Source organism: Maniola hyperantus, chromosome 8 (assembly GCF_902806685.2).
Source record: "Maniola hyperantus chromosome 8, iAphHyp1.2, whole genome shotgun sequence".
Taxonomy (NCBI): domain Eukaryota; kingdom Metazoa; phylum Arthropoda; class Insecta; order Lepidoptera; family Nymphalidae; genus Maniola; species Maniola hyperantus.
Window position 1 is genome coordinate 3,932,111 of NC_048543.1, and position 288,358 is coordinate 4,220,468.

Sequence of the window (288,358 nt, forward strand, 5' to 3'; positions counted from 1 at the left end):
ACGTCTATCGGTTGTACGAACACATTGCCTTGCCTATTGCCACTTTAGCTTCGCAACCCGTTGAGCTATGTCGGTTACTCTAGTTCTCCTACGGATCTCCTCATTTCTGATTTGATCCCGTAGAGAAACTCCAAGCATAGCTCTCTCCATCGCCCGCTGAGTGACTCGTAAGATTTCTTATGAGGCTCATAGTTAGCGACCATGTGTCGGATCCATATGTCATCACTGGCAACACACACTGTGCGAAGACTTTGGTCTTCAAGCACTGAGGAATTTTGGACAAGAAGACATCTCGAAGCTTCCTGAACGCTGCCCAACCGAGTTGGATTTGGCGGTTGACCTCTTTCTCCAAATTGGACTTATCCAACTGGATTGTGTGTCCTAGGTATACTCGTCTAGGTACAATTACTTATTTCGAGTGCAGAGCTCTCAACGATTACTGGGCAGGTAGCAATGCCTTAAAATTTTGTACAAGAGAAAAATCCGAAAACCATGAATTTTTGGTTATTAATTCTTGTACTGTGTTGTAAAATATTTTCATGAATAAATATTACATATTTTTCAACTTTCATAGTAAGATTAATATACCAAGTGGAGTATCATAAGAAAGGGATTTTCCTGTACATTTTAAAACAGATTTTATTTATTTTTATGCCTACCTAATATTTTTCGATTTATCGTGCAAAATGTCGAAAGAGACTGACTCATACTTGGCCGGGTTTTTCATTATGCCAATGTTAACCATTTACTGTATGTAACCAACGACAATCTACTCTGCCATTAGCTGTATTTTCGTAACTCATGGCTCCCAAACGTAGACTGAATAAAAAAGCTAGACTAAAGTACTGTGTAACCGCGTTTGAGATAGCGATAGCGCGACTTAACGATGAATAACACGACAATTACCATTGTTTAGTAGTCAATATTTGTATTAACCGATCAACAATATTTGTATTAAACGTTTTTTATGTGAAAACAAGTAAATAACTAATGAGAATTACAATTACGCCACGAATTCTCAAAGTTTGTATGTATTCTTGAAAAAACCAGTTACACGATAAGGGACAAAAAATAAGTTAGCTGCGTCTCTGTTCATCACATTAGTAACTTTATCTGTGCTCTTTTTAGTGTGAATGACAAAGCAAACGTTCTGTATCTACCTTTATTACTCTATCTATGAATAACATAGAGAAATAAACTGTTAATCTCTCAATGTGCTGTCGCCACGCCTGTCATTTGTCAATCAAAATTCTAATGAAAAAAACAAAAAGAAAAGAAAAAAATATTGCGTCCAGTCCGGCGATTAAATAATTGTGTTTTAAAATATACTTACGTGTCTTTATCCTAAAGTAGAATTGCAACCGATGTCAGATACTTCTTTGGAAGGAATTCAAGCTCCCAGAGAAGAAAAGCCACCATCCAAAATACCAGAATCCGTTAAGGTTAGTGTCGGCAAACAAAAGGTATTTTTTATGTTTTTGTCCACACTCCTATTAATTATAATCCGTTTTAGACGCAATCTGTTTGTAAAAATTAATTCCAAATTAGTATTATTCGCGTTATCATATTTGAGTCGGTATAAGTCGTTTTAACACGGACTATATTATTATGTTCTTATTTATAGGTATATCTATTCACTTGTTCGTTGGAATGGGCTTCGTCTAAAGTAGACTATGGTTGACAGGGGTGTGGACATTGATATTTGTTGGAACATGTACTACATATTATAAAGTGCTTCATCTAGTGGGCCTTTATCTTTATTTATAGGAACCAATCTAAATATATAAAAGGGAAAGCTGACTGACTGACTGATCTATCAACGCACAGCTCTAACTACTAGACAGATTGAGCTGAATTTTGGCATGCAGATAGCTATTATGAAATAGACATCCGCTAAAGGATTTTTGAAAATTCAACCCCTAAAGGGGTAAAATAGGGGTTTGTTGTGTAATCCACGAGGATGAAGTTGCAGGAATAAGCTCTATTATGAAATGAAATTACAGTTTCTTGTTAGGTTCAGTTTAACTGATGATTAGCATATTTCTCTTTGAAGATGACAATTTTGGAAAACTTCTGTTTAGAATTAGTATTATAGTTCCGTTTGCAGCCATCTAACCCTGATATCTTTATAGAGAACTTTGACTTAGCTCAGACTTTAAAACGAGCCAGTACTTATGGGTGGGTCTCACTATTCCCGTTGATCTTTCCCATTGATGATAATACTGATACTACTTATATCACTATTCCTATTGCGTTATTATACCATGACTATTCGCTACTTTGTTTATTTTAATAATATTCTCGACTCAATATTATGACCTCTTTATTGATCTGACCACTTGTTTCATTATGTCTTGTTATGGCTATTTTCTGTAAGATATCGTTGATTTTAATTTTTTCCAGGTGTTTAAAAATGCTTTAAATGGGTATACCAAGACATTTTGTAGGAGGACATGAGTCTCAATATTTCCATTCATTGTTTCTTATGTCAATGGGTATAGTGAGACTGATTTATCAAAAACATACAGTTTCAATATTACCATTGCAATGGGTAATGGGAAAAGTGAGACCCACCAACTCTTACTATCATGTGAGATCTTAGATCTTTAACTTATTCTATATCATTTATTTTAAAAGTACCTTTTGAATTTTTCAGAAAATAATATTAATGGAGAAAGAAAACGATTCCTCCAATCGCAAATCCAGAATTGATCTCAACGCGTTGCCAACCCGACAGTACCTTGACCAGACAGTGGTCCCAATATTGCTCCAAGGTTTGTCATCATTGGCCAAGGAACGACCACCGGACCCTATCAACTATTTAGCTGCATATCTATTGAAGAACAAAAACACTTTTGAGAATAATAATGCTGGAGCAAATAATAATCCCCCGCCCAATCCACAGACATAGAGTAGTAGTTATTATTTAGGTTAATAACATGTGTAATTCTGCTGTACACAATCTGTAATCTAAACTAAAATGGCAGGTGTAAATATATGCTATTCCTTTCATATATTTAAACCATTCAGGGAGTGTCCCTGCGGAAGAGGATAGCATTAGCTGATTTAGACATGTCAATTAAGTTTAGTTTAGAGATTGTGTTAAACAGAATTAGCTAGTAGGTACATAGTCCAATCTGAAGGTACAACAGGTAAGTCCCATTTGTTGGACTGTTCCCAACTGGATGTCATCATACAAAATGAGACAATTTGTTCCTAATTTGTTCTATAGAACAACATACTAGCATTTGAACTTGATTTTTATAGATGTCATAAAAAAAATCTTTTTTCGTAGCGAAATCTCATGAGGATCACCTTTAGGCTCCCAGTCTTAACTTCAGTTACGGAACCCTCTTAAAATACTCCTGATGACATTCCGCCACGAGTTTGTTCTATAGAACCATTAAAGAAAGAAAAATCTCGATTGTTTTAAGCAAGAATTTAGAATAAAATTCTCATTTTGTCTAATAATGTCAAGTTCTACAGAACAAATGAGAACAGAACCCAGTGCAACATGGCAAAGTCAGACTAAAGATTATATGCACAAGAGATCTGTTTTTGTACAATGCACAGTCATATGCCTAATTTTCAGATTAGATTTGTTTTGTGTACACTATAATGAACTGTAAGGCGCCAACTCCACGGGCGAGAGAATCGCAACGAGTTCGTCCTACTATCGTCGGATAAGCTCCATGGTACAAGATATTTCCGCCAGGCGTGTCGACTCGCAACGAAACCGCAACGGATCGCCGCGCGACGTGACCGCAACGCGTCGATGCGCCTCGACTGTGGCGGTTTCGCTGCGAGACTACGGTATCGTTGCAAGACACTACAGTATCGCTATCGCATCCGTGACGTTATACGTAATACTCGTCCAGAGTCACTCGTATCGCCGCGATAGTATCGCGTGGTATCGCCCTGTGGAGATTGGTCCATAGAGTTTGTCTCTGGTAGCACGGCGAGACTATCGCTTTGGAGATGGCGCCTAAGTGTTTATTCAGATGAACCACAAAATTGGTTATGTGTGAATAGCCTCGCTGCAGTCGTGTTTGTGGCACATCTGATAGGACACTTAACAAAGTTTTGATTTTGAAGAAGTTGCTAAGGTTTTAGTTTTTTACTATTAGTTATAACATATATGTACTGTTATATTTTAGTTTAAGATGTGTGATATTTTCACAGCATTATAGAGTAAATTACTATTTTGTCGTTTTTCTACATACAGCTTAAACCACTGGACGGATCGAACTGAAATTTGGCAAACAGATAGCTATAATGACGTAGGCATCCGCTAGGAAAGGATTTTTAAAAATTCAATCCCTACAAGGGGAAAATATGGGTTTGAAATTTATGTAGTCCACGCGGACGAACTTGCGAGCATAAGCTACATATTTTGTAAATTGGTGTATCTCAAAATCTGTGTTAGCGTAAATTGATCATACTTGAGGATGGCAAATGCTTACAGCCAAGCAGAGTTGGGAAAAACAGTTAAAAAATTTGTATACCTTAAAACTTGTTTAAACTGTTTTTGTAAAATTAAAAAACATTTTAAAACACATGTTTTATTTATATGAAAAACTAGCCGATGCCCGCGGCTACGTCCGCGTAGATTTACGTTTTTCAAAATCCTGCGGGAACTCTTTAATCTTCTGGGATAAAAAGTAGCCTATGTCCTTCCCCGGGATGCAAGCTATCACTGTACCAAATTTCATCAAAATCGGTCGAACGTATGGGCCGTGAAAAGCTAGCAGACAGACAGACACACTTTCGCATTTATAATATTAGTATGGATAAGTGACATGTCATATTTTGCAAATTAACTATACACAGTTTCAGTGGTTTAAATAAAACAAATCTAAAATTTAACCAAAATCAGAGTGCTCTTTTCAGGGTTCCGTACCCGAAGGGTAACAACGGGCCTCCGATGTCCGTCTGACTGTCAGCAAGCGCTTTCCTAATGTTTTCCATACGAGATTTCCCGCTAGTCGTGCCCCTGCCCTTAATGTGTCAATGGGGATAAGTGAAATAACCCCTAAAGAGTCAAAGTGTGGTACAAAGTTCACAAATCCCCATTGATGGGGATTAATGTAAATAGGATGATGATAACTCCAAGGGCTGAAATGTGAAAAGGCAGCAATTTAATAATCGTGTTTCATGCTAAGGGTTCTATTCTTCCTTGGCCCTGGGCGCGGTGAGCTCGGTCTCTTCGAGGAACTGCTGTCGGTGCAGCAGCCAGGAGTCGTTGTCGTCACCACCTTCCTCGGCGGTGGCCGTCGACGGCTCAAACCGGAGCACGTCACTCTCGATGCGAGAGCATTCGGTGAGAGAAGGCACCGAGTCGCAAACTGGCAGCGGCATAGGCTCAGGAGGAAGGAATTCAGCTATATACGCTGTAACGTTACGAGCTCGCCACTCTGCTACTTTTCCTGTGGTAGAACATAAAAATATGATGAAGGTTGAAGTTATAAAAATTCGCATGGTCTATCGCAGCTTCGATTGAGAGGCTCTGGAATCATATTCTAACACTGCGCTGACTCAAAGAAATTAAAGGTGACCATTTGTCTGGTGGGTGACTTTAGCCGTGGCTTGATAGTTAGATACCTATAATAGGTAGGTAGGTACAATGCCGGCAAAGACGTCAGACGTGTCGTTTCGGTATGATGTCTTGTAGGAGCCAATTAGAGAAATTGCTATAAAATAAAAATATTTTTTATTCAATTAAACTTTTACAAGTATGTACGTTTGAATCGTCAAATCCATCTACCACTGGTTCGGAATGCCTTTCCTACCGCGAAGAACCAGCAAGAAACTCGGCGGTTGCTCTTTTCAAAGATTTGAAATACAATATGATGCCATGTAGGTATAAAAAAGTAATTGCAGTCCGCGCATTGCTGGAACGAGCTTCAGGTCAAATCCACGCTCTTTTATCATTTAGATAATCTTAGATTTTTCAGGAGCATACTTTTAATAGATTTTTAAACTTGTGTAAAGGCAAGTCCAATATAGCTTGCGGAATTTTGTTAGAATCTTATCAAGCATAAACGAAAATTGCAAGAAAAATGTGCGAACCCATATTATAATTATCCCAATTTTAAGTTTACTAATTAAGTAGGTACAGGTAGGTAATCAGCGACACTCACCTAATGTTTCGTCTATCTCAATTTCCTCTTCGCCTTCCTCAAATTTATCTTCTTTCAGCGCTCTATCTTCTTTCTCTTCCTCGCCCTCCCCGTATTCCTCCAAATCAGTATCTTTCTTCAACAAATAAAAGCCGTGCTGCATGCAATTGGTATCGAAAACGAAGCAACCTGGTCCCTTCGGCTTCCCCTTTAGCCATGATCCATGGTAACGCACTCGTGGGTATAGAACTTGCCCTGGGCCTTCAATTACTCCTTCAACCCATGTCCCCATAAACTTAATCTGTAAAGTAAAATGTTGAATCAAGTTGAATTACCTATACTATACATATAGTTTCTACTTTCTTCGTATCTTCTAAGCTAGAAGATTATTGCAGTTTTGCTCATTTTTAATTTGCAGGAGTCTTAGATATTTTCTAGTTTAGAAGTTACGACTTACGAAGAAACCAATAAGCGTGATACTTGGGTATTTTGATATGACCCAACTTTCCGTACCATACGTCAGGTAGGTACGGTACGGAAAATTACATAACCTAGATACTTAGGAAGGTACCTATATTTTGATACGAAAAAATTACCTTGGTAGGTACGTTACCCGTCAACGTCGTATTCGAGAGGACGAAGAGTTCGATTCCATCACGCGACCTCTAATTTTTTGGAATTATGTTCGAGTATGATGAAACCTACATAGTTACCTGAGAGTTCTTCACTATGTTATCAAAGGTGTAAGTTAGCCAATCCACAGTTGGTTCGTAGGGGGGGTAAACTATTCTCTCTCGGAGAGGAGACTGGAGACCCGTGCTCAGTAGTGAGCAGGCGATAGGTTGATGATGATGATGATGATTATGTTACCTTCTCACATTTTAACAAGAGGGTATTTTAAAACGTAGGTAGTATGTACAACTGGTACAAATGGATGGTGTGAGGTGTTACGTAAAATTTAAAAAGGTCTCTGACCTACGCAGTAGGCAATTAATCAATCAATTCGATGACGACTACGGGCGGGGATATCTATCCTGTCACGCTTTGGGTTGTCAATTAAAGTATATATAGTCGCCGTTCGCGACCTGTAGGTGAGAGCAATACTACCTTATACCCATGGGCGAACATCCCCGCTTCAGTCGTCTAGACTCCAGAAGCCTTTTTACGTGAAATGTCAAACGTAAGTAACTACCAGCAGTTTATCAACTCGCCTGATACTCAGCGAAGAAATACGTCCCCAAGCCGTGTCGTCTGCCCTTGAACCAGGCACCTTCGTAAATGTCTCCATTGGGGTAATAATAGGCGCCGAAGCCGTGCTTCAGGTCGTGCCTCCAGTCGCCTTCGTAGCGAGAACCGTCGGGGTATATCATCGTTCCTACCCCGTACTTCATTGCTTTTCGCCATTCACCTTTAAATCCATGACATAATAATTACCAGCGACTCGATAAGCAGATTCACAGCAGAACAGCAGTTATTTAATTTTCTTTTTCAGTTCTTTTCAAAACGCAAAATGTTATAGAATAATAATAATATGCAGCTAGCTATCTGTAATAATTATGTTGTGATCAGCTGATATGCTGATTGCTTCCATGAGACTGAAATTAAAAATGATTTGATGAAGAAGTAAGTAGAGTCGAAGAAAGGCCAAAAAAATTCTAAAGCGCCGCGCCGAAAGATATTGCTTATACATACCCATACTAGATCTTGCAGGCTGTCAGAATTTTGCTGGATCGGGGGCTCGATTGCTGTAGAATAAGAGCTAGGTACAATTTCACGATCGCAATCACCTCTGTTTGGTTGACACTCTCTCTATATTGCAACAATGGCTACAATGCAATGTTGCAACAAGAATAATATAAGTTCAGCCAATCACAACAATTGCGGTGTAATATCGATTGATGCAGGTTTTCCGGCATCGACCTACAGATGTCCGCCTCTAATTTTTGTAGAGTGCGACAGAAAGTTTTCTGAATTCTGATACTTAACCAATTTTCTTTGTGATAATATTGAGTAGGTAAGCGACCAACCTTATATAGGTACCTACCTATAAATATTGTGTTTCTCAATGTGTATTTATTTACCTTCATACCTTGCTCCATTTTTGAACACATACAACCCCTTCCCATTCCTCATGCCCCTGCAGTAGCAGCCCTGGTAGAAGTCCCCGTTGGGCAGCACGGCCCAGCCCTCGCCGTGGCGCTCACCGTCAGCGTTGCGACCGCCTACATAAATCTGACCAAATAGTTTACTTTATGTGCTATTGCTTTGGTAATATCAGTAGGTAGGCAAAGGCAAAAGTGAGTTAAGCCAGCAAAGTTAGTGAATTCAGTCAGGCTTTAGGCGAAGTCTCCTTCCTTGGTTATAAAAAACCTGTCATAAGTACGAGTCAGACTAGCACACGGAAGATTCCGTTCTAGGTAGGTAGGTACAAGATATAACAACACTATGTGAGCATACCTTTACCTAGGTACTTTTTAATTTGCATGGCGGTATTTTGATTTTTTTATTATTTGTTGTTATATTATAATAGTACCTAATAGAAATGACTACTTGAACACTATAAATTTTTCAACTCTACGTACCTATTACGGTTCATGAGGTACAGCCCGCTGACAGACAGACAGACGGAGAACAGCGGAGGCTCAGTCATAGGGTCCCGATGGCACCATTCGGGTACGGAACCCTAAAAAGATTAGTTTATACAATACCTACATAAAACAATTAATTAACAGAATATATTTACACCAATCGTGTCTACATCTTCCGGTCCTTCACCTTTAACTTCGGTCATTGTTATTTAAATAGAAACCAGCTAAAGTTGAAAACATGCAGGCGTTAATAATAATATTTTGACAAGTTGGCATGGCATATTTTGTCAGAGTGAGCCATGAGTGAGCATTGTTGTCTGATTAACTAATGACAATCATGCAAAACCTTTTTAATACCGACGTCCTGCAAAGTTGACTTCAATACCTTCAAGGCCAACAGAATTTGGAAGTCCTAGTAGGTATAGTACGCGACATGTCGAGATAGCAATCGAGGAGCAATCGCCCCGCACTGCCCCCGCGCTAACCCGGTGCAGGCGAGCGCGGGTGTGCAGGGTGTCCCTCCGCCTCATACCCTGATTGATATCTTGACCTGTCGCGGACTATAGGTCCTAGATTCTAGATCCTCCTCATCATTGTTCTGTTTATCATGCATGATTGCCATCAAGCGCAAGCCTATCTCACAATTAAAAAAAAATGTAACCTCTAGTATGTATTGAAAGTTGTTATGATGTCGTGAGAAAATGATCCAGTGTAACGATTTTGGTCTTATTGCCCGTTCACTATAACTTGGTCACCTGATGTTATGTTGGCACCATTGCTTTGTTTGCTTTATTCCATAGAACTTAGGGTTTATTATTGTGTGATTTAGGTACAATGAAGCCAACATAACGTCAGGCGTCAAGTCATAGTGAATGACAATACCATAATTCCTGTAGGAATTCACCCTAAAAAAATCAACATAGGTAGGTACCTAATTTAGGGCGCATACTATTGTTATTATTACAACAAAATAACACCCTAAGCCCTACCTATAGGTAGGTAGTCGTGAGTCGTCTGAAAACACTGCTATGATCATAGATCAACGCGCGCATGTAGAGCGGAGCGAGACCAATAATATAAATCCATTTATTTAAGGTATTGATGGATTTTAGGTTGATGAAATCAAAGCATTTAAAGTTGAATTACCTACCTACTAAACGGAAGAAAACTAAGGCCAAAATATTCAAGCTTAAATAAAACAAAAAAGGTTAATAAAACAGAAATAATTTATTTTTAAGATTCTTCAATTAATAAATTAACACTTTAATATAACGTCACACTACAGCAAGCTGGGCAAATGGACAGAGTTGGATTGTTACAAAAAAAATCGAATTGGCTATGACTAGATAATGATAAAAAAATAAAAAAGCAACAGCGAAATAATTGTCACGATCAACCCATCGCCGGCTCACTACAGAGCACGGGTCTCCTTTCAGAGATGATAAAATGGATACTTAGAAGAATTGTGAAAACAATAAAAAACATAAACATAGTTGGTTTCCAGTATACCTAGGTAAATACTAATTAGACACACTGGCGCCTTTTTGGTTGTATGTACACAAATCTCTAAAGTAAATTGACAAATCTAACAATAATGTTATGCTTTTTAAACGCCTTCTAAAAAGTAGGAGGTTCTCTACTCGGCCCCTTTAAGACATGTCAATTTACTTAGTAGGTATAGTTTGGAGATTTGTAAACAGCCGATTATGGCTATGAGCATATTTGGAAACACGATAGAAAGTCGTCTAAAGTCCAGCTCATTCAAATGACGGCAAATCACAGACTTCATAATTTACTTTAGCCTCATTAAAACTAATGTCCATCTTTAAACTTAATTAACAAATAGGCATTAAACGTACAGTAGGTAAGTAGCTTACATAAGCAATCATAGCATAGAAAATACTATGGCATATGATTTTATAAGAACATAGCAAATTTTATTTTATATCTAAGGCAACTGAAACAAAAATTATAACTCCGTAGGTAGGTTATACAATTATCCCTAATTTTGTACTCTTAGGTTTCATTTTGTTCTGTCAAATATTTAGGCAATTTAATATATACTAATTTCTGGCAAGCGAAAACGCGTTTCTTAACTACTTATGTTTTTGATCAACAAGTAAAAGTTCAGTTAGGTATAACTTATAAGTACCTATAACCAATTGATAAACAAGGCCGGACCTAAAGCAACTCTGTAGGTCATGCGGCCGACTTCGTTCACCATGACCTCAATCGACTCAAATTCCAATCAAACGTTGAATTTTAAACAGATTTCTTTTACTTCATTAGCGATCTTTTTCTTGATAATCTCAATGCCTGCTATCAACGTGGTGGTGCTTGGGGTGGTGCCTCTTCTAATTTACCCCAAACTACGTTACACATTTCTCGTACTAACGCCTGTTCACCAGAGTCTAAATCTGGAGCTGGCCTTCGTCTTTCCCTTTCTACTCTTTCTCTTACTTCTAGCACTTGAAGAGCACGAACTACGGCTTCCGGCCGTTCATTTGACACATTTCCTACACCTTTTTCTGCTTCTAAACGTCTCACTTTTTGCTCTAAATCACGAACATACTGAACTGTACGCTCTGCAAGTTGCGGATGTGTTACGGACGCTGTAGATGCCGGAGGTCGAACTATCTCTTCAGCATTTGTTCCACTACTGCTCCCATCACCGTCATCTCTTTCTCTCCCAGCAGTTCTTCCACAGTTAACGCACGTACTTCTCTCTCGCTCTTCGTCAAGATATAGACACAGTTCTTTCAATTCTAAATTGTCTCTTATTAACTCCTGCTGTTTATCATCTAACTCTCTCAATTTACTCTGATACGCGGAGACTTCTTGTCGCATAACAGAAGCAGTGTATCGACCAAATCTTTGCCATTCCCGTGCCAACTTCCGACCTTTTTGTCGATCGTCATCCAAAAAACAACACAAGTCACGAAGTTCTTGGTTATCTTCACTTAGACGACGATTGGCTTCCTTCAATGCTTTTATTTCATCTAAAAGTGCTTGAATTTGCCTCCTTTGGTCAGTGGGTTGTCTGGAGCCATCCGATTCTATGCGTTTTGTGAATTTGAGCATGTCAGCAGATCGCCTATGAATTTGCTCTTCCTCTAAATTCCGTTGCACACGTTGAGTATCGTCAGCACTTCTCGCCCGCGCCGTGGTCTCCAAGGGCTCGTGAACGATTGCTTTTGTTATTATCTCACCTGGAGGCCTTAACGCACGAAGGGCAGCAGCAGGCACCGGGTATCCAATGGGGTAGCCCTGAAGATATTGCACTTGCGGATAAGGACCCGCAGGATACAGTATGGGCATAGAACTTTGAATCCCCGGTGGATATTGCAATTTAGTAGGGTCTATATTGTGTTTTACAGCGTTTGGAGGTTTAAACTCTTTAGCGCCCGCGTCTGTAGTGGCTAGTTTCGAGCCCGCAGCGGCAGGTGGCGGCGGATGGTAGCGCGGTGGAAAGTTGACCGGTTCCGGGCCCTGTTTACCTAATTGTTGTTGTTTGTGTTTAGTGAATTCGCCTGAATTTTGTCTGATTGACATTGTCGTTGACGCTGGTTCGCGAACAGTCATCAGCTCAGTTGCTATGCTCCGTGTTGTCCATTTCCAAATCGTGAGGATTGCGCACATACAATAGTTGTAGCAACATGGATGGGTTCAACGGCTGGTCCTTGAATGAACGGAGGTGGGGAACGCCGCCGGCTGCGTAGGCTGTGGACCGTGGCATTCACACAATTAAGTATATCGCTTCAGGTTTCACACTGTGAATCGACTTTATAATGCATCAAGTTATGTCTTTTTATTGTTTCTAGCGATATGCGTATTGATTTTGAGGTTGTATTTATGTTGTTAGCGGAAAACAGGTCACGATCGATGCTCGTCTGGCAAGAAAACGCGGGCACGCGCGGGGCGCGTAGTTGTGACTGGCTTCACGATACCTGCGCCTGCGCGCCGTCTTTAGCTACGAAGGCTTTGGCGGCTCGCGGTGTCCCGCTCTACCACTCTCTCTACCTGTGAACGCACACTTGCGTAATGTAGGCTTTCATTCACATTGAACACATAGATACTCCGAGCACGACTATGATAGATACGATTTCGCTGGTTTTTTTTGCCCTCACATTCTGATGTAGGTATCTACCTAATATAAAATATATTAAATACTTAACACACAATAAATGCTTCCAAAGATATACCTACTTGCAGTTTGTAACAAGTAGGCATACTACTACAATTTAGAATAGGCACTTAATAATAAATAGGTAGGTACCTAGTTACCTACTCACTCTCATTTACTTATTCGATAATGCCAGAAAAAAAATGTGTTAAGCTTGAACTCGAGTTCCAACCTGCGTGCACTAAAACGCAGGCACTCGTTCAGGACATGCCCAACTGTTCTAAAGAGCAGAAGCATCCGAGTATGTCGCGGAGCTTAAAGCTAGCTTTCTTACAGTTCTACGCATTTTTAACAAAGCTTCCAGACACAAAGGAAACTATTTCTGTTGAGCAGTCCTGGTTAGGTTGCTCAAACCCTCGAAAGTAAAAAGGAACCCTTATAGGATCCCTTCGTTGTCTGTCGTGTCCGTCAATAACCGTTAAGGGAATCAATATCTAATATCTATTCCCATTGACCTAGAATCATGAAAGGCAGGTACCTAGCAATATCTTATAGCAAAAGTACCTATAAGGAAAAATAAGAAAACTGAATTTGTGGTTGCCTGTACATAGAAGTCATTGTTGCTTGGCCGGTTTTATTTGAGACAAATCACTTACTTCAGGCTTTCCAGTGGACAAAATTAGTACATTTTGAGTTCAATCGTTTTTTCATTCGGTTCATCCATCATCCACGTTTTTTTGGCTTTGTAAGAGGATCCCAAACTGTGTCCGATGGCCCCTGCTTGACCTAAGACGGCCCTGCTAGTGCTAACACCTATACGTGCCGATAGTACGGAACCTTTCATGTGCGAATCCAACTCGCACTTCACCGATTTCATTATTTGAGACAAATCACAAGCTTCAGACTTTCCACTGAACAAAATAAGGTACATCCTGAGGTTTTATTCGTGTTATTTTTGGCTTTATAAAAGGGCCCCAAACTGTCCAACGGCCCCTGCTTGACCTAAGACGGCCCTGCTAACACCTATGTCGCAGTGCTGCCTACACATTTCACCAATACAATATTGCCCAGTGGCATCACCGATTGCATTCACATAATGTAACCCCGGCAGTAGTGGGACCTATTCAGTGTTTGCTCAGAACCAGTAGTGAGTAGACAATAGTTAGTCCTGCAGTGTCAGAGGTAGTGTTTGCACTTGGCGCTAGGATGGCCAGCGCTTTGGACTCGGTTATTTCGCTTGCGGTGATATTATGTGTTTGCGGTATGTAAAAAGTGATATTTAATAAAGAAAACCGGCCAAGTGCGAGTCAGGCTCGCGCAACGAGGGTTCCGTAATTCAGTCGTATTTTTTCGACATTTTGCACGATAATTAAAAAACTATGATGCGTAAAAATAAATAAAAATCAGTTTTAGAATGCACAGGTGAAGCCCTTTCATATGATACCCCACTTGATATAGTAATCTTACTTCGAAAATTGAAAATACTAATTATTAGTTTATGACCACAAATTAATTTTTTTTGTGTGATGTAACCACAAATTCACGGTTTTCAGATTTTTACCCTAATGCCAGCTATAAGACCCACCTTCCTGCCAAATTCAGACAGGCAGACAGACAACAAAGTGATCCTATGAGGGTTCCGTTTTTCCTTTTGAAGTACGGAACCCTAAAAATGAAGTTAAAATTAATAATTAGGTAATGAAACTTGGATAGAAAAACATCTACCTAATACAAAATTACAAAATTAGGTAAAATGACCAAGGATTCGGTTTTTTCTTTTTTTTTTTTTTTTGTTTATGAGACAGTAGCTTAGGTAGGTATTAGGTACAAGTTAGCACTTGAATGCGATCTGAGGTGGTACCTAAGTGATGAGTGCTGATGTAGTCTAAGACGCAAGTGGGTTAATCTGAAAGGTATGCCAGTTAGGTATATTAAATCCTTATAGGACCCCATTTATCGCCAAGTCTGCCAATCCGCATTTGACCAGCGTTGTGGACTATTGCCTAAACTCTTCTCTTTTTGAGAGAAAGACCCATTGCTCATTAGAGCACCGGTGATGGTTTAAGGTAGATCCCTTATGGTTCTAAACGGTGTCGTACTGGAACGCTAAATCGCTTGACGGTACGTCTTTGTCAGTAAGGCGTAAAACTGTGCTAGTAGTAACTAGCCAAAACCGAAGCCTCCCACAAAATTAGATCATAGATAATTTAGATACTCATCTAACACTTTCAAATTGCTCTTGCTGGGAATCGAACTCGGGACCTCCCACTTACGCCAAGAAGGTCGTCAAACTTGAAAGGTAGGTAAGTATACCTAAGGACTAAGGTACCCCTTTTATTAGTGTTATTTCTTGTTCCTACGCGGCTCGGATTCCGGAACCCTTCGTGTGCAAGTCCGTCTCGCACTTGGCCAGTTTTTAGGGTTCCGTACCTCAAAAGGAAAAACTAAACCCTTATAGGATCACTTTGTTGTCTGTCTGTCGGTCTGTCAGTCGGTCTGTCAAGAAACCTAGGTTCCCGTTGACCTAGAATCATGAAATTTGCTAGGTGCGTAGGTCTTATAGCAGATATTCGGGGAAAAATCTAAAAACCGTGAATTTGTGATTGCATCACACAGAAATATTACTTTGTGCTCATGAACTAAAATTTTGTACTTTCAATTTTCGAAGTAAGATAAATAATTATATCAAGTGGGGTAGGACTTCACCTGTGCATTCTAAAACAGATTTTTATTTATTTTTATGCATCATATTTTATTGAATTATCGTGCAAAATGTCGAAAAATACGACTGTAGTACGGAACCCTCGTTGCGCGGGCCTGACTCGCACTTGGCCGGTTTTTTTTAATTATAATTAAAGTTTTATTTGCAGTGGTCCAAGCGCAAAGAAAGCCCATCAAAGAGGCGCTGTTCCTGAACACCGACATGTTCAACTCCACGATGGAGGACTGCGTGTGGCGCCGGGAGCGCGAGCCTTGTCCAGACCCCAACGTCACTCTCAACCTCTACACCGAAGCTGAGCCGTTCAAAAATAAGGTTGGTTCCGTTTTCAGGGTGCCGTATCGCCATAGAAACTAAACGGACTGTGACGGAACACTTCGTGCCACAGTCCGACTCGCACTTGACCGGTTTTATAACAATACTATATAAATTATAATCTAACCATAAATCAATTAGCCTGGGACTTTTGTACGTATGTTTGTATGTATAACCATATATATTCTGTGGTGTAACTTATAATCTCAAATTATACAAATAAGTAGTCTGGTAGGTACGTGTTATCATTATCGAAAAGAAAAACAATGTAGGTACCTACCTATATTTATGAGCAGAAAACTTTCTAAACACAAAATCTGCTTTGTATTCCCCAGGCGTGAATAAGTAACGGCGAAAAGCGCGTGCGACTATATACCTTTGCATTCCTCAATCACTATCAGACCTCAGACCACAAACATAACCAAACTGATACTTATTGAACGGTAGCTAGGTACAGTACACGGCTGAAAGTAATGTACATCGACCTTTAGAAGGAGATAGCAAATTTGTAGAGCACTGTCTCTGTCGTTGAGATCGACAAAACGTCATATAGGTACGAGTGACAGAGACAACGCTCTACAAAGCCGAAATATCATTCTAAAGGAACATAACTTATAGCTATGCTATGTGAACATATCTTTACCTTACCCAACATGATGTCCTGTGAACCACATAAATAAATTCACCATCATCAACCAATAGACGTTCACAGCTGGGCATAGGTCTCTTGTTGGGACTTCCACATGCCACGGTCTTGCGCCGGCTGGATCCAGCGGCTCCCTGTGACTCGTCTGATGTCTCATGTCGTCCGCCCACCTAGTTGGGAGTTTTCCAACGCTACGCCTTCTGGTGCGAGGTCGCCTTGGGACCCCAACGTCTATCGGTTTTAGTTACTTGCCACTTGTACCTTGTAATTATTGTTATCGTGTAATACTTACGCCCTTAGGCATTGTGGTAACTGATGTAACATGAGCACCGAACCTTGGCCCTTTAGCGAAATCACACACTTTACTTGACCTCTGCTTACATATCATCGTTCATATTGTACTTAGTAAGTAGCTATCTATATATGATATTCATTAATTTATCTAATAATGTTTGTACATACTTAAATTACATCTAAGTATAGTCGAGTCGGCCGGATAAGAACTAAAAGCCATAAAAGTTTACTAATTATATTTTATACCTACTTCCATTAACTTACGTAAATATACTGCCATTATTATATTATTTACCACCTAGGAGAGCATGTATAAAGCCTTCCCAAGCCTGATGTCTCTCCGATCGTGTCGGATTTCCGTCCCATTGAACTATGACTATGAGAGTGCACTAATTGTGTTTGCGGCTGCATACACCTGTACCCTAAAAGCCCGTGATACACAGGCCAGTGAATGGTATGCTAGGTGCTGGCTGCACTAGCAGAATCTGCTGTACCTACTAGCAGAATGTCAGCGCGTGATACGTACATGCTTGTGTCTGGTAACTGGTATGCCAGTTTCTAGGAAGGCTGCGTACCGCCAGTCTTCGAGTTTTTGACCACAAAATGAATATTAATTATGACTTAAAAGTAATATTACTTAATTATGAATAATAAACCTAACTCGCGACTATATTACTGAAGAAACTTTTCATAGATAGAAATAGACGTAAAATAGACCAAAAAGTATCAAACAAAAACCAGCACAAAAAATCAGGTGTGACCGCAGTCCAGGGCTTCACAAGTACTTGTACCTAACGGAGTTTAAAGATTACGTGAGTAATGCCGATAGTTCTTCGAGCTGACGTAAGAGGTATCTTTCTACCAAGGATCTGAAGTAGGCCAGTTAATTTAAAAGGTAGAGGGTAAAAGGCTACGAAGAGGATAGTCAGCACAAACTACTAAGTACAGCGAGTGGTGATACCTAATTATGGCTAACACAGATTTCTGTGATAGCTAGCGATATAACTCGATGAAAGATAAACGAACCTCAGACAATCCGAATGCAGAGCGGAGCGAATCCGGATTTAAGGTAGGAAGGTAGTACGTATTTTAAATTGTCTTAGAGGGGTCCACGAAATCTCAAACAATTCAGACACGTATTTCGTCACTAGGTAGGCTTGCAAAAATGCCTGAAACACACGCACGCGACGGGATAATTACCATAATTAGACATACTTACAAAAACATTAAACATCACATTGTTAGGTACCTACCTACTGATAAAGTGATAAATAACGCCATATAAACAATGCTGTTTTGCAAGTGTTAAGTAGGTAGGTGTGCATACCTACAGGTAGGTATAGCTATATCTAATGCAACGCATATTGCAATTTCTATATATATGTATTTATGTAAGAACGTTGTATATCATACACCTAAAATATTTTAATTATTTATTAGTGGATACGACTTCACTCGACAGCGATTACCTATTGCGATTAGGTAGATATCTACTAAAAATCTTAAATAAAAATGATTACCTATACTGTACTATGAATAAAAAGTTTATATTTTATTCTCTTCAGGTTGACCTGTTCAGCGAGGACTGGCTCCGGCAGAGCAGTTGGGAGCCGTCGCATGAAACTATCCTGCTCATACACGGCTATGCAGGCGGAGACGACACTCTGCCTATCGTAGTGCTGAGAGATGGTATGTTAACACAATCCTACCTGTCAGGTTGACCTGTTCAGCGAGGCTGGCTCCAGCAGTGCTGGTACACCTATGTAGGCGGAGAGGGAAGCTAAGAAGAGTGTTGAGAGATGGCATGTTTATACTTACATCTCTATGTCAGGTTGCGGGAAGCTCAATCATTGCTATCTCAATTATTGTTGTGAGTGACTGAATTTATGGCAGGTGATTTAGCTGCAACAATGCATTTTAGTCAGTAGCGAGGGGTGTCAGCCAATTTAGAGGTGATTGCGATCATCACACAACGTGATTTTACTGTAATTGACCCCCCGTTCAGCGAGGACTGCTCCCGGCAGACTATTTGTAAGAAATAAACAAATATTGAAAATAACAAGTCGAGGATTCTTGTCATACCTCCACTTGCGACATTTTTGCGCTAAAGTGAAAGTGTCTCCTAGTAGAAGCAGCGGCGCTAACCAAACTGGCGTGCATTCTGCATTTCCCATGACTTTCACCGAACGCACCCAAAGTTCATTACCCCTATATCGCAGAGCTTGCATTTTTCAATGATAAGTAGGTAGGTAGGTATACTTACCTACTTTATTATCTATTTGGTACATACCTATATAAGTAAGCGAGTTAGCTAGTTTTATATGAATATTTTTGAACGAACGTATAAATAAATGAATAAGTAGATACCTATTTAAATTTTTTATCTGATAAGACTGATAGGTATGAGCTCAAAATATCAATGTAAAAATAAAAGAATGTTTATTGCGCAAAAATGTAAAACAAAATCCGATTATGCCTATTATATATACATTTTGAATATAATGACGAAATGGCATATTATTTTACTGCAAGTAGGTACCTACCTAAGTATAATTTAAGTCCTATGGTATATACATATTAATTAGGTACCCTTTATTTACTTACAACTAGGTACCAGCTAAACCCTTCTCATTCTAAGAGGAGACCCGTGCTCAGTACTGAGCCGGCGATCGGTTGATACTTGATCATGATGATGGTGATGATGAAAATAAATGACTTGCGGATGTAAGGATTGCAGCTTTGACTACATAAATTCCATGGTTTTCTTCCAGCCTACCTCCGTCGCGGTGGCTACAACGTCTTCATGATGGATTGGGGCCAGCTCGCCCAGCCACCCTGCTACGTAGCAGCAGTGCACAACCTGAGGCCGGTCGCACGCTGTGTGGCCGAGGCCTTAGGATCGCTGAGACGAGCTGGACTGAGGCCTGACAGACTCACTTGTGTTGGGCACTCCCTTGGCGCGCACATGTGCGGCATCCTGGCCAACTATTTGAACTTCAGACTTAATAGGATTATCGGTAGGTACCTACAAGTAAATCAGCTTAATTTAAATTGTCTCTAAAGGTTATATTATATCTTGAGCTTGCGCGCTGTGTGGCTGAGGCCTTAGATCGCTGAGACGTGCTGGGCTGAGGCCCATACTCACGTACCCATTACTCTCCTGTATTGGACAATCCCTTATTTTTCACAGTGGTTCAGGTTCAGTCCACACTCCCTTGGCAAGCAGTTACTTATGCACATAATAAGCATAATCAGACACGGGTTTAGATGAATTTCAGACCCTATTGGTAAGTATGAGGTGATAACTCTGCTGGCTGTAGGTATTTGACTATAAAATTGCACAATCGTAGACCCATAGGTTTTCATCCTAAAGAAAAGAAAAATCTTCAGTAAGTAGATTTTTCATTCTTAGTCAAATCATGGAATATTGTTAATGTACAATATGTTTCAAAAGAGCTCCAGTCCTATCCAAGCGGATTTTTCCGTGGCAAAGTGGCTAAATTATCATCTCCAGAGAACTGCATTTGGTAGGATTTTAACCTATATTCAGAGAAATCAGCTATAATTGCTAATTTCTTTAAAGCTCATGATAAAATTATCTTGATCAGGGTTAGATCCAGCTCGACCTCTCATCAGATCCGCGCCAGCGCTACGCCTGGATCCTGGAGACGCGAGGGCAGTGCACGTGTTGCACACCAACGCTGGGCGCTACGGGGAGGGCGCACGACTTGGACATGCGGATTTCTGTCTCAATGGGGGGCGAAGTCAGCCTTATTGTGAAGACACGCCTAGTACGTTGCACTCATAGTCATAGATTCCTACTTTTCAGGAAATTCTTGCGTAATAGTAGGTAGGTTGTAATAAACGTCGAACTTATATCCACTATATCGATGAAACAGTTACTATATTGTAGTTGAATAAACTAACCCGACGAGGCTGTTGGCTCAATAACATGATTGGGTTTTTCTGCCAATAATTTCTCGGTAGCAGTCCGGAGTTGAGAAGTTCTTCGTGTCTGATCTGTTCCCGGTTGTGGCGGGTTCGGGTTGCGCTCCTGTCAAACTCTCACGGCAGTTATCTACAGGTACCTACTCATCCGATCCGAGTCCGAGAAAATATACGTTCCTTTTTGTTTTGTATGGTAGCGTATGACATATTATGTCGTAGATAATCGCTGGTATTTTCACGGATGACGGATAGAACTCGGATGACAGAAGTGCAGTGCGTAATCGCCCTTAAATTGAGGGAATAGGGGATGCATCTGAGTTTGCGCATACGCTTGTGCACTGTGCACTATAATAGGATTTTCTGTGTACATACGTAGTTGGCTATTCTCCGTTAAATTACAAAGTACTCTGTGGTGCCCTGGTTGGGAGGACATTATAAGTATACTACATAAATTTTTGCAGACGAGGCATTATGCAGCCACGTGTGGTCGATCTGCTACCAGGCTGAGAGTCTCTTCCGGCCGAGGTCAGCCACCCCGTGCGGCAGACGCTGCTCAGTGAGGGTTCCCCCGGGACGCGCATCAGCCTTGCCCGTGCCTTTGGGACAACACGCTCCTATGACGTGAGTGACTTTCTTTGATTCAATCTGTCCATCCGTCCCTTAGCACTGAAGTTATTATCACATTGCTATAATTTTTGGTATTTTTGCTGCAGATCTGCGCTTTAGCCAATAGTGAGAGACATCCAATCAGAAAGAAAGAAATTAATTTTAATGACTCACACTAGTCTAATGTCACTAGTAAAGAACACCGTCTTAGTTTTTCAGCTTTAACGGGCATCGCTCCTACGACAAGCATGGTCTGAGCACTTCCCTTTAGCTTGCCGATAGTTTAGACTGTCTACGATTTTGGCTTTAAGTTGGCTTCAATTAAATGAATATTTTTGAATTCAGTGCGTCCGGAGCCTACTGCGTGGAAGACTTCACGACCCCCTTTTGCCCGAGCACGAGCGGGCTGGCGGAGGGCGACGAGCGGTGCTGCCTCGACAAGCAGTACGCGGCTGCGGCCACGACCACACGACCAACGCGCACGCGCCCGCGACCCGTGGCCCGGCTTCGCGCGCGCCGGATCAAGAACAACGACCATAATGTCACACTAGACATCAACAATTACTTTTAAATGTGTTTAGATTAGAATCTCATTGAGTTTTTTAAGTGTACCCGTAGTTAAGTACTTACGCGACAGGTCGTGATGGCAATCGGGGTGGGGACGCCCTGCACACCCACACAGTCCCCGCGCTAACCTGTTGCGGGATAGCGCGGGTGTACGTGGCCTGTCGCGTACTATACGTTATAGCTAATCGCAGGTCATCATCTTTGTCGATACGCTCTTGACAGAGCGGTCGTGATCGTGGAAAAAAGGAACCCGTATAGGATCATATCGTTGTCTGTCGGTCTGTCATGTCTGTGAATTCGGGGGAACCAAAGTGACCAAAACCTATCCCGTTGACCTAGAATCATGTAATTTGGCACGTAGCAATGTCTTATAGCAAAAGTAAAGAAAACAATCCGAAAACCGTGAATTTGTGGTTACATCACAAAAAATTAAAGATTTGTGTTCCAGGCCAAATTTGTTTTTTTTTAATGTTTTAAATTTTTATCGCACCTACTGGTTTGAGATTTCTTGTACAATGGTATGGAACTCTTCGTGGGCGAGTCCGACTCGCACTTGACCGTTTTTTAGACTTTAGTGCATGTTCCTTCTGCGAAATTCCTTTACCTAATCTACTATAATTGGGCTATTACGAACGTGCGAATTGGGTCATAAATCATTTTATCAGCCTTCTCGCTCGCACTTACAGGCATTATAGAACTGGAACTACTCCAGTGTTGTAAGAGCATTTGTGCACTCATCCGTAAAATCACGGATTCCGTAAGAATACAAATTGAATGAGTACCTATGTATTTGTATGACGGCCACTTCGAAAAATCACGGATACGAACCGAATACGGATGAGTGCACAAACACCCTAACAGTAAAAAAAGGATTTGTCGATAGTCGACAAGAGGTTATAAAAAGCGCCAATACTTTTCACCTGCGTCCGAACGGCATCCGTTTATCGATACCGACTTCTGGGGCATTCTTAGAACAGATTGTAATGATTTACCCCCGTACGCGCGTTCGTAATGGCCCAACTATAGCTGAAGGTAGGTAACTTCTAAGACATTCCTGTAATATGTAAGTAAATAGTATAATATAATCTCTCATTAAGTAGTTAGGTATAATTCGTTTTGTAACTAAATTTAAGAAGGAAAGTACAACATTTGTGCTATAATAATTGATTTATATTGAGCCAAAGAAACATTGATCGTAAAATAAATTATTATCATAATAAAAATAAACTATTGTTTAATTTTCCTGTTACCATTTTTTTTACTGTAATACAAATAATACTAATTATTCTCTTTCCGAGTCGTATCCTCATCTCAAAATCCGTATGGGATAAGTTCCTAGATCCTTTCGCATACCACTCAAATACAAGTTGATTGATCACTATAATACGGTGCACATACAAGACAGTAGTCGCAATAAACAATCGAAAAAAGTTAATTTCAGTACATATAATTATATAATAAATTTTAAAAATTTCACTTTTTCATTCTGTTCTACAAGTCTCCGAAACGCACTAAGCTATAGCCACCATGAGGAATCCACATTATGACGTCACATCGATTTAAGTTGTAAAGTATTTCACAAAGAAAACACGGTTTACCAATCCGTGACGTCACGGAAAGCTCGTGAACCTAAAAAGATGGCGGGTAACGTTTACGCGGCGAAATTTGGACTGCAAAATTTAAATCATTTTTATTGCACTTATCGATCGAATAAAATTTTTGTAAATTTTTTGGTAGTTTATTATCACTTTAGGATCAAATTAAGACACTTTACAAAACGGGTAAAATCCCCTGTTCAGAACTACTTCGCAGAACGCACACGACGTACCTACGCGACGACGGCGTAAAACCGCAGTAAGACCACCGACTTTAGTCCTCCGCGGACAATTTAGTCCCTCGTCTGCGCAGGCCCTTAGAATACGTTTTTGGCATAGATATAAACACAAAGTACTAAGGCTTAGTTGTCTGTGGATGTAACGAACGAATAGGAGAAAGATAATAAAATTCCATTATTTAAAATATTTCTCAACAGCTACACTCACGTATTTAGTCGACGCTAGCCCGACTAGTTTCGAACCCATCCGGGGTCCTTTGTCAAGGACTAAATACGTGAGTATGTATGTTGAGAGATATTTTATACATATACCGAATGGAAATCTCTCACGATAGTGTAAACGCTAAAATAAAATTCCAGTATACTGTAAACGTCATTTTCTAGTCTTAGAAGGAAACCTTGAAAAAACAACCCTAAAATATACTTATTAGAACTTTTATTATGCAAATATAATAATAACTAAATAAATTAAAACGAAGATGCAAAACACACTAACAGAGTGGAGTTATCAAATAGTTCCGCTCCACTCTACCGTTGTGCCTTGCGCCTAAAGCCTTATTTACACGCATTAAGTTGTTAAGTAGTTAACTTAATTTTAAGTAGGTAAGGGTTTTTACGCATCCTGCCAAGTAAAGTAATTTAGTAAAGCTCTCAAGTTCATTCCGAGATGAACAGCGAAGTGCCTGAAATAATAAACTCTGTAATTCTTCATGTGCTCAGCGAAGTCACAGAAGAAATTAACAATGAAATTTTCCGACCACTTCGACATTTTCCCGTAAACTTTGACCCGCACAAAGTCGTAACTAAAAACTTAACTAAATTGGGAATTTTCCTACTTTTGAATTTGATTAACTTGACAACTTAATACGTGTAATTTAGGCTTTAGGCGACGAAACTGGATCAATGGTGGCCCAATACTATCAGCTCTTGTTTCCCGACATGAGAAGAGAGAGGAGTGCGGCTTTCTCCTTCTCTTTCTTGCGCACGATGTCCAAGGAGCGGTTCTTCCACGAGCTTTTGCGCAATTTGATTGGTCGACTGCCCACATAACGACCTGAGAACAATTATTAGAAAAATGTTATCCGTGTACTGTATATTCGTATCACATTAAAAAAAATGTTTTTGCTATTACAAACGTTTACAGTACGCGGCCGAAAGTAATCGACCTTTAGCCTTCTAAAGCTATCTCCTTAGATAGCAAATTTGTAGTCTCTGTCGTTAAGAACGACAAAACGTCATATAGAGTGACAGAGAGACAACTCTCAACAAAGCCGAAATGTCATTCTAAAGGATCAAATCTCTTAAAGAAACTTGATAAATTAAATTATCTGTATACTTATATCTTGTACGATGGTACGGAACCCTTCGTGTGCGAGTCCGACTCGCCCTTGACCGGTTATTTAATACCGCGAGTCTCATCACTCACAACAGTTGATCTGTCTAGACGTCTCGTTCAACTGACTGTATTGGTTGGTATTTAGATGTTAGGTACAACTTACCATCCATCTCCTTCATGGCCTTGATGAAGTCCCCGGGGTCCTTGAAGCTGACGAAGCCAAAGCCTTTGCTCTTGTTGGTGCGCTTGTCGCGTATAACTTTAGCTCTTTGAAACGACGTGTACTTGCCGAAAGTTCGCGTCTGCAAATGATTGCAAATAATATTACCACCATTCAAAAATCTTTTGATGCTACTATATAGCAGTGATAGCCTAGTAGTTAGGACGTCCGCCTTCTAATCGGAGGTAGGGGGTTCGATCTCGGGCACGCACCTCTAACTTTTCGGAATTATGTGCGTTTTAATTAACTAAATATCACTTGCTTTAACGGTGAAGGAAAACATCGTGAGGAAACCTGCATGCCTGAGAGTTCTCCATAATGTTCTCAAAGGTGTGTGAAGTCTACCAATCCGCACATGGCCAGCGTGGTAGACTATGGCCAAAACCCTTCTCACTCTGAGAGGTGACCCGCGCTCTGTAGTGAGCCGGCGATGGGTTGATCATGATGATGATGATGATGATATATGGTTAGTAACTTATCCCCTGCCGTCATGTTGGCACTATTGCTTTGTTTGCTTTATTCCTTAGAACTTAGGGCGACAAGGCTCTCTTGGCACTTGAATGACATTGACAGGGGGGCGCTGTTGGAGAACAAAGGCTTAGAATATTCAAACAAGAACAAAGGGGGCACTTAACGGCAACGTTAGTTCCGATTTTCGCTACGCACCATAAAAGCCTTGTCTGCAATGCACAACTTATAGTGACCCGTATATTATGTATCTCGGACATTGTGACACGTTGGAAGATTTTGTTCCATACAATACTTTTTGTATTCGTGTCAGCTATTGATTATGAGCTAGCACGCACCAGTGCTGCGAGTGGCGGCGTGTTTTGAAATCCGTAAAATTGAATTTAAGTCTATGAAAAACCGGTGCGGAATTAATTCTTCATTGCGCGCGCTCTTCTATATAGTTCTATTGGTTTACAGATTTTGCGAAAAAAAAAGTACGGAAATTTACAGTGGTGCGCCCTTTAATACAGGTTTAATGCGTGGCCACTATTTAAAAAAAACCGGCCAAGTGCGAGGCAGGCTCGCGCAATGAGGGTTCCGTACTACAGTCGTATTTTTTCTTTTGCACGATAATTCAAAAACTATGATGCATAAAAATAAATAAAAATCTGTTTTGGAATGTACAGGTGAAGACCTTTCATATGATGCCCCACTTGATATAGTTATCTCACTTCGAAAGTTGAAAATACTAATTATTAGTTCATGACCACAATTTTTTTTTTGTTTTCAGATTTTTCCCCTAATACCACCTATAAGGATCCACCTATCTACCAAATTTCATGATTCTAGGTCAACGGGAAGTACCCTGTAGGTTTCTTGACAGACAGACAGACAGACAGACAACAAAGTGATCCTATAAGGGTTCCGTTCCGTTCCTTTTGAGGTGCGGAACCCTAAAAAGACCAGACCAGTCTCCATACTAAAATATCCAAATACATGTATGTGTATTAACTTACAAGAAGTTCGTCAGTGACGTCATTGCCCAGGTCGCCGCAGAACATGCGGAAGTCATCGTCCGGCCAGTCCAGCAGCGTCACGTCCTCCCACACCTGGCCGCCCGCCGTGCGAACCACCTACAGAACACACATAACTACACTATTGAACACAGCTTTTGTTATAGTCGACGCATTTTAAACTGAGTCGTCGAGTTATCTGTCTGTTTCGCTCGCACTTACCTACGACCTGTAAGTGCGAGCGAAACAGACAGATAACTCGACGATTCAGTTTAAAATGCGTCGATTATAGTAAGTTTGACGACCTCCCTGGCGTTTATAAGTTGGGTACCGTATATGAACAGTATATGCATAGGCCTTTAGAATGACATTTCGGCTTTGTAGAGCGTTGTCTCTGTCACTCATACCTATATGACGTTTTGTCGGTCGCAACGACAGGGACAGCGCTCTGCAAATCTGCTATCTCCTTCTAAAGGTCAGTGTACATTACTTTCTGTAGCGTACTGTACATTATTTCTAAATTATAAATGGTCTGGTGAGATGCTTCAGCGTTGTAATCGAGCAGGTTTCTTCACGAAGTTGTTCTTCACTATTGCAGCAAGTGATGATGGATTGATCCCAATCCATAACTACAAATTTCCTGATAATATCTCAACGATTTTTTACACAGACTAGAATAATAACAATAATTTATTTGCGCCTGATTCTCATGTATTCCTATACTCTGCACAAATTCTGTTGATGTTCGAGTGATTTGCTTGAGTTAAACATTTTGAGTTTACAATGTTTGTGATGGTTATTGATACGATTTTATATTTTTGCTTGACGCGTTCGGATAGTGTTATGAGAAAAGTACCGTTCGCTTGATCAAGCAAAAAAAAAAACTACGTGGTGACGTCATGCCGCTTGACCGCCTTAGAAGCCCTTTAGAGATTACTTCTGATGAGGGAGTGAGATATAGCTTACCTTCCGATGTTTCTTCTCCTTCTTCGCTTTGGGCGCGGTGGTCTCCGGCACGGCGACGACGGGCGGCGGCGGCGGCGGGGCGGGGGGCGGCACCTCTATTACTTCCGGCTCTACTTTAGGCGGCGGGGAGGGAGGGCGCTCACGTTTCTGAGGTTATACACATTTCTATTAGTTTTAAGCAAAGAATGAGTTTGGTTATTAATTTCCACACACTTTTGGCAGTAACTCAAAAACGCTTTTTCGCAGTTAAAAGCTTTTTTCGTATGGGACAGCAGTGTTATATGAAATTCAGGGTCCTAATCATTATATAAATAAACTTGGGAAGTGAAACATTATCTAACTACAAAACTGTATTTAAATTATTAGAGCCGTATCCGAGAAATGTATACATTTATGTATAGTATACTTACAAGCCGTTTTATGTGTATAGAATACAAAAAAGTTTCTAAAATATAGGATAAAGTTAAATAGTTAGTAGGAAAAATATCAAAAAAAAGTTAACAAACATGCATGACCTAATAGAATACTTGAGACTCTTGATTACCAAAGATGCCTAGAGAGATATTGAAAAAAAAAAATACCCTTTTCTTGCTTTCACTTTTCTCTTTCTTGGACTCATCCTCCTTAGGCTGCTTGTATAGCTTGGGCGCCGCCGACAACACTATGGGCTGGGGCTTGGGCGGCGGCGGCGGCGCGAGCTGCGGACCTGGCAGCCCTGGACGCAGGTACGGCATGGGGCCTGGAAACCCTTCCGGGATTCCTGGAGGGCGGAGGCGTTGCACCTGGAATTTTTGTTTTAAATTAGTCTGGAAGAAGCAGATTCTCATCAATTTTGTGCCAACCCTACATAGCGTGGGATAAGAATAAGAAGTCTGGAATAATAATGATGAAAACGACGCCTTTACTTTCACTTACTTACAGACACCAACCTGTCAAAACTTATAATATTATGTAGCTGGTTATTAGTTATTTATATTCTAAATAGCATCACATAATTTCTACAAAAAACCGGCCAAGTGCGAGTCAGGCTCACGCATCGCGCTACAGTCGTATTTTTTCGACATTTTGCACGCTAATTCAAAAACTATGATGCATAAAAATAAATACAAAACTGTTTTAAAATGGACAGGTGAAGCCCTTTTATATGATACCCCACTTGATATAGTTATCTTACATCGAAAATTAAAAATACAAATTTTTTGTACATGTCATGTCAATGACCACAATTTAATTTTTTTTTTGTGTGAAATAAGCACAAATTCACGGTTTTCAGATTTTCCCCCTAATGTCTGCTATAAGACCTACCTACCTGCCCAATTTCATGATTCTAGGTCAACGGGAAGTACCCTGTAGGTTTCTTGACAGACCGACAGACAGACAGATAGACAGACAACGAAAGTGATCCTATAACGGTTCTGTTTTTCATTTTGAGGTACGAAAACCCCAAAAATGATTACTTTATTATTATTATATTATGTAATATAATATGATTTACCAAACATACAGGTGTAGATAATCAATGTGAAAGCTACCTGCATTGCCCAGCCCCACTTTAGGAAGTACTTGGAAAGCTAAGCATCTGCTAGGCTTTTTGAGCCTTGATCTTGCTTGTTAGGCTTCTGGAGCTTGGATGGTTGGAGTGATCAATAAGTTGGGGGCTTCATGATGCACAAAAGATAGAACCATCTGATTATATTATTTAAGTTAGGAGATGAAGTTGGTTGATACCATACTCACTGAGGCAGGCACCATTACAGGGTTCACAGGGGTCATTTGGTACGTCAACCGGTTGTAGCAAAAGTGGGGCCACAGGTATAGTATGCTTTAATTTTTGCTCTGTTCCAATATATTTGCTGCTAGAGTTCATGGATGTAGCAGAGCAATGCAAAAGCTACTCGAGGAGTCTGCCTCACTTAATACTTGGGAAGCTAAGCTGTTTGCTGGGTTTTTGGAGCTTGGATGGTTGGAATTATTAATCTATTTTGGAGTAGGCTTTATGATGTACAAAAGATGTAACCATCTGATTGTGTAAGCTGGTAAGGAGGTGAAGTTGGTTAATAAAATACCATACCTACAGAAGCAGGCACCATTATAGGGTTCATAGTGGGTGGTGGTGGAGGTGGGTGCACGGTGGGGTACATCAGTCTAGCTCCCATGACGTCAAATGATTGCAGCAAAGGTGGGGGCAAGGGTTGAGATGAAGTTGGTTGATAAAATACCATACTCACAGAGGCAGGCACCATTATAGGGTTCATAGTAGGTGGAGGAGGAGGCGGGGGCACGGTGGGGTACATCAGTCTAGCTCCCATGACGTCAAATGATTGCAGCAGCGCAGGCGGTGGTGGGGGTGGGGGCAAAGCCCGCTCTAGTTGTTGTTGCACCACTCCAAACGTAGCTGCACCAATCACAGGGCGTATGGTCACCAACTCCGAGCCTGAGATCTCGGCCTCGAATCTAAAATTCAATTCACAAATTGTAATATGCATATAGGGTAATTTAATTAAATTAAATTCCCAAATATTGGCTGTTAGGTGTTTGCCAACTGGTCACAGGTTGTTCTGGTATATTAATCAATACTAATATTATAAATCCAAATGTGTGTTTGTACCAAACACCCTAACAAATTGATTTTTGACATAGAGATAGATGAAAGGAGCGAGAGTATCATAGGCTACTTTTTATCCCAGAAAATCAGAGTTCCCACAGGATTTTTAAAAACCTAAATACATGCAGACGAAGTTGCCGCCATCAGCTAGTAATTAATATACTGGAATCACTTATGCTTATTTAATTATTATTATGACTTCACTGAACTTACACAGCCCGGAAATAAAATTACTTGATTTGTTTTTTAACTAAACTAACAAAGTGAAAATTGGATAAATTAAACCTTATCAGGTTGTGATTCTCAGTAAGATAAAGAAAATAGCCATTACCTCCCGTTGAACCTCTAAACACACATCTCAAATAACTTTGTCACAATATTATTATATTGTCTTAAAAGTACTTGTACAACAAACTCTTTATAAGTGGTAGAATAAATTAGAGTAAAAATAAATAGTTGTCTATAATTTGAGTTTCTTCAAATTAAAGACAGAAGAGTGACTCATATTAAATGCGTTAACATACCTGGACATTTCATCTTGCATTTGCTGGAATTTACTGGAGTCGTCCATGATGCTGCACAGGATTTCAACTAAAAGCAATCCAAAACGTTTACGTAGTAACGTTAATAATGCTGTTCAAAGTTATCCTCGGTTAATAGTACGTACAGATTGATTCATTTTAGGGCTTCTGCGACACTCTTCCCCAGTAGCCAAACGATTCTTTAAGCGGATTGACGTAGTTTATAATTTTGTTTTAGCTTGAACCTGTGATGAAGGAGAACTTGTATATACTTATTAGTTTGCAAATAAATCGAGCTGTAACATAGATAATATTGATAATAATTATTTAGTTTCGATAAGAATTTTTAGCAAAAGACATTGACAAAAAAATATGATGCCACATAACCTAAAAATTCAATCGATAAGATAACCATCGACAACGTGAACCAGAGATTGCAGTCAGGGTGCGTAAACCCAGGGTCTTAACAGATAGAACTAATGTTGTTTAGTATAAAAAATCTCCATGATTTTAGTTTGTGCAATTAGAACTAGATGGCGTTTTATCAAAAAATAAATTACGGTGCGACAAGGCTATCTTGGCGCGTGGCGAAATCGGAACTAACGGTGCCGTCAAGTGTCCCCTTTGTTCTTGTTTGAATATTCTAAGCCTTTGTTCTCCAATAGCGCCCCCCTGTCAATGTCAATCAAGTGGCAAGAGAGCCTTGTCGCACTGTAGTCTGGTATTTCTACGACTTCCCATAAAGCAAATTAAGAAGAAGAAGAAGATCTCTACGACTCAAAAAGTTTTATTTACTACTAGGTGCTACTAGCCACAGGACACTATTACTCCTATGCTACTAGCTGAAGCCCGCCACTTCATCCGCTATACCGTAAAACGGGGTGAATAGGAACCGGGGTGTGAATAGGGACAAAACTGGGAATGAGATTTGAACGTAAAAATAATACCCAAATCAGCTTAGAATTTTGGTAGCATTGTTTTTCCCTATAGTAGAATATTTAATCTTTTATTTGGCAATACTGAACCAGAGACAAATTGGCATTAAAATAACGAAAGCGTCATTGCAAAAACGTTGTTCAAAACACGCTAAGCCGTAGGTCTCAAAACTTTGTTTACTTTGACGCAGTACGAGAATAAAACAGTACAAAAATTATTAGAAATCATTAAACATTTATCTAAGAGGCGTCACAAAAGCAGATTTGTCTAAATGTTACATATTTTTCTGTAAAAAAGAAAAAATTGGAAACCAAGTGGTTTTGGCTTTGCCATGGGGATTATAGGTACGGGAAAGGGGTGGATAGGAACGCTATACTTACTGAATTGGAACGAATCAAGGTTAAATAGGAACAGTAAGGTTTATATAGGGACAGGGCTGTCACTTTAAATATTTAATTAAATTGTTCAAAAAAATTCTTCCTTCATGTGTAGTCGACTAGTAAAATTTAGTTAAATGGCATTTTACTGTTTAATATTGATAAATAAATAAATAAATAAAAATATTTTTTATTCAATTAAACTTTTACAAGTATAGGTAGTACTACACTACTTGTAACAGTTTAATTAAATAAAAAATATTTTTATTTATTTATTTTTGAATCGTCAAACCACTGATTCGGAATGCCAGCAACCAGCAAGAAACTCGGCGGTTGCTTTTTTTTAAAGATTTGATACCTACTATGCCATGTATAATAACATATAGCCTATGTTACTTCTGAATAAAATAGCTATAGAATATGGTGAAAGAATTCTCAAAATCAGTCCAGTAATTTCAGAGTTTATCGATTACAAACAAACAAGTCTTCACTTTCCTAATCTAAATATATAAAGGAAAAGGTGACTGACTGACTGATCTATCAACGTACAGCTCAAACTACTAGACAGATCGGGCTGAAATTTGGTATGAAGATAACTATTATGACATAGGCATCCGCTAAGAAAGGATTTTTGAAAACTCAACCCCTAAGGGGTTGAAATAGGGGTTTGAAATTTGTGTCGGACGAAGTCGCGAGCATAAGCTAGTTTTGTAATATTAGAGGATAGAAGAACTTGTGTTTGACAACCCTAACCTTTTTTCCCTATTCACCCCTTTGCCATTCCGTTACACCCCGGATCAAGTATAAATAGGGACAGCATATATTTTGATTAAAATATACCAGTAATTTATCATTATTTTATATTTTTTGGATGTTTCCTTAGAATTCTTACAACCGGAGATGCTTACAAACAGTTAAAGCATCATAATTTGTACCGTAAAACGGGGTGAATAGGAATCGGGGTGTGAATAGGGACAAAACTGGGAATGAGATTTGAACGTAAAAATAATACCCAAAACAGCTTAGAATTTTGGTAGCATTGTTTTTCCCTATAGTAGAATATTTGATCTTTTATTTGGCATCACTGAACCAGAGACAAATTGACATTAAAATAACGAAAGCGTCATTGCAAAAACGTTGTTCAAAACACGCTAAGCCGTAGGTCTCAAAACTTTGTTTACTTTGACGCAGTACGAGAATAAAACAGTAGAAAAACTATTAGAAATCATTAAACATTTATCTAAGAGGCGTCACAAAAGCAGATTTGTCTAAATGTTACATATTTTTCTGTAAAAAAGAAAAAATTGGAAACCAAGTGGTTTTGGCTTTGCCATGGGGATTATAGGTACGGGAAAGGGGTGGATAGGAACGCTATACTTACTGAATTGGAACGAATCAAGGTTAAATAGGAACAGTAAGGTTTATATAGGGACAGGGCTGTCACTTTAAATATTTAATTAAATTGTTCAAAAAAATTCTTCCTTCTTGTGTAGTCGACTTGTAAAATTTAGTTAAATGGCATTTTACTGTTTAATATTGATAAATAAATAAATAAATAAAAATATTTTTTATTCAATTAAACTTTTACAAGTATAGGTAACTACACTACCTACTTGTAACAGTTTAATTAAATAAAAAATATTTTTATTTATTTATTTTTGAATCGTCAAACCACTGATTCGGAATGCCAGCAACCAGCAAGAAACTCGGCGGTTGCTTTTTTTTAAAGATTTGATACCTACTATGCCATGTATAATAACATTTGGTATGAAGATAACTATTAAGACATAGGCATCCGCTAAGAAAGGATTTTTGAAAACTCAACCCCTAAGGGGTTGAAATAGGGGTTTGAAATTTGTGTCGGACGAAGTCGCGAGCATAAGCTAGTTTTGTAATATTAGAGGATAGAGCTAACTTGTGTTTGACAACCCTAACCTTTTTTCCCTATTCACCCCTTTGACATTCCGTTACACCCCGGATCAAGTATAAATAGGGACAGCATATATTTTGATTAAAATATACCAGTAATTTATCATTATTTTATATTTTTTGGATGTTTCCTTAGAATACTTACAACCGGAGATGCTTACAAACAGTTAAAGCATCATAATTTGTACCAAAACATCCGTAAATTTCAATGCGAAGTTAGATTTCGTACCTATTCACCCCGTTTTACGGTACCAAAACATCCGTAAATTTCAATGCGAAGTTAGATTTCGTACCTATTCACCCCGTTTTACGGTATATAATGTACTCTGTGCGTAAACCACAGAGTACATTACATACTGGAATAGAGATGTCAGCTAATCTTTCCTAGTGGCGCCATCTGTTTCTAATTGCAGTAACTATTGTATGTAATTTATTTTTAATTTTTTCGGCCTTGGATACTAGTTTTTTAAGGTCAACTATACAGCTATACGTATAACTGCAGGTATAACACGTGTGCAGATTTGATTCATATATTATTTTTTTAGGTAGTGACTTCAAAGAAAATACGAATGAAAAATTATAATCCCGCTTAGGTACACGTCGCAATATGGCAGAAATTCAGTTTTATTCTTAGTTCGGCCGCATTATTTATTATTTTATACATTGAAAGAAGTACTTTCTGTACTAAAAGTTGAGGTAATAAAACAATACCCGTAATTTATTATTTAAAACTAAATTTTCTTTTTTTCTTTACACATGATTTTTGTACTGCATTCTCTATAGGTATTAGGTTATGTTGAATTTAGCATGAATTTATAAGTGAATATCCCAGCAGTACACTTGAATGGATGGATCACGGATGCAGTAACACTGCGTAAACTAAAATGTAGCACAAACATGGATGTCAAGGTTGCTATAGTACCCTTATTATAAATGCGAAAGTGTGTTTGTTTGTTGGTTTGTCCTCCAATCAAGTCGCAACGGATTGACGTGATTTTTTGCATGGATATACTATAGACTATACATAATATAGTCTATGCGTATAGATATAGACCAGCAGGCCGATTCAGAACACTTCGATAACATAGAGTGAAATAGGCTAATTTTTATCCCGGAAAATCAAAGAATTCCCTCAGTGTTTTTAAAAACCTAATTCCACGCGGATGAAGTCGCGGGCTTCACCTAGTAGCATAGGAGTTATAGTGTCCTGTGGCTAGTAGCACCTAGTAGTAAATAAAACTTTTTGAGTCGTAGAGATCTTCTTCTTCTTAATTTGCTTTATAGGAAGTCGTAGAGATACCAGACTACAGTGCGACAAGGCTCTCTTGCCACTTGATTGACATTGACAGGGGGGCGCTGTTGGAGAACAAAGGCTTAGAATATTCAAACAAGAACAAAGGGGCCACTTGACGGCACCGTTAGTTCCGATTTCGCCACGCACCGTCATTTATTTTTGATAAAACGCCATCTAGTTCTAATTGCACAAACTAAAATCATGGAGATTTTTTATAATAAACAACATTAGTTCTATCTGTTGAGACCCTGGCGTAAACTTAGAACAAAAAGTAGGGAAATGTATTGCGTACTATACTGCAAAATTACATAGTACGCAAAATTCTGGGTTGTTACTTATTTTACAAGTATTTTTAATTTAGCAGTATTATAATCAAGTAATTCAAAAATTCTAGTTCAGAGGGCAGTAGTGCTGCGTATGTTTTCCAATGTCGTCAATAGATGGCGGTATGTCTCATTCCATGATTATACCAGCTCAAAAAAAAACAACTAAAGTGGTAGGTAGCTTTTATAAAAAGCGTTATTTTATATTTTATTTTTTATTAAAAGTAATTAACTTGTATTCAAAAGAAAAGAAAAAGTTAAATAACAATTATCACGTTGTTTCTCTACTAAATTTACATTGGCGGAATTTTTGCGAATCAAAACGACGGTATAAAGAGCCGAATAGAAGAAAAAAATAAGAAGTTAAGTATAAATTTTTTTGTATAGCCTTTTTCGTAATTCTTTCTAAGAAGTTAAAAAAAAATTTGAATTTATCTTTATTTAGTTGTATTTCTGCTAAATCACACAAATCATCACAGGTCATTGACAAAAACAACAAAAGTCAATAAATGAAAATGTCGGACGCGTGAGTTGTGTTGTATTTTTAACCGACTTCAAAAAAAGGAGGAGGTTCTCAATTCGTCGGAATCTTTTTTTTTATTTTTTTTTTATTTTTTATGTATGTTCGCCGATTCTCAAAAACGCTTGGACCGATTTTGAAAATTCTTTTTTTGTTTGAAAGGGTATACTTCAAAGTTGGTCCCATTTCAATTTGGTGAAGATCTGATGAACATCTTCGAAGATAGATACTGGAACTCCTCAACGGATAAGAGTAAAATGCTCGCGATCAGTGTAATAGCTTAGTAAACAGTAGATTTTTAACCAGTCATAGCATAATTCCATGGGGCCACTAAAAATTGTGTAATAAAATTTTTTTACAAAAAAAATAAAAACCGACTTCGTTACATAAACACTAAAAATTGAAAAATAATTTAATTTATTACCGAATATATTATGTATACAAGAGTTAATATAGTTCCATAATAATATTTTTTGGGGTCGGTGCCAATGAGGTGCCATTGTGGAGTCCCATAAAAATATGAAGTCTAGACGATTCGCGCAGCTAAAGCTAATTGGCACCGGCACCAAAAAGTATTATTATGGAACTATATTAACTCTTGTATACATAATATATTCGGTAATAAATTAAATTATTTTTCAATTTTTAGTGTTTATGTAACGAAGTCGGTTTTTATTTTTTTTGTAAATTTTTTTTTGGATTAAATAACCTAATCTAAGATTTTTGGTACGTGCGAAATGTGAATTTGCCTGTGGCCTTTAAGTTGAGCTTTAGTTCATGCGGTCAGGTTCATTACAGTGATATTTGCGCAACTGTTTACTGTCCTTGTTCTGCGCGTGGAACACTAAAGACAGGATTTGTTAGTAGGCATAGTCAGTGTATTTTATTCATTGTATTAAACTTTTAGTGCATATTTAGTGTATTAAAGTTACTTCTAGTGTAAATTATAATGTAGTCATGTCATCAGCAAAACATTTTACGATGTAAATGATCAATTTTGTTTTCATTAAGTATAGAAAATATAACCTACATTATTTTAAAAATAACTTTGTTTTATTCAGGGCTGATTTTTTCAATCGTCAAATAAAACTCACAACATCAAAAATCCATCGTTATTTGACGATTGAAAAATCAGCGAAGTAACCGATATCTAGAATAAATATAAGAAAGTAGGATAATATAGGTACCTAGTAGTAGTACCTACGTACCTATATTATACGTATAAATGTATATAGTACCTATACCTATGTATTACATATATACGTAGATATAGATTCAATCACCATAGTTCCAAATTTCAAATCTAGGGGCGCTTGTGATGCATTTCCAATTTTAGGCTCGAAGTTTGGTCTCTATTTCATATATTACAAAGTACTCTGTGGATTGCAGATTGCAGATGCACCAAGGCATAGATTATCTACTATATTACTAGCACCAAGGTTTGTCAAACATGGTTGGTGTATTGGCGACTTTATGCTCTTTAGTAATGGTTGACGTTTGACAAATGACATTAACGTTATGACTTATTATGACGTTGACGTTCTTTCTCTTTGTCTTTGAAAATATTTTATGATGTTTGGATTTTTATATTTTCAATTTTCTCGTTCGATGTTATTCGAGGAAAGTATATCTTTTCTTCTAAGCTATTTCTAACAATGATTGAGGAGGATAATAAAACGCTCTGGTGTGGCAATTTAGCTGAACAAGTGACTGAAGAGCTGTTGTACGAGCTCTTTTTACAGGTTTGCCTTTTCTTAATATAAAATTATTGTTTTTATAGTCTGCAGTTAGCCACTTATAACTTATTTAAAGTAACATCACTCCCTCAAGTAACAACTTACTATCACTTATTACAGGCAGGTCCACTAGAAAAAGTAAGAATTCCAAGAGATCGTGATGGGCGCCAAAAAAACTTTGCGTTTATAACATTTTGCCATGAAGTGTCAGTACCTTACGCTATAGGCCTTTTCCGGGGTACGTCTCTATTCCACAGAGCCTTGAATTTGGATACAAGAGGTAGAGTGACGAGGCTCCCTCCTCCTATACGCAGTGGCACAGATGCTCTGCCAATTACTGACTTTAATGGCCAAGCAAACATTGCAAAACAGTTTGCAGATATGACCGAAAGACTATGGGAGGAGAACCCTAGACCTAGCCATATGCCAACGCAGAGACCAGAGAGAAATGATAAGCTAGTGATGGCCAGTTTACAAGGTAACTGGTCGCACCGACATCATCCATACAAACCCAAGGAAAATAAGGCTCAACATCAGAATGAATATAGACATAAAGATGACAAGTTTAAAAGAGAAACTAGGAACAAACATAACTCGTGGAGGGATAGGAGGGGCTATGGGAATCGTAGGCGAGATTGATCCAAGTTTAAAAGCACCCTTTAGAAAAGTCATTGAGACAGACAAAACATCACAGGTATGAGTGACAGAGACAACTCATCCAGAGAATCTCGTTCTAAAGGTTGATGTACAATACTTCTTGCTGGCTACTGTAGAGGATAGTATAGTTGTAACCACTATTAATATGCAAAGAAGATAAATGATCAGGTAATAAAAATCCTTTGCTCTATTTGCTATTGTCTACTGTGAATGAGTAATATGCAATAAAGTTAATTATTGCTTTATTTTGTTTTACTCATCTTTGGTACTTTGCATATTTCTGGTTACAGTTTTATTATGAGTACTAGCTGATGCCCGCGGCTTCGCCCGCGTGGATTTAGGTTTAAAAAAATCCTGTGGGAACTTTTAATTTTCCAGGGCAAAAAATAGCCTATTCGTAGGTAGCCTGTGCCCTGTCCCCGAGATGCAAGATATCTCAGTACCAAATTTTCAAAAAGTCTTTACTTAGTAAAGATGGGCGTTATTGGCTATTTCTGGCCACGGTTATTAAACCGCTATTTAGTTACAATAGCGCTATTGATAACAGTTGCCTAGTATCGGTATCAAAGCTGTGTTTCAACTAATTTAATATGCGCACCATTTTTGTTTGTAGTAAGTAGTAACTTAGTTAGCTGCCGTATCGAATCCGTCTGTAGGTATGGCTAAAGTTTCAAGTCGTGTAAGTGCATTAGAATAATATTGACGATTTCCCTTCATGCTTTTCTAGGCTTAGGACTAGCACAATTTTCAAAAACGTTTAATCAAAGTTTTGTACAACACTAATTATATCACTTAAGTACCTAAAACTATTAAAACTTTATTTTTTTTCTTAACACCTTTTTACAATTTTATACACCTACTAAGTTATTTACAAATTATAGTCAATCGTCAATATCACCCACACTACAGGCAAAAGCTACCTAAATAAAACAAAGCAATATCTCAAGACAAAACTTTAGTATTTACTGAATACAAACACCGCTCAAACTATCTAATTAGGTATTAAAACTTTCATCAAAAGTCAAAACAAACAAACGCGCCGTAACACCACCTGATCTGCGCGCGCATATTTCACTAAAATAAAACCAATTTTACTTTCATGAAAATCGTGAAGTAATCACAACCTTAAGTTCATATCAGCAAAGTTTAATTATCATGATCATTGAGGTCAAACTATATTGGACGCTTGCACGGATAGTTTGCCACAGTCAAGTTAACCAACAACATTTCACAAAGATTGATAAACGAAAAACGACCTTATTTTTATTAGTCTAAGGCTTAACTGTAATAAGCTTGATAGATCAAACCTTAATGGACAAGTACTTGAACAGTTAACCAAACAAATTAGCGCCTTAGTATAATAGACATAAGGTCGTTTTTGGTTTATCAATTTTCGTGAAATGTTCTTAGTTAAGTTACTAAGCCGGTAGCCATTAGCCAATAGCCATTAGCCAATAACCGCTCCTTCTCAGCTTTCAGTGAAAGAAAGAAAGAGAAGGCATAATTATTGCGTTTCTAGTTACCAAAAAACCAAACAATGCATTGTCAGTTGCCAGTTGGCAGCGTTGCGTTTTCAGGTGGTTCGTCATAGATGATATCTGTTAACCGTTGCTAGCTACGACAATAACGCTATGGTACGCTAAAGGCATGGCAGCGGTTTTCAGTTAAGTTAAGCTATAGCGGACACATGTCTATTACTTAGTAGGTACCTACCTCCAATATCAATTTAAAACCGACAGTTTCTAAATCCCATCAATTTTTGTAGTCAGATCCCGTACAGCAACTGGTTTGAGGAGTTGGAATCCAATTTTTTTATGGAACAATGTTGCAAAGTTTCTCTATCAATTAAAAAAGAAACTACGCAAATCGGTTCAGTAATTTCGGTGTACTTAGGTAGAAAAACACAACCTTTTTGAAAGTCGGTTAAAAAAGTAGCCTATGTAATCCCTAGTTAATCCTCTCCTCTAGTTGTCTGTGAAAGTCCTGTCAAAATAGGTTCAGCTGTTCCGAAGATTAGCCCGTTCAAACAGACAAGACAGATAGACAAAAATTTTAAAAACGTGTGATTCAGTTATGGTACAGTTCAAATAACCATATGAGCTAGTTATTTCGAAATTACAGACAGGCACTTAAATTTTATTTATTAGTATAGATAAATTATGGTAACTCATTTAAATCTATTACTATCCCGACTTTATTAGCGAATCCCTTAAACTCCTCCTGAAATAAAAGAAAATAATATGAAAATCAATAAATAACAATAAAACTAAATATATTTGTATATTTACTATGTATATTTACTTTATTTAATTAGGACACCCCTTCCGCTTTCTTTAATTTTTATAATATCCTCTACCCTACGGTTGCCTGGAAGAGATCGCTATTTTAGCGATAAGGCCGCCTATTGTACATGCTATCTTTGTTATGTGTCTATTGTTTTGGTTTTGGTGTACAATAAAGCATATTTTACTTTTACTTTACTTTACTAAATTTACTAATAATTATGTCTACTTACAAGAAAAATAGTGCGTGTAACTTTTACGAGTACCTATGTAATTGGTTTGCAGTAACGAAACATGCGCAGGATTAACGAGGGCTTACAGTACGCGGCCGAAAGTAATGTACATCGACATTTAGAAGGAGATAGCAGAATTGTAGAGCGTTGTCCCTGTCGTTGAGACCGACAAAACGTCATATAGATAACAGTGACAGAGACAACGCTCTACAAAGCCGAAATGTCATTCTAAAGGCCGACGTACAGTGCGACAAGGCTCTCTTAGCACTTGAATGACATTGACAGGAACGTTAGTTCCGATTTTTGCCACGCGCCAAAGCCTAAAGATAGCCTTTTCGCACTGTACATTACTTTCGGCCGCGTACTTTACTTGTTTAATTAATTACTTACAATTTTATTTTTATACTTGTGGTTAAAGTAACTAAGTATCTCGTACACGAGGACAAGGGATATTATGTACAAAGCCATGGATATAATCTTTTCGTCCGTGTCGAGAATGTCCGTGTTGATCATCTCGAACATCAGGTATGTGCAGAAACCTGCGCGTATAGTCAGGAACATGACGAAGTATATTATTTCCACCAGATAGAAAAGTAATGTTTGGCCATATCCTTCGTAACGCAGCAACCTAGGGAAACGTTGAGATTCTTAATTTTAAAACTTCTCGTATAAATGCTAATTATTATTCAACTACCCTCTTTTATTCTTTAGAAATTGAACCTTGAAATTAGGATGGATAGGATGAAGTACCTTTTATCATCGACTAGACTAGGTAAGATAGACTAGAGACTAGACTAGGTTTTAGGTTTTAGGTAGATTTGTCTAGATAGGTAGGGACTTAAAAAAATTAAAGTTTTCAGAAATGTACGTTTTTTTTAACTTAAACACGTAAACCTTATTAAGCCTTTTTTACTGCAACACATTTTCCTTTGCTTTCGAATGTGGATATAAATTAACATCTATCTATACTCTTGGATCTCGGAAAGTAGCTTACGGAATACTACGAATGTGACATAGGTTTGTACCTATTCAAGACACATGCTAGTGTGTCCAGCCAAGTTCTTATAAGACAAATTGTAATAAGAACGGCGACGCACGGACAGTGTACGAATATTTCAAGTTACTTTCGACCCCTCGTAATTTATATTTACCACCGGGTTTGCAGAAAGGGATTAGTTATTTCCATGAGCACAAGCGTGCAAGCGAACGTGCAGCCGGCGTAGTCCTTGCTCATATAACTGTTGACGGCGGCCAGCGCGATGAGGTGGTGCAGCAGGATGACGTAGTTGCTGCTGCTGTTGATCAGACACCACAGCAGGTCAAAGGCGAAATAGCCCCACGACCACAGCATCAGGGCGTATTCGCCTGGTGATATTTTCACTGAAATTAATCTACGCTTAATCCTCCTCCGCACCGCAAAACGCAGTTTTGGTAGCTCTCTCCTACTAGTGGGACAGACGACTTGGACGGGGGGAGGGGGGATCTCATATATAGCAAGCAAGCATATAGCAAGCACATCTCGCCTCTCAACATCGTCCGCGAGTGACTCTGAGCTTTTTAAAAGGCTAAAGTAGGTAGGTACTTACAATTTTTTTATTCCTTTGAGTTGAAACTGGATTTTACACCACTAATAAACTTAGTAAGCTTTGATAGCCTAGTGGTTAGGACGTCCGCCTTCTAATCGGAGGTCGGGGTTCATCCCGGCCACCTCTAACTTTTCGGAGTGCGTTCGAGGATGTGCGTTTTAATTAATTAAATATCACTTGCTTTAACGGTGAAGGAAAACATCGTGAGGAAACCTGCATGCCTGAGAGTTCTCCATAATAATATTCTCAAAGGTGTGTGAAGTCTACCAATCTGCACATGGCCAGCGTGGTAGACTATGGCCAAAACCTTTCTCACTCTGAGAGGAGGCTCTGTAGTGAGCCGGTGATGGGTTGACCATGATGATGATTAATAAACTTACTAGTGAGTCTGCATCGATCGACAGAGGTCGTGCCACACTGATGGATCCCCAGGATAGTGGCGACACTGCCATGCACCAAAGTCACCACCCTGGAATGCCACTCCGGACTTTTACTCGGTGACGTATTACTGGAGTAAATGTAGGACCATCCCCAGAATACGAATGAGCATAGTTTGAGCACAGACGACGTTGATAGTTCATGAGCCATATAAAGAAATTTTCGGATTCAAAGTACGTGGGCACTGGGTAGGTATTTTATGGTGTAGTTATACAAGGGGATCATGTTTTTGCATTTTTATGCCATTTTCTTGTCAGTTTAACTGAATAAAAAGTTTATTAAATACATTTCTATTTATTTACAATTTTATTATTGTCAAATAATCATGATGGTTTGTTTTTGATTTATTTCATAGTGTTTGGTTTTTTTTTTTGATGTATTATTTATTTATTTAGTGTTTGTTTTGACTAATCTGTCATGACTATTGACTGACCTCTACTAATACAGGTAGGTCACTGGACCTGCGATTGCAGACCTGTTTTTGATGCAACTTGATTTTCGTCGTTTTGGCGCTAATAAGTAGACTAGAGCGTAGTTTAGGTAGTTCTCACTCTGGCGTAGGTAGGTAACCTACTCCTAAATAAATATAAGACACGCTTATAATTTAAATAGGTACCTATAACTTACCTAGGTATCTTGCTAGAAAAATTGCTGATTTGATTTTGATGAAATATGACAAAATAGATGCAAAATAGAGTTCACAGTTCACAATATTATGTCAAAATCACGGGCCTTTATGAAATCAAACTATTTTTTTTTATCTACATACATTTATTAAAAGTTAAGCAATACCTACCTACAATAGGTTCACATATAAATATTATTCAACAACATCGAGTTATTATTAGGCATATTAAAATTCTCCCTTTGGAAGGATAACAATAATAAGTATTTAGTATAAACTATAATACAACAAAATATCAGATAATAATAGCGATCGAATTTTTATTTTTTTATTTTTATTCAGATACAAGTTAGCCCTTGACCGCAATCTCACCTGGTGGTAAGTGACGATGCAGTCTAAGATGGACACGAGCTAACCTAGAAGGGGTATGGCAGTTTTTAATAAACCCATGCTCCTTTTTCACACTCGGCCAGCATGGCAGACTATGATTGGCCACAGTTTTACGACGTAAAACTGCTATGGCCCAAAACCTGAGAGGAGTCCCGATCTCAGTACCTACTAGTGAGCCGACGTTAAGTTGATCATGATGATCGAATATTTTCGTAGAGATGGTTTCAGACATGGTTAACCTATGATTTCAAAATAAAATGGGGAGGTAACTAATTTCCCAGTTACAATATTGTGCGTTGTCTACATTTATACAATTAATAGGATTTAATTGAAGCACGTCAATTCTTTCAGCCTACCAAATATTAGGTAGGTAACTAGGTAGGTAGGTATATTGTAGCCGCATATACTTTTGTTCAAATTCTTCAAGGCCGATCAATAGTAAGGTAATTAAATACTCGGTAGGTACTCGATACTCATGTTTACATCAGCTATCTAATATTATTGTTTCTTACCTTAGATAGGTACCTATTTAGACATACAAAAATACATTTTCACAAATCAGTCGTGTCGTTACATTTTCATTGGATCTAGGTACTATTTTCTTAGTTTAATGTCATAATCACACAGTTATATCCGCAATTCAATTTGAATCATCAAGCGTCCACGTCAGTATAAATTAAGTATACTCTTCACCAAAACTATCTTCTATCAGCGAATATTTTGTCTTACTTTCCCGATTGCTTCTACAGGAACTTGGTTTTATCGACAGCGTAGTTTATCGACATATTTTTCAATTGCACGATAACGACTCACTGGCATTGCATCTTTCAAAAGCTGCTTGAAGCGGGAATCTTCAGAAAGTGCTAGATAAAGATGGCGGGCGTGCATCCTCGCTTCCGGACTCGCGTCAGCTATCAGTTCCCCAGCAGCACGTAAAATTACCGTCCGAGGTTCATTCGGTAGGTCTAGCATACGAGCTGCGCCGTGTTGCTGCACTAGTCTCGTCAAAGCTTGAGCCGCCGCAGCACGCACCGGGCCGCCGCGATGCGATGCTCCTCTCCGCGCCAAAGCTACGCCAGCACGAGCATAGTTTCCACCACAAGCAACGCGACCGAGAGCAGTCACAGCATCTGCTCGCAAAAAGCGGTTAACATCCGCACAACGCTCCAACAACGCACTGACAGCCTCCTCCAATTCAGGATCCAGTCCACGTCCACGATGCTCGAACAACGCGCCGATAGTCGAGCAAGCAGTTCTCGCAACGCGAGAGCGCAGCGAGCGAACGTGTGCAGCAACAGAACGAGTAATCGCACGCCAACTCGAAGCGGGTGCACGTGCCCACTCATCTTTTGCTAGCCGTTCAGTTTCAAGAAGCCCATTCACAATAACTTCCCAGTCTTCATGTCGAGCCGGTATCGTACATTCAGCTAACGCAGTACGTACGTCGCGTTCACACGACGTTCGTGTGCTCTCGAGATATTCGATTGTTGGCTCTGGAGACGCTGGTTCACTTCTCATTGACGTTGAACTGACAGATTTCCCAGCGCTTTTTGATAGGTTCGATAGTGATAACGATTTTGCACTCGCCGGTTTTGGTGTTGGAGATTTTAGTTCTTCAGACGCCGCTTGACTTGGCTGTGAACTCGCCGAAGGAACATTGACACTTTGAAGTGAAACTTGCTCTGCGACCGTTTCGACACTATCCAGGGAAATATTATTTTCGGACAAATTTTCCACGCGTGTTGACTTCTCCGACAGATCGTCGCCATGAATCGATTTTTCAGATAAATCCTCAACATTTACAGACTGAACAGAGAGGTTCTCGACTTGTATAGATGGCGTACGAGATGGTGGAATACTGGTGGGAGTTTCGGCCGGCTCGTTCTCAATTTCTGGGGTGCGGGAGACAACAAAGAGGCCCTCGATATCCTTCTCGTCCTCCTCTGATTTCGTCTTCTCTTCTTCGCCAATAACGATATCAGTTGTGACTCTGCGAACAGAAATAGTATTGTAATATTCTAAGTGTTACTGAACGAGTATCAGTCGTTATCGACTGGAGTCTGGAGCAAAGAGTTACCGCTGGTGCGAAGGCAGATCGGCGACCAGATCGGGGGTTTTAGGCGCGGGTTGCACCGGCGCGGCGCCCCCGCAGCAGCATAGGCGCCGCATGCCGCCGCCTATCACCTCGGCATGGCCACGACTAACGCCACTAGGTACAGCTAAACTTAATACCCGCCGCAATCAATTGACTCACATGCCTGTGTTGATGAACTCACCCCTACCTGCATATTATGTTAAACACTCACTAAATTACTACCGGTTTTTATCATACTAAGTATATTTGCCAACATTTTGATTAAACATAATTTTATTTTAGTTATTATAGTAGCTTCGAATTCGAAAACACAGTTGCGTTAAAAAGTTATAGAGTAAAATTTTCTACATATTAATATTTAAGATTAATTAAAGACCTGTAATTGGCGTTAGCGCTACAAATTATAACGAAAGTGGAGCGATCCTACGATAGCATAAATAGGGCGCCTATAAGTGCCTTGAATGGAGGTATAGGCAATTTCAGTTTATAAATGTAGGTTAACGGCAGCACGCGATAGTAGCCGTTGGTCACCTAACTACGCGTATCGCCTGTCGGACTCTACTGAACTTTTCAAGTCATTTGAATGGATAATCGAAGCCTCTATCGACTTGTAGTACATAAATGTATTAAGGCAATTTGTATCGGCGTCGAAGTAACGTTAGCGCCTAGGTAGCTATCGACCCATTGACCTGATTGTTTTCCATGTATGTTTGTATTCAAACAGGGCGTCAGGTTCTCTAGTAACTTAGCTCCTTGAAATAGGGTTGCCAAGCTAACAGAAAAAATGAGCTGAAAAAAACACGGTCAGCTAATAACTCGATATTCTCGAACTATTTATCTGTATTCATCAATATAAACCATTTGCCGACTCAGTTCTGAGGACAGGTCTCCTCTCAGATATCGTATATTAAGTAATTAAAATCTACTGTAAAAACCGCGAAAGTGTGCCTATTTGTTTTCTTTTCACTTCTTCTTTCGAAAGGCATAGAGATAGCTTCCTATCCTAGAGATCTAGCGAAGAAATCAAAGATTTCTCACGAGATTCTTAAAAATCTAAATCTACGCGAACGAAGTCGCACACAACAGAGTGCTAATTTGTATGGCTATGTAAAAAGAGAAACTGACTGACATCATTAACCACTGGAGTTAAAAACTTCAAATTATGAATGTAAAGTTAAAGTTAGAGGAGCCCGGATCGAACCCCGGACGCCCCGACTGGAAGGCCGACATTTTCACCACTAGGCTATCACCGTTTCGAGTGTCGATACACGAGACGAGTCAGCTACTTTAAAATATCCTTCTTTCCACGCACATGCAAACTGTGGAATCAACTCCTATCGGCGGTGTTCCCACTAGATTACAACATGGGGTTATTCAAGGAGCTGACCAACAAATTCCTAAAAGGCCGGCAACGCATCAGCAGTTCCTCTGGTGCTGCAAATGTTCATGGGCGGCGGTAATCACTTAACATCGGGTAACCCGCCTGCTCGTTTGCTCGCTATCTCTATTTAAAAAAAACCCTGTGAGTGTGGCAGCCCTATAATACCCTACCTGACGTCGCGACGTCCCTACCGTTGCTACGAGACACCAAACTCCACTATAAAACAAAACCGGTCAAGTGCGAGTCGGACTCGTATACAAAGGGTTCCGTAATCTTTCGTTACCATCGTACAAAAAATCTCAAGTCAGTGTAATAAAAAATCGCTCCAACAGCTGTGTACAACAGTGCAAGTTAATGACGGACAACGCCATCTTTATGACTAATTAACTAATAACTACTAACAACACTACTACAACTAATTTAAATTGTGCTGTAAGAAATTGCAATCTGACAAATTTCATGATTCGAAATAGGTAGGTAGGTACCCTATAGGTTTTGATTCCCCCGGATTGACAGACAGAGACCCTTATCCTATAAGGGTTCCTTTTTACTTTTTGAGTAACGGAACCCTAAAAAGGCAGTTATATTTTACAAACCCCCTCGAAATAGTCTGACGCTTCAGAAATGAGCTGTTTGATTTGTGGAATAGTCCGCCGATACCAGTCTTACGCAATTTCTGGGGAAATGACTGTTTTGTTGTGGTTGTTTTCAAAGAACGCTACTGGATTCGTCATGCAGGTACCTACGATTAAAATCGATTTTTAGCACGTGGCGTGGGTACTTGTCTGACACATCGATGCTTATGCTGATCGCGCTTTAGGCACAGCTGAGTCCGAGCGAGCCGCATACGAAATTCGTGTTTGTCAAAGAAACACGTAAAACTGAGTAGGTAGGTTTGAAATCTATGGGTGTAGTCAGAGTGAACTGTGGTGTTATTCAAACCAGCTATGTGCAAATTCGTAAGAGTTACAGTACCTACCTACGTATTTATAAGTAACCTGTAGGTAACCACTGAAATATCTATTGTGGGCATTGTGGCTCAACCTAGCCTTGATTGATTCAGGACAAACTGCACAGCCAAACACGCTGCATCTTTTCACCGCACACATCAATATGAATGTGCGATCAGTATAAAATCGATTTCTCGTAGGTACGTGGAAATTATTGAAAGCTTACGGCAGACGGCTATAATATGTAGGAGTTTGCGTACATTTCGGTATTAAGTAAGTATTTTATATCTTTATAGAGTTAACTTAAATGTCCCAAAATCCATAGGTACAAATATTATAAATGCGAAAGTGTGTTTGTCTGTCTGTCTGCTAGCCTTTCACGACCCATCCGTTCATCCGATTTTGACGATATACAGAGATAGCTTGCATCCCGGAAAAGGACATAGGCTACTTTTTATCCCGGAAAATCCAAGAGGTCCCACGGGATTTTTAAAACCTAAATCCACGTGGGCGAAGTCGCGGGCGTCATCTAGTTGAAAATATATACCTAGTTGAAAGTATAAGCTGTAGGTAACTAAATTGCCTACAGTTTTTAAATATGACTAGTTACTTACCTACCTAAATATTCATATTTTCCGTCCAATCTAAATATATAAAAGGTCAAGGTGACTGTCTGAATGACTGACTGACTGATCTATCAACGCACAGCTCAAACTACTGGACGGATCGGGATGAAATTTAGCATGCAGATAGCTATTATAACATAGGCATCCGCTAAGAAAGGATTTTTGAAAATTCAACCCCTAACGGGGTGAAATAGGGGTTTGAAATTTGTGTAGTCCACGCGGACGAAGTCGCGTGCATAAGCTAGTTAGTCATAAAGTTTATATTAGGAATGGTTACGGGTGAAACATTAATTTTTTGATAACTATTTTTATAACAGTCTGCATCATACCTTTCCATTCCAATCCTTTCCATTTTCAATCTTTAGTTTGTGCTTTTTCAGCTTTGACCCCTCGCGTGTCAATGGGTCCAATAAACTAAGAAACACATAACCCACATGACGAATTAGAAATTCGTATACTGTAGGTAGGTACCTACCTATTGTAACATAATAAATGAAAATACTTAATAGCGCTTAGTAGGTAGTTACCTATATAAACTGTTAAACTAAATACGTCAGTAAAATTAAATATGGATGGAGCGAGGAGATATTACCTAGACCTAGGCTTAATGCTTAAATCCTTGACATTTACTTAAGCTTGTACAGGACTGGTAATAATATCTTCAGGAATTTCAGGATATTATCTCGGTATGTTTAGGTTCGGAAATCGTGATTTATTTTATTTATTTTATTTTGTAGATTTTGTGATGCTCTGAAAGACTTTTTATTTCCTAAAGGTTCCTCTGCAACTCAATTGATGGATGTTCGCTGCAGGACAATGGTCTCTTGCATGGATTTCCACCAAACACGCGCGGTCGTCTCTGGTTGGTTTACCTAGTTAGGGTGCCAACTTACTGTCTTTCAAAGCTGAGTTTTCCAGAGCCGGTTCTCTATTTCAGCATTTTGGGAGTGAGTTGCAACTTAGAACCCCATGTTTATCAGTTTGTCGAGCTAGGAGCCCCAATGCGACTTCAGCTTTGCGACCCGTTTTTTCGGTCACGCTAGTTCTTTTACCTATGTATTTCCTCACATAGAGTTTCAAGCGTGGCTCTCTGGATTGCCCGCTGCGTGACTCTGAGCTTTCTTATCAGATCCAAAGTTATATAAATAATACTTACTTAGTTACTAATAAACTTACCTGTTATCGATCAGATGTATCGCAGTTATAGGCTTCAGAATGTAATCTCTTCCAGACGGCGAAATACCTGCAGAATATTAAGATGCTGCAGTAGAATTCGTAAATGAGAGGTAGAGTCAGTTTATTCTATAAAACTAGGGTAGCTTTGGTTTGCTGGGGCACTATTATACCCGACTATAAGCTACCATCTAAAGTGAACAGCAATTTTGAGTTTTGGTACCTACCGTGTAATCGTTTGAGGTAGGTACCTACCTAGGTAATTACTTGTAAGTAGTTCAACATGGAGAATATAAAGTGTAAAGCAAGTTCAGAGCCTTCAGGTTGCGCCAAACAGTACGGCGATTTAGTAAAACCTGCATCAATCATTATTACAATCTCAATAGTTGTGAGTGGCTGAATTTGTGCTATTCTTGTTGCAACAATGCATTGTAGCCAATAGTGAGCGAGCGTCAACTAATCAGAGGCGATCGTGACATTGTACCTGTCATTCTACCGCAATCGCGCAGCAGCATTAAAAGTTAGACTTCAACTGAGTAGTTATTGCGTTTCACGAAGACGAGTGGCTCATGCTTGTGATTAAGTCGTATCGGTAAAGTAAGGTACATTTAATGTGTGCGTCTGCGAGTGCTCACTCGCGAGTTGCGACTGATTGGTCCGACATGCAAGCAAACTTACGTAATGCAAGTCAATTGTAAACGACGTAACCACAAGTAAAGCTCACTCGTCTTCGTGAATTGCAAGAACTGCACCTACTATAGGTATTTTTAGTCAGGTTGATGGCTGATGAGCATTTTTCGTTTTTATAATGTTGTATTTTTATAGTTACTAACAGCTTAGATTATAAAGTAAGGTACTTAGGTAATATCTGCAGTATACCTGGTAGAGGCGCGGAGTCTGGCAGTGGACGCAACCGACGCGGCCGTGCAGGCGGCGCGGCCGGGGGCGTGGACCGCGCCCGTCTTCGCGTCGCCACGGGGAGGTGAGAGTTTCTGCAATAATACATCATCATCATTATGATCAACCCATCGTCGGCCCACTACTGAGCACGGATCTCCACTCTGAATGAGTTTGGGCCATAAAAAACTATCGGATCAACCCTTATCATGAAAAAATTAATTTACTATTTCTGTCCTACTGCTAGAATATGGAATGCCTCACATAGCTATTATATACCTACCTTTAAAAGAATGGTGAATAGGCTGACCTTCTAGGCAGGCGCACTCCACCTTGGCTGCATCATCACCTACTATTTCGTGTGATTGCAGTCAAGTGCAAAGATATAGTCAGAACTCAGAAACCTCTTTCCTCTTTCCGACGACTTACATCATTAGAGAATAATTTATCTGTAATCATTTTTCTACCAATAAGTTGGAGTTTTTATTATATGGTTATATTTGTTCTATGGTTTTCTTGAGTATTGGGAACTATATTTTACCTGGGGGCTGGAGTTGGCCTAACGTGTTCTAAAGGCCTGTTGAGACGTTCGCGTAACTGCAATAAAAAATATCTAAAGAAAATATCTGCGCTTAAAATCTTTAGGCACACACCATATTATTATTATGTATGCGGACTCTGCTCCCTCTATAGAATTTTCCGGGTTTCACGGCCATCGCTGCTACAAAAAGTATGACCCGCCCACATTTTACTTAATGGTTTGTGGGCATCATTTATTCATGCCGCCAAACAAAATGGACTCTGACTGCTCTACCCTTGAACTTACGCAATGGGTGATTAATCGATCTATCTGCATATCGTCAGAGAATTTTTCGCCGTACTTAGGAACCACCATAAATCTACCCATTCGCAGACTCACCCCCACTAATGTAGTCTAGATATCTTTTAACGTGATTCCAACTATACCTTATCGCAGAACACATCGGCTCTAGGGGATCCGTTGAGCCTGCGTCGCACAGCTGCCAGCACAGCTGCAGGTCCCGCTGCTCTCGCCAAGCACAGCGCCGCTCGCAGCTGACCGCTCTCTGCTTCTTTGTCTGATCCCTGGGAATATATTGCAGGGTTACCATTTATTAAATAGAAGCACTAACTTAAAAACATTACCTCTATAACAGGCAAGTCATGCAAAACAGGCGTTTTATTTTGATATTTTTAATAGGAAACTAACGCAAATTTTCACACAAAACTTATAAATGGAATAAACGTCAGCCAAACAGTTCAAGAATAGATGAACCTGCACCAGAGTCCAGAACAGCCAGTCCGTCTAATTTGCCAAACTAATTAATATAAGTAGGTAGGTAGATACTCAAGATGCAGAGGAAACTTTACAAATTTTAAGCTTCTATAAAAAAAATCTTCCCCTCGACTTTTAGTGCGTCGGGTGTCGAATATCAGTTCAAAAGAAGTGAGGATTTTAGCACCAGCGCACAACTGGAAGCGGATCTTTCGTCATTTTCACTTTTAACGCGGGCAGGATCAGCTTGACTCAGGAAGAAGTACCCCTGCGCACTATCGCGTCTATAACCAAGTATCTATACAAACCTCGATCATGTCAGTGTCAAATATGAGGTCAACGAGGTGATGCAACGCCATCCTTTGCAACAGCGCGTGAGGCAGCGCGGCTGGAGGCGGCTCTCTCACCATCCTCGCTATCAACGCGGGCAGGATCTGCCTGACGCAGGTAGAACTGCCGCTGCGCACGACGGCGCACACAGCGCCCTCTGCTGGCGCCCGGGCTGCTGATACCTGTTTCGGTAAAAAGTTGGAGTTCAATCCACTTTAAGTGGCAACAGCAGTAAAAAATTAAACCTCAGTGCATACTGAAAAGCTCAGCGAATGTGTAAAAGGCCATTTGATGGAAATACCCTATATTTTTGTGGGCAGCACTAGTTAGCTTGCCAACTTTTATGAGTTTTCCTACAGTACGCAAAAAGTAATGTACATCGTGATGTACATCGGCCTTTAGAATGACATTTCGGCTTTGTAGAGCGTTGTCTCTGTCACATAGTTTTGTCGGGCTCAACGACAGAGACAATGCTCTACAAATCTGCTATCTCCTTCTAACGGTCGATGACTTTCTGCGACGTAGGTACTGTACAAATATGAAAGATTGTTGGCCCAATTTGCAAAGTAGATTTAAACTTAGGCTGACCTGTGTACTGGGGCTTTAAGGTATCCTAATAAATTGTTCTTACCGCATCGCTCAGTGCCCACATGTGTTGCACGAGGGACAAAACCTCTGGCTCCACTTTCTGTACATTTCCAGGATCAAGCAGCGTGCTGTGCAGATGATCAGCAGCTTTCACCGCTGCTATCCAGTTCTCCTGGCATATAGATAAACGTGAATTAGTGATAAGGAAACGCCGAAGTGATATGAGGCTATACCTAGTACTTGGGACTTGGGTAGGTTGAGTATCAGACAAATAGATTTTCTAAAATTCGGGGTACGTTGCGTGACGTATCACGCGTCCCTCGTGTTCATTTGAATAAAATAGTGTTGTATTGTGTAATAAACAGAATTAATTAACTTAGAGCGTAGAACTGATAAGGTATTAATATTTCGTGTTCGAGTAACGTAACATGAGACCGAAACTACATATCATTAGCTACACTCTACTATAAAGTAGGTATAACCCTAAAGGCTAAAGGGTCTGCCAAAATTTACTTATATTGGTCAGGGTCGAAAACTCTAATAGAATATTCATTAATTCTTTATACTACACCGGCGCCGGTCAAGGTAAAGAGTAAAAGTGAACAGCTAAAATAAATTAACTGAAGCTATTTTGTCCCGTAAAGATTAGTCCTAGATTTATTTTTAACCCGGCCAGAAGTTAGAACTTTACAGTAGATAGATAAACAATGGAGCCAATTCTGATGTCTTTCTTTAAAAAGAAAGAAAAAAGTTAGAGGTACGTGCCCGGGATCGTACCGCCAACCTCGGATTAGGAGTCGGACGTCCTAACCATTAGGCTATCACAGCTTATAATCATAATACAAAAATACCCTCCTAATCTAAATATACAAAAGGAAAAGGAAAAGGACTGACTGACTGACTGATCTATCAACGCACAGCTCAAAGTTCTGGACGTATCGGGCTGAAATTTGGCATACAGATAGCTTTTATGATGTAGGCATCCGCTAAGAAAGGATTTTTTGAAAATTCAATTTGAAATTTGTGTAGTCTCCGCGGACGAAGTCGCGAGCATAAGCTAGTATTATTTAATTCACAAAACACCCTTCAAATTCCATGTGATATCTATTATCATTCATGGGCATGGCGCCCAAGAAACTAGCGCTATTGCCTTTCTGCATTGCCAATTGGGTATTTTCCTACTTTTGAATTTGATAAATATTATTACTTTATTATAAACTAGGATAAAAATAATGACGTACGCTGAAAAAAATATTAAAATCCAACAAAGATTTACAAAGTTACAGGCATTTTAATTTTGGAGTGGGAAGAGTCTTCTATCCCTTTCTCGCAAAACGAAAATTTGTATGAAACCGCACGAAGCTACTATGGGATTAGTGAGGTGTGACGTCAAAATTCTATATCGCTATCTCTGTCTAATCAGATGCTTATAACTTTTTTGTTATTTGATCGATTTCATTAGTATTTTCAGTTTAAGTCATTATTTTTATCCTAGTTTATATTAAAGTAACAAAAAAATTGGAGTCAAATACCCAATTTGCCAGGCTGCTATTCGGTTAAATGGCGTGGATCAAATTCCTGACACACAAATTATTTATTCATCACTTACCGTGTTATGCAGCTGGTCGGAGATGTGTTGTGGTACTACGTGGAGATCTTCCCAGGAGTAACGTCCTCGCAAGGGGGAGGGTGGCCGAGGAGACAGCAGCATCGATTCGGGAGGGGATGACGCCACGAGGTTTAAGATGAACCTGAATTAAAACTTTAGTACGTCACATATCATTATAAACAGATTTTGTTTTATTTATTTTACTTAAAATATAACAATAATCTAAATGTATATAAAAGGAAAAGGTAACTGACTGATCTATCAACCCACAGCTCAAATTACTGGACGGATCGGGCTGAAATTTGGCATGCAGATAACTATTATGACGTAGGCATCCGCTAAGAAAGGATTTTTGAAAATTCTATGTCGGTTACTCTAGTTCTCCTACGGATCTCCTCATTCCTGATTAGATCACGTAGAGAAACTCCAAGCATAGCTCTCTCCATCGCCCGCTGAGTGACTCTGAGCTTTCTTAGCCCATAGTTAGTGACCATGTCTCAGATCCATATGTCGTCACTGCGTCAGATGAATTCAGTGGATCAGAAGTACCTATTGTTCCCATTTTTACTTTTTGAAAATTTTTCAATCGTTAGAAAACGTTACGAGTAAGTACCAGTTTGTTACAATTGGTTTCCAAAATACGTTCCAATAAAATCCGCAAACTTAGAAAGTAATTTACTTAGAGCAAAATAGATTAAGTACCTAGTCAACAAAAGATATGCTAGGCTAGCTAACCACATATTGATCGTGAATATAATCCTGGAAAGCCCCATGTTTGCGCTAGACTTTGTTTGTTACTCGGTATTCCCTTTATGAGAACTGACTGTTACGTTGGTGTAGTTATAGCTTATGCGGCAGCACCTCATGATCACGATGTTCCGGGTTCGAGTCTCGGTTCGTGCCAAAAATGTACCTATGTATACGTCAGTATAAAACGAATTCTATATAAGTTCTTGGAGTTTGTCTGGTGGAAGCTTCGACCGTCGCTAGTTACCACCCTACCAGCGAACCCGTGCCACCAAGCGATTTAGTGTTCCGGTACGATGCCGTGTAGAAACCAAAGTGGTGCTCCTTCCAGGTTAGCCCGCTTCCATCTTAGACTGCATCATTACTTACCACCAGGTGAGATTGCAAGGGCTAACTTGTATCTGAATAAAATGAAATAAAAAGTTTTCTGTTAAAAATTCTCGGCTGCAGCCCTTAGGAAATGTCGATGTTAGGTACACCCCGCATACCTCGAAGAACACGTAAAGCCGTTGGATCCGGATTACTGTCCTATGACACTATGAAAGGGAATAGAGAGTGCATCCGAGGTTGTGAACACACATTGCGTAGTAGATATTATTGCTCATACTATTAACTCATACAACATAATATCATCGCATAACGTAACGACGAGCGGGGCGATTCGCTAACTTTGTGTACACTGAATGATAGCCACCCCGAAAAATTTCCATTGGTTGGTGCTATATTGCTGCTTCATTGAGCGATGTTAAAATAAATAATTTTTCGTGAAAACCTTCAATGGATTAAAGATAAATGTCAAATGAGCTCGGTTGCTATCATTCAATGTTAGACATTGAGCTAGCGAATCAGTAGGCAGGCCGATTAACTTGAGATTGGCCGACGTAACGGAACCTTGCTCATGTGAATAGAGCGCAAAGAGTTGCGTGCTACTTGAAACATAATTTGAAAATCTAGATTTGGCTGCGATTTCGCCAATTTCTCGTCAAAATCGATTCAGCTGTGTTGAAGGTTAGGCTAAACAAAATTATCGGCAAAACTGATTTAAGGGTCTTTTTTAAATAGTTTACTTAAATAGCTATGTATATTACAGACATAATTTTACTTGTGTCGTTTACTACATTATGCTTAATTGCCTATGAGGGTAGTTATCTCAAGAGAAGTCTACACTGAAATCAAATAGTTACTCCATGATAACATTGTACGTATTTTAAAACAACTTCATATCTAATATAATATGTACCTAACGTTTAACGGAATCAAAAGAAAATAGAAAGTAAATACCTACTCTAAGCTAGTAATGCAAGGGAAAACATAACATAAACATATACGAAAGATAAGATAACATGAATGTTTACTAAAAACGGGAGATGATTAACTCTGAACAAAATACTTTGTTAGTTATGCGAAATCTGTCTACACTATAATAATATTATAAAGAGGAAAACTTTGTTTGTTTGTTTGTTTGTTTGTTTGTACTGAATAGGCTCAAAAACTACTGGACCGATTTTAAAAATTCTTTCACCATTCGAAAGCTACATTATCCACGAGTAACATAGGCTATATTTTATTTTGGAAAAAAATAGGGTTCCGTAAGATATTTGGGTTTTTCGGACACAAGGTGTAAAAAATCAACCAGAAAAGTTACTTATTTTGCGTACGCTGCCTAAACTATAAAAGATAGAACCATAAAATGTTCTAATTAATTGTAGATCTTATAAATATCTACAAAAAAGTCCGCGACACACTATACCCATCTATGTCGAGTGAGGCACAGCAACCATTTTTTTATTTAAAAATCTTGAATTTTTTTTGGACTACATTTAAACGCGTTTATTTTACTCATGCTATTAATCCTTATCAAAATAAATGATTTCATCACTAAGAACAGTTTATGGAGATAATATTTGGTCTTTGAATGATTAAAATTGGACGTTTGGTTTTGAAGTTATGGCGAAATTAAAATATTACGATTTCTGCTGCACGGCCCGTTGTCTACACTATCTACACTAATATTATAAAGAGGAAAACTTTGTTTGTTTGTTTGTTTGTTTGTTTGTTTGTACTGAATAGGCTCAAAAACTACTGGACCGATTTTAAAAATTCTTTCACCATTCGAAAGCTACATTATCCACGAGTAACATAGGCTATATTTTATTTTGGAAAAAAATAGGGTTCCGTAAGATATTTGGGTTTTTCGGACACAAGGTGTAAAAAATCAACCAGAAAAGTTACTTATATTATATAAAGAGGTAATGTCGTTAAGTTTGTTTGTAGGGGGTAATCTTTAGAACTACTGAACCGATTTTAAAAATTCTTTCACCAGTAGAAAGCTACATTATTCCTGAGTGACATAGGCTATACGGGATCTTTAAAAACCTAAATCTACGCGGGCGAAGCCGCGGGGATCAGCTAGTATTATATAAAGAGGTAATGTCGTTAAGTTTGTTTGTAGGGGGTAATCTTTAGAACTACTGAACCGATCTTAAAAATTCTTTCACCAGTAGAAAGCTACATTATTCCTGAGTGACATAGGCTATACGGGATCTTTAAAAACCTAAATCTACGTGGGCGAAGCCGCGGGGATCAGCTAGTATAATATAAAAAAAAAGATTCCGACGAATTGAGAACTTCCTCCTTTTTTAAAGTCGGTTAAAAAGGAAAAGCTGACTGATCTATCAACGCGCAGCTCAAACTACTGGACGAATCGGGCTGAATTTTTAGCATGCAGATAAGTAGCTCTATTATGACGTAGACGGATGTCTAGAACGGATTTTTGAAAATTCAACTCTTCTTCTTCCTTACCTTATCCCACGCTACGTGGGGTCGGCACAACATGTCTTCTTCTTCCACTCATTCCTGTCATTCGTCAACGTATTATCCACCTCTTTTTCACGCATATCCTCTTTCACGCAATCCATCCACCTTTTCTTTGGTCGTCCTCTCCTCTTTTTTCCTTCCACATGTATACTTAACATTCTTCTAGTGACATGGCTTTCTTCCCTCCGCATTATATGCCCATACCATGCCAGCCTATTACCCCTCATCTTTTCTACCACTGGCGCTACTTTCAAACTCAACTCTTATTCAACGAAAATTCAACTCTTATAGGGGTAAAATAGAGGTTTGATATTTGTGTAGTCCACGTGGACGAAGTCGCAGGAATAAGCTAGTTATGTAATAAATTATTGATGTAGAGTTTATATAAAAATAATTAAATTAAAAATAAAAAAAAAATGTGAAAGCAATCAGAATTATTTAAATCGATTTCAAAATTTCCTTAAATGGACCGGTAATACCTGCATTTACCTTAGATAGGAAGGACTGTAGGATCTAAGTATTTATGTCCTGAATAAAAACATCTACCTACATCTTACAATTTCACAATCATTGTAACTTTTCTTTGGAGCAAAAAATGGAACAAAAATGGTCGCTGACACCTTGTCGGAGGATATTGATTATTATTATTTGAGAAAGAAAATGCTCTGAGAAAAGTATTAGGTGCTCGTAGTATGACCGATCCAGACCGTGAAAAAATATTGATTTGATTGATGAAAAGAACAAGAGAATGTAGCAGAATACCTTAGCTATACAAAACTCAAATATAAAAGACTTACCTATCATGATCTACAACAACATGAGTATGTTGTCTTCGAGGAGATAGTGAAGGGCTTCTTTGCAAATTGTGTAAAACTTCAACTTCCCTGTGTGATTCAACTGGACTAGGGACTTTATCGGGATTTTGGACTTCTACTAGTGTCAAAGCAAACCTTGACTTTTCTCTCGTTTTCCCTTCCGTGATATCGTTCTTTTTATTAAAATAGTCATATAGCTCGCTGAGAGATTTCGATTTTACTTTTACTTTAGGATGCTTCGTTACCCCTTTATGTAGTTTGTTATAAATAACCGGTAGTGGAATACCACTTTTTCTAGACGTAAAACGTCCTTCCCGTTCTTGTGCCTCGCGTTTCAAATCGTTCATCTTATTTACAATAGCTGGCGTTTCTGGTAACACTTCTTCTATTCTAGATTTTTCTAATAACGCTAGAGGCCGGTTGTGATTAGCATCGTCTTCACTAGTCACTATATTGTCACTATCTGGGGTTCTAATTTTTACACTTTCACCACCAAAACGCACTTTTTTAACTACAACGTCAGAATCTTCCTCTGAATCCCCGTCACTATATTTTAACATAAGACGATCGGAACTATCACAGTCCTCGTCACTTACCGTGTTTTTGTCCGACTCAGTTTCATTTTGTTCTAACACAGTCATTGTAATAGCAGTATCCGAATCAAATTTAATTTCAGTTTCAATGATCACTTTCCCATAGTTATTGTTGTTAAAAGGCATCTTAAAAGAATCTTCTGATGAGGAGTCTGTCGATACATAAATAGGCGTCAAAGAGTTACTAAAAACACGATTGATATGTATAAGTGGCTGGTTTCGCATTTTTCTCGGTGCATAATAAACGTCTTGTGAATCTTCGTCATACATCTCACATAAATGTCTGAATTTATCTTGAATCCTCATATCCAGCTGTGAGAAGAACATTGTATATTGATGAGGTCCACACACCCTGCGTAATTTCATAAGCGAACGTAGAGCAACATCTTTGTGCATAGAGTCGAAAAGTTTCTCTCCTAAAATTTGAAATACGGGAAACAAATCCAGGTCGGAAGTTCGGCGTTTTAAAATCCCAATCACCGACGGTATGGAAAGTATAAGGCCCGTAACGACGTTTATTTTGCTGTCCATTTCGGCGGAATGAGGTCTAATATTGTTGTAAGAAAACTTATCTATGATCGCCCGAGCTGCACATTCGGGATCTTCACAGTGGATGCAGAACACCTTTAGGGCGTCTAGGGCAGCTTTGCGCACGTTTGGGGAACTGTGCCCTAGGTTGTCGATCACTTGATCGAACGGGAAGGATAGTGCATTTCCAGATAAGGGGAGTAAGTCGGCGAGGACTCGGAGAGCGTGCAGCCGTACTTCCCACTCGGGATGGGTCAGGCGGTCTTTGATGGCTATGTAGAGGAGTTGTACGTCGAGATCGGGCGGCAGGGCTCGGGCTCGTAGCACGCGGTCCCAGAGTGGCGCGAGAGGGGGTGGTGGCGGCGGTTCGGGCAGTTGCATCGTGGCTCCGTGCTGTAGGACTGAGCGGCGGCGGTCGCCCGGCCGCGCCGCCGACACGCAACTGGGTTAATGATCGGACGGCGAGGCACGCCACGCCGCCCGCCCTGAGTTTGACCAATCGATGGAAAATGTATAAGCAATAAAACTTAAGGCTCCACAATTAATAGTATGTTATTAAAAGAAGGACTGACTGACCCGCCCCGTCCGGTCGTGTCAAATTGCTAAAAATCCTTTCTCAATGGAGTCGTTGATATACTATGAGTTGGTCAGCTTAACTTCTCCTTTTTAGGGTTCCGTAAACGAAGGGTGCCAACGGGATCCTACTTGGTCTTTTCACATTACTGATTCAAACTAAAAACTTTGCGTACCTACTTATGTAAATAAAAATCTTTTTATTAGCTCGATCCCTTTTTATTAGTACTTACTAAGTATAAAAATCTATCTTTATCTTCTAAAATCTACCTGACTAAAATCTATCTATCAAATAATTTATTTTTCCTAATAAAATATTCGAAAAATACTTTTAAAACCAGTTTTCATAACTTAATCTTAAAAATTAAGCGTAAAGTTACCTCTATAGAACACAAATGCACTAGCTGGTAGGTACGTTTAAAGCTATTTAAAACACTTCGCCTTTTCTACGATCCTCACATCACAGCTTTTCACATTTTCACTGGAACTTTTGTAAACTTTGGTAGTTTTATCATTGCCAATTGCCACACTTCTAGCCACTTGGTCTATGGTATCCATGAGTGGAAGGTCCCTGGTCTCTGGAGTGAGGATGAGCAGGCAGCTGGCTATGATGGCTGTGCAGCCAAAGCAGACGGGGGCCAAGACTGGTGATATTGAAGCCTGAAAGAATAAACTCTCTTTATAAAAATAGAAACGTTCTATATAATATGTATAATATATTAAATCTACACTACCGGTACCAAACTCGATATCATTATTTGCCATATTTTTATAATGACTGGAGAATTCCTAACAAATATTAGTGTAATGGAAAGGAAATATACGATCCTTAGAAATGAGGAATGTGATTCAGTGAGACAAACGCAGGCACCTGGCACACGCATATAAATTAGTAAATTCAATATACATACTTCCGTAGTGGGGTAGCAAAATGGGACGGTAATACCAATCTTACCAGCACTGGTGTCAAAGGTGCCATCATGTTCCCCACAGAGGCGGCTAAAGTGCACAGTCCGAGCATGGATCCCCTCACGCTGGTGGGGAACAGCTCCATGGTGTACGTGACGATGCCGGTGTAGCACGCTGACGTCACCAGCTTTCCAAATAGGAACAGGGATATTTTTAACCACGTGAATGCTGCATATAAAATTAAATAAGGTACACAATAGGTATTTAATATTGATGGCCTCCCCTGGCGCAGTGGTGAGCGCTGTAGTGTAGTCTTATCAGCGGGAGGTCCGGGGGTCAATTCCTGTCAGGAGAAATTTGGAATTTGATAATTTCTGGTTTCCTCTGGTCTGATCTGGTGGGAGGTTTCGGCTGTGGTTGGTTACCCTTACCACCCTGCCGGCAAAGCCGTGCCGCTAAGCGATTTGGCGTTTCGGTACGATGCCGTGTAGAAACCAAAGGACCAGGGTGTGGGTGTAGTAAAAAAACTGCCATACCGCTACCAGGGTAGTCAAGGGCTAACTTATATCTGAATAAAAACACTAATCTATTCGTTGTTGCGGCTTACGGCGTGTGCGCTTGCTTTTGATTCTGGGCCCATAGAATATGCAAAACGCGTCAAGTGACCCCAAGAACTGGCGCTTATTTAGCTCAAGGGCTATAATCCTGGCTGTCTAGCTAGCTATAGCACCAGTGGACATTATTATGCCCGTCATTATGATAAAAATTCCACTCGAGGGTATTCAAGAATAAACTCTCCTAAATAGTCAAAAATTTCATGTCTAGTTGTCGAATTTATTTTTGTACGGCATCTAAAATATATACTGTGAATTCAGTGTAGGTATAACCCATAACTGTAACACACGTCGTCTTTTTCAGAGAGGTATGAAATTATTGAGAAATCTCCAGACTTTGACTACCTAATACCATTTCAATTTTAATATTAATTTAAAAGAGTTACTTACATCCAGGCACAACTCCGCAAGCTATGCAGGCTATTCCACTAAGCAGATATCCATATATAAGTGGCTTCTTTCTGCCAACCTTATTCATGAGATACATCGACAACAGTTCACCAGGGAAGGACATGACAGCGGCCAGCAGGAAGTTCGTGTATTTATTCCCCGGCAACCAAACTGAGTTGATTATTAGACCGTAGTAGATAAAAGTGACGGTGAACCGACATGCGGTCGCAACTAGGAACCTCTTCAGAACTTCTCTACACCTGAATACTTCTCTATAACCTTCTTTCGTTGCGTTACTTTCCATGCTATATGTACTTTTAAGTTTCTCTTCGTTCAAATTATCTATATCTTCTGTTTTAACGTTCAGTTTATTTGTTTTCACTATAAGTCTTAGGATTTTCTTCACTGGGTCAGCTTTTCCATTTAATATTTGCCATCGCGGGCTTTCACTAACTAGTAGTATATAGGTAACGAATATAAGGGCTGGACTGCACATTATATGGATAAGACTTTTCCAATATGGCACCAGGAAAGCGATCACCGCGAATACAGCTTCACCCATATAAATGGCATATGAGAAAAGGACTCCGGATAGCATTCTACTTTTCTTATTTCCGATTTCGATCACTAAAAAAGAAAATCATTTTATGGGACACAATTTTCACGTCCAACCTTCGTTCTATCTTCAGTTCAAACTATCTTATTGCCAAATAATTTTAAATACATATCAAAAATTGCGGACCGGCAGGATTCGAACCCGCGTCTCCTGGGATCGCGCCCGACGCTCTGACCGCTTATAGCTACGGTTCGCTTGCTGCCGGTGACAAACGCAGATCCAGGAGACGCGGGTTCGTTTCCTGCCGGTCCGCAATTTTGATAGTATTTAAAATTAATTACAAATTTCCTTGAAGTGTATGTAGGTAAAACAAAATTCAAAATTCAAATAATTGATTGAAAATAAGTAATCTTAATAAGTAGTAGGTACTCTTTTTCATGGTCGGTTGTTGGATTACTATACAAATTATTAAAAAAATATTGCCAAATATACTTAGTTGAAATCAGTTGAGAAATGTAAACCTCAAGAAGTAAGTACCTAGTAAAGATGTTCGGGATGTGGATCACAATATGACGTATGAAGATGACGTACTTATAACTGGAACAGCAGCGTAAACTCCTCCACATATAGCAGCTTCCAGAAACTCAAGTGCAATATACACTGGATATGACGTAGCCAAGGTCTTCAGGTTGCCCAGCAGACAGCCAATAGAGCAAATGACTAAAACAGGCTTGCGTCCGAATCTGGAAGCAAAATATAAAATCTGGAAAATAAATCCATACTAAGTAATATTACAAGTGCGAAAGTGTCTGCCTGTCTGCTAGCTTTTCACGGCCCAACAGTTTCACCGATTTTGATGACAGAGTTAGCTTACATCCCGGGGAAGGACATAGGACATTTATCCCGGAAAATCAAAGAGTTCCCACGGGATTTTTAAAAAACCTAAATCCACGCGGATGAAATCACGGGCATCCTCTACTTAGTCTGTAATAAAATTAAAATATTAATTTCCAATGTTGTAATCTATCTATATATATAAAAGGGAAAGGTGACTGACTGACTGACTGACTGACTGACTGATCTATCAACGCACAGCATAAACTACTGGACGGATCGGGCTGAAATTTGGCATGCAGATAGCTATTATGACGTAGGCATCCGCTAAGAAAGGATTTTTAAAAACTCAACTCCTAAGGGGGTGAAACAGGGTTTTGAAATTTTGTAGTCCACGCGGACGAAGTCGCGAGCATAAGCTAGTTTAAGTACTAAAATCTTGGATAAATAATTATTAACATGAGTCTTTTACTACCCATTTACGAGTAGGTATCTACGTAGATTTTCGTGATATTCTTGAGATATAAGTTATAGGTTATTGATTGGATTAGTTATCATCATCGTATCAGTGCAGCCTGCAGACATCCACTGTTTAACATAGGCCTTCCTTAACAGGGTGTGGTAGACCGTGGAGCTCACTAAGGTCCACGGTCTACCACACCCTGTTCTCACTCCTCAGCCTTAGTCATCCAGCCGCTTCCCACCACCCTCTTTATATCAGTCCATTATTTGGATTTGATATGGTGGTATTGAATCTGATCTTCCGTCATCTGCCAACGACTTGTCCACTTAACGAGGACAAGGCTTCGCGTCGTCCGACAATGCGGTTGGTGTAGATAGGTAGTAGAATGTGGTAGAAGTACCGCCGCGTTGTCTCGATCGGATGGATGCGCTTTTGCCTCGGTCGAAGTGCGTCCATATAATTATTCAATACTTATCAGTTTTTTTTTGATTTTTTTTACAATAAAACTTAAAGCTAGCCTTATCTAATTACTATACAAATCATGCCCGCGTGGAATAGTGCCAAGAATACTGGCTGCATTTCCGCGCTGGACAGCCGGGCGTAAAAAATGAGCCAGCGCTTCTGTCACCACTTCTAAATCGCGGTGAAATGTCTCTTAATATTTTTTTTGCGCTAGACTACATTGCCCCAGGGTTTCCACTGCAAACGGAATAAAAATGTAACTCTCGATGAGAGAAGGCATACTTGCGCCGCTTGCCGTTTTCAACCATTTCTGCTGGGTCTTGATGCTGTCTTCCTGATATGACACGGGGCCAAAGTGTCAACGCATGTTGCATCCCACATTAGTCTTCTAATCAGTTATCAGTCTTGTAGTTGCATGAAGCAAAGCCTCAGGAGACTTCCGTGCTGCTTACCTGTCTACCATCCATCCAGCTACTACCATTGCCAAAGCCATTCCAATGTTGTGAATAGCTCCAATCAGACTCAGTTTCCACGGATGACATGCTAAGTTGAGCTGTAAGTAATTAAAATGAGAAGATGTATCATGTAACTTTAAAATTATCATCGAATTATTAACATTTTAAAATATTATTTTGGCAAGGGTTCCATGCCAAAATACATGGTAGAAAAGGAATCATATTGCGATGTTGTCCATCTATCCGTCAGTGAGAGCTGTTTATTTAGTAGGTACAATTAAAATCTACTAATGCTATCGACTTGCAATTTTAGATTTGTTGACCAATTTTACTGTTTATTTTTCAGTAAGTACCTACTTAATGTTCTAAATTCAAAGATGGCAGCTCTGTTGCATACTAAAGCATTGAGTAAACAAATTATTATTGGTGTGATATTGCAGAAGTAAGAAATGACGTCAATGCCATGTGGGTAACAGTAAGTACCTACACCCCTGGAGGTTATGTCTGTGAGGTTAAGGTCCAACAAAACGCACATACGCTGCGCTACGTGACGCGACGCGACGACGCAGCACGTCAATAATTAACATAGTTTACTAGCTGATGCCCGCGACTTCGTACGCGTGGATTTAGGTTTTTAAAAATCCTGTAGGAACTCTTAAATTTTTCGGGATAAAAAGTAGCCTATGTCCTTCCCCGGGTTGCAAGCTACCACTGTACCAAATTTCGTCAAAATCGGTTGAACGGTTAAGCCGTGAAAAGCTAGCAGACAGACAGACACACTTTCGCATTTATAATATTAGTATGGATATAGAGTTTGTATGGAGCAAAGCGCACTTGAGCGAATAGTTTGAGTACCATGTATGAAGCAAGATGCTGTGCTGCCGCATCGCGTCGCGTCGCGCATCGCAGCGTAACGCGGTGTCCTATGTGGGCGACGAATACGACGCGACGCGGTGCGTTTGGACCTTAATGTTTTCATAACCAAGCAATAAAATAATGCAAGAGGAGTAGGTATTAGGTACATAAATTTATCAGTGAATACTTAACAGGCTATGTTAGTTAGATAAAGTAGCGTTGTATTGATAAAGATGTGTATATTCTAAAATAAATAAAAAACCCCGTCTTGGACGGCGTTATCACTAAATCAGAATATACCTACATAATCCATTTTATTACGTAAAGGTCGTTGTACTCCATACTAATCTCAATGCGAAAGTGTGTCTGTTCATTTTGACGGCTCGACCGCTGAACCGACCTGAAGCAATTTTGGAAAAACAAACCTCAATCCACGCGGAAGAAGTTATGGACATCCTTATCATCATGATCAACCCATCGCCAACTTACTACTGAGGACGGGTTTCCTCCAGAATGAGAAGGGTTTGTTTGGGTCATAGTCCGCAAGTGCGGATTGGCAGACTTGAGACTTCACACACCTTTGAGAATATTATGGAGAACTTTCAAGCATACAGGTTTTCTCATGTAGTTTTCCTTCACCGTTAAAGCAACTGATATTTAATTGCTTAAAACACACAAACTCCGAAAATTTACAAGTGCGTGCCCGGGATCGAAACCCCAACCTCCTGAATAGAAAGCCGACGTCTTAACCACAAGGCTATCACGGATCACCCACTACTTACCATGGAAAAAACGGTGTTGTTATTCTCATATATCCAATCGTTGCATTCTTCGACTGCGCCAGTAAAGCTTAGGTTGGTGCAGAGGTTATCTTCTAGAAAGGTGCTGTTTACCACTGGCTTGGAGCAGTGGTCGACGTGTGCGGCTGGCCACCAGGACACCGCCATTTCAGGGCTTGACGACTCACATTCTGGTATTTGACATCTAAAACAATCATCATCATCATCAACAGCCAATATACATACTACCTACTGGACGTAGGCCTCCTTTAGGTAGCACAAGCTGTGACAGCCTAGTGGTTAGGACGACCGCCTCGTAATCGGAGGTCGGGGGTTCGATCCCGGGCACGCACCTCTCAATTTTCGGAGTTATGTGCATTTTAAATAATTATAAATATCACTTGATTTAACGGTGAAGGAAAACATCGTGAGGAAACCTGCATGCGCCTGAGAGTTCTTCGTAATGTTCTCAAAGGTCTGCCAATCCGCACTTGGTCAGCGTGGTAGATATTATGTCCAAAACCCTTCTCATTCGTGAGGTGAGGAGACCCGTGCTCTGAGCCGGAGATATACTCGCGTTATATTTAAATCGATTAAAGTGGCTAATTCCGTTGTACACAATCTCTAAACTAAACTAAAATTGCACGTCTAAATCTATTGCTATCCCTTTCATAATGTTGCTTGCGGAAAAGGATAGCACTAGATTTAGACCTGTTAGTTTAGTTTATTTTAGAGATTGTGTACAAGAGAATCGGCCACAACTGTGGCTAATTCCGTTGTACACAATCCTTAAACTAAACTAAAATGGCACGTCTAAATCTATTACTATCCCTTTCATTATGTTGCTTGCGGAAAAGAATAGCACTAAATTTAGACCTGTTAATTTAGTTTAGTTTAGTGATTGTATACAAGAGAATCGGCCCAATTAAGCAACTTACCTATGATCTACTTCTCCTGCAACAAATATATAATTCACGTTGATCATAGAAACGAACATCGCCGGGAGGCAAGCGTAGAGATACTGCAGGATTTGATATTTGCCGAACTTTTCCAGAATATTTGACACATCGCACTGTTCATTTTCACACTTTTTCGTTTTTTTAAACATATTAAACTATGTAATTTGAAACTAAAAAATGTATTTACTTAGTGGTTATTTTCCAATATAATTCTTGAAAATTAGGGAAACTTAAATAAACCCTACCAACTTAAAAAGTTTTTATAAGCACAGATACTGAATTTTTGTTATTTCTAAATTGATTGAACTAGGTAGGTAGGCTACTTCTTATAAAAAAATTGCTGAATCATTATTTTCCCGATTAAGTAATACGATTTTTTCATTAATTATTTTAGAACTTTCAACAATATTTTGTTTTGTCAATAGTTACTAAATTGTAGTACCTACTTTATCTAATAGTCGTATAGCAATACGACTTGTTATAAGTATTCTAATTGAGCCCAGCAGCAGCGACCACGACGCACGACACTCGTCTTGTTATTATACTCACTATCAGAACATTTGTAAATATTAGATATTTAATTATATACATATAGTAGGTAAGTCTCTCGTCCAATTTGTTTCTGATTCTGAGCACAAATCACGATCAACCCGAGTAATATGAATAAATAATATAGTACCTACCTAGGTACAGACTAGCTGACCCACCCAGGTTTCACTTGGGAAGAAATTTTGTACCTAGATACCTAACCAACACAAAAATTCAAGTTTCTAACCAAGTCTGCCAATCTACAATGGCCAGCGTGGTAGTTTATGCCCAAAATCCTTCTCACTCTGAGAGGAGACCCGTGCTCTGTAGTAAGCCGGCGATGGGTTGATCATGAACCAGTCAGTTTCAGTGGTTTATGTATGTCAGTCAGTCAGTACAATTTTGCTTCTCCTTATGAGTAAACATTTCTTTTTAAAATAAGAAGATCGATATACTTACTCGATTTTTAGGGTTCCGTACCTCAAAAGGAAAAACGGAACCCTTACAGGGTCACTTTGTTGTCTGTCTGTCTGTCTGTCTGTCAAGAATACTACAGGGTACTTCCCGTTGACCTAGAATGATGAAATTTGGCAGGTAGGTAGGTCTTATAGCTGGCATTAGGGGAAAAATCTGAAAACCGTGAATTTGTGGTTACATTACACAAAAAAAATTAAATTGTGGTCATAAATTAATAATAAATAGTATTTTCAATTTTCGAAGATAACTATATCAAATGGAGTATCATATGAAAGGTCTTCAATTGTACATTCTAAAACAGATTTTTATTTATTTTTATGCATCATAGTTTTTGAATTATCGTGCAAAATGTCGAAAAAATACGACTGTTGTACGGAACCCTCGTTGTGCGAGCCTGACTCGCACTTGGCCGGTTTTTTTTAAATAATACTAGCTGTTTAGGTATTCTTCTTACATCAATGCCGGATATAAACTAAAAACCCAGGATAAATGTATTTCAAGGAACTCAATTTTCTTTAATTCTTCATTCTTCTAAATAATACTTTAACATTTTTACTTTTCCTAATAAAAATCGACAAAACTCTGTTAAAACTAGTTTTCATTTAAGTACGAAACTTGATCCTAAATTACGTAGGTAACTAGTTATTTACATCTACAAAAATGGACTAAGTATAAGTATGCTATTTAGAATACTTCGCTTCTTCTTGGTCCCCAGAGCTTTTCATATTCCCGCTGTCTTTTTTATTTCCTTCAGTGGTTTTATCATTACCAATTGCCACACTTCTAGCCACTTGGTCTATGGTATCCATGAGTGGAAGGTCCCTGGTCTCTGGAGTGAGGATCAGCAGGCAGCTGGCTATGACAGCTGTACAGCCGAAGCAGACGGGAGCCAAGACTGGTGATATTGAAGCCTGAAAAAAAAAACAAAGAAGATATACCTAAATACTACGTAGCTAAATGTACATATAGTTATGGCAGAAAATCTACAGTGACAGATAGTGTTTCTTGACACGGTTTTTAAAGATTGCCAGCGATTTGGAGCGTCTTCTTTCGACCGGAAGTGCATTCCACAGCGAAGCTGCTTTTACAGTAAATGATTCCGCGTAGCCAGGCGTATTATGTTTGGTCGTTATAAGCTTGAAATCGAAACAGGAACGCAGGCCACGATCACGTTCGATGGAGCTAAAAAATTGAAACTGATCTTTAAGGTAGGGTGGTGACCAGGGATGGAAAAGTGTGGCAAATAGGATAGAAAGAACATGCAGATTACGTCGATGCCTAATAGGGAGCCAGTTCAGTTTTTTACGATATTCAGATACATGGTCGTATTTCCTTAGACCAAAAATGAACCGAATGCACAAGTTTTGCAGTCGCTCCAGTTTATTTAGTAGGTCTTCATTTAAATCTAGGTAGCAGGCATCGGCGTAATCCAAGATAGGAAGAACCCGTTAAGACCAAGATCTTGCTTGCCAATACCCTCCGTATTGGCAAGCAAGATCTCGGTCTTAACGGGTAGCAAGTTTTTCCACCTTTTTAGGGATCCATAAGCACCAAGGACTTTTTTGCTAACAGCTGAAACTTGCGGTTAGACTGCTATCCATGATAATCCTAAGATTTTTTACAGTATGACTGTACGGTAGCACAGAACCATCAAAGATCACTGGTGGTAATGAAGGGTAGTCAAGTTTGGAAATTTGCCTGGAGTTACCTATGACAATGATCTGGGATTCACTAGCATTTACCAACAATCCATGATCATTACTCCAACCGCAGACCACATTCAGTTCAGAGTTTAAGCGCTCAACGGCCTCAGCGATTTGTTCCACAGAAGTGGACACGTATACGTAAATCATCAGCATAGAGATGATATGGTAAAGAAAGAAGATTGGTGACGGTATTGATAAAAATGGAAAAAAGTAAAGGAGATAGGACACCACCCTGTGGAACACCAGCACTGAGACAGTAAGACGATAGTTTATCTTTAGCACGGATGCACTGCGAACGATCATATAGATAGGACTGAAACCAACTAACAGCAGCTGAAGAAATATTAATGGATTTGAGGGTAGCCAAGAGTATTTCGAAATCAACTGTGTTAAATGCGTTTGAAAAATCAAGCAGTGCCAAGATCGTCACCTGTTTATTATCGATACCAAAGCGAATGTCATCACAAACTTTCGTTAGTGCCGTGACAGTGCTGTGCCCTCTACGAAAACCAGATTGAAAAGGACTGAGTATATTATTTTTAGTTAGGAACAATGAGAGTTCTGAGTGGACAATGCGCTCAAGGACTTTGGATAAGAAAGGGAGAATGGAAATAGGGCGATAGTGAGAGAATAAAGTTGGATTGGTGATTTTGGGGATAGGGATAACTTGAGCAACACGCCAGGCACTGGGAAAGATATTAGAAGAAAGGGAGTGATTGAACAGATGGGATAGAATATGTAGGATGCAGTCCAAGCTTAAAATAATCATCTTACGGCTAACTCCGTCACAGCCTATTTCATCAGGGCTGATTGGGCTAAAACTAAACATAGTAAAATTTGGCCTTGGCTGCGATGTTACAATAAAACTAAATAAAAGCTAGCCTTATATATACTGTGCAAAACGTTGCGTGGAATTTTGGAAAATTTTGCACGACAAATCAAAAACTATTAAGTATGCATAAAAAAAATCTGTTTTAGAATGTACAGGTAAAGCCATTTCATAATTATGATACCCCACTTGGTATAGTAATCTTACTTTATAATTTGAAAATACTAATTATTTGTTCAGATGAGGTTAAGCATTAGTTATTTTTTAACTTACCTATGATTTACCACTCCTGCAACAAAAATATAATTGACGTTGATCATAGAAACGAACATCGCCGGAAGGCAAGCGCCGAAGTACAGCAGGATTTGATATGATTAGCACCCTTTGGGTAGGGAACCCTAAAAAGCTTCTTTTGAATTTCAATTGTTTATGAAATTAAGTACAGGTTAGGTTAGGCAGGTTTTCTTTTATTAGGTTGATAAGCAGTCTACTTTAAAAAAGATTTTGTAAGTGCATGTATAAACATCACCCTGCGTAGGATAACGATGAAGGCACTCGGAAATGATGCTAACATGTTACTCATTAATATCACTTTAATGATTTTCTTAGTTTTACTATAATAATTGCTAACAAGACTACTCTCAATAACATTTCTGAAATATTCAGGTATTGCTGGATATTGAAGTAAATTGCTTCATGTGGTCGTGACGCCATAATTGACCAAATTGCCTGGAATGGCGGAATTTTATTTTCCCTTGAAGCGTATCTTAAGAAAGCTGTATGAAGTTCGGCCATAGTGGTTAATCGTAAAGCTGTGGTGGTTCTTCTGAAGAGACTGAGTGAGTAGATAGGTAAGTGGGACTTTTTGCAGCGGGAAAATTTCTAACGCACCGATTCGAATCCTGCTGGTTCTGCAATTATTGATATGTAAATAAGTACTTCAATCAATCAATTTTGCGTCCACTGCTGGACATAGGCCTTCCGTAGAGCGCGCCACCACACACGATCAGACCCATCTTTCCCACTGGGCACGTGCCCAGGGCCCACGATAGATAGGGGTCCACTAGTCCCTGCCAGATCACCAAACTATAACCGACCGACCGATATTTTATTACCGAAAAACATATTTATTTCGATAAAATCAAAGTTCAAAAAGGCCCACTCAAACAGAGGACCATAGAAATAGTTAACTATAGTCAAGACTGACTTATATTCGATCCTTCTTGTTTACCCCCGACCTACTACTCTGTCATGGTCATAGGGGCCCAATTACTCTAATGTGCCCAGGGCCTCCAATAGGTTAAAGATGGCCCTGCACACGATCCTCCGCCTTCTTAAGTACTTACTTACATATTTAAAATTATTTAAAAAACTGTCTTTTGTTATTCTTAATAATACTTCAATGTGCTTTTATGCGTTTCACTTTTTCTTATGAAAAAATAAATCGAAAAATAATTTTAAAAACATTTAAGTACGAAACTGAATCTTAAACTAAGTACTTAAAGTTAGGTACACTGCAAATGCACATAGTAAATACTAGTTGCTATTTAGAACACTTCTCCTCTTCTGGAATCCTCACAGTTTTCCATATTTCCATTGGATTTTTTGTTTTCTTTAGTAGTGTTATCATTGCCAATTGCCACACTTCTAGCCACTTGGTCTATGGTATCCATGAGTGGAAGGTCCCTGGTCTCTGGAGTGAGGATGAGCAGGCAGCTGGCTATGACGGCTGTGCAGCCGAAGCAGACAGGAGCCAAGACTGGTGATATTGAAGCCTGAAAGAATCATTATACTCTTGTTTAAAACAAAGGATATTTAAATCGCTAATTCTGGGAGCTTTAGGATGTATTGATGTCCAAAAGTTACATACGTACATACTAAATGTCGAAACAAATACACTCGCTAGATACAGTCTCTAATCTATATCTAAAAATATAAATGGAAAAGGTGACTGACTGACTGATCTATCAACGCACAGCTCAAACTACTGGACGGATCGGACTGAAATTTGGTATGCAGATAGCTATTATGACGTAGACATCCGCTAAATATGTTTGAAATCTGTGTAGTCCACGCGAACGAAGTCGCGAGCATAAGCTAGTGATAAGATAAATGCAGATCATATCCTAAGTAGAACAAATAATTAAATGATTTCCTAGAGCTAGACGATCAACACACTTAGTACCTTAATAAAATATAGGTTTACGAGGAAAAACCGTGTTAAAAGTTTTCAAATTGCGATTTTACCAGCACTGGTGTCAATGGAGCCACCATGTTCCCCACAGAGGAGGCCAGAGTGCATAGACCCATCATAGATCCCCTCACGCTGGTGGGGAACAGCTCCATGCTGTACGTGACGATGCCGGTGTAGCACGCTGCCGTCACCAGCTTCCCGAGTAGGAACAGGGATATCTTTAGCCACGTGATAGCTGTATATAAAATTTTTAATGCATAATAATATGTAGTTTAAGACCATACACAACAGGTATGGCAAATTCAATATTTCAAAGTAATGAAAATTCGTAATAAATTCTTTTGAAGCCAGCACAATACAGAATAGAAACAAGAGAAACAAGTGCATGGAAACAATTAAAAATTCACCAAACACCCAAAAATATATACCTAAAAGGAAAACTGACTACATACTTGACTTATTAGCGTATCAAGTCAAATTGCTGGGTCAATGAACTTTACATGTAAATACTTAATTATTATGTTTTCTTTGGGGATGATGCAGACCATAACAAGGATTTTCAAAAAATTTACTCGAATGATGCCAATGCCGTCATTTCGTTCAAAACTAAACATTTAGGTATAAAATCTAAATAGTAAACTGTTTTTTTAAAGTCGATTCACTAAAAATTTCACACATCACAGATTGTGTCCAAAAATGCGTAATTTTTCAGAGATGTGTAGAGAGTATGATTTTGAAAATAACTATTATGAAAAGAGTTAAGTACTTACATCCAGGCACGAATCCGCAAGCTATGCAAGCTATTCCACTTAACAAATATCCATACATAAGTGGCTTCTTTCTCCCAACCTTATTCATCAAGTACATCGACAACAGTTCACCAGGGAAGGACATGACAGCCGCCAGCAGGAAGTTCGTGTATTTATTCCCCGGCAACCAAACTGAGTTGATTATCAGACCGTAGTAGATAAAAGTGACGGTGAACCGGCATGCGGTCGCAACTAGGAACCTTTTCAGAACTTCTCTGCACCTGAATACTTCTCTAAACCCTTCTTTCGTTGCGTTACTTTCCATGCTATATGTACTTTTAAGTTTCTCTTCATCCAAACTATCTATATCTTCTGTTTTAACGTTCAGTTTATTGGTTTTCACTATAAGTTTTAGGGTATTCTTTACCGGGACTGCCTTTCCGTTTAGTATTTGCCATCGAGGGCTCTCCCTGACAAGGAATACATAGGCAACGAAAAGAAGAGTTGGGCTGCAAACTATATGGATAAGAGTTTTCCAATAGGACACCAGCATCGCGACCACGGCGAAAATAGCTTCGCCCATATAAATGGCATATGCGAAAAGAACTCCAGCCAGCATTCTGTTTTTCTTGTTCCCGATTTCAATCACTAAAAAAATAAAGCATTATCACAAACTTTCGTGGAAAGTTACTCCAGACTATTATCTCCAGAATGTAAGAAAATTCATAGTTGAGTTTCGTTGAAATCGATTGAAAAGTTTAGACGTCAAAAGTAACGTGCAAGTACCTAATACTTGTAAGTCGAGAAAGATTTAAGATCCCACATTCTTCAAACATATAAGTATGTAGGTATGTCATAATATAAAAGGTTAAAAAAAAACTGCACACGAATACTGTTGGGGGTACGTTTGACTACTATAAACCAAGGATTGTGGTGCTATGACCAGTATCTGACTGGTATAAAGTATGACCGACTATAAGTGCGAGGTGCATAAATACATCAAAGTATATAATCCAAATGGATAAAAGGAAAAGGTGACTGACTTACTGACTGATCTATCAACGCACAGCTCAAACTACTGGACGGATCGGGCTGAAATTTGGCATGCAGATAGCTATTATGACGTAGGCATCCGCTAAGAAAGGATTTTTGAAAATTCAACCCATAAGGGGGCGAAATAGGGGTTTGAAATTTGTGTAGTCCACGCTGACGAAGTCGCGAGCATAAGCTAGTAATCAGATAAGAAGTAACGGGTTATGAATTACACTAGGTGTAAATGAAAATGACGTACTTATAACTGAACCAACAGAGTAAACTCCTCCACATATAACAGCTTCCAGAAACTCAAGTGTAATATACACTGGATATGACGTAGCCAAGGTCTTCAGGTTGCCTATGAAACAGCCAATAGAGCTAATGACTACAATAGGCTTGCGGCCGAACCTGGAAATAAAAGATTTATTTGTATCATTGAAAGACTAGGTAGCTAAACTACCCCCATTTATTAAATTTTCTAGAAAATCCATGTCAAATAAATTGAGTCGAATATAATATATATGTTTCACTTTGCAATTGTGCGTTGTAGAGTCTACATCCCCAGTTGCTCCCGTGTCTATATAGGATTATGGATCTGAGACATGGTCGCTACCTATGGGCCTCATAAGAAAGCTCAGTCACACAGCGGGCGATGGAGAGAGCTATGCTTGGAGTTTCTGTACGTGATCAAATCATAAATGAGGTGATCCGTAGGAGAACCAAATGAACCAACTCAACGGGTTACGAAACTGAAGTGGTAATGGGCAGGACACCAAGGTTGCACCAGAAAGCGTAGCGTTGGAAGACCCCCCACTAGGTGTATAGACGACATCAAACGAGTCACAGGGAGCCGTAGGACTCCGGCGGCGCAGCGCAAGACCGTGGCGTATGGAAGTCCCTACAATGCAATTTTTTATTTTATTTTATTCGTCGATTGCAAATCTTAATATATAAAAGGAAAAGGTGACTGACTGACTGACTGACTGATCTATTAACGCACAGCTCAAACTACTGGACGGATCGGGCTGAAATTTGGCATGCAGATAGCTAGTATGACGTAGGCATCCGCTAAGAAAGGATTTCTGAAAATTCAACCCCTAAGGGGGTGAAATAGGGGTTTGAAATTTGTGTAGTCCACGCGAACGAAGTCGCGAGCATAAGCTAGTACGCGGATAAAATAAAAAAAATAAAAAAAAACAGGCATATGCCCAGATAATAAGGGCGTCTATCGGTTAATAATGATGATGATAGTTACCTGTCTGCCATCCAGCCAGCCACTAGCGTTGCTATAGCCATTCCGATGTTGTGAATAGCTCCAATCAGACTCAGTTTCCACGGATGACATGCTAAGTTGAGCTGAAAATGAAAAGAACATACTTATGTACAGTGGGTACGTAATTTAATGAAAAAATTACCAATATTACCTATACTCATCGAATTGAGAACCTTCTCTTTTTAGGATTCCGTTCTAAAGTGGTATAAAACAACCCATTGTGCTACTAAGTCGGCCCGTCCGTTCGTCCCTTTATTTGAAACACTTCCTTATTTCAGAAGGAATACTATCTCTTAATATTGGAATGAGTGTACAAACCTGAAATTTTGGTGTTTGATGTCTAAGAACAAGGCCGTAGCAGAAGGTCTAGCCTAGTTTTAGGTTTCTCTTAGATTTCAATATTACATTGGCACAGTTAGAGTACGTACGCACGTTATAAGCAGAATGCGTAAAATATGACTACGCATTTCCCAGCGATTAAAGCAAAGAAGGGTTCCGTAGGTACCATAGTACAAGAAATTCCTAACCTAAACGTGGACAAAGTCGCGAGCAGTTATAAATTACAGAGCTATTACTTGTATACAGGAGAACTTATAGAATTGCATAGTGAATCTTGTTACGCTTATTTTGTGTACAAACGTACATTTTCATCGTACGGCACTCTTTCTTCGCGAGTTCAACTCGCACTTGTCCGGTTTTTCAACTACTTAAGTACCTACAGGTGCCTTTTAACACTAATAAAAATAACAGAGGTCAACCAAATTACAAGTAGATAGGTACATATTGAAGTAACACACTTTATAAAGATAAATCATGAATAATTTGAAATACAAATGAGTTATTAATCTGATTGTTATATATATTCCAATAATAGATTAGTATTTAGTAGGTACCTACTACTATAAATTAATTAAAGAAACGATTGATCTTAATAGTTTACTAATTAGTTAAGACATTTGTGTTTGTACACAGTGTTTGTATCATTCTGATTCGAAGCTTCACTTACCTTGAGCCGGCTAAAGGCGGAAACATAATTTACGTGTCGTGGCGTGTCGTGGCGTGGCGCTTACAGTCGTGACGGTATACATATTAATCTATGGTCGTGACTGTGGGTGTGCACACTTACGTGTCGTGCCGTGGCTACCCACGGAATAATCCATACCTACTAATATCATAAATGCAAAAGTGTGTCTGTCTGTCTGTCTGCTAGGTTTTCACGGCCCAACAGTTTAACCGATTTTGATGAAATTTGGTACCGAGTTAGCTTATTTCTCGAGGAAGGACATAGGCTTTTTATCCCGGAAAATCAAAGAGTTCCCACGGGATTTTTTAAAAACTTAAATCCACGCGGACGAAGTCGCGGTCATCATCTAGGCTTTATATATAAAAAATTTAATGTCCTGACTGACTGATTGACTAATATATCAACTCACAGCCTGGTCCTAGAGACATGAAATTTGGAGGGTATGTTCTTTGTAAAGAGTAAGTATCGACTAAGAAAGGATTTTTCGAAATTCCACCTCTAATCGGGGTAAATGGGGATTGGAAGTTTATATGAAAGTCCTACTTATTTAAAGTTGATGAGAAGTATGAAAATCGTGGTTGAGATTATTAGTTTTAAATAATAAAAATATGTATGAGTAAAATAGGGGATGAAAGTTTGTATAGAAAAGTTATATTTCTCCCCCTAAGGGCGTGAAATGGGGGTTAGAAGGTTATATGAATGAAAGTCCTATGTTTTTGAATTCATTGACGTGAAAATCGGTGCTTAGAATATTATCAGTTTTATATAATAAAAATCTGTAGGTATACTTAAGTGATGTTAGAAATCTCCCCTTAAGGGTGGGTAGGTTATTTCTAAGGGATATAATTATGTCACTAAGAAACGCCTTTTAAGGTGAGACTCAAGTGTGTAGGTAGGTAAGTGGGGTTTGGCCACGTTTGGCCATGTGCAGAGTGGTAGACTTCACGCACCTTTGAGAACATTATGGAGAACTCTTCAGGTATGCAGGTTTCCTAACGATGTTTTCCTTCGCCTTTAAAGCAAGTGATATTTAATTACTCCGAAAAGTTACAGGTGCGTGCCCGGGATCGAACCCCCAACCTCCGATTAGAAGGCGGACGCTTCCTAACTACTAGGCTATCACAGATTAGAAGGTGTGTTAGCTGTGTACAAGTTAATCTTTTCTTATCTAAGAAAGCAATAACGTTATTACAACAATAAGCTCCTATAGTTTGATATTATAAGTAAGTATCTTTCCTTCATCATAAAATTATGATAACCTACTTGTTTTGATCTACCTCGTTACCTTGTTAGATGGTTTAAAGTAGGGTGGAAAATTTTCACATAGCTTTTAGATCAAAATCACACAGAAAAAAATACATAGTGGATTATGCATGCGCGGGGACGAAAAAATATAATTGAAGCAAATAAATACTTACCATGGAAAAAACAGTGTTGTTATTCTCATATATCCAATCCTTGCATTCTTCGACTGCGCCAGTAAAGCTTAGGTTGGTGCAGAGGTTATCTTCTAGAAAGGTGCTGTTTACCACTGGCTTGGAGCAGTGGTCGACGTGTGCGACTGGCCACCAGGACACCGCCATTTCAGGGCTTGACGACTCACATTCTGGTATTCTACATCTATAATGATAGAAGAGCGGTGATAGCTTAGGAGTTAAGGACTTCAGAGGTAGTCGGGGAGGTCAGGGGTTCAATTCCGGACACGCACTTAAAACTTTTCGTAGTCTAATGCATTTTAAGCAATTTATTAACGGCGAACGAAAACATCGTGAGGAAACCTGCATATAGGCATGTAAGAGTTCTCCACAATGATCTCTAGGGTGTGCCTAAGCGTATGGTGTATAATGTAGCCTAAAGCCTTCTCAGAGGAGACCAGTGCACACATTTTTTTGCCGACCCCTTTGGCATTATCGCACCGCGCCGTGGGCCGTAGCCCTAATAGATGGACCGATTTGGATGCGGTTCTTGCGGTAGAGTAGGTACTTATCGACATCTAAGAGTACTGACTAACTGACTATAAGCGAGAATAATGGTGTCAAGAATACTGGCTGCATTTTCACGATTTAGGGTTACATCACACAAAAAAAATTAAATTATGGTCATGAACTAATAATTAGTAGATATTTTAAATTTTCGAAGTAAGATAACTATATCAAGTTTGGTACCTATCATATGAAATGGCTTCACCTGATTCTAAAACAGGTTTTTATTTATTTTTAAGCATCATAATTTTTGAATTATCGTGCAAAATGTGGAAAAATTACGACTGTAGTACGGAACCCTCATTGCGCGAGCCTGACTCGCACTTCGCCGGTTTTTTTTACTTACCTATGATCTACTTCTCCTGCAACAAAAATATAATTGACGTTGATCATAGAAACGAACATCGCCGGGAGGCAAGCGTAGAAGTACTGCAGTATTTGATATTTGCCAAACTTTTCCAGAATATTTGACACATCGCACTGTTCATTTTCACACTTTTTCGATTTTTTAAACATATTGAACTATGTAATTTAAAATTAATTGTAAAATACTTAGTTATTTAAGTAGGTATAGCTATACCTACTATTGTTATAGTTATTTGTAAAAGTAACTAGTTACTAAGAAGATACACCTACTTAGTAGTATGAGGAATTAATTATTATTTTCTTTCCCTGACTTTAGATATTCTGAATTATTATCATTATTTTTATTTTTATGGCGTTTTGATTTTAGATTTATTCTAATTTAACATTTAAGTATGTAAAGAGGCATTATTTCCGAATTAGGTACCTACTATACTTATTATTTATTTTGAGCAGATTGAAATTTATTAGGTTCAGCTGTAAACTTCACTAGCACAACCACGATGCACGAGTGCACGACACATGCACAAAGTCACTCAGTTAATATTATTATATTTGTGAATAATGTCATACGACTATATTGTTTATGTAGGTAGATATAATGTAAGTTTCTCAATGTCTGATTTGTGTCTGAGCCAGGATCGCACCGCGCGATGTTATAGTTAGATTTAAATCACAGAGTAGGTAGGTAGGTACATTGAATATAGATTAAATTAAGATCGGTTATATAACAAGTAGGTGAGTATAATCGACGACGACTAAAGAATGAAACTATAATTGAATTCTATTGGGCAATGATTGAACAACAAACTATCAGAACAAGTTAAACTAGGTAGGTCTGTAGCTTATTTTGACTGGCATAAACTTCATTTAATGTGATTAGTATTCAATTTATACCCAACTAGAAAAACCGGGCTACTAACAAAAACAAGTCGGGCTCGCTCACAAAGGGTTCTGTACCATCGTATGTAAGATTAGCAGCGGGCCATTTTCAAATTTTTACCCGACTGCGGCGAAGCCCAATGGAGGGTTATGTGTTTAACCTGTATGTATGTCCGTTCATATGTCCGCTTGTAACTACTGGAAGGCTCAACTGATTTTAACAAATGATACGTCATTAGATTCGTCTTGATGGCGCGAGTGTCACTTTTATTTACTGAAAACATTACATGCAATTACATTTTATCATAGTATTCAGTATATACATATTTTAATAGAATCAAAAAAAAAAACGTAACTTATACATAATACTTATTTACATTTACATTTATATTTATATATCATTACTATTATTTATGTCATCGCTATTTTTAAATTATTAATTTTCTTACTGTATATATTTTCATTTTTTAATATGTACACAATACTATTCTGTATATCACTACTAATTTTCATATTTTATTAGGTATATACATTCTTCTTCCACTTTTATTTTTCAGTACGCCCCATTTGGACGACTGTCACTATGAAGCTAATATTCTTAAAAAATCAAAATGGCAAGGGTCTTGAAAAAAAGTTTTTTTAAGACCCTCGAGTGGGGTATCGATTACGAAAATATACTTATGCAATTTATATGTTTGAAAACAGTTTGGATTGAAAAAACCGTTGGAATTATGTTTCTGACCTTATCAATTTCTATTTTATACAATGCAAAGCTTGTTTTTTTGCTTTTCAGTTACCAGCATTTCTATTTCCACTATAACAACAATTAATAAAAAATAATTTAATTTAAAAAACCGGAAAGTGCGAGTCAGGCTCGCGCAGGCTTCCGTACAGTCGTATTTTTTTCATTTTAATTCAAAAATTATGATGCATATAAACAAATAAAAATCTGTTTTAGAATGCACATATAAAGACCATAGATTGCACATCTTGCACATATGCACATATATCCAACTTTATATAGGTAGTTATCTTACTTCGAAAATTGAAAATACTAATTAAGTATTAGTTCATGACCACAATTTAATTTTTTTTGTGTCATATGACCGACAAATACTTTTCAGATTTTTCCCCGAATGTCTGCTATAAGACCTACCTACCTGCCAAATTTCATAATAAATTGTAGGTCAACTGGAAGTACCCTGTAGGTTTCTTGACAGACAGACAACAAAGTGATCTTATAAGGGTTCCGTTTTTCCTTTTGAGGTACGGTTACGGAACCCTAAAAACTAAGTGCGTAATTAAAAAAACTAAAAACTAGTTTTTAATTATTCGTTGTTATAGGAACTCTAAAAAACTAGGTAAGTACTTTTGAAGTTCAAATGTTTATGAAATTAGGTAAGTTCTTATTAGACCTGACCTTGATTATTACAACCTATTAGAAGAAAACAGGACATGTTTTCTTCTAATAGGTTGATAAGCAGTCTTATACCTGTAACTTCGGTAAGTTTAAAAATTTATGCATAAGTAGGTACTTTTTCAACACACTTGCTCATAAAGCGTGCACCGCAACCTTTTCTTGACTTCGTAACACCCGTGATACATCATATTTAAAAAATACCATTGTTTCATAACGTGATTTATCGTTACTTTTATACAAGAAACGCGATCACAATTTAATAATTAAGAATGAGATAAAAATACAAACCTGAATCCTTTGCATCATTTGGGTCAATTATTGAAAAAATGGCGTCACGCAAGCACGTTGGGTTTCAACTACGCGTGAATTTTCGTTTATCATTTTAATATTTATGCATATTTTTAGAGTATTGGTATGCATTGACTAAAGAAAGTATCAATAGCTGGTTATCTTGTAATATGATTTTTAGATATACTGAGTCGTGTTTCTTTTTTATTGATCAGTAAACTGTGATGTATCATAATTTGTAATACGTTGTCAAGTGAATAGTAATCTGGAGTTCAATTGTAGCGTAACAATTATGATACATTACAAACTTAGGGAAAATATTTTTGTCAAGATTTAAACAAACCTACACTAGTTGAATTTTATGGTGAAATACAGCATCTATTGTCTAATAATAATGGTATGGCATAGCTTTTTGCTAATTTTATATTTTTTTATGCATAACTGACAATCCTTTTTCAAGATTTGAAATATATAATGCATTATTCAACCCACAAATGCATATTCTGATGATAATTCTGAGAGAGATGTTGAAGAGCACAGTCCAAAAATTACAAGAGCCAAGAAAAGAAAATCAGGTTTTTCTAAAAAGAACATTTCGTGTTAGGAAAGGAAAAAAAATTAACATTCATGTAGGAGAAAAACAAAGAGTTCACTCACTAGGTTCTTGGATCTTTTTTGATAAATAATCCCGTAAACGTGTCATAGCCATTGCAGTTTTTTCTAATAATATTATTGAGCACATTGTTCAACACTTAATATGTATTCCACACAATATACAAGCAAATATATTACGTTTATTAATGTTAATTAATTTTACAATATGACGAATACTGTGTTTAGCCATACCTACAGACATTCTGTATGGAATCTTTATTTTAATTGTTATCCCCATTGTCACTCTGGTATCTGTACGGAATTTGCATGCAGTAAATGATTTAACATAGTTGTGCATGATAGAAAAATCTTTGTATTTATTATAGCTGTTATTAAGTTTTATGTTAAAATCGCTAGTAAACCACTCAATAAAATAAAATAAAAATGCGTTAATGTGTCCTTACAGGAAGTTTGAGATTATATGGCGATAGAATTCCAAGTACCAACTTTGTAATCCTGATGCTGCTAGATTTTGATAAATTCCAACGGGATCATTGAAAAACCTAAATCCATACGGACGAAGTCGCGGGTTTGAATGAGATTTCGCTTTGTAGAGCGTTGTCTCTGTCATTCATATCTATGTGACGTTTTGTCGGTCTCAACGACAGAGACAACGCTCTACGAAACCGCTATCTCTTTCTAAAGTTAGATGTAGGTACCTACAATGTTTCTTGCCGGCGTCTGTAAGTATTTAGATATTAATTTATATATTTTTATGCTACAGAAACAGATGTCTATTCCTTTTGAACAATCCGCATATCTCTACATACCTACTTACCTGTAGTAGGTATATAGAATAGAAGTCGGTTAAAAATAAAGTCGATTCCCGCTGTCTGTATGAACGCTTAGATCTATTAAACTACGCAACGGATTATAATGCGGTTTTCACCAAAGATATTATAGTGATTCAAGAGGAAGGTTTATACCCATGCATAGTTTAAATATTGTTTTGAATATGAGGATGATTGTTCAAAATGTTCCGTGAGAAGCCGGGGCGGGTCGCTAGCAAATAATAATTGGAACATTCCTTGATTGGCGGTTGGCCATTGAGAATTTCTCAATGATAAAGTAGTCTACTCAATTGTCACAAATGTTTTCCGGGGTTAAATATATTGAACCATACAATACGATCTAAAATTGTGTTGTTTTAGAGTCTATTCAAACGGGCCACATTACAGTGGCAAAATGTAGCCACGTGGTTGTCACGTAGTGGTCATGTGTCTCGAATTTGTGCGTATGTGGCGATGATGTGGTCCCTATTGCACACACATTAGCGACTGCTGTTGATTGTGACTGCAAACTGTGGTATGTTAGAAACTGAACAATGCGATTTCATATTTTTGCCCGGCTGCATTAAGAGCCCGCTCCATCGAAGCGACAACTCGTTGGCGGGTGGAGCCTGAAACAGTGCTGTTTCTATAGACGACGGAAAAAAACGTTATCTGTGCGTGTCATCCTTTCCCTCGTCTAACCGCATCTCATCCCAAGAGAGGCCGGTTGAATGAATTTTGCTAGGGTGAAAGATTTTTTAGTCAAAAACGGACAGTGAAGATTTTCAATCGACGTTTGGAATTACGCCTATTTTGGCAAAAGAAACTAAAGACTTTTACACAAATTAAATACATTTGAAATGATTATAAAGTAAAATGTGACGTGACGTGAAGATGTTAATTTTCTAGTTTCTCATATAGATAGTTTATTTACGCACGAAGTTGCCTCAAAACGTGCCCTAAAATAGAATTTTTTCAAGGGCCATAACTTTTGAAATAAAAACAATTTTACTAGGTATATCAATTATTTTAGGGCATAGATAATGCAGAAATAAATCGATATATTGCCTAGAGCAACAAAGAATAGACTAATGGGCGTAATAAGTTTGTATGGAGAAATGCGTAAGAAGGTCCTGCTGCTCACGTCACTCTGGGCGGCACGTCTGAGCGGATCCTTACAGAGAGAGTGAGTTGTATTGTTTTTGTACTAGCTACCTACCTACCTATAGTAGTTACAGTAACTAACTACATAAACATTTTAAAAAGTTGAATATTTTTTTCTAATTGATTTGTTGATAAAATATCCTCGGCTTGGCTGGCATACCAAATCGATAGGTACCGAGTCAGTGGTTACGTAGGAAATTTTATTATAAACCAATTAAATGTTAAATAAATCTAATGTTGAGCAATAAGGCCCCAACTATGTTTGGTACAGATTTTTTTGAATTTAGACCAATATTTTAAAAGTTTTTTTAAATACGAGAGATTTTTAAAGCGCCTTCTAATAACATAGAGCAGCACAGTAGAAAAGGGTAACATTGGAATTGATCATAGCAGGAGTTATATTTTTTGGAACCTACGAACAAAATAACAATAGGTATCGATTCGATATCCGTAGACCGTAGTGTGGAACCGTAGCATATTGTGTGGATCAAAGCTGATAGGTCTAGAGGTTACTGAAAAAACCCTCTATTAATGAAATGCTCATTTAATATTTTTGTTTCATCTGAGGAATGCAAACGAAAAATCCTTTTATTTATTTTGAAATTACTTTTGCAGGTGATTTTTAGGGTTCCGTACCTCAAAAGGTAAAACGGAACCCTTATAGGATCACTTTGTTGTCTGTCTGTCTGTTTGTCAAGAAACCTACAGGGTACTTCCCGTTGACCTAGAATCATGAAATTTGGCAGGTAGGTGGATCTTATAGCTGGCTTTAGGGGAAAAATCTGAAAACCGTGAATTTAGGGTTAGATCACACAAAAAAAAAATTGTGGTCATGAACTAATAATTAGTATTTTCAATAATTATCGAAATAAGATAACTACATCAAGTCGGGTATCATATCAACCATGGTATCATATCATGGGAACCTGTGCATTCTAAAACATATATTTATATTTATATTTTATTTATTTTTATTCATCATAGTTTTTGAATTATCGTGCAAAATGTCGAAAAAATACGATTGTAGTACGGAACGCTCAGTTTACGAGCCTGACTCGCACTTGGTCGGTTTTTTTAAAGTAAATCAATATTTCCATTGAATCTTCGTCGATTCACTATGTTGGGAAGTCCCTAAAGTTACCCATTGCCACTGAACCACTGTTCACGATTTTTTATAATAATAGTTTCCGAACGTATTAAAAAGCGCCAATGTCAATTTAGGTGACATTTCACATTTATGGATTGACAATTGACATTTTTGAGACATTTTTACCAATTTTTACTTAAAATGTCACTCGATGTTTATTGTGATTGTGAGTTTATTGCTTCTGTAATTATGATTTTAATTTTTAACAAAGCATAATAAGTATTCATAATCTGAATAAAACTGAAGATATAAATTTAAAATATTTGTGTATTGTGTGTCAAAATGAAGGCACAAAACTGTCTTTTGATAATAACCTAAACGTGCATTGAAAAACATTATCAAATGTGACGCGCAAAGATTGGATTGTTGATAAGATGAAGTTAATATTACTAGTGTTTTTAGCTGCAGACATCTGGAATACGGTACTTGCTCAAAATGAGAACTGCACGAGAACGAGCAGTCGCTGTGACTACAAACCAAACGTTCGTAAACTATCTGACATTTTGGCGAACAAATTCAGTGAAATTGTGGTTAAAGAGCTAGGAAGTGAATACACATCGCACTTAGAGATTAGAACTGCCTATAAAGTTAACCGCTACCACTCTTCCGACTCCAACACACTGAACAGTATAGCAGATAAGTTGAACTTCAAGCTCTCCTCCGCAATCAACATTATAATGGATATGAACAATGCAATAAATAAAACAGATACTCCGTCCTTTACACATCCTTGCCCTTTTAACTCTATACGTAAGTCTGTGTTTATTAAAAGTTCTAATGTATTTGATATTTCCTCTGTAAACATGAGGTCTAATATGTTAGACAGATTCAAAGATTTGAAAGTCAAGAGACAGTATTTCCTATCCCACATGGACTATGCCACAGACAGAGACTGTGCTACAATGCCACATTCGAATTTGAGATACTTATATCATAAGATAGTGCATTCTGATCCTAAACTCTTAGTCTTTATAATAAACAACAACATGAAGCCCGAGTCTCTGCAGCATGCTATCAATGTTGCAAAAGAAATAGTGTATTCTCTACAGAGCATTGATTTGTTCGCATTAAAGATAACTAACATGACTAGTTTTATGAAATTTGAAGATACATGCAGTAGTGACTGTATGGCCAACTTGGGCAATGCCACTGACAATAATAAAATGCTGTTCCGTGAATATCTAAGCTCTTTAGAAACATCATGTGTGAACATTTCACCAGCCATGATTAATGAAGAAATTATAAGTTTATTAAACGAGAAACATCTCCCAGTATATAAGTTATTCATTTTCTTAACAGATACAAAAATATTTAGGGACGAAATGTGGTTTAAAATATTTCCTTTCAATGAGTATGACGATGAAGCAGTGAAATTCACTATAGGATTAATAAATACATATGAAAATACTAAGAACAGTTCGCTGGAGATTTTACATTTTGATAAACAGCGTAATCATTCTCATGAACACTCGGTTATGAAATTGCACATCAATAACAGTGGTGTCGTAGGACAAGTTGCCTCTGCATTTATTTCCCTTCTTCCTTACAAATATGAAAATAAACTGCAAGCTGAAGGCCCAGTGTGGGAAGCTACGGAGCGAGACTTCATGATCTCACTGGTGTATCCAATATCTACAGGAATTATAGGATTAGACCTCTACTGGTCTGACTTGGCTGAGGATATAATTTATTTTAAAGGCACAAACCAAAAAAAGCGAGCGTTTGTCATGGATTTTTCTGGTAAGGTTCTAATGCATACATATTTCCCAAGGCCTGAGGCGGCCTCTGATAAAATAAAATTTACGAATTTAGATGCTGTAGAAGCCAATTACAATATAAGTGTTCTGAAGCAAAAATTATTTAGTACTGCCTCAGGTAATTTTACAATAGATAATCAAAATACTTCGAAAAACATAATTTATTCGTGGGAGTGGGTGCAGAGCTTATATATTGTGTGTGTTGTATCAGAAGTCGCTGACAGTTTATTGAATAAGACAAATGTATTTTTTACAAGAATAAGTAAGGAAATATTGTTGCATAGGATAGATTTATTTCCACCTAAAACGGGTAAAATATGTAGACATTTTAAGCAAATTGCCACTATTGATCAAGGTACTGTGTACTTAAGCCCTTCCAGTTTTCAATCCCCATTTACATATCTATATGATATGGGAGATGGGCAGGAGGCAGTTACATATATGCAAAATTACTTGGCATATTTAAGAAGTGTGGCTCATGGTTTACTTTCAAATCCCGGACTGAAAAATGAAATACAACAAGACGTTGGATTCTTAAATTCTATTTTATCTTTTTACAAACGACAGCATTTACATGGTCCTCTTTCAAAATATATAGTAAGAAGGTATGCAGTCACAGAGAATGGTGTCCTAGTCATGTTTCCCGGTACAGTCTTAGAGTATGACTATGAACCAGTGCGAAGGCCCTGGTACACATATGCTTTAGAGAATCCTGGTAAAATTATATTAACTCCTCCCAATTTAGATGTGGGAGGGGCAGGATATATTGTAACAGTTTCATATGCAGTTAGAAGTCCTATCTATCCAACAATGGTTGTCGCTATGGATGTCACTATGGGATTTCTTTATAAGCTTCTTGTTGATAGTTCACCTCTTTGTGCCATTTCTTACGTTAAATGTTTAATTATGAACAATCGTGGCTATTTAGTGTCTCACCCGGGCTTGATGGATCCAAACAGCTCTGGTCCTATAGAACAACAACATATTACACATAAAGAATCGATGATAGCTATTGATATGTTGAATCAAAAAGGTTTCGTGACCAAAAGGTTGTGCAGCAATTTTTATGATAAAACTATTCAAAGGTTCTACGAGTTTAATACTTCTTTACCCAATGTTCTATCAAATGTCGTATCTGGTGACCACTGTGTACACTACTACATTGCTTCCATACCTGGTACGAACGCATTCATAGGCCTTGTAAATGCGTCGTGCAGTGTCGGTGCTTTTTGCCCTTGCAGTATGGTTGATCGTCTTTGTTTCAATTGCAATCGTATGGAACAAACAGAATGTGAATGCCCCTGTGAGTGCAGTTCAGAATCGTACGAATGTCCTAATGTCAACTCTTCAAGACTTGTTCCCAATGTTCCTGTGTGTGGCATGATGCCCGAAAACAATAATCATAAATCCCACTACTTCCACAACTTTGCTGAAAATTTAAAGTCCTGTTTTGATTTCCAGTGTGAAACATACCTTACACACTCGTCTTGTTTAGGGGTTTTAGGATGTGAATGGTGTCAGATAGATGCAGATGGACGAACGCCTCTTGGGGCCCCCTTTTGTACGTCACAGTCTACCTGTTTCAATGGGGTTCTTGGTGCCGTCACTCCATATGGGGAGGGAACGTTCGGTCACGTGAATAGGGATGCTTTTGCCAGTTATTCTGCAATTGGTCCTATAGCTGGGTGCATAGTTACAGTAAGTCTAATTATAGCTGTAGCAGTATATTGCTACAGACAGAATACATCATCAGATAGTTGCCACAATTTGTATGTTGATGGACCGGCTGAAACGTGGCACGATGCTGACGTGCAAATGAGCCATTTGCCCTCTGATGACATGCCTGATATGTCCGGTCAGGATAAATTGTTGCCTGCCATGGAACTAGAAGCTCCTATTTCGCCGTATCGTGTAATTACCGGGTACAGGCGACCTCATACCGCTGCTGGATCGGACCATGGTTATTCAACAATGACCCCCCATGAGGACTCTGAAGCTACAGGTTTCTCAGTAAATGATCCTACTATTTTATCAGATGACACTAAGTCGGATGCCAGTTTTCCTGCCCCAGCAAAAATTAAACCAAGGCTCAAAGTGGCAGATCTTACAATGACAGTATTACCGTGTGGCAAAAATAGTGTCATAGCCCCAGTCACAGTTCATAGGGATATGGAGGCATCCTAATTATGTTTTACAGTGCTACCTCTTTTGTACATAAATGAATCATATTTGTGATATGTATAATAGTTACTCACATAATTTTTATAGTTATTTTAAGTTTGCATTGATTATTTATGTTGCAAAATACTATTTTCTAAGTTTATAGTATTTTTTATGTTTCAGTGCTTGACAATAGGCATAAATTATGTCCATAGTAATAGTATTTTTAAGTAAGTGCAGTTGATTTTTTTAATCAATTACTTTAGTACTTAATATTGCTGAATAGGCAAGTAAGTAATAAATGTTTACAACATTCATTTGAAAATGATGATTTTTAAATGTTGCTGATTTATTTTTTAAATTAAGTTTTTAAATCAAGTAAGAAACTCTAGTAGTTGACATTTTTAATTATTATACTTTAATGAATTCAATTTTAACACTTTTACTCCAAGTATAATTTTATTTGTATATTTTTTACAAGATCTACTTACTTAATTATTAGTAATAAATAAATAATAATTTGCAAATAACTTCCTTTTAAAATCTATATTTAAGTGTTATGTAAATGTGTACTATTGTACATGACAGTTATTAACAAGGTAAAAAAAATCAGGCAACTTGCATTGCATTACATTATTTTATATATATATCAAATCATCACTTACAATAATTATATTTTCCGAATATACAATCTTTATTGTCATGCTTTATTTACCTACTTTTCTAAAAAATATACCTAAAACTATAAATATACCTATGCTTGTCTTGTACATAAGTCGGCGACAGGTTGAGATTGCAATCAGGGTATGAGGCGGGGGACGCTCCGCACACCCGCACGTCACCCGCGCTCGCTCGCATCGGGTTAGCGGGGGGCGTTCCCTCCCCGATTGCCATTTCAACCTATCCCGTACTAAACCTATTTTCTTCTAGTCTAACATAACTAACAAATAGTCGTTAATGATGTACCTATAGCGTGCTATAACCATATAAATATCTTACCTAACCTAATAAATAAGCAAATATAACCTAACCTATGTTAGTATTTTAACCTATATAATATACTTACTATTGTTATTATTAATTAATATCTCTTAGAAGATAACAAGTGGTTTGATACAGGTAATCATATAGTTATATTATATTGTGTATCTGCTATACCTACCTATCTGCATAATATATATAATTATTTTGTTATGTACCTACCTAACTATTTACTTAAATATCATTTGAGAGTAAGATAGTTTTATTATTTTTATAAAATGTGCCAGTGCCTCCTGTATTATTAAGCAGTAAGTGTACGTAATTTAAGACTGACTTCGATGTTGCATTTATATAATGTATCTACAATAAATTTTGTACAAATTTTGTTGTATCATTTATATACAGGATGTAACCAGAACGCTGGCAAAAACTTAGCGTTATTGTTATACTACCTAAACACAATCCAATACCAATAACCGTTTGCCTCATTGTATAGTTTTAGTGATTTACTATTTTTCAACCCACAATTTATAGCGTGCAAAACCCGGGTTAATGTCCTACCTACGAAGCAGGATTGACTCTGAGTGGCCTGCTTACGCAACGTTCGTTGACCCCTCGCGTCAGTTAGATGTTTTATTTGCAATATAGGTACCTATCGTAAACTTTTACAAAATGTAGGATTTTTAATACTTTTTTTCGCGTTTTTTTCTGTGTTATTATATCAGAAATCATCAGTACTGTCACTTGCCTTCGTTTTTGCCAGCGTTCTGGTTACACCCTGTACACATAATAAACCTGCAAATAATTGTACACACTTCAGACTAAAGGACTCTTCTTATTCAGCTCAATTCACCTTTTGTCTATAGAAAACACGAGTTTTGTATAAGGAGATGCGTACGCATCCGTCCAACATTCCGGGTCTATTCTGCTTTCGCATAAAATCAGGACATTAGTGTTCTTTTGAGGACGCTAGTTGTGCACCATGCGCATGCTAGCCAGTGTTCAACGCTGTTCCCATTCCGCCGCATTCAGCGCTGTTCCGTGCGCCGCATTCAGCGCTATGCAAGTTGCAACTTCAACGTCGAGGACAGTCCGCGTAGCGAACGCGGCTGAACAGCGCTATACGCGGCGCAACAGCGCTGAACGCGGCTGATAGAAGCGGAAGTGCATACGTGTAACCAAATTGTTCAGCGAAACGGAGTTCACGGCTCGACATGACTTACATCTAGATACTGCAGTCAGCTGGGTTAAATTATAATATTATTCAACAAATCTTTGGTAGGTACTTTCTAAGATAAAACAAAGTAATATGAGAAATGATAGTTATAAAGTAGGTTCTACATTTTAATATCTCGGACAAAACTTCACGTATATCGGCCCTTTGGGACGCAGCACGAGTTCACTAATAAATACAACATCTGAGTGTCTGGTCACCGGCTCCAAACGATACTTCCTCAGCAGGCTGGACATTAACGTCTTCATCTCTAACATTGCGAACTTTTGACCTGCAAATGAATGAAGGAAATTCTTTTAATAGGTTAATATGTGTATAGTGCATTCAATATTAAATGGCGTGTTTCCACGTTAGCCCGTCATTAGCAATCAATAGGATTAAGTCGTGGCGGGTGAATTCAAAAGTATCAACACTGGCTGATTTGCAACAACATATTGAACAGGGTCCTTTAAAAACGAATGGACTATGAGTGTTTGGTTTATTTATTTTTTATTTTATTTTTATAAAAGCTTTACTGTAATGGTAAAACTTTCCAAAAAATATTAAATTTGTTTGTTTGTTTGTCCTCCTTCTTACTCCTTGTTATTACTCCTACTGTTTACGTGGCATGCCGAACGTAATCCTATTGTTATTGCTAATGACGGTCTCAAGTGGAAACACGCCAGTTAATATTGAATGCATTATACCTACTATGAAGTACACGCATATTCATAATTACTATTACACATAATTTATGAAAGACAAAATATTCTTAGGTAGGTAAAAAAAAATTGGTGATCGACATAATTAAGGCTAACTAGAAACCGTAATAAGCTTGCGACTCCTACGCTCTGCCTCGGGTAAGTCCAAAAGTCATTTGTGGGAAATGGGAACGGATATAACCTCCACAACCTATTTTGGACTTGCCTTTACGCAAGTTTAAAAATCTATTAAAAGTAGAAAAGGCAAGAAATATTGTACATCGACCTTTAGAATGAGATTTCGGCTTTGTAGAGCGTTGTCACTGTCGCTCATATTTATGTGATGTTTTAGGTATCTGTCTCAAAGTCAACGATAGAGACAACGCTCTACGAAACCGCTATCTCTTGATAAAGATCGATGTACAATATTTTCTGCCGCGTACTGTACATAAAAAAGCTGTGATAGCCTAGTGGTTTGGACGTCCGCCTTCTAATCGGAGGTCGGGGGTTCGATCCCGGGCACGCACCTCTAACTTTTCGGAGTTATGTGCGTTTTATGTAATTAAATATCACTTGCTTTAACGGTGAAGGAAAACATCGTGACGAAACCTGCATGCCTGAGAGTTCTCCATAATGTTCTCAAAGGCCTGTGAAGTCTACCAATCCGCAGATGGCCAGCGTGGTAGACTATGGCCAAAACCCTTCTCTCTGAGAGGAGACCCGTGCTCTGTAGTGAGCCGGCGCGGCGATGGGTTTATCATGATCATGACTGTACATACCTATGCAGTTTCTAGGTCCAGCGCTGAAGGGTATGTAGGCGTACGGGTGTCGGTTGAGGCAATTCTCCGGTAGAAACCTCTCGGGTACGAAACGCTCGGGGTCGGAATACAAGTCGGGCCGCCGGTGGACGTCATAAATGTGGATTTGGATCATTGAATCGGCTGGTATTGTGTAGCCACCTGAAAACCAATGGCATTTTATTTAAAACTAGCTCATGCAAAATTTATTTCACAACTAGCGTAAGCCTATGTCACTCTCCAGAGACTCAACTAGAGATACCCATGCAAAAATCACGTCGATCCGTTGCTTCATTGTGGCGTGATTCAATGACAAACCAACAATGCTAACTTTAAAGTTTGGAACTCTAAAGGTATGATTCCGAACCACGCTGCACGCCGCAGCGCTGCCGCAACAGTGCTGTCACCAGCTGTCACAGTCCTGTCGCGGCACTAGGCTGGTCCCAATATCCATACAGTCTCTATAAAGTTATATGACATTACATTCCGAGCTAGGCAGCAATGTCGCGGCAGCAATATAGCGGAACATTGGGGACCAGTAGTGCCGTGACAGGACTGTGACAGCTGGTGACAGCACTGTTGCGGCAGCGCTGCTGCGTGCAGCGTGGTTCGGAATCATACCTTATACTTCAAAGTTTGGAACATTGCATCGGCAGCGGTGCAAAGTTGCCTGTCTATCGGTATTTCTATAGGTTAGATTTCGGAGTGTTGCCCAAGAATTTTTGACCACGTACCTACCTCCTTCACCTTGCTACCTTATCGTACCGCAAGGCATCGTCAAAGTCTGCACTCGGGTGCAGAGTGCAGTTTGACGAGACTTTACATAGTCGAAATTCCAGTGACACGTAGGTATTTAGGTACGGAGCGTGTCTAGATGTAAGCTCGTTTCTAATTCAAACCGCTAGGATATGGGAATGCTCAAGTAGGCCCACCACATATTACTTATTAAAAGTGATAATCGAGTTTATTATCAATGCTTAGTAAAAACTGGAGATTTTAGATGTAGTCATTCTAAATCATTTTACCCCTACCTAGAAATACTGAGAAATGATTAATAGGTAGGTACATGAAGAACATACCTAATTCGACGTCTTCTTTCACAAATCTGGCTATATAGTGTACACTGGGATATAATCTTAGAGATTCCTTAATACAGCATTCCAAATATTTCATGTCTTTTACGTCATCCATTGTGGGCGGGCGGGCGGAATCACCAAATATTGATTGCATTTCTTCATATATTTTATCCTGTAAAATATGTGACTAAATGATCATCATCATCATGATCACCCCATTACCACTCCACTACTAGAGCACGGGTCTCCGCTCAGAGTGAGAAGGGTTTAGGCCAAAGTCTGCCATGCTGGCCCAAATTCGTAACCTATTATTAGGATAATTGACATTGAAGTCAGGTAGGATATCTAGTATTCTTAGTTAAGTGCCTAGGTAGTAGCGTAGTAGGTACCTGTATTTCTGGCTCATCAGCTAGTCTCATCATGAAAAATACTAGTGCCATTGCAGTTGTGTCGTGTCCCTGAAAATAAATGCAAAGAAACTGAAAATCACTCGTAGTATAGTACTTACTACTTACCTATAGTCCGCGATAGGTCGAAATGGCAATCGGAGTATGAGGCGGGGGGACACCCCGCACACCCGCACGTCACCCACGCTCGCCCGCACCGAGTATGTGCGGGTTTGCGGAGCGTACCCTCCCCGATTGCCATCTCGACCTGTCGCGTACCTACTATACGTCTGTATGCCTATGTTAAATCGTGTTAGTTTAGTAGAAGGTACTCGATATGTAGTTCAGAAGTCAAGGCTAAAATCAGCTTTTAAAATATTATTAACTAGCTTCTGCCCGCGGCTTCGCCCGCGTGGTCTACAGAGGAAACAAATGGCATTTTTTTTCAGAAACAAACATTATAACATCAGGACACGCACTCTGAACAGCACCGAATAACACATATAACCTTCCAACCCCCATTTCACTCCTTTGGCGGGGATTTTCTCATAGTCGTTTCTTAGCTGACACCTAACCTCAAGAAAAAACCTATTTTCCAAATTTCGAGTGAATAATATCAATAATTAAAACTTCCCATACAATCTTTCATACCCTATTTTACCACCCTTATGGGAAAATTTTCCAAAATTCCTGAAACACGTATTTCTTCATTTGTAATCGAAAACCCAAATACCAATTTTCATACAAATAACTTGAAAATATGACCGACTTTCATACAAGCTTCCATCCCCCATTTAACCCACTTAGGGGTGGAATTTAGAAAAATTCTTTCTTAGTGGATATCTACTCTGTACAAACAATAGACCCTCCAAATTTCATGTCTTTAGGACCAGCGGTTTAGGCTGTGCGTTGATATCTATGTCAGTCAGTCAGTCAGGACTTTGAATTTTATATATATAGAAGATTATTTCAATAAAATGATGTTTCATTACGTATACCTACATTGTATAATGGACTATTTCTATTATAATATCATCAGTAGGTAAGTAGCCCGGAACTGAGTGTCCTACCTATCTACTTAGGTAGGTTTTTTGTCTTTCATTAGCTGATAACTGCGGAATCTATAGTCCGCACAAAATGACTCCTCACGCGCCATTTTAACTATATGGGTCAACTGTCATGTCAATAACGACTAAAATCGTACTTTTGACATGAAATTTGATACAAAAATTTAAAATGGCGCGTCAGGAGTTAAATACGCGTTATAAATGAGATTGCCACTTACTCTGAACATGAAAGTATCGACCTCTTCTCTAATCCCTTCATCGTCAATTCCACCCTCATTTTGGTTTTGAATCAATAAATCCAACATGGCAAGACGCCCTTTCTTATTCATCTCATCATCGATATCCAAATTCAATATCGCAGGGTTATTCCTCAAATATGTTTTCCTTTGTTGAATCACATCTCTCGTGAAGCTATGTAAATCTTTTAAAATCCTTCTTTCTTGACGAGCTTCTTGAGTAAACTGATAGGAGAAATCCAGGAAGAGCCATATTCTCGTAGTGCGTTTTATTAAAATGGCCCCGAGATTTTGTATTGCATTAAAATATTTCGTTGATATTGATTGTATGTCTTCTTTCATTGACGTTCCCATAGCAGTTTCTGGAAAGGCCAGGAATTTATATTCTATATTTAAACTCATCATCATGATTAATCCGTCGCTGGCCTACTACAGAGTACGGGTTTCCTCTCAGAATGAGAAGTGTTTGGCCACAGTCAGCCACGCTGGCCCAGTGCGGATTGGCAGACTTCACACATCTTTGAGTAGGTACATCACGGAGAACTCTCAGGAATGCGTCATGCAGGTTGCCCTCACCATGCTTTCCTTCACCGTTAAAGCAAGTGATATTTAATTACTTAGTTATTTACACTTAAAACTCCTCTCCGACCTCCCAAATAGAAGGCCGACATATTAACCATTAAGTTATCACCGCTTTCTATTGTCTACCACAGTAACACATGAGTACAGTAAGTACATGAGATAAAGTCCTGACAGACGGACAGACAGACGGACGGACAGCGGTGGCTTACAAATCAGATTTGACAACTATTTAGTTAAATCAGTATCTTTTTATCAAACGTCAAAACGCGCTTAGTATGCGAGCGTTTATGAAATACTGGCATATGACGTCACTTTTTAGTTTAATCTAAGTATGTATAATATTTTTTTGAACAAAGAACCGCCCACAGAATTACACATTTAAAAATTACATAAAATGTTATAGAGTTTTATAGTTCTCGTATAACTTAATTTACGTTACTCTCACAACGAGCATTAAATAAAACAACAATTTAAAATGGTTATTGCACTTAAAATTAAAACTAACAAAGGACGTGGATTTTACATATTTTGTAAGACCCTCTATTTAATGATCACTGGGAAATAATTCATGGTTGATATAGGCAATAGGCATGGGTCTTTTTGACGGGTACGGAACACCAATTGATATACTTACTGCACACAGTTCTGAGCGTCATATTACTGACAAGTGTCACGATATCAGTCTGCTCATTGCCCACTTCAGCTTCAACCTTCTCGAGGAATACCTTCGTCTCTTCCTCGAAGGTCCTGAAGAACCTCCTCAGGATGTTGAAGTGGAATGTTGGTGTGAGCAGCTTTCTTCTCACTTGCCATTTTTTACCTGTTACGAAATAATCTTAGTTCTCCAGGTCACAAGTCTTTTGGTATTTGGCTCAAAAAAAGGGACAGCAGTAAATGTATGTACCGCATAGAACCAATAGACGATGCGGAACATACATATTGTTCTGTTGTCCCCAGTTTGAGAAAGAAAGAAGGAATGTCGTGGACGAGCTGGGAGGCGAGTTTGGGGTGGAGAGCCTTGTATATAGAATGCTGGAAGACAAAAAGAAGTGGGTGATAATCCAGAAATATATGGAATCTATAAAAGAAAGGAGAAAGATGAAAGAGAAGGAAGATGAGTCAGACCGTGGCAGTAAAGGTAGGCCAACAAGGCGGGAACATTATTGCTTGGAGAAAGGAGGGGTTTTTAGTCGGCTCACTAGAGAGCACGTTTCTCTCAGTATGAGAAGGGTTTGGCCAGAGTCCACCACCCTGGCCAAGTGTGGATTGGCAGACTTCACACGCCTTCGGGCTCTCAGGCATGCAGGTTTCCTCACGATGTTTTCCTTCGCCGTTGAAGCGGTCCATCAGTCAAGTCGCTATTATTTCTTAGCTCTAGGGGCTGTGACATAGTGAACTAGCCACGACTAGTTGAGATCTCTGTTTCTTGGAAGATAGAAAAAGCGGGTATGTAGTATGTTCCTACTATGTATGCCACCCACACCTATGTCTTTATTGCCCCGCTGGGAACTGGATTTTCTATAAGAGGATCATCTAGAAGTGGTTTACCTCCGATTGTACTAGGTAGGTACCTAACTTTACTAACCTCTTGGGGTGGGTACAAATTGCAAGAGGTACCTACTTAAAAACGATAACTGATCAATCAACCTACTGATCCAAATGGATCCAAGTGCTTCCGCTTAGGCGGCCTTTAATAGGCGCATAATATTATAATTTATATCCTCAAAAATTCGGGTCACTTAGCAAGTTATCTAGTTATTGGGTCAGCATTGCTTCAGAAGTAGATAAACATACCTACCTACGCTACAAAATAGGACACATCATCAAATTATCATCTTTTATCGTTCTTGGCCCTCGATTGCGATAGAATGACAGCTAAAATGTCACGATCGCAATCACCTGACGCGTTGAAGCTCACTCACTACTGCATTGTTGTAACAAGAATACCATAAATTCAGCCAATCACAACAATTGCGATTGCAAATTGATGCAGGTTTTAGGGAATCGACCTACTGCTTTACGAATCACATTGCGTTCACTCGTTTTCTTTTCTTTGAAGTTATGGGTATGGGTTTATTAAAAACTGCCATACCCAGTGGCGTGCACAGAGTTTGAAGCCAGGGTAGGTATTAGTTAGGTAGAAACCTGTTTACATGCAGGTCATAATGAAAAATATGCATTGAGCTATTACAACTGGGGTAAGCAGTGCATCTATGCCTCTATGACCTGCACGCCACTGGCCATACCCCTTCCAGGTTAGCCCGCTTCCATCTTAGACTCCATCGTCACATACCACCAGTGTGAGATTGCAGTCAAGGGCTAACTTGTATCTGAATAAAAAAAGTTGCGAGTGAAGCACCGAACCACGGCTGTTAGCATTTTAATATCTTACCATAACTGGTTAGCAATCCTTGGCCCAACCATCTTTTTAGAAACGTGTAAGGCTGTTGCTTTTCGATGAATTTGGTTGAAGAGAGAATTGTCTGTAAAATGAAGAGAGAATAAAATGAAACACGGAATAATTACCTAGTAGTTAGAGGGTCATAGCCCAGTGGTTAAGACGTCCACCTTCTTTTCCGGAGGTCGGGGGTTCGATCCCGGGCACGTACCTACCTGTAACTTTTCGGGGCTATGTGCGTTTTAAAAAAATAATTATTAAATATCACTTGCTTTAACGGTAAAGGAAAACATCGTGAGGAAACCTGCATGCCTAAGAGTTCTTCGTATTCTCAAAGGTGTGTGAAGTCAGCCAATCCGCATTGAGCCAGCATGGCAGACTAGGGTCAAAATAGCCCTTTACACTCTGAGAAGAGTGCCGTGCTCAGTAATGGGTTGATCATGATGATGAATTAGAGGGTATCTTCTTACGGTTGCCAGGTACTAAAATATAAAAGCCGCAAAAGGATGCAGAATCAGTAGATATCCTTACTTAAGAGATAAAGCAGTGGATGTCGTCCATTGAGAGTTTTGAGACGACGCAATTTTATAAAAAAATATTAACTAGTGCTCTGCCTTCTTATTGATCCGTTGCGACGAAGCAACGCGACGCACTATGAGGCATCGCCCTAAAAGTTGACTGTGACCTGTGATATTGAATTCAGAATATGGCACTATTTTAGCGATGTAACTATCATTATCGCAGAATACTTATCTAAGTTACGTAAGTACCTCGATGTCATTGGGGTTATAAATATTAACGGCGACAATATCCATAGCACCGAACCCAACCACGTCCCCGTACTTTTTGTTCAAAGTTCTTAAATAGTGGAATAGTTTATCTGAAACAAGGTTGAGCTTGTTTACTTTGCCGCACTTTGCCGGTTTAAAAAATAAATCGATTGGTTTTGAAAACATATTTGTGACTGGCTGGTGACTCAAAATGGTTAACGCTCACTGACAGATTTTTGCCTATATCATTAATTAAATGGAACTAGCTGATGCCCGCGACTTCGTTCGCGTGGAATTAGGATTTTAAAAATCCCGTGGGAACTCTTTGATGTCACTCTCCAGATCTTTATCTATACACATGCAAAACATCAGACATCACGTTAATCCGTTGCACCGTTGCGACGTGATTGAAGGACAAACCAACAAACAAACACACTTTCGCATTTATAATAAGGGTACCTACTGATTACGTAACAGAGAGAGCGCTATAGTAACTTGTTTCCGCAGATATGTCCAAGGGCACCTTGACTTTTGGATATTATGAAAAGACTGACAACGAACGAACACATTAGGTAAACTGTAACTTTAAGCATAACTGCTGCATACGAGTAGGCATGTATAACTTTAAACAAGACATAGGTAGGACCTAAAATTAGTTTTTTCTTTGCCGCACCGACCCGTTTCTTATCGACTCCTCTCATCAAAAGTTGTCTGGGACCTGGGAAAGATCGTTTGAGAGATAAGACCGCCTTTATGATGTAGGTATGTGTATATGCAATAAAGTATGTAGGTACACAAATCACATAAGTACCTACCTATAGTGTATTCAAAATAAACTGGCGTGTTTCCACTTGAGACCGTCATTAACAATAACAATTGGATTAGGTATCTAATAAATTAAAAACTAAGATAACTACTTATTGCAAGTGGGGTATCATATGAAAGGGCTTTACCTGTACATTCTAAAACAGATTTAGGTACTTTTATTTTTACTCATAATAGTTTTTGTTTATCGTGCAAAAGTCGAAAAAACCACCCTCGGTGCGCGATTCTGACTCGCAATTGGCCGGTTTTTTAGTTCGATATTATAATCGAACTAAATACCAACATTTTATCTATTTACGTTCTATAGATTTCATATCAGATCCATACATTAAAATAATTACCTACCACCTAGGTACCTACTCAATTAAGTATTATAAACTAATCCAGAAGTCTGCCAATCCGCACTTGACCAGCGTGGTAGTACACAGCCATAACCATTCTCACTCTGAGAGAGACCCGTGCTCTGTAGTGAGCCAGCGATGGGTTGATCATCATGATGATGATGATATGATGATGATACCAATGTTTTTGAAAAATTCATAAATGTGTTATTTTACTGTTCGTTTGTGGAAAGGCTGTCGTGTTTTTAGTTTTTAAATTACGATTTGTATCTATTAAGGTGACGCAGTACGCTCGACCGAACCTGTTTGATTTTCACTCGACATTGTATGAGAAAGGTGAGAGGCACGATGATTTTCACCGAAATCAAGGGTTCAGGAAAAGTATTTTTGAGAAAAAACTGCTGAGTTTATGTTTGCAAAGTATAGTTATTTCAACTAACTAATTAATAAATAAACTAAGTATGTCTAATATTAAATTTCTTTAAAGTTTTCATACCCCTAATCTTATTTATTTACGCCCAAAGTTGTCATAAATTTAGTGTTAAAATAGGAATCTTTTGAGGCTCGTAACTTTAAAATCAATATTTTTTTCAATGTTTCATATTATATCAATGAACCTAGATAATGACGAGATTAATCGATATAATACTTAGTTTTGAGCGTACAGTATCAAATAATGTAGTAGGTAATTACCCTCCTGTTTGTATGAAGAAAGCACCGTCCTGAGCCCCCTTAAGTTTTTTAATGTCCAAAGTTTTCACTTTTCACTTACCTTGAGAGTGAAGTAAATCAAGCGAATTGCCAACAATCGGCCAATGTGTTGGCCCAGGCAATTTGGCCCTTAGTCTTCCCGGTCGGTTGAAACGATGATACACACACAAACTCACGAGGAATATCACAAACCCAGTAAATAATATTAAGAACAACATCGTATGTGAATATTTACTTTGTAGCTATAATTATTATAATATTTTATGTACCTAATTAAGTAGTTAGGTACCTAAGTGGTTTCTGATTCACGTTCTTTATCAATCTGCGCGTGCCGCGAATGTTGATTCAGTTATGTATGTAATATATGCCTATTAGGTATAATTATGTACGGTCACCTCTCTCATAATGTTCTCAAAGGCGTGTGAAGTCTGCCAATCTGCATATTTTGTTCAGCTCAGTAGTGAACCGGGCGATGGTAAATCCATACTTCCATACTAATATTATAAATGCGAAAGTGTGTCTGTCTGTCTGCTAGCCTTTCAGGGCCCATCCGTTCAACCGATTTTGACGAAATTTGATACAGCGATAGCTTGCATCCCGGGGAAGGACATACTTTTTATCCCGGAAAATCGATAACCGGGATTTTCAAAAACCTAAATCCAAGGGGACGAAGTCGCGGGCATCAGCTAGTGTTGATAATACCACTGCTGAGTTAACTACGCGAGTTAGCTCATAGCCGAGGGTCATGACTCATGATCCTTTTCATTCATTACTTACTTAGTGGTGCATTAAATCAAATCAAATCAAATAATTAATTCAAAATAGGTAATAAATTACACTTTTTGATTGTCAGTTATTGGATTTGTAAGATATAGTGGTGATAATTTTTACGCAAACGTAAAACTAAAGCTACGAGGGTTCCAAACGCGCCCAGGTCTGAGAACAGCCCACAACAAACTCAGCCGGGTATTTTTTTCAATCAAATATCTCAAACTATCGGCGGTCCACTACCGAGCACAGGTCTTCTCTCAGAATGAGAATTGTTTACGCCATAGGCCACCACGCTATAGTCCAATACGGATTAGCAGACTTGACATAACTTTTAAAACATTATGGAGAACTCTCAGGGAAGAAGGGTTTCCTCACGATGTTTTCCGCAAGTGCAATTGCCGAAAAGTTAGAGGTCCCGCTGAAACCCACGACTTACCTACGGCTACGTCTTAACTATGTCTATAGACTATCGCCGCTTTACTTCTGATGTTCTCAAACATGTGCGAAGTCTACCAATCCGCACTTGGCCAGCGTGCTGGACTATGGACCCAACCCTTCTTATTCTGAGAGGAGACCCTTGCTCAGTAGCGGCGATGGGTTAATGATGATGATGGCCGGAATATTCTCTTCCAAGCCTCCAAAGACGGCCACCAAGCAGTGGCGTAGCTAGCATTAAGGGCCCTGGGGCAAATAAAAAAATGGGGCCCCACTGCTATCTTAACTGGTTAGGTTTTATCTAGTAAAAATATTAAATATACAAATACATTCACAGAAAGAATTTAGGGGAATTCCCTAGTAACTTTTGAATTTCTCTCAACTGAGTTGCCATGAGTTCGATCGAGATTTTCTGGTAAGGATTCGAGGGCCCCCTAAGCTTTAGTAATGGATATTCGGTGTCGCTTCTACGCCACACGTCCCTCGATTTTATGCGGGGATGAAAAATATTTATATGTAGGTAAGTAGGTATAGACCAGAGCGCTCATCATCGGGTTACAATACGCCTCATATAAGCCTCAATAGCTCAACGGGTAGGAGTGGACTGAAAACCGAAAGGTCGATGGTTCAAACCCCACCCGTTACACTATTGTCGTACCTACACCTAGCACAAGCTTGACGCTTAGTTGGAGAGGAAAGGGGAATATTAGTCATTTAATATGGCTAATATTCTTTAAAAAAAAACCTACGATAATACCTTGAAAAGATTGCCTAAGAAGGTAGGTACCTTAAAAAAAAGGTGCTATCTAAAATAGAGATTCCGAAAGTTCGGCGGTTCAAAGTTCAAACCCCACCTTGTACTATTGTCGTACCTACTTCTAGCACAAGCTTATTTGGAGGGGAAAGAAAAAATCTATACCTTGACGGAGAATTATATTAATGGAGTTTCCCATAATCGGCCAATATGTAGGTCCAGGTATTTTAGCTCTCAAACGTCCTCGTCTGCTGAACCTGTGCTGCAGACACAACACCATAATGTACACCATAATCACGGAAGTTAACACTATAATCAACATGGCTGTGTAGATAAAGTGCTCTACTTATTGGGTAACTTATAATGATTATTTGACAATAAGAATTCTTGAACATTTATTTATTGATGTCACAACTGAACTATGTTCTAATGATAAAATTAATCTAAGCGTCTAACAATTATTGTTGCGACTTTTATTTGGTACTTAATCATTTTTAGGGTTCCGTATAGGGTTCATGATTTCTCGAGCTTATCAATTTCTCGGGTCTCGAGAATTCTCGAGGCTAATTTCTCGGGTCTTCTCGGGTTGTCGAGAAATTTACATTTACGTACGGATTTGTATATTCTTCGGTTCCAATAATGCGATTAATCAACAAATTCAGTGGTTTCCTCTCAAATAAAGTACCAAAATAATTATAAGACTTTTATTGACAGTCTTCAACATAATTAGCTTCTTTTTCTTAAAGAAAACTAAAAAAATAAGCTATTCTGACATTTGTGACTTATACATATATACAATTACAGCACAAGCACAGCATTAAAAAGAAAAAAAATCAACTTAAAACTTCTAGGTTCTTTCTTTTAAACAAAACAAACAATAAACAAAAATTTCAACATGAAAACGTTAACCTTATCCTAACTTATAATTAAATTACAATCACAGCACCATTTTTGGCATGTTAATTAGAAAAAAAAATCAAATGAATTTTTTGCATTTAAAACAAACGGCAAACGCAAATCGTTTTATTTTATAATTTCATAGACTCAAATATGATTTCTCGAGTTCTCGAGTTTTCTCGAGCTTGATTTCCCGGGAACAAAGCCCAACGATTTCCCGGGAATTCTCGGCTCGAGAATTCCCGGGAATGAACCCTAGTTTCCGTACCTCAAAAGTACGCGAATCGCGAGTATTCAGTATCATTTCGTTAATTACCGGCCTGCATTTTACCTACTTAGGTATTTTATTTTATTTTATTTGTTTTTTGCAATCAACACCGATATATACTTACAATATAATTTTACATAATAACAGACTGAAAATAAGGCCAAATAGGATTACAATTTTTTACAGATTACTTAAATAGCTGATATTAAATATAAATTTATAACAGTACGTTTGATAATTTAAACATGCTTTACAATAATATAATAATATGAAAATATAAAAGTCAATTAACTAGTAAAAATACCTAGTAGGTAGGTGATTCACAACATATATATGTGTGTGTGTATGAGTGAGTGTATGTGTGTCTGTATATTATTATGATCGCATCGATTGCATCAGTTTTGATTTGTACCTAGTTATTTTAGTTTAGTATTATAAGAGGAATGTGCAACATCCATATAAACTCAAGAGAGTTTCTGGATGTCAAGCGTAAAATTGTATAATTACTTATTATTTTGCTGAAATAAAGAATTAAAAAAAAAAGGAAAAACGGAACCCTTACAGGATCACTGCATTGTCGGTCTATCAAGAAAAATCTATAGGGTAGGTACCTACTTCCCGGTGACCTAGAATCATGTTTGGCAGGACTTAAGAGGTCTTATAGCATAACTGCTGTACCACCTATAAAACGTGTAGGTACCTGTTTGCAATAATAAATTATGATTAAGTAAAGAAAAAATCCGAAAACCGTGAATTTGTGGTTACATCACAAAAATAATCAAAACTTGTTCATGAACATACCTAATTAGTTTACTAAATCACAGATATAGATGGCGCTGCTGTCATTTTTACTTGCAGTGTTGCACATAAAAGTGTTAAATAGCTTGTACGACAGTACGGAACCCTTCATGTGCGAGTCCGACTCGCACTTGGCCGGTTTCTTAACCAAACGGTAAAAACGGAGCCCTGTTAATGTCATTCTGTTAGGGTTCCGTACCTAAGTACTTAGTATAATAGACCAGCGACCCGCGGCCCCGCAGCTGTTGTTTTATGTCGTGTAAAGTTTGCTATTCACAGTGAATGTAAATACGAAAATTTATTTAAATTGATTTTATATTAATCGAATAAAACTGGTCGTGCAAAAAATGCGTATTTTGGGAAAACTTCGCGATTTTTTTGTATCGAGCCAAATTGTGCCAATCGTGTTTTGGCTTTCGTAATTCACTCAAGAATATTTTTAATTTTTATACCGAACTAGATGATGCCCGCGACTTCATCCGCGTGGATTTAGATTTTTTAAAATCCCCTGGAAACTCTTTGATTTTCCGGGATAAAAAGTAGCCTATGTCATTCCCCGGGATGGAAGCTACCTCTGTACCAAATTTCGTCAAAATCGGTTGAACGGATGCGAGGGGTGCAACGGATTGACGTGATTTTTTGCATGGAAATAGTTTTACCTGGAGAATGACACAGGCTACCTTCTTTTATACTGGAAAATCAAACATTTCCAACGGGATTTTTAAAAACCTAAGTAAATTTACGCAGACAAAGTCGCGGGCATCAGATAGTCATACTATACCTACTTAGGGATATCCACAATTTAATTTTACGCGAAATACCTACGTCCCAAAAGCGGTGTTGAGACAAATTTCAGATATTCAAAGAATCAAGTTTTGGCCTCAAAAACTACAAGTTTATTTATTTTTTAATACTTATCCATACTAATACTAATATTATAAATGCGAAAGTGTGTCTGTCTGTCTGTCTGTGTGCTAGCTTTTCACGGCCCAACAGTTTAACCGATTTATAAGAAATTTGGTACATAGATAGATGATAGATAGCTTGGACATAGGCAACTTTTTATGCCGGAAAATCAAGGAGTTCCCACGGGATTTTTAAAAACCTAAATCCACGCAGACGAAGTCGCGGGCATCCTCTAGTAATATAATATTATCATCAAAAATAATTACAATACGAAGTAATATATCAGTCTATGAATATAATATTAATGCACCACCGTGGCGTGTGGAAGTCCCTACAAGAGACCTATGTCCAGCAGTGGACGTCTATCGGTTGATGATGATGAATGCACCTCACGCTCGCACTTACAGGCCTTATGGAACTAGGACATTAGGCTCCGGTGATGTATGTAACAGTAAAAAAAAAGGATTTGTTTATACATAACTAGCTGATCCCCGCGGCTTCGCCCGCGTAGATTTAGGATTTTAAAGATCCCGTATAGCCTATGTCACTCAGGAATAATGTAGCTTTCTACTGGTGAAAGAATTTTTAAAATCGGTTCAGTAGTTCCAAAGATTACCCCCTACAAACAAACTTAACGACAGTACCTCTTTATATAATAGTATAGATATAGATATAGATAAAATAAATAAAACTATAAAGTTGATTTTAATTTAAACAGGTATTTATTCGTCGTCTAGATCGTATGTGAGTGTGTGTGCTGTGGCGGCTCGCGTCAACAAACGCGTCCGTCCGCGAGCGCGCTTGATCGAGCGAGCGCTTATCGCCAGCCTCCACTTATTCGTCGTCGAATCGTATGTGAGTGTGCGTGGGTTGCGGCGATGCAGGCGTGAGCGCGGGCGGCTCGCTGAGCGCCGCTGCTCGCGCCAGCAGTCGTGTTCGCCCGCGAACGCGCTTGTTCGAGCGAGCGCTCTCCGCCAGCCTCCACTGTTCCTGCTCGTCTGCGCCGCACAGAACTCGGGCGCGGTTGCTTGAATTCGCGCAATACTGTGAAGTAGCAAAACAAAAATTTAATATGAAGCATCTGAATAAGAGCGGGAAAGCCATAATATTGTCTTCGATCTGTCATCTGTCAAATTGCTGAAATTTGCGGTTTGCACGGAAAATACTTTGCCTACAGACCGTTCATTATCACTTGTCCCTTGCCGTCATGTTGGCACCATTACTTTGTATACTTTATTCTAAGAAGTAGGGTTTATTATTGTGTGATTTGCAGTGATGCCAACATAAAGTCAGGGGACAAGTCATAGTGAACGGTCTGTAGTTATTATTGACCTTGCTTGGGTTTTTCCAGGTCTGTCATACTGATATTTTTTAAATTTGCCACGCTTTTCCAGTCACATCTTTCGTTGGCCAGACTATCTTTGGTACTACCACAGTTCACGACTATTAGGGAACTTGTAACAAAACTTGTCGTCACTGGCAGGCGTCAAATGTTACCTATATTTGACGCTAGGAAGCCTATGAAACGCCTATTTTTCTTTGATTTCACGTCACCCATAGCCAAATATTTGACATATCGTTGATTCAGGATCATACCGAGAGTTTCCTCAGTCTAGTTCACTCTGGTAAGTGATATAACCCTACTTATTATATACCTCATATTTTGACAAAACACTATAATATGTACCTATATGTTTTAGTTTTAAGTTATTAGTGGTACCTTACTACCACTTTTATAAGTGACAAAAAAAACCGACTTCAATAACCAGAAAGGTTATTGAAGTCGGTTTTTTTTAATTTTTTTTACGCATTATACTATACATGAATAAATACATAAAATATGTGAGTGTTTACCTCATCCGCAGCTTTGGAGGAATCGAACCGAATGATGACCTCCGATTGACCTTCTTTGACATCGACGTGTTCCACGTGTATATTGGTTTTAATCTGCAAACAAGTTTAACCTTCAAGCGGTTATAGTCTAGTGGTTAAGAGTTCAGTCTCCAATTCACGGGCTCCGGGGTTCGATCTCCTCTAACTTTTAAGAGTTATGTGTGTTTTTCTAAATGTATAAAAGGAAAAGGTGACTGACTGACTGACTGATGTATCAACGCACAGCTCAAACTACTGGCCCATAAGACCCACTCTCCTTTGACACATTAAGTTAAAATGGCCCGTGAGGAGTAATTTTTTACACATTATACTCGTAAATATGTAGTTATATCTTCAGTCGTAGTAACTTACAGTCTTTTTCGTTAGTCTCACGTCCAAGCATGGCTCTGGCAGTGCTTCTTTAACAAAAACCCCCGGAATCTTCTGCAGAGGCTCCACGTTTTTAGCACTGTTGAGATCTTGAGTGCTATATTTTACTGCAAAAAATAAAAAGAACAAGAGCTAGATCCGAACCGTTAAGCCAGTGTTAATTTTTTCCCTTAAATTATTTAGTGTTTGTGTATTGAAGTCGGTTTTTATTTTTTTTGTAAAAAAAATTATTAAGTAAAAATATACCATCAGCTTGTAACTTCAGTCTAGTGCTGACGTTACTAAAATGGCGGCCACGCGCATTAGCAATTTGCGGGACGTATAGTAAGTAAAGGAAAAAAAACCGAAAACCGTGAATTTCTGGTTCCAACACAAAGAAAATATAATTAGTGTAACATGACCAAAAAATTACTATAATAATTTACTAAATCACATCATGATGGCGCTGTCCGACATTAACTTTGAAATCAGTATACCCTTATAATATAAATGCGAAAGTGTATTTGTTTGATGGTTTGTCCTTCAAACACGTCGCAATGGAGCAACGGATTGACGTGGTTATTTGCATGGGTATTTTTATCACGGAAAACCAAAAAGTTCGTGAATTGCAAGAACTGTACGATGGTACAAAACCCTTCGTGTGCGAGTCCAACTCGCACTTGACTGGTTTATTTTATTTTAAAATAACTTACCAGGTTCCACGTCCATAGACGGAGCGGCGGGATCAGGAATACCGGAGTATGCGTGTTTGTTGTTTCGTAAGTTTGTTTTGATGTCTTTCATGTACTTCCTTTGTAGATTCAGATACTTGTTCCTGAGGGACTTCCATTCTGATTTTGGTAGCACCTAGACAAAATTATCTAAATGTATCAATGGAAAAGGTGACTGCCTGACTGATCTATCAGCCTATCGGTGTTTTACAGGATATATTTCGGAGAGTGTGCTCAGGAGCTGTTCGATCTTGTCCCTCCTTCGCCTTTCTACCACCGTACCGCAAGACGCCGGACGAGTTTCCACCCCTATGTCGTCAACATTCCATCTTCGCGTACGAAACGCTTTGCGTCATCATTCCTTATACGCATGGCTAGGGTCTGGAATACTCTTCCTAGATCAGTGTTTCCTGTCAATTATAATCCGGGTATCTTTAAAACAAGAGTGAATAGGCACCTTCTAGGCAAACGCGTCCCATCTTAGGTCACATCATCACTTCCCATCAGGTGTGATCGTGGTCAAGCGTGCGCCTATAATTAATAAAAAAAAAATCAACGCACAGCTCAAACTACTGGAATGGCTGAAATTTGGGATGCAGATAGCTACAGTACGCGGCCAAAAGTGATGAACATCTTTAGAAGGAGATAGCAGATTTGTAGAGCACTGTCTCGGTCGTTGAGTCCGACAAAACATCATATGGGTATGAGTGACAGACAACGCTTTACAAAGCCGAAATGAGATCACAATCGAAGTATAGCGGCGCGATTGCGGTAGAATGACAGCCACAATGTCACGATCGCGATCACCTCTGATTGGCTGATGCTCACTCACCATTGGCTACAATGTATTGCTGCAAGAAGAATCACACAAATTCAGCCCATCACAACACTTGAGAATAATGATTATGCGGTTTTTACGAAATCGACCTACAGATTGCAGAAAAACTTTATCCTGTCAAACTGTTAAAGCGGTTTAGAAATAATCTATCTTGGTTTAGAGACCCTGTTTAAATATGAGCAGATTGTAAAAATTATGTAGCAACCCACCTGTAAGCCCCATAGGGCACCTTTAGGGGCTTCACCTTTCGCTAGGGCTTTGGATTTGCCCTTTTCCTTGGCAGAGCGCTTTTTGAGTTTTTTCTTCCTCTGCGTACTGTCTGCAGCTTTGCCTTCATCCTGACTGGTCATCTCATCTTTGGATTCTTGTTCTACGTCTGTGTTTTTTCCTTCCTGTGAAATCCACACTAATATTATAAATTCAATAGCTCAACAGGTAAAGGAGTGGACTAAAAACCAAAAAAAAAAAAAAATCAAGTGCCTCAATAGCTCAACAGGTAAAGGAGTGGACTGAAAACCGAAAAAGGTCGACGCTTCAAATCCCGCCCGTTGCACTATTGTCGTACCTACTCCTAGTACAAGCTTGACGCTTAGTTGGAGAGGAAAGGGGAATATTAGTTGTTTAACATGGCTAATATTCTTTTTAAAATAAAAATGCGAAAGTGTGCCAGTCAGTATTTTTACGGCTCATCTGTTTAGCTAAATTCTGTTCTGTCAAGTTTAAATAAAAATATTCTATTAATTATGTAATCCATACTAATATTATAAATGCGAAAGTGTGTCTGTCATGTCTGACTGTCTGCTAACTTTTCACGGCTCAACCATTCAACCGATTTTGACGAAATTTGGTACAGAGATAGCTTGCATCCCGGGGAAGGACATAGGCTACTTTTTATCCTGAAAAATTGAAGAGTTCCCACAGGATTTTTAAAAACCTAAATCGCGAACGAAGTCGCGGGCATTATCTAGTTATAATATAATGCTTACTTCACTTGGAGTAGTCACAATTTTGTTTTCTTCCTGAAAAAAAATTACAAGTTGGTGAAATGATGTGGTCACTTTATTTCAGAATTTCATTTTTATTTTTTTCCAGAAACTCATAAACTTTGCCTCTTTATTATAATATGTATTAGTATAGATCTTCTTTTTTCTTTATTCATTATAGGTAGACGCTTGACCACAATCACACCTGATGGGAAGTGATGATGTGGTTAGGCCACATCATGATGCCTCCTACTTAATATTATAAATGTGAAAGTGTGGATGTTTGTATATTTGTTACTATCACGCAAAAACGGCTGAACGGATTTGGATGAAATTTGGAATGGAGATAGATTATACCCTGGATTATCACATAGGCTACTTTTTATCCCGGAAAATCAAAGAGTTCCCACGCGATTTTGAAAGATGTAAATCCACGCGGACGAACTCGCGGGCATCAGCTAGTATGCTGTAAAATCAGGCTAATTAGAATTGCATATTTTACAAAATAATTGATTTATTTAAATCAAAAATTAATTTTCAAAAACTAATAATAATTGATTGTAATAAACTATTGCTTACAGTGCGTGTCCTCTTTTCATTATCTGACTCTTGATCTTGTTTCAACTCTAGTGTCTTTGGTGGTTTTTTATCTCTCTTTTTCGCCTTCTTCTTAGGTGGTTCATATTCCTCTTTAACATGAGGGATATTATCTGGGCGGTTATCATGATTTTTATCCGGGTTATCATGGTTATCAGGGTTATCTTCGCTATCAACGCTGAACATTTTGATTGATGACAATTCTTCTGGTGGCATACATGATGGTAGCTTGCAGCCCATTTTGTTGAATGCATTCATGCAATTCTGTGCATCTTGAGGTTTAGCGAATTCTATGAAAGCGAAACCCTGTCGATAAAAACGTGAACTGATATAATAGGTAGACACCTTAAGCTGGAGATTGACTTTGGTTGGTTCCAACATTTGGTGTAATGTATCAAGTTTAAGCTGGGATAGCCTAGTGGTTAGGACGTCCGCCTTCTAATCGGAGGTCGGGGGTTCGATCCCGGGCGCGCGCGCACCTTTAATTTTATGAAGTTATGTTAGTTTTAATTATATTAAATATCACTTGCTTTAACAGTAAAGGAAAACGTCGTGAGGATACCTGCATGCCTGAGAGTTCTCCATAATGTTCGCAAAGGTGTGTGAAGTCTACCAATCCACACATGGCCAGCGTGGTAGACTATGGCCAAAACCCTTCTCACTCCGAGAGGAGACCCGTACTGCGTAGTGAGCTGGTGATGGATTCGCGGCGAGCGCCGCGTGCTCCACTCGATTGTCGGTTTTTTCGCGAAATTTCCTTTGAGTGTTAGATTACAAGTCAGTGCTTGTTGTGGGTGTGGACAAAAAATAGGGCATTTTATAAAATTATAAGTATACTATATACCATTAGTCAATTAATTTTACAGCTTCACTTAAATCCACACTTATGGAATGCTTTTCTTATATTAAGTGCAATAATACACTTTGCATGGCATGAAAATGGACTAAAAAGTGTGTTGGTTTGGCCTGATGTGATGATTTTATACATGGATATTTTTAAAGACTTTCGCTAATCTTTATTCTAATATTAACTGACACCTGCGACTTCATCCTCATGGATTTAGGTTTTAAAAAATCCTGTGGGAACTCTGTGATTTTCCAGGACAAAATGCCTATATCACTCGCCAGGTTTCTTACTTTACTCATGCAAAAAATCACGTCAACCCATTGCTGAAGGACAAACCATAAAACAGACACACTATTGCATTTATAATATGAGTAGTGATATAGTTAAAGACCTAGAGATTACAAGCTATTTTTAATTCTATGAAATCAAAGACTCACAGGTTTTTTGAAAATACCTAAACCCATGCAGACAAAGTAACTGACATCAGCTAGTAAATGATAAAGAAACATGCCTTGATTTTATTTGAATTCTTGAACTTAGGTAATGATATGTAGGCAACTTGGCCATAATCAGAGAAAATCCTCTCTAGCCATTCTCTACTTGCTGTTACAGGTATTGACTCCACATAAACTGTTCGCAAGTCAGCATCATAGGGCATCATTGGAGTTTTTCTTTTTACCTAGAAAAAAAATTCAACAATGGTTAAGTAGGTCTAGTGGCATCACATTAAAATACATCTTTGCGGGAGAATGACAGCTACAATGTCACAATTGCAATCACCTCTGATTGGTTGACACTCGCTAACTATTGGCTACAATGCATTGTTGCAACAAGAATCACACAAATTCAGCCAATCAGAACAATTGAGATTGTCATGATGATTGATGATTGATGCAGGTTTTAGACAATCGCCCTACTGCAAAACGCTGAAGTGGGAAGTTCCCCATTAGGTTTTGATTCCTTTGATTGGATCTTGTCAGACACGACGGACAGACAGACAATGAAGTACTGTTATAAGGGTTCCTTTTATACTATTGAGGTATGTAAAATTGTAAACCTAAAAATGAAATTTACTCACTTTTTGTTTATCTTCTGATAACTCTAACAATGTAGAGTGCTTCATTGCCTTCACGATATCGTTCGCATCCTGGGTCAGAGAGCGGATTTTGTTAAACTTCAAGAATTCAGTGACCGGCACAAAAGGGTCGCTCTTTACCAAATCCCCGAGAAACCTATCCTTACTTAGATTAGCATCGCTAAAATAAAACTCCATTTGCTTCATAATATTTTCATAAATTTGTTTTTTCCGATGTCGCACCCTTTTACGAGGGCTTTCGTGTTTGGTTGGTGGTTCCGAAACATCAGTATGTGATTCCATTTACAAGGTTTTATATGCCTTTTTCTGGCGTAAATTAATTGTACACTAAACTATGTGCACGCTAAGTACATCAAGTCCATTTATTATGTAAAAATAATGCAAAATACTGTAGATAATAGATTTAAAAATAAGTGATAGAAAATCCCACAAGCAAGGTGCCGAACGCCAAAACTTTTTCAATTCAATTCAATTCCCAATTATTGCAAAAACTTTTTCTTGTTCTTCTTAATTTGCTTTATGGCTTAAAACTTCAAAATCATAATTGACACTTGACAGTGACAGTTGTCTGACAATGAGAGGTAAAGTTACGGGTTCGGTTTTGTTATGATGCTTCTACACGTCCTGTAAGTCTTGGATTGCTTGGAATCCAGCGCAGAAGGAGTTGAACAGAATGAATAAATTGTCTGTGGTATAGATGTATTTTATCTGTGGACTACACACTCTATAGGCCAAAAATTAGTCTATGCCTACTCGCAAAAAAAAAACCAAACAAACAATTTATTCCCCAACCAGTGGTTTTCATATATTTTCTGATAATTTATTTCGATCGAAATTAACAAATAGTGAAAGTAGATGAACATTAATATTATTATGTATCTAGAAAATTATTTAAAAACTGAGAAAGTTATTGAAATGTGAAACAAAATGAGTGAAAGATCAATAGCGGTAAGTAAACGCTTGCAAACATTTTGCAAATCGATTTGTTATGAAGGTATGAAAATCTCGAGAGTGAACAAGCATTAACTCGATAAAGGCTTAATTTCAGTTGTAAACTAAAACAGCTAAAAAATTTAAATTGTGAGATTAATTTTCACTAGATAGGTAGATACTTACATAATATTATATCGAATGCGCATATTTTTAGAATGTTATGGTGAATTTAATATTATAAGTAGGTACCTAATTTTTTTTAACTCGAAGATATATTCTACCTCCTACCATTTGTTGTACCTAGTGTAGACTTTAAGCGACAGGTCGAGTTGGCAATCGGCACACCCCCACGTCACCCGCGCTTGCCCGCACCGGGTTAGCGTGGGGGGGCTGTGCGGATGTGCGGGGCGTTTGCCACTTCAACCTGTCGCGTAGGTACTATATACCTACTAAGCAGGTATTCCAAATAAGTACCTACCGGATATTCGAATTTTTGAAAGGGTTCCTTCAGGTGTAAGTGTGTGACATAATAAACCTAGGTAGGTATTTATAAGTAACACGACCTCCCTGGCGTATTGGTGAGCGCTGTTTTATAAGTTAGAGGTCTTGGGTTCGAGTCCCGGGAGTATAAATTTTGGAATTCATACCTAATTCCTAAATTGTCTCTAGTCAGAGGGTACCTATAGCACTGGCCGTGCCATACCCTCCGTGGCCGTAAGGCCCGATATCCACCTAAGCGGAGAGGAGACGAGATGCGTTCAATCAACCAATCAGATCAAAATAGATGACGTGAAAAAATTATCACGTCATTTTTAAAAATCGGATTGGGTTACTGCACACATCTCCTCTCCGCTCCGCTTAGGTGGATACCGGGCCCTAGCGTTTCGGCTTCATTCCGTCCATAAAAAAAGGTAGTGTAGGTACCTACCTACCTACTAAAAAAAGATAAGGGGTATGGGCAAATAAAACTGCTATGACCCTTTCCAATAGCAGGCTTGCATCTTGGACTGCATCATCATCATTTACCAGCAGGAGAAATCTCAGTCAAGGGTGAGGGTAGTCGAATAAAATAAAATAAAAACTTTTTTATACTTATGGTTAGTTTTGAACTTTTTGTATTTCATATTATTATTAGCTATAGTCCGCGACAGGTTGTATTGGCAACATTCCCCGATTGCAATTTCAACCTGTCCCATACTATACTGCATTCATTCATTTCAACCACAGAAGATTAAAATAATGTACTTGAGTACCTATTATATTTTTTAATTTCAGTCTCGTCCAAGCTTTGAACAAGTTGTTGCCATAGTTGATTTCATGGAAAATCACAGATCATTAGCTCTTGGGAAAATGAGAGGTTTGGAGGGACGCGATGAAAGCAAGAGGCTCTGGCTTAAACTCACCAGGATCGTAAATAATATTATGGGACCTACTCGGCCTATGAAATCTTGGATCAAAGTAATTATGTTTATTGCTAGTCTAGCCCTGTAGGCAGCAAGGTGGGCTAGTAATATTGACATACATTAAAAAGTTTGATTTATACAAAAATAAAAACCTATCAAGTGCGTGTGAGACTCATACACGAAGGATTCCGTACCATGGTACAAAAATAACACTTAATTTTTTTTAATTTCATTCACTTCATTTCAAATCTCACCCTTAGTAATAGGGTCCTGTTGGCACCCTTCGGGTACGGAACCCTAAAAATGAGTTTTTAATTTTTAAATAAGTATGAATATTACCTATAAGTAATATGAATACTCTTATTATTATAATCTATATACTCTTATTATTATAATATATAATTTTATAAGAATATAATAATCTTATTTTTTTTTTCCATTTTAGTACTGGGCGGACAAAAAGTCTACAGTTAGATCAAAAGTTGAGTCTGGGGGTGGTGACCCAAACATTTTATGTTCTAATGTAGAGAAAAAAATATGGGATCTGTTTCTAGCTACTAAAGATAAAACTGCTCGTAAGCAGAGATTAAAAAAAAATAAACCAGGTAGGCATACAGTTTTACTGCTTTTTTAAGTCAACATTTTATTAAACAAATTATTTTTACCTTTTTATCAATTAAGTAAATGCCTTTAAAATAGGGTAACACTGTTTAAAGCAAAAGTAATTTAATATTGATAAAATGGTAGGTAGGTAAGTTATTATATATAAATATATAAAATGAAAGGGTGACTGACTGACTGACTGACTGATCTATCAACGCACAGCTCTAATTACTGGACGGATCGGGCTGAAATTTGACATGCAGATAGCTATTATAACATAGGCATCCGCTAAGAAAGGATTTTTGAAAATTCAACCCCTAAGGGTGTAAAATAGGGGTTTGAAATTTCTGTAGTCCACGCGAACGAAGTAGCGGGCATAAGCTAGTTACACTATATAATTCTAAACCTTATCAAATAAAATTTAATATAAGAAGATTTTTATTTAATTTGTATGAATATACTTAATTTAGTTATTATATTATGTTTTCGATTAAAAGAAACAATAGAAATAAATGCTTATTCTAGTATCACAAAAAATAATAAGGCCCAACACACACCTGCAGAGTGAAGTGGAGCTCTTTCAATTTCCCCCGTGTTTTGTTTTCATTATACCAACCATATTATCTTAAAGTAAATAAATCTGAAATTAGGTTCTTATCTAATAAATTAAGATTTGTCTTAGGTCCACTCCACTCCGTAAGAATGCGTCGGACCTAAGAGTCATTCAAGGGTAGCTTGGAGTAGTCATGAGTCATGACTCGTGGCCAAACTGCTCTAAGAATATAATGTATGGTCGCTCTAAGAATGTGTATTTCAATGTCATATTGTAATAGTTGATGCCTGCGATTTCATCAGCTTGGATGTAGGTTTTTTAAAATCCCTCGGGACCTCTTTGATTTTTTATTCAGGATAAAAAAGTAAACAATAAAAAAAGTAAAGGTAAAAAAAGTCTCCGTACGTCTGTAAAAACCTGGTAGAGGGATGCGAACTATTGTTCTACCAGATTTCGTCAAAATTGGTTAAGCGGATGGGCCTTGAAAAGGTAATAAGACACAGTATGTATCGCATTCATAATAATACTAGCTGTTGCCCGTGACTTCGTCCGCGCCCCGCGATCTTTTCCCGTGGATGTTCCAAAAAATTTCTTTCATACAAACCAAAAAGAATTAATCAGTTTGGAAGTTATGCGCTTGCATACATTTCGGCGATTCATTTTTATTTATAAAGATTAGTATGAATTTTCAGCGAGCCGCAGTAACTCTGTGAAGTTGGAGCCGCAATTCTCGGAGGTGCCGGAGTTCGACGATGATGAAACTGATCAGAATCACGACGAACCAGCTCTCGAGTTCGATGAGCCAGCGCTCGACTTCGAAGAACCAGCGCTCGACTTTGAGGACCGCCAGATGATCGTTATGGAGAAGCTGGTGTGTAACAACCATTATTATTTTTATTGGATACAGATATTGTGTTATATAGTTACATACCTATTCCAGTCCAGTTGTACAGATGATATGGCGTAGACTGTTTTCAAATATAAGGTTTCTGACTTGAAACTTTTTATTTTATTTTAGTTGGAAAACCAACAGCTTAAATTGATGTAAATAATCTTAGAATTAGGTAACTAGGAGCTAATAATAGATTTTCACAGTTTTAGGCGTTAACTTTCGTACGACTAACGTTACTTCCGTCCGTCCGTATTTAAAATAGTCGCCAGATAGAGAAGAAAGCCAATTAATATTGCATTGTCGATAATTGCCATCCAGTTTCAACCTATGTTTGAAATTTTAAATCCGTAGCTCTTATTGATAAGTTAGATTACTTAGAAAAACAAACAAACAAGAAAGCGAGCTCACGCGTATTTCGTTATGCTTCAACCACATGTAAAGGTTCAATATACCTAATAAATACTTAGTTGTAAGTTAGAATAATAAACAGTATTTTGGCTGTGCACATTTCCATTTTTAGTCATTAGTGCATAATTGCATACATTCCTCTACCATGCATATTTTGGCATTTTGATAGTGCATATATTCCGATGTCCAGTTATTATGTACTTACTAAGCATTTTTTTGTATTTCAGGTGAAAGTGATGTCGGAGCAAGCGGCTGCCATGACGCAGTTAGCTAACGCGTCGCAAGTCAACGCGCAGTCAATGGAGAGGTTGGCCGACGCTTCGCAAATACAAGTAAGCAACTATTATTTAACTAGTGGTTTACTCTGAACAAAGTACCTACCTACTACGCGTTCTATTGTAGAGGGTATTTACAAGTGATAAGTAAAAACTATTTTTTTTCACTTTTGCTTGTGAGATAATAAATTTTACTCAAACCATACTACCACAACACAAACAACCAAAAGCCGTATTAATTTTGGGGTGCCTTTCCACTGAAGCGGAGCGTAGCGGAGACTGTTTTAATAAGATTATTGGAATTGAACCTGATTGGTTTATTGAACACGTCTCCGCTCTGTATTAATGAAAATGCACCCCTAGGGCCCACACTGATCTGCTGAGGCATTTTGCATAGTGTCAACATGTGGCGACCGCCACAATAACGTAAGTCGATAATGCAGTGAAAAACGCTCTCCGCTGTGCCTCGCCAGATGTGCGCCGGCCCTTAGTCTGCAGGCCAGCTGGGAGCGGGTGCGTCCTGCGGGACGGCCAGCGGGCGTGACGCCATACTCCCGATCCGCTCTCGATTAGGATGCGTCCGCGCGTCTTCCTTCCAATTTATTGTAAATATTAAGTTTTTTCTACACGCTGGCCGCCCGCAGAACGCGTCCGCTCCCGCCTGGGCCGCAGACTTACTGTACTATTGTTATCCAGGCTCGGGCGATAGAACGGGTCGCGAGCACATTCGAGTCGATAAGCGTGGCCGCACACAACGTGGGCAGTGCGCTGGTCGATATCGACGCCACTCTCAAGCGCTTCTACAACACTGCGCCCACTTAGCATAGGTATATGTAGGAATTAAGTTTATTATCATTGAACGAGTGAGTGAATGACTGATTGAATGGATGGATCCAGACTCGGGCGATAGAACGGGTCGCAAGCACGTTCGAGTCGATAAGCGTGGCCACACACAACGTGGGCAGTGCGCTGGTCGATATCGACGCCACTCTCAAGCGCTTCTACAACACTGCACCCACTTAGCATAGGTATATGTAGGAATTAAGTTAAGTGAGTGTCATTGAACGAGTGAGTGATCTGAATGTTCCCGATATTTAAAAAAGAACTGATTTCTTAATAAGTACTTTTTTATTTTTAAACGCGTATATTTTACATAATATTAATATTATTAACATAATTTGTGTTTGAATAATACCTATGAATATTAATTAATTATGTAAGGTGTGCCCACCTTACATAATTAATTAATAATATCTTAACTTTCATTTAATTTTAATTTTGTATAGGTAATAATACTTAGTAAACCAAAATAGTTATTTATTATTTTACTTATAAAGTAAAATTAATAATTATTTTGGGTTTTAAACATTGTTAAATATGTAACTAGTGTGAATATTATATAACACTTGTAAATGTAAATACAATAAGTATTTCTGCGTTTCATTAAAGTATTTTTAACAATTTTACGTTGTTTTGTACATTTGTTTCGTATATTATAACTGCAAGTTTGTACTTATAAAGCCTGGACTGGAATCAACCTGAGGCGCGCCAAATAATTTATTTATTTATTTATTATTTATTTATATGACGTTTGGTCGGTCTCACCGACAGAGAGAGTACATTATTCTGCCACGTATTTACTCTTTGAGCCGAATCGAGCCAAAACACGTTCTGTAGTCGTTTTCGTTTGCTTTTATGTGCACATGTATAAGTCCTGCAGATTGCTATTGCGCTGGAACCATGTCTCATTAACATCGAACTGACGTCATTTTGACGTCAGCTGAAATAAAAATATAGGTACCATCAGCTCGAAACTTTAGTAAACAAAAGACACGCTTCTTGTGGTAAATATAAAATAATCAAAAATTTGAAATTGGCGCGCGCAAGGGCTGCGATCAACATAATAATTACCTATAAGTAGGTACCTACTACTCGTGCGCAATAAGTTGAGACCTGGGGGGCGGTGACGCCACAGACGCGTGGTTGTACTGTAGACAAAAATCGGAGCGCGAGACTAAGATGTTAAAAAAATGGCGTTGTCTACAGTACAACACGGGAACTTGAGGGGAAGTTACAGGGCAAGCGGGCGGAGAGTTGCATTCCAGGCGAGTCTCAACTTATCGCGCACGGGTAGTACCTACCTACCTACTATTATTATCTAACTACTATAGAATACAAATTAAATGCAAACCATTACACAAACTAGTGATACTACCTAAGTAACACTTCTAACAATACTTCACCATTTTAACATAATATACTTACTTACAATTTACATAATTATACAATCTATTATTACCAATATTTATTTAGGTAAGCCTGAAACACAAAGCGCGAACGTCACGTCATAGCTCGGTATATTACGGTTGAGATGGCAATCGGGGTATGAGGCGGGGGGACGCCCCGCACACCCGCACGTCTCCGCGCTATCCCGCACCGGGTTAGCGCGGGGGTTTACGGGGCGTCCCCACGCCTATTGCCATCTCGACCTGTTGCGTTCTATACATGTCGTACACATAATACGGTATTTGACAACTAGTCAAATCAGTAACTTTTTATCAAACGTCAAAACGCGCGCTTAGTATGCGAGATTCTATGAAATACCGGTGTGTGACGTCACAATCATTTGACGTGCTTTTTTTAGTTTAATCGATAATTTAAAATGGTTATTACACTTAAAACCAACAAAGGACGTGGATTTTACGTATTTTGGAAGACCCTCTATTTATATATATCACTGAGAAATAATTTATTTTTGATGTAGTCAAATACCCAATTATGTAAAACAAAAGATTGTATGAAGCACACCGCACTGCGCGAGTTCCAGTGTGAACTTCATAACACATTTCCAGGACATGACACACAGACATGTATTTCAGGCGTTAGTGTGTATTTACAGCTGATGCCAAACTTTATGATCGCTCTGAAGTTGTTGTTTACGGTACAATTTCCGACCCGAAAGGAATACGCGGTACGCGGGCGTATGCTCTATTCTCGCTCTCCGCTGATACTTGTATGTTTAGAATTAAAATGCGACGGTACTCACAGCGATCAAGAAGTTTGGCGTCACATTATTGTATATCTGGTCTATCGTTTAAGTGTGACGGTTCCTGAGGTACGACAAGCTGCGCCGTGCGGGAGGGTCACAGTTAAGTCGCCCTCATGTACTGCGCAACTACGTCAGGTACCTATGTCAGAGATAATATATTAACAAGTAATATTATCTCTGCCTATGTACAGTACTGCCAAAAGTGATGAACATCGATCTTTAGAAGGAGACAGCAGATTAGTAGAGCACTGTCTCGGTCGTTGAGACTGACAAAGCGTCATATGGGTATGAGTGACAGAGACAACGCTCTACAAAGATGAAATGTCATTTTAAAGGTCGATGTTCATCACTTTCGGCCGCGTACTGTATAATGGTAGGTTTATACAGTCGTGGAATGTGCCAAACTACTCGTCATCGTCATCACCTCACAAACTTGAGGAGCGTAGACAGCGGCGACCTGTTGGTGTCCGGCATCATGCCTCTACTGCCCATGCTGTATGGAGGATGGCTGTTTGTGCGGAAGAAAAAGTTGCCGCGAGCCCTAAAATATAAAATAAAAAAACCGGTCAAGCGCGAGTCGAACTCGCAAACGAAGGGTTCCATACCATCGTATTTTCACATTTTTATATGCAACACTTTAATGACAAGTCAATGACAACAGCGCCATCTATATTTCTTTCAGTATTTCTTTTATTTTTTTAATGGTGATATAGGTTTTTTTTCACACGTTCATAAATTCACGGTTTTTGGGATTTTTCCCTTTACTTGTGCTATAAGATCTACCTACGGGACGTAGGTACGCTATATGTAGGTTTTCTTGACAGACACGACAGCCAGACAACAAAGTGATCGGTCCTATAAGGGTTCCTTTTTCCTTTTGAGGTACGAAACCCTAAAAATGGCATATAAATCTTTATCGGATGGGTTCGAAACTAGTCGGGATAAAGTCGACTAGACACGTGAGTACAGCCGGGATAGATATTATTTATAATATAAATCATTAGCCTAAAATGGCAATTTGGAGATTTATAACTTCTGAATTTGATCTAGTCTGGCCTGGGGGGGCTTCGGCCGTGGCTAGTTACCGGCAAGTGATTTGGCGTTCCGGTGCGATGTTCGCTAAAAGTCCGGATTACTAAACCCGCCATCAAAATCAAACAAATTTTGGTTTAAATGTTAATTTATCGAAAAAATGACACAGCGAATCTAAATATATAAAAAGAAAAGGTGACTGACTGACTGATCTATCAACGCATAGCTCAAACTAGTGGACGGATCGGGGTGGGCATGCAGATTATGACGTAAGCTATTATGACGTAGGCATCCGCTAAGAAAGGATTTTTGAAAATTCAACCCCTAAGTGGGTGAAATAGGGGTTTGACATTTGTGTAGTCCACGCGGACGAAATCGCGGGCATAAGCTTTGCTTATAAATAGGCTACTTGACATTTTTTTTAAGTTGGTCTTAAATGGTTAATATTTGTCCTATTATATCAAAAAAATTAACACTATATTTTTTTGCGCCCTAAAAACCGTAAAACTTTAATTTAAAAAAATATTTTTCTTAGACAGGTGAAAACACTGTCGGCCATGTTTGGCCGATAGATTATCTGTGCTCTGACGTCATGCATTTGTAAACAACAGCATAACCACAGAGTACATTATATATACTGAGCATAACCTACCAAAGTTTAATAAACATGACTTCTATACTAGTTTACATGAAAAATATAGTAATTATCGTTATTGCATCATCCGAGAATGTAAAAAACGCATCGATAAAGACCACAGGAAAGTTGTGGATTAGAGTGCCCAGTGAAATAAATATACGTAACACGCAAAGACTTGCTTAAAGGGATCCTATATGACTAACGACTTCAACCCAAATTTTTATTTTTGCAAAGATCACTTTGTTGTAAGTCTTACTTAATAACTTATTCAATTTATAAAGAGAAAACGATATTTTTTTACGTTTACTATGAGTTTTTAGAAATATATAAAAACTAGCTTATGCTCGTGACTTCGCCCGCGTGGACTTCATAAATTTCAAACCTCCATTTAACCCACTCAGAGGTGGAATTTCAAAAAATCCTTTCCTAGTGGATACCTTCTCTTTACCTACAAAGAACACACTCACCAAATTTCATGTATCTAGGCCCAGCTGTTTAGATGTTTAGGCTGTGCGTTGATATATAAGTTAGTCAGGACTCTAAATTTTATATATATGGATACTACGTTAGTCCCCGCGTGACATAGGACTGACATTTCTTTGTTTACATATTTAATGACGTCACATCATGGCTGACAGCGTTTTCTGCGTTTCAAATAAAAATAAAAATTGTATTTTTTTAAATTGGATTTATATATCCATCCTGCGTTTTTAATAATTGTTATTGATATATTTCGTTGTTTTAAGCAAAATACTATATAAATAATCATTTATTGGACGAAATTAGATATGAGTCAAGTAGCCTATTGCTTTTTGGGCAAAGTATCAATAAGTGGCAAAGTCGGCTAGTGTGACGGTAACTGAACCATTTAGAACGTCTTATTTAGGAAGGTGGAATAAGCCCTTTATGATCATCCTTCCATCCAAATAAGCTGTGATAGCCTAGTGGTTAGGACGTCCGCCTTCTAATCGGAGGTCGGGGGTTCGATCCCGGGCATGCACCTCTAACTTTTCGGAGTTATGTGCGTTTTAAATGTCAATTGCTTTAACGGTGAAGGAAAACATCGTGAGGAAACCTGCATGCCCGAGAGTTCTCCATAAACATAATGTTCTCAAAGGTGTGTGAAGTCTACCAATCCGCACATGGCCAGCGTGGTAGACTATAGCCAAAACCCTTTTCACTCTGAGAGGAGACCCGTGCTCTGTATTGAGCCGGCGATGGGATGATGATGATGATGATCATCCTTACCGAGTATTTGCCAATTCCCCCATGTACATTGTGGTGCTAGGTGGTTGTTTCAGAGACAGCCAAGCGTCGTGGTTTTCAGCTGGCGTCGCCGGGAACGCGGTTCCTGAATGTATGGACTCTACCAGATATCGCCATGAACGATCGTGACTGCAGAGATCTACAAGTTCAATAATTCCTGGTCAATCATCAAAACCCCCACTAGGTGGACGGACGACATCAGTACCCTTAGTACGAGATTTTATGTCTTACCAACGTTGATAGTATTCGAGAGTCGAAAACCTTCCGCATTATAGTAAACTGGATCTTAATTGCCTTGTTTTAAAGCTCAAGTTTGTCTACACATCTACAGCCAGCGCTCCAAGCGGAAACGTTGCGAAAATAAAATCAGTGGCCTTAAATTTTTGACTTCAATTCAAGGCTCTTTAGGTCCATTTTGCTTTGATGGTATTGTGTTACGACTCTCGAATTCTAGCAACGTTTGGTAAGACGTAAAATCTTATACTAAGCGTAGACGAGTGGAAGGGAGCCGCTGGATTCAGGCGGCGCAAGACCGTGGCGTGTGGAAGTCTCTACAAGTGACCTATGTCTATCAGTTGATGATGACGATGATGATGAATCACAAAAAAATACGTCTTTCTCATTATGTAAGTACAGTAGGTACGCGATAGGTCGAGATAGCAATCGGGGTGGGAACGTCCCGCACACCCGCACGGCCCCCGCGTTAACCAGGTTAACCAGGAGCGCGGATGACGTGCGGGGGTCCGTGGGTGATGTGCGGCTGTGCAGGAGGTCCCCCACCTCATACCTCCAATTGCCATCTTGACCTGTCGCGTTTTGTATAGGTGGTGAAATATTATTCCAACATTCAGCGACTAAGTAGTCAAGTACAATTTAAAGTCAAGTACAATTTAAAAAAATACAATAAGTTGGATAAAAAACTGGTGATAGCTAAAGAAGAAGGTTTTTAGAAGTTAATTAGGTAAGTACCTATGTGTATTTCAATCAATTAAAATATATCACTTGGTATGAAGAAAAGTGAAGGAAAACATGCCTGAGACTTCTCCATAATGTTGTCAAATGTGTGAAGTCTGCCCACCCGCACTTGTTTAGCGTGGTGGACTAGACCTTAATCTTTCTCATTGAGAGGAGAGAGGTTAAGATAAAGTCGAGTTGATACTTTAGATGTGGCAGGCGCGCTGATTGGCCCGTTACAGATTTTACAGGGATGGCAAAAGGGATCCTACCTGGCGTTATAGTTTTAGTTGGGCCATTATGAACGTGCGAACTGAGCCATAAATCATTTTTATCAGACCTTTCGCTCGCACTTACAAGATGTTCTGGTGTTGTGTGTACCATTAAAAAAAGGATTTGTCGATAGTTGATAACAGGTTACAAAGAGCGAAGGGAAACAAATAAAAAAGTAGCTACTTTGGACGAACGGCATCCCTTTATCGACAACGACTTCTGCGGCATTCTCACTCCTTATGACCGTAATGATTTATGACCCTACTAGATGATGCTCGCGACTTCGTCCGCGTGGATTTAGGTCTCTAAAAATCCTGTGGGAACTCTTTGGTTTTTCGGGATAAAAAGTAGCCTATGACCTTCCCTGGGATGTAAGTAGGATGTAACTCTGCAACAAATTTCATCAAAATCGGATAAACTGTTGGGCCGTGAAAAGCTAGCAGACAGACAGACAGACGCACTTTCGCATTTATAATATTATAAGTATGGATATAAAATTAACTCGCACGTTCGTAATGGCCTATCTATAGGTAGGGCGTACTGCATAAAAGCATGAATTTCTTATTTTATTACCTTCAGGAGTAAACATGTCGAACTTCCCACTTGGGCACCCGGGTTGCATGCCGTCATCAACGGAGTAGTTGGGCCACCAGTCAACCGTTCCCGTGGACTTGCTGGTGCCGTATTTCCCTGGGTTGGTGTGGATGATGTCCACGAACTTCGCGCATGTCCGATCCAAGCCGGATTGTATGGAAAACATGCCATCGAAGAATGCTCGGGCTGGATCCAAACCAGTGATCCTGAATCATGAAAAATGTTTATCGGTATGATTTTTAATGTACCTACATTTGGCCTAGGTTCTTATTTATTCTAAGGACTTCTAGTGCTGTAATAGTGTGCCTGTTTATTTGTTTGTAAATCACGCAAAAACTGCTGGACCGATTGAGATGTCCCCTACGCCTGCATAGCCAGTATAGCCGTCAGGATTGGGCTTAGAGTGTCCCATGAGTTGCACTTTGCTCATGTTCAGACCAGCTCGTGAACGAAGCAAGTGTATACTTAGTAAGTATCCTTACCTGGTCATGAGCAGTGGCCCGTAATAGCCTAGTGGTTAAGACGTCCGCCTCATATTCGGGAGGTCGAAGGTGCGATTCGGGGTACGCACCTCTAACTTTTTAGAGTTACGTGTGCTTTTAACCGACTTCAAAAAAAGGAGGAGGTTCTCAATTCGTCGGAATCTTTTTTTTTAAGCAGTCAAATATCACTTGTTCTAACGGTGAATGAAAATATCTTGAGGAAACCTGCATGCTTGAGAGTCTCAAAAGTGTGTGAAGTCTGCCAATCCGCACTTGGCCAGCGAAAAAGAATAGAATGAGAAGGGAGAGAGGAGATCCGTACTCACTAGTGAGGGTTGGGATGGGTTGATTATGATGATGATTACCTGGACAGAACCTGTCCCCTCTGCCGGGTCCACCTGCCAGCATAGCCCATCACGTGGGCGCCTAGCGAGTGTCCCATGAGTTGCACTTCGCTCAGGTTCAGACCAGCTCTTGAAAGCGTTAAGAGTGCTTCGCCTAGCTCTTGGCCGATCTGAAAATATCATTGTTCTTTTGAGGAGTAAGTACATAATTGAATGCATGTTAGAAACAGAAGATACTTCTCTTCTTCTTTCAAATCACCTACTAATTTACGTATCCACCTATCTACCTGTAAAAATGTTTTTATACACGTAGGGAAAAATGTCCGCTCGAATTCGAAATAGCTCTTCCACATGCCACGGTCTCGGATCCATGCGACTCGTTTGATGTCGTTCGTTTATCTATAGTCGGGAGGGAGTCTTTGCCTTCTGGGGCGGCATTCAAGCAGCTTGGGACCCCAACCTCTATCGGTTTTTCGAACTGTGTGCCCTGCCCATTGTCACTTCAGCTCCGCAACCCTTTGAGCTAAATACGTCGGCAATATGTCAGCTATTCTGGTTGTCCTAAGGATCTCTTCATTTCTGATCATTTGATCACGTAGCGAAACTCCAAGCATAATAAGTATAGCTCTCTCCATCAATTCGAAATACGTGTACAGTACGTACAAAATTCAATAAGTATTCTTAGTGGCAATTAGAATCGGATTTTTAAAAGGAACTTTCAAATAGCAGTGCTGTAGGTATAGTCCGCGATAGTTCGAGTTGGCAATGACTTATGAGGACGCCCCGCACATCCCCCGCGCTCGCTCGCACCGGGTTTGCGCGGGGGTTGTGCGGGTGTGCGGCGCGTCCTCTCCCCGATTGCCATCTCGACCTGTCGCGTACTATACATTCCTACTACTTAGACCTAGAGAACGTTGCACATCGTATCATGCAACAGGTTGGCACGTGGCAAAAACCCGATAGAATGTAGGTAGGTTCGACATTACTTGTATGTTTATCCGAATTGGTAAAGCTTACCCTTTACAGGTAAAAACATCCGAAATGTAGGTAACCTTAGGACCAAATCCTACGTTTAAGGTATGCAAAAGGAGTCCTCGGTATGAGATAAAAATACCTTGTCTAATTATGGTTTAAACTGCGCAGGTCTAGGTACACGAAAAAATATTGCATCATTTAGAATTCAGTACTAAATTGTTTATGGAAATCGCAATTATGATTTCTGTGGATCAAACAAAAGGGCACTCACTCGTTTAGCATTTGGTACTGCAAGCAGCGCGTATCCAAGAGGTATACCCAAAACACCACTCTTGGCTTCCTCCTCCCAATCGAGTAGGATTATGTTCTTTTTCTTAGTGCCTATATAGGCAGTAAGAACTGCCGTGGTGGCTGGGCCGTTGCACTTTCCTCTGTACCCGAATGTGTATATGAGCGTCCGAAGATTAGGGTCGAAACAGGGGTCGTGCAGAAGCCTCACTGGGTCGTTTAGAGGCGTAAATGTGTAGTTGTTCATGGAGCTGTGGATAAAATAACATAGCTATAAGAATAAGCCTGCTGTTTAACTTGTATCTATACAGGCGGACTACATTTGGACTGCAAGTCGACTGCAAAATTGCAGTTGACATAACTGCATTGCAACTGCGACCGACTGCGCAGCCTGTGTGCAGTTCAAACTGAATGCGCATTGCCCGTATTAGAACTGCACGCCGCCGACTGCAAGCAGACTGCGCAGTCGATCGACAGTTGCGAGGCAATTGTGTCAACATCATCATCCAACATCCCAACTGCAATTTTGCATTCGGCTTGCAGTCCAAATACTTATAGTTCGCCTGTATAGACGACCTTCTGACGGTTCTGTGGAGTGGACGGACGGAGTGGGAGAGATGGCGGTTGCAGGTTGACGTAAAAGTAAAGTTGCCGTTACTCCTCCCTCCTAATTATAAAATTCCAGACAGGCAAACCCTTATACATTCGTATTTTAAAAAGTGAAGATAAAGTACGCTTGCGTGTAAGACACGTACAGTGCGACAAGGCTCTTTTGGCGCGTGGCGAAAATCGGAACTAACGTTGCCGTCAAGTATCCCCTTTGTTCTTGTTTGAATAGTCTAAATCTCCAACAGCGCCCCCCTGTCAATGTCATTCAAGTGCTAAAAGAGCCTTGTCGCACTGTATGTGTGTAGACTGTAGAATCTTTGGATTAAACGACACCTACGAGCATACTTAGAAACATGGCGAAGTCGTTGTCCGTTGTGAAGTACAACTATTTTACAAGTCACTGAGATAAGTCAAAGGCCTGCTGTCCGGAAAGTTTTAGAGACGGATTCAAACGGGAAATAACCCATTTTTTAGTAGACATGTGACTTGCAATATTATGGTCGGCCTTACCTATCTACTTATCGTTTTTATGTGAGACTTCATTATAACTTTTTATTACCAATACATATTATTTTATAAAAAAGTAACATTCACGGTCAACGATCATACCTACTCATACCTACTTACTCGTTATTGCCATGACCAGAATATCATCTCATCTGTGATTGGGAAGGTTTATCACTAACAAACAAAACTACTAAGCAGTTCATAATAAGCTATATCGACTATCGAGTACCTACCTACCGCTACCTAGAGCGGGAATGTCTCTGGAACCTATTTAACAGGAGTTACGACATGGCATAATGACGTCTCTGCCATAAGCCATTCTTCACTTCTGTATGAACCGGGCCTTAGACTCTCTGCTCTTCTAAGATATATTTTTATGATTCACTTGTAATACAATAGATAAGTATAATTGAATAAAAATAGAACTGATATTAACCGATTACCTACTGTTGCTTGCTATTCGGTTGGCTATTTTTGTTTGGTTTCATTAAAGCTGTTATACCTATATAATATCTCTCACTCACGATACTATATATATATATAATATAGGCTATACTCACGTGTTTATTCGACGTTAGCCCGAGTAGTTTCGAACCCATCCGGGGTCCTTTTTCAGAAGGAGTCAGTTCGCACACGCGTCGCGGTTAAGACTGCGTGACCGTGACGTGACGTTCATGACCAGTTTTTTTTTTTTTGTGTGTGATGTAACCATAAATTCACGGTTTTCAGATTTTTCCTCGAATGTCAGCTATAAGACCTACCTACCTGCCAAATTTCATGATTCTAGGTCAACGGGAAGTACCCTGTAGGTATATTGACATACAGACAGACAGACAACAAAGTGATCCTGTAAGGGTTCCGTTTTTCCTTTTGAGGTACGGAACCCTAAAAAGAACTGCTGTACCAAGAGGTCATCGACTGTTACTTGCATAAAAATTAGTTCATGTCCTTATTCGGACCCCTATGTCCTTAATCACTATCGAATATGCTTAATTACAAACCTTGCGAACGATATCAAAATGTAAGCAGGTAAATGCCCACCAAAACAATCAAGGAAATTAAGCCATCAAGGTTCATCAATTGACCCTATTGTTTGATGTAAAACAATTAAAGAACTCTGACTCTACTTATGCATTTTATAAGAAATTAGCTTATGCTCGCGACTTCGTCCACGTGGGCTACACCAATTTCTAACCCCTGTTTCACTTCCTTAGGGGTTGAATTTTCAAAAATCCTTTCTTAGCAGATGCCTACGTCATAATAGTTATCTGCATGCCCGATCTGTCCAGAAGTTTGAGCTGTGCGTTGATAGATCAGTCAGTCAGTCACCTTTTCCTTTTATATACCTATTTAGACTATAGATGATGCCCGTGACTTCGTCCGCGTGGATTTAGGTTTTTTGAAAATCCCGTGGGAACTCTTTGATTTTCAGGGACTAAAAGTTGCTTAATTATGTCAATTTCCGCAAGCTACCTCTGTACGAAATTTCGTACAAATCGGTAAAGCGGAAAGGCCTTTAAGAATCTTGTGGGACTTTTTTGATTTTCTGGGATAAAAAAGCCTATATGACCTTCTCTGGGATGTATGTTAACTCTGTACCAAATTTCATCAAAATCGGTTAAACTGTTGGGTCGTGAATTTAATTTAATATTAAAATATTGATATTTGTAAGAGCGGTAATAGCCTAGTGGTTAAGACGTCTGCCTACTAATTGGAGTGTCGCGGGTTCGATAAGTTAAAAGATAAAATATCACTTGCTGAAAAGATTGCATCGTGAGGAAACCTACGATCTGCGAGTTCTCCATAATGCTTTCAAAGGTGCGTGTGACGTCTGCCAATCCACACGGCTGGCGTGGTGGACTATGGCCAAACCATTTTCATTTTGAGAGGAGATCCGTGCTCAGTAGTGAGCCGGCGATGGGTTGGTGACGCTGATTTTAACGAGATGATACACGCGACTTCGTCCGCGTGGATTTAGGTTTTTAAAATCCCGATTAAAATTGTGATTTTCTGGGATTCAAAGTAGCCTAGATGTTCGTCTCGGGGATGCAAGCTATCTAAGTCAAAATCGGATGCGCCGTGAAAAATTACAGATAGGAACCTAAGCAAGCTTACGCATTTATAATGTTAGTAAGTAGGTATGGATTTTCATTTCTTTAGAAATACTCTTAAGCGGTTTTCCACCTGTTCTGTGCTGAATCTCAAGGTTTCATTTTGTTTGTATTACTTAATTCTATTATGAAAATGAATACATAATTCACCTCGCGCGAAGACGAACAACCGGTCCCTTACGCATACAACAAACAAAATCAAACTCACTCAGTCGAAAAGAAAGCGGTCGAATGTGGTGTTACGTATAGAAATACGATAATCTGTACTAAACAATGTGGGACGGCCCATTAGTCTAGTTATGAAGACCTTGGCAAAGCAATTATTATAATGTGCGGATGATATTTTATCATCTATTAGTGATACGCGTAGACCACAATTTTTTTTTACAGATACTTATATTTAATTAATAGGTACCTACTATAGGTAAGCTGTGGTAACCTAGTGGTTAGGACGTCCGCCTTCCAATGGGAGGTCGGGGGTTCAAGCCCGGGCACGAACCTCTAACTTTTCGGAGTTATGTGCATTTTAAGTACCTAATTATAAAATATCACTTGCTTTAACGGTGAAGGAAAACATCGTGAGGAAACCTGCATGCCTGAGAGTTCTCCATAATGTTCTCAAAGGTGTGTGAAGTCTACCAATCCGCACATGGCCAGCGTGGTAGACTATGGCCAAAACCCTTTTCACTCTGAGAGGAAACCTGTGCTCTGTAGTGAGCCGGTGATGGGTTGATCATGATAGGTAATACTTGCAAGTATTGGAAGTGGAATTCTATTTTCCCGTGAGGCGGCCTCACGGGAAAATATCCAGATTAAAGTTATCTCTAAGTTACGTATGCCATTTATAAGTATTCTAACTAGCTTATGCCTGCAACTTTGTTCGCGTAGGCTACACAAATTTCAAACCCCTATTTTACCACCTTAGGGGTTGAATTTTCAAAAATCCTTTATTACTGGATGTCTACTTTCTAATAGCTACTTGCATGCCAAATAGTCCACTAGGTTGAGCTGTGCGTTTATAGATCAGCCAGTCTCATCATTTGTCTGGTGGGAGGCTTCGGTCGCAGTTAGTTACCACCCTACCGGCAAAGCCGTGCCGCCAAGCGATTTAGCGTTCCGGGACGATGCCATGAAGAAACCAAAGGGGTATGGGTTTAATAAAACTGCCATACCCCTTCCTGGTTAGCCCGCATCCATCTTAGATTGCATCATCACTTACCACCAGGTGATATGTATATCTGGATATAGGTCTGAATAAATAAATAAAAAAAAATAAAAAAGTTAGTCAGCTTTTCTTTTTATATACTTATTTACAAGATCGGTTTAGCGGCAAAAGTTTTACACAGGTAAGTAGGTAGGTACTTACGTCGATACTTATCAAGGAGATATGTAGATATAAAAATTAGTAAGGATTCCCATTCAGTAAGTATAATATTAGAGGTCTTTGTTAAAGAAAATTAAAAGAAGACCTCTCGTTTAACCAAGGTTGAAACTAGAAAAATGCGATTATTTTTGTTTCCAACCGAATTTGATACACACGTACACATAATCGTAGGTAGTTAACCTTATGGAAAATTTAACAATAGCCCCTGCAGGTCTTTTATTAAAATGCTGCTCGGAAAAGCTTTACGTAGGTGCATAAGGCCCCATATTTATTTATTTTAACAAAAACTATTCTTTTTTTGGACGTTTTGATTTTGTAACGTACAGTGAGTGGAAGGGTAAGGTCTAGCCGCGCGATTTTCTCGCAGAATTCTTTGTAAGTGATTGCTATACAGCTTACAGATACAGCTTGCATCCCGGAATCCTACATAACCTAAGTATAAGTACTTTCTATCCCGGAAAATCAAAGCTTTCACAATTTTTTTAAAAAACCCAAGTCCACAAGGACGAAGTCGCGGGCATCATCTAGATTTTAGTAGTATACTCTATAAAGGGCAAATATAAAAGATTATCTGCAATTTAAAGGATTTAAGTTTGACTTAGTAACAAAAAATAAATAAATAAATAAATGTTAGCACGTCGAATCATATATTTTAGAAAGTAGAATTAAATTAAATAACGCAAAATATTCATTAATTAGGTATGTTAAATTAATAAGATGATTATACACGAAAACGATATTAGAATAAAAATTAGCTCTGTCACTGTCTAGTATAAAAACTTCCAAAACTTACGTTAGTAATAGGGCCGCAGATTACAATATCGAAAGAGTTAATTGTGCCATAGATTTTACAGAATCAGAGGTTACGATTTATGAAAAAAAAAACCGTTGCCGCTGTAACAAAAAAACCGGCCCAATGCGAGTCAGGCTCGCGCAACGAGGGTTCCGTATTACAGTCGTATTCTTTCGACATTTTGCACGATAATTAAAAACCGTGATGCATAAAAATTAATAAAATCTGTTTTAGAATGCACAGATGAAGCCTTGTAATAATATGATACCCCACTTGATATAATATAAGTAGTTAACTTACTTCGAAAATTGAAAATATTAATTATTTGTTCATGACTACAATTTTTTTTATGTGATGTAACCACAAATTCACGGTTTTCAGATTTTTCCTCGAATGTCTGCTATAAGACCTACCTACCTACCAAATTTCATGATTCTAGGCCAACGGGAAGTACCCTGTAGGTTTCTTGACAGACCGACAGACAGACATACAACAAAGTGATCCTATAAGGGTTCCGTTTTTCTTTTGAGGTACGGAACCCTAAAAATCAGGATTTCAGCATTTTACCTATGTATAATGCGTAAATAATGACTTCTCACGCACCGTTATATTAAGTTAACTTTGTGTCAAATTTCAAGACAAAAGTATGATTTTAGTCCTTATTTTAAAGGAGAACCCATAGAGTTAAAATGGCGCGTGAGAAGTCATTTTGTACGGACTATGAGTGCCAAGTGATCCGTTACACATCTTCAAAAAAGTATAACTACTTACGATTTATAACATCTGAGCCAGACCCCATGTGAGTAATCGAGTGAATACCCTGAAATATTTATTTTACATAGGTAAATGACATGAAAAATATTGGAGTTTATGTATTTTATTTAATTACTAGATATATTATCAGGTATAAAGAATTTTTATTATTTAGATTAATTTATATTACTTTTGAATGTATTAAATAGTACTTAATTACTTTTATTGTTATTAAAAAAAAATGTTTGCAATACCATAAAAAATGCGATCGGCATCCGGAAAACGCATTTTAAAAGTAACCATATTTCTTTATATTTTAGTTAAAAATTCAAAGACAGCAAATGTGAAAAATATACCCATAGATAACACAAAAGAGCATATTAACTAAAATCATCTATAAATAGAATTTCTTCAGTTTACAATAGTTAAGTAAGAAGTATATTTTTAAAATATAGTTAAGTAGTTAATATATTATACTTTTTTCTAAATATTCCTATAATTCCTATTAGGTTACTTACCAATTAAAATGACCCAAACAGTCCAAAACATTTTGTTGCAACTGCACATGTTCAAAATTAAACCGAAAACGATTATTTTTTCGGCAAATTCGAGCGTTTTTACGTGCGTATGCTATCGCCGTAGCGCTGCGCTTCAAACACTACAATATAAACACTCCCGCACATACCAATAAACTGCTTCACATCCGATTTCAATGTTAAAACCAACGCCGAAACATGACATAAATTTTAATTGATAGGAAACACGTGTTTTTAATCTCTATGATTTTTTTTCGCACTGATAAATCGTCACCTTGAGCCCCTTTTTTTCGTCCGAAATCCTTCATAGATACCACTGCGCCCGGGGAGGCACGGAGGTTATGTCGGACTCTTACGAACTAAATCCGAACGGTGTTCCACGCATCGCCTCGTCACATGAGTATATTCTGTGGTCTGGTGGCTGGTCTGTCTCACAGAGTCTGAATGATGATGGATGGCAATCGGGGTGGGGACGCCCCGCACACCTGCACAGCCCCCGCGCTAACCCGGTGAGGTATAGCGCGGGTGACGTGCGAGTGTGCGGGGTGTCACCCCGCCTCATACCCCCCGGCCATTTCGACCTTTCACCTACTATAGGCCAGTACCCGTAGTACAAGATTTTACGTCTCACCAAACCAAACCAAATTCGAGAGTCGAAATACTTCCGCGTTACAGTAAACTGGATCTTAAAAGCCTTGTTTTAAAGCTCAAGTTTGTCTACACTTCTACAGCCAGCGCTCCAAGCGGAAACATTGCGAAATTAAAATCAGTGGCATTGAATATTTGACTTCAATTCAAGGCTGTTTAGGTCCATTTTACTGTAACGCGGAAGTATTTCGACTCTCGAATTTGGTTTCGTTTGGTGAGACGTAAAATCTTGTACTACGGGTACTGTTCGGGTTGCTCCTTCGTCCCGCACTTACTGCACGATTGTTCTTTAAATAATAAATAAAATAAAATAATTTTATTTCAGGCAATGACAAAACAAGTTACAACCCATAACAATATACACACAATATGGAGCAGATTACATTAAATATTAGAATTGAATTGACTAACAATAAATGTAAAAAAATAAAATAAAAAAATGGAGCTAACAATTTAAAAATAAACTAATCTAAGTAAAGGTGTTATTATCGTACCGATGCAGGTTGGACCAATGTTTTGTGAAAGGATTACTAAGATCCTCTACAATAGCACATAAGATAGCGTTGGTACTGTATGTCAGTCTTTCCCAGTAGGAAGCCGTCCTCGCTCGGAGTATGGCGAAGAAGTCAGGGACCCTTGCAGCAGCAAACATAGCTTTAGCACTGCAGAAACGCGGGTGCTTCATTAGGATGCGGAAGGCGTTGTTATATTGTACCCTAAGTGCATTATAGCTGCGCTTGGTAAACTTTGTCCACAGCTGACATGTGTAGAAACATTGACAAAAAGCTTTAAATAACGTCACCTTCACATCATCAGAGCAACGAGCGAATCTGCGCGCTATCATGTTAGCCCGTACCGAAAGAGCCCTGCGCTCCCTCTCCATATCTCCGTCATCTTTTATGTCTTCTGATAAAATATGGCCCAAATATTTAAATCTCTTAACAACCCGAACCGACGACCCATTCAAATACACCGGCGGAACGGTCTCCGGACCCTTGCCCGCTTTGAAGACGAGTATTTCAGTTTTTGCTACATTATATTTGAGAGCATGTTCTGCAGCAAACTGCTCACAAATATTGAGCAGTTTCCTAAGTCCGTTTATTGAGGGGCTGAGAAGCACCATGTCGTCAGCGTAGCTCAAATTGTTAACACAGATGTTACCAATATGGCAACCGACTTTGGTACTTCTCAGCCTCCCAATAAGGTCATTGATATAAAGGTTAAATAGGTCCGGAGACGTCAGCCCTCCTTGACGAACGCCACACTCTAGTCTGTATTCACTAGAGAGTGCATCGCCCCATTTTACGTAGTTAGTTTGGTTCTCGTACCAAAATCTCCACAGATTCGTTAATTCTTTTGGTACGTGTCTATCAAGTTTACGCCATAGTATTTTGTAATTAACGAGGTCAAATGCCCGGCTTAGATCTAGAAAACATGCATATACTGAAGTATCTCTATTAACATAATAGTTTACAGTATATTTGAGACTTAAAATAGCCGAATCTGTGGAGAGTCCGGCACGAAAACCAAACTGAGCATCATCAATATTAAAATTCCTGGTCAGTTCGGGTTGTAAGAGCCTTTCCAAGATTTTTCCGACAACAGTACCTAACGATATGGGTCTATAGTTGGTAAGATTAGACAGATCGCCGGTTCTATTTTTTACGATGGGGGCAACTATCGTTTTCATAAGGCCCTTTGGTAAATAACTGTGCTTTAAGCATACCTTGAATATAATGGACAAGACCCGATAAACTTCATCGCTGGCGTAGAGTATGTGCTCAATGCTGAGGCCATCGTGTCCCGGAGATTTGCCACGCTTTATACATCTTACAGTTTTCGCAATGTTATCAGGAGTGAAAATATTGTTCAGATCAACAGACGAGTTCTGCTGCAGGGATGTATCGGAGTCAATGGTCTCAGCATTTTGCTCGCTACCCCCTTCCATAGGTTGCACTTTAAAATGATTAGCAAACATGTCAGCGATTCTATTCGGGTCCTGTTCATCATTCACTGTTACGGGTAGTACATCCTTATGTTGGAGGCTTTTCGTGGCTTTCCAAAACTTTGGAAAATTCTTTTTATCTCTATTTTCAGCTATCATATCCATCTTTATCATTTCTTGGTTTCTTTGGCACCATTTTAATTTATTTTTAAATATTTTTCTAAATTTTAACATATTTTCATATATATATCCATGATCCGGTTTACCAACGTTAACCCACCAACTAAAATATAGTCTAGCTTGTTCGTGTTCGTTCGTTCGTGTTCTGTCTAGACGGCTTCGTTGAACCTCTGTATGTAATATCATAGTCTTCTCATAGTCACTCTGTGGGTGCGTGGTAGTTCTATTCGCGCGACCCAGCCAGTGGCGCCTGTTAAGGCAACCCTCCTTCGGGACCAAGGAGTTGTCTCTACACAATGTCAGAGACGCACCAGGAGCATTAAGATGCAAATCGTAAGGAGAACCCTTAATCGGGCGATAGACTTCATTATCGTGAGCTTCAGGTTTCGAGTTAACACAATATGTATAACACTGGAGTTAGTACGTAAAAGTAAATCTGCTAAAGTAGGTATAGAGCTCTCGAATCACCTTTGTCAATACTTAAATGGCAAATTTTCTCCAACATAATAATTATTACAACATATTATTATCTAGGTACCTATCTAAAGTGATAAGTTACACTAAGCTACAGCCAAATGAATTTTGATTATAACGTCCGTCTGTATCGAGGTTGACCGATTGTTTGCTAAAATAATACAAATAGAATTATAGGCTACCTACGTCATTATTAAAAATTATCTACATAATGCATAAGATATTTTACATTCCATACTGTAATTATAATATATGCATTCGCATATATTATAATTATTGCTTAACCATTGAAATGGCTTACTTAAAAATTTAATAAGTATACCAAAAATATCAAGGTTCTTAAATTATCTATTCAAAAAATAATAATTATTATAAAGCACCTACCTACCTAACATTCTAATTTAGATTTACTCTTTCATCATATTAGAACCTACACTAGGTGATTTATAATTTCCTAATTTCAAAACTATTAAAGAATGAAAACAGTTATAATTTGTAGACATACCTAACCAATGCTAGGTACCTAGGTAAGTAAGTACGTCTACGGTTATAATTTTTAGATCTCTTATCTTATAGACCTAGTTTAATTTATTCATGAATTAAAGTAAATGGTATCTATCTATTTATGTTTATTTTGGCTACCTTGATAAAAAGTTAAGAAAGAGATATTATTTTGTGCATATTACAAATAGGTACCTAACCTATTTGTAATATGCACATAGTGCGAACAGTGGCAGTGAAACAGAAAACCTTATGTATTAGAGAGAGAGAGCCTATGCCCGCGACTTCGTCCGCATGGACTACACTCAAACCCCTGATTTAACCCTTTAGGGATTGAATTTTAAAAATCTTTTTTTGACAAAAAAACAATGGAGAAGTTCATGCTGTGCTGCATTTTTGGTCAGCTAATTAAGTAATTAACCTATTGGATTGTGAAGATTAGGTGCAAAAAAGAAAAAAAAGGTTATATGATGTAAAACCCCTTCACTGGTGGGGAGAGTGCGTACAGGTTTTCAAAAATGTAAAAAAAACCTCAAAGAAATACTCGAGCGTATATAATGCGCCCCATATTGTGTTTTTATCGTAAAAATCTGCCGGTTTGCATGGTGGGGGTGGTCGTACGAAGGTGTAGAAGGGGGCGCTCCATCTTAGGCTGCATTATCACTTCCCACCAGGTCTAATTGGAGCCAAGCGTGAGTCTATGAATTAAAATAAATAAGAAAATAGACCCAAAAAATATTTATCGAGCGCGTCAGATATTGAGAAGGGATGTTAAGTGAATCCTTAAGTAGCTCTTATTCAAAAAACTGACAATTTGGACGCAACCAAAAGTCATGGCCGATGTTTGAAACTTTGTGATTCTCCCATTTCCTTAGGTCACGCTCAAACTGTCAGATCAATGAAATGCACAATTTTCTGCATCTAATTAACTTACCTTGTTTTAATCTGACGAGCTCGAGTAAACCCCAAAATCCCCTCTTGGGCTCCCCTACCATAAGACACTGAGTTAGCGGATCAGTGTACACTGGAACTCTGAAGAACGTGCGCCAGGGCGGTGCCTCTCTCACTCGACGCTCATCCTGGAGATCGTGTACTTATTAGTCTAGTGTTTAAACTGATTTTTTAAATATGTATTTTGGTAACCCTGTTTAGCATTCTACAATGACTTTGATGTCCCATATAGCAGGTGACGAATAAATTAACGTAAACGGAATAATATAAATTAGTAGGTAGTTACGTACAAAACAAACGAAGTAGTAGGTAGGAGCTAGGTAGGAACTTTACAAAAGTAAACACATCATATTGTTCCTTCATTCTTCTTCTTGAAATTACATTAGTTTGTGTGTTTGTTTGTTTAATCTCACACTGCGACTTCATCCGCGTGGACTACAAAAAGGTACCTATTACAATGGAATAAAAAAAACTCCTTAAGAACTCTTTTTAAATGCTGTATTAAGTATAAAATAATAATATGGTGTACTTCATGTTTTTTGTTTTTGCGGTCAGAAACAGTACCCCTGTTCTCCTTGTCCATATGGAGGTTCCGGGTTTGTGCCAAGGTAGTAAGTACCACGCGCGCTGAAAAAAAATTGTCATTATTTACTAATTATAGGCTTCACCCTACGTAGGATTGCGATGAAGGCTCTCGGAAATGATGCTACCATGTTACTCATAAATAATCACTTTAATCATTCTATTAGTTTTACTATAATAACTGCTAACAACACTTCTCACAACTTGCACTTATTAACAACACAGGATCTCTCTCAAGAGTGTCCGCTAAAACCAACGAACCCTCTCGTCAAGCTTCCAACCGTCAGGGTGGGAGAAACCCAACCTCATTGGTCCCACCGCTCTGCGCCAACCGGCGTCAACCAATGACAGAATAGTATTTGAAAATTAGAGTTGCCAACGTGACAATTAAGAATCTGATTGGTTTCCGCCGTTTTACGCCAACTAGCGTCAAAAACTCCAGAATGACAATTGAAAGTCTATTTAAAAATAAAGTTGCCAAAAATATAATGCAATTTTGAAGCTAATTAAATTAAGATCCTAACATAAGAAAAGTAATTTCTCCGATCGCTATCATTATCTGTCTGTCTTTTCCGTGGATTTATAATATTAGTATGGAAGTATGGATATTAGTATTGAGTTATTGACGGTTTCTTGTACTGAATGTAGCAGGTATGCAATTTTTTCTCGGACCTAATAATTGGCCTAGGACTACGAGGATAATAGGTCCTAAGTACACACCTATAGTCCACGACAGATCGAGTTGGCAATCGGGTTATAAGGTGGGGGGACGCCCCGCACACCCGCGCTCGCCCGCACCGGGTTAGCGCGAGGGCTGTGCGGGTGTGCAAGACGTTCCCTCCCCGATTGCCATCTCGACCTGTCGCGTACTATAGATACCTCACGTAGTTCCTGTCCTGCTGGCCCTACTACGAAAAAACCGGCCAAGTGCGAGTCAGGCTCGCGCAACGAGGGTTCCTTCGGAGGAGTTAACGGAGGGTTAATTCAGTCGTACTTTTTCGACATTCTGCATGATAACTCAAAAACTATGATGCATAAAAATAAATAAAAATCAGTTTTAGAATGCACAGGTGAAGACCTTCCATATGATACCCCAATTGATATAGTTATCTTACTTCGAAAATTGAAAATACTAATTATTAGTTTATGACCACAAATTAATTTTTTTCGTGTGATGTAACCACAAATTCACGGTTTTCAGATGTTTCCTCTAATGCCAGCTGTAAGACCCACCTTCCTGCCAAATTTCATGATTCTAGGTCAACGGGAAGTAGGTGTCTTGACAGACAGACGGACAGACAGACAGACAACAAAGTGATCCTATAAGGGTTCCGTTTTTCCGTTTGAGGTACGGAACCCTAAAAAGGAAGCATATTTTGATTTCCATTTAGGTATACATCTACCTAGGTACATATTTAGAATTGTACAATGACGTCAAACAAAAGGTTCTTTTAATATTATTTTAGAATACACACCTTGTTGAAGTTAGGTCTCCCATATCAATAGTTGCACTTCCGGCAACAATAGTACAGAGAAGACAGCTTGGCGCTTGTATGGCTATCAGCGTACCTGGCCGGCGCACTGCGTCACAGAATACCCGCCAGGATCTGTTGTGGCTGCAGGTAACTAAAATAATTCGTAATTATAAATATTTACGTCTATATACAAGTAATAACCGGTGTATAAGTCCCGCAAATTGCTATTGCGCTTGAACCATGTCTCATTAACATCGAAATGACGCCATTTTGACGTCAGTCGAAATAAAAGTATACCCTGAGCTCGAAACTTCAGTCTAGGGCTGAAGTCACTAAAATGGAGGCCACGCGCATTAGTAATTTGCGCGACTTAAACTAAGGTTAGCATAATTATTAGTTTTTATTATCCTTTTGTGGTTTAGGGGAGGTGTGCCTAAAGTAGACAGCCCGGCGCACGTTCGTAAGAGTTCCCGGATACTATGCGCTGAGGATGGCCACCGAGGGGGTTTCAGTTACGTAGTACTATTATATATATTCTGTGTTTCAGTGGGTAGAAATCCCACATAACCCAATCTCTCCTCATAGATTATTTAGAGTTATCGCACAAGTTTAATTTTTACAAGCGGACTGCGCCTAAAGAGAATTACGATTGATAGGAGTGCAGACACCGACACGTTCGTTGTAACATTATATTTTGTTAGGTGAACAAATGAACTACATAATCTACACCTATCTACTTTGAAGCGGCGCATCTAGTGAAAACAAAAAAAATACTGTAGAAACTCGTAGTTGCACGGGGCATGCAACCGAGTCGAAATATCGGCAGATAAAAATCACCAAATTAATCGAGGTATGTACTTTTACCCGTTTTCTACAATACAATTGTGTCGTTAAACCACGAAATATGCTAAAATGCTTATTATTTTTAATAATGGTGATACTGATGACTTATGATGACTGATGAGTGATGACATACTTACTTGCAGTCGTACCGTCGGTGGCATCTACGCAGCCGGGCTGAAGGGGGCGTATGCAGTTTACCACAATGTCGGCTGTGCCCGCCGTATACACAGTTGTGCCTAGAACTCTGTCTGTATGGATGATCACGACGAAGGCAGCGCTGGCTGCATCAAGCCCACGGAGGACGCTATAGAAGAGTGGACCTGCCGGGTCTAAGCCTATGATTCTGTGGTTTAAAAAAAAATTATCGATAACAAGATAATTCTCGACTGCAATCTCATCTACACTAATATTATAAAGAGGAAAACTTTGTTTGTTTGTTTGTTTGTTTGTTTGTTTGTTTGTTTGTTTGTTTGTACTGAATAGGCTCAAAAACTACTGGACCGATTTTAAAAATTCTTTCACCATTCGAAAGCTACATTATCCACGAGTAACATAGGCTATATTTTATTTTGGAAAAAAATAGGGTTCCGTAAGATATTTGGGTTTTTCGGACACAAGGTGTAAAAAATCAACCAGAAAAGTTACTTATTTTGCGTACGCTGCCTAAACTATAAAAGATAGAACCATAAAATGTTCTAATTAATTGTAGATCTTATAAATATCTACAAAAAAGTCCGCGACACACTATACCCATCTATGTCGAGTGAGGCACAGCAACCATTTTTTTATTTAAAAATCTTGAATTTTTTTTGGACTACATTTAAACGCGTTTATTTTACTCATGCTATTAATCCTTATCAAAATAAATGATTTCATCACTAAGAACAGTTTATGGAGATAATATTTGGTCTTTGAATGATTAAAATTGGACGTTTGGTTTTGAAGTTATGGCGAAATTAAAATATTACGATTTCTGCTGCACGGCCCGTTGTTATTATATAAAGAGGTAATGTCGTTAAGTTTGTTTGTAGGGGGTAATCTTTAGAACTACTGAACCGATTTTAAAAATTCTTTCACCAGTAGAAAGCTACATTATTCCTGAGTGACATAGGCTATACGGGATCTTTAAAAACCTAAATCTACGCGGGCGAAGCCGCGGGGATCAGCTATTATATGATAAGTGACTAACCTAACCTAACTACGGCTGGAATAGAAGAAGTACCAGATTATGCCAGATTCTAGTCTTTTAGCAGCGTGGCACGTTGTATCAAAGCGCTAGTTCGCTTCATGGCACAGTAGGCATGGGTGGTAACTAGCCGGTCGAAGTCTTCCACCAGATCAGACCAGATCGGAGTCAATTTAGATATCATAAATTCCCAAATTGCGCCTGCCGGGCATCGCTCATATTAAGACCTCCCACTTGTAAGGCAGCAGCGTTCACTACTGCGCTCCTCTAAGAATGTCATCAAAACAAACACTAAACATACCTAAATACCACCCAAGTGCGAGTCAGACTCCCGCACCAAGGGTTCCGTAACTTGTATTTTTTCGACATTTTCACGATAAATCAAAAACTCTTATGCATAAAAATAAATAAAAATCCATTTTAGAATTTCCAGGTATTTCCAGGTTTCCTTTCATATAATACCCGGATTGGTATAGTAATCGTACTTTAAAAGTTGAAAATGCTAATTAATTGTTCACGAAGACATTTTAATTTTTTTTGGTGAGGTAACCACAAATTCACGGTTTTTAGATTTTCCCCTCATGTCTGCTATAAGACCTAAGTACCTTCCTGCCAAATTTCACGATTCTAGGTCAATGGAAAGTACACTGTAGATTTCTTGAAAGACACGACAGACAGACAGACAGACAGACAACGAAGTGATCCTATACCTAAGGGTTCCTTAGGTTTTTTCCTTTGAGATATGGAACACTAAAAAAACTTTGTAGAGCGTTGTCTCTGTCACTCATACGGCATACCTATGTGACGTTTTGTCGGTCTCAACGACAGTGACAACACCCTACAAATCTGCTATCTCCTTCTAAAGGTCGATGTACATTACTTTCTGCCGCGTACTGTAGCTGTCTTGAATACCAAATTTCAAAGGGTGTTAAGACCGTTAACAGATTCTCACGCTTGGCATGTTTAGGTATTTACCCGAGGTTTTTTGTTTGTTTACGTGACTGGACGTACCGAGTGCAGTGTAGTTTAACAAACCCGTTTTGATCCTAAAGTAATCTTGAAATGCATTATTTATTTTAATATTTTTGAGAGTGTGGTGTTAGTTATTAGAGTTTTAATTTTTTTACATTATATACACATTATAGATTAAGTACGAGTACATAAAAATTATAATTGTAACCAATACCTAATACCATTTTCTACATACTTGTGTAAGAATAAGAGAGTCAAGAAATAATACAAAGTTTAATTTATCGTTATTGATTTTTTTATACTCATGTGAGGGCAAGAGAGTTAAGAAAAATGCAGATTTATTCAAAGTCCAATTTATTTACAAAAACTTACCTAATACATGTTTGGCATAAATAAGTGTGTTACTCAAAGTAACATATTAACACTATACATCAGGTTCCACATATTCAACACACACCATTTCCCGAATGTATACATAGTTTGAACAGTAAAAATATTGTGAAATCCGTTAAAAAAGTAGCCTATGTTACTCGATCCCTGATTAATCATCTACTTGTCTGTGAAAGTCCCGTCAAAATAGGTTCAGCCGTTCCGAAGATTAGCCCGTTCAAACAGACAGACAGACACAAAAATTTTAAAAACGTGTGATTCAGTTATAGTTTTTTTTAATTTTTTTATTCAGATACAAGTTAGCCCTTGACTGCAATCTCACCTGATGGTAAGTGATGATGCAGTCTAAGATGATAGCGGGCTAACCTGGAAGGGATATGGCAGTTTTTATTAAACCCGTACCCCTTTGGTTTCTACACAGCATCGTACCGGAACGCTAAATCGCTTGGCGGCACGGCTTTGCCGGTAGGGTGGTAACTAGCCACGGCCGAAGCCTCCCACCAGACCAGACCAGAAATTTAGAAATTATAAAATTCCAAACCCTTGCCAGGAATCGAACCCGGTACCTCCCACTAATATGCCCACAGCGCTCACGACTGCGCCAGGGAGGTCGTCAAAAAGTATAGTACTATAGTATAGTATATATAGTAAGTAAGAAAAATAGTACAAATAACCATATGAGCTTGATATGAGGTAGTTATTTCGAAATTACAGACAGACACTTCAATTTTATTTATTATTAGTATAGATTATTATTAGGATTATAAACAAAATTAAAAAATATATACAAAAGTATTAATCTATATCTGTAAGAAAAATAGCGAGTATTAAAAATACCTAGTATTGAGGAGTGATAATCGTACTAAAATTTCAGGTATATTCTAAATAATCCAATAAGAGTCGCCAAGAAAAAAAGCGATACGTCCGTTCTCGGAGAGGCCTCGGACAGTACTAGTTTCCTAGTTCAATTTCCTACTGCATGTTCGCGCAGTTTTGTGGTGGGTTTCAAGCTTATTTTTTGGAAACTAAAAATAATTAATTTCAGATTTTCTTCTTCTTTGTATATTGCAAATATGTTATATTTTTGTGAGTACTTAATTTTATTTACGAATGATAAAAAATTATCCACCAAAATGACACTTTTATATGTCTGTAATTTTGTGAAATTATAATTTTTTGGTTTGGATTTTTATAATGTAAAAAATACTAAATAGAAAACTTTTATCTGCTATAGTAGTAGTTTAGGACCTCTCCTTTAATAAATATATCTTTTTGTGTAAATTCAATAGGTAACTTTTGATGTAGTGAATGTCAAAGATGGCACGAAATCGAAAATTGAATAATAGTCTTTTGATATTTTAGGCAATAAGAAACAAACTATCAATAAATTGCAAAATGTTGTCTTACTTGGTAATAAAACAGAAAATTTCCTACAATGTAGTATAAATAAGTTTTTAAGTAAATGCAGGGATTTACGAAATTTAAGGGGTCAAAAATGGGCTTAAACTCCTTGTACGCTACATAACCCTATTTTACGCTCTTAAGTGTATTGTAAAGTGAACTTACCTAGGTATAAGTTGACCTAATATTCTTAGAACTTCTCTTCCTGCGTAGCCCATCAAGTGTGCACCAAGCGAAAATCCTGCTAAGATGATCCGTGCTAGGACTAATCCAGCTCGGACCAATCGTGCTATAGCTCCACCAAGAAGTACACCAACCTGAAGAAATGATGTAGGAGTGACCGATCAATTAACAAAAAACAAATAACAAAGTTTCATTCCGTACCTCAAAAGTAAAAAAAGGAAGCCTTATAGGATCACTTTGATATCTGTCCGTCTGTCGTGTCTGTCAAGAAAACCTATAGAGTACCTACTTCCGCTTGACCTACAGTCATGAAATTTGGCAGGCAGGTAGGTCTTATAGCACAAGTAAGGGGAAAAATCCGAAAACCATGAATTTGTGGTTACATCACAAAAAATGCGTTCATGAACATATTATACTTAATTAATATTTGCAACTTTCAAAGCAAAATTAATAAATATACCAAGTGGGGTATCATATTATTATGAAAGGGCTTTACTTGTAAATTCTAAAAAAGCCCCCCAATTGTGTAAGAATAACCATTTCATGGCTATCGCAATCGTCAAGAAATTCTGCCCTTTGATTGGTTGATTCGCTGTTTACATTTTTTCACAGCCAATCAAAGGGCAGAATTCTTGACGATTGCGATAGCCATGAAATGGTTATTCTTACACAATTGGGGGGCAGATTTTACGCTTTATCTATCTATACTCTATATAATATATATTATATACAGAGATAATGATATAAAGAGGTAATGTCGTTAAGTTTGTTTGTAGGGGGTAATCTTTGGAACTACTGAACCGATTTTAAAAATTCTTTCACCAGTAGAAAGCTACATTATTTCTGAGTGACATAGGCTATACGGGATCTTTAAGAACCCCTAAAATATCTCTATAGTTTATGGCCTGGCAACCCTAGTCGCAGCCCTAGTAGTAGCCGTAATCGGCGGACTTTTCGCCCTAAAAGTTTGAGCTAAAGTTAAGCTCACTGTTCAGCACGAGTCTCTTCTCAGAAAGGGTTTGGCCATCTACCACGCTGGTCAAGTGCAGATTGGCAGTGTTCCGGCGTAGCGCCTCATAAGGAAAATTCATTGCGTGTGTTTTATACCAGGCGTTTTTCTTATTGTGATAATGTATTTGTCTGGACTCTGGAGTATGGAGGGTCAGTCGGCCACTGGTCGCCTACCGCTTACGTGACATGTAACGGACCGATAAAACAGCCACTAATCTCTAGTATAATAAGTCTATGAAAATAAGTCTTTTATTTGCCCCAATGTATATCTGTCAATCCGCATTGGGCCAGCGTGGCAGACTATGGCCTAAACCCTTCTCAATCTGAGAGGATACCCGGCTCAGTAGTGGGCCGGTAATGGGTTGATCAGTGGTTGATCATGATATCGTAATATACAGGCACCCTTTGAGAACATTATGAAGAACTCTCAGGCATCTAGATTTTCTCAGGACGTTTTCATTCACCGTTAAAGCAAGTGATACCAATTTAATTGCTTAAAACGCACATAGCTCCGAAAAGTTAAAGGTGCCCGAGATCGAACCCCTGACCTCCCGAAAAGGAACCGAACGCCTTAACCACTAAGCTACAGGCCGTTCACTATAAGTTATCCCCTGCCGTCATGTTGGCACCATTACTTAGGGTTTATTGTTGTGTGATTTGCAATTATTGTATCAACACAACGTCAGGGGACAAGTTAGAGTGAACGGTCTGTATCACGGCTTACACCGTACGAGATACGAGTTACTTACACTTGCGGTGTTACGAGCGGCGGGCACATATCCTAGAACCGTCCCCAGTTCACCTGTAGAGGCCTGATTTTGCCAATTACAAAGTATAACATTGTATGTAGGTATGAACGTCTCAACCATGGTTTTCACATAATCAAGGAAGGGTGTGCCGTTTAAACCAAACGTAAAGATGATTGATCTTTTTCCAGGATCATAGCAATTAGAGTTTAGCAAAGGGGTAGGATCGTTTATGCTGAAAATAAAAAAGTTTTCGAAGGACCTGTAATGTAAAAAAATATATGATAAATTTGAATTTATTTATTGGAATAAATGAAAGTATTGATAGACGATAAAAATACATAGGTACTAATCAAAATTAAAAATTGCCTAAAACAATGAAACTAAACTAAAACCTTAAAAATATAATATTATAACTAAAATATATTATTAAAAGGAGTCCCTTTAGGCAATTCAAAGAGCGATCTTTGAATTGCTAGGCTAATTATTTGTCCGAGGTAGCTGCCAACTCTAAATTAAAATAAATTGATTGATTGATTGATTCATAAGTTCATAACCTCGACAGTTTTCAAGAGAGATTAGAAGTTCATCAATGCATGTGAACGCAACGCATCTATACGTACGTACCTACAGTACGCCGCAGAAAGCCTCAATAGCTCAACCGGTAAAGGAGTGGACTGAAAACCGAAAGGTCGACGACACGGTTCAAACCCCGCCCGTTGCACTATTGTCGTACCTACTCCTAGCACAAGCCTGACGCTTAGTTGGAGAGGAAAGGGGAATATTAGTCATTTAACATGGCTAATATTCTTTTATAAAAAAAAAGTATTGTACATCGACATTTAGAAGGAGATCGCAGATTTGTAGGTCGTTGTCCCTGTCATTGAGACCGACAAAACATCATATAGGTATGAGTGACAGGTACAGCGCTCAACAAAGCCGAAATGTCATTCGAAAGGCCGATGTACCTACATTACTTTCTGTCGCGTATTGTAATACACATCGTATCATACCTACGTCCGTCGTACCAAACAAACCGGTACACTTTCCATATTGTTTTTAATAGTAGTCGATTTCTGCGCATTCTGTATACCTGCTCGTAATAGTTATTTATGCAACTGTTGTATAAAGAGGGGCATTAAAACACGAAAGGCGGTATTACTCGGCTTCGCCTTGTGTGATAATAGTATGACTTGAGTGTTTTTATACCTAATTATCAACAGTTGCATACAATACTTTATCTACACACATATTATCCTCTATAAAAGATTCTGAAAGTCAAGTCAAAGTCAAATGATTTATTCAAAATAGGTAATAAATTACTCTTATTGATGGTCTGGTACGGTGTTAGATTTGTAAGATATAGTGGTGATAATTATTACGCAAACTTAAAACTAAAGCTACGAAACAGTTAGCTTATTGCCATTATAAAACACCCAATATCTTAATAACCATTAAAGCATCCAAACGAGTGTTATAATGTTGTACTGAATTTCATTATAACACTCCTGTGAAAAAGAGACTGCGCTATACTGCTGGCATAAATCTGGCGCTGTCTCTTTTTCACAGGAGTGTTATAATGAAATTCAGTACAACATTATAACACTCGTTTGGATGCTTTAATGGTTAATAAGATATTGGGTGTTTTAATGTTGGCAATAAGCTAACTGTTTCAGAATCTTTTATAGAGGATTTAAAGCATGGGTGTAGATAAATAATTATTATAGGTGTTCATATCCGCCGTAATCTCTCTTCAAAATTAGGTTGGTTATGGGCTCTGATGTCTCATTAGCCTAATATCACAGTGTTACGATCTAAAAACTGTGCTATTATGCCTTATAGTTGCGGAGTTCATTCAAACCCGTTCGGATTTACCTAACAAAATAGATTGCGTTAAACTCATGAGTCATGAGCTGTTATGACTCGTGAGTTTTGAGTCATAACTGAGGACAGTCGGGTCTGAACACTGATCTGTGGGTCTGGAATCAGGTGCATTGTGCACTGAACAAAAACGAATGTTAGTAGGTCAGGTAGGCATTATCGATACTTCAATATTGCACTCATGACTATCTACGGAGTAGCACTGAGCACTAAAGTTGGAATTTTAAAATATATTACTATCTTGAGTAAAATGGTTGTATGTATAAAATGAATTAGACTTGCCCATTATAGCAGTATAGAGTAACATCATCAGTAGCAGCATATGCCATAGAATGAGGAGTATCTGTAATATGAAATAACACATTTTGATAGCAAGTACGTGACTCTAAAATTGGTACCCCGACCTATCAATACCTCGAGTTTCGTCCGCATGGATTTAATTTAAATTCTACTAAAAATATATACATGTTCTTGGATTATACTCGGTAGTCGGCTATAAAAGCGGAGCGCACCCAAGCACGAGGCTCATCACAGCGTCTTCGCCGGCGAAGACGAGGTCCCCGATTTCTAACGTCACCCGGACGTGGACTCACGCCACGGTCTCGGGGGCGTACGGACTAACCAGTAGTCCAACAACTCCACCCATCCCAACGTCATCATAAGCCGTGGTCCGAGGCTCACAGGAGGCGCCCTTAGGAGGACGTTGCCCCCGACTTCTCGAATTCTTCGAGCCCTAGGGCTCACCCCCAGACGGAGCTTCGCGCTCGCCAACCCCCCCCCGGTGACTACGCAGCATAGTCAATCCGAAACAACTGGTCTGGTTGAATTAATTTGTTTCTTTATTTCTGACTTTAACTTTTTGTGTTTTTTTTTGTGTTCAATCTTGTTCCAATCATTAAAAGTTTGAATTGTAAATGTATTTGGTTTTGTGTTAATAAATTGTGATTTTTTTAAATTGAATTTCACTTCTGTACCTAATTAATATATGTAGGCGCGCTGCCATTTAATTGTAAACACTTTGCTCATTGTACATCACGTCATCGCCCCACCGTCATTGTAAGATTATAAAAGCGGATGCGCAGTGTGTCACGGGGCATTATTCGTGTGGCTCTTGCCGAGGGCACTTCTCAGTAGACACTATGTGTGTCGTACTGTAGGTTATTATAATTGTTGTTGTGACCTAATGTGGTTTAAGACGTAAGGTTATAGTACTAGGTTGTGAAAAGTGATGTGATTGTGTGAATGATGGTATAGTGTGTGTTGAATAGCTGTTTATCTGGTAAGTCCTTCTTGTATCGTTCCAATTTGTATTAGACAAACGTGATTGTTGTAGTTGAGGTTAATTGAACTAAGTGTGGTGTGCTAGGTTAGCTGGTTGGTCTGGGGACGGTATGGGGATGGTTGGAGCCGGTCGCTAGGTAGGGACTTAGCTGGTGTTAGTTAGCGATGTCTAGTCTCATAAGAGACGTTGTTATCATGACTCATTATTGACGGTAGGTTAATAGTTGAGGGTAGTCTGTGATATCTCTCGTATTGTGCAAGAATGATGTTAGTATGCCCACGAAGGCTCGGTTAATCTAAAGGTAACAATCCTGACGTATCTGGTTAACCATTACCTAAGGTTACTTTTAGTGGTTTAGTCTTCAATCTCGATCATAATAACATACTTCTGGTGGTGACGAGCCTGCATCAGAAGTGGGATTACCCACACTAAGCCCACATGAGATTACCCACACTAAGCCCACATGAGATTACCCACTCTAAGCCCTCATGGGATTACCCGCAGTTAACCCACACGGGATTAATACGGGCTTACTCTAGTTGTCAAATAGTGCATTGTAGTTTTTCTTCTAACCGTGAGGTATGTGTTCCTTTTTGTCCGAACAGCGGCTTGCAGTATTGGTTGTTTCTGTGCGTGTTTGACAGTCGACCCTGGATGAGGGGTGTTGTCCCAGTCAGTCTGACTAACGTAGGAGTTGGTTAAAGGGACACACTCCTTCCAGATGTTTTGTTAGTAAGTTCATGAGTCTATCCTGGTAAGGAAGTGTCCTTCCAGATGTTATGAGTCTATCCTGGTAAGAGTGTCGTCCGGGCCAGACTCGCAAGAGTTGGTTGAGGGGACACACTTCTTCCAGATGGTGTGAGTTTATCCTGGTAAGAGTGTCGTCCGGGCCATACTCGTAAGAGTTGGTTGAGGGGACACACTTCTTCCAGATGGTGTGAGTTTATCCTGGTAAGAGTGTCGTCCGGGCCAGACTCGTAAGAGTTGGTTGAGGGGACACACTTCTTCCAGATGGTGTGAGTTTATCCTGGTAAGAGTGTCGTCCGGGCCAGACTCGTAAGAGTTGGTTGAGGGGACACACTGCTTCCAGACGTTATGAGTCTAGCCTGGTTGAGGGCTGTCGTCGTCGAATAGATACCTCGTTTCTTTTTGTCTAAACTGCGGCTTGTAGTATAGGTTAGGGTGTCTTGATGATTGGAAATTGTTCGCGCTTGATCGTACTATCGCCCGAGGACGGTCGCAAGTCAGAATGGCCGTGATGATGCTAGTCATACACTCCGTAGTCGTGTTAGATGATGGTCGTGGAGTCAATAAACTATGTGACAGTCAAAATTAACCAAAACCAAAAAAAACAAAAAAACAAAAAAAAAACTTTGTTCAAAAGTTTAGTTAGATGCTACCGTGTTTCTTGCTGGTTCTTCTCGCTAGGTCGTGGCGTTCCAAACCAGTGGTAGATTTGATTTAGAAGTTCAAATAAAAAAAATCGTTTAGATAGTTAATTGATTTAGAAGTTGCAATAGCAATTGCGCTCTAATCAAATTAAGTGTAATTTAAAATTGGTTTAATTATTTAATCTTTGGCAGTCTTCCGCGTGGTAACGCGTCAGTTATTAGTTTCTTACGTGTACGTTTTAGTTCATCTAAACTCAGAGTTAATACTCGCTTAGTTTGTTGCAGTTTGTTATTGCCTTTAGACAAACGATCAGTTGAAAGTGATTTCTTAACCAAGTTAGGTTGTTCCACCTTCATAATAATTGTTGAAAGATTCTTTGGCTTAGTAATAGCCGTGATGGTCAGAATTATAACCAACATCATTATGTGACAATTCTTTAAAAGAAATGTAAAGAGTTTGGGTAGCAAGGGATGTCTTTCAAGTTTGAGTGATTGGAAAGACGTTGATGTCTGGTCCACACTCCGCTGGGGAATAGTTGTAGTACTAGAGTCATTATGTTCGCTTCGTTTATTGTTGTATAATGATTTGAATGTGAAAAGTGTTCAATGACGGTTAGTAGTTAGTCAGGATGGACGAGCGGTAAAATGATTTTGTGGTTATGGTTTTGTCCTCACGTACTTTGTAATACTTGGCGTACGAGGACGTACGCATGTCAGAATGGCCGTGTAGGCGCGCCGCCATTTAATTGTAAACACTTTGCTCATTGAACATCACGTCATCGCCCCACCGTCATTGTAAGATTATAAAAGCGGATGCGCGGTGTCACGGGACATTATTCGTGTGGCTCTTGCCGAGGGCACTTCTCAGTAGACACTATGTGTGTCGTACTGTAGGTTATTATAATTGTTGTTGTGACCTAATGTGGTTTAAGACGTAAGGTTATAGTACTAGGTTGTGAAAAGTGATGTGATTGTGTGAATGATGGTATAGTGTGTGTTGAATAGCTGTTTATCTGGTAAGTCCTTCTTGTATCGTTCCAATTTGTATTAGACAAACGTGATTGTTGTAGTTGAGGTTAATTGAACTAAGTGTGGTGTGCTAGGTTAGCTGGTTGGTCTGGGCCGGTATGGGGATGGTTGGAGCCGGTCGCTAGGTAGGGACTTAGCTGGTGTTAGTTAGCGATGTCTAGTCTCATAAGAGACGTTGTTATCATGACTCATTATTGACGGTAGGTTAATAGTTGAGGGTAGTCTGTGATATCTCTCGTAGTGTGCAAGAATTATGTTATTATGCCCACGAAGGCTCGGTTAATCTAAAGGTAACAATCCTGACGTATCTGGTTAACCATTACCTAAGGTTACTTTTAGTGGTTTAGTCTTCAATCTCGATCATAATAACATACTTCTGGTGGTGACGAGCCTGCATATATTTAAAATATTAAATATTATAAGTACATTTAAAAAAAATATTTAAAAATTAAATTTCACTAAAGACAAAATATGAAATTCCTTGGACATAATAGGCTACTTGACTCATATCTAATTTCGTCCAATAAATGATTATTTATTATAGTATTTTGCTTAAGACAACGAAATATATCAATAACAATTATTAAAAACGCAGGATGGATATATAAATCCAATTTAAAAAAATACAATTTTTATTTTTATTTGAAACGCAGAAAACGCTGTCAGCCATGATGTGACGTCATTAAATATGTAAACAAAGAAATGTCATCCCTATGTCACGCGTGGACTAACGTAGTATCCATATATTATATAAAATTTAAAGTCCGTAAAAGTTTGTCAGGACTTTAAATTATCTACTTTTTTACATTCTCGGATGATACAATAACGATAATTACTATATTTTTCATGTAAACTAGTATAGAAGTCATGTTTATTAAACTTTGGGAGGTTGTGCAGTTGTTTACAAATGCATGACGTCAGAGCACAGATAATCTATCGGTCAAACATGGCCGACAGTGTTTTCACCTGTCTAAGAAAAATATATTTTTAAATTAAAGTTTTACGGTTTTTAGGGCGCAAAAAAATATAGTGTTAATTTTTTTGATCTAATAGGACAAATATTAACCATTTAAGACCTACTTAAAAAAAGGGTCAACTAGCCTATTCGAGAAATGACGGACAAACATTCATCCCCTATTTAGAAATTTCAACAAATTCAACAATTTCAGAGCTGCTCTATTGATATTTTGTGCCGTGCTTCTCTAGTCTCATCTTTTGTTAGCCAGACTCTAGGCATCTACCTACATACGTTCCATAAGATCCGATTATACGCACTAGGGAGACCTAAAAATCTAAAAAGTGAGTTAAAGTGAGTCAGCATAAAATCGGATAAAAATCCGGGCTCCACTATAGAAAGGTTCACCACTATTTATACACGAATATTATACTATATAGGTATAGCGGTAATATTCAGTGTAAAGAGGTTCATTTGCACTTTACATATCTGTAATTTCAAGTTTCGGAGACACGTATTTATATAGATTTATACAATTTTAAAATGATTAACATTATAAATAGAAAACACGATTACTACATAGATTTCGTTAATATTCACTGGAAAGAGATTAATTTGCACTGATCTTTACGTAATTTCTTAATTTCAAGACACGTAATCGCGTATTTTATACAGATTTATGTAAATAAAATGAAATTAGCAATCCCTAGCATTTTTAGACTGAACTTAACAAATTACAAACACAAAACCGCAAAGTACGAACTACGAACTCATATAAAGATTACCATAACATAAACCTATAATAGTTTTTTTTAAACTGGTTTTACGGCTCTAGGTTCTAATCTATAATAATCTTGCTGGGAACCAAAGACCAATAAAGTAAACTTACCAAGATACTTTTTTATTCTAAATGGTTTAAAGCGAGTCTTCTAGCGTAGCCCGTTTTAAAAAACTTAATGATTGGTTAGGTTAGAACAGTTACCACAACGCACGAGCCGAGCGAGCGCAGCGAGCGTGCCGCGGCAGCGACCGGCGAAGTGCCAGAACCGAATTGTAGGTGTTTCCCCCCCCCTCTCCTTTCCTCGCCATTTACAAGTGAGGGAAGGAGTGGGGGAGGGGTTATCTTTTCAACCCTTAAAAATCTACCCCTAGTGTTTTAGTGAAGCGCGAAGCGACAAGAGCTACTTCTGGCGTAGCCCGTATTGAAAAACTTAATGATTGGTTAGGTTAGGTTAGAACAGTTACCACAACGCATGAGCCGAGCGAGCGCAGCGAGCGTGCCGCGGCAGCGGCCGGCGAAGTGCCAGAACCGAATTGTAGGCGTTTCCCCTTTCTCTTTGTATTCCTATTGGGTAATTAGCGATTTTGAAGTATTTTACCCAGCTAGACGTAGGGAAGTATTTATACTGCCCGGTCCAACCGTGCCGTGGCGGCACGCTCGCTCGGCTCGTGCGTACTGGTAAACCTAACCTAATCAATCCTTAAGTTTTTTAAAACAGGCTACGCCAGAAGACTTGCTTTAAAGCCGTTTAGAAAAAAAAGTTTACTTTACTGGTCTGTACAGCAGCAGCAAGAGTATTATAGATTAGAACCCAGAGCCGTAAAACCAGTTAAAAAAAAAAGTATTACAGGTGTTAACAGTGGTAATATATGACAGTATCTATCGTATTTTGCGATTTTGTATTGTGTTTGTTTAGTTTATTCTAAAAATGCTAATTGTGATTAAAGTGATTAATTTTATTAAAAAAAAAAATTATTTTCGAGCTCTGAAATTTTAACTTAGAGTTTCAGGAGCACCCCCTTTACTGCCCTCTATCCCAATGGATGCTATTGTATTCTATAGCAACCCCAAAATCCGTCTGCGTTCGGTTTATGATTTGAAGAAATAAGAGTAAAGCTTACTTACACAGAGAAAATAATACAAATGCCAAGAAAACAAAAGTGATCCACATATTTAAAGGTTATGTTAGGTATGTCATACACCTATTCCTTACAAAATAGAAATTATACTTACCTTTTGTTTGATGACTCTTTTATAGGTAAATACAGACCTACATAAAACAATTTGAATAGTAATAGCAACGATATCGTCGCAGTTTATTACTTTTACATAAAGTCATTTTTAAGTATAGGATAAACCCAATTATAAGGTTGTTCCGTGAAAAGCTGTTGGTTTTGCCATATTAAGTTAGTGTCTTTCTTCTTTTTTTAACTGATGGGCCATGTTACAAAGTTTACTTTTATCAAATACTTATACCTAGATCTAGGGGACCATTAGACCATAGACTTTTTTCACAAACTTAGTTTTGAGCTTTTGAGTTTACAAAAACAGTAAGTTTAAAATACAAAAATTGCATAGACTGGAGTCTGGGAACTCAAATTTTGTTGTAGGCCAAACTCTAGACAATCTTATAAATTACTTACTAGATGATGCCCGCGACTTCGTCTGCGTGGATATATGTTTAAAAAATTCCGCGGGAACCATAGATTTTTACGGCATAGAAAGTAGGTAGTGTATGTTATGTGTCAATCCAAGATACTATCTATCCTCATTTTACAGCTAAGTTCGTCCATGAGTTTTTGCGTGAAAAAGTAACAAACATACACACACATACATACACACACGCACGCACGCACGCACACATACCTACAAAAAACTTTTGCTTTTATCATAATACTAGCTGACCCGCCCCGGCTTCGCTCGGGTGGAATTTTCGAACCGCGTCATTTACGGGAGCCGCGCGGGTACCTTACTCATAGATCTAAACTCCCCTCCCGCACGCGCACCCCCGCCTTGGTGACGCCCACTTCGCAACGGGCCGTGCAGCAGAAATCGTAATATTTTAATTTCGCCATAACTTCAAAACCAAACGTCCAATTTTAATCATTCAAAGACCAAATATTATCTCCATAAACTGTTCTTAGTGATGAAATCATTTATTTTGATAAGGATTAATAGCATGAGTAAAATAAACGCGTTTAAATGTAGTCCAAAAAAAATTCAAGATTTTTAAATAAAAAAATGGTTGCTGTGCCTCACTCGACATAGATGGGTATAGTGTGTCGCGGACTTTTTTGTAGATATTTATAAGATCTACAATTAATTAGAACATTTTATGGTTCTATCTTTTATAGTTTAGGCAGCGTACGCAAAATAAGTAACTTTTCTGGTTGATTTTTTACACCTTGTGTCCGAAAAACCCAAATATCTTACGGAACCCTATTTTTTTCCAAAATTAAATATAGCCTATGTTACTCGTGGATAATGTAGCTTTCGAATGGTGAAAGAATTTTTAAAATCGGTCCAGTAGTTTTTGAGCCTATTCAGTACAAACAAACAAACAAACAAACAAAGTTTTCCTCTTTATAATATTAGTGTAGATTAGTGTAGATAGTGTAGATTAGTGTTGAGTGCAGTGATGTGGTTATCTCATTATAACTCTATTGTTGAGTGTGATAACTTAACCAGCAAAGAACATATTTTCTTCCCTCTATATCATACGCTTGCTCGTGACTAGATTACCTAGAGAGTCGCAGCGCAGCATTAACAAGTAGGTAATTTTCTAACTATTTTATGTTAACTAGTTTACGCACTTTGGCGCTAACATACTTAATAATTATTAGGTAAGCAGGTACTTGATAATGCCCGTGCCTTCCTCCGCGTGGATTTAAGATAAAAAGTAGCCTATCTCCATCCCCGGCATGTAAGCTATTTCTGTACCAGACTTCAAAATTAATTTAGATGGGCCTTTAAAAATCCCTTGGAAAATCCTTCAATTCTTCGAAATCTTCAATTTTCTGGGACAAAAAGTAACCTATTACCATCCCCAAGGTTCGAATTGGCCGGATGGGCCGTGAAAAGCCAGCAGATAGACACACTATTGATTTTATTTGATTGATCATCTACTCGTATGTTAGTAAAATGCTTTCATTTACATTTTCCTACACTTACCCACTCTCTTTATTAAAATGCGATTTTATTTGATTGATCATCTACTCGTATGTTAGTAAAATGCTTTCATTTACATTTTCCTACACTTACCCACTCTCTTTATTAAAATGCATAGGGAAACAATTATTAGGTAGTTATAAAGGTTCCTATGTTTTTAAGTTGGATAATAATTATAATATTTAATGAGTTTCCATTACAAGTGTACTTATGTATTATCTCTAATTGCTTCTGTTTTAGTGCATACCTAATAAAGTTTTTATTTTAATTGTTATTTTAATACATAATTAGGTACATGATAAATTATTATGGTCTATATCTATGACCATTAAAGTGTTTTTTTAATATAAGTAAATAGCGAACAAACGAGCAGGTTACGTGGTTAAGTGATTAAGGTGATATCAGACTGTTCATTATTAATCATTATTAGGGTTCCGTACCCGAAGGGTGCCAACGGGACCCTATTACTAAGTGTCCGCTGTCCGTCCGCCCGTCCCTGTGTCTGTCAGTGAGCTGTATCTCGTGAACCATAATAGGTAGAGAGCCGCTATACACAGATATAATAAAAACCAGCCAAGTGCGAGTCAGACTCGCGCACTGAGGGTTCCGTATTACAATCGTATTTTATCGACATTTTTCGTCGACGACTGTTTTAGAATGTACAAGTAAAGCCCTTTCATATTATTATGATATCACACTTGGTATAGTCATCTTACTTAGAAAGTTTAAAATAGTAATTTTGTTCCTAGCACATTTTTTTTCTTGTGATGTAACCATAAATTCACGGTTTTTAGATTTTTCCCCTCATGTCTGCTATAAGACCTACCTTCCTGCCAAATTTCATGATTCTAGGTCGACGGGTAGTACCCTATAGGTTTCTTGACAGACAGACAGACAAAAAAGTGATCCTATAAGGGTTCCATTTTTCCTTTTGAGGTACGGAACCCTCAAAACATTTTGACATACAAAGGACCATGGGCATTTCTGTACGGACTCTGGCCTGATAACGAATAGAGTTCTAATAATGTACCGTCAAAATGCCTAATTTTGCCTCGCGTCCAAAGTTTGCCTAAAATGAAAAAAAGCTAATATCTTATTTAATTTATTTGTCTAGCAATAGAAACATTTGTCAGTATTTAGAATGATTATCTGGCAACATCAAATTGGTGCCGTTAAGTTAGTAGCATGCATAATTTTCGCCAGTCGTGTGTCAAATGAAAGTGCGGCAAAACGGTTATTATGAGTTGCTGAAAAACTTTTCAAATAACTCATTAAAATGTGTTTATTCCTAACTTGTTTTATTCTCATTCTATAAAACGTCAATAGATCTTTCATTTCTCATCATTAATGATGGAAATTCGCGTATATTTACTGAGATATATTGAAATAGGCAAAGTTTAGCAACTTTTCTGCACAATTGAACATAACATTGCCTAGGCTAGGGTTTACAACTTTGTAATTCGATTTTAACCGACTTCAAAAAAGGAGGAGGAATATTCGTATGTACGAGTATGTTTCCTGATAACTGCGATTGAAGCAGTTTTACTGATTTTTTAATATGGCAGAAATAGGTTCGAAATAGAACGCTGCACGTTGTACAATACAGATTTGTATGACTTGGTGGATTATAGTGAATTAAGCGCGAGGTTACGTTAATAAAAAGTTAGGTACTATCTTAAGTAATGTTACTATGTTTGAAGTTTATCGTAATAGTCACCTATCTACCAAATATTTTGTTTTTCTAAGACTGATTGGTTTTCTAATAAATACGAGGTACTCGCAATGACTGATTAATTGTTAAACTACGCGAGTTTAATATATATAGTCACACCTACTTAAATAATAAATATATTTTATTTCATTCTTATGTTACTAACGAGACAACCCTATGCATTTTTTGTCAATATATGGAAGTTGTATAAAATTGTGTCCGTAACATTGCCGCAACGATTTTACCTAGTAAAACACTTCCTAAATTTAACATTGAAAATTGGGTTGTATTCTCTAGGGATTAGAGTTAGATCTTGTCTGTGCCAGGATAAAATCAAATTATTAATATTGGAGCAAATGCATCAGGCAATGTTAGGAATATGAGCAATAACTTTGCCTATTTCCTAAAATACCTCAAAACTTTCATTTATATACGTAAATTGGCTAAAACTAATGAAAATTATGAAAATATTGGGCTTTGTTTATGATAAAATGTTATATAACATGCAAATCATGCATATTTTAATATTTTTATGTTACGATAAAGTCCAAAAATATCAAAATCCGTGAAAAGTTAGGGCATTGGACGGTATGTTAGTTTATTATTTTTGCGTTACTGTAACCCAATAGTTTATCTCATGAAATCACCGGGTAGGTATGTAAAGTAGAGGACATAAAAAGTTTGACGATTTGCTCGTGGAAATTCAACCAACAATGGAGAAGTTCATGCTGTGCTGTATTTTTGGTCAGCTTGTCTTGGGTAATTAATTAACGTCAGAGTGACACCTAAGCAGAACCTTGCAGTGTGGAACGCAGACTTAGTGTTAGCGGATCGATCAGTAGACTGGAACTCTGAAGAACGTGCGCCGGGGCGGTGCAGTGCCTCTCTCACTCGACGCTCATCCTGGAGATGGTGTACCTACCTACCTTTTTTTTAAAAAGAATATTAGCCATGTTAAATGACTTATATTCCCTTTACCTCTCTAACTAAGCGTCAAGCTTGTGCTAGGAGTAGGTACGGCAATAGTGCAACGGGCGGGGTTTGAACCGTCGACCTTTCGGTTTTCAGTCCACTCCTTTACCTTATATATCTATGTATAATCTATGTATAAAATGAATTAGACTTGCCCATTATAGCAGTATAGATTAACATCCTCAGTAGCAGCATATGCCATGGAATGAGGAGTATCTGTAATATGAAATAACACATTTTGATAGCAAGTACCTACGTGGCTCTACCTACTCGTATTCAATTACTTAATATTATCATACCGACCGACCTATCAATACCTCGAGTTTCGTCGGCATGGATTTAAATCCAATACTAAATATATATTTAAAACTAGCTGCCCTGGCGAACTTAGTCGATTTTTTTTTTTAATTTTTCTCTCCGTAAGAACCATCCTCCTACTTCAAGGAATATTATAAAAAAAGAATTAGCGAAATCGGTTCAGCAATTCTCGAAATTTGCGATGACTTTTCTTAACAAAAATGAGACTAGAAAAGCGCGGCAAATTAAAAAATATCAGTATGGCAGCTCTGAAATTAGTATGACAGACCTGGAATAACCTAATTTGATACTTTAGAAATACTTATTTTATGCATATTTTTATTTCTGTTCTATCAAATTAGATCTTCAACAATTTCAGAGCTCCACTATTGATATTTTGTGCCGTGCTTCTCTAGTCTTATCTTTTGTTAGCAAGACTCTAGGCATCTACCTACATACGTTCCATACGATCCGTTTATATGCACTAGGCAGACCTAAAAATCGCTAAAAAGTGAGTTAAAGTGAGTCAGCATAAAATCGGATAAAAATCCGTCAGAAGAGGTGTCGTCTGCGTTCGGTTTATGATTTAAAGAAATAAGAGTAAAGCTTACTTACCCAGAGAATATAATACAAATGTCAAGAAAACGAAAGTGATCCACATATTTAAAGGTTATGTTATGTCATACACCAAGTCATACACCTATTCCTTACAATATAAAAATTATATTGTTTTTTGACTCTTTTATAGGTAAATACAGACCTACATAAAATAATTTGAATAATAATTACAACGATATCGTCGCAGTTTATTACTTATACATAAATACATTTTTAAGTATAATATTATACGATAAACCAAATAAGTAATTATAAAATTGTTCTGTGAAAAGTTGGTTTTGCCATATTAAGTTGTGTATTCCTTCTTTTTTTTTTTAACTGATGGGCCATGTTTCAAAGTTTACTTTAATCAAATACTTATAGATCTAGGGGACCATAGACTTTTTTCACGAACTTAATTTTGAGCTTTGAGTTTACAAAAACACTAAGTAAAATAAAATAGAAAAATTGCATAGACTGGGAACTCAAATTTTGTTGTAAGTAGGCCAGTCTCTAGACAATCTTATAAATTACTTACTAGATGATGCCCGCGACTTCGTCTGCGTGGATATATTTAAAAAATTCTGCGGGAACCATGAATTTTTACGGCATAAAAAGTAGTCTATGTTATGTGTCAATCCAAGGTATTATCTACCCTCATTTTACAGCCAAGTCCGTCCATGAGTTTTTGCGTGAAAAAGTAACAAACATACACACACATACACACACGCACGCATTCACACTCACACACACTCACATACAACAAACTTTTGCTTTTATAATATTAGTGTTGACATATTTTTTCCCCTCGATCATACGCTTGCTCGTGACTAGATTACCTAGAGAGTCGCAGCGCAGCATTAACTACTTACTTATCTGAGAAACGCAAAAATTTAACGCGGATTAACAAGTAGGTAATTTTCTAACTAGTTTACGCACTTTGGCGCTAACATACATAATAATTATTAGGTAAGTAGGTACTTGATAATGCCCGTGCCTTCCTCTTGATTTAAGATAAAAAGTAGCCTATCTCCATCCCCAGCATGTAATGCAAGCTATTTCTGTACCAGACTTCAAAATTAATTTAGAAGGGCCTTTAAAAATCCCTTGGAAAATCCTTCAATTCTTTAAAATCTTCAATTTTCTGGGACAAAAAGTAATCTATTACCATCCCCAAGATTCGAATTATCTTTGTATCTGTACCAGATTTCGTCGAAACCGGCTAGCTTTTCACGGCCAATCTGTTTAAGATTGGCCGTGAAAAGCTAGCAGATAGACACACTTTCGCATTTATAAATTAAGATCTAGATATAGATTGATCATCTACCTACTCGTATGCTAGTTAAATGCTTTCATTTTAGTGACGACAGCACTAGACTGAAGTTTCGAGCTGATGGTATATTTCTACTTAAATATAGGTACGTCAAATGACGTCATTTCGATGTTAATGAGACATGATTCTAGCGCAATAGCAATTTGCAGGACTTGTACATTTTCCTACATATTTTGTCTTTGTTAAAATGCATAGGGAAACAATTAGGAAGTTATACAGGTACCTATGTTTTTAAGTTGGTTAATAATTATAATAAGTATTTAATGAGTTTCCATTACAAGTGTATGTCTCTCTAATTGATTCTGTTTTGGTGCACACCTAATGAAGTTTTAATTTTAATTGTTATTTTAATACATAATTACATAATAAATTTTTATAGTCTATATCTATAACCATTAACGTGTTTTTTTAGGGTTCCGTACCTCAAAAGGAAAAACGGAACCCTTATAGGATCACTTTGTTGTCTGTCTGTCTGTCTGGCAGACATTAGGGGAAAATATCAAAACCGTGAATTTGTGGTTACATCACACAAAAAAAAAAAAATTGTGGTCACGAACTAAAAATTAGTATTTTTAATTGTCCAAGTAAGATAACTATATCAAGCGGGCTATCATATGAAAGATCTTCACTTGTACATTCTAAAACAGATTTTTATTTATTTTTATGCATCATAGTTTATGAATTGTCGTGCAAAATGTCGAAAAAATACGACTTCCCCTCGGAACCCTCGTTGCGCGAGCCTGACTCGCACTTGGCCGGTTTTTTAAATATAAGTAAATAGCGAGCAAACGAGCAGGTGAATCACCTGGTTAAGTGATTAAGGTGATATCAGACTGTTCATTATTAATCATTATTAGGGTTCCGTACCGTACTATTACTAAGTGTCCGCTGTCCGTCCGCCCGTCCCTGTGTCTGTCAGTGGGCTGTATCTCGTGAAACATAATAGGTAGAGACTTGATTTTAACAGAATGTGTATTTCTATAGCCGCTATACACAGATATAATAAAAATTTCAAAAAAAATAAAAAGTGTTAAATATTCTTATACTTACAGTGGTGCCAAGGTGGTGGCGCAAGTCCAACTCGCACTTGACTGATTTTTGTTCATTTCTGGTTTCATTCGGCATTTTGTTAAAATTTCTACACGTGTATGTTTGTTGTCGGGTGAGCTGTCCGCTTTGTTTTTCAGTTTCTTTTATTACGCTCACCCATCGAGGAGTAAATAAAGTCTCTGTGCTCACCCAACTTCATACATATAATATGTACATACGTGTAGAAACATTTTTTTTAAATAGTGGTTTGTTGTTGTTTATTTGTTTAGTTGCTTTTTGTCGTGCCACACAGCACAATTTACTTCGCCAAAGACACGTTGTTTGAAGAAAACACAAAGGAGGTTGACCAGTAATAGTGGTTTTGGAAGTCGGATTTTATAATAGTTTTATTTTATTTAAAGTTTTTAGTGTAAGTAGTCATTGCTTCGTACCTAAAATATCAATTCACTAGCAAAACTTTCCAAATCCACACGTCTTAGGAGTTCAGTACCTTGCAGCATCAGGATTGAAGGGTTCGAACTTGGAATTCAATAACAAAGTTTATGTTTGGCATTTACAACATTATTTCACCATCTGAAATTCCCGAATCCCCACGGCTTAGGAATTCAGTAGGTAGCATTAGAATTGAGAAGTTGGGACCGAAGTTCAATGATGTAGTAGGTATATGCTTAGTAACTAATATCCCACACACTTCCGACATGTGGCATGTGGAGTCCACTGAAACCATCCCAATCGTCATATCTGCGAATGGGTTGATCCCAGTCAGCCTCGCTCACCATCTGAGGCGACTGGGGTTCCGTGGCAGTTGGCTCGCAGCCAGGATGCAAAAAGCGGTCTTGCTGGACTCGGCTACGATAGTCCGCCGGTTTCTTAACCTGTCGCCCTGACCCCCGGCCGTTTGGTCTCCCCTGCCGGGGTGTAATCCTCCGCCCGGTACAAATATGTATGTATGTAATGTTTATGTAGGTTTATTTATTTTTACATATGTAAGTATATTATAAACTTTTTTGGCTTTTATATGTATCTATTTTGTACACGGGCGTGAGAGCAAATAATATATGATAATAATAACTATTATGCTTTATTGTTTTCATTACTGCTAGTTGTATGTAAAATATTTTATCTTATAGGTTTATCTAAACTAAAAACTAACAATAAACAATAGGTCGCAAACTCAGCATAGACGAGCACTGCTCACAATGCTCAGCGCTGGTTTTTAGTTTGCGCCATAATTTGCATTGACGCACCGAGCATGTTGCGTTATCTCTTTGTTGAGCAATAAATAATTTTTTTGTATAAACTAAACCAAAACAGTCACATAGAAAAAAATCAAAATCCAAAAATAGCAGTAAAAAAAATATAAATGTAAATGTCCCTTCCCAGCTTAATGTAAAGAATAAAGGCTCCCCCACACAGGCGCGTTATTATAGGACGATAATATCAGATGCGGTATTGCGATAATGCGTCCCGATTCCTTGCACACAGCTGCGTTTTTATCGTCCGATATTTCTTACGAGAGAGCGCGGAAAATTGTTTAGAAAGACATTCCAAGTCTAGGGTTTTGCTAATGTCGATTGCGGTAATTCCACGCTGTATTACTTACCTTCGTTTCTGGCGTCTTTTTTGGTCATCTTCCATTGCTACTGTTAGTAATAAGCATTCTTCATCTGATGATATGATATCCATATTATAGAAAAGTTTTTAGGACACTCATACAGTCATGTAACCACTCACAAACTGTCGATAAAACTAAACGTCGTAACATTGTCCCACGTACCTCCTGGGACAATGTTTATCTGAGATAAAAGTGGTATTCTCCCATCAGCGTCAACTGCCACAAACTGTTTGCTGCTATTTAAGAACGAGTAAAATTAAGTACCTACATGCATTTGAGTCAACCAGAGAAACCAAAGAAAAAGGCAAAAGTTTTGGGGTGCGCTGTGGATGCGCTGAATCGACTGCGCTCACTCCCGACTTATCTCTAACCGTTACAAAGTTAGCTTTTCCTAGAATTAATCCCTAGTTCGTTATTAGGTCGGTTGGGTCGGACCACAGCTAGTGAAATAAATTGTTTTTACTGAAAATATTTTATTTATTTTTAACAATTAATATTATGAGTCTTGAACTCTTGACACAATATGTTATGACAGAATCATCGATGTTTACCTTTAGGTAGGCCCATACACCATAGTGATAAAAACCGAGCATATAAAATCACATATACAGGGTGTAATCAGAACGCTGGCAAAAACGAGGACAGGATAGTACTGATGATTACTGATACGATACCACAAAAAATCGCGAAAAAAACACCTATAAGTTGACGATATCTTGCAAATAAAACATCTGAGTGACGCCAAAGTTAAATGAACGTTGCATAAGTAGGCCACTCGGAGTCAATGCCACGCCGTAGGCGGGGCTTTGACACGAGCTTTACACGCTATACATTGCGGGTTTGAAAAATCCTAAATCATAAAAACTGCAAAATGAGGCAAATGGCTGTTAGTAGATACCTATAGGTATAACGATAACGCTAAGATCTGCTAGCGTTCTGGTTACACCCTGTATTTAATTGATACCGCTGTCGTGCGTTATTTATGGAGAAAAGGCCTGTGAGGGCCAGTCATTCGTCATTTTATAAAAGCTGAAAGTTTCTCTGCCCATTGTCCTCACTACAAGGAGGAACGATCAGCGACTATGAAGTTTGGGTCATAGTCGCTTTGGAATATAACAAGTAATAAATAAATAAATAAATAACAGGTATATAAATCTTACAAAACCTTTCGAAGAAACATAAAAGATACGGAATTACATCTCATAACAGACTGATTTATTTTATTCAAGCGCGTTTTCCTGAGACGTAAGTACCTAATATTCGAATAGGGCTATCTAACATCGATTGATAAAATGCTCCAGCTAGTTAGGATTAGCTCCAGCCTCTCCTTTGCCATAGGGAACTGCTGAGTTGGTGGTGTAGTAGAAATTTCCACGCAGGCTGAAATAAGAAAGGGACCTATCTGTATTTAAGTAGTTATATCAATAAGAAGAAAGAAGCTTACTGCCTATAGTTTACATTTAGACACATATGAAACATGTCTTTTCATAGTTGTTCTGACTGTCAGTCAGTCAGTCAGGCACCTTTTGTTTTTGTATATGAAGGTCGGGGGTACCGGGCGCGCACCTCTAACTTTTCGAAATTATGTTCATTTAAGTACCTACCTAATCAATATACCACTTGCTTTAACGTTGAAGGAAAACATCGTGAGGAAACCTGCATGCCTGATCTCTATAATGTTCTCAAAGGTGTGTGAAGTCTGTCAATCCCCACTTAGCCAGCGTGGTAGACTATGGCCATAACCCTGCTCACTCTGAGAGGAGACCCGTGTTCTGTAGTGAGCCGGCGCGTGATGGATTGATCATGATGATGATATTTTAAGATTATCATATGAAAATGGGATATAAGTTTGCAAAAAATTGTACCTAGTATCAATGTTGGCTCCTAACGTCATGGTCAAATTGCCTCCATTTCCCGCGTTAAACTCCTTGCAACTCTTTGCTGAACTGGCTATATGCGTTTTCGGATATAGCAATGCTTCTGCGTAGTAAAAAAAGGAGCAATTGTGACTGCACATATCTAAAACAAGAAGTAAAATTGTAAATAAAATATTTATAGTACGCGACAGGTCGAGATGGCAGTCAGGGTATGAGGCGGGGGACACTCCGCACACCCGCACGACACCCGCGCTATCCCGCACCGGGTTAGTGCGGGGATGTGCGGGTGTGCGGGGGGCGATTGTCATCTCGATCAGAGCACTGCCTCTGTCGTTGAGACCGACAAAACGGCAATATAGGTTTGAGTGACAGAGACAACGCTCTATAAAGCCGAAATGTCATTTCTAAAGGCCGATGTACATCACTTTCGGCCGCGTACTGTAAATAAAGATAAGACCTTAGACGAGTTCCGTGGCGCGGTAGGGAGCGCTGTGGTCTTATGAGTGGGAGGTCCTGGGTTCGATTCCCGATAGGAGCAATTTATAATTTCTATAAATTGTCTCTGGTGGTAGGAGGCTTCAGCCGTGGCTACCTAGCCAGTAGCCACCCTATACCGTCAACGCCGTGCCGTCAAGCAATTTAGCGTTCCGGTACGATACCGCGTAGAAATCCATCAGGGGTCCATTCCTTTGGCTTTAATGAAACTACCGTACTACTTCCAAGTGAGCCCGCTTACATCTATGACTGCAACATCACTTATCACCAGGTGATTCAAGGCTAACTTATATGAGAACTAGCTTAAGCCCGCGACTTCGTCCGCGTGGAATATACAAATTTCAAACCCCTATTTCACCCCCTTAGGGGTTGAATTTGCAAAAATCCTTTCTTAGCGGATGTCTACGTCATAGTAGCTATCTGCATGCCAAATTTCGCCCGATCCGTCCAGTAGTATGAGCTGTGCGTTGATAGATAAGTCAGTCAGTTTTTCATTTTATACATACATCTAAGATTTAAAAAAATCATCAATTGCGAGTCGGACTCGCACAGGAAGTGTGCCGTACCACCGTACAAGAAATTATATATATATATTTTTTAATTTTCATGGCGGTTATTTTGAAATGTTTAGTATGTATTGTTACAGCGGTAATATTAATACACAATCTTCTCTTCTCAAAAAAAAAACTTTAGGTCTCTACCTATTATGGTTTAGGTACGAGATAAACCCACTGACAGACGGACGGACGGACGGACAGTGGAGTCTTAGTAATAGAGTCCCGTTGGCACCCTTCGGGTACGGAATCCTGGAAAGATCGGATGATAAAAACATATTACTTTCTGGTGTCCTAAAGCCGATGCCACCTCCAGCATCAGCGCAGGCGGGTTGTACTTGGGGAGTCCCGCAATTCGCCCACACATCCGCAGTGCCTCTACTTTGAGATATGCCCATTCCGCCAGCATTCGTGTGGAGAACTAACACATAGACGGCGCACGTGGGATTTATTCCGCGGATCAGGAATAGTGGTCCCGCCGGGTCTAAGCCAATAATCCTGAATATTTAATGATTTGTTATCAATTGTTGTATTAAAATAACCCTTATACTACTGGTTGGTACAGCGCAGCGGGCTGATTCGCCTTTCTTCGCGAGTCGTTCCGCACGCGGTATGCTGAAAGTGCGCCAACCTTCCGCGCACTTTCCATGCTAAATGCAAATGAGCTCAACCGGTAAAGGAGTGGACTGAAAACCGAAAGGTCGACGGTTCAAACCCCGCCCGTTGCACTAAATTGTCGTATCTACTCCTAGCACAAGCCTGACGCTTATTTGGAGAGGAAAGGGGAATATTAGTCATTTAATATGGCTAATATTCATTAAAAAAAAAGAGTTGATTGCTCAGCACCAGAGCCTAGACGTGTTCAATATAAATATCAATCAATTTATTTCATGTGTAGAATTCACTTATAAGAACCTCTGTGAATTTGAATAGTATAAGTCATTAGTCATAAGTCTAACTTGTAAATGCGCTTTGGCATTAGCTGGAAGCATATCAAGTATGTATCTACAATTTAAAAAAAAAACTCAATGATCAACACGGTACACTGAATGATAGCCACCGAGCTCATTAATTGACATTTAATTTTAACTAGCTGATGCCCGCGACTTCGTCCGCGTGGAATTAGGTTTTTTAAAAATCCCGTGGGAACTCTTTGGTTTTCTGGGATAAAAAGTAGCCTATGTCACTCTCCAGGTCTTCATCTATACCCATGCAAAAAATAACGTCAATCCGTTGCACCGTTGCGACGTGATTGAAGGACAAACCAACAAACCAACAAACCAACAAACTAACAAACCAACAAACAAACACACTTTTGCATTTATAATAAGGGTACTGAATACTGATAAAAGTTTTGCTACGAAAAATTATTTTAGTATTACTCAGCCAAGCAGCAATGTAGAACCAACCAATGTAAACTGAGCTTTATGGCTACCATTTAATGTTGATTAATCGAGTTAGCGAATCACCCCGCTGCGCGCTGGTCGTTTGACGTGAAAAGTCCGCTAGGATAAAGTGGATGAGTGTCTTCGTATGGGTATGCTGTTCTTATCTACAATAGGCACGCTCCTTTAATACTGAAACAATAGGTAGGTACGCTCCTTTAATACTGAAGATATTTGTATCATAGACACGGCATTAGATACGGCCGGCCTCAGAATTCGAGTAGCAATTCCGCAAAACTATTGCATCAAAAACCAGTCGCACTTATAACCCTTTTCTATAAACACGCCACACACTCAGATGTGCGCACAACCGTGCCGTGCAGTAAAAGTGAATTCGATCATTAAGGTGCTTAACGAGTTTTGGCCGTTGACTGTACCTACCTAATTTTTAATTTTATGAATTTGCTTGGAGCATTTTAGAATCGTATAGAATGCCTAGAAATTGTATGAAATGTCTTGGAAATGTATAAAATAGTTTGTTATAGATTATTATATATTTTTACACTTTGCCAAAACAAACCTGGTATGAGAATAACTAGGTATTCTATAGAATGACTGGTATATAGACATTGCCCGTAACATATATAAAAATTGGAATACTGTAGAATTTTAATATTCATACATTGCCATTGACTTTGCCTTTGAAGTTTTTTTAGAGGTTTTAAGTATGAAGTTTTAAGCTTTTAATACTTTCATTTGCACCCAGGTAAGGTAGAATTGGAGCTCTTGATTCACTCTCTTAAATACTTTATCTTTTTAAATAAAATTGTTCTCACAATATAATAGATTGTCCACTGGTTTGGAATTTTTTTCCGGCTTCTCCCATAAAATGTGCCCCCAGTGAAAATCCTATCAAACGAATGCGTAGTAGGTCCAATCCAGCAGCGACCAATTTTATTAGTGCTCGAGCAAATTCTGCCCCGTACTGAAAAAATAAATTATGATTAAGTAGGTACTTAATTATTGAAATTAGCAATTTGTAATAACAGTAAACAAGCCATGACTGTCGCAACTCGCAGATCGATGGCTGCTGCGGCAGATGCGAAAATATACAGACGGAGTAAATATTATGACCTCATGGGAAAATTGGTTCTTTTATGTTCTTTTAAATATTTTCGTAGCAATATGCGACCTCCATCGACTGACTGCGTCACGCGTTGATAGCCGCAAATATTATTTGACCATTACGTGGCTGGCTGGACATAAATATTCGAATTTCGAACAAATTCAAAATCTTTGGCAGGCGAGAGCTATTCAATTCCGTCGTGATCCCGTCGTATTAACTACAGTAGACGATAGATCTTCAGTTTCATCAAGAAATAATATTATACATTTACCTACTATGAATTTCAGTATGTAATTGTTAACAATTAACATCTCAATTGGACTACAGTCTTGTTATACAGGGTGTAACTAGAACGCTAGCAAAAACTTAGCGTTATTGTTTTGGGATCGCGCCCGACACTCTAACCACCAAGCTACGGGTTCGCTTGATGCCAGTGACGAAATTTGTGATATGTATGTTCACTCAGTACTGACAGTCGCTTCAGTACTGAGTGTACATACATATCTTAAAAAATCTTAAAATATATATTCTAGAAATAAATCAAATTACTGGATACCTAGTAGGTATTTAAAAATCTAATCACAGAGATACTTACATAAAAAGCATTTTGTGCAGCAATTGGATAACCCAAAATATCACCTAATGCGTCCGAAGCGCCTTTCTCCCAACCCACCAATATAAAATTGAAGGAAGCGGCATGCGCTCTGAGCATGGTTTCTACAGAGGTACCGTTATTTTGGCCACCAAACCCATATGCATAAAATACCGTGCCTTTTGAAGGGTCAAAACATGATGAGTTTAGCAAAGGTGTAGGATTGTCAAAACTAAAGTCCATAAATGTAGAGAAGGACCTGAAAAAAATATTATTAAGTAAGTACCTATACTAGATGATGTCCGAGACTTTGTCCGCTTATGGATTGGCAGACTTCATTACCTACTTTACCTGATCATTATATGGAGAACTCTCAGGTTCCTCACGATGTTTTCCTTCACCTCTAATAGCAAGTGATATTAAATTGGTAAAAACGCAGAAACTCCTAAAATTTAGAGGTTCGTGCCTGAGATTGAAACTCGGACCCCTAGAATAAAGGGCCGACGCGACATCTCATAACTAGGCTAGGGGCAAGAAGATGTAAAAGTTGAACAGTCAAACACAATAATAAAAATCATAAATAGGTATAAGTAGGTATTTCTGATTTTTCGACTGTTACGAAAGCAATGCAATCATCATCATCATCATGATCAACCCATCGCTGGCTCCACGAGCACGGGTCTCCTCTCAGAGTGAGAAGGGTTTTGGCCATAGTCTACCACGCTGGCCAAGTGCGGATTGGTCGACTTCACACACCTTTGAGAGCTTTATGGAGAACTCTTTCAGGCATGCAGGTTTCCTCACGATGTTTTCCTTCACCGTTAAAGCAAGTGATATTTTAATTACTTAAAAACGCACATAACTCCGAAAAGTTAGAGGTGCATGCCCGGGATCGAACCCCCGACCTCCGATTGGAAGGCGGACATCCACCACTAGGCTACCACAGCTTCAGCTATTCAATAGATTCGATAAAATTAAACTCACCCATTTATATAGCAGCGAAGAATTTTGTCATTATTATCAGCGGCATCTATCGGTATAATATGTACCGCACCTGTAATGTTTGATGTAATTCATGAATAAGATGCCAGTTTTAGAATGTAACGGTTAAAGTCTAAATCGGTTCTAGGCGCAATAATACTCAAGTACCTACCTAACTTATCAGTAACTAGCTTATGCTCGCGACTTCTTCCTCGTGGACTACACAAATTTGAACCCCTATTTCACCCCCTTAGGGGTTGAATTTTCAAATATCCTTTCTTAGCGGATGCCTACGTCATAATAACTATCAGTCTGCATGCCAAATTTCAGTCCGATCCGTCCAGTAGTTTGAGCTGTGCGTTGATAGATCAGTCAGCCAGTCACCTTTTCCTTTTTAGGGTTCCGTAGTAAACAAGGAACCCTTATAGTTTCGCCATGTCCGTCCGTCTGTCTGTCCGTCCGTCCGTCCTCGGTTAATCTCAGAGACTATTAGTCCTAGAAATCTGTAATTTGGCATGGGTATAAATATTAATCACGCCGACAAAGTGGTGAAATAAAATTTTGATAAATATTTTTTTAGAGTAGCTCCCCTAAATGTAAAGTGGGGATGAATTTTTTTTTCTTGTCTACCCCATAGTGTGAGGTATCGTTGAATAGGTCTTTTAAAAATACTTTGGGTGTGGGAACATCATTTTTCGATTTCCAGATCCGTTTGTAAAATATGAGGTTTTAAAGTGCTAATTTTTATTAGTCAAGTGCGCCCCCCATCAACCAAATGGTAGTATATATAGGAACGTGAAAAAATTCACAGCAGTAGTATATATATAATCAATTTTAAAGGAAAACTATCATGGCTACGTAGGGTTAACAGGTTAAGGAGTTATATCTGTTTTTCGAGGATTGTGACTACGGAACCCTACACTGCGCGTGGACCGCCACGCTTTTGGCCGGTTTATATATTTAGATCTACGTTTAGTCGGTTCCGTCCACGTTGGTAACGCATCATTTACCTACCTACTTACTGTATCTAAGTCCATGTTTCAATCTAAAGATCATTTAGGTAGTCGAAATTCATGTCTAGTTACATTATTTTAAAATACGAGTACAGCAATTAGCACTGATCGCAGCTGATGTGATTTACTAATTTTTATTTTATTTTATTTTATTCGTTTATTAGAAGTTGCGTTCTTCAGATCTAGCTTTAAGTAAAAAGGGGCCTTTGAATAGAAAAAAAAATATTTAAAGGAAAATATGGAGTAATAATTTAGAGCCGACTAAAAACCTGTCTTACCATTAATTCTTTTTGAAGTTTATTAATAGAAAATAACTTACTCAACGAAATTAATAAAATTGGTAACAAAGTATTACTGATCCACATCTTTCAGACGTAGGTATAGAAGCTGTTCTGTGCTACTCTCTTGTGAACATAACACAAGACAGAACCTAATAATTTATGTGCATACGTAATGTCACTATCTTTTAATTTCAGTCTACCAAGCCTGTAAGGCTGAATTAGTGGACTGTTCCGTGAACAATTTTCAGCACGTTTATTAGCTAGGTATGTTTTTTATATAAAAGTTGTGATAGCCTAGTGGTTAGGACGTCCGGATCGGACCCCCGTCCTCCTGATCGATGGTCGGGGGTTATGTGCGTTTTAAGTAATTAATTAATATCATTTGCTTTACGGTGAAGGCAAACATCGTGAGGAAACCTGTAACCTGAGAGTTTTCCATAATGTTCTCAAAGGGCGTGAAGTCTGCCAATCCGCACTTGGCCAGCTCTAGGTAGACTCTTGCCAAAACCCTTCTCACTCTGAGAGGAGACCCGTGCTCTGTAGTGAGCCGGCGATGGGTTGATCATGATGGATGATGATAATATACCTACGCCGTTTTACTACTGTACTAACTACCTCTTCTTTGGCAAAATCCCTTTTTAACCGACTTCAAAAAAAGGAGGAGGTTCTCAATTCGTCGGAATCTTTTTTTTAGTAAGCGCCTACCTCTTCAAAGAAACCTTTCAAAATTTTAAGTTTCTAACCCTAGCGCAATAAGCCCAGGCTGTTTAGGTTTGATAGTCCATTGATGTACAAGAAATCTACCTTTTACTTACTTAGCAAGGTATCTGTGGATAGATCAGTAAGTAGTCAGGATAAGTATTTTATTATAACAATTAATGTGACTAACCTCTAGATAGGTAGGTACTTATAGAAGTACTTAGGTACCTATTACCTCTAGATTTGCTATTTCCGACCTGCTTTTGAAGCAGACCTTTTTATCACCATTTGGGCACCGTAGGTATACCGATAGCAGCAGTGAAAGTAATGCATTTAAATATTTTTTTTTTAATTTTACTAATTCATCCAAATATTTTAGACAAGACTTACCTACTTACGCTTTTACAGAGGAACCCTCAGAGAACATAAAATAATAATATGGAAATGCTTTTGAAAAGATTTTCAATGTTATCAAAATATTTGCCACATGTACATAATATTATAGGAATATTTTATACAGCTGTGGTATACACGGCAACACTTAACCACAGCTGTATAAAGAAGCATATTATCTACTCATGTGAAGAAGCTTCCTTCATTTACTTTGGATGAGCTCAGAATTCATAATAAATTATAGGTACTTTTACCTATAGTTTTTTTTAATAAAGAATATTAGCCTGGCCCTTGACTAACATTCCCCTTTCCTCTCCAATTAAGCGCGAAGCTTGTGCTAGGAGTAAGTACGACAATAGTGCAACGGGTGGGGTTTGAACCGGGCGGCGACCTTTCGAATATCAGTCCGCACTTTTAACCGTTGAGCTATTGAGGCTATTGAGTACGCGACAGGTTGAGATGGCAATCAAGATAAGTATGAGGTGGGGGGACGGGGCCCGCATCCGCACGTCACCCATCGCTTTGGGGTCAGTGCTGTGCAGGGCGTCCCCCACCCCGATTGCCATCTCGACCTGTCGCGTACTATATGTACGTTACATAGATATGTACGCATAACATGAAATCTGCTAAAGCAAGTGGCATTTGTAAATAAAGGAATTGAAATAATATATATTGCATTAAATTGCATTTCGATACTCGCACCTGACTGAAGTTTTTTATAGTCCGCGACAGGATGAGACGGCAATCGGTGTATGAGGCAGAGGGACACACCCGCACGGCACCCGCGCTTGCCCGCACCAGGTTAGTGCGGGGGGTTACCTCCCCGCTTGCCATCTCGACCTGTCAGCTCAAATGCAGTCCTTTGTTCAATATGGAGTAGATCTAGAGTAGCATGTAAGGAGTTTTATAATAATAATTATTGAAAGCATATTATATTATACTAGCTTATGCGCGCGACGGATGAAAATTATGAAAAAATCATTAAAAAATTCATCTGTTAAACTACTAAAAATCGCTGAACATACATAGGGGTGATTTGGATACCCCTTAATACTTAAATTTTTCTTTAAGATGTCACATCCCCGGTCACCTGTACCTATATACAATATTTTTTTGTGGAAAATAAATTAAAAATTGAATTTAATTAAAAAATATCTATAAGTAGGTAGTGCATATATACCATGAAATTATGATAATGTTTTTTTATGATATAGGTATTCAAGTAAAAAAGGATTTTGGGATAATTTAGGGCATGAAAGTTTGTATAATAGTCCGTCGTTTATATTTTTCAAGTTATATTATGTATGAAAATAGGGGATGAAAGTGTGTATGAAAGTCCTTCATTTATAAAGAAGTAACTAAGTACGTGTTTCAGGATTTTTGGAAATTCCACCCCCTCACGGATTTGAAAAAATACCACTCGAGCGAAGCTGGGGCTGATCAGTTAGAACATAATATCCTTCTGGACCTTATAAACTTGTTAAAATACAATAATACTTGCAATTTTTTACTAGTAATTGCTAAGGTAGGTTCAATTAAAAACTTTACATAGGTATTATGCATTAGTTTTAATCGAAACGATCGAGTAGGTAGGTACATAAAACACAACATATTTATTTACAAAAATATTGTAAGAATTATTATTGCCTAATTATTTTTACTATACATTTATTTGATTCTATTTTTCTAATTAGGTATATTTTATTACATAATAATTATTCAATTCTAATATTTATACTTATGTTTAATTGTTTATTATTATGTATATGTATTTTCTTATTCGTACTACGAAATTTTATACATTTTATTAAAAAAATATTCGATTCTACTAAAATTACTATTAAATTAGAACATAACTTCACGATGAGTTCACCTAATTTCTATATTTTACATGACGGGAGTTATAGATCTCTGGATCACTTATGGATACGAAAGCTATTGAAGCTACATCACACGAGTAGATATACAGACCAGAGGGGAAGCTTCACACTAGCTCACGCACACCACGACGTATCACGGACGCTCCGTTTGCGCCCAGTTCGATAGCAAACGGCGGCAAACAGAGCGTCCGTGACACGTCGTGGTGTGCGTGAGCTGCGCTATGAGTGAGTGAACCTACAGCCAGCCGCAAGTATGAAGCTTCCCCTCTGGTCTATATATCTACTCGTGTGGCTACAATGTACAATACTTTATTTAATAATTAATCACGAGTCACAACACATTAAACTTGATAAAATTCGTAAAAAAAATAAAAAAATAACATACCTACTTACTACCTACATACATAGAGATTGTATAGGAATACTAAAATAATTCAATATTATTACCATGACAAGACTGTTGTGACTAGACTTTTTTTTAAAATTCCTAATCTGCTTTCTGGATTTTCATCTTATTTTCATTTTAACTTTGTAAATAATTTTATATTTATATTTTTGTTTGTTATCTGTACCTAATCACTTCTCATACGGCAAGAATTTGCTTTTTTTCATTCGTCTATTTCGAAGTAACTAATTAACTCCTCTTTTATTTAAATCTATCTAAAAAAATCTGCTATCATTATTATCATGGTAAGTAAATAAAAAAAAAACAACTCATTAGGACTCCTAATTGAAATCTAAGGTTTTCTTCAGAAAAGTATTCAAATCATTACAAGTACCTACAATGGTCAACTCCAAACCACCCTTTCCTTTGTTAACATCAGCTTTAACTTGCATATAGCTGGAAGTTGATTTGACTTCAGTTAGTTTCATATTAATTAAAATATCCAAGACATCATGTTTGTCTCTTCAAGGCGGCGCCGCAGCGATGTTATTAGGAACTATCTCCGACTGATCTTCAACCGTGTCTGATTCGTTGTCTTTGTTGATCGGCTCTTCTGGCTCATCCCTCATCAGTGCTCGGTACTTCTTAGCAATTATCTCCCAATCCACTACGTTCTCTATCCTCGTCATGTTGCTGAAGCTCATTTGAGAGCCTAGAGGACTCAGGTGAACTACGGAGAGGCGCGTTGAATCTAGAATATATTTTGTCAATCTTTAATAATTGTTGGTGCGTGTGTGTGAGAGTGTATAAATTCTGAACGACTTCACCGATTGAGGTTACATTTCCACCATACAAATGTCAAACCCCTGTTTTACCCGTTAGGGATTGAATTTTCAAAAACCCTTTCTTAGCGGACGTCTATGTTATAATAGCTATCTGCATGCCAAATTTCAGCACGATCCGTCCAGTAGTTAGAGCTGTAGTTTGATAGGTAGATCAGTCAGTCAGTCACCTTTTCCTTTTGTATATTTAGATAACTTTAATTTATAGAATAGGTAAACCCACTCGTACTAAGCTAATAATAATAATTAAATGTATTATTTCCCTACCTTTAGGAACAACCTGTCCTCTCTTGACTTTGGACAGCCACTTGGCCCCGGCTTTGGACCTGGCGCTCATCTGGTCTGGACGCTGCAGTCCGATCATGTGCACTAAGCTAGGTCTTTTCTTCTTGTTCAGCCGGTCCTGTATCAATATTTAATAATAAAAATGTGCAGTATAATAGCACTAGTAGTTGAATAATCCAGCTAAAATCCTTATCTATATTATTATGGAAAAAAACGCTGGAAAACCCCATCTTATTGGTCCGATGCCATCCCTAATGATGCGGGAAAACTTGGAGGAGGATCGCTTAACATAAGAACACATATGAGACCTATTTCCAATAATAATAATGGATAAATAAATGCTGATAAAGCAGATAATATAAAGGGAACCTCTGTGTAAAATTTCAACGTTATAGGTCCAAAGTTTGGGCTGGTTGATGATTAGGTAAGTATAAAATGGTCAAATATCAATACTTTAATTTTTGCCTGTGGAAATAAAAAGAGGCAAGGAAAATCAAAAAAATGGTGAATTGCTCAAAAAATCATATGCGTGTAAAAGGGGTTAATGCGTTGACTTGTGACAGAAGTGAGAAAGTACACAAATGACGTTGTGCCGACCCTACATAGCGTGGGATAAGGGCAAGAAGAAGAAGTAGAAGAGGTAATGGAATTTTCAGGTCAGATTTTTTAACAATTTTCACGTGTAGTCGTACATACCTTACACCTGTGTATGAGCCACATCAGCCAAGTGGTGACGAGGTTCAGAGGAGATGGCGCGGTGTTAGTTCGATGCATGTTCCGGATCAGCTTTGACAATCCGTACTTCCACTCTATGTCGGATTGCGCCTAAAACCATATGGATTCCTATTATAAAAACTGGTCATGTGCGAATCTTACTCGCACTCGAAAGGTTCTGTACCATCGTAGATTTTTTTGTTATTAATGTAACCACAAATTCAAAGTTTTCGGATTTTTCCGTTACTTGTGCTACAAGACAATGCTACCTGCCAAATTGTATGATTCTAGGTCAACGGTAAGTACCCTATAGGTTTTGATTCCCTTGACGGGTTTTGACAGACAACGAAGTGATCTTATCAAGGTTCTTTTTGCTCTGGAGATACGGAACCCTAAAAATGCACTGGCAGAATCAGACGTATAGGAATATGATAATTCTAGTTCAAAAACAATAGTCTACGAGTTTATAATAATAGCAAAATAGAACAAAACTCATTTTCTATACTATCCTACAGAAAGGGTCTAGCAAAAGTAATCATAAAATTAAATAATTAAAAAAATGTTTAATGAATTTACTTTGAATCAGAATAATAATACATATCTAATGTTAAAATTACAGACAACCTCTACTTCAAATTGAATTTATTTATCAGTCTTTTGGGAAGAGTTACAAATAATAGGTATAGTACGCGACAGGTCGAGATGGCAATCGGGGTATGAGGCAGGGGGACGCCCCGCACACCCGCATGTCACCCGCGCTCGCCCGCACCGGTAGCACGGGGGCTGTGCGGGTGTGCGAGGCCTACCCACCCCGATTGCCATTTCGAACTGTCGCGTACTATACCTACCTTGAGCTATTTTTAACAAGAAGGTATGCCGGGCCACTTTATCGCATAAAATAAATAAAAGTATTAGAGTAGAAGGTTATAGTGATAATAATGTTTCAGTAACTAAAGAATCGGTCATGGGTAAAACGAAAATGGGTTAGAAGTGTTAATTTATGTATCATCATCATCATGATCAACCCATAACCGGCTCACTACAGAGCACGGGTCTCCTCTCAGAGTGAGAAGGGTTTTAGCCATAGTCTACCACGCTGGCCATGTGCGGATTGGTAGACTTCACACACCTTTGAGAACATTATGGAGAACTCTCCTTCACCGGTAAAGCAAGTGATATTTAATTAATTCAAACGCACATAACTCCGAAAAGTTAGAGGTGCGTGCCCGGGATCGAACCCCCGACCTCCGGTATGTACCTATATGTAAATTTATGTATAAAATAATATTATCTTCTTATTTATGGTAACTATTAATTAGGTCATCTAGTCAGTCAGTTGACACTGCAAAACAGGCGAGGAATAATTTTTCAACTTTAAAACAAAAGGTGTACCTACCTACTACTTTATAAATTGCTTCTAAATCACAATATTAACTAAATCAGGTTTAAATGTTTGAGATTATAAATAGTAAGTGAGTGCGCTAATGTTGAATCAGTTCACTTGAGCAATACCTGTATCCTCTGGTACGTGTCGGACATCATGGCAATGAGCAGGTTGATCAGTACGACCACCGACACCAGCATGTAGATGCCAAACACGATTTTGAACAAGTAGTTCGTCCAGACCGGCTGCACGTTGCTGTCGTTCCTGTGGACTCGCGTCTGCTCCGTTGTGGTCTGCCCGAACACCGCGAAGAACAGCAGCTCGAAGGAATACAACGGGTTCATAGTCACTGTGGACAATCGAGGTGAAGTTGATGGCAGTTACCTGTATGCGTTGGTAAGTGTCCGACATCATCGCAATAAGGAGCGTAACGAGCACCACGTTGGACATCAACAAGTAGGCACCGAAGACGAACTTGAACAGGTTCTGTGTCCACAACGGTCGTAAACTCGACACGTAGTTAAGGTCTGATAAAGTAATCTGGCCGAAAAGGGCGAAGAACAATTTCTCCATGACTTCGATCGGCGTTAGCGTCGCTAGAAGACAACACGCAAATAGACCATATTCTGTGTTCTATTTCATGTAGGGGTAGGTTAATGCAGGTTGGTCTCTTTAACTATAGCATCATCGAATTTTGTACAGTAACTTTAGTTTGTGACTTTGTATGAACTGAAGAATCAGCATCAATGTACCCCTTCATTTTACGTAAAAAGTATAGTAATATTAACAGTTAAGGCGGTGCTCTACACTCAATACAAAACTTTCGGTATGTCAACGAAAAATCCACATCTAGTATATTAACTCCACTAACTATAGGTAATAATCGTGTGCGCTATGGGGTAGATTGATTTGTGTAGACATTATACGGTGTAACTTGAGAAGTGTATCGGTAAATGTAGCATCGTCGTTTAAAGTATTTCATGTGCCTGCATCAATCTACCCCAAACCCCTCTACTCGTGTCGGAAAGGTCAGCGTGGGCGCAACGATGACGCCACATCGACGACATTAGCCAAACATGTCGGAGATAAGGTACTTCAAGACACCGGTGAACAAACGCAGGACAAAAGCCAGCCACGACATGCGCAAATCAAACTTGCTCCATTGAATGCGGTGAAGTCGGCCACTCATTCCTCTAAAAACTAGTGATGCGAAATGCATTTTCTATTGTTATTTTTATATCTTGAAAATAGTAACATTAATGATCTTTCCCTTTTTGACTTGTGAGTTTTTATGTATTTGGATTAACGAAAAATGGAAAATGCATTAAGCCTTAAATTAGGTTATATCTAAAACTAACATTAAAGTATGCCATCGTTTGTGGCAATTCCAAATGAAGACATGCTGTAAACACGGCAAGTTGTGTGTATGTATACATAGGCCTATCTCATTCCATACACTTCTTGTGTTTGTTGCAACGGTCAATCAAATAAAAACAAAATAATTATAAAACCAAAAACGATGATAACATTCTCGATATGGCGGCAAACGGTTAAGCTTGCAAGCGGATGGAATATAAATTACAACAAAATAAGCACATCGATAAAATGCAATCATCGTAAGAACGAATCATTGTTTATGCGAAATAATAAAGTATTGGAATATTAGTTTTCACGACTATCACTAACGCAGACTTACGACTCGCTGGACCCTGTTTTCTTCGATATGATTCTCCGGGATCAATCCATCGAGAATCAAATAATTGTCGCTTCGTTCGGAGATTATTATCTACCGTGTAATAATTTAAAAATGAAAATTGTTGCATTGTAAAGAAAAAAATTAAATAATTATTATTGGAATAATCCCCTTCATAACTTATATCCAAATAATGGTAATCAACAAATTTTATTGGAAATAATAGGGTATAGATGGAACAAAAAGACTACTTTTCGTGATAAACTAAATAAGAAAAAGAAGCGCTTACCGTCTGAAAACAGTGTTCTTCTCGCTTTTCTTGCGTATTTGTTATCTTCTGGTTTGTATATATTCCTAAACGGTTGGTTCAGTGCCACAATATGCATCGAGAACCCAAACACAAATATCGCTAAAACTGCAAGAAATCTCCCTAGATCCTTCATGAGGTCTCCAATAATTATCGCCCAGGGACCGAAGAGGTGATGAAAGGATAAGAAGTCTAATATTTGAACACATGCTAATAAAAACGATAAGGCAAAAAATTGATTCCTACAGTACATTAATGTTGGCCAATACTTAGGTAATATAAAAATCCACCCAACGACGTGGGTCGCTACTCCGATCATACCTAATAATAAAACTGCAATTTTAATCCAACCTAATCCTGACTTATCACTAGGGTTTGTTAATTCAAAAAGTAAAAGACCGCTCAAACAAATGAGAAGTATCCATTCATACCATCTAGGTACTAAGCTTTCTCTAAATATAGAATTATATATAGGCGTTATGGCCACTAATGATAACAATATCATTAGGTAAATATGCGACGTTAAATACGACATAAACTTAATTATAGGAATTTTATTGTATCTGTGTCCTAGTGGCAGGGAAAACACCATCCAAACGGGTGGACAAATTATGAACGCGAAAAAAAGGAACAAAATTTTGATGCCAGTCCACTTAAGGCTCCCACGCCAGAGTTCCTGAAACAAAACCGTGGATGTAATACAAGAAAACACGTCAAAGGTAGCTATTTCTTTAGTAGACGAAGTTACCTATTTTTTACCTGAAGATATCTCTGAACGACAGTATGGGCGATTACTTCTTTTTGCTCATTCTCTATTAATACATCTAAAAATTCTATATTTCTATTGTCCGTAGCTGTAAGTATATGGCCAGCTGAGTCAGCACCGGCTGCTAAAGCCAACAATTCTGTAGCCATTGCTTCGCATTGTTTTCCAGCTGCTATGAGATCTTTGGCACGCTCTTTTTCCTGTTAATAAATTGCACGGCATGAATATTAATGTTTATTAAAACAATACATTGTGTTCAATGCGAGTACCATGTTAATTATATTGTTGTTGCATACATACCTTTGTTGATAAATTAATGTACAAATTGGATAATTTAGCCGCTGTATCAACGGGTGCTGGTGAAACTAACACAAACTCTTCAATCGGTATGTTGTTGTGGTTTTTCGAACACACCATCAAATTGTAAATGAACCTTTTGTCATCCATAAGCGATTGCGTGTCGTGTTCTTTGTGCAAGAGGTATTCAAGGACGTCGTTGTGGTTTTCAGATGCCGCGAACCAAATAGGCGCACAATTCAAATTTGTTTCGCTTCGAGGCGACGCTCCCGATTCACACAACAACTTAACTACGTTTAAATGTCCAGCTTTTGATGCACAATGTAAAGGAGTCCATCCATTTTTATCCGTTGCATTGATTTCAGCTCCTTGTCCGAGCAAAACCTCAACCATCTGGTAATGTCCGTGTGTCGATGCTATATGTAAGCCAGTTTTCCCATGTCTGTCAGTGCTTTGAAGTAGCTCTGCTGATCTACTTAGTAGTAAGCCGACTATTGACATATGCCCTCCAAAGCATGCTAAATGAAGTGGATTGTATCCCTGAAGTAAATGAATTTAAAACTTTGTAGTAGGGATGTATTAATTTTTGCTTAGACACTAAAACGTCCAAAATCAACATATGACTTACATTTTCATTCGTAGCAGCATCAACTTGCACTCCAGCTGAATTTAATAATAGCCGAACGACGTTCTCATTACCATTATATGCAGCCAGATGTAGTGGCGTTAGACCAGATTCAGATCCCAAGATTGGTACCAACGACATTCCAGTTGGAGGCTCAGATTTAACAGTTCCCGGTACATAAGACAAAAGTTCACGAACCGTTTCTACATAAAAATAATATATTAGTATATATTTGAAAGGTTTAAAAATGATCACGAAATTGTAGAGAAATCTTACCTGCTTGCCCATAGTAAGCTGCAATATGGAGCGGAGTTAAGCCTAACTTTTTACTTGATATCCTTAAAGTGTTAGTAGAGCGCATTACATCTAATACATTTGTATGACCGTGTTCAGCAGCTAAGTGAACTGCTGTCAACCCTGCTCTATTTTCGTCAGTACACGATGCTCCAGCTCTTACTAAAACTCTAACTACGTCGGCGTGACCACCTTCGGCAGCCAATTGTAAGGGAGTAGAGTCATTTAGCTTATTTCGCGCGGATATCACACCATTTCTATCAAATTTCATTAGCTCTTCTATTACTTTAACAGATCCTTGAATAGCTGCAATATGTGCACACGTATTCCCTTCTTTTGTTGTAGCCATTACCAAGTTAGGATGTTGCTGTAGAAATAACTGTACTACCTCTGAATAATTGTTTTGTGCAGCAGTGTGGATTGGCTTTTGACCTAATTCATCTGTTGCATCAATATTGGCACCTAGTTCAAGCAACAACTTGCAGACTTCGATTTGTCCACTCGCTGCTGCCAAATGTAGAGGAGTTTGTTTTTTCAATGTTAAAACATCAATCATAGCGTTATGATCTCTTATTAAAAATTTAACTAAATGGACATATCCATTCATTGCCGCCAAGTGTAACGCAGTTCGTCCGTTTCTTGCCTTAGAGTTTATGAAGGCTTTATTTGTCAGTAAAGCATCACACACTTGTAGGTATCCATGTTCGGCAGCCAAATGTAAAGCTGATCTACCTTCAACATCGAACACATCTACTCTTGCATGATTTGTAAGTAAATTATTGACAAGTTCCATATGACCTCTGTTACATGCGATGAGTAACGGTGTCCATCCAATGGAGTTTTGTTTATTCAGAGCTCTACTGACATCGGCAGTTGACATATCCGTAATCATTTCTGTTAACACATCGTTATTGCCCGCTATTGCACAAAAGTGTAAAGCTGTTTCATGATTATGTTTCGTTTGCAGATTTACATCAGCACCATTCTGCATTAGACACTTGACTACCTCTCTATCTGCAGAAGCTGCTTTGACCTCTTCTTTGGTAATTTGTCCAGCGAAATGTAAAGCACTCGCACCATCCTCGTCAACAGTATCGACGTACATCGTGGCACCTTTTTCGCCTTTACGTGTTTTGACGAATTCTATCAAATGTCGTACGATATCTGGCTTACAGCTTCGACATGCCATATGAAGAGGCGTTTCACCATTCTGTTAATTAAAAGGGTATTATTATTCTGGACCAAAATAGGTAATTAAATAACTTAATGGGTAACATTCTAAACGCAGAGATTAATTTCCATGTATCCGTAAAAATATTAATATTATATTTTTAACGTTTGCTGCTTCCTATATTATAGTAAAAAAATTACATATAAAGCGTTTTAAAAATAAGCTTTTATTTAAACCACGTACTAAAACGAATATATTATTAAGTTTAGGTTAGGTAATTCAATGCCAAACCCTAAAGTATCAGTGCTAATTTGTAAAGGAAATACATTGGTTCAAGTAGGTATTTTCTTATCATCAAAGTACGTACAATCTCAAATGACATTCAGTGTACCTACCTACCTATTATGTATTTTTACATAACATTGTAATCATTGCATTACACTTCTATCTTAGTTTGAATTTTTCTTCTAATGTAAATAAAATAGTTTATACCTTTGTTTTCCTCAGTGGGTCGCCCCCATCTTCTAAAAGCAGCACCAAAGTAGCCAGGTTTCCGTACCTTGCCGCCACGTGGACGGGTGTCATGCCATCTTCAGTTGCTTTATTTGGTCCAGCGCCAGATTTTAACAGCATCAATGCGCACTTGTCACCTAAAAGTATAAATTGTATTTATGTACTACCTCAGCTAAACTTCTAGATTATTTTGAGCACCAGGTGAGTTGCGTCATTTTCAAAGTGAAGAAAATAAATAACATGGATTTCTTACATTCATTCTTTCATATTTAAAAACAAATACTCTTGAAAGAAAGCTAGACTATGTTAGACTTGTAATTAAGTAACTACATAATCATAATATAGACACTCATGCTTATGTGTAAGTCTATTCTATAATACACAACACATAAATACAAATGAAAAAGAAACAAGAGGTAGGTAAAATAAGACGGTCTTATCGCTAAATAGCGATCTCTTCCAGAACTTAATTTTCTTAACAGTAAGAAAAAACTGTGCAAGAAACTGAAATCATCTAGGAAACTACAAAGATGAAACTACAAAGGGGTACGGGGAAACAGAAATATGTATATAATATACCTCAGTTTTAAAATCGTGGGTAACAGTTACAGACGTTAGCAATTTAAAACTACTAGTGTTAGAGAATAAAACACTAATAGCAATAACCATAACCTCGGCGAAGGTTAGGAAGCCATATATTTTACGTGCAAATGTATTTTGATATATTAAATTAACACGCAAAACTTCCGGACTTAAGCGGTTTAGACATCGAGGTCATGAAATTGGGCTGAAATTAGGAAGGAGTTGCATTGGAAAGAGGGAAAATTTTATATCAGAAGGTTATAGAGATTTTTTTGGCAAGATCTAATTTTCAGATACTAAGTTGCTGTATACAATATGACCCAACTTAAAAGATTTACAGCAAAATTAATAGGATAGATACAAAAGATTTGACGATCTACCTATCACAGAAGTGAGCGCTGTGGTCTTGTAGATACGAGGTCCCAGGGTTGATTGCTCACAGCGGTAGGTAATTTGGGCATTTATAATAATTTTTAAACTGTTTCTAGCCTGTTAAGGTGATAAACATAATACGCTAGTAACCACTCTCTTAGAAAAGCCGCACCACCAAGCGATATAGTTTCATAGTGTATTGAAGATGGCACTTAGAAATAGATGAGGGGTATAAGCTTAGCTTATTTTCACATAAGGCTGCATTATAGCTTACCACCAGGTGATACCTTTTGCATATTCGGGGGCTTGTAGGAATATGAAATTGTTCCAAAAGATTTGCCACACAAACAGTGTGTAAAAACACTTATTATAATATTGCTGAATTTCTCAGTCACTGCGTGGAAGCAACTGGCTGAGCTTACAGTTGCCCAAAATATGATTCGTGCATTGCTACATTGATAATATTGTAATTTTTTATGGTTTGAAAAGAGCAACTGCGGAGTTTTTTACCAGCTGTTCACAATAGAATCTGCTTCCCGAACAAGTGGTAGAGGCTAGTTGTCCTACATTAAATAAATACATTACTTATGATTTCTAAATAGATTTCTAATTAATAAGAAGTAGGTAAAAACACTATAAATTCTAAAATATACTTATGATTTTTTCTGAATAAGAAAAGATGCAATCTTTAGGATGAACATATCAATAGAAGAATTTTGAATATGCACGTGGAAGGGAAAAAGTGGAGAGCAAGACCAAAGAAATATGGATAGATTGCGTGGGTGGTGATAAGCGGGTAAAAGGGGTGAATAATGCATTGACACATAGCAGAAGCGAGTGAAAGATGTTGTGCTGACCCCACAAAGCGTGGGATAAGGATAGGAAAAAGAAGAAAAATGCAAGCTTTACCGTCAGGAATTCTTGCCGCGATGTGCAATGGGGTCTCTCTTTGCTTTCCCCCTCGTATGTGCACATCAGCTCCGTAGCCAAGAAGTGTTTCAACAACGGCTGGCTTGCATGATTCAACCGCTATGTGTAAGGCCGTGTAGTTGTCCTGTCCATAAGGATAGAAGCAAGAGTTATTTTGTGTTTCATGATATACAAGAAACGAGTAGGTCCCTGTATTACCCACAAGAAGGAGAAAGTTTATCACATAACTAAAACTTTAATACCAACAAAATATTTAACCTATAAAAATATAATTATGTAAACACAAAACAGAATAAAAGACTTTGGGACAAAGAATGGCTAAAAAAGCTGTACCTATAATAAATTTCACTACTATAGCAGACCAATATTCATTATCACCATCATCGTCATCGTCAAGTGATAGATATCCGATGCTGGTCATAATAATGCCCTTGTAGGGATTTTTACACGCTACGGTGTTGCACCGCCTGAATCCAGCGTCTCCCTGCAACTCATTTGTTCTGTTCTGGTCTGTTCAATTTATCGAGGTCTGCGCTTTCCGGTGCGAGGTCACAATTCTAACACCTTGGGAACTTCTATCGGTTTTTTGAGCTATGTGCCCTGCCCTTTGTTCCACTGCCACTTTTTCATCACAACCCGTTGAGTCTCCGCATTTCTGATTTAATCACGTTGAGAAAATCCGATATTCTCCAGAGCTATTTACCTACGAAAATTGCTAGAAATTCTACTTACGTTAGTAGTGACATCTACGCTTTCTCCTTTCTGTAGCAATGTGTTTATAATGCCTACGTGGCCGTATCTTGCCGCTGTGTGGATACTTCGTGCTCCGTCCTAATAAAATAAAATACATTTTTATTGAATAACTCGCGAAACGCCTACTGCAAATTACTTAGTAAACTATTAGCTGGTTATTTGCTACCACATAATTTGCTATTGGATCTCCATTGTTGTAGATATGGAAATCTACAATAATGATGAAAGCATCATCATCATAATATACCGATAGACGTCCACTGCTGGACATAGATATTTTAGTCTTACGACGTCGCTTGAGTCCAGCGGCTCCCTGCGACTCGTTTGATGTCGTCTGTCCACCTAGTCCAACGCTGTGTTTTCGGTGCAAGGTCCCCAATGATCCAGCACCTTGGGATCGCAATATCCATCGGTTTTTCGAACTATGTGCCCGGCTGCCCATTGCCACTTTAGCTTCGCAACCCGCTGATCTATGTCGGTTACTCTGATTCTTCTGAGTGCTGTTTTGACCACGTAGAAAAACTCCAAGAATAGCTTTCTCCTTCTCTCTCGAAGTCCTGACTGCTCTACAATTTTCGAGTTGTATTTCACAATAACATTGAAGAAATTGGAAAACAGTGTTCGGTAAAGTTTATGAAGCTTAAGTAAAAAAAAATTAAACTTAAGATAAGGTTTCATTATACAAATTTATTTTGAACTTAACTTAAGAAAGAAATCTGAAACACCACAAAGACATAACTTTAGATCTGTATTCAGGAATCAAAGAAAGCAGAATCGCCATCAAGTCCATATAAATAGCTAGAGGCTATGGTCAGGCGTAACGAAAGGGGTAAAGCTACCTAACATTTTTAAGTTCAACAATTTTATACCTAGCAGAATTTAAAGTGATTTATGTGAACACAAACTTATGAGCTCATTTCCTTATAACCAAGGACGTTCGTGAGGGTAGCCGGTTTCTAGGAAAATAGCAGTTAACTTTTATAATGTAAATAGTTATACTTTTCTAAGACACACTTGATTGCTTTTGCATACATTTATAATACGTAATATTATGTAATATCATTGCTTTTTTATTGGTAATATTGACCGAGACGTGAACAATAGAATGAATGCGGGATGGATGAAATGGCGACAGGTCTCAGATGTTATATGCGACCCGCAAATGCCCCTTAAACTTAAGGGGAAAATCTATCTCTATCTATCTATAAAACAGTCGTTAGACCTGTCACAATGTATGGTTCAGAATGTTGGGCGGTAAAAGAGACGGATGAAAGGCGAGTACATGCGACTGAAATGCGAATGTTGAGATGGATGTTTGGTGTGACAAGGATGGATAAGATAAGGAATGAATATATAAGAGGTAGTTTGAAAGTAGCGCCAGTGGTAGAAAAGTTGAGGGGTAATAGGCTGGCATGTGGCATGATATGGGCATATAATGCGGAGGGAAGAAAGCCATGTCACTAGAACAATGTTAAGTATGCATGTGGAAGGAAAAAAGAGGAGAGGACGACCAAAAAAAAAGGTGGATGGATTACGTGAAAGAGGATATGCGTGAAAATGAGGTGGATAATACGTTGACGAATGACAGGAATGAGTGGAAGAAGAAGACATGTTGTGCCGACCCCACGTAGCGTGGGATAAGGTAAGGAAGAAGAAGAGATCATTGCTTTTAACATACAAACTTTAAGCTTGCAACTTGTTCACTTTATACTTGATTTTTTTTTAATCCATAGGTACAATATTTATATAAAATGCGAAATTGTTTTTTGGTTTATCCTAAATCCCAGCAACGAACTGACCGGAGAGTAATATAGGGGATATTATGGTTTTCTGGAATAAGATATTGTTAAAAAATCCTCGAGAATATAGTCGTGGGCACATTAATAAATAATTTCAGTTTGGTTTTTATTTGATGGTCTTTAAACCCTTTGTTGTTGTTGTTGTTGTTTGTCTACCACAAATGCACGGTTTTCAGATTTATTCCTTTACTTGTTAATTTCATGATTTTAAGTCAACGGATAATACCCTATAGGTTTTCGTGACAGACACAACAGACAGACGGACAGACAGACAACGCAGTGATCCTATAAGGGTTCCTATTTTCCTTTTGAGGTCCAGAACCCTAGAAACCTTGTAGAAGCTCAATTCAGTAAAGTCTCTCACATCGGAGTAGAACTTTTCTGTACTCACCTTATTTGGCATATGAAGATAGACACCTTTCTTGAACAGCATCATTGCGCAGTCTGCGTGGCCATTCAATGAAGCTATGTGCATTAGAGTACTGCCGTCTTTGGTCCTCTCAAATATGGATGCTTTGAATTTGTCAGCCAACAGTTCGATGATCGCTGCATGGCCGTTCTCCGCCGCTAGATGCATCGGCGTTCTATCTGTAGGGGGTGGGAGCATTTTTTTTAAATCGTTTTAAAGACGGTATTTTACACTAAGAGAGAAAAAATCTAAAAATGTATATGAACAAGATAGTAATATTAGCAATAAGCAATCGAAAAATGTTAATTCTAGTTTATAAGATTATACCTATAATGAATTTTATAATTCATTTTAAAGATTTCACTTTTTTTATCTGTTCTACAGAATATATCCAAAATGTATGACGTCACATGGATTGAAATCGCAATGTAGTGCAATTGTCCTTTACAAAAAATTACCTAAATTTTAAATCCTATAATATAAAAGCTATTGATAAGGAATCTTTATAAAGGAAGAAAAGTACCTAGTAGAAAATGGGTAAAGTTTTCGAGGATATTTGCATAATACTTTGGGTCAACATTATTTTTGACATGTAACATATTATATCCGTAATTCTTAATTTACATAGGTTAACATAATACGAGATAATAATCTAGGCGTACCTATTGTTTTATTCATAACTTTAGTTTTTGGTTGATAGATATGTACCTACTTAGCTGTAATATCTAGTTAATAAATCCCTACTCATATTATAAAATAAAATAGCTTATGCCCACGACTTCTTCCACGTGGGCTACACAAATAAACCCCTATTTTATCCCTTTAGGGGTTTTATTTTCAACACAGAAAATTCATGATTTTTAAAAATCCTTTCTTAGCGGATGTACATACGTCATAATAGCTAACAGCATGTCATATTTCACCGCAATCCGTCCTGTAGTTTAAGCTGTGCGTTGATACATTAGTCAGTTAGTCGATCAGTCAGCTTTTCGTTTTATATATTTAAGATTAGATAATACTATTGTGAAAGTGTATTTGTTTGTTGGTATGTCATTCAATCACAGCGCAACAAAGCAACGGATCGGCGTGTTTTATATGGATACAGTTAAAAACCTGGCTTCTTTTTATCCCGAAAAATCAAAGAGTTCCCACGCGGACAAAGTCGCGAGCGTTATCTGTAGTCCGCAATGGCAATCGAGGTACGAGGCGCGGGGACGCCCCGCGTACCCGCACGTCCCCCGCGACTCACCCGCATCGGGTTAGCGCGGGGGCTGTACGAGTGTGAGGGGCGTTGCCTCCCTGATTGTCATTTTGACCTGTCGCGTACTGTAGTAAATATGATATCCTACCTTCATTATCTGCGATTGCCGCATTGGCTCGTACTCCATAGAAGTATTTGACCAACGGCTCATCACCTTCCGCCGCAGCTATATGCAGCGCCGTTTGCCCACCACCGTTGACGGCATCCACTACTGACCCGTAGTCCACTAGGATGCGAGACATGTCCACATCTCGTCTCCTGGCTGCGAGGTGCAAGGCCGTGTCGCCAGATGGTGTGCTAGCCTGGACATAAGTACCTATATTAAATTAAATTAAAAAAAAATACATCAAAACAATTTCCTCCATCTACAAGTGAGGCAATATTTTCTTGCTAATAGATAATAGTACCTATGCTCATAAGTATATTGTCCAAAATAAAATATATAACCAAGAAAAAATCCAAGTAATATTTGTTATCTTGACTAAACTAAGAAATATACTATTTTCTCAAAGATGAAAACTTGACGAATTAAAATTTAAAACACTTGATTTAAGATCTTGCGATTTTGAATAGCAGATAATTTCGTAACTCCAAAAATATGGCCATGGCCAAACATACCTAATCACAATTTTGTATAGTTACGCCATCAGTAACGGTGAAGGAAAACATCGTGAGGAAACCTGCAATGCCTGAGAGTTCTCCATATTATTCTCAAGGGTGTGTGAAGTTTGCCAATCCGCACTGGGCCAACGTGGCAGACTGTGGCCTAAGCTCTTCTCCTTCTGAGAGGAGACCCGTGCTCGATAGTAGGCCAGCGATAATGAAGGTAACGGCGTCAGATAAAGCTCTGGAGAACAGCGTAGGTAGGTGACGTACCTATCTGCGCATTGGTATTTTACTTTTCTACTCCCCGAGAAGCGAAAGATTGACTGATTAATCAACCGCGCGGCGGGATAGACATCCCTACCGTCATAATTTACTCGTACCACTAAATTGACAAATCATCCACTGCGTAGGTTCAATGTAAAGTCCTTTTTGACGCCAATTGTTGAAAACACGAAATGAAAACATGAAGCAAATAAAAGTGGTTGGCAATCAAAAAGCTGACTAAGTTAAATTGTCTAAAACCTGATACCAAATACTCATTAAAATGCGGTCTTATTAATTTCTATAAATCGATCTAAACAATAGGTAATTTGAGATTTGGGACAGTGATAATACCAAGAATAGAAAACTCTGTAGTGCTCCGTGCACGGAAAACTCCGTACTCGGAAAACGGAATATGGAAGACTTTTGTATGTTTGTTGATCACAGGTATATAATTCAGAAACTACAGAAGTCTAGCTCAATACAAACTTGTGATATAAATTGTAAATACGCATGTAGTCTACTCATACTTTCATGAAAGAAAAGAAGCAACTTTGCTTAGAGAAGTCAACAGTTTACTCATTCAGTTATGTTACGTCAATCATTCGTGACCACTTTTCGTCACATTGAAAGGTTGTACACAATATAGTTTCCAACTAGGACCCACGGGACTCAAGACGACTACTCATTCTTTTTGTAATTTTTTTAATGATTAGTGTATTAAGGAAAATATTGTCAAGGAACAGTAAAGCTATTTACCTACTTATTTATTCATTTTTTCAGACGTCAACAAACCTTGAGCTGTTCGGCCGTCTGCGCGCTGAGAAGCTCGCGCACCATGCTCTGGTTGCCAGCCTCCACGGCGAGCAGCAGCGGGATCTTGCCCCTCTGGAATACCATGTCGCGAATTAGCTTTTTCCATTCCTTTTGCCGCGCGCGCTCTTTATTCAACTCGATGAAACTAAGCTCGAGTTTTTGCAGGTCCCTAGGCAGAATCGCGGGCGGGCTGCGGATGCCCGAACGTAAATTCAAATTCGCGCTGGTTGGCACGTCTTTGTCCCTGCCGTTTTCAGACATGGCTGCAGGAGCTTCTCGTAAATCGGAGCTTTCTAACCCGCACTAAAATCCATACAGTGCAGTGTCTATGCACGAACTATTCGCGCCAGTGCGGTATGCCGATCACGGAGCTTCCTAACCGTCACAATTCACAATACAACCGATAGTTTCGAGACTTATGTGCATCGCAATCTTCGTAGGCGGTTCGACATAACATTAAATCGAATGGCAATCGTTCCTCGCATGCAATAGGTAACCTGGCGTTTGCGCCTGGATTGTCGCACACTATACGTACTTGGTCCTCCATCGCTACAGTTCAGCGAACGAAAGTGGAGCGTGTGCGCCCATAGTAAAACTGCCTTTCTCTAGTCGTGTCGTAGGGCGGACTGAGACTTATTGTATTAAAATTACTAATTTTGAAATTCAACGCTAACGCTATAACTAATATTCCGCGACTGATTTGCATTGTAAATTTAGCGTTGTGACGTTTACTCCGCGGCTAAAGCTTGCTGGATAATTAGCTAGTTTCTATTCGTGGGGGTTATTTCGTGTTCTATGTCGGAATGTCGTTAAAATGAAAGCCTTGTACTAGTTTCGGTAGTGTTTTATATTAATCTTACAAGTTTCAAGTAATTCGTAAAGCGTTAGAAAGGAATGTGAGGATGATGAATCTTTATTTCGTATTCGTATTTTTAGTAGAAGTTTTCTTCGAGTGCGTTTTGTTTACAATCTTGTTTTAGGGGGGAGTCCCCCCTGGTGATGGCGGTGCCAGGCGACAGCCGCTGCACGCGATCGTCATGACCAATGCTGCATCAGCTCTATTTACTATAAACGTCACAACCAAATCAAAATCCTAACATCAAGGCTATAAAGTCTAGAGTTTATTGGATTCCTTCTTTTTCGTTTACGACAAATCGGTGTAGATTAAATTACTACATACATATATTTTTATATCGTATATTGAAAATTTGCTCATGATTTACTACGACGGACGTCTGAATAACGATTTAGCATTTGTATTTTCGCGAATTCGATACAGATTCTCTTAATTTGGTTATCAATAAAATATTCAAGAATTTCAAATCATTTGACCGCACAGTTTATTGTTATTTCTCACCCCATCTGTGCGCAGTCTTATATCCTTGCCCGCGGCTGTGAGAAGTGCTCGCAGTATGCTGGTGGCTGTGCCGGTCTGCCTGCTTGCCACTATGTGTACAGCTGTTTGTTGGCGACTCTGTGAATAAAATTACTTATTTTTAATCTAATATTAATCTTACCCTGCCGCTAGACTGGTGAGCAAAACAGATTTTATGTAGCTAACGGTTAAAATGAACGGACTGAAATCCGAATTTATAATATGATAAAATAAAAATGTGGGAATTGCAAATATCATCTTAGAAATCATCGTTACGAGGCAGGGTGCCCAGAAAACGGGCTGCGTTACCTCGTTGAATGGCTAGACTGCTGACTGAGGTAACTGCCAGCCCTCCGGTCCTTCGTGGATTCCTTGAGACGGGATGACAGTCCTTAAAAATGGATCTAGCATCCTCGCCCCAAGAACCTGTAGTCTCCACCCAAAAGGGCCAAATATGAAACTATTTATAAGCAGACTGAAATCTGAAAGGTCACCGGTTCAAACCCCACCTGGTGCACTAATTGTCATACCTACTCCTAGCACAAGCTTTACGCTAAGTTGGAGGGGAAAGAGTCAAAGTGATAACCTTAGCTAATATTCGTTTAAAAAAAATAGTTTGAAAATTATTTTGAAATTTCGAGATAAATTATGTCAAAGTACAGGCTTAGCATTTAGCAGTAGCACACTTGCTAAACTATCGGTGACACGCATTTTGCAGGTATTTCTGAAATTAACTCTAGCTAGGTACCTACATCTGGATTCTGGAGGCGCATTTATAAAATACTAGCTTATGCTCGCGACTTCGTCTGCGTGCACTACACAAATTTAAAACCCCTATTTCACCCCTTTGGGGTTGAATTTTCAAAAATCCTTTCTTAGCGGATGCCTATGTCATCATAGCTATCTGCATGCCCAATTTCAGCCCGATCCGTCTAGTAGTTTGAGCTGTGCGTTGATAGATCAGTCAGTCAGTCTGGTATGTATGGATTACTGAAATAGTTAGGTACTTATTAATTAATTATATTATATAACTAGCTTATGCCCGCGACTTCGTCCGCGTGGACTACACAAATTTCAAACCCCTATTTCACCCCCTTAGGGGTCGAATTTTCAAAAATCCTTTCTTAGCGGATCCCTACGTCATAATAGCTATCTGCATGCCAAATTTCAGCCCGATCCGTCCAGTAGTTTGAGCTGTGCGTTGATAGATCAGTCAGTCAGTCAGTCAGTCAGTCAGTCAGTCAGTCAGTCAGTCACCCTTTCCTTTTATATATTTAGATATAATACTACTTCATTTTTCTGTATTGCGTGTAAGTACCTACTATCCAACACACCTAGTTTCTCCTTTCATCAAAGGTTGCCTGGTAGAGATTGCTGTGAGCAATAAGGCCGCCTTTGCATACAATTATTTTTAGTTTTAGTTTCTTCGTCTTTTGTCATGTTATGTAATATTTTTTGTGTGCAATAAAGTATTTCTGTCTATCTATCTATCAGTCAGTCACCTTTTCATTTTATATATTTAGATTTCGCTAAGCACGCAACATTTAATCATCTTATCAACTTATTTTCATTAAAAAGTTTTCAAAATTTGAACTTGAAACTCTAGGGAGAATTAAATTACCTATACAAAATTTAGAACTTACTCCGCCCGTAGCAAATGGGTCGACACCTCTCTTGGACAGCAACAGCTTGACGATGTCTTCTCTCGAATACATCGCCGATATGTGCAGCACATTGTAGTTGTCCTGTACCAAATAAATGATAATAATTACTAACTACTTACCTACTTACTTATTATAACTGCTTCAGGTTTATCATTTGAATCGCAATTTAGCCAAAATAGGAAAATGAGTTAGGCAATTTTCTTGAATTGAAAAGGGAAGAGAGTACAAGGGCCCAATATTTATATTTATATTTATATTTATATCCATACCTGTTCAATACTTAATTTTAGGTACCGACGTAAAGAAATTGCAAAAGGAAACTTGTAAGAAAGTAGGAAAATAAGGTCGTTTAATTACCCATGTGCTGTGAAAGCATAACGTCATAATATAAGTAATATAAAAAAAATGAATAATAAGTATGTAAGTAGTAAGTACTAAGTATTTCAAAGACAATAATAAAGTGCAATTTTCTTTTGTCACGCGCCCATAAGTTACAATTAATAGCATGCCAAGTTGACGACTACCAGTGCCAAGATCGGGTCGAATCGAACACTTCTTCGCATGCGAATATGATTAAATCGTGTTTTGTTTTTCAGAATAAAATTCATTAGAAATATCTTTAATTTAATACTATGAGAGTCTCTAATTTAATACATAGTAATTTCGTCCGCGTGGATTTTAATTTTTGGAAAATCCTGAGGCAGCTCTTTGATTTTCCGGGACAAAAAGTAGCCTATGTTACTCCCCGGGGGCCGGGATGCTAGCTATCTATCTCTGTACCACATAAAAATCGATTGAACGGATGGGCCGTGAACAGCTACCAGATAGACAGACAGACTCACTTTCGCATTTATAATATTAGTATAAATAGATATAGTACAGAGATAGCTTGCAACCCTAACATAAGCTACTTTTTATCCCGGAAATTTAGTTCCCACCGAATTTTTTCGCTGGCATGATCTAGTACAATATAAAGCTCACATTCCCATGCTTAGTGTGAGTTGAGTTGGAGTAAAGTTTAAGTTAAGCCTATGTATTGTGCGACGATCTTTATAGGATGGTCTCTATTGTCTCGTCAAGTGTCGACAAGTGTACCTACGCCTCGTAGTAGGTAGCAGTGGCGTGTAGGTCATAGAGGCATAAATGCACTGCTTACCCCAGTTGTAATAGCTTGATGCAAATTTTACATTATGACCTGCCAGTAAACAGGTTTCTACCTAACTAATGCCTACCCTGGCTTCAAACCCTGTGCACGCCACTGGTAGGTAAGTACCTAGATTGGCTCAAATCAAACACCTTAGTGCATCGCGTGATACTAATCTCTATCAGACATAATTGAATGGAACGACTGCATGGTGTAATGTGAAAATGAACAAGTCCAATGCAAATTCCTTTTCAGTGAACCTCTTATTTGTAGACTGTGTCAGCTGTTCAGCATTTCAACAGCTTTCTCAAGAGTTATTTTTTAGGCTACCGTATCTCGAGAAAAAGGAACTTATAGAATCACTTCGTTATCTGTCCGTCAGTCTGTCTGTGTCTGTCAATACCCGAAAAGGGAATCAAAACCTATAGGGTACTTTCCGTTGATTTAGAATCATGAAATATGGCAGGTATTATGTCACATGTAAAGGGAAACACCCGAAAACCGTGAAGTGATGTTACCACAATCACACAAAAATAAGTAAATTGTGGTCATGAACTAATAATTTGTATTATCAATTTTCGAAGTAAGATAACTATATCAAGTGGGATATCATATGAAAGGGCTTCACCCGTGTATTGTAAAACAGATTTTTATTTATTTTTATGCATCATAGTTTTTGAATTATTGTGCAAAATGTCGAAAAAATACGACTGTAGTACGGAACTCTCGTTTCGCGAGCCTGACTCGCATTTGGCCGGTTTTTAATACTTACTTAACTAACAAGCTAGTTGCAACAAAGGCTTACAGTCAGAACTAATAATTTTTACAAGCTAAAAAAGGATATTAACTGTAACACGGACAGACCCGTACGACGCGGACGCGCCAATTTAATACACCCTACCCACTATTTTATTTGACCCTTATAGAAGTCGCAATTATTTAAATTTGTATGTGAATAACAGGTTAGGTTCCATATGTAATTACTTTTTTACTTAGAAACTGCTAACGACATAAATGAAAAGGCACATTTACGAGAAAATTTTAAAAGAACGATTACGCATAACAGAACTGATATTACTCACTGCCTATACATTTTCTTTTCTTTGTGATTCTTTTTAATCAAAGAACTGGGCGTTAGGGGTAAATGAATCAAGTCTGAATCATAATGGCCGTGACATTACGAAGACCATAACATCAAGATTGCGATTTGACCCTTTTTGTCACGCAACAGACAAATTATACACAATCTTCGAAGGAGAAAACTACAGCTGCTAATTTTCAAAATAAGTTCCGGTAGGTACCTCCTATCGATGCAATTTGTGATTACACAAAATACTGACCATATTTTGCGATGCAACATAATAAATGGACTGAGAGCTAGCGCATGCCAGACCTTCCTTATTTTATAAAAGCTGAAAGTTTCTCTGGCTGCGTATTGTCTCTAACACTAGGAGGAACGTTTGTTTCGATGTTTGTTTCTCTCTCTAAACAGCTGTAGGTGGTGTAAATTACAATGTGTAAGGTGGTAGAATACACGATACTGTAATACATACTAACAACTAACTTCTATATATACATTCACAAATGAATAAATAATTGAATTATGAATTAGGCTTTGTGGAGGGTTAAGAGTTAAGACGTCGTCGGCCTTCTATTTTTTGGAGTTATGTGCGTTTTAAGCAATTATTAAATATCTGCTTCGGTGAAGGAAACCTGCATGCCTGAGAGTTCCCCATAATGTTTTTAAAGGTGTGTGAAATCTGCCAATCTGCACTGGGCCAGGGTGGTGGACTAGGTATGGCCTAAATCTTTCTCATTTTGAGAGGAGACCCGTGCTCAGTAGTGGGCTGGCGATGTATTCGTCATGATAACTTCTAACTCAATACATAATTACAAAGTTGCAGTCTCCGTTATTATCCAATTTGGATAAACCAACTTTTTTTTACTTTTGGATTGTCTTCACGTGGAACAAAGGTTGTAAGTAGCTATAATATGGGGATTCCAGGCCACATCCTGTGCAGGGTAAAATGAGCTTTATGATGTGTGTTGTTAGAGTTGAGTTTAGGTTGTGTAATGTGTGAAATGGGACGATTTCGTGATATTGTCCATTAGTAGAGCTCTCTCGTGGTGTGTGTTGTATGGTGTGGGGGGTCAGATGGTCTGGTTTGACGTCACGCGTTGTAAATTTGTAAGGTGGTTTTTGTATTCCAGACCATGGGCTAGTGTCGTAGAGCTCTCGCCTGGTGTGTGTTAGTATGGTGTGGGGGGGGGTCAGATGGTCTGGTGTTGAAAAATCTGTAAGGCATGCGTTGTAAATTTGTAAGGCGGCATTCCAGAGCAGCGCCGCGCCGGAGACCGCTGACGCCGCGCCGCGTCACTACTGAGCATGTTGGTGTCTGTGACGTCATGCGTTGTAAATTTGTAAGGCGGTTCTCGCATTCCAGACCAGCGTGGGCAGCGTCGCGCCGGACTACATGGTCTAGTTCCCAGAGGAGCTTATCGCTGTTGGCCCTGTGTGCGTGTGGGGTATTTATTCGAGGAGCGGGGGACTGGCGGCATGATAGAACGGTTGTGCGTGCGCGCATGCATACATATTATGGAGCATCATCGTTATAATAGTTCAAAACCGATGATAGATCAGCAGCTGGATCCATCACCGCCGCCGCCGCCGCTCGCTTCACCCGAGCATAGAGACACACCGCCGCAGCTTCCTCAGCAGCAGCAGCAGCACTATACAATGAGAGTGATTGATGTTGGTGCTAGTGAAAGAAGAAAAGCGGCATTATTTGCAGTGGCTTCGGCGGCGCTGATGGCTGAGGGAGGAGTAGGACGAGATGAGTGTGGATCGGAAATGAATAGGCGGGTGTTTTATCCCGCATGTTTGTATCCCATATTCAGTTCGAAAGTGAGTCGATTACACACGTATGAAGATTGGCCCATGCGTATGCGTCAAAGGCCTCAGGAGCTCGCCGAAGCGGGATTTTTTTATACGGGTCGCGGTGACATGACTCAATGTTTTCATTGTGGGGGTGGGTTGAGACATTGGGAGGACACTGACGACCCGTGGCGGCAGCATGCAAAGTGGTTTGGTGGATGTGGTTATCTAAAGGCGAAGCGTAATGAAATGTTGCGACGTTAATATATTATTTCACACAAATAATGTGTGTGCGTGCGAATGTGTCTAAAAGCGAAGCGAATTGTATAATCTATGTGAATGCTATGGGATTGTTGAAAAATAAAAAATAAAAAATTGTTTTAAAAAAGTGTATATATTTCTTATTATATTATTTTATAATGCCCCCAAGCTAGTGTATTTACATTGTCCTGGCTGATGAATCGTTTATCATCGTCGCTAGACAGGATTTTTTTTCTTTTTATTTGAGTGAATACATTGTGCTTATCGCTAGTGAACGTGTACATATTGTCATACTTAACATAGTTAGAATCTAAAGCTATTCTATAATTTTCAAAATGTAATTTTCTCACTATAGCCGCGGAGGTGCCTTTATTTTTTTTTACAGTTAAATCACCCTGTAAAATATAACTATACATTTTTGATCTTAAACCTATGAACTCTTCGATGATGTGTCCATTGTTTTCATCTTTCATGAGTCCAATCACTTTCTTATTTACTAGGGGGAGGTTATAAATATTGTTTTGTGGAAAATCCGAGGTGTCGAATTTGGTGTCCAAGTCGTGTCTAATATCTTCGTAGAAATTTGACGTTTTAATTTGGTAAATAAACGAGTCGGTATCCGTGTAGAGCAATTGTACATTGTTTTTATATTTAGGTTGCATGTACGAGTAGTGGAACTCGTACATGAGCTGTTTTGAGATTTCCAGTACACTGAATCCCACATAGATTGGTTTATTATACAATATTTTTGTTTTGTTCATTTGCACAGCTGCAAAATTTTCCGAGAAGACTTTACAGCTGTGAAAATTGGGGCGAGCGATGTATCTCTCTGCGCCGTATTTACATTTACGTTTTGTTTTCACATCACTCCACACGGTGCAGAGTTTGACATCGACCCGTTTGGCTACATTTTCTATTGTCTTCCCAAACACTGAGTTTATCATCAATTTAAAGAAGCATCGCTCAAACGAGTTTTCCGCTAGTGTTCTTTTTCTAGTGTTTAATTCAATGTAGGGTTTGAGCCATGCCGATTGATGGAAAGACAATATTCTATGGATTTTCTTACAAACTAAACCATATTCTATACATTGTTTCAAGTTTATATAGTGCATTACATAATTATGTTTGTCGGTGAGTGTTAGTAAAAGTTTTTTATTTTTACCGTTAGGTGGTTTTTTTGTTTCCGCACAAAATGGATAGTCGTTGTGTAAATCGTGTAGCGATTGTGGATACTCCAAGTCCACTTCCAAAATATATCCTATATCTGAATCGGCGTGTTGCGCCAATATATCAAACGAGGCGACATCACTATCCGATAACCAAACAAAGTTGCCGTATGGTAAAAATTGACTCATTGCATAACCGTACAAATTGTTGACGTCCAAGTACACGATGAAATTGCTTTCATCTGCAGTGGTGGTGGTGGTGGTGGTGGTGGTTGGATTTGTGAAGCTATTGGTGGCTTTGGCGTGTCTTTTGACAACTTGACTTACTCCACCCCGAATACCGGATTGTAAAAATTGTATAATTTCATAATCGGTCAAAAGTTCAAGGTTTACACCCGTCTGCTTTAACATGGCATCCCACGAAAGACCGGGTGCCGTTAAATATCTACACGGGTCCAGTGTATAAGAGGTTAGACAAATATTGCGGAAATTTTCAAACACTTCAGCCAACAATAAAACGTCAGTTTTCAAGTATAAATCTCAATATTCACCCAAAGTATTGATATTGAATTCATTCCATATTGTTTGCGCGTGTGTGTAATCGTTATCGGAAACATGCGTCTGTGTTAATGCACTATAAAATAATTGTTTTTCAGGCAGTGACTCGTCATCGAGCCTACCCCAACAATCGACATACTCGTACGGATAAACGCCTTTGCGCGTTAAAAGATTCATTTGATGGGGGTTTTTAAAATATCGGGACAGTATTTGAAATTGACTAGCTGACAAATTTTTCACCAATTTATCCAAACTGGTGGACATGAATTTAAACGAGTCTACAAAACGGATGTTGATTGTTGTGCTAGTAGGACCGCTCTCATCATCATCATCATCATCATTATCTTTAGCTTTAAAACATAATTTTTGACTGAATGAAATATATTTTTCTTTATGTAGTGGAATGCATTCAATACGCTCCCCACCTCTTGCGGCCAACTCCTTAATAAATAAATGACTATCGTATCCGGTTAAATTATGAAAAAAAATAGGGATATAATTAGGTAGGGTGTATTTCAAATTGCATTGTTGGTGTGCTACACCCCTAATTTTCCCGGTAAGGTGACAATGATCAATCACTTTTTCATCTGTTGCTAATAATACCTGTTCACAAATATGACAGTGAGACGACGACGACGACGACGACGCATTGTCTTCTAATATTTTTATACTTTCGGTTTTATCATATGGAATAATTTTAGAGTAAATATCGGCTATACGACTCGCGTCACTATATATGTTATCAACAAATTTTATGACGCAGTCTTCACCGCGGTATGTTACGAACTTTGATAACGCGTCACTGTAATTACAATGAATGTAATATGCGAATGCGCAAGGTATGTGCTCGTGAGAATAATATGTGTTTTTCATTTCATTTGTTTTAAGCGGTTTTAAAATTGATTCGAAATCGGCATAAATGACAAACGGCACCGACAGCTGGTGGCTATAATTTTTAAAACTTAAATACCTGTCATCGGCAGAAGGCACTTCTATTAGAGTTTTCTGACATCCCAAAGTTGTGTGACGTTGAAGTTTACACTCACTCGTAAAATTTTGCAAACAACCATTACAGAAAAAAATTTTATTCTTATGACTAGTGATTTGAGCGCGCAACAAACGGGACATATTTTTTATATAACAATAATGGGATTTATTATTAGAGTAGCCCTCCTCATAATACAATAGATTTACATGTCGATTGTAGGGTTTCGCCTGTGATATGTAGAGGGGTGCAATTATTTTGAATTTATTATTTTCAATCCCGTAAACGTTCACGTTGATTTCATTCATGATTTCGAACCGTTTAATGCCCCCAATCGATACGGGTAAATCTATTGTAGACGTTTTGAGGAGCGTCTCATAGTGCGGATATGAGGATACACGATCCGAGTGTGAGCCGGCCGGACGAAGGGCACTCGTCACGGCCCAAAAAAAGCACGCATTGTCCTTGTTCTTCACGTTCACACACGCGTTTTTATTTTTAATCCATGCTGGAAGTGGAATGTAGGAGGAGCCACCCTTTAATGGCACATATTTATTAATATTAACCTCCAAAAATTCGATTTTCTCCAAGCTCCAACCGCTGTCCCTCTCTTGAAACTCACCACATTTGCTTATAATTTTGGCGCACACATCCTCATAGTATAACGATAGATCCGATGAATTTTGCAAATGAACATTTCTCGTGTTAAATGATTTCAAATCTTTTGCAACTTCATCTCCTTTTATTAGAACATACGTGCAAAAAAGTTCCAAATTTGCTTTAATATTAATATGTTCCGCACACTCCATTTTCAATAATTGTTTCACTTTGTTGGCAACCCTTTTTAAGTACACGTCCGGCGTTAATGTACTTGATGCGGAGCCATTTATTCGGTAACTTATTATCCGACATTTGAATGCTGAATTCACCACATACGTGAAATAATCTTCACCGTCATTTTGTTTGCACAACAACTTGTGACGTTTGGTGCGTGAATGAGCAATAAGTCGATTGCTTGCAACTTCGACATTACAAAATGGACATTCATACATTTTGGCGGCGACGGCGCGGTGAAAAAACGAATGTTATTCACACGACGGTGGCGGCGGCTCTCTCCTCCTCCACAACTATGATTAGTTTTAGACAGTTATACATATTATATACAAGCGGTAGGGGGCAGTATCGAGATGTATATTATTGTGTGTGTGGTGCAGTATTATTATTTAATTGCTGTATACACGCACCACAATAACTGCCGTTTTTTTAGTCCATCTACATAGAATTTTATGCCGCACCGTCTGCGAATGTGAAATTAAATTATTGTTTTCCACCTCAACATTGCAAAATTGACATTTATACATTTTGCGTACAAGTTAATGAAAAAAACTAGTAGTTAGGTAGGTAGGTAGGTAGGTAGGTAGGTACTTGGGTAGGTGGCTAGCTAACACCGTTATTGGTACACTGTCGGCTCGCAACTAAGTTGTATTCCCAGTTGTTTGAGGATTATACATATATATAGTCATATGACATATGTAGGTGTGTAATTTTGCAATGATGCCACTCTGCATAATATAATAGGAGCGGGATAACATACATTTAATTTCGTCAGGTTATACCGCGGTAAAGGCAGGATGTTGTGGTTTGTCAAATGATAATAATATTATTGTATTCAAAATAGAGAAGAAATAAATAGGTCACAATAATAATTAATAGAATTACATTTTAATTTAATTAAACGTACAAAATTTTATCATAATAACAATGAACAATAAAATATATGTTCTATGGCATAACATTTGAGTTCATTATCTACAATTGATGTTTTATCGTGCATATTGTCTACAAACGCGTGAGCGTCATACAATGTTTTCACATGGTTTTGCTTGAAACGTTTCCTAAAGAATTTCATTCGATTCTCATAATAACCTTTGATTTTATGCAAGTGACATAAACGTGAATCGATACAATGCAACAAGTAATTTAAACACTGCCATTCTTCACGATGAATACACATCGATTTCGACTCCCCGTGAATTAGAATGAATTTCTTTTTAATGTTTTCATCGTCGTCGTCGTCGTCGTCGTCAGACCAGATTACATGATATGTTATTCGTTGCATCATTGATGCCGCTTGCGGTGGAGTGCTGGAATCGGACTCGAAGAAGAACCGCGAGATTTCAGAGGCGTTCTCCACAATGATTGCATCCCATTCGTTTTTAGTTAGTGTAATTTGATCACCAATGTTAACGGCCACATCCAATAGTTCCTCGTTGACACTAATTCGACCCGATGGCTTTAGAAATGTCGTTATATGCGATATCACAGAGCTGCAGGTGACGTCACCGCTGCCGCCACCATTCGTAATATGATAGACATTCTTGCAAAGTTCAAAGTGCTGCTGCTGAGGTGATGATGATGATGATGACGTCGGAATCGATGGCGTGTACGAGGGAAATGTGAAGTAGCCGCTGTACATCCTGCCGCTATGCACGTTAAAAATCAACTATCTGGATATCGGCTTTATCGTGCAGTTTTATAAAGCTGTAATTTTTCTAACTGTTTTCGTTAGAACAGTATATTCAAACAGAGAGTCATAAATGATCAGACAGTAGGCGCTCGTGTCGACGGGTACCGTTTTCTTGAACTCTAATTCCAATTTGATATCGATCCCCCCACCCACGCCCGAACGGAGAGTGTCAGATTGCCTGGAACAATCGATTACGACCAAGGGGGTTTTTGTTTTAAAATGCGGCGGATTTATTTGTACATTGGGATTGATGACACCATAATAGGATCTTTTAAAATTGATAAACGACTCGTATAGAACCGCATACATGCCCTTTTCAAAGTCGTTGCAGAACGAGTCGTATGGGTAGTACTGAGAATTGAGATACAAACGTGCATTATAGAAATTGGTGTGATCGAATAGGCTCTTATCTTTGGTCGCATCATTGTTTCGCGAATGCTGGAATCCGATTATAACGAAACGCGGTTTCTCCAACTGAGTGGCCGTTTTCACGGTCCACACGTGTTTTTGAGACGCCGGCAATACCGGATACTCGTAAAGATCCCACGAGCGGAAAGAGATTGCAATGGGGATGTTCGTCTCCATGTACTTTAACATGTTTAGTTTTTCCCTATCGGAAACTTTGATTATAGGCATACGCCACGCTATCCGAGTTATATCAACGGTGATTGTTTTAGTTGCATCCTTGGTGAGTGCACAATTCAAATTTGTAGAGCTTCGATTTAAAATCAACTCGTGTTTCGCATTAATTATCACTTTTTTATAGTCCTCGGCGAATCCCAACAGGTGGCTGAGTGGAACGGTGAAACAGAACTCTCCATCCAGTTCTTTGAAACCTGAAACATTCCAACCGCTATTCTCCAAAGCGTCAGCCTCCTCGCTGCCGTAGGACAGCAATCCTTTCATGGTGGTGGTGATACCGCAGTTTTTCGTTCTATCAATCTCCACGCCGTTCAATTCGTAGCGGATGTCTTGGAACAGGTGGGCCGGTGCATTGTTGACGAAAGACGATGATTTTGTGGTAGTACCTTCAATTATCAGCTGACTTTCGCAAGGTAACACAATTTGATCTTGATCATTGATTCTGATACGAATCTCATCATTATTCTTATACGATTCGCTGTACGGCAAATAGGTATGGTACTCGATTGCCTCTATACTATCATCGATCACCACACTGTTTCCTATATCTAAAATATCCGATGTCAAAGCCATATTATTTGAGCTTTAGTCCGAGTGACTGTAAAAACAATGCGTTATCTCTGCTCAGTCTTTTCGATAACCGTTGTTGTTGTTGTTGTTTACCAACACACGGTGGTGGTGGTGGCGCTGCTGCCGCCACACGTTCCAATTGAGAGTTGGTTGTGAGACTGTAGCATTGGCCCATGGCACTGTCCTTTTTATAGATAATCATCGGTAGTGGGTGGTGGCGGTGATGACTCTTCTTATATGCAAACGTAATGAAATATTTTCCTTTCTAAAGTTTACCAGGTTGCCCTGCTCGTTGACAATGCGCACTTGAAGGTTTTGAATAGTGTTGTTCACCTTTAGCGGTAAATAGATGAGGTTGGGTGGACACTCTATGATTTGAAATCCGGGCGGCACCGTCGGCGAGAATTCGTGCAACACGTGCGATGCTTTGCTGTTTATGAATGAGCCCTGGACAATATTACACTCCACTCTTATAGTGTTTGTGATAAGAATATTTATCGCTTGATCGGACATGTGCACCCTACCTTTGGGGAGCAGTGATTGGGAGAAACCGAATATGCTCGCGATACTATGTTTTTTTTCAAAGTGGATATCGTATGTTGGCGAGTAAATCATACACTTCATGGTGTTCGTATTCGCGGCTATATCTATTGAGGATTTGAGAACATCACCACCCGACCGCTTCGTCAGCTCTTGCTCCAAGTAGTGGATAATGTTGTCCAGCTCGTATGAGCCTTCCGGCACCGCGATAACGTTGTCCGCCCCATAATGAAAAAGGTTATTGCTGCTATCCACATTGGGTATAGAGTTGAAAGACTTGAAATAAATCAGAGCGCATTCGTGTTCACCCTCGCCTAGCTCTATGGGTGGCAAAAAATCAACATTCAAAGTAGAGTCGACACCGTGAAGCGACAAAGAAATAGACATTATTACAATGCAACGTGAGGATGTGAAATGAAACACCAATCTCTATATATATACCTATATAATATTCTTTCAAAACATGTTTCTACAGGCATTGGTTAGAAAACGTAAACATAAATGTCCACAATTATACTTGTTATCTCTCTGCACGTCACTATAGTTGTAACGTATATCGACGGTGACGACGTCACGATCATTCATCATGTAATCGAAAAATTCTCGCGGCGGCCTCAAGTTCCCATAGCTGTCGAAATACTCGCAATGTGCACCCTTCTTCACGTAAGCCACCCAGTGTGTCCCCGCTCCGTGCGAATCATCCAAATTGACTATGCCCGTTTCACATTTCCACGGGCCGCCGCCGTGACGTAGCCTCTGACGTAACACATCACGCATTATGACGCCACGGAAATGAGGAATTTTTAATCGCTTCACGTGGGTGACGAGTTCGTAGTCAAAGAGCGGGCGGTTCGGAAGGGTTGCATTCAGTTTTTTTGGTATGGTGACAAGTAAAGCCCCATTCCCCTTTTGTAGGGGGCCATGTACATGCCTCGACCGACTGCCACCGGCGTGGTGGAGTCTTTCTTTTTTCTCGTCATTTCATATATATTTTTAACGGCGCTCGTGACACCACCGGCTAAAGATCCAGCCGCGGCCAGCGCACCCAGGATCGGTATCAACGGTAGGAAACCACCTTTTTTCGGCAGAGCAATAACCCGCGGCTTTTTCACTGGGCGGGCCGCGCCGCCGCTGCTGTTGTCTTTGATGGTTTTTTTGGCCGCTTTAATAGCTGTCTTTATCAATTTGTCGGTGGATACTGCTGCCGCCTTACCACCGGATGAGGACTTTTTTACAGCTTTACGTGCGGCCGTTATGGCCTTTGCAAGCGGCATACCCATGCCGCGTTTCACTTTGTATTTCATTATTTTATTAACGCCAAGCGCCACCAATCGTTCGGGTATACTGTTCGATTCGCGCCAACGTCTCTCCGCCGCCGATGCCAACTCTAAATCGGCTCTGTGTCGATGCTCTAACGAGGGGTTTTGAGCGTATGCAATATCGTGCACCTTGCACGCCTCGTCCAAGGGGTTGATGCCGACGTCACCTCTACGTAAACGTTTCTCCAATTTCGTGCCGGGTCCACAATAGTTGTATCCGGGCACGTGCAATTCAAACGGCAGGTTGTTGATGACTGTATTGAGTAAACCGCGTCCACATCGTGGCTGCCGCTGCCGCCGCCGCCGCCGCAGCCGCAACCACCCACCTCGTTCTGGTAGAGTAGTGATCATTTTTTTTTTATTGGCTCGCCACCGCCGTCGTTTAGGAGAGAGAGACAAAGAGTCTAGTTACTTGTCCCACCGCTCGCGGCCTATTAACATATATAAAGCATATGCATATCATTTTTACTATTTCTCATCGAAATGAAGTTTCAAAAGCAGCAACCCTCATGTCTATCGGTCAAGGGTTGGGATATAAATTGTAACAACAACAACAACAACAACAACAACAACAATAATGGGGTGTGTATTAGTAGACATGGTACAGCACTGCTACCCAACAGTATCAGATGTCTGGTGTGCGGCCCGTCAGGTTGTGGTAAAACTAATTTATTACTAACCCTACTGCTCGATGCTAAAGGTTTGATATTTGAAAATGTCTATTTGTATTCAAAATCATTGAATCAACCAAAGTATGTGTTCCTAAGAAAAGTATTCGAACGGGTGCCCGAAGTGAGTTTCCACACCTTCTCCGATAAGAGTGAGGTGGCGTCCCCTGAACAAACTCCAAGCAACAGTATTGTCATCTTTGACGATGTATCGATGGAGGATCAAGAACCGATCCGTCTACACTTCTCCATGGGTCGGCACAAGGGGTTGGATTGTTTCTATCTGTGTCAAACATACAGCAAGATACCGAAACAGCTGGTGCGTGACAATGCAAACTTTATCATACTATTCAAACAGGATGAAATGAATTTAAAACACGCGTACGATGACCACGTGAATACGGACATGTCGTGGGACACTTTCCTGGCAATGTGTCACGCTTGTTGGACAGGCAATAAGTTTGGCTTTTTAGTCATTAATAAGGATGAAATTGGTATGAATAAGGGTCGATACCGGAGGGGTTTTGATGAATTTATTACGTCCATATAATATTATAAAAAGCTCGAGGTGCGTTGGTTTCGTCCACATTTCACTATGGACACGCCACCGGTGCAGCAGCAGCAGCAGATCTTTGGAGATGCGGAGCTCAAACGTAAACTCGTTCAATCGGTGAGTTCGGTGAAAAAGAAAATCAAAGCATTGCGCGATGGTAAAGCGGAATTACAGTCGAGTCTACGAGAAACATTCCAACCGATCACACAACCCTTGAATACTCTATTGAATCAGTTTAATAGTCCCATCGATATGAACGCCTCATCAGCATCATCGAGTAATATTAAGAAGGACTCTGGAGTAAAAAAAAAATCCCATCATCATCATCATCGAAAAGGAGTGAAAAAAGAAATTCAAAAAAAGAAAACCGTGAGTGGAGATGATGATGATGATGATGATGATGATGATGATAGCGATGATGATGATGATGAAGAGTTTGAGGACGCCGATGAATCGATCAACTACTCCCCTAAACTGGAGATGGCGATGTCGTCGCCATCGTTGTCGAATGTTGAATTACATCCTTTAGCACGTGCCTACTTGGACAATATTATTATTAATAAAATTAAAAGAATTCCCTACGGTATTCATATCACCCCCAAGGGATATCACATTGGTGATAGTGCCGTTGGATTCGATAAACATCATCTAATTATCAATAATCAAAAATTTAACTACACACCAGGTCTAATGGAGCTATTATTCAAAAAAGAACCAAACACTTCTCTGATTCAACCGGCGGACGGTGACACCTTCCACAAAATTGTGATAATGACCAACGCACATAGACGCAATTATTCATCAGACGGTCAAATACAGGGGGATAAGAGTCTCAAGTATACACACTACATAAAACGACTCTCAGAAATGAAATCGACAAAAACTGGCAGTGGTCTTAAACAGCCCCCATCATCATCATCTGATGGGAACGGATCAGATCGGTTGGTAACCGACGGTTCGAGGGGGTCTCATGAACGGATCAGAACAGGTTCGATCACTTCAACAGATCAGCGGCGGGGGCGGTTGGTAACCGATCCATCAGCTGTTAATAATCATAAAAATGCGGATGCGACCTTGTTAATGAAAAAATATTATCCCAACACAGATTTCATATACTGGGACGATCCCAATGAACTCGTTGACCGATTACGAGTGCTTATCGCCTCACAAAATGCCGGAAACAATGCTCACGACAATGAGATAATTTCCATATTAGAAGAGTTGGTGGAAGCTGATATAATTGAACCGCCGCCACCGTCACACCGACGTCATTAATACTGAAGGGGTGTGTGCATGTGTGTGTGTGTGTGTGTGAGTTCATTGTGATAATGACTATCGATAAGTTTGGACGTTACCTGCTGCATCATGATAATCGGAACAGCAGCAGTGGCAAACAAAAACCTCAACTGCTCAAAGTTCTGAAACATCAAGTGGACTGTGAAAATCGTCTGTTAAGAAACGTGAGCAAAGCTATTCTAAAAAACGATGTTATAATCAAGGCTCAACTCGACGAGGCTATAACTGGATGTTTAACCAAGATTAGGAAAAACGCTCAAACTATAAAAGCCATCTCTACAAAAAAGATTTCTCCCCCTCCTGCTGCAGCTACCAAAAAAAACCCTGCTAAAACCACCGAGTCCGTCAACCCTGCTACCGCTTCCAGTAGTACGGAGGCTGCTAAGCTCCCGACAACAGGCACCACCACCACCACCACCACGAAACCCCTCAAGTCTATACCGAAAACCGCCGCCGCCGCCGTCGCCGCCGCCTCCTCCAAGTAAAAAAACGGTTGTTCCATTATGAGCAAGTGGACAGTTGTCCAGGAAATCCATAGGAGCGCGCGTAAAAATTTTCCTCGAAGGCGTTTCATTCAAAAAGGCATCGATGATACTTGGCAAATAGATTTAATTGATATGCAAAAGTATTCCAAATACAATAGTGGATTTAAGTATATTTTAGCGTGCATCGATACATTTTCCAAGTATGCGTGGGTCGAGCCAGTGAAGAGTAAATCAGCCGATGACGTGTCGCGCGGAATGCTTAAACTATTGAGCAATAATCTAAAACGCACACCAAAAAATATTCAGTCTGACGACGGTCGGGAATTTTTCAATGAGAAGTTTAAAGCCCTAATGCATAGGTTCAATATAAACCATTACTCCACCTACAGTGTAATGAAGGCTTCCATTGTGGAGCGATTCATTAGAACCATCAAGAATTGGCTTTGGCAGCAGTTTGCATACAATGGATCCTACAAGTGGAGTGGCACTGTACTCTCTGACGTAATTATTAAATATAATAATAAAATACATCGTACAATCAAAGTTGCCCCGACGAGCGTGAACCGCGCGAATGCCGATAAGCTGTTATCTACTGTTTACAACAATATAAAAGTACGCGCTAAAGCGAAATATGCAACCGGTGATTATGTCCGCATTAGTAAATATAAATCCACCTTCGCCAAGGGCTACACCGGAAACTGGAGTACGGAAATTTTTCAAATAACCAAAGTGAATAACACCAATCCAGTAACATACCAATTACAGGACGAGCAGAAAAAACCAATACTGGGGGGCTTTTATGAGCATGAACTGCAGAAAGTTAAATATCCAGACATATATTTAGTGGAGAAAGTCTTGAAACGACGTGGTAATAAAGTTTTAGTTAAGTGGCTCGGTTTGAACTCTACCAGTTGGATTAATAAAGAAAACAAGATTAATTAAAATTATGTGTGTTTTATTTTCCATGTAATACACTTACTAATAACTAATACTACTAACTAATAATTAATACAATACACTTACAAAATACAATACACACAATAAGTACAGGTAGCTCTCTCTCTCTCTCTCTCCCTCTCTCTCTAAATAGTTTACAGAAAATATTACTATACACTACTAACATAATTGTTGTTGTTGTTATAGTCAAAATAAAATGTAGTGTCAATAAGGGGGTCTGGGGTTCGATTCCGCTGGTGGTGGTGGTGGTTTTCTTCTTCTTCTTGGATATAGTTTTGAAGCCATATCCAAAAGACTTTAACTTCTACACGACTACAATGACACAATGACTTTTTGTGTGTCCCCCTGAACGCTACATGTCTAACACAGTTATCTTTTAAAATATCATGGAGGTTTAAATCTTCTATAATTTTATCGAGTTTTGGACATTTCAAAGTTTCCAAATTTATATGTATAAAACAGAGCTTGTTTAATAAATCTCTTTCAACATGACCACCTTTGTACGCCCACATGAATTGTTTCCCCGGATCCAATTGATCCATTATCCGCAAAAATTCTACATACTCGATATCAGTGTCGTAGTTTGCCAACAGCATACCATGGATATTATACATTACATATCTAATGGTCTTGCTATTGTATTTATACAGCAACCAATTCGGTAATTTTATGTGAAATAAATATGCAAACTTATTTTTTACATCGAAAATGCCCACCTCTTTAAAATACATTCTTTTACCGTACATGAATCCATCTATATCTATAATATATTTAATATTATTTAAATTCATTATACTATTAGTTAACATTCAGTTTTTTTACACACACATACACACACACACAGACATGTGTTTAAAAAACAAAGAAAAATTAAGTTCGCAAAATATATTAGTTAATAACATACAGCTTTACATAAAATGGTAATACACACACACACACACATATGTTTAATAAACAAAGAAAAAAAATCCTATGTACACACGTACACTCACAATACTTGAAAGGCACCCTCGTTCGATACGGCGCAAATTATATACGTCACTAGCGTATGACCCATTTGTTCTGTAAATGGTGTGTATGCAAAACACTCCGGGGGCACGTGGTTCAATAATTCCAACCACTCTGTTGCCTCGACATTGGCATCACCGACCGTATCTTCTAGGTAGTCTGTGATTGCATCCCAAATTTTTATTAACGTATATGTGTTCTCATCATCAAATTCAGTGTTCTCGTATACGTTCACCAATAGAATGTTCACATTAGCATATACTTTGGCCAATGGCACCGGTCTTGTCCACAACCGCATTAGTTTGCTCGCCGACATACAGTTGCACCAGCTCATTTTACATTCATCATAGAGCACTTCCATAATCATTATAATTTTATGTCAGCAGGGGGTGGGGGAGCTCAGATAGATAGATAGAGATAGAGAGAGATGCTGCTGCTGCAACATAAAAAAACAGCTATTATTCTTCAGCAATGGTGGCGGTGGTGGTGGTAGCAGTATTGGAAAAGTTAACTATCCATGCCGATGCTGATGTCCCGCATTGGCCTCTGCTAATTATAAAAAGTTCACCGCTGTTAAGCTCCCCTAAGAGTTCACTATTGATATCATTAAACCTCGATGGCAGCGTCACCATCCAACCGTTTTCCAAGTTTACAACCGTCTGCATGACGTTCGCTATGAACCTAGATGGTGTTTGAAACGACTCTGAAATTCTATAGGGCTTTCCAACCTCCAAATCAGAGATTTTTTTCCACACCCTGTTACCACTTCTATTCAGCTGATTTAACAGCTGTTGTCTGTTGTTGTTATCACTTCCACTGTTGTTGCTGCTGCTGCTTGATGAAGAGTTTGATGCCATTTTTTTTTTTTTTTTTTAAATATTAATTATTGATTTTAAAAAAACTTACAAAAAACTATATTTAGAGAGAGAGAGAGATGAGCGCTGCTTAGTAAACTGTTCGTTCGTTTAAAGACTTTAGTTGAATGTACAAGTTTAGATTCAATGTTGGTGTATTTATACTACGAAAACTCATACATAGTCCTCCTCCCCACTTGCAATTTACATGTACCTAAATGCGTAAATTGATGATAAAAGGAATTCATAATAATAAATAATATGGGAATAAAATATACTCATCATTAGCTGAAAATAATTATTATAAACCGCAATAGTAGAATTAATTTAATGAGAACATAATTGATAATTCTCATTGTTGCAATAACAGGATACAAATTTTATAGTATAATAATTAATAATTGACTGTGTGAACTATAACAATAGGAAGGTCTTATCAGCAATAACCTATATTTCCACGTTCGAGAACATTTAAAATTACAGCTAATATAATTATGATATTGTATATACAATATACTGCATGCGGTTTTTCATGCATGATTTATTTTTAATAGTTTTCTCATTTTATGGGTATAGTAGATATACATTCGGAATCGCTCATATGACCATTTATCATTTTATCTAAACGCTCCTTCGACCAATTATGGATACTTTCAAGAACCGCTTTAAACCTTTGACAGGTTTCACTTAACGGTTTAGCCGTTGTCGTCGTCGTTGTTGTTGTTGTTGTTGTTGTTGTTGGCATCGATGTTGTTCTTGTTGTAACATTCTCGTTTTCAAGTTTCTGCTGCTGCTGATGGTGGTGGTGGTGCTGCTGCTTGCGTTGATGAAGACCACCACCACCTCTAGGTAGTGAGACGATAATCTCCAAACCCATCTCGTCCTTATATGTTTGGTGAAACAAGTCCGAAGACCACGTTTGCAATAGAGTATTATTATTACTATTCATACTACTTCGTCGTGAACGTGCATTATGAAATCTTATGATTTCCAATTTGTATAATAACAATTCACCACTATCACTACACAAACGTAAATGGAATTGGGACTTTTTCATATCCGCACTCGTCACAGTCACATAATACGAATGATATGTCTTATCATCTCTGAGGTCAGCTTGTTTAAAAAAAAACTTCATTGCCCACGATTTAATCGGCTTTTCATTATGATGATCGTACAGCTGAACTGCTCTTAGATTTTTCAACTGTTCAACACACAAATATCCCAAGTCCTTATTAATCAAGGATTGTGTAACATTTCTCAATACCAACGTGGAGTCATTGTCATGTTGCAAATAAAAAAATACCATCCATGGCAACAAACTAGGGAGCAACATTATAACTAGCACACACACTCGCAGCTGCACAAAAATGCATATTACACACGCAAAACTACCTTATATATATTCACACACACACATGTAAACATAACACGTGGAGGTGCATCACAACTCAGCGTGACGTCAGCGGTCTCCGACGCGGCGCTGCCCACGCTGGTCTGGAATGCGAGAACCGCCTTACAAATTTACAACGCATGACGTCACAGACACCAACATGCTCAGTAGTGACGCGGCGCGGCGTCAGCGGTCTCCGGCGCGGCGCTGCTCTGGAATGCCGCCTTACAAATTTACAACGCATGCCTTACAGATTTTTCAACACCAGACCATCTGACCCCCCACACCATACTAACACACACCAGGCGAGAGCTCTACGACACTAGCCCATGGTCTGGAATACAAAAACCACCTTACAAATTTACAACGCGTGACGTCAAACCAGACCATCTGACCCCCCACACCATACAACACACACCACGAGAGAGCTCTACTAATGGACAATATCACGAAATCGTCCCATTTCACACATTACACAACCTAAACTCAACTCTAACAACACACATCATAAAGCTCATTTTACCCTGCACAGGATGTGGCCTGGAATCCCCATATTATAGCTACTACTTGTATTGGTATTTTACTCGTATGCAACTCTTTTACTGATGTGGATGCAGCTTAAGGCGTGACCTCTTGATTATAAATTGCCACTTCATTTTTATCAGATCGTTGGGCATAACATGTTCGCTAATGTAGTGCCTCAACATAATCCGTACCTAATGCAAAAGCAACCCACCTACTATTAAGATCAGCGCTGATCTAGGAAATAAACAGCCATCGATTTTCTCCGTTCGAATTATGATTTTTGACTTCCTGTCTAGGATGGAAATATGTTTATTTTTATTTTTATTTTTACGTACTTAGTTGAAATTTCGACTAGGTATAAGTGCGCGACAGGTCGAGATGGCAATCGGGGTATGAGACGGGGGACGCCCGCGCTCGTACGCGCGCGCGCGCGCTTGGCGGCTGTGCGGGTGTGCAGGGCGTTCCCTCCCCGATTGCCATCTCGAATTGTACATATTTGCGTGAAATCTAAAATTTGTAGGTACAAATAGGTACCTGTTGTGACCAAAGCAGGATTTACAAGTCTACCAGACGGATGGGTTTGCTGTTAATTTTACCACAGACACTGCTCTGGCTAACCAATAAGTAGCCGATATGAATGCTGCGTTGCCTGATGTAAGTATGCCTGATATCTGGATAATTCTTTATTCCGTCAAGCATTCATCACTCTTTATTGATGGAACTGACTGTATGACTTTACGTCATAGTAATAAATAATTTTATTATTATTTAAAAAATACGCAAACTCTACTCACATTATTTCTAGCTCCAACGTCCGAACCCAACTCGATGAGCCTTTCCACGAAGGATGTACGGTTGTCCTTCACTGCGTACATCAGGGGTGTCATGCCGGTCGTCTGTAACCAAAGGTTGTTTCAGTTTACGCCTCTTGAAGTTAACCGCTAGAGCATCTTTTAGGCGTCCGTCAGTGAGGGGCGCGATGTGAGGGAGCGGAACAAACCAGCCCGCGCGCCGCGTCCACGTTCGTCCATGAGCGGTAATAGCTTAGTGTTAAGACATCGACCTCCTATGTTCCCGGGTTTGATCCCGGGCACACATCTCTAACTTTTCGAAGCTATGTGCATTTTAAGCAATTAAATATCACTTGCTTCAATCATCGTAAGGATTCTGCATGCCTGAGAATTCTCTATAATGTTCTCAAAGGTGTTTGAAATCTGCCAATCCCATAGATAACAGAAGTTCTGTTATCTATGGCCAATCCGCACTTGACCCACGTGGTTGACTATGGCCAAACCTCATTCTGAGAGGAGACCAGTGGTCAGTAGTAAGCCGGCGATGGGCGATGGGTTGATCATAATTAAAAAATGGCGAAATTTATGGCGGTTGGCTTGCGCCCCCTAGGACCCCGCGGCCCAGGTGAACCGCACCCCTTAAACCTCTGGGTAAAGACGGCCCTGATCTCAAGAATGATTAGGTATGCTGAACAAATTTAACTTAGTAAAAGCTTAAAAGCTCGTTTTTGGTAAACAGAGTTCTGAGTTCCTTGTTATCGCTGATTTCATTCATAATTTTTCAGTCAGGCAAAATAATTGTGTCTTAAATATTCCTTAATTATATCTGCAGTGCTAACTAGTGTTTAAGTATGCAAATTGTTCCTCAGTTTAACATTTCGCAGTTAGGTTTAAATAGTTCGTGCTGGTGATAATTAACAAAGCCACAAAGATTTGAGTATTTAATTTGACACTACGTATTTTGACAGATTTATTAGTCCTCAATAGCTCAACCGGTAAAAGAGTGGACTAAAAACCGAAAGGTCGACGGTTCAAACCCCGCCCGTTGCACAATCGTCGTAGGTACTTACTTCTAGCACAAGCCTGACGCTTAGTTGGAGAGGAAAGGGGAATATTAGTCATTTAAAATGGCTAATATTCTTTATAAAAATAAAAAATTACGTAAAGACTTTTTTATTAACACGTTTTTATAAATTCGCTTTCTTGTCGGTTAATTTGTTTGTCTGTTCTTTCAAAAATTTGCAATCGTTTTAACTAACTTCCTGACGCGCTAGGGTCTTAAAATGTTTAAACTTATAGATAAGTAATTTTATTAGATGAGAAATACATTTTTTAACGACTTAAGTGCAGTCTCGTGATGGCCAAAGTTACATGACATAATATCATCAGCAAACACAATCATTACCTTTTATTTTCTTTATTCAGATATAGGTTAGCCCTTGACTGTAATCTCACGTGGTGGTAAGTGATGATGCAGCCTAAGATCGAAGCCGGCTAACCTGGAAGGGATCTCACCCATTGCCGGCCCACTAATGAAAACGAGTCTCCTCAGCTCAGAATGAGAAGGGTTTAGGCAAACACCACCAATCATCATCATCAAGATCAACCCGTTACCGAAAAGATTACGGAAACTTTCAGGCATACCGATTACGTTCATAACAAATATTACAACTATTACTGTTACCATTTTAAGACCACTAAGAAAAAGCAAAATGAGTTGCACAAGTCAGTATTCATACCTCCATTACTAACGTTAAAGGTAATTTGTTGAAAAGTTAACAACCCCAGTGACTTGTGTAATCCATTTGGCTTTTATTGACGTTCAAAATTTAACGATAATCATAACGTAACTTTAACCGCCGGTCATGCAACTGGACCTTAATAGAGAAAACTTTTGTATAGTAAGCTAAGATTTACAAAACAATTATAAGCCTTTGCTTAGAACCTATTTCAGTTTGGGATTTTTCGAAAGTACCTATTAATCTAAATGTGAGTATAAAAGGAACAGCTGACTGATCTATCAACGCGCAGCTCAAACTACTGGACGGATCGGGATGAAATTTGGCATGCAGACATCCGCTAAGAAAGGATTTTTGGTAATTCAAGCCCTAATGGGGTTCGACATTCGTGTAGTCCACGCGGGTGTAGTCGCGCGCATAAGCTAGTCTATAATAACTTCAAAATCTAATCTTTCTGGATTTCTCTTTCCAATCTTAATTAATAAGTGAAAATTTACCCTACATACAAACTGACAAACCAACACCTCTTTGTAATATTAGTACTTATAGACATTTAGATATGAATAAAGTTCGTTGATAAATATGTAATTGCATTCAATAGGTATATTATTATATAAGACCCGCAAATGGCTAATACGCGTGGCCGCCATTTTAGTGACGTCAGCACAAGACTGAAGTTTCGAGCTGATGGTATATTGTTATTTTGGCTGACGTCAAAATTACGTCATTTTGATGTTAATGAGACATGGTTCTAGCGCAATAGCAATTTGCGGGACTTATACCTACCAAGTTATGTCACAGTTGGTAAAAAAAACTTGATTCATAACTATTTAAGTCTGACAGAAGGTCAAACCTCACCCTTTTGCTTATTGTTTTGCTTACTCACTCAACATCATAACCACTAATTATTTTAGTATTACCCGTGCTTTACAGCTGGGTGTGGTGAAAACGGCATGAACATTCCTACTTCAATAAAGATACCTATTTGACTTTAATAATATTAATTAACCTGAAAAGACCTGCCCAGTACATAAATAAAAATTTCAGCCACTATATTATCACTACTCATCAAAAACCATGGTACCTATACTTAGGTACATAGCAAATTACTAAGACCTGAATAGCAACAATTGAATATTATTAGTTCTCGCCCACAGACCACTAAATATTGCTTAGTGGTTTGTGTTCTCGCCCCAGCTTTGCATTTGTAATATAAGCATGGTTTATTTTAACCCTCCATTATCATCCACTCATCGCCAGTTTACTAGTGAGCACGGGTCTCCTCCTCTCAGAATGAGAAGGGTTTACCTTTGAAAACATGATAACTAAGGCGTGCAGGTTTCCTCGCGATATTATTTATTGTTTAAACGCACATAACTTTGAAATGTTAGAGGTCCGTGCCCGGGATCGAACCCACGACCTTCCGATTAGGAGACAGATGTCTTAACCACTAGGCTATCACCACTCAAAAGTCAAAAGTCAAGTCAAATGATTTATTCAAAATAGGTAATAAATTACTCTTATTGATTGTCTGGTATAGTGTTAGATTTGTAAGATAATATAGTGGTGATAATTATAACGCAAACTTAAAACTAAAGCTACGAGGGTTCCAAACGCGCCCAGGTCTGAGAAGAGCCCACAACAAACTCAGCCGGGTATTAACCCTCTCACCCTCCTCTATTAAAGGGCGTTAATCCGTAGGGGCAAAATCGCGCGATCAAACTTTTCCAGGAATTAAACGGTCTGCGAAGGAGAAAATTCGCGTGCCGCCTGCACCCTGTGACACAGTAATGGGCTTATAATGGCAACCCTCCTTGTGATAATTAGCTGCGGGTGAATGCGTCATTACAAATAATTGCCATTTAAATCGTGTTTTAATCGCCCCTTAAGTTTTAATGTTTCACAACGTTAAAAATATCATACTTCCGTGATTTTAAATGAAGAATTTATAGATTTGCATTTTGAATTGGAACTGGAATTTTAGTTGACAATAATTGTAAACCGGAGATTTATTCGTCTGATTATTATCTTCCATCTTTTGACTTCGTCCGCGTACATTTAGATTTTTAAAAATGCCATGGAAACTCTTTAATTTTCCGGGATAAAAAGTAGCCCATGGTAGGTACTTTACATGTGAAAGTGTGTTTGTTTGTTGGTTTATCAGTTTGTTGGTTTGTCCTTCAATCGCGTCACAACGGAGCAACGGATCGACGTGATTTTTTGCATGGGCATAGTTAAAGACCTAGATAGTGACATAGGCTACTTTTTATCCCGGAAAATCAAAGAGTTTCCATGGGATTTTTTAAAACCTAAATCCATGCGGAAGAAGTTGCGGACATTAGCTAGTACATATATCTAATAGTTTGCGAACAAACTAACAAACAAACACACTTTTGTATTTATACTACTTATTATTAGTAGGATATACTTACATAATATAAAAAGCACTAGCTGGCCTGCCCCAGCTTCACCCGGCTTGAATTACTGAAATTCCTTTCTCTAGACTAAAATTGAGCTTAGGTAGGCCCCTAAGATTTTTTTTCTACATTATTATAGACCATAAGTAACTAAGCGAGTAGTTACTGGTCTGGAAATATCTTAAGGTATAACGAACAAGGGCAACAGGTGAATATTGATATTGAAAATAATGATACCTACCTTAATATGATATTAGAATTTTTCCGTTGGCCGGGATTATGGTGATATTTTACGTGGAACAACTACTAGTCGTGAATAGTGTAGTCATGAAAGTAATACTACCTGCTAATAAACCCATCCATGATTCCTTACTAAAACGTGTAAGTCTGTCCGTCTGTTTACTACATTTTTATACAGAATTTTAATACAGAGGTAGTTTGCACCCCGGGGATGGACTACTTTTTGTCCCAGAAAATCATAGAGTTCCCACGGGAGTTTTAAAAACCTAATTTTATGTGATAGAAGTTGTGAGCATAAGATAGCTTGCATCTTGGAGATGGACTTAGTCTAATTTAGATATATCCCAAAAATCAGAGTTTTAGTAGAGTACCTACAGTTTTAAAAACATAGCCACGTGGACAAAGTTGCGGGCATCAAATAATATTGTAATAATGTCATTAGCTTGGCATAAAAAATTATTGCTGTTAATATAACCAGAGTGAACTAATATAACTCTGACCCGAATTACATCAGAACTTTGTAAGGGTACATTTGAGTGCGCCAAATAGAGAACTATGTAGTAGTCGTTTGAAACTGACATTTGCATATAAAATATTATGCGGCGGAGTTTTGGGGGTGGTGTGGCCTGATTTGAGCAACAATATATCCATGTACTTACAATATACAAGCTGTCCCACCAAGGATGTGGTCGGGTGTAATTTTTGAAAAATGTGATGGGATGAAATCCATCCATACTAATGTTATAAATGCGAAAGTGTGTCTGTCTGTCTATTTGCTAGCTTTTCACGGCGCAATAGTTTCACCGATTTTGATGAAATTTGGTACAGAGCTAGCTTACATCCCAGGGACAGATTTAGGCTTAGATTTAATCAATAAGTTTTCACGGGATGTAAAAAAACTATATCCGCGCGGACGAAGCCGCGGCATCATCGAGTAATCATGTAAATCGTTAAACTGAAATTATATTAACCCAGATTTTCCCATCGTCCTGGTTTTCGGGTTAGCCGCATTACTTGTTGAAAGGAGCTTCCTACAAATTGCAATATCCGTTATGTGGGGACTTTTAGTGAAATTAATACGTCGCTATTCGTTGACCAAAGAACTAACTGCTTACTCATTACCGGTTTTCTTCATTTGTTTTTATTTTTTATTTTTATTCAGATACAAGTTAGCCCTTGACTGCAATCTCACCTGATAGTAAGTGATCATGCAGTCTAAGATGATAGCAGGCTAACCTGGAAGGGGTATGGCAGTTTTTATTAAACCCATACCCCTTTGGTTTCTACACGGCATCGTACCGGAACGCTAAATCGCTTGGCGGCACGGTTTTGCTGGTAGGGTGGTAACTAGCCACGGCCGAAGCCTCCCACCAGACCAGACCAGAAATTTAGAAATTATAAAATTCCAAACCCCTGCCAGGAATCGAATCCGGGATCTCCCACTAATAAGACCACAGCCCAGGGAGGTCGTCAGCAGCGACATTTGTTTGCTTATCAAGCCGGGAATACACACGCCATAATATTCTCAAAGGTGTGTGAAGTCTACCAATCCGCACTGGGCCAGCGTGGCAGGCTATAGCCTAAACCTAATTTAGAGCCTCGATAGCTCAACGGTTAAAGGAGTGGACTGAAAACCGAAAAGTCGCCCGTTCAAATCCCACCCGTTGCACTATTGTCGTACCTACTCCTAGCACAAGCTTTACGCTTAATTGAAGAAGAAAGGGGAATTTAAGTCGGCAATTAACTTGGCTTATATTCTTTAAATAAAAACCCTTCTTATTCTGGGAGGAAACCCTTGCACAGTATTCATGATGATGATGAAACACGCTTGTAGCTTAGGGAGGAAGTGTATATAATCATCATCAGCATGATCGACCCATCGCCGCACCGGCCCACTACTGTGATGGGTGACACACACTTTTGAGATCGTTATGGAGAACTCTCAAGCAAGATGGTTTCCTCACGATGTTTCCCTTCATCGCTATAGCTATTAATTGCTTAAAACACATATAACTCCCAAAAGTTAGAGGTGCGTGCCTGGGATTGAATCCCCGACCTCCCGAATAGGAGTACGACGCCTTAACCACTAGGCTATCAGCGCTCTGGTAAGTACAGTACGTGGCAGTACATCGGCCTTTAGAATGACATTTCGGCTTTGTAGAGCGTTGTCTCTGTCACTCATACCTATATGACGTTTTTTCGGTCTCAATGACAAGTGCAACGCTCTACAAATCTGCTATTTCCTTCTAAATGTCGATGTACATTACTTTCTGCCGCGTACTGTAGATAGAGTAGGTACGACACAAAAAAGTGACATTGATGTGATCCATCATCCAACAACCAAAATATGACAATCGCTCATATTCACCGCATTCACGCATCACTGAAGACTGAAGCTTCGAATTCGTGTTGACTGACTTGACTGACCCCCGTTGAACTCTTTAGTAGTACGTTATCTATCCACTACCAGTACCACAAGCAAAACCTTTAAAATCCAATCCATCCGAATGTTATTATCATAAAATGTGCAAGTGTCATTGTCCGTTTGTTAGGTACCTTTTAACATTCCATCCGTTAAACCGATTTCAACACAGATATAGCTTGGATCCCGGACGGAAATAGGTTAATTTTTATCCCGGAAAATCAAAAAGTTCTCAAAGGATTTTTAAAGAATCGCAGGCATTATCGAGTAGGTGCTTACCTATTGTCATTTATTTTAATTTTTTGACCGTAACCACAAAATAACGTCAAAGTCAAAGCCGTTTATTCAAGTTAAGCATAGATAGGGAATATTATCGCTATTTCACAATATCACTTAAAACTTATTAGAACTAACTAAGCTCATTGTCATAAAATATGTGTACCTTACCCATATCTTAGAAAGGGTTAAAATCATTTCTAAGTCTATGGTTGAAATTGTATTTTCAACTAGGTGGTAAGTTGGTTCAACAGAAGTTGAACCAACTTGGCAAGTAGGTGAAAATAAAGGATTTTAGTAAATCTGGTGTCATCATCATCATCATCATCATCATCATCATCATCATCATCAACCGATAGACGTCCACTGCTGGACATGGGTATTTTGTACGGACTTCCACATGCCACGGTCTTGCGCCGCATGAATCCAGCGGCTCCCTGCGACTCGTCTGATGTCGTCCGTCCACCTAGGGTCTTCCAACGCTGCGCCTTCCAGTGGGAGGTTGCCATTCCAGCACCTTGGGACCCCAACGTCTATCGGTTTTACGAACTATGTGCCCTGCCCATAGCCACTTCAGCTTCGCAACCCGTTGAGTTATGTCGGTATAAATTTCAATCCCTATTTTACTCCCTTAGGGGTTGAATTATCAAAAATCCCTTCTTAGTGGCTGCCCACGTCATAATAGCTATATGCAATATGCATGCCAAATCAGCCCAATCCGTCTAGTAGTTTCAGCTGTGCGTTGATAGATCAGTCAGTCAGTCACCTTTTCCTTTTACATATTTAAAATTTATCAATATTTAAAAGCCAAAACAGCGGGGAAGCATAAACCAAAGTCAAAGTAAAAAAAATATTCAAAATAGGCACCATTGTACATGTTTTGATTATCAATTATTGGATTTTTGTAGTTATAAATAATTAATTACGAAAACTTAAAACGAGGGTTCCAAACGCGCCCAGGTCATGTTTGTTTCAAATCTACAAAATATAATTCAGTAAAATTATACTCCTCCAAAGAAAATTATTTTCTAAGTTTTTTCCAGACATATTACTATTCTGATATTTTTTTATGGCGACAATTAAATACCGTAACCCACTTGGGCTGGTCACAGAGACCTATGAATTATTCATGACTTTCTATTCACATAGTATTACTAACGGAATTTGTTAGTGGGTATTACTACAGGTATTACTAAATTCTTTAAATATTACATACAGTAGATTTCGTATATTGAAGTAAATTCTTTAAAATAAGTAAGTAAAATTGCACTGAGTAAAATATAAACGTACCTATATGCCGGGTGGTATGTTATAATAAATCTAATATATACCTAAAAATAACGGCAATAAAATGGCAAAACGATAATTTTTTTTGTCAAAGTTCGAAGGTTTGACGGTCTTTAATGAGTATCTCCACGATTTGTAAATACTTAAGTGCTTCAAAAGCGGTTCGAAAAATAAAAGCAAAACTAATAGTTTCACCTTATTTAGTTTCACCCATTCACCTTACCAAATTAGAAGTTTTATTTTAGAAAAAATATTTTTGTTTTCATTAAGAAAAAACTGGCCACTCGAGCGATGTCATTTTGTTGTCATATAATTATGACGTTTTGTCGTTTTCACGTCCCTCTCGTCGTCTCAACGAGAGGGATAACGCTCTATAAAACCGCTATCTCTTTCTAATGGTCGATATACAATATTTCTTGCGGGATTTCGTTAGGTAGGTACTATGTAATGAAAAATTGATAATCTTTTAAGAATACTTTTGTTTTCAAACGACTTTCAAAAAGGAGGAGGTTCTCAACTTGGCGTGGTTTTTTTCTAACAGTTCATTCATAACGTTAAGTTCTTTTGATTAAAATTATGTATCCAAAACACCGAATGTCTTTAACTTCAGTTTTAAAACCATTAGCAATGGCCTTGGTAGTAGACAGGTCAGCTTTGCCCAAGGATGGTGGTTTGACCCAAGGTCGGAAATCTCCCATCGATTACTCTGGGCTAGCACGCAAAACTCCTGCCCTCTTACCCTTGACACACTAACGGTCACTTCAGTTGGTCTTAACGGCCAAAAATTATGTAGGCCAGGCGAAAATAATGTACTGATGGCGGAAGGTGCGTTTTAAACCTCACGGACATTGCTCTTGGGGGACCTTGGTTTAATCGGCTTTGGGTTACCTTGGCGAGTGTGATTGTAGATTTTTTCGTCACCCCTGTTAAACATTTCTAGTCTCTTCCCTTCATTACTTTTCCTCTATTGTGTGCGGTGCGGTACCTACTGTGAGGTATCGGTCGCTTGGTACTGCTAGCTTGCCGAATCCCTAGGAATATCTTAAAATATATAAAACCAAAAGGTGACTGACTGACTGATCTATCAACGCACAGCTCAAACTACTGGACGGATTGGGCTGAAATTTGGCATGCAGATATTTATTATGATGTAGGCATCCGATAAGAAAAGATTTTTGAAAATTCAATCCCTAAGGGGGTGAAATAGGGATTTGAAATTTGTGTAGTCCACGCGGACGAAGTCGCGAACATAAGCTAGTAAGTAATATTTCTGTACGCTTCCTTACTCACGCGATATGCGCAGAGTGAATTGAGAATCTGGACTGTGCTGTAATCTATATTTTGTATAGAAGCAAACATTGTTTTGCGCAAGTCCAACTTTTTACCAACTTATTTAGAAGATCTGGCACCCTTTGCTGTGTAGCTAAGAAAGAAACTATCAATTCAGTCACAGCTGTGTTCGCAGATCGTAATGGGGAGGCGTTGGCATATAAAGCTGAATGGGAGATATATCTAACGGGTCGGACTAAGAAAGTTGGGGTTTTAAAGAAATTCTCATACTCACTTAGCAAACATGTACGTCACTGAGTTTGATATTTGGCGATGTTACACCCCGTGCATCGAAGAGCACGTTAAGGTGACGCAGGACGCTCGACCGAAATTGGCAGCGCATGTGGGTAACATGTTTGCTTTTCACTTGACATTGTATGAGAAAGTTGAGAGGCACGATGATTTTCACTGAAATCAAGCGCGCGAAAAAGGTTTAGGAAAAGTATTTTTGAGAAAAAACTGCTGAATTTATGTTTGCAAAGTAAAGTTATTTCAACTAATGAATAAATAAACTATGTCTAGTGATAAATTGTTTTAGAATTTTCATATCCCTAATCTTATTTATTTACGCCCAAAGTTGTCATTAATTTAGTGTTAAAATAGAAATGTTTTGACCCTCGTAACTTTTAAATCAATATTTTTGTCAATGTTTTATATATCAATAAACCTAGATAATGACGAGATAAATCGATATAATTCTTAGTTTTGTGCGTGCAACATCGAATATTGTTGTAATTTCCCTCCTACTTTTGTATGGGGAAAGCACTGAACTGAGTCCCCTTAAGTCAGGTCTTGTGCCCCATCTGCCAGTCGTGTTGGATGAATCTGTGTTTGAGCACTGGCGTGTGTTTGTGCATTATATTCTGCATAGATGTCTAGTATCTGTCAGGTTCAAATTTGGTCAGATGGAGTGGGCATTGGAACATCTTATCTCCAAAGATTTCTTTCAGATTTTTTAAATTATGTACCTAGTTAGAATAGAATTAGGTACAGAAGGAAGCAAGCTTGAACTTTTCATGTCAAAAATTAACATTCTTCCCGTTATCAAGGTTGGATTAATAACATTAATGAAGGGATTTAAAAAAATCCACAAAGTAGTGTTGCGTCAAGTGCAGGAGTCATAAATATGCAGTAAATGTGGGCGTATCTCGGTGAATAAAGCAAAAGAAGTTTATTTTAAAGCATAATTAGCTCTGAGGTGCTATCCTGCAGTGGCTCACTGCGGGCATGTGTCTATTTATGCCGACCTTTAGCTTGGTGGCGTGGACGGAAAATCAAACGGAAAATCGTGTGTTCGTACACGCATGTTATTTCCGTGACATGTGACACTGAGTTAGTTCTTTTATCTTTGATGTTATTGCTAAGGTCTATCTATATTATTTTTATTCTAGAACCTACATTACAAAGTGCTCCATCAATATAATATGTAGTTCAAAATGAAGGTGACTCTATTAAAATAGCGACCCAGCGATGGGATTCTTAGACTTCCTACCAGTAGCTAAGACTGTTAAAAAATTACAAACATATTATTATCAACATTTTCCACTGGCAGTGAAAGGACAATGTTCTAAACAGACTAAAAACACTCCAAGCCAAAGGGATAGGTACAGGATTGACCCTTGCCGGTTCCGCAATTTTTGATTCTTAATTTTTTGATTCTCAAACTTTTTCAAGCAAAGTTTCTTAAGAGAAATTTATTCGTAGCGCCCTCCAATCAAACTAAATGAAATATTGATACGTTCAACATGTTAGGTACATATAAAACTGAAATAATTTTGGATGTAGAATAAAGATACATGTTTTTTCTAACATAGACGCCCACTAAGAAAGGAATTTCAGCAACCGATAGAAGCCAGATCGTGTCAGTTAGTTTCTAGATGACGAGATGACAAATTGGATTTCACAGTTGCAAAAAAATTACCTAATATTCATGGAACGTAAAATAATTTTTTTTATAGCGGTAGTAGTCGTTGGCAGAATGCCAGGGATCTGTGTAATCAATCGCCTTATCATGATCGTATCAGTGCTGTGCCAGAAATATTGTACCTACAAATAAGTAGATATATTATATCTGTTAGCTTAATACAGTGCTTATCGGTTCTTACAGTTTCTTATCGTCTATTATCGTCACTTAATTATAACAATATTAATTATGCTGTTTATCAAAGCAAACACTGGATTTGATCTAGGTACATATACAAAAGGAAAAGCTGACTGAGTGACTGATCTATTAACGCATAGCTCAAAATACTGGACGGATCGGGCTGAAATTTGACATGCAGATAGCTATTACGACGTAGGCATCCGCTAAGAAAGGATTTATGAAAATTCAACCCCTAAGGGGGTGAAATAGGGATTTAAAATTTATGTAGTCCACGCGGACAAAGTCGCGAGCACAAGCTAGTCTAAATATATAAAAGGATTGACTGACTGACTGATCTATCAACGCACAGCTCAAACTACTGAACGAGTTGGGCTGAAATTTGGCATGCAGATAGCTATTATGACATAGGCATCCGTTAAGAAAGGATTTTTAAAAATTCAACCCCTAAGGGGATGAAATGGGGTTTGAAATTTGTGTAGACCACGCGGACGAAGTCGCGAGGATAAGCTAGTATGAATTAAAAATAATATTCTATTTATTTCCATAGCGAATGCATACTCGAATCTGGCCAAAGCAACTAAGTATACAACTTTATAAGTACAGTTTGACGTAGTACGGCGCCTGACACACTTTGCTCACGCCAACGTAGGTAAGGGGCTGACCATTGGAGCTTAGCACCGATTTACAAGTAGCTATCAAGGGTATTATTAGGCGATAGAATAAGCACCGAAATAACTTGACTAAGTTATAAGAATTTAGCTATCTATTTAAGTACTTTAACAGAATTACGAATAATAGGATAATATTATGTTACCTATAGCCCTTTTTTTGAAAAGTATCTTAATTTGATCCTAAGGTTACAATAAACTACCAAAAAATTCACGAAAATTCTATTCGATCGATAAGTGCAACAAAAATGCATTTAAACCGATAAAAAACCGACTTCCAAAACCACTACAAAGTAATAAATATTTTTTATTTCTACACGTGTATGGTACCGTACGGTACCTACCTATATATGAAGTCGAGCGAGCATAATAAACGAAACTAGAAATCGAAACGTAAAGCTCGCCCGACTGTGACATACCTACATAGATACACGTGTAGAAATAAAAATTATTTATTACTTTGTAGTGGCTTTGGAAGTCAGTTTTTTTAATATTTTTTTTTGTTAATTTGATAGACCAGTGCTAGTGTTACATTACAACCGCAATCAATGTGACGTCACAATCGGGATCCATCATGGTGGCTACCATTGGCTACAGCTTCGTGCGTTTCGGATATTAAAGGTAGCACAGATAAAAAAGTGAAATCTTTAAAATGAATTATAAAATTCATTTTACTACCTACTTAAAATCCTTGTCATGAAATCAATGTACAAGAGGCCAAACAGGACCCTCCTGCGATAGGTATATGCTATTATAGGGAGTTCCAGTACCCACCTTCCATTTCAATCCTCCAATGAATAACCTGATCATTATATATTTTGAAAAGCACCTACAGATAAAACAAAGCATGACTCAAAATTTCACCATCCTGCCGTATTATGCCATCAAAGTGAGTATGTACCACCTCAATTTTTTAATGAAATTAGAGAACAATCATGTAGCTGCCGCTAATCTTTCATTAGATCTAGGTACGACATCGATATTGGGGCAAACTTACTACACAGTGAGAGTCTCCATCAGGACCTCAATCTTATCTCTGTCCACCCCTTAAACATTGAGCTATGAAGCTCAGAGCTTTAAGGATTGTTTAGAGTCTTTATCCTTAAAGTTATGGGCTTTTCCTCAGATGAAATCTTGGTAACGCATCATCATCATTTTGAATGTTTAATAATTATGTAATGTGAAACATTAGTTCTAAAAAACTTCGTATTCAGCATCTTATTATAAAAAAATGTTTCAGTGCAAAAAAAGAATTTGAATAAAATGTACATTTCATTGGAGAAGCATGGAGAAGCGCCTTAAGTAACCGCACTCAGCGCAGCTTAGCCTGCCGTAAGAATTATGGCAGCCACAAATAGAACTGATACAATAGGTAGGTATGGTTAATTATTACAACACTGTGGTTAGTAAAAATTCTAGGTAGCTTACTTTCCGACTTCCGTGCTTGCGCCTTAGGTGTGGCGCTTTTATAATTTATGACAAAAAAGTTGTATGCTGAATGATAATAATACAGTATTTTACAGTAGTGAGAAAAAATCTAAAAATGTATTAACAAGATAGTATTAGCAATAAGAAATCAAAAAAATGATAATTTCAGTTTATAAAATTGTATAATGAATTTTATAATTCGCTAGCTTATGCTCGCGACTTCATACGCGTTGACTGCAGAAACTTCAAACCCTATTTCATCCCCTTAGGGGTTGAATTTTTAAAAACCCTTTATTAGCGGATGCCTATACGTTATAATGGGCGCTGACTCAGAAAACTCTTCAAAAAATTGCCAAAGAGGCATGGAACGCAGCATGTTAGGATTCACCAGAAAGGACAGGAAGACATGCAAAGATTTAAGACAAATCACCAAACTCGAAGATGTAGTCATCCAAACCAAAATACTTAAATGGAGATGGACTGGACACATGCTTCGAGAGAAGTCAAAGAAGTGGACCAAAGCTATAACAGAATGGGAAGTTAGGGATGGCTCAAAGTGGAAAAGGGGTAGACAAAGAAAACGCTGGGTAGACGATATAAAGCAGGCAGCGGGATCACTATGGACAAGAGAAGCACAAAACAGACTATTATGGAAAAACCTGGAGGAGGCCTATGCGTCAGAAGACGCGCTGATCGGAAGGAACTAAAGTGCGAGATTTAAATTATGTAACAAAAATTTCAAATGTAAATTCAGTAATAAAAGCTTTATTTATTTATTTATTTATACGTTATAATAGCTATCTGCGTGCCAAATTTCAGCCCGATCCATCCAGTAGTTTAAGCTGTGCGTTGATAGATCAGTCAGTCAGTCACTTTTTCCTCCGTGCATCCTAAAGTGTTTGTGTTTTAGGCACAATTTGTAGCATACGATATTATCCATCGCCTTCACTATATCCGTTCTGGCTGAAAATGTCTAATCTCCAGAATGTCTAGTATGCTAAAATGCCTAAGTCCTATGCTAGTCCACGTAGACGAAGTCGCGAGCATAAGCTATTTCTATATAATATTAGATCAGCAATCACATGGACGTACTTATCATTATTTTTTCGTCCTAACTTCTGATTCTCGCTGTAGATCATCAACCTCTTCATACATTTTAACAACAAACGATTTTAATTTCACAAAAGTACAGATGAGTTTGTATTATTACAAAGTGAATTGAACTTTTTCAGCAAGAAATGGCGACAGGCACCTTTGTTGGATTTTTTATTATCTGAATGCTAAAGCATTTTAATTTCGTATGTAATGTAATAAAATAGTAATATTGTCACTTCAAGGTTGGGGTGTAAACATGTTGTATTTCAAACTTTTCAGCGGTTTATCAATTAGTAGGTACCTAACTGAATTTACTAGTTTGAACCTACACTAGAGTATTTTATGATCAAACCGCTAGGTCTAAAAACTTGCATGTGTTTCTTCAATGTAAACTTCCACTTAAAATGGATTTTAGAAGGTCCATCTGCATGAAACTGAGGTGGGTTAGCTAGACGTATTTCGTCGTACCCAACTGCTAAACTCAGGTCTTTTGTAGACACTTCCACAGGCCATCTACACAATTGTCTCCATAGGTACCTGAGGTCTACCTACTGAGGTTTACCACAGGTATAGATAGTTCAATCCATGAAGACGCGCCCCACTCTTTGTCCCAATAGGTTACAATGCAAAAAGTTCTATCGTAAGTCGTAACGCACCGATCAGCGATGTCGGCACACGCACAAGAAGATAAATGAGATAAAGATTACTCCCCGCAAACGTGGTTTCCCCGCACGAAAAATAGTGGGGCGCGTCTTCTTGGATTGAACTATATATACCTATGGAGTGCCAACGCTGCCCTTTCCGATGTGAGTTCGTCATTTCAACATCTTAGGACCTCAACATCTATTGGTTTTTCGAACTATGTGCCTCGCTCATTGACACTTCAGCTACAACACGTAGAGCTATATCGGTTGCTCTGGCTCTTCTACACATCTACTCAATTCTGATTTGACCACGAAAAAAGCTCTGAGGGTAGCTTTCACCATCACCCGTTAAGTTACACTAAGCTTTCTTACCAGCCGCACTCAGAGTAGCTTAATCGTTACTGAAGTTTAGTTAAAACGAGACAGAGCTATATCTCTCACATAAATCTGTCTCGTTTAAACTTAATCTTAAGTAACGAGTAGCGACTTTGAGTGCGGCTGTAGTAGACTTACTTATTTGATTAAGGAATATTTTTTGTGTTTAGAAGTACCTAAGTTAGAGAAAATAGATCCTAGAAGACAAAAATAAACAGAGTGCACTATCGCCCGCTTAGTGACTCTGAGCTTTCTTATAAGACGTAACTTAATTAAAGGATCACAATATCATAAGTATCGTTTAATGATCTGTCTTACTTCGAGTGCTTAGAAGTACTTAGGGTGAGTTAGAAAAATTTGATTTTAGAAGACAAATAAATACTAACTACTAAGTGCAAATATAAAGAGAAATGTACGAAAATATAAAGATTCAACAAATCATACGTGACAGTCATGATCGATCCAGCTTAGGGGAGGCAAGTTGAAGCAGTAAAAAGTTGGAAAGATGTCTCGAGGAGCCAGCACGCGATCGTTGCTATGATATCGAACATACAGCCCCCCTTCTAGATTATATAGCCGAATTTTTGAGACTTGTAACCTTTAATATTGAAATGCATCAATAGTTTTGTGGTATTTCAAGTGCACTGCATAAATACACTTCAATGTAGCAGTAACAAGATGTCAACCCCATCGCCAGTCTATTACTGAGCACGGGGCTCTCAGGGTGAGATCTATAGAGCGCACTCTGACTTTGCTTAGACTTAAGACAGAGGCACTAAAAAGCCGTGATAGCCTATTCGGTAGGACGTCCGCCTTCTGATCGGAGATCGGGGGTTCGATCCCGGGCACGCACCTCTAACTTTTCAGAGCTATGTGCGTTTTTAATAATTAAATATCAGCTTGCTTTAACGGTGAAGGAAAACACCGTGAGGAAACCTGCTTGCCTGAGAGTTCTCCATAATGTTCTCAAAGGTGTGTGAAGTCTATCAATCCGCACATGGCCAGCGTGGTAGACTATGGCCAAAACCCTTCCCACTATGAGAGGAGACCCGTGGTCTGTAGTGAGCCGGTGATGGGTTGATCATGATGATGATGATGAAGACAGAGTTAAAACGACACAGAGCTATATCTCTCACATAAATCTGTCTCGTTTCAACTCAATCTTAAGTCTGAGCAAAGTCAAAGTGCGCTCTATAGATCTCAGCCTCAGAATTAAATTTAGCCCATAGTGCAACCATGCTGGTCAAGTGCAGCGCTAGCCTAGAGCTTCCTATAAGAAGGGTGTGGGGATAGATCTCGGGCCGAGTACCAAGTCGCGGCAAAAATATCTCTTGACCAAAGAGTTTATGTCTAGATGGTCGTAGGAAAACAACGTCCGTCCATCTGACCCTGTCTGCATTTCACAGACATTTAGATACTAATAAAGTCGCTAAGTTGAAAAGTACAGTTATAGAAACTTGTGCAATTTGGCAGACTTCACACACCTTTGAGAACTTTATGGGGAACTCTCTGGCATGCAGGTTTCAGTGATATTTAATTTCTTAAAATACACAGCTCTGTGTGAGAAGCGTGCCCGGGATCGAACCCCCGACCCCTGAATAGGAAGCCAAGACGTCTTAACCTATCACAGCTTTTTTTAGCGCCACTTTTTCAGCGTTTTAGTACATACTTACTACCCCTAACTTTGAAAATCTAGGGGAATTCATTTGTAGTGCATATTTTGCACCCATCTTAAGAGTCGGACTTTATCAGCATGTTACTAAATCATTCTACTTATGCGTTAGCAAAAAGGCATTCCGAACCAGTGGTAGAAGCATTAATTGACGATTTAAAAGTGCTTGTATTGAATAAAAAATATTTTTATTTATTTAATAGTTCAATGGCTTTTTTGTCTAGTTATTTTTAACACATAGTTCAATTACAGGTACCTTTTCGTGAGGTTTGCATCTTCTCAATCAGAATTAGTTCTTTTAAATAATGCTGGCCTTGTGATAACGAATGTACTTGTAAATTATGGTGGTCGCAAGATTGGCTACAGAAGGTCAGACGGCTATAATGTATTGCTCTACACTCCAACAGTAGCTGTACAACCGTATAAAAATTTAGCACCACACAAAAATTGGATGGATAAAATTGTGGGAAAATTGCCTTGTATAACTTACAACATAACTTCTTATAAGTTTGCAACTCCCAGTTTCTAGGGGGTTTTTCGTTTTGTATTTACAACCTTTCATCCTTAAAATAAAACTATCATACTTTATGATCATGTTATTGATAAGCTACTGTGATTTGAATAAATTCTTCGATTTGCTAAATCTCAAGACAAGGTTTCAGTTCCCTCGCCGCTACATTACCGCCGATATATCATTTTCCTAGAAAATCCGCTTTGTTGAAATAAATAAAAATAATAATTGACTTAGTAGGTAGGAACTTATATAAGCCATTCTCTTTCAGCTAAGCGTAAAGAGCTAGTCGAAGAATGGTTAACTTTATTTACTTATATAAGGATTATTTTAATGATATAAGTAAGCTTCGGAATGAGTTGCGTTAACAGTTGTGATAGTTCTAATAAGTTTTAAATGATATTATGATAATAAAAATATTTTCGACTGAGTTTGTTGTGGGTTTCTTCTGAGACCAGGGCGCGTTTGGATTGGAACCCTCGTAGCTTTAGTTTTAAGTTAATGTAATTATTTATCACCAATACATCATCATTATCTTACAAATTAAACAATTGACAGTAAAAAAGTGTAATCGTACCTATTTATATTATTTTAAATGGCTTTGACTTTGACTATAATAATATTATGTAAGTAGTAAGTAGTTATCGAAAGCTTTCAGACGAAATCTGATTTTATGTTAAGCGGAAATTTACTCATTACGTGTGACTTGATGTGGATAGATAATAGTATCAAAGCTTTTAGCTTTATCTCCTACGCTCATTGCATTACGGCCAATGCCTTCCCTGTGAATTGTTTGCCACATGTTATCAAGATATTCTATTGTTAAAGGTGAAAATTCCTATAGATAAGTAGTTACCTAGATATCTTAATTTTATGACAAGACAGTAGATTCAACATTACGAGCACTTTTGAACCTATGGTAAACGGTGGAATGCAAAATAAAGTTACTGTACCAATACCATATTCCCTTAGAGCGATTACGCACTGCACTTCCGTCATCCGAGTTCTATCCGTCATCCGTGAGAATACCAGCGATTATCTACGACATTGTCATAAGCTCCCATACAAAATAAAAAGGAACGTATTTTCACCGACTTGGATCGGATGAGTGCGTAACCGCCGTTATTGTCTTTTAGAGAGCTTGTCTCCGGACTCTATGAGAAGACATTTTAAACTCGAAAGATTCTTTAAATTAATGTATAAGTACTTCTATACGTAAGTACTAATCTCTAAATTAGTCTACCTGATTCAAGCTGAGTTGTTCGATAGAAGTAAAAAAAATGAAGTGTTGATTAAACTAACTAACAACAAAAAAGTGAAGATTTATCTTCACTTTTTGTTTTGAACAACACAGCGTTACTCCCATGTTTTGATTAATTATGTCTGTACCGGACATTTTTGTGATTCTCTACTTTATTTTCATTAATATTTATAATTTCGTAGTTAAGTAGCAAAGGATATAATAATTTATCCGATATGCAACAAATTTTACTGAAAATATAATGTTAATTAACTCATTAAGCAGTAACGGAAATCGTTGTACTTCGGTTGCACTTATTAGGTAAGTCGAGCGCATGTAATAAATTACAAAAGTAGGTTTATTCTTGCCGAAAAGCAATAAATATTAACCTCCATCAAATGCGACATTATACAAGATTACGCACGAGTGCTATGTTTACGTTTTATGTACTAGGTACAATTACATAAACCAAAATATAAGAATGCGTGACTACTTAAATATAACCTTACTTCGAACACCGCTTCCTAGACTTTAGCGCCTCTCAGAATGTGTAACTCTTATTATATTATTAATATAGGTTACGGCAATACCTAATCCAGCAAAGACCTCAGTACTAGCAGTACCTACAGATTTTGAACTGTCTGATATCTTAAAAATAATGTTAATGTTAGACTGGTAAACTTTTCCAGGTAGATTCTCATCTAAGATTATTATTATAATTACCGGATCTATGATGCCGGCCATAGGAACGGAAACAGTATCCTCTCCTCCAGCCGCCACCAGCTTTTCCAGCACTTTGAGGGTCTGTTCCACGGCCGGCCATTCGCTCTTTTGCGCCAGCACCAGGATTTTCGCCGCAACCTCCCGCATGTTGATCCCCGCACTCGGAGGCTTGGGCACGTCGGGGATCCCATTGCCCTCCTTGACTTCCTTCTTGTCTCCATTGACGGATGATGTCTCATCTTTCTCTTCTACTTTTTTCTCTTTTTCCTCTTCCGGAACCTTCTTCGGTGGGCCCTTGCCGCCCTTCTTTCCGCTCGGGACTTGAGACATTCTCACATTACTGAATCACAAGGCACTTCACAGTTCGCGCGAGCATGGTGGTCGGTTTGCTCGCGATGTTAATCGTAGGGCGGGCGGACCATAACTGCGGCACTTGCGTAGCCCCAGCCGCCTTCTTGCATGATTCGAGTAAATAAAGGCTACGGCAACGCGAGCTGGATTTACAAACAAACTTACTAAAGGCGATGTCTCAAAATGTCTCATACAATGACCCATTTCTTTTTATTTGATGAAACGAAGATAGGATTTGGAATGGAATAGAACTACACGTCGTTACGTGCCACGTAGAAATCGAAAAAGATTTATGGAATATTGCCTTTGAGGTAGGTAACTTCTTTAAAATACAAATAGAAATCTAGAAAGAGCCATGTTGGTCACATAGAGAGGAATGAATAAGTAGAATATTTTGCTACGGAGGCTAAAATCTACATCTTGAGATTCGGGCTTACCGTCATCCTTTTCGCCACGGAAGTGGGAGTCGGCTTATCGCAATGATCTCCAAATCAAACCATCGTGTCAATAGTACCAGCTAAGTTTTTGCGATAATTTTGTTTGATACGAAATACCTACACAGTTGTGAAAGGATTTTCTTAAATTGAATCATAGTAATTGGTGATTCTATCAATATCTAAATAGCATAACCTTTGTTGGCGGTGTTTGAGTCGCTAAAGAGTTGAGTTTGCTAAAGAATTGGACTAAATCGAAATTTTTTGTAGCTCCGAAGTTCGAACCCCACACGTTGCACTATTTTCATACCAATTTTTAGAACAAACTTTACATTCAGTTGGAGGGGAATGAGGGCAGTTATTTGAGGAGATTCAAAGTCTGTGAATTGGGTAAACGAGTAAATTGGGTCTGATTAAAAAAATATTAGTCTACGTTTTTGCCCCAAGTTTCAAGTGTCATCGTCAGCTTATCTCCACGATGAGATAATTACGCAAGAGATTAACTTATACCTAGTGCATATTATATAGGTGCACTCTTAATTCCGTCCCTCATAATTCGATGGGACAGCAATCCGACACGACCAGAGAAAGATCAACGACTTTTCATATTTCCCGAGGCTTGTATCTCCACTAACTTGCAAGCTGCGGGTTTCCACTGAGAATATCTTGAACAGTGGAGTTCAAGATATGCTACCACAGAATAATTATTAATAGTACCTTTGAGAAACAAGAGTCACTCCGCAAAGACATTAAATAAGTAGAACTCTTGCTACGGTGCAATAAAATGTAATTCAGTTCGCACAGCGCTGCAGCCTAAAATTTAATAAACACCTCTCTATCTTTCTCTTACCTGTCTTTCACATAAGATAAAAAGAGACGCGAGTGCCGTCGAAACGGTACACTGCCATTGATATATTTTTCGAGTCATGTGATCAAGTAAGACCGGACTGATACTAAGAATTTCTTGACAGAAAACTCCAGTAACTTTTTTTGGTCTGACTTATAGCAAAAAATTAAAGTTGCCGTATCTGATCTTAGCCGTATCGAGGCCAGCCCACCCCGACCCCTGCGGAAGTGGGGTGTATATAGGCACACGCGACGGCCTGTGACGAAACATGCAAATTTTCCCTACCTCCTTAGCCATGGTGGTCGAGCGATCCGCTTTGCTCCTAACAAGGTCGAATAATCATGTGGTGTGTGTGTGTGTGTGTGTGATTCAGGTATTAGATTATGGGGTAGATGTGATATTAGGATTTCTACTCGGTGAATATTAGGATGTATATTATTGATAATTCAAAAACTATGATGCATAAAAATAAATAAATAAATGTTTTATAATGCACAGGTGAAGACCTTTCAATGATACCCAACTTGATATAGTTATCTTACTCCGCAAATTGAAAATACTAATTATTAGTTCATCACCACAATATTTTTTTTTGTGTGATGTAACCACAAATTCATGGTTTTCAGATTTTCCCCCGAATGTCTGCTATAAGACCTACATACCTGCCAAATTTCATGATTCTAGGTCAACGGGAAGTACCCTGAAGGTTTCTTGACAGACCGACGGACAGACAGAAAGACAGACAACAAAGTGATCCTATGAGGGTTCCGTTTTTCCTTTTGAAGTATGGAACCCTAATAATTAGGTTATGTTCGTCTCCAGAATGTAAGCTGTACTAGTCAAAATCGGTTTAGCTTAAAGGAAAGACAAACAGATAGACAGACAGACACTTTCTGATATAAGTAGGTACATATAATATTAGTATGGGCGTTCTTTCATCTTTCTTTTATCATCTATCTTTCATCAAATATATTTCATCTATCTTTTCTTTTATCTTTTTGCACTTGACCACAAAAAGTATCTTACTGATGACGTTAGACGTAGTTATATTGGCAAGCATAAGTCCACAGCAAAACATCATACTGAATACACTGAATATTTCGATGCCCGCAGTTCGTAGACATACCTACCTATTAGAGAGGGAACTTAATAAATTAAACTGCGTGTCCGCGACGCGACGCGCGACGGACGGAGTTAGTCTGTTGAGTTTCACTGTTAGTATAAAATAAGTTTTTCTCAATAATGCATGGAAATATTGTCATTATTTTCGAAAAAAGAACACGCGAAGTATCGAATTTTCGGACAAAGAAAATAAAATCCATTGCAGGAGCGTTTTTTGAATTTGGAACGATATTACAACGCTTTTGCAATGTTGTATGAAACGGCGTGCTGGGGATATTAAATACTCTTTGATCGGATCTCTTTTGTCATTCTTGGCATACCATAGTCTCTTTGCTTAGTACAAATTGCGTTTACGTGGCTGTATAGTCATAAATGCGCTTGCCTGTCGACACAGATGATTAAAAAAAATTGGCCTTGGAAAATTCGTCTTGAGTTTTTATTTAGTAGTAGTTATCTACTAAATAAATATAAATTTAAAAATAATTAAAATGAGTTCCAACGGTTCAGAGAGTGAAATTGAGATTAATTGTACTCCACCAGATATTTACCAGATAGAAGCCAAATTGGCAATGGAAAACCTGCTTCCAGCGAAGTCAAAAGAAAAATACATGAAAGTACCTATATTATGAAAAATTTATGAGTTGGAAAAACGAGAAAAAAGTGAAAATTTTCTCCGAAACAGTATTTATGGCGTATTTTAATGAGATTGCTAAAATTAAAATGCCATCTACATTATGGGCAATTTATTCCATGCTGAAATGTACAATTCATGTTAAATTAAATTTAATGTATAATATAAAAAGTGTGTTTTATTTCCCTGCATTCTTTTGAGAAAAGCACTATATATGCCTCGGCGGGAAATGGCAATTGCCTGTCTCGTATTTAGTGAAGTCCTCGCCTGCGGCTCGGCCTTCAAACTCATACTCGACCTGCAATTGCTTACTTCCCGGCCTTTGCAATAATGTACTATTTTTTAATTGTGAGATTTAATCTATGTGTAACATTTAGTTTATGCATGTAGATATACTGTGTATGTGTTTAATTGTGTGAATGTGAATTAAATGTGTGTGCGGCATCTAGCTATTCTGAGTCCGTGTTCGTCTGTTAACAGTATTTTGCGAGCAATAAACTTTGATAAGCAGTAATTACTATACGGCATTTTGTTCGATAAAAATACTTACCTACCTAATATACCTAGTTAATTATTGTGATAAGCATGCGTTAAAGAGCTGACATACAGTATAAATTACAACTACAAGGTCAGACCTATTGTTATTATTTATTTATGAAATGCAATGCAGCTGATGTTTATTATTTTCTCTACCAGCTACCGAGCTACTTACCTACTAGATGAATGGCCAGGGGCCACCATAGCTTAGCTAAGCATTTTGTGCCCACTACTGAGGCGTGACTTCAGATTTTCTAAAAATCCATGGAAACCCTTCGATTTTCCGGGATAAAAGTAGCGCATTACCTACGAATATGTTCGTCTTTGGGATGTAAGCTAAACTATCTTTGTTCCCGTCAAACGCTATTTCTTTCTATTTAATTATTACCTTTTAAAAACCAATCTTAGGTAGGTAGGTAGATATATCTGTATATATAAAATTCAAAGTCCTGACTGACTGACTGACTGACTTATATTATCAACGCACAGCCTAAACCGCTTGTCCTAGAGACATGAAATTTGGAGGATAAAGAGTAGGTATCTACTAAAAAAGGGTTTTTGAAACTCCACCCCTAAGTGGGTCAAATAGGTATTTGAAATTTATGTAGTCCACGCGGACGAAGTCTCGAGTATAAGCTAGTTCTTTACAAACTTCTGAACCAATTTTGGTCAATTTGTGTGATTTTTACGCGTAAACCTGCAGTATCTCACACTCGCATTATGTAAATGTCGCAGCCTTGTGATTGATAAAATAATTATTATATTATGTTGTTTATATGTTGCTCGTCGTCAGTCCACGCGTAAAGTTAAACATAGTGATACGTATCCAAGTGATATTATTATATTATGTTGAGCAAAAACATGTTCAATAAAACCGGCTTAGTGATCAGGACAGTTAACAAATATTTTGCTTTGAGGTGCGTAAATGGAGGATTTTTCCTTCCTCCTACCTAAGTTAAGTGGGAAAAGTTTTTGTGATGTCTATGAATGGGAAAATTATATTCTATGAATGGTAAAACAAAATACCTATTCTATAATCATTAATATGTGTGTCCACAATGATTATAGTGATGTGGTAACTAATAAATAAGTAGTAAATAAAGGTTAAAGACCAGTTAAACAGCTGATTTAGGTATTGTAATGATTTTAAGCTTATCTCGTGGTTTGACGACATATTTTAATGTAGATAACGGGCACATACCACGATTAATTTGATGGTTTTATATTTTGTCGATATGTCGATCCAATTGCGATCATGGTCATAACGAGACAGCGGTGCTGCGAGAGAAGTTTGAGCTGTCATAGGCAGTAGCGCACTACCCTCTTTCTTTTTATTTTCGCTGAAACTTCACAAGCTGTCCGGCAAAATACACTCCCAACGTCACTATTAACGTTAATTTGGGTTTTATTGTCGAATTTTAAGAAGTCGCGGGCATCGTCTATTTAGTATAGGTAGTGGTAGGGATTAAAAATCCAAATCCAAGCCGGTAAAGTCGCGGGCATTATCTATTATTTCATAACCAAGTTAGAAATATCGTTCCTCTTTTGCCAGATTAGCTCGTCAACTGCAAACGGATAATGAAAGCTATTTTCACAACCCGGGATGTGAACCCTTGACCATCGCTACGTTGGGCGATGTAATAGCGGAAACGGCTCATAAGTACCCAGGGAGGGTCGCCGTTCGCTCCGTACATGAAGACTTGACTGTCACCTATGAGGAATTGCTGAATCAAGTATGTTAGTTGTCTTCATAGATTATTCTAACTTGTAGAATTTGATCTTGCTAGTCGATTGCAAAAATGCTGCGTGAATCATTGCTAGAAGTTGAATCTACGCTGAATTTATGGTAGTTTTGCTGCAACAACGCATTTCAGATAAGAGTGGTACCAACTGTGTTGTACACAACCTCTAGAAACTAAATTGACAGGTCTAAAAATGCTCTAGCTCATGGATGTAGGAAGTAATAATTCTTATCACTAGTCTTTTTGATTTATTTTGTTATGAAGGACTACATTAATTTTAGATCAGTTAAGTTAAATTTAAAGGTCGTGTATGTATTATTTAACATGTTGCTAGCCGATACCCGCGACTTCGTCTACGTGGATTTAGGTTTTTCAAAATCCCGTGGGAACTTATTGATTTTTCGGGATAAAAAGTAGCCAATGTCACTTTCCAGATCTTTAACTATACCCATGCAATAAAATCCCGTCGATCCGTTGCTCTGTTGCGACGTGATTGAAGCACAAACCAACAAGCAAACACACTTTAGCATTTATGGCAAGGTAGTGATTATTAACGGTTAAATTGCTAGCCTGTCAAAACATAACATAGCAAAATGAGAAGATCCTAGTGGGGGATTTTTAATGTTACAAAAAACCAACGTTTATTTTCAGGCAGACTCTTTGGGATGCGCACTACGAGCGCAGGGTTTTCAAAAAGGAGATCGTCTGGGACTCTGGACACATAACTGCGTTAGTTGGGTAGTCGGTTGCGTGGCGGCCGCGAGAGCTGGTTTGATATCGGTAATATTTTTACCACCTTTTTCATTTTTTACTATGACACCTTCGAGTATCTCCGTCTCCAGGATGCTAGCTATCTCTGTACCATAATGTCAAGGTCGGTTAAGCAGATAGGGCGTGAAAAGGTCACAGACAAACAGCTAGACACATTTTCGCCAGTCTAATAATCCACACAGATATTATATTATATCTGTATGGATTATTAGGCTGCTAAGTCCTAATAGTGCTTGCTGCTAATTAGTAGACAAGTAAAACAAAATAATGACAATAGTGCAGTGGATGGTCTTCGAACTGTATGAACAATGCAATGTAAAGTAAAATATTCATTATTGTTTGTACCTACACCAATAGCAAAGATGTTTACAAGTAGGTACAAAAGGCGGCCTTATAGCTGAAATAGCGATCTCTTCCAGGCAACCTTAGGGTAGAGGATAATATAATAAAAATTAAATAAAGCGGGCAAAGGCACTAATTATGTAGTAGGTACTTCTTAAGCTACCCGTGCGAAGCCGGGGCGGATCGCTTGTTTAGCAATAAATTTAAGGTTAATTATAATTTGACACTAGTTTTCTTTTCATCATCATGATCAACCCATCACCGGCTCACTACTGAGCACCTGGGTCTCCTTTCAGAATGAAAAGTGTTTAATCCATTCATAGTATAAAACTACATTATTCCTGAGTGACATAGCTATATTTTATTTTAAAAATAAATCCGTACGAAAATTGTAATAAGCTACCCGTGTGAAACCAGGGCGGGTCGCTAGTCATTAATAAACTAAAGAATAAAGAGTCAATTTAAAACATTTTCAGGTCCTGGTCAACCCAGTGTACGAGAAAGCAGAACTGAGCTTCTGTATCAACAAGACAAAGTTGAAAGGTCTCATGATAGGCGATACTATCAAAAACAGAGATTACTACGGCTTACTGAACACGCTGATCCCAGAGTTGCAGTCATCGAAGGAGGGATCGCTAAACTCAAAAGAGTTTCCAAGTCTTACTTCAATCATTAATGGAGGAAATGAAAAAATCAGGTACCTACTTAAATAAATAGGTAGTAAGTACTAAAAAAACATAAGTTTAGTATTCTAAAAGGGAGGCAAACTAGCCAAATCACTACACATATTAAGTATTTATTAATGCAAAAGTGTGTTTGTTCATGGAGCAAAGGATTAACGTAATTATTTGCATGGATGATATAGTTAAAGAACTGAAGAGATTTACAAAGGCTACTTTTTATTACGAAAGATCAAAAAGTTCACACGGGATTTAAAAAAAAAACTAAATTCAAGCCGACGAAATCACGGGCATCATCTTAAAGTACGAAACAGAGGTCGAGATGGCACGGTTGCCAAGTAGGGGCGCCTCGCGCTAACCCGGTGCGGGATAGCGCAGGTGACGTGCAGGTGTGCCGAGCATTCCCTCACCTCATACCCCGATTGCCATCTCGACTTGTAGCGTACTATAGTAACATTAAGATTAATTACATACTTTGTAAATAGCTCAGTTATCAACAAAAACATGAGATGGATCGTACTGAGCGAATTTTGATAAGTACAAAATTAAACAAAAATAAAATTAAATACAAAATGAAATTCGAATAAGAAAACATTAAAACACTACTGTGCATCTTTTTTTTTTAAATCAAGTAAGTACTTATCTTGTCGAATAGAATTACTTATAGTCGTTCCTACTTGTACACGTAAGTAATTTGGTATTTCTGATGCAGTGGCGTCTCCACACTTGACTCTCTGATCAGCAATTTCAAAAATAACGCTGATATAACGAAGTATGGAAGTGAAGTGAAACCAGAGGACGGGTCTCTAATTCTTTTGACTTCAGGTACTACCGGTAAGTATGTGGAAATTTATCAATTTTTTTTAATTAATTATAATTGACATACGCTTGACCACGATGAAACCTGATAGCAAGTGGATGATGATGAAGCCTAGAATGGGACACGACACGTTTGCCGACAACCTGCTTGAGTTAAAGATACCCCTATTATAATAACTGAAGAGCTAGCGAACAAAACAGTGTAGGTAGTTATAAACAGTAGAAATAAAATCATGAAGGAGGAGTTAAAAATAAAATTTATTGCTAGGAAATCTAGGAAGGTGATCTAAACCCTAGAGCTATGCGGATAAGGAATGATGATGTAAGGTGTTTCATTCGCGTGCCTATATGATATAACTAGCTTATGGTCGCGATTTCATTCGCGTGGACTACACAAATTTTAAACCCCTATTTTACTTTTTTAGGGGTTTCATTTTCAAAAATCCTTTCTAAGCGGATGTCTACGTCATAATAGCTATATGCATGCCCAATTTCAGCCCGATCCGTCCAGTAGTTTAAGCTGTGCGTTGATATATCAGTCAGTCAGTCAGCTTTTCTTTTTATAAGGTACCTGGGTCGAATATGGCCAGGCAGTAAATATGACCAAATACTATTATTTCTAAAACGCAACATTTTTTAAAACTAAACGTGGCCTTACATGGTCGAGATTCGCGACTTGATCCGAACACCGCACCCGCCACCACTCCCGCACAGACACCAGCTCCTCAGGAGTCGTCCAAGTAGGAAACCATGTCACCGTTATTAAAATCTCCCGTAAGTTTTGTCCTGCATTTTAGGTTAGTTTTCGATTTCATTAGTTTCTATTTATGTTCATGCTGTTTGGCAATTGTATTTTGTAATTTCTGTGTGTATTTCTCAAAATACTTTTGTGTTTATGATTCGTTTGAATAAAAAGAAAAAAGGCGTGACTGAAAATATGGCTCTTGGCTATTGGCCATATTTACTGTATAAAATCATGGACACCTGAACTTTTTACTTTTTATTTTAGGTCATGCCAATTATTCATACAACAGATATGGCCATATCTATGGGTATATTAACCTACGCCGTCGGAAATACGGCCATTTTCCCATTTTTCAAAAAGTAAAGAAAATCTGTAACTATTAAATGTTTTTCATACTTTTTTCAGTACCTATCAATATTACTCTTTAGGTACTCTTTGACATAAATACTCTGACATGCCCTCTAGTCTTCAAAAACATGAAAAAAATTGACACGAAACCTTAAGGTGGCCATATTCGACCCAGGTACCTTATATTTAGATATCGACGAAGTATTCTGAGATCGATGATAATATAGTGATCAAAACAAGGCCCGTGTCTTGCGAGATGGTATCTTCCTAATTTATAGATAAGTATGTATGTATATAAAACACAGAGTTTTTCTGAAGATAATATAAAGAGTCCATTTCAGGTGATCCAAAAGCAGGCCTCGACTCTCATATCGGTGTTGTGAACAATGTATACTTTTCTGGAATACGAAACAGTTTTAACGTAGGACATCCAATTATATGTGTACAGGTAACAATCTAAAAAAAGTACATTAAAAATATTTCAAAACACACACCATTTGACGCCAAATCGTCTAAAGAAGAAGCTCCAGCTTCTCTATGAAAGCCTAAGAAAAAGCGTAGAAAAACCGGCCTAGTGCGAGTCAGGCGCGCGCACCGAGGGTTCCGTACTACAGTCGTAATTTTTCGACATTTTGCACGGTAATTCAAAAACCACGATGCATAAAAATAAATAAAAATCTGTTTCAGAATGTACAGATGAAGCCCTTTCATATGATACCCCACTTGATATATGTAGTTATCTTATCTAGTAGAAAATAGAAAATTCTAATTAGGTTCCTGACCACAATTTAATTTTTTTTGTGTGATGTTACCACAAATTCACACTTTTCAGATTTTTATCCTAATGTCTGCTGTAAGACCTACCTACCTGCCAAATTTCATGATTCTAGGTCAACGGGAAGTACTTAGGTTTCTTGACAGACTGACAGACAACAAAGTGATCCTATAAGGGTTCCGTTTTTCCTTTTGAGATACGGAACCCTAAAAAGTGATCGCTGAGGCGATAGATAGCAAAAGCAGAAGTAAGCAGTAAAGGGTTCATACTACGTCAGTTACTAGCATGGGGTAGCGCGAGCAGGTGACGTTGCCAGCTGTTGAGGTCGATTAGATTTCCTCCTTACCCTCCAGTAGAATATAAGACCAAGCAACGTCTTCGCCCGTAAAAAGTGAAAAAAAGCGGCCAGGTGCGCAGCGGACCGCCCGCAGTGTAGGGTTCCGTAGTCATATTCCTTAACCTGTGAACAAGGTAGTTGATAGTTTTCCTTTAAAATTGATTATATATACTACTGCTGTGAATTTTTTCACGTTCCTATATACTACCATTTGAAAAAATTAGCACTATTAAACATATTTTTACAAACGGATCTAGAAATCGAAAAATGATGTTCCCACACCCACAGTATTTTTAAAATACCTATTCAACGATACCCCAAACTATAGGGTAGACGAGAAAAAAAAATTCATTCCCACTTTACATGTAGGGGAGCTACCCTAAAAAAAATATTTATCACAATTTTATTTCACCATTTTGTCGTCGTGATTAATATTTATATATACCCATGCCAAATTACAGATTTGCAACACTAATAGTCTCTGAGATTAACCGAGGACGGACGGACATGGCGAAACCAAAAGGGTTCCGTAGTAAACAAGGAACCCTTATAGTTTCGCCATGTCCGTCAGGCGTCACCGCACCATCCTTATTATCAAGGTCCTATTTTGATTTGCCAGGCGCCATTGTTCCACGCGCTAGGGGCCATAGTGACGCTGTTGTCCAGCTTGCGATACGGCGCCACTGTCGTGCTGCCATCACCCACGTACAACGTAGCAGCGAATGTTGATGCACTATGTTCTGAAAAGTAAGAACATTGCGACTCCCCGTCTTACAGTTCTATAAGTTCTTAAGTATGGGTTGCCTGGAAGAGATCACTTTAGTGATAAGGTCGCCCTTTGTTTTTTAAGTGTATCCTGTATTCTTACACTCTGTAAATCTATTAACAATAAAGTTATTTTAAATTAAATTAAATTAAACTAGTTCTACTTAGCAATTAATAAGTACAGTGCGTGGCCGAAAGTAATGTACCTTTAGAAGGAGATAGCAGATTTGTAGAGAGTTGTCAGAGACAACGCTCTACAAAGCCGAAATGTCATTCTAAAGGCCGATGTACACTACTTTCTCCCAGAAAGTAATAATGACGAATATTAATAATGGGGAGCTGGTGAACAAAACGGCGTTTTGCAATTGCACGTGTTCAGAATTAAACTGCTCCAACATTAATCAAATCCTAATTACATTCATTTGAATAAAAAGATGAAAAGATTTTATGTTTGATGTATTTAACTAGCTGACCTGCTTCGGCTTCGCTCGGGTGGAATTTAGAAAATCGAGGTGGCGGTTTAATTTCCAAAAATCCTGGAACATTTATTTCTTCATTTGTGACCGACAACCCAAATACCAATGTCCATGCAAATAACTTGAAAAATGAAGGACTTTCATACAAACTTTCATCCCCTATTTAACCTACTTAGGGGTGGAATTTCGAAAAATCCTTTCTTAGTGGACTCTTTACAAAAAATACACTCTCAAAATTTCATGCCTTTGGGACCAGCGGTTCAGGCTGTGCGTTGATATGTAGGTCTGTCAGTCAGTCAGGACTTTAAATTTTATATATTATGTACAAAGGTGAGGTGTGATGGTGATGAGTGATGACCATATTATTGTAATCAGCTTAAGACTAAAGCTTCGAGGATCCCAAACGCGCCTTGGTCTTCATGCCTACGAATTCGAAGGGCACGCCAGATCCAGTTTAGATTTCTTCGATAAAATAATTATACTCTGATGAGTCATGATGTTCACGATAAAATACATTATTCCAGATGCTCAATAATAACAGGAACACCGACAATGTACCTGGATATGATGTCTCATGTGAAGCGGAAAGGGGACCTGCCTATACACCTCCGCGTAGCTCTGGCAGCTGGCGCCCCTTGCAGTCCGCAGTTGATCAGACAAATCAATGCGCAGCTGAAAGTGGAGTCTGTCAGGGTAAGCCATGCTAGTTTATTACACGAATGGATAAATGGTGTCTCATGTGAAGCGGAAAGGGGACCTAACTAATTTTAGTCCGACCCAGCAGTCGAACCCAGGACCTCGTCATCTGCAGTCGAACATGCTACCCGCTAGAGCCTAGACCAACGAGGCGGTAGAGAGAAGGAAATGCATAATAATAGCAACACGTTGGAAAGATATTTTAATTTTATTTATTTTATGTTTTAGGCTCTGTATGGACTGTCGGAAACCACAGCTTGCGTGTTTCAATCTCTGCCAGAAGACAGCGTGGAGGTTGTTGCAGACACTGTTGGATATACAACGGACCATTGTGAAGTTAAGGTAAAAAAACTTCATAACGACCTTATATAAACTGTCAGAGGTCACTAGAATTAATGCTATTAATACATTTAGAAACGGCGAGATTAGTGTATTTTAGTTTTTATAATAAGCTAACAGAAAACATATTGGAGATGTGTCATAACATGTTTAAATTTTTGTAAAATATAAACTTATTGAAAAATCCTATTCATTATCACCATGTAAAATGGTAACTGCTTTGAAAAAAGCTTTGAATTTGAATGTCTGTATTGTAACTCTGACAGAACTTCTTTTTTCAAAGGTAATTGATGACAAAGGAAACACTGTGCCATTCGGGACTGCAGGAGAACTGATGGTTAGAGGATATCATACTATGATTGGCTACTGGGACGATCCAGTCAAAACCAAGCAGACTTTGAGAGATGATGGATGGCTACACACTGGGTTAGAATGCTCTTCGATTTTTTGGGATTTACTTTTAGGATTACTAATTAATGGATATAAAACGTAGGTATTATTTACTTATGTCCATTAATTAATCTAGGCTTTATGGTCCCAGAGTATCTGTGTGATTCCAGACAGATCTGCGTAGCGCTTAGCACCACTCACTACCTACAGTACGTGGCTTCAGCTTTGTACGCTCTACAAAGCTGAAATGACATTCTATAGGCCGATGTTCATCACTTTCGGCTGCGTACTGTACATACATGGGACAAAACCGCAAGAGTATTAATAAGTTTAGTTGATGTTTTACGATCACTTAGGTTAAATATACCAATGTTATTAATTTTACTTTTTCAAAGATTCTCTCTGATCTCTGACCACAAGACAGAGTTTGATCACTTCAAAAGTTGTAAATCAGCGATTCAAATTAGGGCAGTAATTATAGGAATTAATACACTCTTGTTTACTGAAGTAGGTACGGTACACCTATTTTTATAAATTATATTTATTTTAAAAGTAACATACAGACATATTTAATGTATTTTTGCCACTTTATTCTATGTAGAAATTATGTATTTACCAAACTGTTGTAATGTTTTGTGGGTTTTTTCGTGGGCTTTCTGGCTTAGTTTGTTGTGGGCTGCTCATTAGACTAGGGCGCGTTTGGGAACCTCGTTACTTTAGTTAGTAGGTTTGTAAACAATATTTAATTTTTTTTATAGTGACAAATTCATCTTATCTGAAGACGGATATGGCAAGATTGTGGGTCGTCTAAAGGACATCATAATTCGAGGGGGAGAGAACATTGCGCCAAAAGAAATTGAAGATTTCTTAAACACACACCCAGATGTCCTCGATAGTCAGGTAATAAAATTATTACATTAATTATACTTGAAGCTATTAAAATAAAATGTAAGAGAAGACATACAAACTGAACAAAATCACGACATAACAGTCAAAGACAATAGTTTCGAGAGAGAAGATGCGACAAAAATGAGAATATTAAAGACAAATTACCGAATGGAAGTGCCGAATAAAACTGAGTATATGATCTTAGATAAAATATCTGACGTTATACTTGTAATGCTTATAGTTAAGAAACAAAGGAATTTTAGAAATTAATTACTTCTGAAATATTAATAGTCTCAACCCATTGCCGGCCTACTACTGAGAACAGGTGTTCTCTCAGAATGAGAACGCGCTTTAGAACGTTAGTACTATTATAAATTCTGTGCTTTAGACTACACACCTTTGAAAACATGAACTCTCAGGGATGAGGATTTTATATTTTAATTTACCTACTCATTTCTGGTGTAATATTACCCAGGTGATATTAAAAATCTATAAAATTATATAATCCTTTAACTAAATTGCAGGTAATTGGAGTGTCAGACGAGAGATTAGGTGAAGAGCTCTGTGCAGTAGTTAGACTTCATGAAGGCGCGACTTTCACGGTACAGGATCTAACAAACCATTGTAAGGGAAAACTGGCTCGCTACAAAATACCTAGAATGCTGAAAATCATGGATGAATTTCCTAAAACTGTGTCTGGTAAAATACAGAAGTTTAAAATAAAAGAATTAATTGAAACTGGAAAACTATGAGTACTTAGAAACAATAAATATAATGAATGTAATATTAGATGTACACGGGTAAGATTTTCGGATGAACTGAGAATGGTACTGAGAATTCAAATATTATTTAAGATCATAAGAACAAACAAAAATTGCCAAAACTTTAAAACGAAAATTCTGATATCGTCACTGAACACCCAAAATTTATTGGCGGTTTTGACATTTTGATGATATTGCTAGAGAATCTAGGTTCCATTATATTAGGAATCAAGAGACGCGTCGTTTCGGCCAATCAAAAAAGTCCAATAGATACTCTAACAAAAGAAAAAGCTGGTAACAGCGCGCGGTATTCAAAGCCACTGAAAGCAGCAAGTGTATCATTTAGTTCCATAATTTTGAACCTACCTGTGGGTTGCTTGCTAGACTGACTTATCGATATTTGATTGAGAAATTTTGAGACTCCGCGGAATAATAATATCAATGTTATAATTATTATGACTGAATATTTAATTTGCTTGTTTCTTCTTGTGTTAAGAGATTAGATATTATAGAATAAGTTTAATAATAATTTTGTGAAACGCTTTACGCGAGGTACGCTTTTTGTAAGTAAAGAAATATTTGTGGTAATAGGCTACTTGACTCATATCTAATTTCGTCCAATAAATGATTATTTATTATAGTATTTTGCTTAAGACAACGAAATATATCAATAACAATTATTAAAAACGCAGGATGGATATATAAATCCAATTTTAAAAAAGACAGTTTTTATTTTTATTTGAAACGCAGAAAACGCTGTCAGCCATGATGTGACGTCATTAAATATGTAAACAAAGAAATGTCATCCCTATGTCACGGAAGTTTATGCTGTTGTTTACAAATGCATGACGTCAGAGCACAGATAATCAATAGGCCAAACATGGCCGACAGTGTTTTCAGCTGTCTATGAAAAATATATTTTTAAATTAAAGTTTTACGGTTTTTAGGGCGCAAAAAAATATAGTGTTAATTTTTTTGATCTAATAGGACAAATATTAACCATTTAAGACCAACTTAAAAAAAAGTGTCAACTAGCCTATTGTGTTTAATTTATCATAATGAAAATAATTATAAGATGGAAATCAAACTCGATAATAAAATTATAAGATAACAGATATAAAATCGATATAGGACCATTAAAATTGTTATCATTATAAAGTCTAAGATATTAGTAATATTCTGTGATGCAGCTATCTGTAATTAATATGTATTTAGCAACATTGTAACTGACTCTATCAAATCAAGTTACTTATAAATTTTTGTGGTTTATACGAAGTTCAATATGAGAGAAATATGGTTATTTTTGTTGTTTATTAGTGACTTTGTTTCAGTATCGCCGTCATCCGGTATGTAGATTGATAACATAATCCATATCCATACTAATGTTATAAATGCGAAAGTGTGTCTGTCTGCTAGTTTTTCACGGCCCAAGTTTAACCGATTTTAATGTTGGTACAGAGATAGCTTGGGGAAGGATATAGTTCTCTTGGCCATTGAGTACTATACAATTAGAAAGGGTGCCCACAAACCCACTCCAAAAAAAATTTAAAACGCTAAAGTTAGCGTATATCTTCTTCTCACTTTAAAGGGTAAGGTATCAAACGGTTGTGTCGGTTCGTCATAGTGATAAAAATTGTCGTTTCTTTGATGGCGATCAAGAGAATTCCGACTGCGTAAGGCGCTGAAAATCAATGGACGAAATCCACGAAAACGAAGCATTTTTTTATTCTATTTCTTTTCGTTTACTCTGGAAAGCTTGTTTGGGCTTTTTATCCCGGAAAATTAAAGAGTTCCCACGGGATTTTTGAAAAACCTAAATCCACGCGGACGAAGTCACGGGCATCATATATTTCAAGGCTGTGGCATCATCTAGTTACAAATATTATTATAGGTTAGGTACTTAATTTATGAAGTAGTATGTGAAAGTCTATTTATTAGATTGGTAGGTAGATAAAGGTGGATTAAAAGGTAGGTATGTAATGTAGCTAGCTAGAAAACAAAAGGTGACAAGGTAATTTTTTTACCTAGCTACGGAGTAATGGCGATTACGCACTGCACTTCCGTCATCCGCGTTATATCCGTCATCCGTGAGAACACCAGCGATTATCTACGACATATGTCATAAGCTACCACACAAAACAAAAAAGGAACGTATTTTCACGGACTCGGATCGGACGAGTGCATAACCGCCGTTAGTGTGTTTGTCGGTTCATCGGTTCGCTCATGATTGTCGAAAATTCATTTGATACATATTTGACATGACAAATCAAATGTCATGACAAATTCGATATGGCGGCTGTAACAAACAAAACACGGCAGGAAAGAAAACCGGCCAAGTGCGAATCAGACTCGCGCACTGAGGGTTCCGTAGTACAATCGTATTTTATCTACATTTTGCACGATAAATCAAAAACTACCTACTTACTAGATATCGTTCAAACTAATTTTCGGTGGAAGTTTGCATGGTGGTGTAATTTTCGGTGGAATGTAGGTACATCATATTTTTTTTGTTTTATCATTCTCTTATTTTAAAGTTACAGCCCCCCCCCCCCCCCCCCTTATACCACTTCTTAAGTGGTAAAAGGGGGTGGCACACATTTTACCACTTTGGAAGTGTCTCTCGCGCAAACTATTCAGTTTAGAAAAAAATGATATTAGAAACCTCAATATCATTTTTGAAGACCTATCCATAGATAGGTACCCCATATGGGTTTGATGAAAAAAAAAATTTTGTGTTTCAGTTCTAAGCATCTGACCCCCAAAATTTATTGTTTTTTTCTATTTTTGTGTAAAAATCTTAATGCGGTTCACAGAATACATCTACTTACCAAGTTTCAACAGTATAGCTCTAATAGTTTCGGAGAAAAGTGGCTGTGACATACGGACGGACAGACAGACAGACAGACATGACGAATCTATAAGGGTTCCGTTTTTTGCCATTCGGCTACGGAACCCTAAAAATCAAATGAAATGTCCGAAAATTTAAAAAAATATATACACCTTTATGATTTCTTTCAGTAAGAAGAGTACGTTTAATAGATCACACCAGCTATGCCATCTCTATCATACAGAAGACGATGTCGAGAGTCGAACAACGGTGTTGGTGCAACTTGAAAATAGATGATGTGCATGTAAATGTTAAGTAGGTAGACTCTTCAGAAAATAAATGGGATAGGTTCTTATTATTTTCATAAGGCTTCGTGTCCAAAGGGTGCCAACGGGACCCTATTACTAAGCCTCCGCTTTCCGTCCGTGCGTCTGTCTGTCTGACAGCGGGCTATATCTCGTGAACCGTAATAGGTAGAGAGTTGAAATTTTCACAGAATGTGTATTTCTATGACCACTATAATAACAAATTAAAGAAAATCAAAATAGCTGCCACGAAACAGTCTGTTCTGTCACTTCGATCTTATAGATCGATGGAAGGGCGTATGGCAGTTTTTATTAAATTGGAACGCTAAATCATTTGGCGGTACGAGTTTACTTTTAACTAACTAACTACGGCTAGCCGTTCAGCAGCTAGCTGCTGAAGCCGATACCAGAACCAAATTAGATATTAAGTAGGTATATCATTTTGTAAACTGCCTCTGCCAGGAGTCGTACCCAGGATCTACGGCTTTCAAGACCACATAGTGTAGGCTGTCAAGGAGATCGTCAAAACAATTTGAAACAAAGCAACTTGTAATATCTTCTTCTATAATATAAAAATGAATCATTAAATGTGTTGGTCATCGCAAATCTCGAGAACAGCCGAACCGATTTCGCTAATTCTTTTTTATAATATTCCTTGAAGTAAGAGGATGGTTCTTAAGGAGAGGAAAATTTAAAAAAATTGAGTTAGGCGGAACGAAGTTCGCCAGGGCAGCTAGTATAAAATAAATATGCGAGCAAAGAATCGATGACAGTTGAAATACAAAGTAAAAACTATGTACCGAAGCCCAGATTTTTTACTCGGGAGTTTAATTATCATGAAATAAATTTTGCAGCGAAGATGTCCTAGGAAAAGCAATATATGCCGAAGTCGATTTGAAAGACGGTTTTGTTGTGTCGATACAAAAAATAGGTATTATCGATAACACGATACAACAAAAATGGTTACCGTTTTCTGGTAACACCACCAGGGTTGAAGTTCACTCAACAGTAAAGATGACCGACGTTGCTGTAGGATTTAACGTGATCGCTAAAGAAGATAAGACTAAGAAAGTTAGTCACTCGACAGGGTTGATCGTTTATCCAGACGTACAGTTTCAGTTCACAGTAAGTTTCAATTTGTAATTTGTTTCATTATGGCTAAATATTTTAATCTCTTCCGATACTCATATATTACTTAATAAGGGATTTTCTTAGGATAAAAGACTCCTAGATCCTTTAGTAATGTGGCTCCGTAAAGAGTACAATAATTGAGACTTAAATTATTAACGATTGTTTAACGTGCTCTCCAAGAGAAACGGTAAAGGTCACATTCGGAACTTCAAAGTCAGAAGCTCATGCAGTTACTAAAGCTACAGTGGGTCTAATGTTTGAGGCCTGAGGGGCGCTAAATTCTTATGATCCCGGCCTGGGCGCCCCTTATTCTGGAAACATTGCATCAGTCGACCCTGGCATCCCTGGCTGGCTATCATATTCACAACACTATTGGCGCTGGTCAGTACCCGGCGCACCCCCAGGTGCATCTTTTGCGCATGCTAATGATCTCTTGTAAAGTACTTACGCGGCCGAAAGTAATGTAGGTACATTGACCTTTAGAAGGAGATAGCAGATTAATTGTAGAGCACTGGCTTGGTCGTTGAGACCGACAAAACATCATAATATGGGTATGAGTGACAGAGACACGCTCTACAAAACCGAAATGTCATTCTAAAGGCCGATGTACATTACTTTCGGCCGCGTACTGTACGGATGTCCACAATCCACAGTTTAAGTTGAAGTTTGCTGCTGCGCTGAAGTAAACTACACTGCACGTCCCTTGAAGCTGTGATAGCTGTGATAGTGTGTGTAGTGTGTGTGTGTGGTTAGAACGTCCGCCTCCTAATTGGAGGTTGGGGGCTCAATCCCGGGCACGTGCCTCTAAATTTTCGAGTTATGTGCATTTTAAGTAATTAAATAATCACTTGCTTTAACGGTTATTGATGGTTGTCGCTGCGATTCGCTCGACGTTTCATTTAAATTGTAAGCGCTTCAATTTGAAGGCAGACTTGATGGGACATCTTTGTTACAGATAACCAAACACTTGTTTACGGATGAAATAACAGTAGATGTAGTTGGTGTCCTGCCAAGAACAACTAATCGAATGCAATTCACCCCAGAGAATCATGTCACAAACGTTTTAACTGCCCTAGTAAGTTTGTAATTATTTCGATGTAGATTTAGACTCTTAGAGGTACTGTACACAAATCTCTAAACTAAACGAAATTATCGTGCTATCCTTGCCTAACTATATTTTTTTTTCTAGTTTAACTCTACTAGTACGGCTATTAGTGTTGCAAGATGGGCTAGAGACATTTTTGAACCAATAACTCTGGAGATGGCTACAAAAGAAATAGAATTTCCAAGGATTTGTTATAATTGTGCTACATAGCATTGCTTGACTTTTACAATTTTGAAAATGTTAATAAATACTAGAATGTTGGTTACTTATATCTAGTTATAGTTGGATATATTCTTTTTCTTTGATTTAGCGTTGTCCTACATATAGTACGCAACATAGTGTTATATCACATCCTAAAAATCTGGAAATTATAATTATGACGTTGTAGTTATCAATAATTTAATTATTATTCTCTAGCTTATGCTCGCGACTTCGTCCGCGTAGACTACACAAATTTCAAACCCTTATTTCACCCCCTTAGGGGTTGAATTTTCAAAAATACTTTCTTAGCGGATGCCTACGTCATAATAGCTATCTGCATGCTAAATTTCAGCCCGATCTGTCCAGAAGTTTGAGCTGTGTGTTGATAGAGCAGTCAGTCAGTCAGTCAATCAGTCACCTTTTCCTTTTATAGATTTAGATTTAAATCAAACAATTTATATCAACTTTATCAGATTGAATACTTATGTGATACCGCGTCTAATATTAATTTCACTAGATTTATCACTAATAATACTTTTAATATCAATGTTCCTCTCAACCTATTAGTCAATTATTTAAGTGAAGAGATAAGCATGATTAAAATATTAAGTTGCGCTTGCGTCGCTTTACTTTGCGCGATTTCTGTTCAGTGTCAAAATGTTGACTGGCGTAAGTAATAATATTGTTAATTTAATATTCTTGTAAGGTTGCTCCGTCTTCTACTCGTCAATTTTCTAAGTTCTAACTTAGACGGTAATTACGTCTATGGGCCTGAAGAACCCTTTTGGTGACTCTAGCTAGAGTGGACTAGTAGACTCTAGAGTAAGTAGGTATAATATGTATATTCTAGAGTAGAGTAGCACTGAATAGGTTGTTGGAAGTGTAACTGGGAGAGATGTGACCATGTACTTCAACGTCATAAGCGCTGCTGTTTTGCTGCCTTCAACCAAGTTCTTCATAGCAAACCTTCATTGACACCTGATGAACAAAGGTATGTTTAATGGCTTGCGCTCTGTTACATCTCAGAAGGCTCTGATAGCCTAGCGGTTGGGACGTCCGCCTTCTAATTGGAGGTCGGGGGTTCGATCCCGATCGACCTCTTTTCGGAGTTATGTGTGTTTTACTTAATTAAATATTACTTGCTTTAACGGTGAAGGAAAACATCAAGAGGAAACCTGCATACCTGAGAGTTCTCCATAATGTTCTCAAAGGTGTGTGAAGTCTACCAATCCGCACATGGCCAGCGTGGTAGACTATGGCCAAAACCCCTCTCACTCTGAGAGGAGACCCGTGCTCTGTAGTCAGCCGGTGACGGGTTGATCATGATGATGACATCTCAGCAACGTACTAACCTACTTTTTTTATTTTTTTTATTTAGATACAAGTTAGCCCTTGACTGCAATCTCACCTGGTGGTAAGTGATGATGCAGTCTAAGATGATAGCGGGCTAACCTGGAAGGGGTATGGCAGTTTTTATTAAACCCATACCCCTTTGGTTTATACACGGCATCGTACCGGAACGCTAAATCGCTTGGCGGCACGGCTTTGCCGGCAGGGTGGTAACTAGCCACGGCCGAAGCCTCCCACCAGACCAGACCAGAAATTTAGAAATTATAAAATTCCAAACCCCTGCCAGGAATCGAACCCGGGACCTCCCACTATTAAGACCACAGCGCTCACCACTGCGCCAGGGAGGTCGTCTACTGATTTCATTTAAACCTAGGCGGACTAAATTGGCTAGGTGCCTTCAGTTTGCTTGCATAGAGGTTAATTAAATGTTGTTATCAGGGTCGCAAGCATGCTTGGTGGACCACAGTGCTTACTACGCGCAGGTAATGCAAGAAGCGTTCAGAATAATAGAAAAAGATGTCAAATGGTGCAATATGAAGATGTTGGACAGAGGTCAAGCGATCAAGTAAGCTATCGTAGTTTTCGTACGTCGTGTTGCAATTGATAGTTTAGTAGGTCAATATGTTATGGCACTCAATAACAACCCAATTGTTTTAGATAGATAGATAGATAGATTCTTTATTTTGCGTTTCACATGCATTCACTTACTTACAATAAAGACATGAGTTACATATGAGACCCTGTAAGGGTCTGTTACCCTGTTATAGCAAAACATAGGTTATTATAATTATTAGATAATTCGCTTTTACACTTAATTCACTGTACCTACCTTAATTGGTATATATATTTTTTTATTTTTTATTATTACAATAAAACTTAAAGCTAGCCTTATCTAATTACTATATAAATCATGACCGCGTGGAATGGTGCCAAGAATACTGGCTGCATATCCGCGCTGGACAGCCAGGCTGATCCGTTGCGCAAAAAATGAGCCAGCCCTTCTGTCACCAGATGAGGCTATTAATCGCGGTGAAATGTCTCGTAAAAAAATTTTAGCACTAAGACTCCATGGCCCCAGGGTCTCCACGGCAAACGGCACAAAAATGTAACTCTCTATAAGAGAGGCATACTTGCGCCGCTTGCCGTTTTCAGCTGTTTCTGCTGCGGCTCCCGGTCTTGATGCTGTCTTCCTGATATGACACGGGGCCAATGTGTCAACGTAAGTTGCGTCCCACATTAGCGCCCGTCCCCGTTCCCAGGGAACCAGCGTCAATATTAATTAATTCACTTAGATATGTAATATTTACAATATTCTTAAATTATAATAACAATAATTACAAGAACGAAACAGCAGTAGATTTGAATTTTTAAAATAACTTTAACTTGCTAATATAGATTCATTTACATATAAGTAAGTATTATTGGTGCAAAAGAGCGGTGATATACAAGAGTAGTGATAGCCTAATGGTTAAGACGTCGGCTTCTTATTTGGAGAGTTAGGGCTTCGATCCCGGGCGTGTACCTAACCTACCTCCTTACCCGCTAACTTCCGAAGTTAAGTGCGTTTTAAGCAAATAATTAGTATAGTACGCGACAGGTCGAGATGGCAATCGGGGGGGAACGCCCCGTGTCTTGTGGGTTTGCGGGGTGCCCCCCGTCTCATACCCCGTACTATCACTTGCTTTAACGGTGGCGAAAAACATCGTGAGGAAACCTGCATGCCTGAGAGTTCTCCATAATCTCAAGGGCGTGTGAAATGAAACCGTTCTCATTCCGAGACCCGTCCGTCGTGTTTGGTGTACAATCTAAAGATTGTGCACCAAACAGTAAATAATTTTGATTGAATCTTGTTTGTTTCAACAGCGAACGACTATTCAAATGGCATGCAACGGGCACTGTCAACTACACGAATGGATTCATTGTGTCCATCGAGAAAATCAACCTCACCGACATACAAGCTCAAGCGATTAGAACAACAGTCAACGGCACAGAAGAAAATACTCTGTACATTCAAGGGCATGTCACTCTGAACGAGCTTAATATTGGATTCGATGTCAATGCCAATTTAGACGACTCTGGGTCACATCGATTTACTGGAGAATATTCTCATAATCACGTTACGTTTCATACATCGGTTAGTATGGCTATTTTTAGGGTTCCGTGCCTTAAAAGGAAAAAAGGAACCCTTATAGGATCACTTCGTTGTCTGTCTGCCTGTCGTGTCTGTCAAGAAACCTATAGGGTACTTCCCATAGAATCATGAAATTTGGCAGGTAGGTAGGTCTTATAGTTCACGTAAGGGGAAAAATCCGAAAACCGTGAATTTGTGGTTACATCATTAAACAATTTAAAATGTGTTCATGAACAAATAAGTGAGTAATTAGTATTTTCAACTTTAGAACTAAAATTAATAAGTATTTATTTAGTGGAGTATCATAATATGAAAGGGCTTTACCTGTACATTTTACATTTACTGTACAACAAATTTATATTTATTTATATGCAAACCTAATAGTTTTTGTTTTTTCAATTGATAACTTAGCTGTTAACTTATCCTAGGTTAGGCACATACTTCTCGTTGATCTAGACTCATGAAAGGCAGGTAGTAATGTCTTACAGCGCTAGTAAAGGGGAAAATCGGAAACCCATGAAGTTGTGGTTGCCTGAGTACACAACAAAAAAAAGTAGGTATTATTTTTTGTACGATACGGAACCCTTCGAGTGCGAGTCGGACTCGCACTTGACCGTTTTTTATTCAAATATCTACCAAGCTTAAATCATTTTGCTGTGGGAATTTTCACACTGAAAACGATTGATTTTTTTTAATTTTAGATCACATGGAATCCAAGTCGTAAAGAGCTGTCCACAACGGGGAGGGTTCAGTCAATTGGAGTTGGTATTAATCGTCACATGAATTACAGGCCTGCCAACAATATCACGGAAATGCTCTCTAGAAGCGTGAGATCCCTCTGTATTAAAATATTTTTTCCAGCTTTGAAAAATCATGATATTTTTGACGGAAATTAAATTTTATACACGTACAAAAGATTTTGTGGATACATTTTTCTAAAATTGCTGCAACTTGATGAAAATCAACATTGTTAAGTAAATTTTTTTTTTTTAACTAGCTTATGCTCGCAACTTCGGCGTGGACTACACATATTTCAAACCCCATTTCACCCCTTAGGGGTTGAATTTTCAAAAACCCTTTCTTCGCGGATGCCTACGTCATAATAGCTATCTGCATGCCAAATTTCAGCGCAATCCGTCCAGTAGTTTGAGCTGTGTGTTGATAGATCAGTCAGTCAGTCAGTTAACTTTTCCTTTTATATATTTAGATTTCAATTTAAAAAAAGAATTAAGTGTTTACGTCATTTTACTTGTTAACAGTTCACGCCCCATGATCACGATGCCAGTTTCAGTAGATGGGCGCGAGAAATCATCGCGCCACGCATGTTGGAAGTTGCCAAGAACATAGAGTTTCCTTCCGTACGCTTCGACAGAAAATGCTGAAAATTCACTATTGTAATAATATATTTTGAAATAACTAATTAATTAATTTTATTTCAACACTTTTTTGCATACAAGAAAAGAGAATAAGTTTAGTTTAACAAGTTATATTTACTAACTAGCTGCGCCCCGCGGTGTTACCCGCGGTGAATAAGTTTGTGTACGTAAAAAATATTTGAACCATCAATACCTAACCTTATTATAAATGCGAAGTGTGTTTGTTTGTTGGTTTCTTAGTTTGTCCTTCAATCACGTCGCAACGGTGCAACGGATTGACGTGATTTTTTGGGTATAGAGAGTGACATAGGCTACTTTTTATCCCGGAAAATCATAGAGTTCCCACGGTATTTTTAAAAAACCTAATTCCACGCGGACGAAGTCGCTGGAATCAGCTAGTCAGCTAGTAATATTATTAATGTGAAAGTGTGGATGTTTGGATGTTTGTTTTTTCATCACGCTGCGCGCTGGACTGATTTGGCTGAAATTTGGAATGGAGATAGATTGTACCCTGGATTTTCTTCCAAAGGAAATCAAAGAGTTCCCGCGGAATTTTGGAAAACGTAGGTAAATCCACGCAGACGAAGTCGCGGGCATCAGCTTGTAAATAATATTGGACCATCCGCAGTTCCTGCATCACAATAGCTTAGGTGTGCTGTACTCTGCATCAACAGAATTGAGGAGCTCATGCTTGGAGTTTAATCATAGAGCTGTTGCTTGGTACCAGAAATTCCCGAATCCCCACGGATTAAGAGTTCAGTACCTTGCAGCATCAGGATTGAAGAGTTGTGATCCGAAGTTTAATGATGTAGTCTATGCTTCATAATTAAAATAATACTGATTTATCCGCAGTTCCTGAATCACAATAGTTTAGGAGTGCTGTCCTCTGCGTCCACAGAATTGAGGAGTTTGTACTTGGAATTTAACCATAAAGCTTAATTTCTTGGTACTTAAAATATTAATTCACCATCAGCAATCACCGAATCCCCATGGCTTAGGACTTAGGAGCTCAGTACCTTGCAGCATCAGGATTAAAGAGTTGGAACCTGAAGTTCAAATATGTAGTCTACGCTTGGTACCTAAAATAATATTATTGCACCATACGCAGTCCCTGAATCACAATTATAGTCTAGAACATCTGTACTCTGCATCAACAGGGTTGAGGAGTTGGGTCTTGGAGTCCAAGTCGTTGCTTGGTATCTACAATATTCATTCACTATGAACTCATCCTGGATCTTCGTAGCACGTGTATTTCGGTTTTTCAAAATCCCACGGGACCCATGGATTTTTACGGGATAAAAGATAGCCAACGTGTTGATTCAGAGTATAATCACATGAATATGAATACCTACATTTATTTTTGTAATGTAACCACAAATTCACTGTTTTCGGATTTTTTCCTTTACTTATGTCCTACTCTGTGCTTATATGCTACTAGCTGATCCCTGCGGCTTCGCCCGCGTGTATAATATAGCCTATGTCACTCAGGAATAATGTAGCTTTCTATTGGTGAAAGAATTTTCAAAATCGGTTCAGTAGTTCCAGAGATTACTCCCTACAAACAAACTTAACGACATTACCTCTTTATAATATTAAGTATAGATAAGACCTACCTTCAAAATTTCATTATTCTTGTTTCAAATTTCAAATTTCATAAACGGATAGTCAGACAGACAACGAAGTGATCCTATAAGGGTTCCTTTTTTCCTTTCGAGGTACGGAACCCTAAAATCAAGTACATAATCCTGTACGATGGTACGGAAACCTTTGTGAGCTTTGGCCGATTTTTAGGGTTCCGTACCTCAAAAGGAAAAACGGAACCCTTATAGGATCACTTTGTTGTCTGTCTGTCTGTCAAGAAACCTAGAGGGTACTTCCCGTTGACGTAGAATCATGAAATTTGGCAGGTAGGTGGGTCTAATAGCTGGTATTAGGGGAAAAATCTGAAAATCGTGAATTTGTGGTTACATAACACAAAAATTGTGGTCATAACCTAATAATTAGTATTTTCAATTTTCGAAGTAAGATAACTATATCAAGTGGGGTATCATATGAAAGGGCTTCACCGGTGCATTCTAAAACAGATTTTTATTTATTTTTATGCAATATAAAAATAATTTTATTTATTATTAAATGTCGAAAAATACGACTAGAGTACGGAACCCTCGTTGCGCGAGCCTGACTCGCACTTGGCCGGTTTTTTTATAGACCGTACCGTTAATTATTGTCTTTATGAGTCTTGAGTACTTACTTTCTTGAAATAATCTTCTATTTATTTAATAACACAGGTCCATATGTCATATAATTATTAAGTGCTAGACGATGCCCGCAACTTCGAACAACAACGAAACTTTTTGATTTTCTGCGATAAAAAGTAGCCTATGTCACTCTCCAGGTCTTTATCTATATCCATACATCAAATCACGTCAATCCGTTGCACCGTTGCGACGTGATTGAAGGACAAATCAACAAACCAACAAACCAATAAACCAACAAACCAACAAACCAACAAACATACACACACAAATCAATAAATCTGAATATTATATATATTAAACATGATACCTATTGATAAGGGTTGAAAAAAATCAGTCAAGTTCGAGTTGGACTCGCACAAAAAGGTTTCCGTACTATCGTACAAGAAATAACACTATTTAATTATTTTTTTAATTTTCATACCGGCAATTTTGAAATTTGGTAATAGAAATACACATTCTGTGAAAATTTCTGGTATCTACCTATTATGGTTCACGAGATAGGTACAGCCCGCTGACAGACATACGGACGGACGAACAGCAGAGGCTTAGTAATATGGTCCTGTTGGCACCCTTCCGGTACGGAACCCTAAAAATATAAACGTTGACGTACTAACTAGATAGTAGGTACCTATTCAATCACAAGATAAGTAGGTACAAAGTACCAAGAAATCAAGTGAGTGCCAACCAGTACGTCGTTTAGCGTCTCATAACAAACAAGAGATAATGTGTCCTGTAATAATATATTTTATTTTAGTTTCTATAACAATTATTGTGTTTCTATTGTTTTATGATCGCTATAATATAAACTTTCGACAAATAAGTAAAATTCCTGGACCAAAGAGGTGGCCTATTATTGGGAATTCATTTCATTTCTTGTTACCTCCAGGTAAGTGCATCGCGGAGAAAAATACATCGAACACTTGAAAAGAGCAACCGACGAGTTTCTTGCTGGTTCTTCTCGGTAGGAACGGCATTCCAAACCAATGGCAAATTATTTGACGATTCAAAAGCACTTGTAAAAGTTTACTTGAATAAAAATATATCCTATTCTATTCTAAAAATTAACGAGAACTCTCAGGCATGCCGGTTTCCTCACTGTTATAGTTCACCGCTAAAACAACTAATATTTCAACGCAAAAACTCCTAAAACTTAGAGGTGCGTGCCCGGGACCGATCCCCAATTATTCCTCGTAGGTTAGGAGAACAAAGTCATAGCAACTAGTAATACTAGTATACAGTATCTGCAGGTATCTATGTGAAACTCTGGCAAATTTATCAAAAAAATAACCCCTGAATACTGAAAGTTTCTCTAAGTATATAAAATGAAAAGGTGACTGACTGACTGACTAGCTGGTTGATCTATCAATGCACATCTCGAACTACTGGACGGATCGGGCTTAACTTTGGCATGCAGATAGTTTATGATGTAGGCATCCGCTAAGAAAGGATCTTTGAAAATTCCCCTAAGGGGTTGAAATAAGGGTTTAAAATTTGTGAAGTCCACGCGGACAAAGTCGCGAACATAAACTAGTTTCTCTATATAATGAGTCTGGTTTTGTAAGAAGCATTTTAGCAAATATCAAAAACAGACACTTGATGATAAAGCTTATTTCGTGGTTTAACATAATACCCATTTTATACAATACAAGACACTTGATATTTAAGAAGCTCTTAAAAATATGGCTTGATTTTCAAAAATTCTTTTCTATCGGATGCTCACGACAGCTAAGTCTGCCAAAAATCAGCCAGATCCGTCCAGTGGTTTGAGCTGTGCGTCGGCACAGTCAGTCGCCTTTACCTATTATATTTTAGAATCTATGAGCCATTACGCACGGTCGATAGTTGCTCGGCGATGCAACTCGGCAACTCAGTCGACGTCGACCGAGTATCTGTAATAGGTGCCCACGCACCTGAGCTGCGCTGCACTGCACTTTACCTCGCGGCACAGAGCGTCAAAATATTATTTCTATCATTTTGTATGGTGCATATCGCACTAGAGCGGCGCTGCACAGCGCTTCACCGCGCGTCGCTGCCCGTCGCGGCTGGGGAGAATATTGTGAAGCGCAGCGCAGTGATGCGCAGTGTAGCGACCCTAGTGCGACATACCCAGCGCGGCGGCGCGGCGCGTCGCTTCAGTATGCGTACGGCACTCGGATAAGATATACGCGCATCGTGTTAAGTATTTAATGTACAGGCATGATACACCTCAAAATAAACAATTGTAGTTTTAATTTTTGGCACATGACGTGATCCTTTTGCTCTTAGAAGTATATCCTCAAAAGTCCCAACCCCTAGGATGTCAGCTTCTCCCCTTCCCCTCTTCAATGTCGCTCATCTTGCGACGACGTTGTTGCTCGTACGCGAACGTGCACAGCAAGTGACTCGAGCTGTCGCTTACTGCAGTTGTAGTGCGATACAACAATTAAAGATCGTCGACTAGTTGCCGGGCGACTAGTCGACCGTGCGATGGCTCTAAAACATCCGCTCTTTTATTTCAGATGCATTATTTCTATTTATTCGAACACTGTACAAAAATTATGGAGGGTTTAATCAAATACACGCTATAAATTTCTGGGCTGTGGGTGTGTACAATCCAGAAGATATTGAGGTAGGTCTAGTCGTGATTAGGTAAGAATGAAACTTTATTTTATTTTTATTTATTGGACACACAAAACAGATTATGACAATAATAACTGAGTAATATAAGCCATGACTTATAAATCTAGTCACTTTCCAAAAACAGTGTGTACAAAAGCAGTTAATATTATTTAAGGGACGTGTCACTACTCACTATTAAACAATGCAGTAGGTATAATGCAAGAAAATAGAACTAAACATTTTGATAAAAATCGAACACTAAATAAAGTACTTAGTACATGTTATTTTGATAGTTATTCTACAAAACAAATATTGAATTATTATGTAATGACGTCATATAAAACCTCAAAACTACAATAAAAAGTCTAATAGAGAGAGAGTCGGCGCGTGCCAGACCTTAGTTATTGTATAATAGCTGAAAGTTTCTCTGCGTATTGTCCCCAACACAGGGAGGAACGATCAGCAACTATGAAGTTTGGATCATAGTGGCTTTGGGTGATAACAGGTAATAAAGATGTAAGAAATCCTACGACTAATTTTTTTTATATTTTCTTCGGAATATTAGAAATCACGTCATGCATTGCGAGACACTTAGCATGGTGGCAACCCCCTGCAAGACACCCTTAAAAGTTTAATAAATTGTTAAAATTTAAGGGTGTCAGGCAGGGGAATGCGAATACAAATGTTTGCACATATTTTTTTAAAGTTAAAGAAAATTGATTAAAAATTAAAACTTCGATTAAAATTACTGAACTTTCACTTCCTTATTTCAGAAAATATTGTCATCGGTTCGTTACAATAATAAATTGCAACCGTACGGTTTTCTGAAACCGTGGCTGGGCGAAGGTCTATTAACAAGTAATGGTAAGTATTAGTCGAGTCCATTTCATCATCATCATGATCAACCCATATCGCCAACGAAGAAGTAACCCTAAGTAATACGAAAAGAGTTGAATTTATCTCTAAACTAGCTTAAGCCCGCGACTTCATTTGCGTGGACTTTCATCACTTTAAAACCCCTATTTTACCTCCTTAGGGGGTGAATTTTAAAAAATTCTTTCTTAGTGGATGTCTACGTCATAATAGCTATCTGCATGTCAAATTTCAGCCTGATCCGTCCAGTTAGTACTTAGTTAGTTTGAGCTGTGCGTTGATACATCAGTCAGTCAGTCAGTCAACTTTTCGTTGTATATATTTAGATTGTTGAGTTTGTATTCCAGGTTTGAAGTGGCACCAACGTCGTAAGTTATTGACGTCAGCTTTTCACTTCAACATTTTAAAGAAGTATTTCAGAACGTTTACAGAACAAGCAGAACATTTTCTGGAGAAGGTAGAAGCGGAGGTTGGCAATCCAAAGACTGACATTCAGCCCTTGATAAGCTTTACAACTCTGCGTGTTATGTGTGGTTGGTTTTTAATTGGATTTTTTTAAATATAGACTCGCGCTTGGCTGCAATCAGACTTGCTGGCAAGTGATGATGGAGCATAAGATGGAGCACGCTTGCATAGAAGATGCCTAATCACTCTTAACTTGAAGGTAGCCATATTAAAATTGAAACTGATGCTGACAGGGCGTTCCGTATCCCGAATTAGAAACAAGGATTCGGGCGGTTCGAATTATTAGAGGAGGCAATTAATCGTTTCTTAGGGGATGAATTTTCAAAACTCCTTTCTTAGCGGATGCCTACAGCATAATAGCTACATGCCAAATTTTAGCCCGATCCGTCTAGTAGTTTGAGCTGTGCGATGATAGTGATCTATCATCAGTCAGTTTAGATTATATTTTGGTCACAGCAATACAAAAAAAATACATTTTACAGAAACGACTATGGGAACCTCGATGAACGATGGAATAGAATCTGTTATAAGAAAATATTTGAAAGCCATAGAAATCATTGGAGAGTCTGTTGTGAAAAGAATGTGCAGAATCTGGCTTTATTTTAATTTTTTCTTTAATTTGTCAACAATTGGACGCAATCAAAATGAAGCTTTATTGGATTTGCATTCATTTACAAATAAAATTATTAAAGAAAGAAAAGAATTTTTGAAAGGCTTAAAAAACAATCAACTAGAAGATGATGAAAGCACTGGTAAAAAAGGAAGACTGGCAATGCTGGATTTGCTGCTTGAGAATGAGAAATTAGGTAACATAAATATTGAAGGAATTAGAGAAGAAGTTGATACATTTATGTTTGAGGTAAGTTTGTGTTTGCAAATTTTTTTATGGAAAGACATTTTCGTCCCTACAAGATCATTGAATTAAATTACGAAATAACTAATGAATACCTACTAACTAATTTCAAAAAATCGTGTTAAAATAAAATCTTATCCACTTAAAGATTATTTGCAAAAAACGATGATCTAATTATTTTAAGTTAATTTGATTTTGTTGTTGTTACTTTAGCTACAATGTTTATAAATAAATCTAAAAGCAAAATTTGTTTATCTTTTTTTATATATTGTTGTTTTTTCAGGGTCATGACACTACTGCTATGGCGTTATCATTCTTTATGATGGCGATTGCTAATGAGCCTGCAGTGCAAGTACGTTGAAATATTAAGTAAACTTTTAGCATATTATCATCTATTTAATTTATCTTAATTACATCAGTTATTTGTATATTTTATTAATTACACTTTGTTTTGATTTTAACAAAGGAAAAACTTCTCACGCTATTTTATTTTGTGTTTTTATTCAGATAGACGGCTTAAGCTTATTTCACACTACGGGATACAAATTATGTTATAATCCGCTCAATATTGGCGTTCCCAACATTCGTACCAATTTTTAGAGTAAAATTTGGTACGATACTTAAACTTTTAATCCAGCTATAACTAGCTGTAGTATAATTTTATTTTCTCAGCATGATTCTTTCCCAGACTTCCATCCTTTCGAGTTATCGAAATAGTATAACTTTTCAGGATAAAATATATGAGGAAATGCAAAATATTTTTGGAAGCTCTCAACGTTCAGCCACAATGCAAGATCTAAGCGAGATGTCTTATTTAGAATGTTGTATTAAAGAATCCTTACGATTATATCCCAGCGTGCCTTTTATATCACGATTTGTTACTGAAGAATTAAATCTGAGTGAGTACCTGCAATTTCTCTATTTCAAAATTTGGCTGATGGGACTTTATCTTTATTAAATTACCTTATGGATAGTACGTATATTTCCAACAAGTAAGTGATTGTGTTATATACATTTTGTATTAAGATGAACTGAACTGAAATACCTGGCAGTTTCAGCTAAACTTTAAAAGAATGTGAACTATCATGAACTAGTCGCTTTAGTTTGTCATACTCCTCTACTAGGTATATTGTTATAGTTACATACAAAAACAACAACCTCCTCTTCAAAATCGCCTTCAAAGTTTTAGGCAAATAGATTTTATTTAGCAGCTAAAGAAAGTGGTAGCTTAAGGTTGCAGTATAAACCATTAGATAGATATCATTAGCATGAAGTCGCATTATTATTTTTCTTTTTAAAATATCGTCAAATTTGTTTTCCAGGTGGCTACACAGTGCCAGAAAACACCAACTATCACATATTCATTTATGATTTGCATCATCGCGCTGACTTATATCCTGAACCAGAACGCTTTATCCCCGAGCGGTTCCTGCCAGAAAACTGCGTTGATCGTCATCGTTACGCCTTCATACCCTTTAGTGCGGGACCTAGGAACTGCATCGGTAATATTTTATTTAAGTACTTTTGTTTCAACTGGTTTGAGCTTACCACAGAGGAGGAGTAAGGATATGATATTACATGCAATGGTTCAACGAAGCCGTCTATAGTCTAGACAGAGCAATCGTGCGGTAAGTGCGGGACAAAGGAGCAGGAGCGATCTGAACTGGTGTATGGTATGACGGATTATCGTGGTCGTCATTTACCAAGAAATCATAGGCATTGGACTACTGTAAGTATATCTGTTCATACTGAGCTTATACTCTGTGTACCTTTTCTGTGCAGATATGTCTATCTTCGATATCTACATAATTGCAAAGATGTTTCTGCGATTTTTGCAAATGCCACTAAGTGCAAGTCCCTGTCTCGCTGGGCTAGGAGTTTTGCATTGCTGACCGGGTGTTGAAATCACAAATTGTTAGAAAAATCGTCTCGATTTCTCAAACAATCGGGATCTTTCTTCCGGATAGGTTTAAATGTGAGACACCATGATCCAGTTGTTGAACACTGATATTTTAAATGACTGACTGAGTACTTATGGACTGGGTAATTTATGTACCTACCTACCTACTTTAAAAATGGACCAGTTTCTTTTGTTTTTCGATCTCCGAAAGTTTCACAAGATCAGACTTACGGTTAGTTTGTAACAGAATTACTGTGATTTTTCAATTTCAATTTCAAATTCAATTTCAGGTAAAAAATTTGCGATGCTTGAAATGAAGACATTGATATCAAGTCTGATAAGAAGATTTCGATTGGAACCTGTCACAAAGCCATCCGATTTGAAATTTAGAACTGATCTAGTATTACGTACATATAATCAACCGATCTACGTCCGCTTCTGCAAGAGGTTCAGCGACGGACAGCCATCTTAAGTGCAGCAACTTAGGTGTGGATGTGACCTGCCCCCCGATTGTGTAACAATAACGTAAGTATTTATCGTAATCGTAATGGACAGCAAATTCTCCCTCTAGAATAGATGAGTTCGCTGTTCACATTTTTTCAGTCATCAAGGGGCAGCATTCGCTACGGATTACGCGTAATTGTAATCGCTAGCGAATTCTGCCTGTTACAAATGAATGAATACGTTTTTCTTACACGATAGGGGGTAAGAATGTATCCAATCCTCTTTCGTTTCGCGATTATATTATACCTTTTCCATAAAACTTGCAAAAGCTTGGATATAGCTTGTAAGATGGATAGTTCGTGATAGGAAACTATGTCCTCATAGTTGCTAAGTAGGTATTGTTACTAACACATTAGACGATGAACTTTTCTATGTCAAATAAGTATTAACTTTCGATTTTGTCTGAATCAATAAAAACACATTTAGGTACCTACCTACCCACACTTTTGACAAAATAATATAATGTAGGTACATTTTTCAGGAGTTAGTTGTTAAGATCCTATGATTTTAAGTCCCCTTTTTGGTTTAAGTCTAAGACTGATGGATAAATAAAATTATAAGATACTAACTAGCTGATGCCCGCGACTTCGTCCGTATTTACGTTTTTCAAAATCCCGCGGGCACTCTTTGATTTTCCGGGATAAAAAATAGCCTATGTGTTAATCCGGGGTATAAGCTATCTCCATTTAAAATTTCATCCAAATCCTTTCAGCCGTTTTTGCGTGATTGAGTAACAAACGTCCAAACATCCACACTTTAACATTTATAATATTATTAGGATATTAGGATTATTTTGTTCTTGTTAAAACTGATAGCTAATAGAAATTTTGTAAATCACATCACCATCACATATTTTAGGTAGATACCTATATAAATACACAGGAAATAAATAAAATATAGTTATTGATATGTAACTTTTTATTTAGCTCGTTAGTCGTTGATACTGATTATATTATATTATTATTTAATTCTTACTAATAAAGATTGATTAAACTGACCTACCTACCTACTTATCGTTAATGTGGAATTAATGTTGGTAGGTACTTGATATAAAATCTACGAGTAGGTAAATCAAAATAATATTAAAAATAAGTACTATAGGTACCTACTTAGTTTAAAAATAATTTAATACCTATGCTGAAGGATCTGGGAATCTGCATTATTATTCAAGAAAATAACCGACTACTATAATAGCTGGGTATAGATAGAGGTCACGAGTTACATGAGTTACGACGTACCTATAAATTAGGTAAGTACCTACCTTATTATCATAAAATAAAATATTGGTAAGTAATTTAGGTAAGTACCTAAGTACCTTCATAGTGAGTTCATACATAAGTGTTTTTTCCAATTTTTTTATAAAAATAATACAATAAAACTTAAAGCTACACTTATACACTGCCCGCGTGCCCGCGTGGAATGGTGCCAACTGCCAAGAATACTGGCTGCATTTCTGCGCTGGACAGCTAGGCTGATCCGTTGCGCAAAAAATGAGCCAGCCCTTCTGTAACCAGATGAGGCTATTAATCGCGGTGAAATGTTTCGTAAAATTTTTTTTAGCACTAAGACTCCATGGCCCCAGGGTCTCCACGGCAAACTAATGTAAATCTGGATAAGAGAGGCATAATATTATCTACCTACTTGCCAAAAAAAATAGACATAAATTTTATTTTCAAATTCTCCTTGACGGCGAGCTCCGATCTTTAATTTGATCCTTTTTTGCCTGTCGGATTTAGGTGGGGGCTTCACTTACTAAGTTACTACATAATTTATCCCACTGCTGTACATAGATCTCTTATAGGGACTTCCACACATCACGCTCTTGCGCCGCCGCGCCGCCTGAATCCAGCGACTCCTTGCGATTCGTTTGATGTCATCTGTCCACCTAGTGGGGGTCTGCAAACACTGCGCTTTCCGATGCGAGGTTGCCATTCTAGCATCTTGGAACTCCAACGTCTATCGATTTTTAGGGTTCCATACCTCAAAAGGAAAAACGGAACCCTTATAGGATCACTTTGTTGTCTGTCCGTCTGTCTGTCTGTCAAGAAACCTACAGCGTACTTCCCGTTTACCTAGAATCATGAAATTTGGCAGGTAGGTAGATCTTATAGCTAACATTTGGGGAAAAATCTGAAAACCGTGAATTTAGGGTTAGATCACACAAAAAATATTAAATTGTGGTCATAAACTAATAATTAGTATTTTCAACTTTCGAAGTGAGTGACTATATCAAGTGGGGTATCATATGAAAGGTCTTCACTTGTACATTTTAAAACAGATTTTATTTATTTTTATGCATCATAGTTTTTGATTTATCGTGCAAAATGTCGAAAAAATACGACTGTTGTACGGAACCCTCGTTGCGCGAGCCTGACTCGCACTTGGCCGGTTTTTTAAACTATGTGCCCTGGCCCTGCCCATTGCTAATTTGCTACTTCGCAAATCGCAATCTGTTGAGCTACATGTCGGTTTTCTGGTTCTCGTAGGAGGTTCTCCACATTTCTGATTAGATCACATAGCGAACCTTACTATTACTTGTTATGTGCATTCTGTATCTTTTTTTCTTCTCATTCTCAGAGTTTAATGTTTCTACTTATAGTTATTTTTCAATTTAGTTCATTCTCGTCATTTTAAGTAATGTAATAGGTATAACTATACCTATTTGAGTTTGTTTAGTTTGCAATTCTTGCTATTTTAACTATAAATGGATTAGTTGTTTTGATACCTATACTGCCATTATTTCCGTATTCTGATCATGCGTTTTTTTATTCCATAACATCTGAAATGGTAAAATTTGTTATTAGATTTCGTAAAATTACCTTTCTACGATCCCTATGATAAGTTTAACCTAATTATACATAATAGGTACTTATTTACTTAAGCTACCTAAATAGGCAAAGTTAGAATTTAATAATTTTGAAAATGAATCGTGCCTAGTTATCTAGTAAGAAAAAATTGAATTGTTAATGTATGGCACTAAAATTACCTACCTGTCGATGTCGGCTGGAAAACAGTTGTTCTGTTTGGCGGCCACTTTAATTAGGGACGAAAGTAACGTTCGCGTTACGACACCGCCCAATAAAAGGTCTGAGCTAACTACTCTCTATGGAGTTTTACTTTTTTTACATGAATACAGAATATGGGAAATTTAATAAATCTACGATTAGGTAGTTTGTATTGTAAGTGATATTTATTACATAGGTACCTTGAGGGCTTTCCTAAATTTAGTGGACATTAGGCTAAAAAGTATCGGATTCAAGACGATACTGAACCAGCTGTTGACTAGCACAACCTTGTAGCCGATACCCCAGAACTGAAAATAAGTAAAATAGGTAAGTAAGTAGGGTAAGGTAAGTACATATTGACGCTGGTTCCTCTTCCCTGGGAACGGGGACGGGCGCTAATGTGGGATGCAACTTGCGTGGACACATTTGCCCCGTGTCATATCAGGGAGACAGCATCAAGACCGGGAGCCACAGCAGAAACAGCTAAAAACGGCAAGCGACGCAAGTATGCCTCTCTTATCGAGAGTTACATTTTTGTTCCGTTTGCCGAGTAGAGACCCTAGGGTCATGGAGTCTTAGTGCTAATTTTTTGTTACGAGACATTTCACCGCGATTAATAGTCTCATCTGGTGACAGAAGGGCAACTCCTTGATTTTCCCGAATATTATAAGACACTTTTCAGGTCTTCGAATATACCTGTGCAAAAATCACGTCAATCAAGGACAAAACAACTAACAAACACACGTTTGCGTTATAATAATATGGATAAGTGGTGATGTTATGTGGAAGTGATTACAGTGGTAAAATGGTACTTAGTTTACGTAGTTAGTGGTGTGTACGGTACAAATACATACCTTCTCCATTTCCATCAGTTCCCTCATATCAAAATAGAATAAAAGTACTCGAAAAGTAAAGAATGGTAGCCAGCAGATTAAAAATGACAGCGTAATCGCTACTGAAAACAATAAAGCCATTATCAGTATGAGCAATAGTGTGCAAAATTTTCTAATTCTTCTTCAAATTGTGTACCTATGTCAATATTTAAAACTACCATCTTAGGTGTACCTACATACAGTACGCGGCCGAAAGTAATGTACATCGACCTTTAGAAGTAGATAGCAAATTTGCAGAGCTCTGTCTCTGTCGTTGAGACCGACAAAACGTCATATAGGTATGAATGACAGAGACAACGCTCTACAAAGCCGAAATGCCATTCTAAAGGCCGATGTACCTACATTACTTTCGGCCGAGTACCTACTGTAATTAATACATATTTTTCAGTAAAAACCGGCCAAGTGCGAGTCAGGCTCGCGCAATGAGGGTTCCGTACTACAGTCGTATTTTTTCGACATTTTGCACGATAATTCAAAAAACTATGATGCATAAAAATAAATAAAAATCTGTTTTAGAATGTACAGGTAAATACCTTTCATATGATACCCCACTTGATATAGTCACTCACTTCGAAAGTTGAAAATACTAATTATTAGTTCATGACCACAATTTAATTATTTTTTTGACAGACAGACAGACAGACAGAACCCTAAAAACGTCGTCAGTCTAAAAGTTCGCTCCTGTAACTGTTGCCCCTGGGCCAAAGGTTCCCAAAGGCCAAAGTTATTACTCTGAATGGAGATGGACAACCTTTGGATCAGGTAGGTCCCAGATCGCGGATCGTAGCTTTTTGCACTGACGATTTTCATGAACGTCGGCCGATGTTGTGCACAAAGCTCTACCACATGAGTCTATATCTACTCGTGTACATCTCAACTCACGACAGTGGGAGTAAAAGGTAGCTGTATATTTCCAGAGTGGCGTGGGCGTATTTAGATACTTAATTTTTTTCAGCCATGCGGACTCTGCAGTAGCGCGGCGCTGGCATTCCACGTCGCTAAGTCTAGAAGACTTGGTTCTGCGTATTCATCGTAATCGTAATCAGTAGCAAACTCTGCTTCTTGATTGGTTGAATGCGTTGTTCACATTTTTCACAGCCAATCAAGGGACAGAAATCGGCAGAATTTGCTCCCGTTACGATAACAATGAATTATGAATACTTACGTTTTTCTTACACAATCGCGGGGGACTAGTTCTATTCTATGTTTTATTCTTCGCTGAAGTAAACTTTCAGTTATGCTCTATAAGAATCTTGGTACGTCGCCGTCGTATCAAACCTATACATTTATCTGCTATTCACATTTATCTAGATAAAATCTAGACAAAAGGACTTACCTATAAGTTTATTCACTTTGCTCCTGTTGTCCCTATGGTTAAATATTGTCCTATTTGAATTCGATTTCTCGGTTATATTTACTTTCAACGCGATCATTATGTACACGAACAGCAGAATCCCCAAAGGCACAACAAAAGTCACTAAAGCCAAAATCCCATTAACCACTCTTGAAAATGGACTCGGCACCGTGAAACATACCGATAAGTGATCCGTCCTGATCAGTTCCACTGATAAAACCTCCGGTGTCGTCTCCAGGATTGCTATGATCCATATGATTACTATTACTTTCATCACTCTTTTCCAAGCCATCGATGACTTCAGCATTAGTGGATGCCATATCGCTATGTACCTCTCTATAGCGAGCGCAGTCACCACCAAAATGCTGTTATTAAACAACGCGATCACAAAGAAATAATGAATTTTGCAAGCGATTTCTCCAAACAAATATGCTTGGGCCAAGAACAAGTACACTTCGAGGAAAATAGCGAAGGATACTATTGCATCTGACACAGCCATGTTGAAGAGGTAAAAGTTGGTTGCCGTGTGCATCGTCCTGTCGTTGTAGATAACTATGCATGTTAGAAGGTTGCCAATCACGCCTACTACGAATATTGTCAATAAAACAGTAGAAATAGTAACTTGCAGCCAAATAGGGTCGGTTCCCATCGCCTTCCTCAAAAATAACGTCCATAACATCAAATTATAATATTCATTTTCTGAAGAATTTGTTAAATTGTGCATTTTAATTATTCACAGATTATTTGAGCCTTAATTTGTAAGACTCCTAATTTTTAACCGACTCGACTTCCAAAAAGGAGGTGGTTCTCAACTCGGCCCGTTTTTTTTGACTTTTTTTTGTACTAGATGTTTAAAACTTTACACTAATGTTCACGTTTACTGCGCTGTGCCGTATCGTAATGGTCAATGTTTGTCTTCAACAGCGAGTTAGTCGTGTTTGCAGAATAAACTATTAAATGGATTAAGCTCCCTGAAAAATTCCGCTGTTTGCTCAGCAATTAGGTAATTATGTACCTATAGGTACGTATAGCTACTCAATTGAATAGAAAAGGGCTATTTCTCTAAAAAACTGACCAAGTGCGAGTCAGGCTCTCGCAACGAGGGTTCCGTACTTCAGTCGTATTTTTTCGACATTTTGCACGATAATTCAAAAACTATGATGCATAAAAATAAATAAAAATCTGTTTTTGAATGCACAGGTGAAGACCTTTCATGATACCCCACTTGATATAGTTATCTTACTTCGAAAATTGAAAATACTAATTATTAGTTCATGACCACAATTTTTAATAATAGTACTTAATAGGTTCGCTGTGGCTGTGGGTTCACTGCATCGAGGTTTGCCATGTTCGCCGTTTTGAGCAGTGTGACCATTTGTGGCAGATAAAAAACATTGGGCAATTTTCTAGTCATTTATTTTGTACTAGGTGATGCCCACGACTTCGCGTGAGTTTCGATTTTTAAAATTCCTTGATTTTCCGGGATAAAAAGTAGCCTAAGTCCTTCCCCGGGATGCAAGCTATCTCTGTACCAAATTTCGTCAAAATCGGTTAAACGGATGGGCCGTGAAAGGCTAGCAGACAGGCAGACGGACAGACAGACACACTTTCGCATTTCTATTATTTCGACGACTCCTAGCGACTGTTAACTTTTATACATGGCGACATCTAGCGACTTTTCAAAGGCGCCCTAGCGACAAACGGTTTTAAAGCGATGGCAAAGGAAACTGAAGTTTTTTAGGCAACCAACTGGCACCGATTCTAAGCACAACCTAATTTTAGAGTATTCGCACCCTCTTCTTACTATTGTAATATGAAAAGGACAGAAGCAGTTTGACATTTCTAAATTTAATTTTTAGATGGTAAAACCCGTGATTTTAGCACGCACTCGCGAACCTACTGTTTAAATTTGTATTGTGCACTAAAATTTAGAGTCTTTAAAATATGTGAAAGTCATGTTCCGTTCCTTTTTTAGCATTAGTAAAAAGAAAAGGATGCAGATACTCTAAATTTAGTTTAGAGAGAGACTAGAGAACCGTATATTCAATGTACTCTGTGCTAGAGAATCGGGGCCAAACGAAGTAGGTAGGTACCTACATTGCGACAAGGCTATATTCTTGGCGCGTGGCGAAAATCGGAACTAACGTTGCCGTCAAGTGTCCCCTTTGTTCTTGTATGAATATTTTTATAGGCCCCACAGACGGTCAAGCATGTTTGTCAAACACGACAAACATGCTTGACCGTTTGCGGAGCCTCTAACTTTGTTGTCCAACAGCCCTGTAGGGCGATTGTCTAAAACCGGCATCAATCATTATTACAATCTCAATTGTTCTGATTGGCTGAATTTGTGCGATCATTGTTGCAACAATGCATTGTGGCCAATAGTGAGCGAGCATTAACCAATCAGAGATGATTGCGATCGTGACATTGGAGCTGTCAAACAACCGCGGTAGGGCTGCGGGAGTAAATGTATTCTGTGCCAACAGCGCCCCCTGTCAATGTCATAGACTATACGTATATAGGGTAGTAAATGTTGTGTTCTGTCTGTGAGTCAATGTCACTCAAGTGCCAAGAGAGCATTGTCGTCTGTGATTGTCGTAGTATTTTTAATTAATAAAAATTTCTTTAGTCATTTGTCGTAAAAAGCGATGTAAATAAGTAGTTTGAATAGAAATAAATTATTACATTATGTTGTGTTGAAGAATGTTCCTTGGTTCATTGTTAAGTCGGTCGTTTTAAAAATGGCTAGTTTGTCGTCTGCGTCCAAGAATCACTCTAGGAAACAGAACAGTAGCCGAGATCGTGATAAAAACAAGTCTATAGCATCAGAATCCGGAGGGTCCAGCCAGTGTGACACTCCACCACTCGTAGAAAAGGTAAGCATTGCTGTTGCTAGATACCTACTGCTAGATAACTAAGCAGAAAGCGTGTGCTAAGAGTGGGTAGTAGGCCCCTCATGACAGACTTGTGTTCACCATTTTATAGAGTAAGCTTGTGGTCTACACTCTGCCTCCAGCAGTCTTGCACCGACCATACAGTTTAGTATTGGTGAAAGTTAGAACACCATCTTCTTTGATTAGGTCAGTTCACCGGGTTAGAGATAACGCTTGTGCCTTCCCTCGCCATTAAAAGTTAACAACTGTTAACTTTTCTGTACCTTCATCCCTGCAACGTGGGTTATGACTGAAATAGTTAAGGAAGTGTCTGTTATTGTCGACTGATTTCCAAATGAGTAACATCTTTTTCTTAAGATATGCAAGAACTTGGGTTTTTGTTAGGTGTTGGAATTATGCACAACACATGGGAATGATTAGGTGCTGAAACTTACCCAGAAGGAAGGTGTCAGAATTGAGCTAGATAAGCACATACTTTACTACTTAGCACAATTTGATTTAGGCCACAATACCACCAAATCAAGCTATATATTAAATGGGCAACATCGCAACTTATTGCTGGTCATACTTAGCATGAGTCTCCTTTCAGAATAAAAACGTTACATAAATTTCAAACCCCTATTTCACCCCCTTAGGGGTTGAATTTTCAAAAATCCTTTCTTAGCGGATGCAAACGTCATAATAGTTACCTATCTGCATGCCAAATTTCAGCCCGATCTGTCCAGTAGTTTAAGCTGTGCGTTGATAGATCATTCAGTCAGTCACCTTTTCCTTTTTTTATATTTAGATAAACTTTTACAAGTAGGTACTTTTGATTCCTCAAATGCATCTACCACTAGTTCAGAAGGTTTTAAAAAGTTAAAACACACAAACTTCTGAAAAGTTATGGTGTATGCTTACGACTGTATCCCAGACCCTCCAAATAAAAGGCTTACGTCTTATCCACTAAGCTATCACTAAGATGCTTACATAATTTTAGGATGGAGCGCCATCACAAGGCAAATTTGCAGGCATCAGCCCCGACTCAATACTGTGCATGGCGGAGCAGGTTGGTGCAGACCTTAATGCGGAAGCAGCTACCAACCTTGCTGAGGATGTCAGTTATAAACTCAGGCAAACTATTAGTGTAAGTGTTTTGTTCACCATCATCATGATCAACCCATTGCCGGCTCACTACTGAGCACAGGGCTCCTCTCAATACGAGAAGGGTTAGTTAGTCTATCACGTTGGCCAAGTGCAAATTGGCAGACTTCACACACCTTTGAGAACAATGTGAAGAACTCTCAGGAATGCAGGTTTCCTCACGATGTTTTCCTTCACCGTTAAAGCAAGTGAAAGCTAGCTTAAAACGAAAAAAGTTAGAGGTGTGAGCCCGGGATCAAAGTAGCCTATATGTCTATCTCTGGGATGCTTACTTCTGTCCAAAAAAATTTGTTAAACGGATGAACTTTTAAAAAGTAACATAAATAACGCAAGTAAAAGACAGGCACACTTTCACTTTTATAATATTACTAGCCTATGCTCGCGACTTCGGCCGCGTGGACTACACAAATTTCAAACCCCTATTTCACCCCCCTTAGGGGTGGAATTTTCAAAAATTCTTTCTTAGCTGATGCCTACGTCATAATAGCTATCTGCATGCCAAATTTCAGCCCGATCCGTCCAGTAGTTTGAGCTGTTTAAGACTATTATAAGTATAAGTATAGATATTAAAACAATAATGCCTACCAACATAAACCACCTTACCGTCTTCTAGATTTTATTATGACTGCTAAACTGCTGGAATATGCATTTTTGTATGAGTAGAAATACAGAAATAATAAAAGTTTCCAATTCCAGACAATCGCCCTACACAGTGAGATGATGAAGAAGTCTTGTGTGGACGGCTGGGATGTGAACACGGTGCTCACTCTGTCCGACACAAGCCCGGTGGTGGGCGCCACTGCAGCACTATATGCGCCTGTGGGGGAGGAGAAAATATGCTCTGAAATTGTAAGAAAAAACTGGCCAAGTGCGAGTCAGGCTCGCGCCACGAGGGTTCCGTACAACAGTCCTATTTTTTCGACATTTTGCACGATAATTCAAAAACTATGATGCATAAAAATAAATAAAAATCTGTTTTAGAATCCTCAGGTGAAGCCCTTTCATATGATACCCCACTTAATATGGTTACTTACTTCAAATATTGAAAATATTATTAGTTCATAACGCCAATTTAATTTTTTTTGTGGGATTTAACTACAAATTCACGGTTTTCAGATTTTTTCCCCTAATGTCTGCTATAGGACTTACCTACCTGGCAAATTTCATGATTCCTAGAATCATGAAATTTGGCAACGGGAAGTACCCTGTAGGTTTCTTGACAGACCGACAGACAGACAACAAAGTGATCCTATAAGGGTTCCGTTTTTCCTTTTGAGGTACGGAACCCTAAAAACGAGTCGGACTCGCAGACGAAGGGTTCCGTACCATCATACAAGATTACACTGCCCTTTTTAATGTTTTAATTTGTCGAGTGGCCATTTTGAAATTACATATAGTGCTCTGCAAACAACTTGGACTTCAAGCAGCGTAGAGAGAGAGAAAATTGGCGAATCCGAGAAGCTAAAGTCTACGTGTCAACCAATCGCGTGCATCCGCGCCGACTGATCAACCAATCGCGTGCACCCGCTATTCGTCAGCCAATCGCGTCAATGCTCAAGTTGTTTGCCGGGAACTGTATTATTTGTTGCACTAGCGGCAAAAGAAATACACACTCTGAAAGTTTCAACTTTCTACCTTTTACGCTTCATGAGATACAGCCGACAACAGCCATTGACAAAGCCAATAACTTATAATAATAATTAGTAGTATAAATAAGTTATCAGCAAAAAAATATGGGGATTTAGAGAAACTGGTGTTGCTAAAAAAGTTTGGCACAATACAAAGGGCCAAACAACTTTTTGAAAATTCTCACGTTTTCTGGGCGATAACTCAAAAAACTATTTTTGCCGTGAACAGTTTAAGATATAAACAGCAGAACAGGTATTTGGACTGCTAGTAACTGCCAACCAACTATACAGTTCTACTACTGATATACTATTTTTTTTTCAGGAAACACTAATAAATATAGCAGAATATTCAATGACGACACAAAGCTATGTCTACTCGACACTGCCCACCGTGTCAGTGGAATGGATAACGGATGATAAAAGCTTAACCAACAATAACAATATCAGCGCCAGCTTACAGATCTATTTTACGAAAATCGCTAGAGGTAAGATTATTATATTAACTGTACAAACTATCGTATAAACAATTACTTACTCTACAAACGCGACTAGACTCACGACTAGATTAGATGAAGCCCTCTTTTTTAGCCCCTTTGGGGTTGAATTTTGAAAAATACTTTCTTACGCGCTAAAAAAGATTTTTGAAAATTCAATGTCCCATTTATTCCACAAAACTTGACGTCATCAGACAAAATGGAACAATTTTATCGTAATTTAATAGAACTACCTATATAGCATTTCATCTTAAATTTGCTTTTCTTTGATGTCATAAAAAACTTTTCTTTCATGAAAAAAGAAAAGTTTGTTAACTTTTTCTATAGAACAATTTAAAGAAAGAATAATCTTAATCGTTTTAACAAATTAGTATAAATTACCTCATTGTATCCGATGATGTGTTCTATAGAACAAATGGGACTTGCCCTTCTTATCTGCCCTTGCTATCTGCATTCCAAACATCTCAATCTGGCCAGTAGTTTCAGCAGTCAGTCAGCCTTTCCTTTTATAGATTTAGACTATGGATTACTTTTCCAGCAATATTAAGCCTAAGGAAAACTATAAGACAAGTAGCAGTAGACGACCTAGCAAAGAACACTCGCATTGGCCCAATAATACCGAATCTCTTCAACCTAGTAGTGTTGGTACTGAACGATGATAACCTCAACGCGTTGAATGTGCCGAGCAAAAAGCCCTTACAATCCAATGTTCTCGACATGGTCGACGCGCTGTGCTCGAATCCTTGCAGCTTGGATACGAATATACAACAACAGGTAATTTTTTTTTGTTGATAGTAGATGTGTGACATCGAAACGCGACTAATGGTCCAGAGAGGAAGCTTCATACAGGTTTGCTGTAGGTATACTCACTCATAGTGCCGCTCACGCACACAGCTCTCACCGGCGCGGCGTGTCACGGACCCTACACCGATGGGAAAATTCGGCTCATTCGTGGGTGGTTCGACAGGACTGTGGCACGGCTATGGGTCGTGCGCGTGTTTTCGAGAGTTTGCATTTTAAATAGCGTAAATTTCCTGTCAGTCTGTCAGTCTGTCTGTCTGTCTCTCTGTCTGTCTGAAATAGAGAATAAGTTGTCAGTTCTCAGTCAATATCTTTTACAAAGGTTGTTTTTATTACAGTTCCAGAGGCTTTTTCCAGTAATGGTCTCGAATATATTGGGTAATGGCGTGCTAGCGGAGAAGATGGTAGCTCTCTTAACAAAAATAACACGAACCTGGCCACAGTTCATCACTGTAGGTATGTATGT

The 288,358-nt window shown here is 38.4% G+C and overlaps 22 protein-coding genes and 1 long non-coding RNA gene across 31 annotated transcripts in view; 9 read left to right on the forward strand and 14 right to left on the reverse strand.

Moving 5' to 3' along the window:
• Positions 1 to 5,163: 5,163 nt before the first annotated feature.
• On the reverse strand, positions 5,164 to 8,954 carry LOC117984300 (radial spoke head 1 homolog). Its single transcript, XM_034970927.2, has 5 exons — positions 8,863 to 8,954; positions 8,201 to 8,351; positions 7,331 to 7,527; positions 6,141 to 6,420; positions 5,164 to 5,426 (listed from the first exon to the last, which is right to left on the reverse strand). Exons 1-5 carry the CDS (start codon positions 8,908 to 8,910, stop codon positions 5,167 to 5,169), a joined length of 936 nt encoding a protein of 311 aa, XP_034826818.1. The 5' UTR covers positions 8,911 to 8,954; the 3' UTR covers positions 5,164 to 5,166.
• Positions 8,955 to 9,914: 960 nt separating this feature from the next.
• Positions 9,915 to 12,649, reverse strand: Ccdc85 (coiled-coil domain-containing protein 85). Its single transcript, XM_034970922.2, has one exon. It carries the CDS (start codon positions 12,344 to 12,346, stop codon positions 11,030 to 11,032), a length of 1,317 nt encoding a protein of 438 aa, XP_034826813.1. The 5' UTR covers positions 12,347 to 12,649; the 3' UTR covers positions 9,915 to 11,029.
• A 1,181-nt stretch (positions 12,650 to 13,830) lies between these two features.
• On the forward strand, positions 13,831 to 21,935 carry LOC117984466 (pancreatic triacylglycerol lipase-like). 2 transcript variants are annotated; one of them, XM_034971083.2, is made up of 7 exons: positions 13,831 to 14,091; positions 15,701 to 15,864; positions 18,370 to 18,493; positions 19,576 to 19,821; positions 20,413 to 20,595; positions 21,214 to 21,373; positions 21,704 to 21,935. In XM_034971083.2, the coding sequence occupies exons 1-7, from the start codon at positions 14,037 to 14,039 to the stop codon at positions 21,927 to 21,929; spliced, it is 1,158 nt and encodes a 385-aa protein (XP_034826974.1). In that variant the 5' UTR covers positions 13,831 to 14,036; the 3' UTR covers positions 21,930 to 21,935. The 2 variants fall into 2 exon arrangements, with proteins under 2 accessions (XP_034826974.1, XP_069356150.1); XM_069500049.1 differs by having other exon boundaries at positions 14,019 to 14,072.
• A 2,243-nt stretch (positions 21,936 to 24,178) lies between these two features.
• On the reverse strand, positions 24,179 to 31,271 carry LOC117984302 (RNA-binding protein 42-like). Of its 2 annotated transcripts, XM_069500050.1 has the most exons (8): positions 31,017 to 31,271; positions 30,874 to 30,940; positions 29,973 to 30,198; positions 28,326 to 28,526; positions 27,745 to 27,891; positions 26,782 to 26,898; positions 25,259 to 25,397; positions 24,179 to 24,813 (listed from the first exon to the last, which is right to left on the reverse strand). In XM_069500050.1, the coding sequence occupies exons 2-8, from the start codon at positions 30,918 to 30,920 to the stop codon at positions 24,680 to 24,682; spliced, it is 1,011 nt and encodes a 336-aa protein (XP_069356151.1). In that variant the 5' UTR covers positions 30,921 to 30,940; positions 31,017 to 31,271; the 3' UTR covers positions 24,179 to 24,679. The 2 variants fall into 2 exon arrangements, with proteins under 2 accessions (XP_069356151.1, XP_034826820.1); XM_034970929.2 differs by lacking the exons at positions 29,973 to 30,198; positions 30,874 to 30,940; positions 31,017 to 31,271 and adding an exon at positions 29,820 to 29,945.
• Positions 31,272 to 37,790: 6,519 nt separating this feature from the next.
• LOC117984309 (RNA-binding protein 7) lies at positions 37,791 to 38,887 on the forward strand. Its single transcript, XM_034970943.2, has 2 exons — positions 37,791 to 37,991; positions 38,106 to 38,887. Exons 1-2 carry the CDS (start codon positions 37,905 to 37,907, stop codon positions 38,622 to 38,624), a joined length of 606 nt encoding a protein of 201 aa, XP_034826834.1. The 5' UTR covers positions 37,791 to 37,904; the 3' UTR covers positions 38,625 to 38,887.
• Positions 38,888 to 40,782: 1,895 nt separating this feature from the next.
• On the reverse strand, positions 40,783 to 43,334 carry LOC117984305 (TLC domain-containing protein 5-like; the record flags this gene model as incomplete). The annotated part of the gene is made up of 4 exons (XM_034970933.2): positions 40,783 to 40,862; positions 41,548 to 41,785; positions 42,309 to 42,537; positions 43,124 to 43,334. Coding segments are annotated over 4 exons (741 nt in total), but the record flags the coding sequence as incomplete, so codon positions are not given.
• A 606-nt stretch (positions 43,335 to 43,940) lies between these two features.
• LOC117984275 (uncharacterized) lies at positions 43,941 to 61,110 on the reverse strand. Its single transcript, XM_034970896.2, has 9 exons — positions 59,501 to 61,110; positions 55,140 to 55,281; positions 53,574 to 53,702; positions 52,921 to 53,124; positions 52,285 to 52,422; positions 51,860 to 51,915; positions 51,301 to 51,413; positions 50,425 to 50,491; positions 43,941 to 46,186 (listed from the first exon to the last, which is right to left on the reverse strand). Exons 1-9 carry the CDS (start codon positions 61,018 to 61,020, stop codon positions 44,956 to 44,958), a joined length of 3,600 nt encoding a protein of 1,199 aa, XP_034826787.1. The 5' UTR covers positions 61,021 to 61,110; the 3' UTR covers positions 43,941 to 44,955.
• Positions 61,111 to 61,444: 334 nt separating this feature from the next.
• Positions 61,445 to 73,337, reverse strand: LOC117984498 (solute carrier family 22 member 6-like). Of its 2 annotated transcripts, XM_034971125.2 has the most exons (8): positions 68,935 to 69,027; positions 68,468 to 68,658; positions 67,533 to 67,734; positions 65,893 to 65,993; positions 64,273 to 64,424; positions 63,126 to 63,752; positions 62,168 to 62,349; positions 61,446 to 61,872 (listed from the first exon to the last, which is right to left on the reverse strand). In XM_034971125.2, the coding sequence occupies exons 2-8, from the start codon at positions 68,635 to 68,637 to the stop codon at positions 61,636 to 61,638; spliced, it is 1,671 nt and encodes a 556-aa protein (XP_034827016.1). In that variant the 5' UTR covers positions 68,638 to 68,658; positions 68,935 to 69,027; the 3' UTR covers positions 61,446 to 61,635. The 2 variants fall into 2 exon arrangements, with proteins under 2 accessions (XP_069356396.1, XP_034827016.1); XM_069500295.1 differs by lacking the exons at positions 68,468 to 68,658; positions 68,935 to 69,027 and adding an exon at positions 72,302 to 73,337 and having other exon boundaries at positions 61,445 to 61,872.
• Positions 73,338 to 73,480: 143 nt separating this feature from the next.
• On the reverse strand, positions 73,481 to 81,264 carry LOC117984285 (organic cation transporter protein-like). The gene is made up of 7 exons (XM_034970909.2): positions 80,632 to 81,264; positions 79,722 to 79,923; positions 77,262 to 77,362; positions 76,263 to 76,414; positions 74,993 to 75,619; positions 74,276 to 74,457; positions 73,481 to 73,803 (listed from the first exon to the last, which is right to left on the reverse strand). Exons 1-7 carry the CDS (start codon positions 80,799 to 80,801, stop codon positions 73,576 to 73,578), a joined length of 1,662 nt encoding a protein of 553 aa, XP_034826800.1. The 5' UTR covers positions 80,802 to 81,264; the 3' UTR covers positions 73,481 to 73,575.
• A 5,874-nt stretch (positions 81,265 to 87,138) lies between these two features.
• Positions 87,139 to 91,980, forward strand: LOC117984276 (VWFA and cache domain-containing protein CG16868). The gene has a single exon (XM_034970897.2). The coding sequence runs from the start codon at positions 87,348 to 87,350 to the stop codon at positions 90,912 to 90,914; it is 3,567 nt and encodes a 1,188-aa protein (XP_034826788.1). The 5' UTR covers positions 87,139 to 87,347; the 3' UTR covers positions 90,915 to 91,980.
• A 159-nt stretch (positions 91,981 to 92,139) lies between these two features.
• LOC117984291 (cytochrome P450 4C1-like) lies at positions 92,140 to 103,297 on the reverse strand. Its single transcript, XM_034970917.2, has 9 exons — positions 103,036 to 103,297; positions 101,098 to 101,207; positions 100,322 to 100,412; positions 98,564 to 98,749; positions 97,330 to 97,709; positions 96,048 to 96,116; positions 95,662 to 95,830; positions 94,565 to 94,744; positions 92,140 to 93,376 (listed from the first exon to the last, which is right to left on the reverse strand). Exons 1-9 carry the CDS (start codon positions 103,190 to 103,192, stop codon positions 93,216 to 93,218), a joined length of 1,503 nt encoding a protein of 500 aa, XP_034826808.1. The 5' UTR covers positions 103,193 to 103,297; the 3' UTR covers positions 92,140 to 93,215.
• A 5,205-nt stretch (positions 103,298 to 108,502) lies between these two features.
• LOC117984288 (la-related protein 7-like) lies at positions 108,503 to 115,653 on the reverse strand. 2 transcript variants are annotated; one of them, XM_034970913.2, is made up of 9 exons: positions 115,119 to 115,652; positions 114,552 to 114,719; positions 113,176 to 113,499; positions 112,600 to 112,632; positions 111,823 to 112,005; positions 110,758 to 110,911; positions 110,048 to 110,172; positions 109,658 to 109,750; positions 108,503 to 108,847 (listed from the first exon to the last, which is right to left on the reverse strand). In XM_034970913.2, exons 1-9 carry the CDS (start codon positions 115,416 to 115,418, stop codon positions 108,638 to 108,640), a joined length of 1,590 nt encoding a protein of 529 aa, XP_034826804.1. In that variant the 5' UTR covers positions 115,419 to 115,652; the 3' UTR covers positions 108,503 to 108,637. The 2 variants fall into 2 exon arrangements, with proteins under 2 accessions (XP_034826804.1, XP_069356402.1); XM_069500301.1 differs by lacking the exon at positions 112,600 to 112,632 and having other exon boundaries at positions 115,119 to 115,653.
• On the forward strand, positions 115,003 to 121,666 carry LOC117984303 (uncharacterized). 2 transcript variants are annotated; one of them, XM_069500336.1, is made up of 6 exons: positions 115,003 to 115,079; positions 117,345 to 117,527; positions 117,918 to 118,077; positions 119,321 to 119,499; positions 120,156 to 120,260; positions 120,900 to 121,666. In XM_069500336.1, the coding sequence occupies exons 1-6, from the start codon at positions 115,041 to 115,043 to the stop codon at positions 121,023 to 121,025; spliced, it is 792 nt and encodes a 263-aa protein (XP_069356437.1). In that variant the 5' UTR covers positions 115,003 to 115,040; the 3' UTR covers positions 121,026 to 121,666. The 2 variants fall into 2 exon arrangements, with proteins under 2 accessions (XP_069356437.1, XP_034826822.1); XM_034970931.2 differs by lacking the exon at positions 115,003 to 115,079 and adding an exon at positions 115,881 to 116,084.
• A 2,006-nt stretch (positions 121,667 to 123,672) lies between these two features.
• LOC117984506 (phospholipase A1 VesT1.02-like) lies at positions 123,673 to 137,123 on the reverse strand. The gene is made up of 7 exons (XM_034971139.2): positions 136,773 to 137,123; positions 136,273 to 136,321; positions 130,081 to 130,348; positions 128,856 to 129,004; positions 127,988 to 128,214; positions 126,170 to 126,326; positions 123,673 to 123,793 (listed from the first exon to the last, which is right to left on the reverse strand). Exons 1-7 carry the CDS (start codon positions 136,819 to 136,821, stop codon positions 123,673 to 123,675), a joined length of 1,020 nt encoding a protein of 339 aa, XP_034827030.1. The 5' UTR covers positions 136,822 to 137,123.
• A 784-nt stretch (positions 137,124 to 137,907) lies between these two features.
• On the reverse strand, positions 137,908 to 138,561 carry LOC138402676 (uncharacterized). The gene has a single exon (XM_069500253.1). The coding sequence runs from the start codon at positions 138,559 to 138,561 to the stop codon at positions 137,908 to 137,910; it is 654 nt and encodes a 217-aa protein (XP_069356354.1).
• A 3,456-nt stretch (positions 138,562 to 142,017) lies between these two features.
• Positions 142,018 to 148,639, reverse strand: LOC138402683 (uncharacterized). Its single transcript, XR_011237036.1, has 4 exons — positions 148,504 to 148,639; positions 144,527 to 144,732; positions 143,547 to 143,697; positions 142,018 to 142,116 (listed from the first exon to the last, which is right to left on the reverse strand). It is a non-coding gene; the product is annotated as an uncharacterized lncRNA (long non-coding RNA).
• A 31,248-nt stretch (positions 148,640 to 179,887) lies between these two features.
• Positions 179,888 to 241,393, reverse strand: nompC (no mechanoreceptor potential C). Its single transcript, XM_034970895.2, has 19 exons — positions 241,008 to 241,393; positions 220,841 to 220,942; positions 199,700 to 199,801; positions 198,039 to 198,155; positions 196,661 to 196,753; positions 195,087 to 195,300; positions 193,720 to 193,916; positions 191,509 to 191,607; positions 190,756 to 190,900; positions 188,872 to 189,029; positions 187,191 to 188,418; positions 186,918 to 187,117; positions 186,293 to 186,829; positions 185,986 to 186,192; positions 185,209 to 185,902; positions 183,355 to 183,575; positions 181,825 to 181,953; positions 181,111 to 181,246; positions 179,888 to 180,752 (listed from the first exon to the last, which is right to left on the reverse strand). Exons 1-19 carry the CDS (start codon positions 241,335 to 241,337, stop codon positions 180,526 to 180,528), a joined length of 5,136 nt encoding a protein of 1,711 aa, XP_034826786.1. The 5' UTR covers positions 241,338 to 241,393; the 3' UTR covers positions 179,888 to 180,525.
• A 4,332-nt stretch (positions 241,394 to 245,725) lies between these two features.
• On the forward strand, positions 245,726 to 255,795 carry Acsf2 (Acyl-CoA synthetase family member 2). Of its 2 annotated transcripts, XM_034970906.2 has the most exons (12): positions 245,726 to 245,846; positions 246,482 to 246,662; positions 247,323 to 247,451; positions 248,261 to 248,481; positions 249,177 to 249,298; positions 250,718 to 250,824; positions 252,108 to 252,235; positions 253,254 to 253,422; positions 253,654 to 253,767; positions 254,048 to 254,190; positions 254,913 to 255,054; positions 255,567 to 255,795. In XM_034970906.2, the coding sequence occupies exons 1-12, from the start codon at positions 245,776 to 245,778 to the stop codon at positions 255,792 to 255,794; spliced, it is 1,755 nt and encodes a 584-aa protein (XP_034826797.1). In that variant the 5' UTR covers positions 245,726 to 245,775; the 3' UTR covers position 255,795. The 2 variants fall into 2 exon arrangements, with proteins under 2 accessions (XP_034826797.1, XP_069356141.1); XM_069500040.1 differs by lacking the exons at positions 254,913 to 255,054; positions 255,567 to 255,795 and adding an exon at positions 254,325 to 254,434 and having other exon boundaries at positions 254,048 to 254,253.
• Positions 255,796 to 255,946: 151 nt separating this feature from the next.
• Positions 255,947 to 261,732, forward strand: LOC117984311 (uncharacterized). The gene is made up of 5 exons (XM_034970945.2): positions 255,947 to 257,149; positions 258,822 to 258,945; positions 259,790 to 260,060; positions 261,022 to 261,141; positions 261,256 to 261,732. Exons 1-5 carry the CDS (start codon positions 257,086 to 257,088, stop codon positions 261,379 to 261,381), a joined length of 705 nt encoding a protein of 234 aa, XP_034826836.2. The 5' UTR covers positions 255,947 to 257,085; the 3' UTR covers positions 261,382 to 261,732.
• A 165-nt stretch (positions 261,733 to 261,897) lies between these two features.
• LOC117984509 (uncharacterized) lies at positions 261,898 to 266,267 on the forward strand. 2 transcript variants are annotated; one of them, XM_034971141.2, is made up of 5 exons: positions 261,898 to 262,041; positions 263,161 to 263,287; positions 264,586 to 264,856; positions 265,555 to 265,680; positions 266,113 to 266,267. In XM_034971141.2, the coding sequence occupies exons 1-5, from the start codon at positions 261,966 to 261,968 to the stop codon at positions 266,233 to 266,235; spliced, it is 723 nt and encodes a 240-aa protein (XP_034827032.1). In that variant the 5' UTR covers positions 261,898 to 261,965; the 3' UTR covers positions 266,236 to 266,267. The 2 variants fall into 2 exon arrangements, with proteins under 2 accessions (XP_034827032.1, XP_069356143.1); XM_069500042.1 differs by lacking the exon at positions 261,898 to 262,041 and adding an exon at positions 262,303 to 262,363.
• A 2,925-nt stretch (positions 266,268 to 269,192) lies between these two features.
• LOC117984512 (cytochrome P450 4C1-like) lies at positions 269,193 to 278,897 on the forward strand. 2 transcript variants are annotated; one of them, XR_011237028.1, is made up of 10 exons: positions 269,193 to 269,373; positions 270,986 to 271,095; positions 271,859 to 271,949; positions 272,306 to 272,491; positions 272,906 to 273,282; positions 273,560 to 273,628; positions 274,007 to 274,175; positions 274,599 to 274,778; positions 275,467 to 275,701; positions 276,824 to 278,897. XR_011237028.1 is itself a non-coding variant. In XM_034971145.2 (9 exons), the coding sequence occupies exons 1-9, from the start codon at positions 269,211 to 269,213 to the stop codon at positions 275,646 to 275,648; spliced, it is 1,527 nt and encodes a 508-aa protein (XP_034827036.1). In that variant the 5' UTR covers positions 269,193 to 269,210; the 3' UTR covers positions 275,649 to 276,591. The 2 variants fall into 2 exon arrangements, 1 of the variants encoding a protein (XP_034827036.1); XM_034971145.2 differs by lacking the exon at positions 276,824 to 278,897 and having other exon boundaries at positions 275,467 to 276,591.
• LOC117984513 (neuromedin-U receptor 2-like) lies at positions 278,394 to 281,524 on the reverse strand. Its single transcript, XM_034971146.2, has 4 exons — positions 280,915 to 281,524; positions 279,540 to 279,640; positions 278,886 to 278,993; positions 278,394 to 278,459 (listed from the first exon to the last, which is right to left on the reverse strand). The coding sequence occupies exons 1-4, from the start codon at positions 281,462 to 281,464 to the stop codon at positions 278,406 to 278,408; spliced, it is 813 nt and encodes a 270-aa protein (XP_034827037.2). The 5' UTR covers positions 281,465 to 281,524; the 3' UTR covers positions 278,394 to 278,405.
• Positions 281,525 to 283,489: 1,965 nt separating this feature from the next.
• Positions 283,490 to 288,358, forward strand: part of LOC117984286 (uncharacterized) — an 8,234-nt gene continuing 3,365 nt past the window's right edge. Inside the window, exons 1-6 of the mRNA XM_034970910.2 lie at positions 283,490 to 283,808; positions 284,806 to 284,952; positions 285,666 to 285,818; positions 286,920 to 287,082; positions 287,630 to 287,865; positions 288,231 to 288,348. Of these exons, the coding sequence (XP_034826801.1) occupies positions 283,674 to 283,808; positions 284,806 to 284,952; positions 285,666 to 285,818; positions 286,920 to 287,082; positions 287,630 to 287,865; positions 288,231 to 288,348 (952 nt within the window). The 5' untranslated portion in view covers positions 283,490 to 283,673. The remainder of the gene's footprint in view (positions 283,809 to 284,805; positions 284,953 to 285,665; positions 285,819 to 286,919; positions 287,083 to 287,629; positions 287,866 to 288,230; positions 288,349 to 288,358) is intronic.

Coding starts and splice junctions, on each gene's coding strand:
- LOC117984300 (XM_034970927.2), bottom strand. CDS start 8,910: ATGACCGAAGTTAAAGGTGAAGGACCGGAAGATGTAGACACGATTGGT. Junction 6,421..7,330: donor ATTTCTTCGCTGAGTATCAG/GCGAGTTGATAA, acceptor TTTACTTTACAG/ATTAAGTTTATGGGGACATG. Junction 5,427..6,140: donor TGAGATAGACGAAACATTAG/GTGAGTGTCGCT, acceptor GTTCTACCACAG/GAAAAGTAGCAGAGTGGCGA.
- Ccdc85 (XM_034970922.2), bottom strand. CDS start 12,346: ATGTGCGCAATCCTCACGATTTGGAAATGGACAACACGGAGCATAGCA.
- LOC117984466 (XM_034971083.2), top strand. CDS start 14,037: ATGGCCAGCGCTTTGGACTCGGTTATTTCGCTTGCGGTGATATTATGT. Junction 20,596..21,213: donor TTATTGTGAAGACACGCCTA/GTACGTTGCACT, acceptor AAATTTTTGCAG/ACGAGGCATTATGCAGCCAC. Junction 21,374..21,703: donor GGACAACACGCTCCTATGAC/GTGAGTGACTTT, acceptor TTTTGAATTCAG/TGCGTCCGGAGCCTACTGCG.
- LOC117984302 (XM_069500050.1), bottom strand. CDS start 30,920: ATGGACGACTCCAGTAAATTCCAGCAAATGCAAGATGAAATGTCCAG. Junction 27,892..28,325: donor AAAGTGAAAGCAAGAAAAGG/GTATTTTTTTTT, acceptor GTATAACCTCAG/AAACGTGAGCGCCCTCCCTC. Junction 26,899..27,744: donor AGGAGAAGAAACATCGGAAG/GTAAGCTATATC, acceptor TGTGTTCTGTAG/GTGGTTCGCACGGCGGGCGG.
- LOC117984309 (XM_034970943.2), top strand. CDS start 37,905: ATGATTGAGGAGGATAATAAAACGCTCTGGTGTGGCAATTTAGCTGAA. Junction 37,992..38,105: donor TGTACGAGCTCTTTTTACAG/GTTTGCCTTTTC, acceptor CACTTATTACAG/GCAGGTCCACTAGAAAAAGT.
- LOC117984275 (XM_034970896.2), bottom strand. CDS start 61,020: ATGCAACTGCCCGAACCGCCGCCACCACCCCCTCTCGCGCCACTCTGG. Junction 53,125..53,573: donor TGTGGGCACTGAGCGATGCG/GTAAGAACAATT, acceptor TTACCGAAACAG/GTATCAGCAGCCCGGGCGCC. Junction 46,187..50,424: donor ATACATCTGATCGATAACAG/GTAAGTTTATTA, acceptor TTCTGTTCGCAG/AGTCACAACTGATATCGTTA.
- LOC117984498 (XM_034971125.2), bottom strand. CDS start 68,637: ATGTTTAAAAAAACGAAAAAGTGTGAAAATGAACAGTGCGATGTGTCA. Junction 64,425..65,892: donor GCTGGATGGATGGTAGACAG/GTAAGCAGCACG, acceptor TTTTGCTTCCAG/ATTCGGACGCAAGCCTGTTT. Junction 62,350..63,125: donor TTGCGGAGTTGTGCCTGGAT/GTAAGTAACTCT, acceptor TTTTATATGCAG/CATTCACGTGGTTAAAAATA.
- LOC117984285 (XM_034970909.2), bottom strand. CDS start 80,801: ATGTTTAAAAAATCGAAAAAGTGTGAAAATGAACAGTGCGATGTGTCA. Junction 75,620..76,262: donor CTCTGTTGGTTCAGTTATAA/GTACGTCATTTT, acceptor TTATTTTTTTAG/TGATTGAAATCGGGAACAAG. Junction 73,804..74,275: donor CTCCATTGACACCAGTGCTG/GTAAAATCGCAA, acceptor TGATTCTTTCAG/GCTTCAATATCACCAGTCTT.
- LOC117984276 (XM_034970897.2), top strand. CDS start 87,348: ATGAAGTTAATATTACTAGTGTTTTTAGCTGCAGACATCTGGAATACG.
- LOC117984291 (XM_034970917.2), bottom strand. CDS start 103,192: ATGTTGTTCTTAATATTATTTACTGGGTTTGTGATATTCCTCGTGAGT. Junction 97,710..98,563: donor GACGCTCAGAACTGTGTGCA/GTAAGTATATCA, acceptor TGGCCTTTCCAG/AAACTGCTATGGGAACGTCA. Junction 96,117..97,329: donor TCGATACTTTCATGTTCAGA/GTAAGTGGCAAT, acceptor ATTTATTTTCAG/GGACACGACACAACTGCAAT.
- LOC117984303 (XM_069500336.1), top strand. CDS start 115,041: ATGAAGTACTGTTATAAGGGTTCCTTTTATACTATTGAG. Junction 115,080..117,344: donor GTTCCTTTTATACTATTGAG/GTATGTAAAATT, acceptor TTTTAATTTCAG/TCTCGTCCAAGCTTTGAACA. Junction 117,528..117,917: donor CTATGAAATCTTGGATCAAA/GTAATTATGTTT, acceptor TTTCCATTTTAG/TACTGGGCGGACAAAAAGTC.
- LOC117984288 (XM_034970913.2), bottom strand. CDS start 115,418: ATGGAATCACATACTGATGTTTCGGAACCACCAACCAAACACGAAAGC. Junction 113,500..114,551: donor AGAATTCAAATAAAATCAAG/GCATGTTTCTTT, acceptor TTTTATCGACAG/GGTTTCGCTTTCATAGAATT. Junction 108,848..109,657: donor CCTCCAAAGCTGCGGATGAG/GTAAACACTCAC, acceptor GCTACTTCACAG/TATTGCGCGAATTCAAGCAA.
- LOC117984506 (XM_034971139.2), bottom strand. CDS start 136,821: ATGTGCAGTTGCAACAAAATGTTTTGGACTGTTTGGGTCATTTTAATT. Junction 136,322..136,772: donor TGTTTGGGTCATTTTAATTG/GTAAGTAACCTA, acceptor TAAATATTTCAG/GGTATTCACTCGATTACTCA. Junction 123,794..126,169: donor GGGGAATTGGCAAATACTCG/GTAAGGATGATC, acceptor TTTATATTTTAG/GGCTCGCGGCAACTTTTTCT.
- LOC138402676 (XM_069500253.1), bottom strand. CDS start 138,561: ATGGTGCTTCTCAGCCCCTCAATAAACGGACTTAGGAAACTGCTCAAT.
- nompC (XM_034970895.2), bottom strand. CDS start 241,337: ATGTCTCAAGTCCCGAGCGGAAAGAAGGGCGGCAAGGGCCCACCGAAG. Junction 185,903..185,985: donor TCGTTCAGAGATATCTTCAG/GTAAAAAATAGG, acceptor GTTTTGTTTCAG/GAACTCTGGCGTGGGAGCCT. Junction 181,954..183,354: donor ACACGTACCAGAGGATACAG/GTATTGCTCAAG, acceptor ATATGGTTTTAG/GCGCAATCCGACATAGAGTG.
- Acsf2 (XM_034970906.2), top strand. CDS start 245,776: ATGTTGAGCAAAAACATGTTCAATAAAACCGGCTTAGTGATCAGGACA. Junction 253,768..254,047: donor CGGACCATTGTGAAGTTAAG/GTAAAAAAACTT, acceptor CTTTTTTCAAAG/GTAATTGATGACAAAGGAAA. Junction 254,191..254,912: donor GATGGATGGCTACACACTGG/GTTAGAATGCTC, acceptor TTTTTTTTATAG/TGACAAATTCATCTTATCTG.
- LOC117984311 (XM_034970945.2), top strand. CDS start 257,086: ATGAGAGAAATATGGTTATTTTTGTTGTTTATTAGTGACTTTGTTTCA. Junction 257,150..258,821: donor TTCAGTATCGCCGTCATCCG/GTATGTAGATTG, acceptor GATTTCTTTCAG/TAAGAAGAGTACGTTTAATA. Junction 260,061..261,021: donor ACGTACAGTTTCAGTTCACA/GTAAGTTTCAAT, acceptor TCTTTGTTACAG/ATAACCAAACACTTGTTTAC.
- LOC117984509 (XM_034971141.2), top strand. CDS start 261,966: ATGATTAAAATATTAAGTTGCGCTTGCGTCGCTTTACTTTGCGCGATT. Junction 263,288..264,585: donor GACAGAGGTCAAGCGATCAA/GTAAGCTATCGT, acceptor TTGTTTCAACAG/CGAACGACTATTCAAATGGC. Junction 264,857..265,554: donor ACGTTACGTTTCATACATCG/GTTAGTATGGCT, acceptor TTTTAATTTTAG/ATCACATGGAATCCAAGTCG.
- LOC117984512 (XM_034971145.2), top strand. CDS start 269,211: ATGTGTCCTGTAATAATATATTTTATTTTAGTTTCTATAACAATTATT. Junction 271,950..272,305: donor AGGTCTATTAACAAGTAATG/GTAAGTATTAGT, acceptor TTTGTATTCCAG/GTTTGAAGTGGCACCAACGT. Junction 273,283..273,559: donor TTGATACATTTATGTTTGAG/GTAAGTTTGTGT, acceptor TTGTTTTTTCAG/GGTCATGACACTACTGCTAT.
- LOC117984513 (XM_034971146.2), bottom strand. CDS start 281,464: ATGCACACGGCAACCAACTTTTACCTCTTCAACATGGCTGTGTCAGAT. Junction 278,994..279,539: donor AACTGATGGAAATGGAGAAG/GTATGTATTTGT, acceptor ACTTATTTTCAG/TTCTGGGGTATCGGCTACAA. Junction 278,460..278,885: donor AATTTAGGAAAGCCCTCAAG/GTACCTATGTAA, acceptor TTACCATTTCAG/ATGTTATGGAATAAAAAAAC.